At 41.4% G+C, this 288,358-nt stretch overlaps 2 protein-coding genes and 1 long non-coding RNA gene across 7 annotated transcripts in view; 1 reads left to right on the top strand and 2 right to left on the bottom strand.

Moving 5' to 3' along the window:
• The window catches only part of paxbp1 (PAX3 and PAX7 binding protein 1), an 8,899-nt gene extending 5,060 nt beyond the window's left edge, over positions 1-3,839 (bottom strand). The window contains exons 1-7 of the mRNA XM_044041513.1: positions 3,408-3,839; positions 3,028-3,150; positions 2,042-2,254; positions 1,698-1,919; positions 1,513-1,613; positions 1,086-1,309; positions 641-830 (exon numbers count right to left, since the gene is read on the bottom strand). Coding sequence (XP_043897448.1) covers positions 641-830; positions 1,086-1,309; positions 1,513-1,613; positions 1,698-1,919; positions 2,042-2,254; positions 3,028-3,150; positions 3,408-3,717 — 1,383 coding nt within the window. The 5' untranslated portion in view covers positions 3,718-3,839. The remainder of the gene's footprint in view (positions 1-640; positions 831-1,085; positions 1,310-1,512; positions 1,614-1,697; positions 1,920-2,041; positions 2,255-3,027; positions 3,151-3,407) is intronic.
• A 46,652-nt stretch (positions 3,840-50,491) lies between these two features.
• Positions 50,492-51,492, bottom strand: LOC122779962. The gene is made up of 2 exons (XR_006361633.1): positions 51,196-51,492; positions 50,492-50,893 (listed from the first exon to the last, which is right to left on the bottom strand). It is a non-coding gene; the product is annotated as an uncharacterized LOC122779962 (long non-coding RNA).
• A 60,747-nt stretch (positions 51,493-112,239) lies between these two features.
• Positions 112,240-265,387, top strand: LOC122779349 (cell adhesion molecule 2-like). 5 transcript variants are annotated; one of them, XM_044041558.1, is made up of 11 exons: positions 112,243-112,788; positions 216,380-216,406; positions 224,675-224,824; positions 235,200-235,352; positions 238,104-238,241; positions 248,160-248,321; positions 248,863-248,953; positions 249,047-249,225; positions 252,071-252,184; positions 261,951-262,073; positions 263,363-265,387. In XM_044041558.1, exons 1-11 carry the CDS (start codon positions 112,728-112,730, stop codon positions 263,479-263,481), a joined length of 1,317 nt encoding a protein of 438 aa, XP_043897493.1. In that variant the 5' UTR covers positions 112,243-112,727; the 3' UTR covers positions 263,482-265,387. The 5 variants fall into 5 exon arrangements, with proteins under 5 accessions (XP_043897498.1, XP_043897493.1, XP_043897495.1 ...); XM_044041560.1 differs by lacking the exon at positions 216,380-216,406; XM_044041562.1 differs by lacking the exon at positions 252,071-252,184.
• Positions 265,388-288,358: the final 22,971 nt, after the last annotated feature.

Here is a 288,358-nt window from a genome sequence, read left to right as displayed (position 1 = left end):
AGAACATGTAGGTCCAGTCATGATGTTTGCTGTCGCTGTAATAATGGCAAATCATGCTGATGATAATGGTTGATTAGTGTCTCCTTTCCATCACAATGGTCTGTGCACTCAGAGCAGCCTGATAGAATTAAAACATATTAGTGTGGTCGGTGGAAACATGTTGGCAGCTGGCAGGTCATTCCGTGTTGACGCTGCTCTGCAGCTGCAGAATCAAGATAGTTATTCTGTTTAGAAATGAGTTTAGTAAGCAGCGACACAAGTACACACACTTCACTGTGCTTTACACAACTGTAAGTAATAGTACATGGTAACAACGCTGCAGTGGGTCATCTTAAGGTCATTTTGCCAAGTATAACAAATACACATTAATTCAAAGACAGTGAAACTGTTCGGATTAGCTTTATACTTCCATTCTTTAAAGAAAGTGTTTACATAACAGTGTTTGTGAGAACAGATCAAAGTTAACATTTCAAGCAAAAGGTAGTTGAAGTAAATAGTAGTAGACTTTTTACGATACTAAATTCTTTACAATAAAGATTTTTATTGGATTCTCTCTCTACAAACTACATCACAGTAAGTGGTCAGTGAACACATACACAAAAAAAACTGCTAATCAGACAGCAGATAAATTCTCCCTTACCTTTTCACTGAAACACTCAAGCAAGTCTCCAACATACCCTCGCATCTCTTGCAAGAATTTATATTGCTCTGCGTTGTCACTGGACGAGCCCTCCAGCTGCTGTATGGTGTTCTCAGAAGCAGCGAGGTCATCTTCAATCTGTCTGAAGCGCTTGGAGTTTGAGTTGTAGCCTGCACGCATTTGACTGAGTCTGTAGGCAGAACATACATGGAAAGACAAGGAGAGAGGTTGACTCGGAGCAAAAAGACAACATGGTTTTAAATATTGACATACTGCATGTAAACAGAGTGTTCCTATCGAACAAAGACATAACGATAGTGATTAACAGGACACTACGTGTGTCTAGTTGGTAGGACTAAAGAAACCCCCTCCAGATCGATCACCACGATCCTTTCTCTGGCCCAGACTCATATTAGATGTTGCCACAGACATACACTGGACCTACCTATCCTGCAGGCGTTTCTTTACCAAATCAATGGATACTGGGGTAAGATCATTAATTGGGGCCCCGAAGTGAACAGAGCCATTGTCTGCTCGGCCAGTCGGCTTGACGGTGTGTGGGGCCACGGTGCTGTAGGTGAAGGGCATGCTGTAGGAAGATCCATACGGCTGACTCTCATAGCTGTTCTGGTAGTAGATGGTGTTGTCTTCTGGCTGAGTGCTCTGGACCTAGTCATTACAAACAAGGAAAACACATGACTTTACTGTTACAGACATCTACTATCTATAGTTATATGATGATTTTGTGTCACTAAAGTGTCAAGATTTTTAGAAACCAACATGGCATCTTTGGCATACACACAGTCCATTGTCAGGCGTCCTACCAGCATGAAAAGTGCTTCGCAGCTATTGAGAGGTTAAGTGCAGCTTACCTGGGGAATGCTGATTCCTTTTCTAATCTGTTCCTGCTCCCAGCGGCTCACCTCTTCATCCTGCCCTGTATCAAGTGCCTCGTCATCACTACCCTCTATACCTGTACATGGAGAAGTTTATGTCTTTAACACAATTGATTTAAAATAGTACAGTGGTGATTTGCAGACCAAAACTACAACAGTACCTATCTCCTCAGCTATCTTCTGTCTCTGGGTTTTGTTCTTGACTCCACTAAAGCGGATCCTCTTCTCCACCTCATCTTCGTCATCACTAACATCTTGGTCTTCTCCAACGAGGCGTTTCTTGGGAGTGTCCGTCTCAACCAGTGGAGCGTCGCCTCCAAGTTCTCTTGCGAGCTGCCGCCGCTTTCTGGCAGCATGGATGAAAGCAGCATCAGGGATCTCTCCTGGAGTACAAGAGGAACAGGTCTTAATCCAGGTGTTGTGTGCAAGGATTATCAGATAGGTAGTAGAATACATGTTGATCACCAAGAACACGTAGTTAAATCTGAAAATACGAGTATGATACCTGGTTTTAGGCTGCCAAGGGAGGAGAGTGTGTTGAAAGTTGCTCCAGTGTTATTGCTCTTAGACACTTGACTATGTGCCTGACCACCTTGACTCCTTGCCGCTTCCTCCTGCTCCTCAGTACTGTCCACCTCCATTTCTTCTTCCCCATGTTCACTACATGCTCCACCCGTGACTTCATCTTTGATGGCAACTGGTGCCTGAGGTGGTGCATCTAAGGAAACAGGATGCGGAAACAGACTTTAGAATATCACAGTTGCAGATTGGAAAATAAATCTAATTCAATAAAAACCAAAATGAAAATAATTCATATAACATACTCTCTTTTTGTCTTGTAAACTAAGATGCAAATATGAAATGATCTTTCTGAAGAGATCCACCTCCATCTATGGTACAACTTTACGACAGGCCAGAGGCTTTCAGGATCACTTACTGCACCATTCGGTGTCAGTTTCAGCTGATTTGAACAAAACCAAGGTCATGTTGTTGTACAACGTTGGTGATATACATTGCAGCTGAATGATCAGCTTGGCAGCTTCAGGTATTCTTATTACCTCTGCAAAGCAGGTTATATGCTTGCTGGCATTTACTTTGTTTATGGGCACAGATGACCTTTTAATTGTACCGATAACTGTGGTGAACTGTGTGGCTTTGGTGGGTTTCTGGTGTCCATGTGCTTTCTCCCACAAATGATGAAGAGCTGAAACAATTACTCCATTACTAAATGAATCATCAACAATTTTGATTATTTTCTGATTGATTCAGCTTCTTAAATGTGAACATTTTGTTCATTTCTTTGCTCCATAAAACAATGAAATCATTAAAAGTGAATCATTTTGGTTTGTGGAGAAAAATCATACATTTCCAGGTTTGACTTACACTGATCAACATTTTTAACGCTTTCTGACCAAACAATTACTCGACTAATCAAGGAAAAAATTGACAGGTTAATCGATTATGAAAACAAGCTCTAAAGTGATATCCCACCTGATTTATTTTCCTGTTTGACACAGCCAGACTTCTCCAGGTCATCCTTGTATTCTTTCTTCAGCTGCTTCACAATCTTCTTGCTGTGGTTGGATTTCTTCACTTTGAAAACCTCGAATCCTTCTGTTTGCAAACAAACCACGAAAGCAACAAAGTTATGGTACGCGGGTTGTCTTGGGTCTGTATAACGTGTGCTTTTAAAAGGCACAACCCGGGACAATATACGGTGTTCAAATGATATTAACGAGCTAGGTGGAGATAAAGATGCATGAACATTACGTGCAAATCCACAAACAGACAGAATAATGTCAATATAACGTCAACTGCCGCGAGTCTCCATCACCAGCTAACAGCTAGCTTGACGCTTTTAGCACGTTTACCTTCTTCATCGTTGAAACTCAGCAGACTGGCTTTCGTGGGCACTTGCAGCACAGGTATGTCTTTGATTTTCTTCTCTTTCTTCACTCCTCGCATACTGTTGCTGTTCAACAGGAAGCCGTTACTGCTGTAGCTGTCCCCGCTGCTCGGTGCTCCACAGACGGCGGTGCTGGAAGTCTCCATGAACGGGATTTCGTCCACCACAGGCCCGAACAATGTCGGCGCCAGCGAGGGACGCGGACCGTCCTCATGTTCGTCCTCGTCGGACTCATTTCGCCGTCGGAAGTTCGCTCGTTTCGCCTTTTTAAACATTGTGCTCCCCGGTTAGACGCAACGCCACATGGTTTAAGACTGCAGTTGTAGCCGAAAGAAATTGTCCACAGACCGCCATGCAGCCATTTTCTCTGTCAGATGTTGGCTTTCTTCTTCGTCGGAGAACATGCGGCACGAGCGAATCACTGCCCTCCACTGGTCAACCCGAGTATAGCCGCGCAGCAACAAACGATCAATTTTAGACAGATAAACAAACTAATACAGGGGTCGGGAACCTTTTTGACTCAGAGAGCCATGAAAGCAAAATATTTGCAAATTTATTTCAGTGAGAGCCATATAATATATTTTAAGACTGAATTTAACTAAATGTGAGTATAATAAGCCTCTGAATTTATTCTTTTAAATAATGTTGTTATAATACTCACCATTAATGCGACTTCTGGTTCTTGTGGACCCTTTTATTGGCAGAACAGCAAGACTTTCTTCGCGCAGTGTGTCACCAGCAGCATATCTTGCAATCACACTGAACTGCGACAAATGACTTACGTCTGTTGACTCATCCAAAGCCAGGGAATAGAACGGTGCTGCATTTATGTCATTCACTTGCGTTTCCTCCACTTCCAAAATCGATGGATGGATTAAAACAAGTGATAATATTTTATGTTTTATCTGAAAAGCCGAAATCTGTGAGCCAGATGCAATCATCAAAAGAGCCACACCTGGCTAACTAATACATCAATAAGTAGCAATCAAAATATGCCTATGTATATATACATATATGTGTATATATACACATATATGTATACATATACGTATATATGTATACATATATGTGTACTGTTCACTTTAGAAAATTTTGTATGCTTGTTATGCGCCAATGACACCAGAACAAATTCCTTGTATGTGCAAATCGTACTTGGCAATAAAGCTCTTCTGATTCTGATTCTGATATACACATACATCATCATTTATAATAAATGATAATAAATAATAATAAATAATAATAAATAATAATATAATTTATTATTATTATTATTGTTATCATTACATTGGCAGATCAGTATATGTTGGTGCTCTGTTTCATTCCCTGTAATGACATTTAAACCATATTTTGAACGTTCAGTTATTCATGGCTTCGCGGCATGGCAATAATGGGAATACAATCAGCATAGTTATGACTTGAGTAGTGGAGCTAGTGGTTTAACAGTGAGTTTGAGGTGTGAATGAGGTACTGTTCAGTAAAGACACATTGTCAGAAAGAGATTCATTCCTCACTATCCCCTGAGGGCATGTTTTGCCATGAAAGGTCCAGAAAGACACTTCCGCCAGCAGTAGATTTGCACGTCAAACATGCAGCATATGTCTCTCCTTATGATCACAGATAATATGTGTTCAGCACAATCAGCTCCTTTAATAAATGCCAGACATGAGAGGTGCAGTGAGAGAGAGTCATTACAGACAGAGCCATAACTCGACACAGTGCAGTCATTGTTGTGGTGATAATATAAATTAAAGTGTCACCACTGCCAAAGTGATATGTGGTGATTAATTAATGTCAAGATGACCCCTTGCCGTTAGAACAATAATTGGAGATAAATATCATCCAGTTAACGGCAGTATTTCCATTTTAATGACACAGTAGAAAACCTATGTTTTATTTTACAGTGAGACGTATCTCAGAACTCATCATCGCTTTGGTGAAAATGTTTCTGTTTCTGTTCTTAAAATCCTGTACATGTGCAAACCGCTTGTCTTTTTTTTACACTAGAAACTTGTTTCATTGTCATATAGAAAGAGCGTGGAAGCACCATGTTAATTATAAGAAATGAAATATGGTATTACAGGTTTCAGAGAACGTGCAATCATCTAAATGTAGTTGTACATTTGAGTATAATATAGAGTAAGGCTAAGTATAGACTGCTCCCTCTATTCAATCAAAACATGTGTGCTTGCTTTAGTGAATAAGTAGTGTAAGAAACTCAGCTGCTCAAATTAGTTTAGGCAGAGTTCAAATGAAAAGTACAAACATGTCTTTAGTTCCTAAACCACTTGAAGTTCATCTAAATACCACGTGGGGGCACTGTGACCTCTTGTAAGAGTCTTATTTGAGGCCAAGGCTGCACTCCTCGTTCACTCAAGTTAACTCATGCTAATGAAATACAATGACATTTTTCTGATCCAGTGAATGTACCTGATACACGCCAGTATGAATATAGATGACATCAATATTGCTGCTCAAAGCTTCATATGGCTCATCACATCACTCCTCTCATTACCAAGCTGAAGCTGTTGACGTGTGATTATTGGAAGTAGAGATGCACGGTGATTGGTGTGAGTCATGTTTCATTATTTGTTTAGTGGTTTGTTTACGTGCAGAGTTTCACAGATAAAGGAAGACGACTGTGAGTCTTTTTTTTTCTGAAGTAGTTGAACAGGAGTGATGGTACGTCACTTTGCTCCTGCAGGATAGAAGGACTGTAAAGGTTTCATTTGCACTGATGGAACAAACATCAGGGTTGAATAACCCGGCTTATTAAATACACAGTGTGTGTGTGTGTGTCAAGACGTAATGAAGACGGAATGAGAATAAAACAAGAGGTGCAGTAATGGAAGGTCTACAGGAGGATATACAACCTCCAACGACCACTTCCTTTAATGCAAGGTAATGTATATTATTTCAGGCAACATTAAGATGTCAAGTATTTAAAGGCAAACAAGCAAATACAGTATATATATATATATCTATACATATGTATATATGATAAATAAAACCTTTCATGCTTTCCATCTCATTAATGCAGCCATGTTTCACAATATGTGAGTCAGTTTTCTGGAAAGAGAGCTCTCTAAATTTGGAGCACCTAATATTTCCCAGTGCTCTCAGGTAATATCATCCACTGAAGACAGATGATTAATGTCGCGATACGAGCACACGTACAGAGCTGGAAAACATAAATGATGTGGATAACTAATTATACTTATCTGAAACGGGGGATCTGTATTCACTGGAGTCGTTTCTGGAGTCGGACCCTCTGTACGCTCTGTGCAAGCAGATTACTTTATTCATCCTCCAGCAGAGCGACTCTAACTTACGCCGGTGCCGAGGTATAGTGGCCGCTCTTACCATCAATCACTGAGATGAAATCAAGTAAGTAACTGCCGCTGTTACCACGGACACAAGCTATTTGAACACAAATGGACCAAAAAAAAAAAAGCTGAGACAAACAAGAACACATTCATGGGGACTTTCTATTTCCACAGTTATTCACACCGAGACAGAAACGAGTTTTCAATGAAAAGTAGCATCACTGGGTTATGTGCTGTTTGTTTTAGAGGATTCCATACACGATACATGCATGTTCCTCTTCTGCCCTCTCTTCTGTACGTGTATGTCTTGTTACAATACTGCACTGACCCCCGTATTTCACCTTCATGCATTGGAAACAAGTTTGACGTTATCCATTTCACACCTCCTTCTGCCAGTTTTCAGTTTATACTCTTTCCACTTTTAAGAACAGCAGTTGACTTTACTGCCAGGTTTTAGGAGTGCGTATAGAAGAGTGACAAAGACTGTGTGTTGTTGTTGAAAACCTACTCAAACTACTGTGTCAGCAGCTTCACCTTCTTCTTTTCTCCCCACCTATCACTCAAGATAGCGTCAAAGCGAGACCTTACTGCAGCTACGTCTCCTGTCCGGGCCCAGAAGCTCGATCGGGGCTTTATTGTACGTTTATACTCCGAGTCTGTCCCTTCTCTGACATCTTCTCCCTTCCGGGTGTGTTCCTGAGAAGACGCTGCACTCATAAAGATGATTTAAGAAAACCAGCACACGCTGATCTGTGACCTCTGACAGAAGAGCGAGACAGAAGTGTCACCTCAGAGACGGCGGTGAGAACGCAGCCACAGGGCCTGCGAGCAAAGCAAATGGAGGCTGCGGTTGAGGAAGGAGATAAAGGGGATGGTGTGCCTGATTAAAGAGAACACGGGGAGAAAATGATGATGTTTAAACCCACTTCGAAGCTTCAAACTGGTAAATAAATGATGTGCTTGAGAAGACTCAAGGAACGGCTGCAGCGCCTACACCTGCGGCTCAATGCTTAAATATTCATTTCCTGCCACACTTGAGTGCATGCGTAGCTCAGAGGAGTCTGTGCATGTGTGTTAATGTGATGCACATTGAATTAGATAAATGTGCATAGTAAGAGACGCTCCTCACACAGAGCTGTCTTCAAGCGCGAGAGGCAGAAAGAATTCAAGATTTATTTTCTTCTTAATGATCAACTCAAAACTCCCTCATCAGGGCACAACATGGAGGAGAAGACGCAAACAGCGCTCCCCGCTTTTTCATCTGCTCCTTTACTATTCTTTTATCCCTGCAATGCTCATAATGGTCTTGAGATTAGTGCTGGATGTGTTAACTAAAGTTCTCATTTGGCAGAAGGGGAACGTGAGAAGACACTTGTCTGAGAGAATTACCCAAGGAAAAAAAATGAAAGCGAGAGTTTTAAGTGCGGATGTTAAGAAGATGAAAAAGCGGCTAATTCCGAGAGGAATTTCATCAACATTTTAGTCGAAACTTAACGAGCGAGTATATGTCAGTGCACAGAATAGCAAACAGTCAGAGACACAGGGTTCACTGAGCAGCAGCACATGTTCCCAGTCCAACCTGCCACGGCTAAAATGTTTATATTCAATTCAGTGCATTGTTGTGATTGACAAGCTGTGAAATATGACACAATCAAAGTAAATCTTTCCATGCAGTTGCTGGAATGAAATGTGCTCACTCTTTGACTATATTTCTCCTCTCCTTTCCTCATCAGTCAGTGTCTGATGATTAGTCATTGTATCCGACTGCTCATTAGACCATCTACTTTAAAACAGGTTGACCTTGTATTGACTGTCCTGCTCCTTCTCATGTCTCCATTTCACATTTCTTTCTTCTCTCTCTGTATCTTCATTGTCTGGACCATACATGCTGCACACTAACGCGACTGCAGGGTTTTTTCTCTCCGGTCCACCTCAGTACAGATATTTCGGCACCTTGATTTCAGAGTAATTACATAGGGATAAATGATGACTCTCCCCGAATGCACCTTTCTGTCAACCTATCAGGAACAGGACCTGAGGCACAGCAATCACTCACAAGCACTCTGCAGGAGGGAGTGTGAATCTCCCAAGAGTTTACACAGAGAGACAAAAAGACTCCCTCCCTCCCTCTTGATTTCAGAGTAATTATGTAAGAATAACTCTCCCTGAGTGCATTCCCTCTTCTTTCTGTCAGGCTGACAGGAACAAGGCCTGCGGCACAGCAATCACTTGCTGGCGCTCTGCAGGAGGGAGTTACAATCTCAAAAGTTTACATGTTTTATAGTTTTTTTTTTCATAGCATTCCACTTTTTGAATCCTTTTCTTATACAACGACTTTGGTTGAGCATGCATGCATTTAAAAAAAAAAAAAAGATTATTATTTTAGCTTCGTGCTGTGCCACATTCATACATTTATATAGATTCCCACCAGGGAGTTGCCAGGGGCAACCGCATTTTGCTGTTTGTCACAGAGCAGCTGCACAGTAGCATTGGTCATAGGTACTTCAGTAACACAAGGACCGCTCATGTACAGCTGACACATCTTTATGCCCACTCCCCAATTTCAGTCCTGAAGCTTTGCACTAAATACAAGCCGAGTTCTGACGTCTGTATAAAGATTGTTCATCAGATCTGGTCTCTCTGTGCAACCGGAGAATATCAACTCAAGACATTTCACGCCAGTGTTTTGACTTGAGATTGCTTTAGTTACGATTCCTGTCACCTTTACAGAGTGTCTTTTGTTCCTGAAGGCTAAGGCTATGTGAAGTATACATGTGAAGCGCATCAAAACCTCCAGCCTGATCTTATATTTGATATCCAGCAGGTTACAGCTCAATATTTGAGATTCCTGGCATGTGTGGGGCATCTCTGTGTGAATGTTTTTGGTCCATGCTAGGAAAAAAAAGAAAAAATGCTATGAATTAAAAGAACAACAAGACCAAAAAAACAAAACAAAAAGCAGCCTTTGACTTTGTACGTCTCCTCTGAGGGGCACACGGGGGATAAAAGCTCACTGCTGCCCCGGCAGAAGGCCTCACACCAGGTCCTTGATTTAATCACTGCCCAGCAAGGGGAGAGGCCAAGCAGGCAACAAAGCTGCCCTCCAGCCTCCCATCCTCCTGCCATCGATGCTCCCTGAAGGTTGACCCAGGAGAGGCCGCCCCTCACCCTCCACCCTCCACCTGTGTTATTTGAAGATGAGAGGAAGTGAGCGTGAGGGGAGGGATGGCCACAAGGAGGAGAGGTAGATGAAACCCCAGTTGTTCTCTTTGAACTGTTAATCACTGTGTTTAAAGCTGACCTTGCTTCCTGTGTTTGGTCCATAATGATGAGCTGTTTTATGCACCCCCGATGAAGAGCTCAGATGGAGGTTCTCCATGACCTATGATAACTCAGTTCCAGTTGTTCACCTAATTTCCTCCACCAGTGCTGAAATAATAAATAACCAGACAAGAAGTGCACACTGGTCCTCACGCCGGACACGTTCAATCCATACCAACCTACACGAATTAGCTGTTTCATCAATAACCTATGAATAAGGCTGGAATCCTGTTGGCGTTGCTCTCTGGTTGACAGTGAAATGTGGGATTTTAAATGATGTAAGTCATGCAGACAGCTGACAATAAAATCTGTCATTAACGGCCACTTTACAGCATCCAAGTGGCTGCAAATGAAAACCGTGGAGTGGATGCACGAGCACTCGACCATGTGATCAATATTCAAGGTGGTCAGCGGCACAAATGCATCCCTGACCTCATGTGAACTTTGCAGATATGACATGTCACCATTTTGTTTAAATAGATGTCAGACAAAAGTTTGTTTTTGATAATAACACAGCCTGATTTAAAAAGTAAAAATAAGTCAATAGATTCTGTATCAACACATTGCTTTCTTACATAATTTCACGAAGGTGTGTGCGTGTGTGTGTATTAGAATATGAATCCAGTGTGGAGAGGGTGTGAAAAACACTTTCAGTGTTTGACAGCCAAAACAAAGTGAAAAAGATGAATTTTCAGATTTAGCTGCTTGGTGTGAACGTGAGCTATGATCTGAAACACATGTCCATGGGATCAGGATCGAGTTTGGATACATTTGCACAGACGATACCGGGTCTGAGCAAATCCACTGTGATTGAACAGAGGGGGGAGCTGAAGGAGGGCACGTTGAGGTGGAGGAGGGCGGGGAAGCAGCGGATCAATCAATCACTCCTGTTGGTTTATATTGACTCTGCAGTCCCACTGGGCTTCCATGGTCAATTTGCTTTCAGGCATTTTGTGCGGGTCGATGAAGAAGCGTGCCTGGCTTAACACTCACCATTTATACAGATACTTGTGTGTGTTTTTGTGTAATAAAGAGGGCAAATTAAACCCAAAAAACCCCCAGAATAAGTCAGTGCAGAAACATAACAAATCCACACTGCATGGAAAAATCAAATAAATATCATCCACGGAGGGATACTTTGTGGCATGTATGCAATTCCACACTGGGAATACAAAGCAGGCTCAGGTGATTCTGATGTTGTATCAAGGTGACAAGAGGAGAAGATCTGAGTGACTTTGAGAGTGGGTTCACTGCTGGGACATTGGACTTTCAGTCACAAAGAGTCCGTGACTGAGGTGACATCTGCGTTTACATCACTGGGAAAGACGTCAGTCGCCTATATCGAGCCGGACAGTGTGACTGACAGCATAATGACAGCAATGCTGGTGAATTAGAACAAAGGACAACAGGAGCAGCTCCTCTTCAGGTGACTGAGAATGTCAGTGCAAGTTCAGAACACTGAGTGTTCTCCAGGATAGTCGTAATATGGATACACTAACTATACTAACCGGATAGATGAAAATGATCCCAGTGTCAGTTTATGTTAAAAAAGAGTGGAATATTGTCCGTTTTATTGTTGGATCACTGGTGAGTTTGATATGAGGCAAAAATAACAGACTTTTTGAGATGCGTCCACCAAAAGTGAGAATTTGTTTTTGACAGATGTCGAGGCTAAAACCCACTGAATGATTTAAAAAGGTGGACGAGTCTGTCGGAAAAACGGTTGTGATGAAATGTGTGACAAAACCTAAGTGAATTTGTCAGCTGCATTTCTGCGTTAGAGATATTTCCCTGCTCTTGTTCGGAGTGAAACACGATGTTCATATCATTTAACTGTCAATACACAGATTTTATTATGACTGATTGTGTCACAGTGGTGTGTAGACTAATAGTAGGATACATCGACAGTTTTTTCACTCATGCGTGGGTTGGCACGTGGAAATCTGCAGCAGAAGATTGTAAGACTCCTATTTTCTTTAGCACAAATGATCATCAATCATCTAAATGATGCAGTGCCACGAGCATGTAGTGACAGGCTCTGACTGATGGATGATTGACAAGTGATGATTACCTGAGCTGAGGGGTGTTTCTGGTCCTGAGGGTGAACCTCTCTGGGGCTTTTCCTGGTTCTCCACATGGCTGGAGAGGGACAGAGAGGAAAAATAAATGTACAGCCTGTCAGAAAGATCAACTGTCTCTATGATTATTACAACACGTTACTAACTGCGTCTTATTAAGTAGAGTAAAAAACGTGTTGCATGAGCACATTTTGAGCACGCTATTCTAATGTTGGATTAAAAGGATATTCAATTTAGGACGTTTATGCTGTTTCTTATAGTTCTGTACATGTGCTTGTGATGTGGACACTGCTCACTATAGACTTTCATCACAGAATGTGCATACACGTTGTCATAACTTCATATTCTGAGAGTCTGAGCAGCACAAGAGGAGACAATGTTTCTTTGACTGAAACCAGAGTTGAGTTGAGTTGAGTTGAGTTGGGTTGAGCAGTGGCAAGTGGACTGAGCAAAAAGTGAAAAAGGCTTTTTACTTAACAACTTATTGATTGATTCAAACTTTCCAGAAGGACCCTGGCAGACTTTTAAAGAATGAAACAAATGTTACTCAAGCAACACTTGAGCTCTCATCTCTCTTTCATCCCCACCACTTGATGTGTTTGAAATTTTGATGGCATGTGAGTCAGAAAAGTGTAGTTTTTCCAAAGAGTGACTCAGTGAAGAGTAACGTTAATGTAACTGCTTATGATGAGGGAATGGGACGATACCAATACCGATATCACAAACTCGAGTATCTACGACTGTGTAACAAATATTGTTCTCTCAATAAGAACAAATAAACAGCCTAAACATGACTCAGCTAAAATTAGATTTTTGCAGTCTGTGCATGTAACAATTCACATCCCTACTTATGATGTATTATTTATGAAGAAACCTCTGTATGTTATGCAGTTGTCACAAAGAATAACCTATAAAATAATAACATATATGTGTAGATATATATGTAACTAATGTCTGCAGTGTCTGTATTTTTACATGCATTACATGCAAGGAATTTAGATTAATACTCATAACCCTTAACTGTTATTGGTTGACGATTAGCTGTTATTTAATTAAGTTACGATAACGCTACTCACTGATTGCTATTTATTTATTTATTTATTGCCATTATTACTTGATTATCATAGTAATTACTTTTTGTCAGCATGCAGGTTAATAATCCCTGTGTTGTAATGATGTTCTAGTTTAATGAGAATATTAATTAAATGACTTTCCGTGCAGCTCTGATAAGGTTATCTTCTAACCAGCACATCTGGCACCGCACATATCATCAGATTAATCTCTTGAAAAGTTGTCATCCATCATTTGTAACATACCAATTATATGTAGTGTATTTAGAAGATGAAAATGTTCATTTTATCCGTGTATCAGTTCATTCTGGGCAACATTTGTTGAGTAAATGGACTTTCACTGGGTAACCAATAACTCCTCACGCTGACTTTATAATATTTAGGGAGATTTGATGGCAGTAAGTACAAGAAGTAGACATAATAACTACCTATTTATTGACCTATGCAACATTATTATTTACTTGTTGTTCTTTGCACTGTAATCACACACTAGAATTTCACGTCGAGCTGATTTGTGAAACTTCACAGTTAAAAAAATTTCAGTTCTTTGTGAGTATCGTTTCACAAGCTCACAAATGTTAATGACCCTTGTTTGACTCTGCACATGCTGTGAGTCTATTCCAAAGAATCTATTACTTTTCTTCCAGTCGCCACGTTTTCACAAATCCATTTTCCTTGTGGCATCTTTCAATTAATAAGCACCCCGTGTAATTGTGTTGGTGTGTGTTTGTGTTTGTTTCACACAGCATGTGTGTGTCTTCAAACAGTACACATTTCTACAAGATTAATAAAATAACGTGTGAAGCCTGTAAAAAGCACTTTTAAATGGATTATGCTTGAAGGTCTAAAGATGCCAATGTCCTGATAATCTTCTTTCCGGTATTCATCGTAAACATAAAAGGGTTTCAACAGTAATAACAGATAAAAGAGACAAAGAGTAAGATAAACGTCAACTATAACATGAAACCCAGAATAATATAAATATTATTGCAACAGAAAAAGTCACAACAGAGGAGACGTGAGTATACAGGTAAAGACCAGACTGATGTGAAAACATACTGTGCATTATTAAATGTACAGTTTCTAATAGAGTCAAGAAGGTCAGCCCTGTCTTCAGCCCATGATTAATGCTCCCGTTTATTCTCCAAACAGCTCACAGAAGGGCGAGAAGAATAACTGCTCTAATACAATCAACATCACAGCAACATGCCAGGATCCTCCCAAGTTCATCTCTTTTATATGATACTGACACACGTTTCTCTGTGTTTATTGTCTGACTCTTTAAAACAGTTTCCTCTCTTTTGGTTTTCTTTGCAGCGTGACCTGCATTCACAGTAAAAGTCAAACAGATATGGAGTGCCTGCTCTATATCTGAACTGCTCTGTAATCTGATTGGACACAAGCTGCACATGATGGGACTGATGAGAGGGTTACTCGATCATGATGAAAGGTTATTGTGAAGTTATTAATCAATAACACCAAGAATTATTGATAAATAATGCCCCTTGTAATAATAACTTGTTTCAATGAGTTCCAGTGATACTGTAACACTCGCCCTCTAGATTTCCATCAGTGCTTCTAATCAGATCTGTCATTCTTCATTCTCCATCAGTCACAGTAAGTCATCAACTACCATCAGTGTCTGGACTGCACAGGGATTTACACCTGCTGCTCTCACCGGATGTCTGCAGAGACCAATACTCTAGAAAGACAGAGATTCACATACAATATGCCTTTATCTACCTTTACGGGCAGAGGGAAAATCATGTTGAGGGGAACGGCCTGTTTTGGAGGCTTGTGAAGGTTTTTAATGCAAATGCATTTGTACATTTCTCAGTTGAAAATCCTGGTGAAACACGCGAGCCTGGTTTGAACACGAGGGCTTATAGAAAGAGCATCAAAGAGGGCTGAGTTTCTGGTAATGGGATGCGTGCACTGATAAATATGTCTGCGTTAGCACATTTTTATAAGTACCCTCTTTGATCGCTCGGAAAAAAAAACATCCAGCTAAAACATCGACCATCTCCTCTGATTAGAGCTTTGTGTGGCAGCCGTGAATGAAACACACACACGCACACACACACACACACACACACACACACACACACACACACACACACATACACACACACACACACACACACACACACACACGCACACACACACACACACACACACACAGATGATTGGTTCACCTGAGAAAAACATGTCCAAACTCAACTTATCTTACAAGTCATCCATAATCAAAACTGACACTCTTTGCTGGACCCCTGCCCCCGCCCCGCTTTCTCACCTACCCACCTTCTGCTCTCACATCCCAAAATACCAGGCTGCTGAACACTCACTGTAAGCCCCAGGCCAATTAGTGTGGTGTTGCAGCATTGTTATCTGCCTGTCATGGTGGGTTTCTCCTGATGCTGCTGCTGCTGCTGCTGCTGCTGCTGATGATGATGATGATGCTGCTGCTGCTGCTGCTGCTGCTGGACAACAGTCATCCAGAGAGTGGGAGAAGAGATGGATGAAAAGGAGGGTGGAGGGGTGTGTTCCCCTCCCCCCCACTATTATTGTGCATAATGTATCCGTCATGCTTTCCACTCGTGTTACCACCAAAACATGAAAACATAACACGGAGGGAGGGAAACGAGGGATTGAGAGCAAACAACAAGCCTTTTAAGTATTGAATCATCACATTGTTCCGGCGAGATAAACACGCGGCTGCAGGGATTGAAGAATATGAGAAGGAAGAGAGCGGCCATGTGGTCTGCAGTCGTTTCGGAAAGTTTGGATGTTATGTGAGATATTTGTTCCTCTGCCTTCTGCACAATGCAACCAAAAAAAAATGATAGTTGGACAATAAAGGCAATAAAATATGTCAATATTTGTGGCATGTTTGAAGGACGGAGAGGTCGCCTCATTTGTCATCTGTTGAAGGAGAGCAGCTCAAGACGCAAATATTACTTTTTAAATCAACCGGAGGCTGAGACACAAGAATCAACCGTATTCCAGGCAGTGCAGCATACTGCAGCTTTAATGTGCAAATGTCAGGAGTTGAGAGGAGGATAAAGGGTATTAACGTGAATTTAGCCTCCAGTCCGGCCCTCTGAGGGTAAAAACTAATCACTTTAATTAAATATTTGACAAATTTGATGCATTGCTTTAATCAGTTGTGCACTAGCAGGCAACACGGTGTCTTCTGCACGCTCAAGTGTAATAAACCATTTACTCTTCACATACGGCTGTAGCAGAGGTATTTAGCGATTCACTGATCTGATCACACATAACGACGTCAAACTGTGACGGAGGAGGAGCCTCAGTGATGGAGGAGGAGCCTCAGTGACGTGAGACAGGGTTACTAACCATTTTGACAGGTCACATGACACAAGGGCGAATCACATTAATGATGGCTGAGTTCCATTTTGGCACAGATCGTGGTTTGTGGTGGTTCACGGTCAAACTGTCCTGACTTACTGTACTTGAACTGAACACAAGTGCTTTTCCTGCTCAAACCATGTCACATGGTGTGTGTGTGTTAGAACTGGGATTAGGTCAAGGTGTTTTAGGTCCTTTTTTTTAATCGACTTATTGTTGTCTGTGTATAATTCACTCATGTATTAGTCCTACCTGCGCAGAGGGTAAAGTGGAAGATATCTCTTTGCTTTAACCTGGTATAAACATATTTCCTTGTTTATACTAAGGATGGGAATCTGTATCGGTCTGATTCTGGATCTGTTGCATGCACACACAGCAGAAATGTAAATGTAAATCATGTTCATGAGTCTTGTTCTTCTTTAGATGGAGAACAATGTTTGTCACACAGTTGGAGAATGAAATCTTTGAAATGACTCACACAAATGTGTCGTACGTTCATACATCAGTATGAAGACTGTATCAGACGAATATCGGTATTAGTAGATACTCGACTTTGTGATATCAGTCCCATTGTCCCATCTCGAATATAAACTTGCAATACAATAAACTACAATGACAAACAAAAACAACAACATATGTATTGGTCAATCTGATTTGAGAGCATACAATGATAGTACATGAAGTACATTTTATTTATGTTTTAACAGACAAAAAGCACCCACTATGAGTCCCACTATAATGTGATTCTGAAAACACAAGTGTGATTCCCACAGCTCTCCCTTGAACTTTACTTGGTTGAAATAAATTTATGCTGCTTAAATTTCACATCCAGGCATTTTTGCCACATGCACAGATGGCAGACAAGATGAATGCCAATGACAATTTGCCAGTGCACAGTATCTGATGTAAGTATCTGTGACTATAAAACTTGCTTTCATGTTTGGAAATGTAACGGCTGATAAATGAAAACGGGGACATTTGTCGTCACTCTGATCAAGTTCATACCTTCATCTGCTTCCTCTCATCTTCTGTGTTGTTGTCTTTAAGTCCTTGTGTCTCTCCACTGGCTCCAGGTTGAAACCCCTATATGGTCTAGACCAGGGTCTCTCAAACCTGGTCCTGGGGACGTCACTGCCCTGCATGTTTTAGACCTGCTCCCAAATGAGTGACTCAGGTTTCAGGTTTCAGTTCATCAGCAAGCGCTGCACAAATCTCATAACGAGCCATTTATTTGGATCAGGTGTGTCGGAGCAGGGAAAACCTCTTAAATGGGACCAGGATTGAGAAACCCTGGTCTAGGCCCCGCCCTATATTTCAGAAGCCACACTCCACCTACAGACTGAAGACTAGGCCGGGCCGGCTTTTCCAAGCAACAGTGATTTAATTCACATAACTTGTGTACAGTTTAAAATTCCAACTAATGATTTACAAAAACTAATGAAATACTGTTGGAAAATGCACAAAATTAGCAAACCTTTAATAAATAAAGTTTGTATCTTGATGATTTTTATGTACTGTGCAGCAAAAGTGGTATATAAATAAATAAAGCCTCACTGTGTGTTCAAAGCCCTTTTCCATGACATGCAGCATGTTCGCCAGTTTCAGAGGAAGAAGCATCGTCTTCATTTTCAACGTCCACTGCCAGCCCCCGGTCCATACAGCTGATAAATCTGATCTCCTCTGCATCTACAAGTGATTGGAAATGAAATCCCATCCAGATGTGACTTCACCGCGTGGATGCTGTGACTGCACAGTTAATATTAAAGTGTTGTTTGAGTCACTTCCAATGCGACACAACAGCACAAAGGCTCACTGATTTCTGCCTCTGCTGGATCTGATTTACCAATCAACCAGCGTGCCACCACAACTCTGCTGTTTCCACAAAGTTGGCAAACTTTGACAAACTGACTCACTGACTGACTGACTGACTGTATATTGTAATGATGAAATCCATTCCCATATTTTTGACTCTAACTTTGTTCTTTCTCTTTCAGGCCCTGTCCACACATCACTAAACTCATGTGCATGTGCCTCAAATCCACAAAGGTTCCTGCCTCATCTACCATTCCACTCATAGCAAGTAAACACACGACTGACTGTTGGACTGTGATTTAGATTCAGACCTCAGACGACTCTGACGATCCCATGGTGCGACTGCACGTTGCTTTCATTTGTCTTCTTGGATCCTTGAGTCCTTTTTCTCCCGCAGCTGTTTTTCTCTCTGTGCAGCTTCAAACCCTTCACACTGTCTCCTATTATCATTAATAGCATTAGAGGCACATTTCCTCTCCAAATATGAAGAGCAGGATCGGGATTTATGTTTTCCATAATGGGATTTGTCATGAGAGTGATGCACTGTTACATTTCATAGTGTATGTGTCCTATTTTTACATCATGACTTTTCTGATTCTCTGTCCATTTATGTGCTCATACCTTTAAGCACCTCAACACATTCTCTTGCGTAGCGTTTTCACACAGTTCTCTAATGATTCCATCGTTCCAGTTTCCATATCAGTCACAGTCTTCACCTCATTTTCAAGATGTCAGGCAATAATCCTGCTTTCTGAAGGGAAGTCGGTGTCTTTTGGTTGTCGCTGCAGAGTTTCCTGCTATGACCATCGATTTCACCACCTCCTCTTATGTCAAGAGCCCATCAATAGTTCAACATGAGGAGGCCTCTCCACCATTGATGCAAACAGCTGCCGTCCTCGTTATCAGCTCCAACAGTAAACGATCTATTTTGAAGCTGCCGTGCGTAACTTTTAAATACAAATACATTTCCGGTGCATTCAAGCCAGCGCCAAATGAGTTCAGCTCCACGCGACGCTCTCTCTGTATTCCTCGGTAAAGCAGTGTTTTGGGTCTTGCGTTGCCCACTCACACTCTCGCTCTGTGCACAGGAATTGATTTGTTTTACGTACAAAGACTGTGAGGAAGGAGGAGGACGCACAACAGCAGCACAGTGCTAACAAAGGACGACGGTGCCGCCGCTACAGAACTCTGGATGTTTGGCAGGAGAAATGCTTCTAACACCTGGATAATGGATTGGGTGGTGTGAGATCAGCGGCTTACTGTAGAGACATGGCAGTGTTTTTGTATGAATTCCTCATGGGGGTGACATAAGTTACTCACAAGAGTTTAAAGAGTCATTTAATGTTGCCAAAAACATGTTTTAAATTTGAGCAAATAGCATATTTTTGGTGTGAAGGTAAACCATGGTCTAACCACTGTTGGGGATCTTCTTTGGCACACACGGTGTTGCTTCACACACGTCTTTAAAGCGGGTAGTTTGCTCCACAGAGACATGCTTGTGGCTCTGATAGGTGGTGCTGTTGAACTGGACCTTTAAAGCTCGTCGTGTCCCTGAAGAGCACTAAATTGCAATTCAGTCCAGTTTGATCTGGTGTTCTATAGAATTCTTTGACTGAGGTTGAGCCAAAGTCAACAGAAAAACTTTACTTTGCTGTGTGTGGGAGAAAATGGAGGAGTGTTCAGCTCTTTTTTAAGCAGAGGAGTAAGAGACCCATGAATAGTAGTAAGCCTCATTACTTTGGTAAATGGGTAAATGCCCCATGGCCTGTACCACCTACAGTACGCCAGCTGCAGGAGCAAATTGGTCTCCAGGGATTCATAGATAGTTTGTGTGTGCGTGCGTGTGTGTGTGCGTGTGTGTGTGTGTGTGTGTGTGTGTGTGTCAACACAATGTGAGAGTGAGAGAAATAACGATTGGCAGAGAAGCAACTACAAAAGACTAAACTCCCACAAATAAAACATTCATTAACTTGCCAACAACAACGTAAAATAACTGTGTGGTTAATTTCAGTCTCAGCCTCTGGTTTATTCTGCAACTTTCTTTACGTTCAAACTTCTTTAAAACCCATCACACTTTCTGCACAACAGTTTTTTGGCACTGCATTTAATTGTGTTCAACTTTTTTTTAAACAATGCTGAGTTGTTGTGTTGCTTTCTCCACGACCTTCTGCATACACACTTTTCGATACTCTGGGTTATTTCATTGTTTGCTGGTGTCAAACTCTTCATTTTTCCTAATGATATTCAGTTTGGCACAATATGTGGTGTGGATTCATTCTCATATTATTTTCTCTCTTTATACAGAGGGGTCAAGACGGTCACCTTAGAAGTTAAAATGTAAATGCAAATGCAGTATTTGCACAGTTCCCTTGCAAATTAACCCATAAGTGTGTTTAATATTCTGGTCAGATATAAAGTATGACTTGACTTTAGTTGACTTTAAAAATGATCCACCCCTTACAAGCCTGGAACCCAAACTTATAAATGAGGCCGTGTTCATTCGGGTTTGGTCCTCTTCTCATCATCGAGAAACATTTACTTCCTCTGTGAGTGAGAAAGGTCTGGGAAATCAGAATCTGCTGTTAATGTTTAAGATATTTGTTCTCTGTGAAGAAGAAATGTTAAAATGTTTGATTTGACCACGTCATTTGTGTCCAGAAGCTTTTTGCTCTGCAACCTTTAATATTTGCTCTCGGAAAGTGAAAATCTAAGACGTAACAGCTTCCACAGCAAAAACCTTTTAATGTAAAACATTCAAAGTCATTTTGGGGGAATGTCCTGCTTTGCTCACGTGTACCTTGTTGGTTTTATTTGAAAATGACACGTTTGGTTGTCTATAGCTGGCGTATCTATGGCAACATGCCATCGCCATGACTTTGCAAGCATCGGTGCATTGTTAATGAACAATGAACGTGTCATATTGATCATGTTTTCCTCTTTGAGCTCAGTATTCTGCTGCTGTCGGCTTCACTGTCTTTCCACAGAGTTCAGCATCGAGGTCAGGACGCACAGAGAGGATGAAAAGATAATGCAGATTCATAAGAATGTGAGAGAATGTGAGAGAGAAAGAGACAGGTTGCTTGAACCACTCAGAGACTTGTTGGTATTGTGTCTAGACCTTAACACAATTGAAAATCATTTTCACTCAGGAAAGCCAGACACATCTGACACACAAACACAAAGCACAAGGACACGCTAAGTCTTTTTAAGCCTTGACGCTCAAAGAAAAGCATTAATACCAGCAGGCCTCAAACACTCAGGTATCCTGACGCGTGTGTGATGAGCTGAATCATTGTTTTGTGCTTAAAGCTGATGTTTTTGAAATTCTGATTTCTATTTTTTAGAATATCTGACTGAAAAAAAACACAGAGTGTATCTATAAACAAGAATCAATGTGTGTGTGTATTCATATGAGGCAATTACATGTTTAATCAGAGGGCAACGTCTTATTAAGTGAAAATTAGTCATGTTTATCTTGATTATATTCTATAATTGTGTGAGTTAATTGTGATGATTCCACTTCCAAAAGGCTTAATAATGCTCCTGTAATGCACCGCAGTTCATTACAAGTACAGCCAATTTATTCAACAAGGAATTTTAATGATTTTCTTTAGTGGTGATTTACTCCATCACAAGCTGAGCGTGACTAAAAAAATGAGATGTTTAAGAACAAAAGTCGAACTGACAAAAATGTGGAAAAAAAAAAACAGTTTCTGTTATAATTAAAGTTGTGGAGTTTATCTCTGAGGAGGCGGTCGTTATTTTTACTTTCAGTTACACTTTTTGGCCCCATGCAGGTTTGATGTGCCTCAGGGAAGTATATATGGACCTTTATTGTTCTGCATAAAAATGATTTATACTCAATGAAATGGATGTCAGAAAGCTCACAGGACATTAAAAGAGATGCTTGGTTTAGAGTTAATGAACAACAATAAATGCCCAAAACACTTTATCACTTTGGTGCCTCTATCTAGAAAAATGGAATTTTCTCTTGATCAGTACTTTATATTTGTACATATACTTTCTCAATACTGAGTGGATTAATGGAACAAATAGTGTCAGCTCCACTCCACTGTGGGGAGAATTCTACTGTAACTGCTTGTGTTTGGTCAACATTAGGCTGAAAACGTTGGCAAAGCATGTTCCAGGAATAGCAGCTGAACTCACAGGAAGTAGAATGGAAAAGGAAACACTGGAAACATTGGAAACATTGGAAACATTGGAAACCCTATAATTGGTCTGTGAAATGTCCTCAAAGACAAAAATGATCAAACACATTGTTTTAAAGTAACACTAACAATAATAATAATAATAATTGTTATTATCATGGGACCGCCCATAGCCAAGGTCAACACTGCTCATTGTTAATTGGACTCTCTAAATTGACCCCAGCTCCAGTGAACTGCTGCCCAGGCCCAGATAAACAGGAAGTTTGCATCAGGAAGTGCATCTAGCGTGACAAAAAAAAAAAATCTGCCAAATCAAACATGCTGCTCATCCACTGTGGCGACCCCCCCGAGAGAGGGAGAAGCTGAAAGACAAGAAACAAAGAGAGCAGAAAATGAGTTTAAATGTGTGGTTTCAACTACTCAAAGAAGAGAAGAGAGGATTCTTCACCACAACCATCTGTCGTGAGCTGACTCTGCGTCTGTCAGCACAGGAAATGCTTGTGGTGGTCAATATGCAGTGATGTAACACTGCTGAACTGTGTCCGGTGCAGGTAAGTATCTGTGTTTGTGTTAGGATTGTGCAGCTTTGTTGTGCATCACAGTGAGCTGTGCTGTGATTTCAAGTCAAAAAGTGCAGAGTGATATAATTGCCAAGCAAGTGTAGCATTTCCATAACAGAAAGAATTAAGACAAATTATTTCCCCAAGCTGTAAACGGAACTCAAATCAATAGCTAATGGCCTCAGTGTAAATGTCCCATTTTGCTCATTTAGGAACTCAATTAGTTTCAACACTTTGAATTGAATTTGTCCCAAAACAACATGTCTTTAGTTGATTATATTAGCTGAATGTAAATGATCGTTCGTGTTATCGTGGGCTGCTGACATCAGTGGGTTTGTTGCACTGTCAGCTACCTGACAAGCTTTTTTCACTTACAGAGCCAAGTGGGAGACACTGTAGCCAACAACAATTTCAACACATCTTGCTCGTAATAAACAAGAGGCTGGAGGCTGACGTGCCAATTTCCCCCAGTTGGCTGCTCATATTTACAGTAAATATGAGATGACGTGAACACAACATCAGAGTGAAGATGTCAGCAGCAAAGCTCTGGTCCAGGAGCCAGGTCCCTTAAATCCCACTCAACGCAGGTCTTAATGGGATTTTGGGGTTGTAAAGAGCTTTATAATCTTGATCAATGACACGGCTCTTTTAATATGCAAAGACAAAAATACAATTTTACTGTTCACTGAGGTTTGTCCAGTTTTTGTTTGATTTAAACGAAAACTTCAATAAGCACAACTCATAATCCAGTCAAGCTGTTTAGAGGACAGATATTTAAAGAATCTACTGCAGTGATGGTGCCGTGTCTCGCTCTACCTCTGCAAATGATGCATTTCAGCGTTGATGAGTATTCAGCTGGACAATTTCACAACATCAGCCTTTGTTACGGGGCATGGTGGCCCCCTCACGCAACCTCTACCCCCCCACAAACACACACACACACACATACACATATTCACTAACAGATTTTTATTAGATAGTTGTCCTTGGTGTGTGTGATAAAGACGGGCTGAGTAAAAACATCCTGTGAAGTCACAGCAGATGGCTGCTCCTGCCACGTCCTCACGCCATGTGACGCAGAGAAGGACACATTCTGGAGCTGAGGACATGACATGATCTTCTTTAAGACAAGGTTGCATATTTATTGTGCTGTGCAGGGTTTGAAGAATGGTAAAAAAAGATGACATAACAAAGTCACATGTCACTGCACACTGCCATGATTAGGGATGTTATAGCGACTGCTCTTGCTGCCATGGTAACCCTATATGTTTCCCTCTGACATTCACACAGTAACAGAAACATACATTTCTGCTAATAAAGGGGCAGAGACTGGAGGGGGTGGATGCTGTGTGTATTGTTCGATGGATCACCGTCCTAATTGCTCCTCTGGTGGGTCACACCAAAACTAAGGAGGAGAAAAAAAAAATTAGCCGGGACGGATAAGACGAGGAATAGCTGAAATAACACGACGGAGCCACTTCACTTAATTATCTTGAATTTAATTAGCCTAGTCATCGCTATTCAGCGGCCAAATATGCATGCGATATCACACAAATAATGGTCGCGGAGGCTATAAAAGCACCTTAATGGCCCTGTCTGTGTTCAACAGTCTCTCCACGGCCACAGGAGAGCAGCACTTAAGCCCTTTGACTAATCAGGTGTACGCTGCGTTGAGATTTTAAGGCAAAACAAACAGAACAGCACTTGTTCCCGCCTCCTCTACCTCCTTGTAAATCTGACAAAGTCATATCAGATTCAGTTTGAAAGTGATATATTCTGTAAACCGCCAACATGCACACACACACAAAACGTATCCTTGCAGCTGTGAAGAGACATCAATGTCCTGTACTTTAAAACAAAGACAGGTGGAAATGTGAGAAAGAAGAAAAGCCCAGAAATGTCAGTGAACCACGGCGTCCACAAAACAAACAACGCAAAAACAGCTGCAGTAGTTCTGAGATGATGTGATGAGGGTGAACAAGGTAACATTTGAGGGTAAATGAGAAAAGAAGAAGGACTTTGGCGACATCCCTTCCCGGCTACAAGACCTCAATTACCCATTATTACCTGCATTTGATTACCGCCGCTCTTATCCTGCTTCCCTTTTCTCCGCTCAGCTCAGTAACTCTCAGGGAGCTTCGAGCAAAGGTACAGGAAGACTCTGTGAACACTACAGTTGTTATTTCCTCTTAAATGATTTCATACACTCTGTTTGCTTGTGTAAATGTTTGGACTTGATGAGAAATCTAAAGGCTATTCTGTTTTTTTTGTCTTATTGAGCAGCTGTGAGCCATTTGGTGAGTGTGTTTGCAGCTCAGCTCTGACAGCTGTGGGATTAGAACAAAGGACACAGGTAATAGGAGAACCTGGGATAGTGCACAAGCTTTAATGAAATGTCTGTTCTTCCAAATTCATATCTCTTGTGCTTCCTTGTTTTTTCCTATTTCATGTCTGTGCATCTTGTATTTCTGGAGCGGTTGTGTGAAAAATGACAGTGTACATTTGTTACCTCTGTTTAATGGAGCAAACAGGTCGTAGTGTCTGAAGATCAGCTTCCAAACACCTGTGAAACTCCTGTTAAGACAGGGAAACAAATATAATCCACCTCAGTGCATCTATACATACTGTATATACGTACTGATTTCTGCAAGAAGGTTGCTGGTTCAATAGCAGTTTGCATGTTCATGTTTCACTCCAGACTGATCTCTAACCCTGGCTCTAAATTGAAGACAGTGTTGCAGTAGAAGTTAAGGGGGAGGGTTACTTTTCTCTGGTTGTGGTTTCTTAGCTTGTTTTCAGTACTTAATGATTGAATTTCAGATCATTAAACAAATTGGTTGTACTGGCGTGTGGTGCAGACTCCACAGTAATAAATCTTGCACAGTAATTGTTCATCTTCGGGCTCCGTGTAACTCAAGTGTTTCCAAACAACTCGAGTGGTTCCGCTTTCTTTGCCACCACCTGACTGCGAGTGAGCTCGAGCTTTTAAATGATTTGGATCTGGATTTATAACACCAGACAAGGTTAAAGCGTCATTTCAAAAAAAAAACAAATTCATTTATCTCACTTATCATGTTTTCATTATCTCTGGGAGCCAAAATCATAATTGAAAATAAAATCTGATTAATAGCCCAGTCCTACACGCCATCTTCTCTTACTGGAAACGTGCCTTGTGAATGTAGATGGATTGAAAACTTGAGTACATAAATAAGACGTCTCAATGCAAGCGAATAATGTGGCGTCTAAAACACACAGTTAACCAAAGTGTTTACATGTCGTTTATGCATTTTCGACATTCGGCCTGGGATGGTGTCCTGAACGTCCACAGGATCGTCTCATCACATGTTTTCCCATGTTTTTAAGCACTTAACTATATTCCATCTATTCTTGTTAGAGTCACAATCTGAGCTGTTGAGCTCTGTTCACCGCCTCACGTTCATGTATGGTCTAATCACAATTTTACACCACTTGGTTCGATGCAGATAAAATCAGGAGTAGTAATTTTAATGATGTGCAGTGAGAGGGTAGTTTAGCTCCAATATTAATTTTAATCTGTCTAATACCCTGTGCCGGCATGAAGAGCTGATCACACAGTACTCCACCGCTCCATCGCTGTCACTCTTGAAGCCGCGAAACCTCTTAAAACCCCCAAAAGACAAGTGTGTGTGTGTGTGTGAGTGACATGACAGTCTCACTGCCTTGGGGCAAAGTGTCTTCAAGTTCCTCTTGTTTACAAAACCTTTTTGTGAGTGAAATATCTTTTGAGCAGAGGATATTACACGAATCCTCAGTGAGACATGGAGGCGCTCGCTGCACACATGCACCAAAGGCCCACTGCAGACTTTTTTCAGCCTCTTTGGGTTTAATAATAAACAAAAACTTAAACAGATATTGAGGTGACCACTACACAATGCCCTCTCACACATCCCTCTTCTTTTCCATCATATTTAATTAATAACACATTGCTTTCAGAGAGGGAATGGAGTGTGAGGGAGAGAGCGAGAGAGACAGAGAAAGGAAAGCAGAGATCTATGTGTGCATGTTTTGGGAGTGATTATAACGAGCTCATGAATAAAAGTAAAAACAGCTTGAAGTAAGCATCTGATTGTTTGTTGCATTGTGGGCGACCATTGAGGCGACTTAGGCTGACACCATTATAGAATAAAGGTGAAATATGAAAAGCAAACATACTCATACCTTTCTTTCTCTGTCGTGTCCACCGTGCTCAAAGTGTAAAGTAGACAACCTATCATCTCAGAAGATTCCTTTGTAGCATCAATAAGATTCTTTACAAGAACGTTAATAACATTTTTACTCCACTATCTCCAGACTACTGCAAATTCCTTTGTTTGAAGGCGATGAGGTGAGTCTTCTGCTGCGAGTGTAACAAAGACGAGTGTTCGGACTATCTCTCTATTAGTGCAGGACACGAGGAGAAATGAAGGCATAAAAGGTAGACAGTCTTATAACAACACTGCTGCTTATCTCCCCCATCTCTGCCTCCCCCTTCCTTCCACTCTTTCAACCTCCCTCGATTCCCTTGGTTGCTTTGTAATGAAGTTATCCCACAGCAAAGTTGTTCACAGCCCAAGATGTCTTAAGACAGAGGAGAGATGGAGGGAGCATCGGAATCACAGAGAGGAGGAGGAGGTGGGGGAGGAGGGGGAGGAAGAGGAGGTATCAAAGACAACAACCAGAGGAAAGCCTGGGAAAAGGAGAAAGGGACTGGGGAAATAAGAGAGAAGACAGTGATGGACCTGTGATAACACGCGAAGAATTCCAAACACACTCGTATTATTATCCTAATGAAAATGATCAAATACATCGGTGTGTAAACAGACCTCTATGAAAATAATTGGACGTGGAAAAGTTGCACCACTGCTCATTCTGTATGACATCATAAATGTAACATGGTTGAAATCACGGCTCTGCTCAGGTGTGAAAAACAGAAGAAACTAGCGAGAGCTCGTCACATTTACACTGGGAGACTTCTCTGTTGAACTCATAACTGAAGATAATTATTGCACCTTTGTTGACGAAACACATCTTTCTCCATCCTGCCCCGGATCTCAGGGTGGTGAAGTTGGTTCCTCTTGGCAGCTTGTGGTGACTAGGGGGCGAAACCTTCATCCAATCCAACTGGCGTGGCGACTGAGTGGAAGGGGTGCTGGCAAACAGGCAGGAAGCCTAAACTCACAGATGGAATCAAACGCCAAAGAAACCCTAGTGGGGTAATAGGCTTCAGCGAGGACTTCACATCTTGTCTTGGAACAATTCTGTCTATCGAGGGACTCATGCCCTTTCTTCTTCTGCTCAAAATTTGAGTGACTCAAAGTGTTTGTCCAAAAAGACTCTCTCTCTCTCTCTCTCTCACATCCAAATAACTGACTTTAACTCTATCCAAAATGTGGAAGATGGTGCAGAGAAAGGCATGTGGAGAATGTATTTTAGGCAAATGAGGGGACCCTCGAGCTGCTTTCACACATGCACTGAAGTCTAAAACACAAATGTCAGAAAATGTCACTCATTTTCTGGAACTTTTCCTGCCCTTGAATCAAATGCAGCAGGAACTTAAATGAAAAATTCACATTGACCAACTAATCTGGGATTCCGCCTCTTGTGACTGCGTCTGACCTGGAAAATCTCCAGTTACAAACTTCATATATATGAACAATAAAGTCCAGACCCAATATTCTGGACCTTTTCCCTGAGTTCATGTCTGAAAAAAGCTCCTGGGTGCATCTGCGCCCCAAGGTCTGACATATCAAGAATATGTGTGCAAAAGTTTGTGAGAGAAAACTTCTCCAATCTTCATCTCATCTGCAAAGTTGAGGTTGTCACTCTGAAGCACGGGAGAAACTGAAGATGAGCCTCGAGGCTTTCTTCTCCTATGGTTGAGTTTATTATAATGCTGGTTCTCTATATAATGTTATTTTTTGACAGAAGGTACTGTTTGCTGTTCCCATCGTTGGGTCTCGTAAAACATGTCAGGACTTTGGTCTCTCCATGCAGACTCTCCGTGTCTTCTGGAAGCTGAACTTCAATTACAACCACCTCAATAAAAGTGCACGGAATCCTGAGGCTCAGCAAAATACAATACCATGTGTTGACATGAACCCAAAGTGAACAAGAGTAAGGACAGAATATAAGTCTTCTGCTGTATGTCCTGAGGTGGTGAACAACACACTCACACACTCATTATTTAATTCTCTCTCTCTCTGCTGTTGTGAAGAAAAACAACAGAAAATAAGACAGTGTTGTTTCTAAGGCAGCTCTTGTCATGATGTGCGTCTCAGCAGAGTATTGGCCTCTCACCCACCAGATGTCCCCAGGCTTTCTCCCTGCTCACCTGTTCACCTGTTCACCTGTTCCCAGTCTCTGGAACTTCCCTGCCTACTTTCACAACTGTTCCTCGTTTGCCTGATCTGCTCCTCATTATTTATACTGCCCCCTGTTTCGCCCAGTCAATTACCATATCTCTAAAGTCTCTGTGGTTTACCGTCGGCTGCTCGTGCCATGGACTCAACAAAGGCAAATTCAAACTGAAGGAGAGTCAATACCAAACATCAAAATAAACCCACCAAGAACAGTCTTTATGAAGTCATTTATGAAGTACACAGGATACCTAATAAAGTGGCATGAGGTATTCTGTTTGACGTGTGGTGCATTCAGAAATGTCTTCTTCATACTATAGTTATAAGTGGTTATTAGAGTTACTGTTGCCTTTCTATCATTTCAAACCAGTCTGACCATTTTTCTTGGGCCTTTTGGCGTCGTCAGTGCACCTCACTCTGCAAACTGCCGCTCAGTAGATATCTTCTCTCTCTGTAAACCCCAGAGATGGTTGTGTGTGAACATCCCAGTAGATCAGCAGTTTGTGAAACACTCTTTCTCTCTTTCTTTCTTTCTTTCTTTCTTTCTTTTCTTTTGGTCGTCTTGACTATGTTGCTGAAATAGCTTCAGTTGCTGCCACGTGATTCACTGATTAGATATTTGCAATAACAAGCACTTGAGCAGGTGAAGATGTCAAGACACGTCAAACATACACAGATGCCTAAGGTTTCTGCATCCATTCATACAAACAAACACAAATAACACTGTGCAAAGAATGAAGCTAACAAAGTGAAAGTGAGCAAAGAGAAAATGTTTGACGGACAAAATAATTGTGGCGTTCTCCTCTTCTCTGAGGCAGTTATTTAGAAGGTCCAGAGGTTGTGAAAAGCCTCAAGGTTGTTACGCTGAAGCTACAATGGCTGGTGATTGATCCAAATGGCTGCAGTAAATTGTATAATGAGTGTGAGGGGATGGGATCATGGTCATGGTAAAAGGAGCGCTTGATTTTCTACACCAGGAACTTATCGCGTCAAGTCACATCATCGTCTCCTGTAGAAGTAAAAAGCTTCCACTGACACCAGAGCTGTCCACGGTGAGAGACGCACGGTTACTTTATGCTGAAAACGTCACACTGACCTTTATATTTAGACCCGTGACAATTTCATTTGATCTTAGTTTCCTGAATTGACTTAATCAGGATTCTCAGAGGCACGTGCGAATCTAATGGTAATGTAATGAAGGTCTCACTGCTGAAAACGCTTATGACAGCAAAATGAAAGCCAGGATGCTACATGACACAGACACACAAAAAAAGACGCTCAGCGCCACCAGGACTCTTCCAGCTGGTCAAATGTTCCTCAAATCATATTCATATCGATACACAAACAAGGTTAAAACAAGAAAATACAGCAAATGAAATAATAATGCACCAAAAACATGAGGAATAATAAAAGGCTTTTGTAAAAAAAGATGTAACTTATTCTTTCATTATCATATGTGTTTTAATTTGAAATAAATACATTCTGCTCCAAAAAACCTAAATAAACCTTGATGGACAATTGTATGACTTTGACAATAATGTAACATCCATCAAAATCACCGACTCCCTGAGGGTTGGACTCAGTATCTCACAGAAAATTGATTTCTCTGAGCGATGTAGATTTATGACTTTTTAAACACATACACTCTGACAGCAATTCCTGATGTTTTGTAGCCCAGTGTTTCCCAACCCTGGTCCTCAGGGTCCTCAGGGTCCTCAGGGAACCCTGGTCCAGATGATCAGCTCGTTATCAGGCTTCTGCAGAGCTTTGATGACGAGCTGATCGTCTGAATCAGGGCAGAGTTCCCTGAGGACCAGGACTGGGAAACACGGCTGGATCTGACTTTAGGCGACTCAAGTCAACAAAGTCTTTGTCAGCTAATTCATTTCCTGCTGTCGTTGTTCAACAGACTCAACACTAACAGTGAACATCATCATTACACCAAGTCCATTACAAAATCATTTGTCCTTTACATCCTGCTTTTTTGGCAAATGTGATTTCTGAATTAACACGATCTGATAGAGAGTGACGAGGGGGCGATGAAGATGGAGCCTGAATATAGTGGGGAGAGAGAGAGAGAGAGAGAGGGAGGGAGGGAGAGAGAGAGAGGGAGAGAGAGTGAAGACATTCTGAGGGAATGATTGAATAAGTAGAAATAGACTGAATAATAGAAAACAACCGAGGGGAGAAAAAAATTGAGAGTGAATGTCGAGACAGCAGAAGATCGACAGAAAAAATGTTACAATGCAAAGACAGGAAGTGAAGGAAGATAGACAGATTGAAATGACAGAGAAAGATAATGACACAATCCTGTGAGTGTGTGAGGAAACAGAGAGAAAGAAAGAGGAAGGAAAACACATGAGTGAGACACCCCTCCCTCCCCTGACGAGTGAGGCGACAAGTGTAAATGAGATCGACTCATTTCCAACACATAGACACAACCACCCACCCCCATCTGTCTTTGACAAACACACACACACACACACACACATGCACCGGCAGCAGCAGCAGCAACCAGAGATGAAAGGAATCAATAGATTATAAACAGACATCTGAAGAGTCCAGTCTACTCCCGGGAGGATCAGCCATAATTGGTCCAGACAAACAGCCAGAGGACAACAACAATAACAAAGCCTCCACGCACACTGAATGCAGCAATTAATAAATCACAACAGGAATAGCAAATTACATCTATGAACGAATATCGACAAGGCTTTGAACACATCTCCATTATTCGCAGCTTGTTGTTTTTGTTGCTCCAGCATTTGCATATCTAAATGAATGACCATCACATCTGCATGTAAACCAGGCAAGGGTCTGATAGTTGGTGTTCGCACGCTGTTGCTGCTTTGGAACTCATTACAAGATGGTTGATATACAGTTCCAGGGATTAGCTTTCATATCAGGCTGCTGTGTGGCGAGCGAATGAAATACTGTGGGGCTCAGAAAACTTAAAGCAGGGATTTAAGTCTCTAGATCTCCTGTTATGTACAAAGTTAGGCACTGCACTTGCCTTTGCTTATGTGCGCCACTGCATGTGTGTGTCTGTGAGTCACCGAGATGAAGAGATGGAAACCCCACTGTGCCCCTCTGGATCCAGGGTGGAGGAGACAAGTATCTGGTCCATCTAATTGATTTACTCTATTAGCAGTGTTACTGGAGGCGTGACTGAGAACCGTGTCCAACAGCACAGCGATCCCTGAAGGTCTGCCAGCTCATTCAATCCTCTTATATCTCCATGAGTGTCAAAATGACTGGATTTAGAAAGGAAGGAGGAGATCAGACAGTGGATGAAAGAAATTTAAACATTTCTGACTTCATGCATCATTACATATCTTCAGAGATGGCAAAAGTACTCACATTATGTACTTAAGTGCAGATACCTCCACTGAAGTAAGAAAGTACAAGCTCTGAAATGAACTTAAGTACAAACGTAAAAAAGTGAACCATCAGTGATACGTAATAGTTTTTTTTAATAACTTGTAATAACAAAATAAGATAGTTTTTTTTCTTTCTACATGTGGTGAAAGTCCAGAGAGCGAGTGACAGGGAAAGCACAGCCTTAGTTATAAATGTGTGTCATCCTGGATTTAACACTGTAAATGTGGAGAATGAAAACTTTACTTTCAGAGGTTATTATGGTGAATTCATCAAGATCAATATCTTCTGATGAAGTGAAAGAAAAACAGGAACTACAACCAACGAGAGGCAATAAAAGAACATAACATCAAGACCTAAGCAAAGGTGAGAAAAGCTCAGTGCATGATCACAAATTCCATATTTCATTCATTTTCAACGTGGCAGCTCAAGGCTGTGCTCTGATATTCTGATATGACAGAACAGATCAGACTCTTGTGACTGTTGCCTCTTTTGCTGCCTTTGTGACTGAGCTCTTCACATTCCTGGATAACCTACTGTACTCGAGTGTCTTAATTTGAGGTAAAGATTCACTGAGAACGTCGTCTTCTGGTTACAAAGTAAGAATATAGTGAAAAAACACCAGGGATAATTCCACTGGTTACAAAAGCTGACGCATCATTTGTTCACTTGCAAGTTTCAGGTCTTCTTCGATGGCACATGAATTTGTAAATAATGTTCCCATTTAGAAGAAAATAGACGACAATAACGCACACATCACAACGAGCGGACACCAGTGTGATTGACAGCTGATATTGTGCCTGATTACAGATGATGATAATCTTTTATAAATGGTGAATCTGGACGCCGTCAGTTTTTAAAAGGCATTGTTACATTGGAATATCAGTTCCATGTTCATCCTAAAATCATTTGATCAGTGTATCACGGCTGCCAACACAACTGAGATGCTTTATCAATGTTTCACTGTTTCAAACTTATTCACTCACAGAACTATACTGTATGTCAGTGTGCTCCAAAAACACCTGATTCAAATGATCACCTCGTCATCAAAGCTCTGCAGAAGCCTGATAACGAGCTGATCATCTGAATCAGGTGCAGGGCAGGGTTCCCTGAGGACCAGTGCTGGGGAACACTGCTCACACAGTACAAGGCAATGTAATGAAATGAAACCAGAACATTCATACATATATCTGACAGGTCTTAAATCATAATATTACTTTACATCTCTATAATCTGGTCTCTTGTGAAGACCTCTTGAAGATTAGTTTTTCACCAAAGCAAATTGGACAGAGTCCTGAATGTGATCTTGCAACGTGTTGACGATGGAAGCATTAACACAGTTTTCCTCCCACAACTGTGAAGTGCAAATAATTTCATCTGTGTGTGATGCAGAGCTCTTTCAGTGTTAACTCGCCTGCTTATACATCCTCATCTTACCCCACAGTCATGAAAGACAGTGGTATCAGTTTGGTTCCGTTCCACACTGTGATCCATATACTCAAGACTCTGACACATAACGAATACACCATTAAGAAACAAAAAGGTTAACGTGATGGCACGATGTCTCTGTGAGAACATGAGACAGGTAAACCTGGTCTAAAACTCTATTTGTATAAACAAAGATAAATAAAGTAAAGAGGGATTCAAACAGAAATGTTATACCTAAACATTCAAGGATGCTCACAGTTCATTGGACCTGATGTTTGAATCCCAAGAATCTGCACTGGTGTCTTTCCTCTTGAGTGGAACATCAGGCGTCCCTCACCTCCCTCACACCCTCGTGTTTCATTGATAGGCCCATCGATGTGGACATCATGGAAGAAAACACTTACCTTAAACCAGTGTTTCCCAACCCTGGTGCTCAGGGAACTGTGCTCTGCTCCAACACACCTGAGTCAGATGATCAGCTCGTCATCAAAGCTCTGCAGAAGCCTGATAACGAGCTGTTCATCTGAATCCGGTGTTGGAGTTCCCTGAGGACCAGGTTTAACAAACTATTATCAGTAGTGTCTTTCTTCTTGAGTGGGGCGGGGGGTTTCAGGTGGGCCCCCTTCTTCCGGGGTGGTCCGTTGAAAGACCCCCCCCCCCTAACTTTTGCTTGGATACACTTAAGCAGCGATGTGAAGGTCGGTGAGGTTTCAGTCACAGCGACTGCGTGAGACCATTCCAGTGATCCGGAAACATTACCTTGATACTGTGTGAATGTAGAGTTTATAAACCTTGTCACTACAGCTTTAATGTTTGCAATGATACGTCCTGTCAGGATAATAGAAAACGCAGCCCGCGTAATGGAAAGGAAACGTCAGTTATAAAACCCACTGATCCTTTTAACCTTTCCTATCTCTGGCAAATGGCAGTGATTAAAGGAAAAAGACCATGTGCTTATGCATTTAAAAAGAAATAAGTTGAGAGAAATGAATATAGACAGAGCTATTTACTCATTACCCCTCAGTACTAAGACCCTTCATGCAATTTCATAATATAACTTCCCCTAATACTTCCTTTTAACCGTCCGGTTCAATCGTCCACTCAGTCACTCAGAAGTCTGACTCCACTTTCCTCCCACCACCTTTTCCATTATTTAGGTTTTTCTCAGTAAGATATTTAAAAGAACTCGCCTGAAATACCAAGTAGCCTCCTGAAAGAAGAAAACACGTCCACCATTATGTTCCTCACCTGGCCCGTAATCCTTCAGATGATTCAGTTTCAAAAATATGACTGCTGTTTAAACTGTAGGTAACTGTTGACCATGACTAAGAATTCTCTCTGGTCAAGCAGCAGCAGCAGCAGCAGCATCAGCAGCAGCAGCATCGGCAGCAGCAGCAGCATCACTGAAGCTCCCCGTCTCTCCAGAGATGAATTTGTTTTTTAGTTCCCATTATTGTTGCATTTTCTAACGACCTTTTCTGTTTCAGGATTAACTGCAAATGTGTTTACAGTTAGATTTGCTATCCTGTCACATTTGGTCTGTGTGATTCATGTGGCATCTGTGTGTGTGTGTGTGTGTGTGTGTGTGTTCTTGGGAGAGGGTTAAGGTGATTTAGTGCCAGTCGAACAGAATCCAGACCAGCCAGACTGAGCCGGAGCTCTGGCACTTCTGCAGTTGTGACACAGATAATAACCATTTAGTTGACGCTTGCTGTTACACAGCGTTTCAAAAGAAAATACAGCAAATGAAACACAGCTTTGGTTTAGGGCCGCACACACGAGGGGGCGACGCAAAGAAATGAGCAAAGTGCAAAGCTCCGCCTTTTCTAGGGGGAAGAGAAGGGGGCAAACCGGGGAGGCTGGTGCGATTGAGTGGTAACAGCGTTGCCAATTAATATGAGTTAATTGGCAGTTAGAGGGCTGCCGACATTGCTGTTAAAGTCTATAATTAGGATTCTTTCACACAAATGTTTGCCAGGTTGGCGTCAATGACAAGTTTGTATACAGGTCAAGTTTGAGTCACTTACATGAGCCTGTTTGTTTGTCATCATCTCTGTGCCGGAGCGTCCAACACTAACAAGATGTTGTGTCAGAGAAATAAACAGGTTCCTCAAATCCTTGCACGTGTTTTACCTGGATGACATGATTACAGAATCTGCAGCAGCAGCTAAACCCCATGAAAGCCATAAATTGGATACAGCTGTGCCCTCGATACAGAGGTTATCCGAAACAACGTGTGTGTGTGTGCATCTCAAGCTGACATTTTTCCCTGATTGCAGCTGATCATTTTTTAACCTTGCAGTGCAGAGAGAGGGATGAAAAAAGGAAAGAAGAGGGGGGAAGGTAGGGAGAGAGTGGTGCTTCCGCTCTGAAATCCATCTTTCCAAGGATAGATTCCCTACTGAGAGCTTCAGGCTTTGTCCTCCTTTCAGACCCTTTTGTGTGTGTGTGTGTGTGTGTGTCAGGTAGAGAGTGAACGGTTTTAGTCCTACTATCAGCCCCTTGAGTCAGTATAGTCTGCTGTTGGGCTCCTAAAATAAATGCTTCACATTTGGGCAGTAAAGAGCGAGGGTGTGTCTGTCCACTTTACATAAGTTGTATCTTAAGTTAAACAACAGTTATACAACAGCTGTACAACACATACAAGCATCAATCATTTGATTGGACGAGAGGCTTTTCATGATGCTGCACTGAGGCTTATAACTGTAGTATCACTCCATAATAATCAATAATTACACTGACTGTCAGACCAGGCCAATAACCTACACTCTTACACCTGGTTCACACCGGATGCATGCGTGTGTGCGTGTGTGTGTGTGTGCACACCGCTGCTGCGTTCCCTCAGATTTTTCATTTTAATTTTGGAGCTCATGTTAACAGGATAGAGTGTTCACACTTCATGTGTATTTTTTTAAGTTTCTGAAGAAAGATCTGCTAATAATGGTCTTGATATTCTTCCAGGAATAAAAGATTTAACTCTCACCTGTCACAGGAGTTTTAGTGTCTCTGTGTGTAAATAAATATACTTTTAAAGCTACCAGTGTGCTTATTTATGTCAGGTGAAGGGAAGACGTGAGGTGAGGTGGCAGGATACTGAATAACATCGGCACCATAAATAAAGCCTTGACAGGAAATGTGTTTGTCTTGCACATGTGAAAGTTTATTAACCAGTTACTGGAGATGATCTACTGTAGTGAGGGCAGTGAACAGTGAAGTGCCGTTAACTCACCAGATTCATACAAACACCAAAGCAACTCTCCATAGACCTTTTTTCTTTTCCTGTGGCTACACAATTAATGGAAACAGACACATAAATGGCAGGCATAACCTGTGAAGTGTGCAGGATTTGCTCAATGTTTGTGTTGCTAGGCAACAGTTAAGTCAGTTGGCAGAGCTATGTAACTGTTTAAATAAAAAAAACCACTAACTTGTAGCGTGTTTCAGTACAACAGCACTGTCTCTGGTGTAATAGTGCTTTTAAAATGATCATCAGTAACACTTCACATTACTGTACAGTAACAATATTGTAGTAGCAACATTCTCATGTGAAGGTATTACAGTAATCATGTAATAATAACATGATATTAATGTAATAATGATCTTCTTGATGTGATTACTATGTTATTACTAAGCTGGAAACTGCATTAGAAATGGTATGGTATTAAAAAAGTATAATCGTACTATTACCATGTTGTTACTTTACTGTGTACGATGCAGCGTTACCAAATAATGTGAACATGAATGATTGATTGTTGCCTCTTCAGCTGTAGCCCACTCTTTGTTTGTGAAACAAGCTTGTGGCTGTGGCTGCTTTGTTTTTCTGGGCTGTTGTAGAAACATGGTGGAGCGAGATGACAAGGCCCGGGATTACTCTACGGAAAAAACTAATCATTTTTATTTTATATTTTCTAATTTACATTGTGCATGACCACACACACACACACACACACGCACGCACACCCCTCTCTTCCCCCAGCAGTGATCCTATCTTAGTCGCAGAACAGTGGGTGCATTTAGGTGAAACACTGTGTTTCAGCTAGTTTGAAGAGAAGGTTGATAACAAGTAATTATTCTCATCCACTTCCACTCTCCCACAAACTTTTCTAACCTGGCTGATTATACTCTCCTCAGTTCCGTCTCTCCACACGAGATTTGGAAACCGTGTCCTCCAGCTAACCTCACGAGAGACTCGAGTGCACTCCGCGCTGCTTCTAGTTCAAACCCATGCCTCTGTTCACTGCAATGTTTTATGGATTATTTTGAGTCCACCAACTCCACATTCTGCTCTTGTATTTGATCAAGAATCTTCCAGTCGCTCCCAACTTCTGCTCCTACCTTCAAGCACCGTGGATGTGTGCCCCTCAGTACAACGTGGAAACAAGGTGATACTTTGTTGATCCTCCAAGGAACACAGAGCAGGAGGACACAGAGAGGAAAAGTTGGAGGGGATTTCATGTCTTTGTAAAGAACACTTGGAATAAAATGGAAGTGGGGAATCAGGGCAGGACAATCTCTCAGCTGCCATGTCTCACACTTGCCCTAAATCTCAAGACTTCAAAACAACCTCACATGGGGTTAGGGTTATATGTGTATATGTGTATGTATATATACAAAAGGCCATTCTTTTTTATTGTACTGTTTCTTAGGATTTCTTATTTCCAAATCATCCATTTTGTTATTGTGTTATTGTGACAGATTTGATCTTTATGTAATATTTATGTAAGTGGTTGATAGAGCTTGTTAATGCTCATTAGCAGAGTTTCACTCATTTCAAACATCTTTGTGAACAAAATAAGTTTATTGAGCAGAACTTCTACTTTCTTATTTTCTTTTTTAAAAAGTCACCTTTCATGTGTTTAATGAATTCAATTTTCTGGCTGTGAAATCATTGCTTTGCAGTGACAGCTGAAGAATCAGGACTGACTCTTGTTTCTTTTTAATAAAATAATAATAAATGCACAATGTGACAAATCCAGTTTACAGTAACTGATCAAAGTCACATTCTGGTGGAAATGAAAGAACAAGATGGGTCAACCCTCTGGAAACCTTGCTGTGATTTTGCCGCTGTGCTCGCTTTCACAACTCTCACTATACGTTTGTTTGGTTTGTGTTCTGTGGTCAAACAATTACATTACAAGTGAAACAATTCAATTATTGTGTCGAGTCGACCATCGGTCATTAACAGAAAGTTTGTGACTTCCCTGTCAGTGAGAAACTGAGATGCCACGTGAATCGTTTCTGCTTTCCCTCGACACTCAGACATCTCCTCACCCACATCCTAACGCCGGCTGAGACGCGACGAGTGAGGTTCTCGTAGGAGGCAATTGTTGCTTGAGGAAAGGCAACTTGGGCCTCATACAGTCACAGGGAGAGAGGACGCTTTGGATGGGAGTGCTAATGATGTGTTGAAGACAGAGACGGGGGAAAGATAAACTCAGTGTTACATTCTTCTCGGAGAAAGTAGGAAAAGTTTCTCGTCATGTCCGGACAACTTGGATACACAAGCACAAAGGACAAGAAGACGATGTCTGCAGTTTGGTTTGTTTGTCTTTTTTGTAGCTGGATCCTTCAAAGCAGCATTAGTGAGGCTGCAGGGAAACGAGCATGGTATTAGTTAGCAGAAGGAGTCGTGTAAAGCAGGGGAGAGGTGAACTTAGAGAGTGACAGTGAGGGATGAACTTAGAGAAGGTGACAATGCTAAGAGACAGTAGAAACTACGATGATGAGATCAAAGAAAGCAAATGGTGTGTGGCTTTGAACATGACTTCAGAGAACAACATAAACCTGCTGGAATCAGAAGTTCAATTAAAGGTCATTCTTATTCTAAATCAAACCAAATCATTGAAAATCATCTCTGGAGACACATTGAAAACGGTGAAAGCAAAGGTCTGACATCTGTTTCCTCACCTTGAATCCTCGGCAGTCGTATACAGCACATATGTAGCACAAACATTGGACATTCTCCAAAAAGGTTTTGGAGAATGTCCCAGAATGTTGTCCAGTACCTTGTTAACACATTTGGACCTGGTACAGAGCAGCTCTCCTCTCTATGTTGTCAACATGGAAAGACAAGGTGAATCATTTCTAGACAAAGCATTGAATCATTCAGTGCCTCGGTAAGACGTGCGACGCCCTAATCTGCTGTTTGTGTACTCATTACATCGGTCAACACGGAGGAACAAGACTCATCCACTCTGCTCAGCACTTATTGTGCCAGTGTCAGCATTATACACTGATGATGGACTAAAGCTTTGATGTTTAGGCTGCTCTGCATCGCACAAGTCAGGCAGAGCAGCCTAAACACAGGAGATCCAAATAAAACATATATATACTGGACTACAGAGTTCTGTATATTAAAAATCCTAACTTTATCAAAACAGATTTAAATTTCAAGGCGTGTACGTTTAACATAGTTGTTACTGTGTCATATTTTATTTGTCACATATTATTGAAACTGCACATGTTGTTGTTTGCAGAATTCAAACAAACAGTGTGTGTGTGTGTGTGTGTGTGTGTGTGTCTACCTTCAAAAAGATGGTGCATTATTTAGCTTTTACGTTGTAAATCGGGACATTTACAGTAAAGCGCGACTCTAGTTCACCTTCATCTTGATCTTTGTAAACACTTCTCTGGATTTTTTTTCAAAGGCAGTGTCTGGATAATGAATGAACGAATGAATGGGATTATAAACCTATAGCTACTGACATTCACAAAGGTCAACCTCTCGATACACCTACCTGTCAGGCTATAACTGTCCCTGCCACTGTGTTCAGTCCAGGAACCAAAACCATGGAGAACAAATCAAAACAAGCTGTTCTTTCCTGTACGTGATGTTCTGGGTGTTTTAAAGATTTGAGTTGTTTCTGATGTTCCTTCCTTTCAAGTGCTTTCCCTCTGTGTTCACTTCATGTTTGATTTCTTCTGGTTCCTGATGTTTACCTTTGAAACCTCGCTGCCTTCACTTAAATATCAGATGTACAGACACTGAATTTGTGCTTCGTAAGATCAGATTATCTTGTTGATTGGCAAGAACTCGGCGTTCTCTGAGGAAATGTATTCTCTAAATGTTACGGCAGTAATTTTTGCCATTAGGATTTTTTTTTTCACTTTTATCTGTGATAACAGAAAAGCACAGATAGCATGGGCTAATGTACAGAAAAAGTCAACAGTTAAAAAAGGTGTTAGAGAGATTGCCCATATTGCATTGTAAGCACATATTACACAACATTTCAATGCATCGTCAACGTGCTTATTAAAAATGCTGCCAGTAACCATGGTTACACATTTCACCTGTCGTGGAAGCCTGACGTATATCTACAACAATTAGGCTGTCAAATGAAGATCTGTTCCAAATGTTTCCTTTGCTTTTCACGCAAAAACAGACCGGACTCGTAGCTAAAGGCAGACGGAGTGATGCACAACACTTTGGAATGATTTATTCTTGAGTTTTCCACAGAACATTTAATAATTTATTTTATTCCCTGCAGCCAGGACCAGTATCTGTCCTGCAGGCAATTAGAAAGCTGTTGCTGCTTCGTCGGCTGATGCAACAGGGTGATTCTGCCCTGTGGTGCATTGCTGAAAGTCTACCGGGAGTAACGTGATGTAGATGAACACACCATTTTTCACTCAGACTGAGCATGTGGTGCATTTTCAAGAGGGTCAGTGGATGATGTCACTTTGGTTTCATTACAGAGACACTAACCAGTGAAATCTGTTAAAATTCACGTCTTTGGTTTTTAAAAGTCAGTTCACGAGTGAATGAATCAATCGTTAAAGCAGCTGCTCCGACTCTACACTCGTCTTCTGCTGCTTCGAGTGTTGGTCAGAGAGGATCTTCTGCAAACTCTGGTTGTACTGTAACAGTTTCTGTCGTCTCAGACCAGCCTGGCCATTCTCCACCAACACAGAGAACCAGCGCTCACTGGATATCTTCTCTTTTCAAACCATTCTCTGTAAACCCTACAGATGATTATATGTCAAAATGGCAGTTTATCATCAGTGTCTAAAACACTCAGACCAGCCTGTCTGGCGTCAGCTGCAACCAGACTCTAGTGTCCACTCATATAAGCCGTGTTTTATCGTCTATTTTTCTCTAAGTGGGAACATAATATGTGAAAGTGATAGTCTGTGTTTATGAAGAAGACCTGAAGCTGCAGTGACTGACTACAGTGAGAGACAATGTTGACTGATGTTATTTTTGTTTACCTCCTGACTGCATCCACTTTTCCCTTCAGAGTCACATGAATCCCGAGTCTCAGTTTGAACTCCGGCGATTCCTCTTGGTTAGACATCGGTCATTGGTCAGACGTGTGTGAACAGTGGTTCTAATCAAGTGCAGTTGATCAATGATCTCCATAACAACACAGGCGTGTGTCGAGGTTCACAGCAGGGGAGGCAGTTTGCCAAGGCCCCATTGTGTGGTGCATGTTTGATAAGCACACGCCCATGAAGACAAGACACAGTCAGTAAACATCAGAGAGCGTGAGCTGGTGCTGGTGCCGCTGGTTGTCGAGGGAAACTAGCAGGTGGAAGACAGAGCCTTTCAGCTGAGATCACTGGCTCATGCTGGGGGAGGAAGTGATGGGAAGGTGAAGGAAATCAAAGATTTGAAGCTCGGAGGCTTTGATGTATGTGGGCACATATCACCATATTGTCTCCGTTTCATCCGTCAGATATAATGACAGAATTTAGTGAGTGTGATTTTGCATGTGCAAGCAGAAGTGACAGAGTTGACTGAAGCAGAGAAGTCGCTGGTCAAAAGAAGTGAGGGAAGGATGTTCCTCACTGAACATGCTTCAGTAACAGCAAACTCCGTCTAAATTTAGGCACAGAAACAAACTTGGTATTGAGGTAAATGAACATTTTACATCATGTGATCAGTTAAAAGCACAGTGACAACATTTCAGCTTATTTCTGGGTAAATGGATGATGCTCAACAAGTGGTCTATATCTCTTTAAGGATTTCCTTTAGAGCATTTGAATTAATGTACAACATCTCTATAGTGATCCAAGGACATGCATTAAACAGTAGTGACATTAATCATTGAATTCATTGCTCACTTGGCTGCAGCCATGGATGAGAGGGTGAATCCTTGCTTGTTCTAAAGTCAAGTTCAAGTTAAAACTGTGAAAAATCTCAAACCATTAATGACTTTCTTTTAATTATCCAATGAAATGGACTCACAGTAATAATGATTCACATCAAACACTGTCGACCACTGACACCACAGCCTGTATCTGTTTCCCTTTGCAACAAACAAGAGAAGATTGAAGGATTCAACTCTCTCGACGCCTTGTCTGCAGATCCAGAACAACTGCTGAGGACGGTGTTCTTTTGCCAAGAGAGAGAAAGAAGAGTTTATATCAGTCTCATGTAGAGTCACAATTCCTTAGAGCCTCGGTGCTCGTGAGCTGACAGAGCCGCGCTGTAAGTCGCATGTAATCTCAGTCTCTCTGGCGCTGCACACTCTCACCCTCGGTTTGAGTTTGAAACACTGTCACCTTCACATCCTTCCTATGAATTATTAAATGGTCAACCTATTACATTTTATTCATGTTATTGTGGCCACATTTACCTCAGTAACAGTGAGTGCTCACAGGGTGCAGGTAATGCTGTGGAAGTCGTTGATTTATTCAAGTAAACGTTGTGCCTGTGTGTGCACATGCATTCATGTCCCCATCACTAAAGCAGACACACACGTATCGTGCTTATCAGACTGGGTTAGATTTTCCTTCACTGATAAAGAAAACTGTTGCCAAACTTGAAGAATTACTTCACATGGTGTAATCTGAACGGATTCATCTAAATCCAATCCTAGTTCATTTGCTCAGGAGGCGGACTACAGCGCAGGGCATTGTGGGTAAACACAACCAAAACATACGTGTGTGTCGTGTGGTTCGTTTCACGGGTGAACGTTGCAAACTAAAGCAAGTGTTCTTCATATAACTTGCTCACTTATGTTCTTCTTCTAAGTGGTGTCGCCCCCTTCTCTCCGTCACACAGGTATGAGGTGTATATGAGGCTCTCACCTCTGACCAGTTCAGCCTGGTAAGTATGATTTGTGCTTCTCAACAAAATACACCACTTACTTCATGTGAGCACCTGAGGCAGAGTTGCATCAGGTTCTGATTCACAGTGCATTCATGCTCCCTGAAGCCTCAGGCTATTGACAGTGTACTGTACTACTGGCTCCTTTGGTATCAAACCAGTTCAAATTTATTCCTTTCATCTCGCCTCTCGAGTCTTTTTTCGATCGTAGACAGAAATAAACAGACGAGATAGCTCATAAAGTCAAACACGTGAATAGTGGAGCTTGGTGAAAAAGTGAAATTAGAGTTTTACAGATATTTCATTTTGCTAAAGCTGATTAAAATTAGGTGCAACAACATCAGTTATGGGCCTTTTATTCGCTTTTATTCATAAACTATGCAATAAACACTTTAAAACCAGAACAAGTGACTTTACTTATTTTCTATACTGAAATTGCAGCATTTTCAGTTTCATCATCTCAGTAGACGATAGCACACAGTCCTTGTGGATGACTGGATGAAAAAAACCCCAACGGCAGACTCATAGCTGTACTCATGTCATCAACGTAGATTATCTTTAAATGGTAAAAAAAACATGTTATATGAGCAGCATGATCCTTCACAATAGTTCTTAAATGGTTTATGATATCATTGTTCTCAGTGGAAGTTTCCAGGCCAAGTAAATAAAGGTGAAGTAAAAATAGAAATAGAAAAGTCCTCCCTCACGAGTCCCTGTGAAGTGATAAGTGGATGAAGTTCTCAAAGCTAGTGAGACATACCGTGTTTCACACTCTTCATGATTTCCGTCACACAGCCCACTGACACAGCTGTTAATCATCTTTAGTCTTTATCCATGAAACCGTATTTCTGCTGCCCTGAAGCTGCAGATAGTCTGCTCGTCTGGATGCACGAGGTTTTACTCTTATCCAGTCTTGACACTAAGGTTTAAAGAAAGTGAGGAAATCCAACGTAACAGAACAGAACGCATGAAATCCAATCACAACTAACAGCATCTGGCTTATTGTTATCAAAGTCCCACAACTCTCGTGGATCTCCAGCAGATGTCGAGTGCAGCCAGGAGACACAGTGTTTTAGGATGGTAAACATTGAAGATTATTATCATCAGAGCAGAGACAGAGACAGACTTTTAACATTTCCTCATGGATGTATGAAGATGTTCTTACCAATTATTCAGACTTTATTATCATTTCAGGCAGAAGTATATTTAAAGTAACGTACAACATAAAAGCGTTGACTGGATGTGTTCTCAGCTCCTCTGTTAAATATGTTTCAATCTAATAAACTCTCCTGTTACTGTTTATGCCTGCTTAGTATTGCAGTTTGTATGATAGTAAAGAATTATAGATTCATTCCTTGGTATGAAAACAGTCTGGAGAAGATATTTTCAGAGGAATTGAACAAAAAAACAAAAACGTGGGTTATGGATTAAGTTACTCAGTAGCAGTTTAACCCATGACGGGGTCAGCTGCAGGAGGAGATGTTCAGGTCGGCCTGTTACTCTAGTGTAACCATGGTTCTCTGAGTGAGCACACTAACCTTCAGAGGAGAGACAAAATCTCTGTAATAGCAAGAAATGGTTTTCACTGGAAACCTTGTACCACAGCAGCGTTTCCCAGTCCTGGTCCTCAGGCAACTCTGCCCTGATTCAAATGATCAGCTCGTCATCAGAGTTCTGCAGAAGCCTGATAACGAGCCGTTCATGTGAATCAGGTGTGTTGGAGCAGAGTTCTAAGCATTAAAACCACTGTTTAAATGCTTTAAACACTGCAATCATGTTAATGTGAGTACATTACAATAATAGTGCAGTCACACTTTTCTTTTTTGCTGCTTTATAAGAACACAAATCTCTTTCAATGGTTGCAGTAGTGAAGTGATAGTTTGGCACTGATGGCTTTGGTGTCGCCTGAAATACAAAGCAGAGAAGAAGAAGAGAACACATGCACCAACACTGAGAGAAACGTTTTTGCATCAGCATCCCAGGGAGAACAGACTGATCTGAGCAAATTAACTTAGGCTCAATTATAATTCCTTTTTTTAAGGACCCAGGTGTCCGAGATTTAAAAATATATTTATTGCTGCCAGTATCACAGTTTGTCTCTGATTATTATTCCAAAGAAAGAAAAAAATCAAGCTCATCACTCAAGTCACCTCAGATGCAGGAAGTCTTTTCTGGATGTTTGTGTGTGTTTTAAATATAATTTGCTTGATGTAAGATTTAATGTAAGGTTTATTATTATTATTATGGGTCACATGACTTTAGATACAGCACAGTGCAACTGTTTTGGCGTTTTCTTACATTAAGTTGAGTATGAAGTTATTGTATGAAAAAAATACCCTGCTCATTAATTTAGACGTTGACATATGATTTTTATTAAACTAAAGCTTAACAGCTGCTCTTAATTCAACGTGATGAGTAAATCACCGTCTAATTATCCCAGGAGTGTAAAAGTGATGGAAAAGTGAAGGGAGTGGATTTTTGAGCAGCTTGTTGACAATGTTGACACGACCACTGGAAGAGAAAGTGTGTACACAGCAAGACTGAGTACAACATCAGGAGAAGGTTACAGTGAGAGTGAAGGAACGACAGGCAGAGAGCCACAGAGAATGCCAGCAAGAGGTTAAGCACACACACTAACACCTGCAGTTAAAGCCCTCACCCTGCCATATTATCCCTGGCCTTACCCCCCCACGGTCACGGATGCCAAAAAATCCGATTTTCCAACTTTGGGAAGCTGTGTGTGACAGCCAATTACTGGGGAGAGGACTCCCAGTGGAGTCACCTCCTCACCTCACAGACCAAACTTCTGCTTGTCAGACACTCAAGGGAGACAAGTATAGACCCAACTGCAGAGAGGGGACGGTTTCAAATGTGCCACTAATTATCTGATGTTCTGTCTCTGTGACGTTACACTGGAATGCTGCAGGTGTTCCGTAAACTGTGATAGAACTGTTACGTTCCTCACAATGAATAACAAGCTGCACCAGTTCTACATCAGGTCACATGTGTTTTAATTAAGACAGTTGCTGTTTGCTTTCATATTTGAAAATGCAGTTTACTGTAGGCTGATGCAGAAAAGCTAGAGGTTAGAAAAGTGGGAAACGTAACCATAACATGATCATATAATAATACTTTGATTTCTCAAACTCTATATGACTGTATCCTCAATGCAATAAAAGACTAATATAAAACTGCATATATAGTAGTTTCATGCAGTGGTAAAACTTGACCTTTTCATCCAGACTTTATCATTCTCACACCACCTAATCTGACGTGCTAGTCTTTTTCTCTGCAAACAGGATTAAATCCCTGACAGCAGCAAACATTTCAAACACCTGCACGGACGCTGGTGTTTACTGAATGGAGCATTGCAAACATTTGCATCATCCTGTTTTATTTTTTTTGCCTTGGTCACAGTGAAGAAACAAAATGCTTTAATCTGAACATTTTGGCTTAAACTTGTCATTATGATGTTAAAACTGATTACTCAGTGTAACAGCAACAGAAAAACATTTTCACTGCATTGTTCTCTGGGGTTTTGTGTAGAAATGATGACGTGTTTTATTGCACAAAGGAACTGGATTATTTCACTTAGTTGCAAACAGAATAATGAAGAGGATTTCATCCACACGGTGTCTTGTGTCATGTTTTTCACGCAGTTCTGACACAACGCAACACTTGCTCTGAGTTGATTGTAACACACGACTAACAAACAGCACGTTTGCAGTTCATTTGGAATGTTTTGTGTGTTTACATCCACGGTGACCTTGGAGATCACTGTGGGGCATCATCAGCGAGCACAAACAGCTGTTTTTAAACTGTAACGATGAAGACACGCTCGCTTACAGCTGATCCTTTGGACTCACATTGGCTCCTCACCACATGCAGGGAGAACTAACCCTATATAATCTGTTTTAATGCAGACAATTGTGTGTTTTACTTTAATAATTCTTAGTTTGTTGAGCAGCATTTATTCTTGCTTGAAATGAAACTCGTGAAAGTCATTAAATAAATGTAATACAGCATTTGTTGAATCCAGAAAGAGTAGATCTCTTCTTTAGCTCCACCATAAGAAGAACATATGTGAGTTTGCATGAGCTGAAGTTTAACTTAGAAAATGAACCATTTTCTTTGTGAGCATGCAGTGCAACATTAGTTAGGGAGGAATCATCTTTTACTAACTCTCTTTCACGTCCATATGCAGCCGTAGCTGGCTTCTGTTATGCAGTTAAAGGAAGTGCCATCTGCAGCCACCATACTTTAGCACATGCAACACATCAGAACAATGAGACACAGAGAGAGGGTTAGAGGAGGAGATGCAGAGGGAAGAAAGTCCTACATTTGTCACCGAACAGTGAAATTGGAGGGGAAATAATGTGAGGCGTGTCAAAATGCAATATCACCCCATTTCCCCTGATGTTTAAGCCCTATCCTGACTCCAGTCCCTCTCAAGAGAAGCAGAGAATTAAAAGAGAGTGATACGCAGTGAAAGAGGTGGACCTATGTGAGTGAAAGGTGGATGTGGAGATAAAAATAAATATGAGGCAAAAGGAGAGGCAGAGAAAGTGAGAAAGCAGCTTTTAACATCGATATAAAGAGTGAATCTCTGATTTGAGCAATAATAACTTTAGGTAGGTAAAGGTCTGTGGAGAGCACACAGACAGACACTTTGTGTGTGCGCTACACCTGACCTGAACACTTTCACAGCCTGTATGGTTCATGGAGAAGATGATGCCAGTGGCAAACTGTAAAAGAATATATACTAATACAGCAGACTTACAAACGTATAGACAAAAATGTTGCCCACCTGATAAGGACAAGAAGACACAGGTATTCACGCCCAAAACTTTCTTCATCCCTTACTTCACTTCTCTTCACCCCCTGCATATGTCATGACCAATCAAACACTCACAGAGTCCCCTGGCTGCACCACGAGACAGTACAGGTCTTACTGTGGCCCGAGGCAACAGGATTGCTGCTTAATACCTCGCCCAGGGCAACAACCTGACAACATTAGCTCCTAAACACACAGATGAGCAGTCTGTGTGCACTGCTGACCATTATGTATCGCTCTTTTTCTCTCATCTTTGTCCCCATGGGAGGAGCCAAGAAATGTAGCTATAGGAGCTTTGGCGTCGATAAAAATAAAGAAATAAATAATTGATATGACAACATTCATGTTGTTTCAGCATTCATTGTCTCAGCTCTGAGTGACAGTAAGATGGGTGCACTAATAATATGTTATAATAATTTACTAACATACTCATGTCAGATTACATGTCGGCAGCATATGCTTGTAATATAGTCTACAGGGAAGATTGTTTCTTATTTTGCTGATGATGTGAAACTGTCACTGAAAGTAAAAGTTAGCAATCGAGCTATTCAAAGTCGTCTATTTGATATCCATGTTGGATGTTCCATGTTCATCACTGGAAGTCGAGCTGATGTCACATGGAAGGAACATAGCGACAACATCAGGTGAGAAAGTAAATCTCTTCTTCTGCTTGTCCAAACTAAAGTGCAGCCACAGAGTTTTCAAACTAAAACTCCAAATGTCTCTGATTCAGGAGATTAACAGCTCTGGAGCGGCGCGGCTGGCCGGCAGAAACCGTCTAAAAATAAAACATATAAGTGGAAGTAGCCTGAGGCCAGAAGCATGTGTTTCTCTAACACACACATTTGGAGCATTGAATTCAAACGTATTGACAGAAATACAATAAATGCAGTCTCTTGCTAAAATGAAGTTGATGCATCTGAATGGTATATCGGTTGGGGGGGGCGGGGCATCAACAGTGTCTTGCGTCAATATTGATTACTAGTTTTGTCGTAATCTGCATCACACTGAGAAAAAGCCACTTCACTCCTCATTCATCCACACCTACATCTCCACTCAGCCTTCTATAAAGCCTCCTGCTGCACACTCACTCACTCCCTGCCACCTCAGAGTCAGACATCCCAGCACTCTGCTGATGCTGCTGTAACCCCTCCTTTAACAGTGAGGTTGCAAGTATTATTAATATTCACAATTAGATCTATTTGGACTAGTTATCAGAATTCCAGGAAGTCGCTCATGGAGCCCAGGAAGAAACATCAATATAAATCACACTCACACAAGATTGAGTTCTCAACACTGTATTATAATAATACTCAATAGAACTCATAGAACAATGTGACAATAGAATACAATTCAATTAACAAGAAAAATAATAAAGTGCGCACGAGAATAATATAAAAAAAATATAAAAGAAAGTGTCCTCTGTGGTTGTTACGTTGGGGCCCTTTTTAATTTTGTGTGTACTTCGTGGTCCTACCACACCGCAGTTAAGAAGGTAGGTAATTCATCCGCTGTTCATCAGCTCTGGCTCGCCATCTGGTTCTCTGGATCCTCTTCACCAGCAGGAAGCCGCCTCATGGCTATCTGCTGCTGGTCTCCTCGCTGAAGTTGGTTACTGGTGACGGTGACGTCGACTTCCAACACCAAATCTTCAGTAAATCATATCCAACTCAAAAAACCCGACCTATGGAACAGGCCACATTCACTATTTCAATAAAATGAAATAACACAGGTCATAAATTCCTAATTGGAATAGAAACATACAAATATATAAAATATATAAACTTAAATAATCTTTCCAAAAATAAATGCTTCACTTGTGTACCAGTGTAATACAACTGAATATAAGTAAGTTTCCTCTTTTCTGCTAACTGTTAGCTCAATCGTTAGCTCAAGTCATCACAAATCCATCTAAGCGATTAGCAGCTAACATTAGCTCCGCGGCTAACGCCACTTTTATTCAATCTCTTCACACAATTAACTCACCGCCGAGCAGGAACTATGAAGCAAAAACACGTGGATGCAACCGCTGGCGAATTCCGACCGTCTTAGACGCTTTTGGACCGTCTTCTATTAAGTTATGGACACTTCGGGCAGAGCGACAGCGTCATCTCTCTGTCTCTCTCACTGTCGGCCTGTGTGACATCATGACGCAATACCACAGCCTGACGCTGTCTGCTCAGGTAAACACAGTTAACCCCATAAATGCCAACTATCACTCACACACATACATACATACATACTGAATAATAGACTTCTGCTTCCAGCTTATGAAGCCTGGGCTACACTGCACCGGCTCTGAACCCTGGACATTAGCCCTCCTGGTTCCTGTCGGCCATGACAGTAAAAAGAACAATCATTTAGTCAGGCCTTAGTCGATTAAACTGTGCATGTAAACATACTGAGTGTGTTTCTGTCGTCCTGTCTTCATTGTCTCCGTATACTTGAGCTCCACTCGGCGCTCCATGTTACACACACTTCATGTTAATGTCCTATCAGGGAATGTTCTGCAATCACACTGCACAGCTATTCAGAGAGCATGCTGGATTACGACTCGCCACAGCGCGGGTTATCACCTTCAACTGTGAGAAGAGCAGCTTGAAAATCTCATTTATTCTCTGGGACTCTAGTGGACTCTAAAACACACTGCGTCATCATCCAACGTCTGATCTCTCTCTGTCATTAAATGTCAGGTTTCTCAGCGCCTGTCCTCTAACCCAGCCCTCAGCCTTCTCCTCGTCTCTGACCTCTGACCTTTTGTCCTGACAGGAGACCTTTTCTCCTTTTCTTCTTCATGTTTCCTTGTTGTTCTTGTTTATTTGGATCATACAGAAACCGTTCAGAACATTTTCACAAGAGAGAGGAAGTGTCAGGTTTATGCAACCTACTTCATAAAGTTAGCTTAAGATTAGGCTTGTCATTTACTGGTTAGAATTAAGGTTAAGGATAACTTTAGTCCAAATGAATGGAAGTCAATGACGTGTTCTAAGAAGAACAGCTGTTTTAAGGACTTAAAGTGACTTCCATTCATGTGGACAGACTAAATGAACCATTATTCCTAATCCTAACCACACCCAATTAATGCTTAACTCTAACCTCAATCCAAATCTCTGGGCTTCTCCCTCTCACCACAGAGGATCATCAGCGTCTGTCTTGCCCTGTCCTCTGTGTCCTCTGTGTCCTCTTCTGTTAAACCAACTGTCCACATGTCCTCCTTCTGAACCAGCTCCTCAGACATGAGATTATGTTTCTTTAGTACCAGGGTTTTGGTCTGAGTAAGGTCTACTGGTCCTGACAAGTTGAGTGTTTATGCCAGAACAGGTAACACACACACACACACACACACACACACTGCTGTAGAACTGACTGAACATAAGGGCATGTGGGATTTTGAGAGCAGAGAGAGGAGGATACGATGAGGGATGCTTGCAAAGTACAAAAGACTTGCACAGACGATCCCACGATACCTGAGAAAGGAAAAAAAAAAAACCTCGTCCATGCTTCCTTTCATTTTAGACACAAAGACAGAAGGATGAAAAAAGTTGAACAAACTTTGCTGAAAGCCTGAGGCAAAAAAAATGCATTGCATAAGCTATAGAAAGTCAACTTTTCACATAAGTCTTCACTTTACTATTAGAGTATTAAATTAAACACCAGCCTATTTGTACAGTGTGTGTGTGTGTGTGTGTGTGTGCTTTGAAACCTGTGTACAGGGATTAAAGAAAAATATCCTCTAATGGAGAGATGGTGTCATTACATATATTCATGACTTACAGTCTCCATGACCTCACACTCGTCATTATTTATTATGTATTATTTAATGTCGTGTCGTATATAACCTAATAGTATCAAAACAGCTGTTTTCCTAATATTCCCATAGGATTATAGCGGTTGATGACTCATCTTGTTCTAGTGTGAGTAAACTACGTTACAAACAGTCAAACGTTGTCTCCTTCTTTTGATGCTCCGCCCCGACCTGACCTGACGTACCGTTCAGATGCAGAGTGGAGGAGTTTCTCTGGTGTTTCCCTCCAGGACAAACACATATGGCCTCACTGCAGACATCTCCTCCTCCTCCTCCTCCTCCTCCTCTCAAACATCACTGTCAGCTTTGTCTCGGGTAAACATTGCAAATATCAAGTCCTTCACAACAGAGAGCAGCCTGTCTTCCATGTTTGCCAATGTCATCATGCTGCGCCGTACGCCGCTCAGCTCGACTGGCAACTCTCTAAACATCGGGCTTCTTACAACTTGAAGGTTGTGTGTTAGCACATTCACTAACTTGGTTGTAATTGGTTAACCCAGTCCAGAAACTGTTGGTCCACTGGTTAACTGTGTCCAGTCGCATTTTGCACCTCTGATTCCATGTTTGATTTCTACTCGTCCTCCTCTCCTTGCTTGTTGGAGCTGAGCAACAAGAGGCAGTGGTTAAAATCTATTCTTAGCCATTCTTTAAAAATATTCAGGGGTTCATTTAAACTCCTGACTGAAGCGAAGTGGAGACATGTCAGCAAACATTCAGCTAGAAATGCTGAAACAAGTTTTGGGGACTGTTGTAATTGAATTGCCGTTGGGGACAAATAAAGTTGTCTGAATCTGAATGTTGTGTTTACCTGTGACATGGACCATGTGACTCATTCCTCCAGTGTCACAACTGCATTTCAAGTGGATCAATGTTGTTTTAAATGTGTGACGTGTACTTTCTTTTGTGTGCTGCAGTCCTCGTAGACTTAAGAAGAATGAATTAATCTTGGGTGAAGATGTGCTGACAGGAACTCAGCCTCCCTCGCACTAATTGTTCCAGCGAGACTGAGACTCAAAGTGATACTCATCTTGACGGGACTGTGAGTGTGTGTGTTCGTGAGTTGGTCTCACTATCATATTGCTCCAGTTTGCATATTCAGCATGTGTGGTCCACCTCTTTGTTTTCAGTCTTGTTGTCTCCTGGTGCCTGTGTCTTAAAACCTAATTATGATGAGATAAAGGAGAAGGAAGTAACTGGCAGGTTGATGAATGAAATCCAATAATCCAAACACCACCTATTGCTACAGCCTTTAAAATATTGTTAGTGCCTATGTGTCTACATCGCTCCTAGACAGTGATGCAACTAACTCAGACTTTCTTAAAATAGTAAGAACCCCTATAGACTGTGAGAATAATTCAAACTTTCTTTCACAGAAGCAGCTCTCTGCCCTGAACTGTGAATGTGATGACTGTCAAATGGTTGTGCTGAACCCTACTGTCAGCATTAAATTCAGGAGACAAAGCCCCATTGCACTGTGCACTGCCATATACCTGTGCTCACAAACTCACACAGTCATCTCAGAGATTCACACGATCGCTCTCCCCCTCCCTCTGTCTCACACACACACACACAGAGTGAACATATTCAGGAGTGGCAGTTTTAAAAACCCATTTTCCCCTTGGTTAAGCAAGCAGCAACAACACTTGACTAATGGAAATCCCTGCTTCTAAATGAGGTCAGAGAAATTCTATCTTACAGACACTCGTTGTTGTGAATTCTAATATAGTCACCATCTCGCCGCTTCCATCTCCTATAAGCTACTGTAGCTCCAGCCAACAGGAAAGTGCCGCTTCGAGTCTCCGACGCTCGACAGATCCCTGAGTTGACCCGCAGAATACCAGCCAAATATTTTAAGGATATATTCAATTCAACTGTTTTTTAAAAAAATACAATTTTACTGACATTACTTACAACTTATATCAGACTTTGACAAAAACCTGGTATGGATGTGTAAAATCAGTGCCATGATTCCTCACACTCCTCCACGAGCTCCCACCGCCTCTGGTCTCCTGCTGTCAGTCTGTGTTTGGACACTGAGGTCTCGTTTGTCCCTGACGGTGAGTCTTAGCCATGATTTGACTTTCTTTGTTTCAGCCTTGTCTGTATCAGACAGTGACATTAACCTGATTATGTTCCTCTTCTGAAAGCAAACACTGAGCTTATTTGACTCTTTTCTCTGTTTAACTCTTGGACATGTTATTGTTTGAAGCCTGTTGTGTTATTGAGACTTGTGCTTTCCAAAAATTGTAATATATATTGCGTGAGAGACAAAAAGTAATAACACAAGTCAACACCAAGGTGTGAGATTCTTTTATAAATATATACTGTTCAGTACATGACGGAGCGCTGAGCTGCAGAGGAGAGCAAACAGGAAATATTGTAGGTTGGGAAAAAAACGCTGCCTTGTGCGTATAAGAACACACACACACACACACACACACAGATGAGTTCACACTTTGCTGATCGAGCTGTGACTCACTGGAGTTTCTGTGTTTCTCAGTATAACTTTGTTTAAATCATGTCACTGATTAGTTTCAGATAAAGACAGACGCAGGCCACGGTGTCACTGTGATAGAAAAGTCGAGGTGACTGAAAACAAGAGAAAAGAAATGTTGAAAATTGAATTCTACTGCTCACAGTGAATCCACACATCAGGACTGATAGTATTGCTTGACAGAGGCCATTTTCAACGTGTCAATAATGTTTCTGTTGATGAAGATTAAACAGACACAGAGTAACGTCAACAACAGATATCAACAAAAATGACCTAATGCAGCTTTTAAAAAAGATTATTGTGGTAAACTCACTAAGTGCACTTATATTCTGACCTTTACGGCTTTGAAACAGCACTGAGAACGGCACGTTAGGGTGTTAGAGGTGAGGAGATGCTCTCAGAATAGATGAGTCTTCAAGAGGTCCTTGAAGATAAATGGGGGGCTTCTGCTCTGATAGCATTGTGTTGCTTCTGCCATCAGGGAACGACAAACCAAAACGGCTGTGGACATTGATTGCCTTGTGTGCACTGAGCAAGGACGACAACCATCTCAAACATTCCTTGAAGGAATGCAGTGGCCTAGAAGAAGATTAAACCTGTGTGTTCAAATGTGCCTGCAGACGCAGACGCTGCTGTCAGTGATGCCTTTTATTTTATTTCATTTTTGTTTAATCATCAGTTAGAGCAGGAAAAAGTGTTTTGCAGGCCAGTGTGCAATTACCCCGCTCAGTCCACTATTGTTCATCGCTGCTCGATTAACCAATTAGAGTTCCATCAGGCAGAAAATTGTTTCAATTTATTGCAAATGATTGTTATAAAACTGACAATATCTACAGTTTACAAATGCCATGGAATAAAAACTCATTTAAACACACATAGTATCAGAGATTAGTCCATTAAATGCAAAATTAAGCACACGCAAAAGCAACTAGGAAGAAGAAGAAAACCCGACTTTGACAGCTAACTCATTATGTATGTTGCTATCCTTTCCCTCTCTGTGTCAGTGGAGGGAAGAAATCCCTCTCTCCTGAAGGCTTAGCAGAGATTATCCTAGTGTCCCGGGGGAGGGTGAAGGGGTAGCGAGATGCCACATTACAGATGTAAAGGGAATTTAATGGGCCTGAGGTTGAGCAGAAACCTGCATCGCACCTTGTTTCTCCCTCCGTCTCCAAAGTCTTGTTCCTAACACGCTATGCTTTAAATGTCTCAGTTTAACTATTAAACACAAAGTGTTTTCTCTGTCACTGCTGCGTCATGTTCTGTTCTTCCTGAACTACTATAAAAATAATAATAAAAAATGTGATCAATTTCAGGTTGTATCATATTGTCTGCATTACTCTCTTCTCATATTTCATTATGTTTACGGAGAAGAGAGCGGCGCTGCTGCTGCTCTGCCGTACTCTCCCTGCTGAATATGGAACAGATGAAAATGAAAATGACATGCACCCACACCTCCGTCCCTCACCTGGTTCCTCTTTGCTGAGCCATATCCCATCTTTTCTGCTTCTCTTGTTTGACACTAATAAGCTGGAGGCTTCCCTGGTTTAAGATGCTGGAGGGGATACAAGTGACCCACACTGTATACACACCGTGCACACACACACACACACAGTAAATAAAGCACTGACAGTCAGGCACAGACCTGTCTGCTTCAGTGTAACCCAGTGTGCCGCTGCATAGCAATGGGATTTAACACACAGCTGACTTTAAAGGTAATTCTGCTTTATTTCAATGTCATTTTTGAAATGTGCAGTTTTGACCACAGTAAGTGGACGTCAGTAGGAAAATATGCAACATGGCTGAAACAAAGTGTTTTTCACTGCAGATAGTAAACAATAAAGTGCAACTCGCTCACTGTTGTCTTGTTTGTGACAAAGGAGGAAATGTGAAGCCGTTGAAAGTTTTGTTTTTAATATCATGAAAGAAAACATTAAAAACAACAACTTTGTTGAAGCCCTCGCAGCAGAGACTGAAACTCAAGATGCAGCGAGTTACAATTATCATCTTTGTCTCTCGCCTTTCATTCCCTAAACACATTTACATCCCACACCGTTCTGAGACGCTCACATTATCATACACTTTACTCCAAACAAGAACATGATCCAGACGCTTTGAAATGAGGCTCAGGTTGAAAGTGTGAGCACACATGTGTTATATTCAGTCAACGTTGATCTAAAATCAATGACTGAAGGTCAAGCAGCTTCTTTATTATCTGACACAGACAAAAACAACAGACCTTTACCTCGTACACATGCAACATGCGAGGAACCCTGAGTTATTTTAGGCTTTAAATAAAGACAAGGAACATTTCCATCCACAGAGTCTATACTGACAGATACCACGCTTTTTAATTGGCTTCTTCCATCTTATTCAAATTCATATTCTAAATATCATTATGTTGTTTTTTCTTTTCCCCTCCAACCCATTACAGATGCATGTAGAAACAACCCCCGAGACACAGCAATGTGTCTTATCAAAAACACCGACTGAGCAGAGGCTGCAGGTGAAGGAGCTGCTTCTCTGCATCACTTCAGATTTTCCAAGGATGTGTCGGTATATACTTCTGTCTTTATCAACAGCTCAGTGTGGATAACTTTAACAAACATACACAGAGTCATTTAGTGAGTCACAGGCAAATGAAGGTGAAAATAAATACAAGAAGAGTAAAAAGAGAAAAAAAGGGGTGGATTTCATTTGTATTGGTCAACATGGAGCGAAGCATGAAGGCTTAAGCTTAAGCTCTTGTGTCTGAGGTGTGAAGCGTCGTCTGCTGCCAGCTTTCACACCGAGAAGACAAATGTTATACTCTGAATAAGTTTAACCTAACACAGGGACATGTGCATCTTCTGTGTTTACTGCCAACATGGCCACAGATGGTCTCCACAAAACACAACTTAAAGTCATTAACAAACCTACATCCTCCTCCTCCGCCACTACTTCTGATATACTTGATGATATAATCACACATATCTGCAGTGTATCTGTGCTCTTGTTCGCACCAGGTGCTCAAACAGATTGGAAGTGAGAGGACAGACATGGGTAGAAGGTTTCCGAGCACCCACCAGAGTTTGTTTTGGGAACTGCTTCCACTCCAGTGTGTGTGGGAGACGATGAAGATCCAGACACTACATGTAAGACTTTTATGTAGCGGGAGGAGCCTATTGATGTTGACTTCCTGATTCATACATTTATTAGCGTCCTCAGCAGAGAGGAAACTGAGCCACGCGCTCCACCACTGACCTCCTCACGGCTTCCTGCTCAGCATTCTGATGCACACGTCTGGGATGAGAACAGCCCATGCATTTCACACACAACCAACCGCTTACAGCAAATCTGACCCTCCCTATTAGAGTAAAGCGTATATTTATTATTAAATATTAAATATCTACATTTAGAAAGCCTGTCAATCAGTTGAGCCGACAACAAATGACCTGGTATTTGTGGCGAGGGCTGACGTGTCGCTAACGTACCTTGACAGGCTTGTTAAAGCACGGGGAGGGGAGGACAGTGAGCAGACCTGTGACTAATGTCTTCATCAACAACAATAAATCTGAGATATTAATACAGCTGTGTTTTGATGAGCGGAGGACGATGCATTTCATCCACTAATAATTGGTTGTTATTTTTTGTCACATTTATAAACATGTCATAATTTAGACTTTAGAGAAAGGTGATTCTGTTCTGTTGTTTCTAAGAGAGAGGGGACGGAGAAACAAGGAGGGACAGATTTGATTTTCTTCTGTGTGTCAATGTGAAAAGCGAGGAAATAAAATGGGGGAAAAGACACGCTAGACGGCACAATCAAAGGAACGGGTTTAAATGAGCTTAGAGGCATAAATATTTTACTCCCTCTTGGTTTTTGAATAGTTTGTGACGTGTGAGTCGCCGTATGTGACTTATTTCACTGAGAACTTTCTTTAAAAGTTAGAAATACATAAATTCCACATTCATGAGAGGCTACGTCGAGGTAAGGATGAAGAAAAACACAACATCAGCTCCCCGATGGCAGGTACAGGCTAGAGCTGTGCTGACAATGCGTAAATAAAACACTCACACGGGCTCATGGCACAAGCTCATGCCTTTAGGTGTGTGATGATTCAGAAGCTTCAAATAACATGTATGTTCACATGTTTTCACCTAATCTTTCTTAGTCTCCCCTCTCTCCCCACTCACATTTACGTTTCCATTAAAATCTTAATTTCAGTAGATGCCTGTCACATGATGTGTCAGAGATGACATCATGTGACAGATGCCGTCCATCACGTTGTCATTGTTGTCACACAGAAGAAGCTGCATCTGCACCTGACTGTGAGAAGACTGCTGACTTTATCTACCATGCATTCTTAAGACATTAAAATGGAATGTGTAATACTGACCATAAGGAACCGGAGACTCTTTCATACACACACACACACACATGCAGAGGCGATTGGGAAGCTCTGCTTTCTCTAATGTGCACTGTTGTATTTACATTACATTCATTATAAGTACAGAGACACCGTCAGGGATCAGACTCTTACTGCGGCTGCTATGGAACACGCTGCTCTACATATGTGTATGAGTTTGTACTCAAACATTTAAAGCAAATGTATTTATAAAAAAATCAACAACAACTCTAAACTCTCTGAGCTCGACGGTGATTGGATAAAAGCATCAAAATGGTCACGTCCACAGAGACTCAGCGTCTGAAGGAGTCTGTGGAGCAGTGGACGCGAGTGGACGCGAGTGGACGCTGGGCGAATCAGCTGTTGCTCATGAAGGAGTCGTCCCTCCTTATCTTATCTCCTTATCGTCGCTCTTCCTTATGTTTAGCTTTAGCCTCATGTTCAGGATTGTTGTCCTGTGTTTTGACACATTTCGATGAATATGAGCGCACACAACGATCCCGTCAACACTGGAGTCAATAAACGCCTGCGATTGCCACGGTTGTTGTTTCTCACGCTGTTGTTTCCTTCATCCTGATAGAGGTTGATTTTTGTTTCGTCATCACACAGAAACAAGTTCTCTCTCTGTTTGTCATGGGTTTGTATCTCGCAGTGAATCCTCTGACATTCACCTCTTTAATTGTTTTACAAGGAAACATGTATTAACTATTAATAAACGTGTGCCACATTATTGTGATATATTTGGAATGTGACACACTCTATTCATCATATCGTCGTCCTGTATGTGAAAAGCTCTAAATCTAATTAAGTCTGCACAAAAACAGAAGGGAAATCATCACATCATCAGTATCAAAGCAAAGAAATGGAACCTGGTGATGTGTGGCTTGGCCCAAATTAGCGCCTCCTAATAATAATCAGCCATGACATGAAGATATTAGGGCTGTGACAAGAGCATTTATGTCAAAACCTTTGTCTAACCCCAATGACAAGCCACATTATCATTCATTTACTTCAATCAAACACCTTTTCCACACGAGGAGAGTGGTTCTTTTTTCTTATTTTTGGACATATTTTCTGGCATCAGAGTGGAGTGTCAGTTTTCTTCAAATCCCATTCGTTACAGGAATTCTATTTGAAACACACTCTGCTTATTTCACTCTATTCTCGCTTTTATTCCAAAGGAAAACAAACTATAGGGAGGTTATAAAACTGTACAACCCTCAGATATTTTATCACACAGTAGTGTCACGAGATAAAGGCGAAGGAAACAGAGAGAAAACAACTTGAAACAAGATTACACTTTTCTATGATATAAAGTCTTGCAGAGGCTAAATCAGTCTGGTATCATCACTTTCAGTCAGACTCTTATTATCAACGTTACAGCTCAATCCCAGATTAGCTCCATTCCAACTGCACTTGGACCATTCATTATGAATTCATTTGAGCTGAGTGTTGCTGGAGCGATCTGGCTGTGACACAAGCTGCTGCAACAACTACAGAGGACACATGCATTCATTCACGGTCTGCCACTGGAGCCGGTCCCAGCTGACATGAAAGGCGGGGGACAGTGTGGACAGGTGTCCAGTCCATCGCAGGGTCAACATACTCACTGACACTGACGGTCAGTTAAGCTCTGCATGTTTTTGGACTGTCGGAGGAAATGAGAGAAAACTCAACTCAACATAGTCAGAATTTACAAACTCCATACAGGTCACACACTTGGGTCTTTTTGCTGTGAGGCAATAGTGCTACCCACTAACCCGCGGTGTGTGTCTTTGATATTGTAATGGCACTGAAACAGAGACTCAGGTACATTTGGAATTCCAGACCCTCGTTTTTGAGGTGAATGTAAAAATCGAATCTGTTCTTTATATTAATGTGTGAGTGCTTTACACTGCTGTTGTTGAATTATGGCATTTACACAAATGAAACTATACTGTATACACATGGAGCTTGTGTTTGGATAATACAGATTATATAGAAACAATAAACATTACACACTTCAGAGATCATGACGTGGAAGTTTGTGTGTCAAGCTTTCACTGGAGGTTAGTGCGTCTTAACAAGGCTCAACTATAAATGTTACTGCATCTGTATCTTCATATAACTTTCTTATAGCTGATACATGCCGTGGTCCACTGAGCACTCACACAGCTAATTATTTTTACAAGCCTGAGAGGGACACACACACACACACACACACACACACACACACACACACACACACACACACGCGGCATGAGCGTATTATGTTGTGTCTTTAATGTTGAACTCAAGAACAGTATTTTTCTTGCTGAAACTTTCAGAGTTTGTAATCAGAATTACACGTTATGATTATGATGAACATCTAGGACTCGGGTTAGAGGTCACATCAAGTGGCACAAACTTTAAGATCACAGGAAGTGATATCATAGCATATTTTACCCATAAAATACAATCTAGTGTGTTTTGTCTTTATTAGTATTGTGATTTTGGTCCCTTGAGTCAATATCTAATTGTATTTAAAGCATTCTATTTATCTTTTTGTGCCGTGTGAAGAGATTGCTGAGGATCATCTTTCTGTCTTTTTCATAAAGATCCTTCAACCAATAAACGACAGGTGAAATAAACTTATTATAAGGTTATTAAAAAGACTAATTTAAAGGTTGTTCCGGTTTAGTTTTGGCAAATCACCTCCTTTTCGACGGCTAACTTAAAGTCAGCCTTTGCTTTAGTTCGACTGTCACCGCAAATTTAAAGTGATATTACTCACGCAGACAGACAGGGTCAAGGGGAAGTAAGAATCACACGAAACAGTGATGATATGTTTGAAAGACAAATGGAAGGAACATGAGGAATGTGAGCATGTGCTCGTGTTTAAGTTAAAGCAAAGTTTTAAAAACATGGTTTTACCTGATGAAGTCGCTGCATCTGCTCACGTAATCATCTGTGGGTTATTCAGATTAATTGGATGTCTCACACTGACGACATTCAACAATGGCACTCAGGTTTTCTGCACCCTTTTAAGACCAAAGAGCGTTTTGGAAAATCACAAAGCTACTGCTCCATGAAACAGCCACTTGCAGCTGTTCATGCTTTGAATGAGCAATGAAAGCTCATCACGCTGACCTTTGCTCTGTCATCGTCTGTCTGGACTGGGCTTTAGTGGTGGCTGTTCCAAGGGTTTTAGCAGCTCTGGTGAAATGCTGCTCTAAGTCTTGGACTCTGTAGCTTTAGGTGAAACTGAAACTGAAAGGTCAGAACTAAACTACACTGTTCACACACACACACACACACATCAAGCTTGGAGGATTTACACAGCATATGACTGACATAATAACATTTAAATATGAAATCGCTCTCATAGCTCAACAATGTTATATTGTGATTAAATCCACTTTCCACAAAGGCCTTCCACTCAGTATTCATTGACTGTCACACAGTGTGGAAAGGTCAACGTGTAAGTCAGCGGCCAGCTCAACACTCTCCTCCACTGACTTGTCAAACACTTTGTTTATTGTCTGCATACAACGGTCCCAATATCTCACTCAGTGTTTGAATCAGTCAGTCAATTAACTGATTGCATGTAAACTCACTTGCAGGAAGAGTGGGAGGTTCTCTGGTTTTATAAAGCTGAATGTTATGCTTGTGCATAACAAAAGAGTTATCTATTCAAATCAAATGGAACTGTTTCTCTGTGTAGGCTTTGGTTTCAAAAAAAGAAACAAAAGAAAAGGAGAGGAGAGGATTGAGCCGCTTAGAAATGGAAAGAAGAAACTTGAAACCTAACGAGGGCACCCTGAAGAGGAGTTACTTGTTCTGCAAGGCCGAATCCTCTCCTTCTGTGAGAACCCTCAAATAACCCTGAAATAAATGCAAAATAAAGTTCAGCCTCAGCAGATCACGTTGCTCTGCTTCCCCCCTCTCGCTTGCACATAATAAAGTCTCATATAAATTGAAAATAATCATCCGTCAAATGTTTATTACATTACATTACACTGTGCTTTTCTCTTGCTTCTGTTTATTATGGGCTATCCTCTTGTTAAATTCCCAGTGCTGGATTTCTGCTTCTTTGTTGTTGTTTTGATTTCCCTTTGTGACTTTCAAATTTCAGTCTGATCTAACCCACTGAATTGAGTTTGAATTAAATTCTCACAACCGTGAAAACCATTACTGCACTCACACACTCACACACACACACACACGCTGAATGATCAGCTTTATAAAAGCTGGCACATCATTGACACTGATTATTACATCATCTGTCAAACATGCTTTAGCATTAAAAAAGTCAACAATCAACCCTCTCTCCAGTGCTCCTGCCTTTTTTCTCTTCCATTCAGTTCAGAGCTGTATTTTGCAGTTGATACTCGGCAGTAAAAAAAATAAAATAATAATAACAATAAAAAACTTGAAACAATCCCAATGAGAGCAATGCAACCAAGCATTGTGCAAACTGATAAGGTTTATTTATTGTACGTGGAACAAAACTAAATCTATATCTGTGAGTTCTGGCGCTGGGGAACCTGATTCTCTGTCCAGTGAGAGCTGCAATCACAGTTGTTTCCCTGGTTAGATTGTTGCCACCCTCACATTAGTGCAAACACCATTTCTTTACTTCTGCATCACTAAATTACAGTTGTTCTTGTTCTCTTTGGTTGGTATTTGAGGAAATATCTCATGATTCTCTCACTGACCAATAGGTCAGCAAGTATTCTATAGCTTTTTTTTTTAACTGTTTCCATGGTAACAGTATGTGGCATTTATTTCTGCTATGAAAACAAACACATTGGTGTAGCAGCATCATCGTTAACCTTGAAAATAAATTGATCATCAAGATTAATGAGATTTGATGATGTATCACTGCATAACAGGTAAAGATATTTAACGTAATCTGGTTATTACAAAGTGGGAAATGATGGAGTTTGCTTGAGGCAAAACAAACGCGTCAGAGAGGGAGAGGAGCAGACAGACAGCTTTAGAACAGGTCTCACACACTTTCATACATAAATAAAGTAAAGGCGGCTTAGTCGTGAAACTTTGTGAACAGGTGACACGTGTGTCTAATGTGGCACACACTGAAGTCGTGTAGTTGTTAGTTGCTCAATTATTTGTGCAATTGCTGGACAGTTGAGTGGAAAGTGACTTTTTATTCCAGTTAAAATTATAATAATATAATAAAATAAACAATTCTGTTTGTTATGCTGCAATGGTTTTTACACACAGAGAGAGAAATGTAAACTAAATGATATTAAAAAACAAGACTTACATTCTATAAAATGGTCGTTGTAGTTAAAATACGACTGATGCTTAGCAATGATTTTAGATTTCTTCCATAAATGAAAATGTTCCAAACAACAAAATGCTGCTGCTGCTGTTAGAATGGCTCCAGTGTGGGTGTAAAAAGAGGTTCGATCTGCAGATGCTGTATGTAACGCCTGAGTTTCAGTAACTAGGTCAGATCTGCTGGTAACAAGAATCTCTGAAAGTGTGGTAAGCAGACAGGCTGTCAGACAATTACAGTCAGTATCATCATTTCACTAAAGAATTTATTATCGCTGCTCATCTGTGTTGTCTCTGACTCAGTGGCACTGAGGATTCAAAGCAAAAGCTGTGACATCTCATTGAATATGAATATGATAATTGCATCAGAGAGGGTATGAAGGTAATGTGATTTACAGGCACAATATAGTCAGCGCTCACTTTGACCACAACGTTAAGAACTGCAATGAATCTGAAGGAGGAGAGAGGGTGAGGCTTTTATTTTTAGTTGTATTTGTGAGACAGAGATGACATGTTTACCTGTCTCTGCAGCGAGCAGGAAACTTTGCTTTTATGGTACTAAAGACTGCAGCCGTTACATTTCATTCATAAAAGTTTATTTATCAGTGCGAGGAAAGAAAACAAACAGACACTAAATGGAGTCGCATTGCTGGTGCATGTGTGCTCATAATGATACTAAACTCCCTTATCTAAACAGATTCACTCATGAATAACTATGAATGCTACGTTGTCTTAAGTAGAGATTTACAGTGTAATTCTGAGTTAGCCGAATAATTACGTCAGCGCTCGATGGTAGCATCTAAAGGTCACGGGACAGAGTTGACAGTGACGGTGTGTGCTTTCAGAAATGCAGGTTTCATATTGTGCTATAAGCAACATATTGTATTGATATGAAAAACAAAGGACATGAGAATATTCCTGCTGACATAGTTAAGCTTAAAACTGTCTGAACTGATCAAGCTAACAGATCAGACTCTTACTTTACTCTCTCTCTCTCTCACACACACTTGAATATTCTCCGTGACACACAAAGCGTTGAAAATGGCCGTTTGTTCAGATGCCAAAAGGATCCTCAGACCTCAGCCTTTGCTTATCCACGCTTCATCTTACACTTCAGTGATACGACGCAGGCCGTGGTTTGTTGATGGAGGGTCGTATTCAGCTGTAAACCTTACAGCCAGTAAACAATCATTTTGTGTGTGTGAGGGTGGGGGTCCATTGACAAGGCCAGTTAGCTTCTTTCACAACTAAATGATTCATTTACATAAATTCAAGATAAAATCCTTTTCATTGACAGTGATAATTACAGTCATTATTGCTGCCCAAATAATCGTATCATCTGAGTGAATGGGCTCATAAATGATTGTATTTAAGTCATCAAGGCTCTTTCTCTTTCTCTCTCTCTCTCTGTGTCTGCAGCAGATAATGTTTTGGCAGTTTGCTTCTATGGAATCATGACTTGCATAAGTATGTCTGGAGGCATCATAGTCACAGGGAGCTCGACATGCTGTCTGTTACCCGAGCGCCGGTGTTTTGTAGAATGTATGATAACGTTAATGCAGAGTGAAGTGAAGGAGTTTCACTGATACAATAACAACACAAATACACACACAATTAATGTTGTCTAATGCAATGGTGAGTACTTCGGTACTCCACAAGGCTGTATGCTTGGTACTATTACATAATAGATTTATTATTTATTTGTCATCCATTATAATCCTGTTGTCATTCAATTTAATTTTAACTAATAAAACAACAAACAAACTATCTAATGAACTAACTAACACTAGATAGGTGAAATATGAATAAACAAATGGGGTACGGTTCAGTTTGGTTTGGAATGGTAAAGCCTGGGTCAGGCTTGGCCGTTTGTTTGTGTTTGAATACATAGACACATTTATTTTTATCTCACAATATCTGAGAAAATATTCCATATGATTTTTACCATCATATTCAGCTGTGAGGTGGCAGAAATGAACCCTTAACTCAGTGTGTTGTATCTGAGTGCACGTGTTGGTATAAGAAGAAGCATTTTCCACCATCTCACTGTGGAAGCGTGAACCACACTTCCACAGGTCATCTCTTACAGATGGCTCTCCAGCTTATTAGCCCTCCATCTGGGTATTGGACCCCCGTGTCCCCACCCTGTTGTCCTGTTGTTTGTTGGAATTGCTCTGTGCCCAGATGGTAGACAGAACATGCAATTGCCATTCATATGCATCCATCCATACACACTGTGACAGTTGCATCCCTTGACCTCGCTGTCCTCTAGGTTTCCTGTCCTACTGTCTCAAATGTTAAGACCTCAATTTGTCCAGTCACATCCACCTTCTGTCATCTCTGGTCTAGCAGAGGTTAGCATGGTGAGATTTATCTCCATTCAAGGTGTCCGTTTGGCTCAGGTAATCTGTTGCTCGGGCTACCATCAGATGTCCACCATGCTTTACTCACAAGCAGATTGGAGACGAACCTGCAGACTTAAATAGCTGTCAGATAGATAAGAAGGACATGGTTGTTTCACTGTCTTTTTCTAACATTAAATGCATCAAACCCTCTGCTGGTTTTAGTCTAGACTTATTGCTTCCCATCATGTAGCATTTTCAAATACTAAATATCCTTGAGAGACAAAGGTAACTTCTCTTCAGTGTGATACTTATATCTGCTTTGAGAGAAAGAACAGAGAGGAATATTGATTTCCACAGAGAAACCTATGAATTAAGCTGAATTCATCCAAGGACTATGCTTCTCTTTTATTCAGCAAACAGCTCAACGGGTGATAGCAGATGCGCCGTCTGAAAGACTGAAAGTACAGACTTTCTTTTCAAGAAGATGTCTCTCCCTCCCTCGGTTCTAAAGTGTGTAATATTCTTTAACCGCTTCAGGTTCGGTGAGGGTTAGATCCATATGGAAAATACTGGGACCAAAATCATCAGAAGGAATCTACAAGGTTGAATAGCTCTACTTCAAAGAATACCTCACTTGCCTAGTGAGCAATTAATAATTCACCAGGCAAACAAACAAGCACTGATCTTTACAGAGAAGAAAGTGCACCACAGTGTGTGCATGTGCATAGAAACAATACACAAAGTGTGAGAATAGCACCTACTGATCGAGACGAATCGCCATGGCGATCATTTAAAACTGACTTCTCTCTCATTCATTTGCTAGTGCATTGGATTCAACACACACACACACACACACACACACACACACACACAGACAGACAGCACATCTTCTTGCCCTTTTCGACAGACACTACAAAGGTGCCTTCCAATACAAATCAATTAAACGGTTCTCGTGAGAGAGCTGCGACATTTGCAGTTAGTGGCTCTCTCCACCCGGCTGCTCTGCCAAGTTTCTGTTTGTGAGGGAAGGAGGACGTTTCCAAACACCGTCTTAAAGTTAGGTATGAGGTGAATGCCACAGACGGACAGTAGATTAGATGGGAAATTGCATAATGCATCAGATTATTTATTACAAAGTAATTAAAAGCCTCATTTCTAAACCAGTTCCTAGTTGTTGAATACATTTCTTCATGTTCTTTGGTTATTTATCAAATTATCAAAAGAAAATGATCATTTTCAAACGCTTCAAAGCTTCCTGTGACACACACACACACACACACACACACACGCACACACAGCAGGTGAGATGCTTTCATGTCAGCTGTGCAGCAATTATGAGGTTACGTTGGAACAAATTAAAGACTGAGGAGAAGTTGTTATTATTGATTTAAATATCTACACCTGGGTATAAACTGATATTAAGATGAACTTAATCCTTAAATGCATTAAATTTGCCTTCGCCGTTTACAGTTGGTATTCACAGACGACAAAAATGATTCCTTAAATTTCCAAGTTTCCTTTTAATTGCCTTCTTTACTTCTTTTGTGCATCAGCAGAGAAAATTACTGGCCAGCAACTAACCTAATACTGGTCTGTCTAAACCTCCTGTTATGTTGGCTGTGACTGGAAAATAATGAACGTCTTCAGCTTTCCAGTTCTCAACCATTCGCCAATAAGCTCCTCATACACACACACACACACACACACACATATGCCCACGCATTAGCTCACCAAATACCATCAGGGCAAACAAACGGAAATCTGTTTTTTCTTTCCTTGCATCCTATAGACTCCAGACTCCACCATCAGCCAACAGCTTATCTTTCCATCAGGCGTGTGTGTTTGTGTCCACACTGACAAACTGCCAGGTTTTCACTGGAGTCAAAGCATTTTCATGGCCACAAAACACGGAGTTTCATGGACTTTGCCAAGTGTTGCCATTCATTCCTTGATAAAACCCTCCAGAACTGGAGAATAATGGAAAATAATCTAGTATATTTCATGCATTTTTCCCTAAGTGCCCTTTAGTTTAGATGAATCAAAGCCTAAAAGTCATTATTCTTGTATACAGTATGTTTCAGGAATGACATTCAAAAATAATTACATATAATAACTACACTTTATAATTTATCTTTATACACATAAGGGAAAGGTAATTGATAGTAGTCCAATGCACTGAAACAAAACGTGCTATTCAACAGTTATTAGTTTTATTTTTGTCTTTTTAAGGTTTGTCTGTGTTCATGGGACATTGTAAAGTCAGCTGCTGAAGAGTGTGCTCAGAGTTCACATCCTCAACAACAGCAGCAGTAATAAGTGCAATACAATCATTTAAAGAGTGCGTGTGAGCGACAGAACAACCTGACATATACATATATATATATATATATATATATATATATAATGTACAATGTTTATTTTCACTTATCTGACACTTGTGCCAAGAATACTCAGCGATGTAACTGGGATTAGCAGGATACAAATCTCTATTTCCTGAATCCCAATTACAAGATTTATTCCTATGGGAGTTGCACGAGTGGTAACTAGGCTTCTTTTTCCAGCCCACATTCTCTGCACAGAACTGTGTGCATGAGTGCAGCACAAAGGAGAGCGGGAGATTGTAATATCTCACTCTGTCTCCTGCATTTCTGACAGAATTCTTCTCCATCACAGTAAACCTCTGTAATTACATCCTAACAGTGGGAGGAATTAAACCCAGTTTCATCTATGGGATGATGAATTTGACAGCATACTGTTATATAGACTTCATATCTGCAGACAAACACGCATAAATCTCTGCCTGTGATGGCGCTGCTCTGAAGGCTGTGTAATTAAACATTGTTATATGAGAAAGTGAATTAATCTACAGTCTGTGAATGTGCCATCAGGATACGCTTGATGGCAGGCTGTGTTAGAGAGACGATGATTTAGCTGATGAGGATGGTCATATAAAACCCCAGGGACTCGTCGACGTAGAACAGAAATGGAGTATAATTTGCAAGGTTCCTAAATGATGCCACTTTATTCATTTTTCAGGGACGACTGTCATTTTGATGAATCAACAGACGTCGCAGGGAACAGACAAAACATGTGGTCAAGGCTGTTGGTAATTCAGAGCCTGTGCATTTGTGTTCTGACATTTGAAGTCAAGTCATTTGCTGCTGTCAAAGGTAATTTCCCATAACAATTTGTGATAATACTTAACACTTCACCCGAGTACAAATGATTAACAGCGTTGTCTCCTGAGTTTGAGATTCGGACTCATTGCCGTTCGGATTTGCTTGAATTACAACGGAGACGATGATGATGATGATGATGATGATGACGGGCTGTGATAAACCTGTCAGTTGTTTCCAGCTAAGAATGATATATCATTTTGAAACATTAAGTTACAGGACAAGGTCCTGGATAGATGCTTGACATTGTTTATAAAATAAATATTTTTTTCTCTCCTATAATGACTCCTACTCTATTTTCTTTTGTATTATTATGCTGTCTTCTTACATATCTGTCCAAAATAACATATGACACCGTTCACTTTAATTAGAATAAGGACTATTTTTTATTGGTGTATAATACCACAGAAATGCCCTCTCCGTGGTTCTGGCACCGGGGCTTTACCAGGGTCATGAAAATGGAGCCCTGTCTGCCAAACTGATCCGAGTAACATCGACATCTGGTCATGAGGTTTTATAACGGCGTCCCCGCTCTGTTACAATGGAATAATACAGAATTTACATAAAGAAACATGCCAAACAGTATATTTTTGGCATTTGTACTTGCATATACTATGCACTCATGTATTATTATTTGTTTTAGAACTCAGTGATCCAGATTCATTCTTGTGTGCTGTCCCATACCTCGACAGAATTTCATGCTAATAGGTTCTGTCGCTTTTGCATAATCCTGCTGGAAGCCAGACACACAACACTGAAAACAGGCTTTTTTTGGTGGCTATAATGTCAGTGAGATTGAGTTTAGCAGCAGGTGAAAGTTTACTAATTCCCTCACAGTGACAGATCCTGCAGGGAGACATGTGACGTGAGCGAGATACCCTCATATCTACGTACATTCAGTGTTTTTTTAAAGACAATAAGCAACAACTGAGCGAGCATGCAGTTTATTTCTCAGCACCACCAACTGTTAAACAATGGAGAAATGTAAAACTGTCAGCAAAAATCTGTGTTGCTGGGCTCCCCCACAGTTTTGGTGCTGAGATTGTGACAATGAATTATTATTTTCTTTTTTTTTTTGAATTCTCTCTTGCCCTTTTTCCATCATCTCTCTGTTTTCACTATCTGTCAAAGATCAATCAAACAAAATAATAAACTAAGTGAACATCATGCATGTACAGCTCAGAAAAGAATTACAATACAGTGCAGTAGGATGTTGCTGGGTATCTGGCAGTAAACAGTTTATCACAAAGATGCTCAACAAAGACATAACATAGTTATAGATTGTGGTGCTTTTTTAATTAAGGATTTAAATAAAACATGTTGACTTATTCAGAAACTTGACAAATTCACTGCAGACTGAAACTTTTCTCATTCATATGAAACTCTGTATTTTCACAGATTTAAACATCACTCAGTGGAAAGTGCGCATGTGTTTATGTGAATGTGTGTGTGTGTGTCATTTTTGGACCTGTGGGAGCCAATTAGACTGTAATGTTGAGGATGACAAAAGAGACTGGGTTTGGTCCAGCCCACCCATCTCTGCCTTGTAACCCCCTGGCTTGATAGCCAAACACAGTTTTAATAAGAGCGGTGTCTGGCACTCTCATCTCCTCTCAGACACACAGGAAGCCCAGCGGTCACAGAGTTTGGGTTTAGATGAGGTCACTGCCCCTGTGAGCTCAGCTGGAAGAAAGGAGACAGTGAAATAAGTGGACAAGAGACTGGAGAGCATAAGAACCAGTTACTCCTGAAGCCTGGCATGTCTCGGAGATATTATATATAACAGAATATAGGATGAGATTGCAGATCAAATGTGTCCAACATTGCTAGAAGTCAGAGCCTCTCTCCTGTGGGGGAACGAGATAGAACACTCACATTTCTACCTTATTTCACTGCGTATTTTTGATGACTCAGGAATTCTGTGTGGCTGCACTGAGGTAGTTTGAAACTATGTAAATGATGTAAAGTAAGTATAAATCTTTGTGTTTTAGAGTTTCATATTGATAATATCAGTGTCAGAGAGCCAGTGTTGTTTCTTTCTCTCAACCCAGGGGGCAGCAGCCATCAGCCTGAGACTGGCAAAAATGATTCGACCTAATAAATAAGTAATAAATGAGTCATTTATTGAGACACTGGAACGGCATATTGAGAAATGAAGGCGCCGCAGATGTTATGCATACATGTAGTGTTTAATATTGGGCTGTTTATACTTCCATATAGGTTGTGGTGATTTTTGTTGTGGGTGTTTGAGTCTGTGTCAATACAAACGATGCAAGATTATTTGTATGTTTTATTCCATCAAACTACTAAACAGCAGGTTTTCACTCGTAGAAGTGACATCTGCTCTGTGTTGAGTTTGGTTTTATTACTTTAAGCCTGAATGTTGGTAAATGGTAAGACCATGATCTTGTATAGTTTCTGTTCATCAGCAAGTGAAGTGTATATTACACAGATACATAGCAATATCACAAAGCTCTATTTGTTATTCTGATATCTGATGATTCCAAATCGTCTCCATGTTCATAGTCCCCCGATCCAAGCAAGCGTTTCCCTTGAGTGTTGTCGCTCCCAGCGAGCGCCACATGCTTCTGTTCCCCAGACAGCAAAGTGAAGATCTCCAGCAGCAGAGAACGCTGGGAAGCATCCAAAGTCTTTCCATCACTCTGTGTGTTACTGCAGGTTCCTGCTGTGTCACTCTCGGTTCCATCAACCGAGGTCTTTGTTTGCTTCTTTCAGGTTGTCACAAACAAAAAGCATGTATGGTGCGCGGAATGGCTTTTTGTGCGGCTGACAGCAAACCCAGCAACACAAGGCAGAAGACCACACTACCACACACTCTTGTGTATGAAGTGCAATGCAGTGAGAAATGTACTGCTTTTATATATCGGTCAAACGAAAGAACTGTTTTGAACAAAAACATATTTCAACCCACAAGGTCAAGGCTCAGCAGCAGTTTACCTCCACAAGTCATGAATAAGGGAAGGGAAGCCCCTTTAATAACATATTGTGGACATGTGGACAGACAAACCGCCTGTCCACAGAAAGACGAATGAAAAGGGTCATTTATATCTGTAACTTTCATGCTGGGTAAAGAAATGATATCTGACTTTCGCCTTCAGGAGCAAAAGGTCCAATTATTCATTCGGGTCAAATGTCTCTGCTGTAGACACACGCATACATCTCCACCTCCGACCTGCAGTGATGGAAACAATGAACATGCACATGTTGTCACGCAATGATCAAGGTTCCAACATTAGTGTGTAACCAGCAAGGAGCATTTATTGTTTAGTTTGCTTTTTTACCGTCTTCAGGGGCTCGATTTCATTCAATCTGTGCTGCATCGTTGGAAATGCAGCTGCATGGTATAAGCAAAATAAGATGCTGGAAACTTCCCTCACCAAACACTGGACTTTCATCCCAAACTGGAACAAAGCCACTGAGGTTAAACGCCTCATTCTTCACTCTCATTAGCCAAAACGACTTCTTCTTCTTCTTCTTTCTTTGGCTTCACCACAGCGGATCATCTGCCTCCATCTCACCCTATCCCTCGTGACCTTGCCTCTCTGACTTTATTTCCAAACTGTCATAGTCCCGCCTCCTCCTTCCTCCCCTTCCTCCCCCTCTCTTCGGCCCACAGTAGCACAGTTTCCCTCTGCACTCTGTTGGTCATAAGTATTATAAGTCAAAAGTGAAGATGCATTTTTTAAACGAGGTGTGAAACATCATTAAGCATTTAAAGTCAAATTGCCAGTGATTCAGTAACTTGGTGGAGATGCTGCAGATACCTGCAGTTAGATCGCAGCTCTTTAATCTTCGCACGCAGAGGTTCGGACTGTTTTTTCTGCAATATCTCTGTCAATGTCGGCAGTTGATTGTAAATATTGAAAAACTAACAGGTAATTTGCATGGATGACTTGTTCTGCTGGAAACCTATTTAGTCCCTAACAAATCGTAAGTGTCTATTTTAGAATTTTAATTGTGTTCCAGGAGAAACGCTCAGTGTAAACCAGCCGGAGAGTCAGTATCTGTCGCGTCATTTCTTCTCTGATTTATCACAAATCTGACGGCAGAATCCATTAAGTGCAACATGATTTAAGTTCAGTAACCCAGCAACATTACGAATGCATCAGCAGATCAGTGAAATACCATGAAGTTGATGGTCACCTCAACATTCTCGAGGTGGTTCATCCGTCATGGGCCCACCTCAGGCAGGGAGGGGACAGAGGAGAAGGACGTTCACTCCCACAAATGACCTCCACAGAACTGTGGGTTCAATACTTAATGAGGATTTTAATCATTTGTTTTATAATTCATTTCGTCCTCTAGTAGAAAATTGCTTTTGTTTCCACATTTCATTCCAACACGTGTGTTTATGGACGGCATCAATTAAAAAGCTGCCTCACTGAGGTTTGTGATCTTTATTACGATCAGAGAAAAGCTGCTGAACTGAGTGCAGCGATCTTTGCTGATGTGACGTTACATTTACGAGCAGTGAGTACACACAACAGCACATGAAAGCTGTGATAAAATGCACAACTCATTGAAATGGACAACTTTCTCCCCTTAACGTTTCCAAACTGGGATTACTGTTGGCAGCGCTGTCGCTAAAGAGCAGATTGTGTTACCAAAAACACAGGATAGCACAATCAGCAGCACAGTGAAGAGAACAGAGGATACAAACGCAGCAGCCGCACACCGACACGCATCTACAGCAGGATTTGACGCGTGTGTGTGTGTGTGGGTGTGGGTGTGGTTAAAGGACTCCCCTGCCAAGTCCACCTGCTCATCTAACTTCACAAATGTCTCTTTACCTGATCATTGACACACGCACACACACACACACACACACACACGTTGGGTGTTTCATTCAGCAGATGTTAGTAGATGTTGTGTGAGGCCCAGCAGAAAAATATAAATATAATTCTTACTCTTTGCATTACGCGTAGACAGAATGTATATACTGTAAGTATAACTGTAAGTATAACTGTAAGTATAACTGTAACTGTTAGTATAACCCCAGCTGATCTGCCACATCATTTTTTGGAAAAAAGTAGCATACAGTTAAAATATTCTTATCGTAATGTCGTAATGCACATGTGTAAGTACAATTTCAACACTATTATGCTAAAGTTTACCATTTCATCGTATTTTCCGCAAGAAATTGGAGGTTGTTCATAATTCAACCAATTCATCAATCATAATGTTTTGTAAAAAAGAGACTTCATTAACTGTAAAACAATGGAAAAATGTGTGAGTTCTTGTTGTTTACAGGTTATTTTGTTATTATCTGACTGGTTCAGCCCACTTGAGATCAGATTGTGCTGTATGTGCTCTGTAAGGTATAGCTGCGTCACGTTTCCTCTTTAGTTCTCAGTGAATTAGTCTAATTCCATCCATCTTAGCTGCCATGTCTTATTCACAAACACACACAACATGACGGTGCGGACACCTCAGTGGTTAGCCTTTTGCCCCATACTTCCCTAAAAACTATTTCCATTATCTTAAGGTCAGAGGCTGCTTCTGGCTGCCGGCTGCAATATTTATCAATCAAACAGGTCTGAGACAACAGAGGAAAGTGGAGTGGCAGCAAAGAGCACTTAGCCTGGATAAACAGGCAGCTAGTACCACAGATCACTGCACTCCTAAGTCTGTCGCAGGGAGCGCAGCGAGAAGGAGGCAGAAACAGGAGAAACCCTGTGTGTGTGTGTGTGTGTGTGTGTGACTCAGAGTGAGGCTTTGGGGAGAAACACAGGCCTGGTCAAAATGTCATCAACGTGCCAGCTTATAGCAGCTTGAAAGGCTTAGAGTTGTGATATTTATCCTGTGGGCTTTGGCAGGGAGGTGGACTGGGAGAGAAAATATCTGTAATTTCATGGTGTCTTCAGGGGAAATTTGATTTCAGATGGCTGGCAGTCTGATAAATAGGAACTGCTGCCTGCAATCCTTTCCTAAAGGGATATAAGAAAGGGTACAAGTCTCCTTTATGTCTGAGTCACTGTGTGTGTGTGTGTGTGTGTGTGTGTTCACAAATAAGATAGAAAAGCTGATGTTTGATGCATGTTACTGCTTGTCTTTGTACAGTGTGAGAATGTTTGAAAGTGAACATCTGTTGATTGACTGGATTACTTGTGATTACCCTCTGCACTGCACGCCTTTTTTTTTTTTTCTTAAATTGTCCCTTGAGAGCACTTGTTCAAGTCAATGTGATGCTATTTCATCCTGTCTGTTTGTCTGAGCCAGCCCGGCCTGTCGGCTCTCGCAGAATTAAAACCAACATCCTCACAATCTCATCATGAATTTTTAACAATGAAATTGCATCCTATTAATTCAATAGAGACCTCTAAAATTCAATATGGTGTATAAACAATTAGATTTCCCTGCCCATCTTTCCTCTCCATTTATATTTAATGTGACTCTTCACACTGCTAAGGGGGAGGGATATATACAGTACGTGTATATAGACATATGTGTGTGTATATATGTATACAGTATATATATATATATACATATATATATGTGTATATATGCATTTACAAATAGGAAGGAAAACACATAAATACAGTAATTGGCCTAAAGCAAATGAACACACCAGGATCTGATGTTCCATCATGTTCTGTCAGCGCTTTGTCTTTGAAATGAGTGGAAACTTATCTGCGCCACACTGTTAAACGTCAGCGATGGCATCAACAGTGAATCCTTCCTAAGCACTCACATGCCTCCTAATTTGATAAGGTGTCACAAAAACAGTGAAGGCAAAGTCTGGAAGAGATTCATAAAGAGCGTGACCTTATTTCCCGTGAAAGACAGAAAAGATCCAGCACTCCAGTGCCAAATAGCAGATATTATATTCTCCAAGTGTTGCTTCACATCACCACCATCATGCTCAGAAACCACGAGGAAAGTGTCAGAAGGGTGAGATAATAGTTTGGAGTGGCAGTGGTTGATGAGGAGTCTTCAGATCTATGTAGTGTACACCAAGAACGTCACGCAGACAAGTGCTGAACTCAAAACAGATTAAAGCATAAGGATGGATTTTTTTAAGCGTAGGATCCTAATCATACTCCGCATGCCATGCTGAGAGAATCAATCCCATCCTAGCATGACCACACAGTCAAAGACAGAGCACAAAAACAAACCACACTCCTCTGTGATTGCAGTTTCCTGCTGATACACAGCAGTTTATTTCAGACTCAGAATCAGCTTCATTGGCCAAGTATGGTATATATATATATATATATATATATATATATATATATATATATACATGTGTATATACATATATATCAAAGCTTTGACCACAGTGGTGTCAGATCAAAAGATGCACATTTGTGTCTTCCAGAGACATTTTGATGAGGTTTCTGGTCATCAGATCTAAAACATGGCTGTGCACGGAGGTCCTTAATCCCGCGCTCTTTTGTGCCATTTAAATGAAATGGTTCACTTCATTGAAGGTTACATGTTCAACACCAATTAACCCAGAGTGGCAGCAAGCCTTTGTGACATTTAATTCCACCTCTGTTAAAACCATGCATCTGCAAAATGTTTCACCACATTATTTACTTATTTCTGATAATATTCAGGGGACAGATCACACTTCGTGTCTGGTATGGCGTCCAATCAGCTGTCACCACAACATCCAGTCTGAAATGAGCCGCGATGACACTGCCCTAATGACTCAGGTGTTCCTTTTCCAGAGCAAATCAAGCTCTTCTTTGATTCGGCCGGCGCACACCACACACTTTCTTTCACCTCTGTTATCCTTGGCTTTATACCATTCTATTCTAGCAGATGATTTCCTTTGCAGTAATCTCGAGGTCAATCATGTACAAAGACTGAGTGTGAATTTGCAAAGATGTATACACTCTCACACACATTATGAGGCTTTGATGTAAGCCAGCGCTGTAATGATCTGGCTGCACAGCAGCAGAAATCATTTACTCTCATGTATTTTGCACTATTTCAAAACATGTTTGCAGATTCCAGTTTGATCTGTCAATTTGGAACACATGTTCATCTCAGGCAAGTCAGGCAACTGTAGACGGGTCATACTGAGTGAACATCAGATTATAAGCTGTGACTGGACTTCTTCTAAACGTTCAGCTTCAACTGTTCTCTTGTTCTTTATGGGATGGCACGCGATAGGTTTTTTACACTGCGGTGAACTCCACTAAACAAATGCACTAAAAACATCACTTCCACAGAAGCTCAGCTTCTCTGGGAGTCAATGGAGCAGTGGGCGGGCATGGAGGCTGGGCTTCTGCATGATGATTGGAGGAACTGTGTGAAAGGCGGAACCAGTTTTTGATTGACAGCTTTGCAGAAACATACACGACAGCAGCGACCTGCCTCAGTCCTGCGCGGACTTTGTGTTATTGTGTGTGTTATTTGCTCATTTGTACATATACACTGTTAATAAAAACACTGTTATGGCATTTTAGTTTTACATCATTATCACATTTACTTTTGCAGAATTCATGTCAGAATGTATGGATAATGAACTGGGACTGAAATGAGCTTCCCCTGTTTCAAACACCATTTATATGATGTTTATATACAGACTGTATCTACAGTGATTGTGCTCATTATTTCTGCTCCACATGATTCTTCTTATAAATATAGAAATTGAGCACAGAGATTTCCATTCACTTACATTTATATGAGGAGAAATGTAAAGACTTTTCACCATGAGCAGACAACATTTATTTGCACATGATAAATGTCGCGTCTTTCCTGCTGTTTTTGTGTTATCCACATTTACTTCACGTTTAACTTGTCCTGATGCATTTCTGATGTTTCCTTTCCCTTTAAAACCACATTTGCGTGCTCGTCTGTGGTCTTTGCTTCAGAGGGCACAAATCTTTCATGACCATTTTCTAAGCTTCGTTGGAGACATTTCAGAAGACGGAAAGAATAATTATAGACCGTGAGATTTTATTATTTATTCACACAAATGCAAAAAAAAGCAATTACAACTCCAACGCTTGTTAGTAACAAGGTGTCAACAATAATTAGTGGCAGAATGTAAAAAAGTTCAAGCTCTCTGCATCACTGAGGTTTGTGAAAGAGTGGAGATTCTTACAGTTTCATCGCAGCTAATCTTGATTTTGTCTCGGGGAAAGTCATGAAAAGGCTTTTCATTTTGTTGACACTCATTTCATTGGAATGTATTAAATTATTATTTTAAAATACACATGATCAGGTGCCTGGTGTTTTTCTAAATGACTGTAGATGACATATTGTCATGTCCACCCACTTTAAAATATACTTTATTCATAGCGTTCAGGGTTGGGGGAAACATTTTCCCATCACTTTCCTGACTTCTCTTTTTTGACAGGGTGTAAAGTCACATACTGGAATAGCTTTAGCCAATTCTCTGAGATTCTTAACCAACACAGTCTGGACTCCAAATCTCTCACATACACTTTCTCTTTCCTCGACAGCCACAGAGACGCTTGTCAACGACCCGACCTCTCTGCATGTTTTGTTATTTTCCTTTTATTGCAGCAAAATTAATTGCTGTCATGAGTCTGTGTGTGTGTGAAAAGAGTAAAAACACCGGTGATCTTGTGTTTTTGTCAAAGCTTGTTGTCAATGTTGACCTTTACAAAAAGTTGCCTTTGTATGTTTCCACATCAATTACACAGGAGGACATGCTGTCGGGGTTTGGGGTTAAGTGTCCCTGAGTTTGCTGCAACAAACAAAAATGGTTTGTTTGCTTTGCTGCAGTGCTGGCAATTAGACAAACAAGATTCATGCTGCTCTTCTGCAGGGAGGTGTGGAGTTTCTGCAGAGCGTCTGGTCTCGTGTTCCTGGGTGTGTGTGGTTCTACACGGCCCTGCTCACGTTGTAGGTGGCAGAGCGGTCATTCTGTCACCACAGATGGACAGGAAAAGCCCAGGGGGCATCTGAAAAGCCACAGGCAATGCAGTTTGCATATAATGTGTGTGTGTGTGTGTGTGTGTAGCTGACAGAAGCCATACAACCCCCCTCTCATGCAACAAATGTCATCCCTGTCTGCTTGGGTCGCCCTCCAAATCATCAGATCAGTCACACACTAACACATATAACACAAATGCTTACAAGCCCACACACATATGCTCGCGCTCACAAACACAACATGGCCACACAGAAACAACTACTCTATCTGCGGGACCTGAATCTATTCACAGAGACCAGTCTGGCATCACTTGAACTAATGGCTTACTTATTTCCCTGGATGCTGATGAAGTTGAACATTACACTCAGTGAAACAGATAAACACGTGTGTAGCGGCTGCAGGAAATGGAAGAAGATGCAAAACGAATACCAAGATATTTCAACTGCAGCCATTGTACAGCACGTCTCTCCACAGGGTCTCTGAATACAAAATAGAGACTTCTTTGTCACAGCTGGTTATAAATGAATGAAAACTGCTCATTGACTGGAATATTCACACACAGCTGTTATCAGATATCATTCTAATTGGGAAAGTGTTGGCCTTGCACTAGTTTACTTCTCCCCAGAGACATACTGACAAATCCTTTTACCCACATATTGTTCCACTCATTTCATTCACACCGATTCAACGTCGAGAATAGCTAAACGTCAATCCCCATATCTCAATAAATCCCATGGCTCTCACGAGTTAAAAAGCAGAAGATGCTGTATCCACGACTTCCTGTCCATAATCTATCTGAACTAAGGAGTTCTCCCTCTGAAGTGCTTTCAGGCTTAATGGACCCCAACTTCTTCTTTTTCCAGTGTATCCATGGGGATGCACCATTTATGAAAGTGGCTTTGACTTTTAAAATGCTGCTACATACATGTTTCAATTCAGCATCAACCTTGAAGCACCATGGAGCCCTTTTACTGTGAATTATGGCTCACCTTGCTAAGAGGCATTCCATTGACATGGAAATTACAGAAGCTCTGGAAAAGGATTCACGTTCACCTAAAAGGTTTGTTTGTTTTTTTATTTATTCATGTTTTTTTGTGCTTGGAATATGAAGAGTATGGATGTGAAGAAACTTTTTAGTTTTTACTTTAAATACTTACTGAACAGTGACCTGAAAAATGTGAATGTATTCAAGGATAGTGTTGGAGTGAGTGGTGGAATGACACAGTTATTGCACTGAGATGAAAGATGCAATAATCTCCATGTGAGAAGTTTCTCACCTGCCCACACTGCACCACAGTAATAAGGCTCAGTGAAGCCACCTGTGGGTGTTAAGCTGACCTCAGTGAGGCTGATAACAGAGACATTTAAATCACGCTTTTCCTTCACACAGTTATTTAGATGTTTTTCTTACAGGATTAAGGTTATTCATTTGTTTTGTCTGTTGTAGTTCACCTTCTTTTACCCTCACAATGGTCCAGTCCAATTAGGGTGGAGCTAGGAGGGGTATAAGAAGCCACCTGGAGATGGTGGCAGCTTGCTGAGAGGCTGTGGTAAGTATTATTGTTTTAATGGATTTATACTTTTGTTATTTGCCTTTTTCTTCTTCTGTTGCAGTTTTGGTTACAAACAAAACTTAGCTATGGCGTGTTTGCAGGAATTAGGTAAGTTTTTAAAGAAGCACCTGTAGCAGTAGTATAAATAAAAGCAAGTGGCTTCGATGAGGTTTCCAATCAGCACTTTGCTTAGTGGTTTGTCGCTTTGTACTTTAGTGTGTTCGACATGTTTTCTGTGACGTTTTCAACTCTAACCATTACCGCATATGCATGTGAGTAAGCACCTAGTTAATGGTGAATATGTGTTCCCTAATCTAAAGTGTTAGCGGTGTTGCTAACCCAAGAAGTCCAATTATACTGTCAAACTTCTTTTGCTCGACAGAAACGTTGGTGGTGAATATTTGTTTTCTTTTCCATGCTCTTTGTCTATGACATAAGACTGTCTCTAAACATGGTGATAAATTAGTAAAGTATTGCAAAACAAGTCAAGGAATATGAAGATGTTTCTGTACTGCTCCATAATCACAAATATATCCAAAGCAGGGGTATTTGGACATTTTGCTGATGAGATTAAAAGGCCATTTCCTGGAGGAAATAATGCCCTGAGTTGTCATTTTCCGAGTAACCGGGAAATCTTATCTCATGCTAGTTCTGAATGGGTGAATTCATTCTGACCCCTATTAGTGTAATGAAAGGCAGCAGTAGGCCTGCTGGAGGAGCTCATGTCAGATTTTGTCTTAATTTTCATTATGGCTTTAATAACGGTTCATATTTAAACGGGTTGTGATTCATTTGATTGGGAACCAAAAGAGAAAATGGTTCCCCTGACAGGTTTTATGAGTGTTAATTAACTAATATTCAGCATGTATGAAACTCTGTGTGTAGAGTATATGTCCCAACCAGCTCTTCATTATAAAGAGACGGTCACTGAGTTTGAGTCGTATTGTACCTCGAACGTTACCAAAACATGATCATTACATGCCTTACCTTTACCAGGTTAGGATTAGAGTATGAAAGGCAGAGCATATAAAAGTTCACAAGATTCCTTCTGGATTATTTTTTTACTCGCCCACATTTTCCTCATATTTGTTCAACCCTGAATGTCAAAGAGCATGAAATTGAGCATGAGTTAGTTTTCTTAAAATCCTTCTGGTACCAGCCAATGACGACATTATCGTTACTTTATACCAAGACAGAAAAAACCACGCTCACACAAAATAAAAAAAAACACAAGTTAAACCAGCAGCAGTCGCTGTGTCTTCCTGTGTCAAAGGAAATAACTCAATTACATGTTTTAATGAAAGATCCGGTGTGTTTTCATTGAAATACCGAAGATTGTTGATGACAAACCCTTAAAAAAGGTTTAATGTCTACAACATGTCTTTCACGGCATCACATGTTCATCAATGTTTAGTCTTTGGGGATTGGAGTGACAGTGGTAGATGAAAAGGCTGCATGATCACCACAATTCTTACAATTTATCCACCAAGAAACACAGTTTGTGTCCAAACGTCCAGGAGCGTTGCACTCCCATGGAAATCCATCCTAACTGCAGTGAGTGTGGTGATTCCTCAGCCTTCCTCTGATACAGCCTCCCCTTTATCTCCTTGAAGCTGACAGTGGAACACTCCCGTCATCACTCTGACGGCGTTTTTTTTTCCACAGGACCCTGAACAACACAAAAGTCACCTGATCCCCAGAGATCATTTCTCACAACTTTGCAACAACACTCCTGGTTTTGATGTGTCTGTTTTTTTTGATGATGCAGTCCGTACGTTCACATGATCAAGGTCAGTTCAGAAGAGGACAGTAGAGGTGAGTGGGTGGGTATATATGCACGCGTGCACGCACACACGCACACACACACACACACTTTGAGTTGTTTGGCAGAACACCTGTGCGTTTGAAAAAGAGAGCAACACAAAGCATCTCTCTTCTTTATTCTGCAGCCATGAGGTCTCCCCTGTGCATTCTGATTCCTGCCAGAGACAGGTGTGGCCCATTGAAGTGCTGTGTGTGTGAGAGGCCATTAGATACTGAGGTGGTCATCGTTCTACTGTCAAACACGTTCAGCTCATGTGCCGTCCTTCATGAAAGTAAACTTTGGAAACACATGCATGCATTTCAATCAGGAGTAAAGACATCATTTAACAGAAGAATGTGCTGATAGTCTTTGAAGAGTCTTTGGAGCAAATAAACGCTGAGGACATCTGCTGCTGATGGTCTACGGGATGGGGAGATAGCGATGGCTACACCCGTGCTCCTCATGGGGACCACGACCTGGTCCAAATGAGGCAAAACCTAATTTCAAGTGTTTCAGTGGAGGTTATGTTGAGGTTAGGTCTGGGCGTTAAGTGGTTGTGGTTAAGGTCAGGAACAAGGCACACACAGGAAGAATCCTGTGTGTGTGTGTGTGTGTGTGTGTGTGTGTCACACATGGCCTTCAGAAGAGAGGAAGTTCATCAGTGTAAACATATTGACCTGTCAGTGTGGTGTCTGCTTCGTGGTGTTATCCTGCCAATGGTGCTCAGTTCCAAATTAATCACACATGATGAGATGATTAATCTGGTTTATGTCCCTCTGTCTGTCCAGCATAACCATCCATCTGTCATCCTTTCCTTCTGCTGAAGACCATTTTAAGAGAAATACTGCATATGCACAAAAGCAGCTCCTACACTGGGAGGATGTATGACTGGAGGTGGACGTGCTTGATGAGAAAAATACGGAGATAACATTTTAAAGCAGGGCTTGATGCAAGCGGAGCTTATAAATCATGCACTCTTGAAGGTCGAGTGTCAAAGTATGAAGTGAATGCTGAATGTTTCCGTGCACCATGATATTTGAGAAGAGGACCGACATTAGACATTTGCACAAAGTGAACAAAATGAACAAAAATGCAGGAAAAGTTGTGTCTAGATCAATTATGTCAGTGCGTCTGGGCAGTTGCATCACTCTTGCCAACAGCTGTCTCTCTCCAAGGTGCTGAAACGTACAACACTTGCATCTCTCTCTCAGCTCCTCACTGAGATTATTACAGTGTCTCCCTCAGCTCTCCCCCCCCCCTCTCTCTCTCTCTCTTTCTCTCCAGTGCCAAGACAATCAAACATCATCTGTTTAGTCTGCAGAAAGACCCTCTTCTATAGATTGGAGCCACAATTTCTTTTGAAATATATTTATTTGGCACATGAATAAACATTGTTTGCCAGAATGAACCAGAATGGCACATTTCTGTGCGTACGCCTCGGCGTGAAGTGTAAACGCTGCATTCTAACATCAAAAAGACAAGTTTTTACACAGTAATCATCAGAGAAACTATATTAATAATAAAGCAAACAGTAATTAAAGCAGAACATGGATGTGTACAGAATAATGACAAAAGATGCTGCATTAAGGTTTAACAGGAACAAATATATATATTTGTATATAAATAAACAACATACATTAACCGCCACTCACATGAAATATATTAAATATATTAAATATTAAATCAAGTCTGTCAAAAGTCCTTTTTTTTTATTTTACCAGAGATTAACAATCATGTCATATGATGATTAACATATTATCTTACAACATTGTCAGAATGACTGACTGTGGAAATCAAGACAAAGCAATTAAGAGTGGTCTCGTGTCAGGGGACTTGAACACAATCCTTTAACCTTTTATTATATCACTTCTGTCATAGTACATACATTAACATGAATGCCTGCCATGTAATTAACTGTTCTATTAGCACACCGCGGCCTCACAGGCAGCTAAAGAGGAGTGTGTGGTTTCAGATGACTCATTATTAATGATCCTGTGCTAATTAAAATGCAGAGAGACTCTATTGGCACGCTTATCTTTCCCAAATTCCACTGCCTTCACTCTTGTGCACAATCCCTCTCAAGAGTAGCAGTACATTAATAAGTGGATGAGAATATAAATATCATCCCAGAGCTGGAGGCTTTGTCATCGTCAAACATCTACACATCTATCTTTCTTTCACCCAATCAATATAATACATTATTAATCATATATTATAACAAATAATAATAATAAATAAAGATCCTCATCACAACACCTAACATTTAGAGCATGTTTTTGTCTTTCTAAGAACCTGACTATGATGTCATGCAGGCGAGCTCTTTAAAGTCAACCTGTTTCTGACTTTCAAACAGCGTTGCATCAAAAAGATCCATCCCACATATTGGATGTTTCTTAGCAACCAGCATATCAACAAGCATCAATGTGATAAAGAATATCGAACATCTCTCCCGCTGCCTCAGAAAGTAGACGTTGACTGAGAAGCAGAGAGAGAGTGAGAGGCAGATACAGTGATGCCCATGCAGTTCCCTTTATATACTTTATGTTTTTCTAGAATATCAAAGTGGATGATTTGAGCTTTTATCTAAAACAAACAGATGGAACAACAGTTGCTATAGATTTATTTCCAACAAATAAAACTGTCAAAGACATTGCATCAAGTAACTCAATTCATTTTATTGTTTAAAATGTGATTGTGGAGATTATGTCAGCATTTATTTTTATTCCCCAAATACAACAAAAAAGGAGACATTGCAGTCTGTGCTCTTACGTTTAAAGACCAGAGTGGACTTGCATCACAGAATGTTAAATGAAAAATCAATATATTATTATTTGTACGACGAACCCTAAAGGGCACGGACGGTTAACGGAATGTAAACCACGGCAGAATGGGAAGATTATTTTTCTGTTAAAAATGTTATTGTGAAGCGATTTAATATTTCACATTTTAGATGTCCTGTTTTTACTCAGTGACACTAAGGCAGGAACCTCCATTTATTTGTTTTTCTTCCTCTCAGCAAATAAAATCCATCGATAGCATCGTGTCTCCTCCAGTCTCCAGCTATCTCCCTTTGTCACTTTCATCCTCATCACTTGTCTTCCTCCCCTTCTTCCTCGCCTCCGTATGGTGTTGGTAATCCCGCCATTGTTGTCGTGAACATATTTGTGTTTCCAACATAATTGGATGAAGTGCTGCTGTCTAGACGGGACTGGCATGTCAATTGTTAGCCATCAGTCTCCTTTACAGATGACTTTACTGTGCCAGATGACTTTCCGTCTGTGTAAAGAAAGAGATGAAAAGAGATTGGGCTTTGGGGAAAGGGATGAATTATCCCAATTATAAATACACTGAGCGGAATTGAAAGAGAAGGACACAGATTCTTGAGGATTTGTGTTGATGTATGTATTTGTGTTTGTATTATACCGCGCTCAAAGACGTTTCAGCTCTTCGATTTGAATGCTGATTGCTGGAAACTGATGAGATGAAGAAATAAACATGTTGTAGATACAACAGCTCTCCAAAAGGTCAAGGGTTTGTTTAAAAAAGGACTTTAAATCAGTGATTCATTCAGAGAACTGTCAGGGTTAGAAAACTGACCTAAATGTACCTGAGACGTCACAATAATACTTCTAAGTGATATTTTGTTTGTTTACGAGGAATTAAGCGGCGTGATCACAGAGCAGAGATGAATAACGAGGCAGTTTCAGGCCGTAAGACCAACGCCACTCAGACACAGAGTGTTCCAATGCTACTAATGACCCATTATCTCCTGAAGACATCAAAGGTTGGTGTGACAATGTGTGGAAGTGTGCAGCTGCTGAAAGAATCATAGCTGTGTCGATTCTCAGTGAGTCAGTAGCAACTGGACTTTCCTTTGAAGAGGTTTCACCTTCAGAACTGAAGAAGTCTCCTGGATGAGAGGTGAGAATCATGGTCAAAAGAAAGAAAGAAAGAAAGAAAAAGTCCAATTACAGTTGATTCTCTTACAATCAATGTCTCAAACCACAACCAGTGATTAGAATAAGCCTTTTTATTTTCCTTTTCTTTTCCATATAATAGGATCTAACAGACTTAAAGGCTTTAATAGACCAACCCTTTAATTAATACATAGTGGATATCCAATCCAATCCACTGTATTTATAGAACACAGTTGGCCAAAGTGCTGTACAATAAGATTAAAATGACATAAAACACAAATTCTTCTGCAAACAAGGATCTCTGCACAAAGCGTGACCACACTGTAACCAAACACTCAGTCACTGAAAGCATGAGCTCGGTCAATAAAGACGGAATAATGAAAGAAAGTAGAAACATGCATGATAATGAGATCTTCTCTGGCATCTCTGCAGATCCATTTGATAACCCAGAGACACAATTAAAAACGTAATGAAAACTCAACTCACACCCTCTTGGATACTGTAAACCGCTTTCCTCCAACTTCACTGTGGAAATCCAATTACCTCGATCCATCAGTGGCAAACAAAAAAACACATTGAAGTAAAATGACAAAAATACAAACACAACAACACACTACTCCCGTGTGACATACATGAACAAAGGTCTATATCATATTCCCAAACAATGCAGGCAAACCACCCAATTTCAAAACTGAGTCAAAGCTTTGGAATCCAGATTCCCTTCGTTCTAGATTGAAAAAACCTTCCACACCTGCTCCACTTGGACTTCATCTGTGGCAACAGTCGCTTCATGCAAATCACTTTCCTCTGTGGCCACAAGCACACGTTTTACACCCAGAAAATCCCACATACACAGAACCAACAGTGATGCGTAACATTTGTCATTTATCTGTTCTTTCATTCATTTCCAGGTAGTTTACATGAAACTAAACTAAGCTGCATGTTAAGTTCCACAATGTATTATTGATTTCTTTGGTTATCTCTTTGGTTGTTTGTGCCTAAGGTTAAGCTTAAAAGCAAGAAAATGTAACAAATTCATCAATTAAAATATTTAATGTGATACTTTTCTGTAACGTCCTGAGTAGTCTTGTGTTCTGTTTCCTGTTTTATTTTGAAATAATGACCATTGCCTCTCGTCTGAGTCTGCTTCCTCCTCTGTGATTACTGATGTGTTTCACCTGTGTGTCGTCATCCTCCCACCTGTGTGTGTGTAGCCCGTGTGTTTCCTGTGTGTGACGACCAGTAAGTGTCCTTGTTATGATCTAAAGTTTTAGAGTTTAAAGTTTGATCTCTTTTGTATTTGAGACCAGTAAAAGGTGTTTTTTTTTGAGTCCACATCCACTGTTTGTTCACTCAGATACTTTTCCTGTTACTTGAGTACATTTTTGCCTATTTATTCGTTCTCTTACTGAAGTAAAATGTTTGAGTAAGAGGTGATATTTGATTAAACTGGACCACATTTCACATCTAACACCTCACTGTTGAAATATAAATAAGCAGGACAGGACACTTCTGTGTGTTTTTAGAAGTTTTACAGGAGACATGAAAACCTCTCTTCCATCTTTATAGAGAGTCTAACACAGAATCTGCAGAGAGAGAAAAGGAGTTTAGAAAGACAGCATTTTTAATTGTTCATTCCATTAAAATTAGGAACAGAATGACCACGTTGAGAGACGCAGTGTCGTCTGTAATGTCTCATTAATAAACAGTCGCTTCTTTTCTGGCTGTAAGGAATAGATCATGTGCTTGTTAAATATTCATCCAATCACAACAGATGAGAAGCGTTTCCTGTGCTGTCAGGTGACATTTCAAATGCCATGAAATAAATGCTGAAATCTTTTTAATTTGAGCTGAAAATGTAATGATCCCCATGTTGAAATGGGACCACAGAAAAAACAAGTACTAAAAGGCCATGTGCAGAAAAAAGGAAAGATTTCGTGCTCTTTTTCCAAATATGTGAGATGATTAGCAGTGGGATTTTAGCAGAGTGCCTTTTTTGTCATTTTAATAATTTACTTTTGGTGAAATTGTCTTTAAATAAGACAAGATATCACCTCCTGGCTGTGGCTTGAAGGGTGGAAAAGGTTTTCCTCTAACCACAAAGTCGAGGCCGAACCCTAACTGGGATTCTGCCGTAATAATAGCATCACACAAAGTGTCAATCATGCACCAGTCAGAAAGAAAAAATGACAAACTGAGGCATATTGGTAACAGAGTAGAGTCTCTTGTGGTGATGCTCACTTAATGTGTGTTATATATTCACTTTATGACTGAAATATAGAAACTTCCATGCAAATGTCTCAGTCGATGATCATTTTTAGAAGATCAGAAGATAAAAGGCGTAAGATGAAGTCTGCAGGTGACAGTGACTGATGTCTGTGGTGTGAGCAGTTACTTAGTCAACATTTATACAACATTTGAATAATTCCTGGTTGAACAAGTTTGAATGACTTTAAAACATCGAGCATATAATGTTCAGTCTGTTGAACCTGCAGTATATAACTTTTTAAATTGCATAAATCATTACCTATTGGTCCTTTTTTACATGTTAAACCACAAAAGAAAGAAATTACAGAAGGAGAATAACCCATCAGGTGATAAGACAGAGTCTGTTTTTTTTAAAGGTTCATCTACTCTGCTGTTTTGAATCTTTGGAGCTGAATTTTTCCAATACAAAAAAAGGAAGGTTGTGAGTGCAGGTCACTCCCTCAGTGTTTTACATACCCCATGATGAGACACTGGCACCAGTGTGTGAGCTCTGTGCCCAGGGTGGCAGCTGCATGTGACGGCTATCAGCTTCTCTTATTCACACATAAGCACATATGCAAAAACACACACAGCACGATCACAAGCAGCCATGTATGCTTTTGATCCTGATCCCACTCATTTCAATGTGATGCTGTTACAGGATTTATCTTCCACAAAAAGAACAATCATAATCAGGGTGGGTGTGTTCTCTATGCCTGTGGTGAGACCCATGATTTCATTCTGGATTTCATTTTGGAAGCAGCTGTGTTTTAATTTGACCTTTTATTTATATATATATCTATATATATATAGATATATATATATCTATATATATATATGCCTCACTCAGCAACCAGAAGAGTGAGAAATATGATTCAAACAGGGCAGAAAAGCAACATGTTATGGTGACCTTTATAATGTCAGGGTTTACCTCTCCTGTGTACGAGCCGTGACGTGTCGTGGTTTCATGTCTCAAAGTGTTTAATAAAATAAAAATGAAAAGCTTCCTGCTGCTAATTTCTGAGCCTGTGTATAACCCCAGTTCCTGTCTGAGTCCCAAACCATCGCCCTTGGATTTGGCATAAATTGCTTGAGAGAGAAAAGTAATTATCTCAGGTAATTATTACTGTGGGTAGAGTGAGAGACGAGACCAGCCTTCTCTGTCAGTTCCCTGTGGAGACAAATAAAGAGAATTCTGCCTTTTTATGGGTTTTAATTGGAGAGGCTTGGTCCTCAAAGCTTTAAACTCTCATGGCTCAAAGGTTTATAGCACACACACATACGCACACACACACACACACACAGGTTTGCATAGCTATTCTTCTTAGGACACTAAATGACTTCATTCATGTCGGCAGTTAATGTTGAAACTAAACTTAACTTAACCACAGCTCAAATCTTAGCCCTCAACTTAGCAAGGTCCTCAGACACACACACACATGCAGACGCACACATGCAGACACACACACACACACACTCACCTGTGATGTATATTTTACATTTACAAGAAAAAACACCTGCACTTTTGTTTCTTGTTGTAAAACTTAATTGCTCTTCAGCGCGGAAATAGAAGTGTGTCGACGTGTGAATCGATGTGTGAGAACAAACACCAGAGCAGGGATTAATGTTTTAAAGGCTGCTCCATTCTTTGAGATTGACTTTAAACATCAAACTAATCAAACAAGCACACTGGGCAGCGTGGAAATATACAAACAAGAAACAAGGTTGTGTAATGATGTCTCTGGAGAGCGGCCGGTGTTACCTGCTGCACGTACCAAGCACCAGCTGGTCACTTCAGCCTTTACTTCCATAAACACAAGAAAGAGAAAGAGAAAGAGAAAGAGAGGGTTAAATGTTATGATGACATCATGCTCAGTCACTGCTTTAGTGTTAACCTCGCTGTGCTTTAGTGTTTCTTGCTTGTTTGTTCCTCCTCTCACACCCTGCTCACCTGCACGTCCTTTGTTACGTCCAGTCCTGCTTTGGTCTGAGTCGTGGGACGGAGCGGAGCGTTGTTTGTACGCCTGCCAGTGTCTGTGCCGCGCTCTGTTATTGGTTTGACAGTAAAGATTTAATGTTTGTTTTACAGGTCAGAAATTCCAAAAAAAAATGTTTTTGCAGTCCATTTTTACACAGTTCATACTCACTGACAGCCGCTAATGACAAGCACAGACCCAGGATGTACAGTAATGACACATGTGGGGTTATAATATAGATTATATGAATATATTAAATAATGATTCAAGGTGCGCCCTGTGTTCCTTTTAAATGATATACTTGTATTTATATCAGGATCTGGATCACAAAGGTACGGCTCACAGTCGGCATCGTCCTGACTCTGTCCTGCGTTACATTTTCATGGCATAACAACATTCACTGACCTCTCTTTGAGATCTCGTGCCCTCGCACCTCTTCTTATATCAGCCATCGTTTCATCGTTCAGACAAAAGAGAGGAAATGTACAACTTAAACTTAAAGTGTGAGGTTTTTATTCAAGTCCTTCATATTTCTGAAGGTGAAGCTTGGAGCTTGAAAACATGGAGGGAAAGAATTCTCAGCATCAATCAGTGCATTTACATTTTTCCTAGAATTAATGAATCAATTTCTGGAACCTACATTTTAAACAAGGTGATTCATTTCATCATTTGAAGAAACTGGAAGACTTTGTCCAATTTATGAATGCAAATTAAAAGAATCTATATTCTGGTCATGGATCGACGTTCTGAGCGCTCCTAAATCTGCTGGCTGTGTTATATGTTACAGTTCCTATGTTATCAGTAAAATGGGAAAACTTTGATTGTTGTAAGATGAAGTTCTTCAGTATTATACAAATATCTGTATTTTATTTTGTGCTTCTCTCACTTTATTCCCCTCGACTGCATCTTTGCTGCTGTGCATCAAATTCCAATCAGGTAAGCATCTGCTTAGGATTCACTCAACACTCTCCATATTTACACTGGAAGAAATTAAAGCTTTCCACAATATTGCTCATTTTCTCCGTCTGCTGTTTGGGATAAGCACCATGATTTATTCATTTCTAACCATGTTGGGCTCCGTGTGCTATTCATGGCCAGTTTTCCCATTTAATCAATGCTGAGATAAGCAAGAGTTGCATTTTGTAATTTATGGCAATATCCCTGCCTGTGTGTGTGTGTGTGTTTTCAATTAAAAGACAATGTCTTCTAGGCTCCAGTGAAATAATCACAATAGAGTTATTAGAATCCATTGTTTACAGGAGGAGTTTGGACCTTTGTTGTGCTGCTGCTGCTGTATATGTCAGTAGATCTACACTTCTGAAATGTGGAACAGATATCTATGATATTAAGATCTATGAAAGCCTCGTGTTTCTGAAAGGAAGTTGGCCACTTTGAATAAATGTTTGTTTTGTGGCCATTATCACAACATGTCTTGTAGAGATTTCATCCAATCTACTTAAAACTGTGTTCCTGCCATCTTAAGAAATAAATGATGAGAAGTTAATAAAAGCTTGAGTTTGTAACCGTGGTGACCGACGTGGCTCTGGAAGGTTCTACAGCTGCACTGTACATTATCCAATCTGCCCGAACTTAACATAGAGAGAGAGACAGAGAGACAGAGAGTGAGACAGAGAGTGAGACAGAGAGTGAGAGAGAGAGAGAGAGAGAGAGCCTTTCTCTCTTTAGCAGATATAAGTAAATGCACTGATTTATACCATCAGTTTAAAGCCAGAACAGTATGAAAGATTGTAGCACCTGTCTGGAAGTGTAAGATAGTGGGTGATAAAACAAATGCACATACAAGCAGATCGATGAATATTAATATCAGTTATGTTAGGAGCCAGGTAAGGTTCCTTTCTCGCCTCCTCTCTCTCTCTGTTGGTCTCTCCCTCACCTGGAATATGCTGATGGTGATTGGTTTCCACCTGAGCCGGAGGAGGGGGAGCTGATTGGTTCCTGGTCGTGAGGCAGCCGCTCATCCTCCAGGAGCTGATTATGTAAGGAAGGCCTGAAGAGGAGCTCTTCGTGTCTCTTCTGTGTGACGTCCTGCAGCGTTCAGCACTGAGATATGAGGTGAGAGGAAGGACGTAGAACAGAGCGCTGCACCCTCTGCATCCACACCACACAGCAGAGTCTATGTTAGACACACAGGTAAGTGGTGTGTTTTTAGTTTTGTGTTTTCTTTGGCACGTCACCTCAGTCCTGTCCTCCTCTCTTGACTGTTTACAAATCCAGTTAGCTGAGGTAAATGGCCGCCATGCTGATTCCATTTTATTTTGCATATATTTGACTGTTTTTTCTCTCCTCTAATCCTATGCGTGTCTATTGTGGGAAGTCTTGATTTAAACAAAGTCTTTCATTGAATTTCATGATACTAAAGAAAAACATTAACACAATGTTTATGAAAAATCCTGTCATTCCAGGCACATTAGCGATTGTTAGATAGAGAAAGTTCCCCAAACCAAATCCTATCCTTTAACAATGATTGATTTTACAAATCAACAAGCAACTGCTGGCAAAACTTAAAAAAAGAAAAAAGAAAATAATATTCTGCCACGAGAAGGCAGAAATAATAAGAGCTGATGTAAAACCTGTGACTCTGAGCCAAATATGTTTGTTATCTGTGCTCAGGAACACCGAGTCGTGTATTTGCCGCTCACTGTGCGGCTTGTTTTGTTGGAATGTGCCGTCAGAATCCACGAGCTGCGACTGAGCGGAGCCTAATGTTCATCAGCAGTCACACTTCATTCTGGTTTGAAGTGATACATGAGAAATATTGCAGCGTTTACTTGTACAAATTTACTAAACCTCTCTTCCACTCTCCTATCAATTTACACCGAGCCAGCTTAGCTCTGCAGGCTAACTCAAGCATGGCTGGAGCAGTGACACACAGTGGAGGAGGGGACCCAGCACACACACACGCACACACGCACACACGCACACACGACAGGGCTGAGCAGGTACTCTAAATTACAACATTTGACTCACTCTACACACACATACGTCAACTCACATGTACAGAATATACATTCTTGATTCTATAAACTAGTCAAGGTGCTGCAATTGTTGACCTTCACTTTTACAGCCTGCACGGTTAATCCAATATTAACATTTAAGATGTGTGTGTGTGTGTATACATATACATATACATATATATACATATATACATACATATATATATATATATATATATATAGTATATATATATATATATATATATATATATATATATATATATATATATATATATATATATATGTATATACTCCACTTTTGTTAGGACACTGATTCAGTTTGGAGCTTTTGTTGCAGTTTGACGGTCTAATGTAATGTAATGTAATGTAATGTAATGTAATGTAATGTAATGTAATGTGAGTAAGTGTGCTGTGTGAATGTTGGTGTGTCAGTCAGAGTCTGAGTCCATTATTTACAGCGAGTTAACAGCGTGTTTGTTCTTCTGCTCGCTGTGAGCAGTGATTCACCTCCACTGTGTCTCTGGATCTGCTAAAATACTCGTCACCATCTTCGCTTGTATGATGAATGTATGTGTTGTGTAGTAAGTGTGTAGAGCAGGGGTCACCAACCTTTTTGAGACCGAGAGCTACCTGAAGGTTAGAGAATAATATGGAGGGCTACCACATTAACATTTTATGCAGTTTACCATTTAAATGATAAATATTATGCATTCAATTGCATACACATTAATTCCAGTGCTTACTCCTAATGATTATCACAGGTTTTATAAACAATATCAAGGACATTTTACTCAGTGATCATATGGATACATACAAGTGAGGTGAAGTGAAATGAGCCCGCGGGCACCTCGTTGGTGACCACTGGTGTAGAGGTTGTGTGACGAGTTCCTGTTAAATAGTCTTTTAAACATCTTTTCCTGTGTTAGATGATTTTGTTTTATTAAAGACCTTTTTAGAACATTTGCATCCTGCAGTTGTGTCATAGATCTTTGTAAAATAATAATAATAACAATAATGATAATGGTAATATGGAATACTAACTGCCCTGGTCACTGATTTGTTATTGATTTACTTACAGTTGATGTGATGAGCCCATTTAAATGTAAGTCACAGATTCTAAGGCGTATGATCTTGAGTGATGGCTTATTGTTAGAAGGTTTGTGCAGTAATTCATATGAGAGTTCTTGTTAATAAAAAGCCACTTGTTGTCTCAGACTTCACACATGTGTACTTTTATTCACGCCAATTAAAGTTAGTAACAATACTATTGTGCCTGTGCATTCATTTTCATTTACTGACTCAGTGAGACAGGAAGTCAGGAAGTTAGGACGAGTTGCAACAAAATGAGTCCTCGGCTCAGTTCCTGTCACAAGCTGTGCAGAACTGTGGTGGGTGTGTCTCGGCTCAAATCGTGTGTTTTCCTGGTAATTTGTTGTTGTGCCTCTAACAGGCAGGAGCGACCGCCAGGTGTGTCAGATAATGAGCTGCCAGCCACACATCCTGATGCTTTTTTAATGCATGCACAACGTCCTGCACCATTTATAGTGAACATACAGCCATTTACCTTTGTTTTGGGGTTTATTTCATCAGAACACAGAATTATTTAGAACTTGTATTTTTGGCAGATTCAGTGATTTAAGGATCACCTGTAAACTCTTCCATGAAATATCAGCTCGTCAATGACCAAACGGCAAACTGAAGCTTCTCGCATGCAATTTTGCACTAAGTTGAGTTTCTGCAATCAGAAATGTTCAGTCATCACCTGCAACCAAGCAGCTTTCAGTCATACTGACGTCATGTGTTGTAATTTATCATAACATAATTCACAAAACTGACATCATGTGCTCTTGAAGAAGACCTGAAACTAGTAAATGAGATCATTAACTCCTCAGGAAAATGTTTACGGATGTTATCAATCAAGTGACAAGTATAGGCTCATTGATTCAAAAGGACATCCTTTAAAAACCCCACTCTGGTGGTTATTAAGTATGTTTTTACTTCTGCATTTGTGCCATAAGAAGAACCAGGAGACGACATCCCAACGTTATAACTTGCATGTGCATGAAGACTTGTCGCTCACATGATTTAATGAAGCGTAAAAAATGCATTGTATAATCGATTGTTATGAATGATTCTTTTCATTCTCAGACATTTCACCCTGAGTGTCTAATTACTGCATTATCTTTCTGTATAATTGTCGGCAGCTCTGTGCAGACAATAGTGTTTAATTAAAGTATAATATTTTCTCTGCCTCATTATTATTTAATTTAATGCTGACACAACAGTGTTACGCAAAGATCTTGTTGCACGGTTCCTTGCAAAGCCGAAAGCTACATGTGAGAAAGCAAAAGACGAAGAAAAGTGGTTCATTCTGACTGAGTTTTCTGACTCAGGCTTTGATTAAGTTATTGATTTCATGTATCCGTGTATCTACAGCTCATTTCTAAAATACTTTGGCTTTAGTTTCACCAGAAAACACACAAAACAAATGTGCGTTAAAGTCTGAACAGTACAGATCCTGCTGTGCAATTTCAATCATAATAACTGTAAAGCTGTGTGTGTGTGTGTGTGTGTGTCTGTGTGTGTGTGTGTGTGTGTGTTTGCTCCCAGATGACCACTAAACAAAACACAGCTGCCGAAGATTAACAGCCATGGGCTCTCAGGGGCCGTGAGTCACACAGGAGCGTCTGTCTTTGACTCAGAAGTTTGTGGTTGTGTACATTTCTCTTTTGTGCCACAGCTTTATGTTGTTTGTGTGTAATCAACTTCTCCGTCTCCCTTTCCTTTTTAATGGGCTGCAGGCTTGCGTACAGCCTCATGTAATAAAACTGTGAGCATCGCAGTAACAGGAAGGTTCTGATCTATTCTGGTCAACCGAGACAAAGAGGGCGTGCAAATAAATGAGAAAGATAAAAAGTGTTCGCTGAGAGACGAGGCGGTCAGTGGAAGGACGTCCTGTGATCATCATTTTATAAGAATAAATGCTCATGAGCAAAATATGACTAACATGAGCAGGGATTATTAATCCCAGCTAAAGCAGGTTTTTTCACTCCCCTGCGTCTCATGCATGAATTGTGACATCATGGATTCACCGATTACAACTGCACGGCACAGGTTAGTCACTATTTTGCATCATCTCAGCGATGTTTAAAGGATGTGATTGATGAAATGAATGATATTGAACAAAGTGAATGCTGATTTAACAGGAAACTGATATGTGAATGCACCACAGCTCCTCCTCTTCTCTCTATCTCACTCTTAGACTTTCTCCCCGAACTCAATCATATTTCTTTCAGTTCATTTTGCCATCATCTGTGTGACAGTAACACTAATCATCTACATTTATATTTACTTTGCCATTAAGCGCTCAGTCCTCAAAGCTTGACCATGTCACAAACGTCATGTCTGACCATGTCATTTTATTTGTCTATCATTTTACGGCCTTGACTGTATATTAGAATCTAATATCAATCGTGTGCTGAGCGTGTTACAGATGTGATGATAAGAAAAAAATCGACTTTAGAATGCACACAAGCACATTTTAAGAAATGTGAAACTGAATCTGCTGGTTGCCATGGGTACCGCAGTAGCAGCTGTAAGTGCTGTAGAATAAATACTTTGAGTTTAGTTTTCTATGCTTTGCTGCTCTAAAGAGTGGCTTCAAATGTACGGAGGTGACGCTGTTGCAAACCTGATATAGAAAAGTAATAAGAAATGTCCAACAGAAGGAGACATGCGGCGTCCCCAAAACCGTCCATCAATCACACATGAGCTTACACAAGCGCTGAAACAGGTCGCTGGGATGATTGACAGGCTTAGCTGCCTGACCACTGATATTACTACACTATTATGGGATTGCAGTTACTGAGAAGAGTAGTTTTTTACACATAGGATCCGTGTTGCAGGTAAAACGATGGTCAACATTGTAACGACGCAAACTTCTGCAGTTTCCTTGCACCTTGCAACGAAATAATACTGCTGCAGTCTGAAGGTGATAAAAGTATAAAAGAATTGAAATAACTGAAAAATATGGGATCAAGATAAAAAACAATGATATTTCTCTGTGTAGAATAAAACGTGTATTGTTGTTAAAGCAGCAGCTGTTTCTTTACGGGACAAATTTGGATGTTTCTCCCTTTGCGTGTGCGTGTGCATGTGCGTGTGCGTGTGTGTGTGTGTGTGTGTGTGTGTGCGTGCGCGTGTGCGTGTGTGTGTGTGTTAATAGCACAGGGCGGGCCTGTAAACTCAGTGAGCCTGATGACTGGAAAGTTTGTCAGCACCCAGGAACCCTTGAAGCCCATCATCATCTGGACCTCTCTCATAAACCTGAGGTTTATGGTACATTTGGGTCCAGACATGTTCACCAACACCTCAGTCTTAAAAAAAAAGAGTGGTAACAATTTGATGGGACAGTGAAATTGAAGGATCCAGTGAGGATATTACTCGGCTGTCAAAGGCTGCAGCTTCATATAATACCACGGTTCTGCTGCTTCTGGATTCTGGAACACTAACATGTGTGAGTTCTGTAAACAGCTTATTGTCCAGTCAATATATATTTATTATATAATTGTAAAATAAATCCTTAAAGAAACTGATTTGATCTCAACATTTTTACATCATCCAGCTCCTTGGAATGAGTTTCATGAGTTTAATTTAATTCTTGATGAGTTCACGTTGGTCCTTTGTGTCTCTTTATGTTTAGTTAAAGTCACTCATGTCCAGACTTGTCATGCACTTCCTGTTTTATTTTGTAATCCTGACTTCATCCCTTTGTGTGACTTCCCCTCCATTGAGATTGCTAACCCCGCCCCTCATTGGTTTCACCTGTGTTCTCTTACCTCCATGTATAAACCGTCCTCGTCTCCGTTGTCTTGTGTCAGTTTGTGTTTGTCTCGCTGCTCAGTCCAGTCGTCCAAGAACCACGTCATCAAGTGTAAGTTCAGTCTTTTCTTTTGCTTTGTAGGTCATTAGAAAATGGTAAAGGAAGATTAACGGTCTACAGTTCACTGGTGAAGTATCAAATGTTTCCTTGACTGCAATAACATTAAAGCACAATATGCTATGTTTAGATAGAGTTATAGACATTTCATCCAAAGCACACGCTTTCTCTAACTCCAAGCAAGACGCACGAGCACAAACTGTCACATCAGCAGCAAGGACTGAAAAAACATCTATTATAAAAATATATAATATATATAAAATAAAAGGCAAACCGAATCACCTGCAGTGAGCTGAAAGTTGCTAAAAATAAAATTGTGTACGTTATTTATTTATGTTATAATTATCTACAGGCAGCCCCGAGCAAAGAATTTCTATATTGAAACTTTTCAGCAAGACTGAAAATAAAAACTGCAGCACGAAGTTCTAACATCTTTATTTTGTCTTAAATGCAGCTGCAGGACTTTGTCGTTGTGATCCAGCGTGGCACAAACAAACAAACAAACAAACAAACAATGTCCATTTTTAGTTTTCTTATACGGTGCATGAAGCCTTCAGACATCCAAAAATCCCAGCTATCATTCATGTCAGGTGTGATGAGCTCGCTGTCAGTTTCGCCCTCGGGGGCAAACTTCAGAACTACACATGTGATTTAGGGGTAGCCATCTCTCTCTCTCTCTTACTGTACGTCTCTCTCTGTCTCTCTCTGTCTCTCTCTGTCTCTCTCTGTCTCTCTCTGTCTCTCTCCGTCTCTCATGCACACACACTTTCGCAGAAACACACTCATGCGAGAGCTGTGGCCCATGGGGATATTTTTCTTTTGGCTGAGGGATCAGAAGGATGCAGAGTTGTGAATGCTTCAGTCCTACTCTCCTCTGGTGTGCGCTCTCACTCACACTGTGTTGGGAATTAATGGCTTCTCTGTCGCCCATCAACAACACAACACACATGCGGAGTGTCTAGATGTGTGTGTGTATGTATGTATATATATATATATATATATAAATATATACATAAATGAATAAAGAGACGGGGTGTGAGGTGGACTAGCTAGGAGAACAGAAAATAGCAGATAAACCAGGGACCTTGTGTTAAATTCCTCGGCCATGCACAGTGTTGCCGCGGAGGAGGAGACTTTCTAAAAGGCAACTAGAGAGCAATAGGAATGAAGAGGAAAGAACAATAAGTTGGTGCTGAGTCAGATTGGTGATATTGCAGGGAGAAGTAATTTCATTTTGGCTTCCCACCAGAGACCAGAGAGAGGAAAGAGAGGGTTCGCACTTCATGCCCTTTCCTCTCACCTTCTCACATTCAAGTTGCGACACATCATTTCATCTTCCCCTCAGCATCGCACGCGTGCATGCACTGCATGTTAAGAGAATGATGGAGCTTAAACAAAAACACAAGGACACATTAAAGGCTCGTCTGTTGTCTTTTTCCTGGAATGAATGTATATGCAGAAATAAATGTTCATTAACAAATAACAGCCTCTATTTATTAAGATCTGCTTCTTTATTTTGAATTGAACACCGCAGTTAAACCACCTACACACATTACAACGCCACAGAAGCAGTATAGTCATTTTCAAAGGTGATCTGGTTCAGACGTTTATATGTAATAATAATAATAATAATAATAATAATAATAATGTTCACATGAGAAAAACTGTTGGATGTTGGTGTGATGGAGGACCAGGTTATTATGAGCCATGTTACTGCGACTGTTACCTTGTTCTCCTTCCTCTTCCCCAGTCTTCGTGGCTCAAATTCCCAGTCCAATATTGGTGAGCTGACAGCACAGCGACTAAAAAAAAGTGCTGACAGTGTATTGGTTCAGGCCTTGGCAAGGCAAATCCCCCACTACCCTCCTTAGGACTCCGATGGCCGAACCTGTCCTACATCCAATCAATCACGGCAATCCTCTCTCTTTATTTACACACATCCCATTATCTCCCTTTTTGCTATTTGCTGTAGCTTGAACCACAGAATCAATTCGAGCTTTTAAACCTGAGCTTTGTGTGCAAATGTCTATGTCATGTAAATCAATGCAGTCCTTTGCTGTCATATTGTGAGCTGCAGACACTGCACAGACTGTATGAACATGTGTCAGAAATGGTAAATCCTCAGATGGTGAGGCCCTGCAGAAAATGCTAAATACTGTACATGGATAGGGGAAAGAGGAAAGACAAGCCTGCTGTGTGTGTGTGTGTGTGTGTGTGTGTGTATTGTACTGTATGTTATAGGCTACAGATAAGGTGTTTGTTGTATTTATTCCCTGTTGCACAGAGAGCAGATTACAAACATCCACCGATGCTGCTTTGCTGTGAGAAGGTTACGAACATTTGCTGAGCTGACTGCAGGAGCACAGTCTGGGTTTACATGAGTCACATGTGTAGGCTATGATAATAAAGTCTCTGTCAGTTCCACAGCTGCTCTAAAATACCAGCTGTAAACTTCCATGAATAAACACATGAACCTATTTATCCAAACCTCACACAAAATCCCATCCTTTGGCGAATCCTTAGTCTTAGTTTGGTAATGAAGACACTGGCTGAGGCACAAATATGGGATGGAAAGTTTTGAGTCCTTGAACAGTGTCAATACATCTGTCTATGTCACAAGGTTAACAATGGATTTAAAAATAATCCTGAATCCTGATCAGCATCTGGATCAATAACGGAGTCAAATCATTTCTTCCTTTGGCCATAACTTACATCTGCAGAAAATCTCATCCTTGACGGACAGATAGACAGACAGACAGACAGACAGACAGACATGGCCAAAAACATAACCTCGTTTGAGGTGTTATTGAATATTGAAAGTAAAAACTGAAAACTCACTTCAGTTATTCTTTCGTCGATGTTTGGCATTATCAGAACATTAGAGAGGATGGAAAAGACAATGTTACAGTAAAAGTACTGAATGCATACAAGTTCATAACTTCTGCTATTTAATCACCAGAATATAAACATAAAGTAAACATAGTGTCCATAATTTTAATGTTTAGTTACTGTGTGATCTGTGACACTTACTCTATCTCACTGATAAATATCGTCACATCGTCACATCACAAGCTCAGTTTGACTACATTTTCTTTGGCATCCTAAAAAGTGGAATTCCCGGATCGAGATAATTTGGAGTTAAATAATTAAATCAAACTTGAATATTGGCTTCGTAAAATAACATCTACAAAATGAAATGTGTATAATTAAAAGAGCCTAAACATTTACTGATTAAAAATGGTCAGACATAAAAATTCTCCACACACAAGCATTTTGCAGCACTAAAGGGCAGCAGCAGTAACAGCAGCGGTAACGGCAGCAGCAGCAGCAGTAACAGCAGTAGCAGCAGCAGCAGGAGCAGCAGTAACAGCAGTAACAGCAGTAACAACAACAGCAGCAGCAGCATGATCATGATTTGTAAAGTTTCATTAATGTGAACATCATAGAATCCGTTGAGTTCTTTCTTCAGAGGTAAAGCGTTGGTTTAAAGTGCATCATCCAGCAGGAGTTCAGTGTAAAATCTTATTAACTTTAGGGAAATTGTTATTTCTCTGCGTTTGACGCGTCCTAGAGTTAGGAGCAGTGGACAGTCACACTGAGTTACGCCCGGGGAGCAAAGGTGGTTGGGTGCGTTGCTCAGGGGTAACGTCCCCTGGTGGGGACTTGAACCAGCGACAAGCCCAGTTCCCTTTCCACTTGGCCACGGGCTGCCCTGTACATCAGAAGAGCAGATTTTAGAGCGTGGCTTCATGTCTGTTGATCAGCAGAGTGACTCTTTACTTTCAGTGTTTCCACTTCTTCATGAAGGCCTTGACTGGCCGCTGCCTCTCATGTGTCGAGTGACCCTTTCTTTACAATTGTGAATGAAATGAATTCAGTTCAGTCAAGAGGACACTTCACGTCAACACCAGCCAATCACTGTGCAGGTCTGACAAACAGATCTGTTGTCAGGTCCTCGCTCTCCTGAGTACTTTGCCCGCGCTGAGCCGCCTCACTGAAGTGACATGCAACTGAATTCTCTTGTAGCTCAACTTGCGTCACCTCTTGATGAATAAAGCAATATCAGAATGAGACCTTCTGCTGTGGGTTCATGTCAGTGACTGTGGACTTCATCATGCAACAGCAGCTGCTGGATCTCCACCACTGTCACTACAGAAGCCCCTGAGGTTTGTTTTTTAGCTGAGGGAAGTGTCTGTTTGTCTTCTGTGGGTCTACCACTGATGTGTGGTCATCATGTCCCAGATTTATATGACTTTCACTTACTGTCCATACAACGTAAGGCACCAAAGCTGTATGCCAGGACCTGCTGTCCATCTACGAGAAGATACAAAGTGTTAGTTTGAAGTAGTCGCTGAATGTATGACTGAATGTAACTTCAAAGTCAACACAAGATTTCTTTGAAGATCGAGGAGAAACCATGGAATATAAAAAAAGAAAGAAGAGATAGTATTTTAATTATCATCTTTCCTAAAAGGAAAAGACGTTAACATGGACATCATTTTTCTACAGTAGGCATTATTACATTTCACAATTGCACTCATAACTAATAGATAGATAGATAGATAGACAATGAGCCAAACTATAATATATAATATAATATAATAATATAATAATATACACTATAAGACTGATAACTATAGCACTATAGCTGATGGATGGATGAAAACAAGCAGCATCAAAGTATCCGGCTCCAGTGGCTGCACTGACACTGAGACGACAGGAAGATAATATTTAGCACCGAATCACTTCAATGTCTTCAAAGATTAATATTAATGTTGCTTTTGTTCAAAAAAAAGATGAATTGTGCAGCTCTGCAGCACATAGATCAGCGGTGAACTGGCTGTGATGGAGCGATAACGCCCTATCATCTTTAAGTGACATCTCATGCTGTCTGTTTTAGCACTTAATGTTGTGAAGAAAGGTCAGTGGGTCAGTTGTGGACAGTCTGTGTTTGGCATAGACTGTTGAGCTGAGAGTTACTCTGCTAACAGTCCTCTCACTTGCAACAGGAGTTTTAAATTGAGTTTTAATGAATGAATTTGATGAATTAAGATGCAGGAGAACGACGACATTAGCTTCAAATGTCGTTGGTGTGTTGTTCTGTGCTGTTCCGGTGTGAAGAGGAAATCTGGCAGCTGATTGATCCAAAGAAGGACGACGTATAATTCTGTTGCAGGACAGGATCACTGTCAGAGCAGTGACAGCTCAAAACAAAGGAAATCATCACACAATCTCCTACTTTATGACTTTATCACCTAAATATTTGATTCTATTTCAAACGCTAATGTCTGCGCTCATGTTGAAGCTCTGGCTTTTAACTGCACAGATCACACCACGTCAGTTGTATTTGGATATTTTTTGTTTTACATACACCAGCCCACGTGTTGATATCGTGCAGTTAGAGTCTTCAGATGACTTCATATTTTTGTATCACCGTGACATTGACACACACACACATTTGCTGATTGATGAATTACAGATCAAGTGAAATGGAGATGTGAATCACTGTGTTTCCTTCCTTCCTTCCTTCCTTCCTTCCTTTGTGCTTTGAAGACGACACCACTGGTAATTTAGCAGGACCCATCGATAGTGGCTCTGCTTCTTCGAGCCGACAATGAACAAATCAAAGCCAATCACCAACATCAACATTCTGCTCTGACACATGTTTTAGTAGAATATCTGTAGTTAATTATCGGTGTCATGCCTGCGTTTGTGTGTGTGCTGTGTTATTATTATTATTATTATTATTATTATTCCGTAGCCATGTATGGTGAGTGGTCATTGCATCAGTCAAGATAACTTTGCTTTCTCCGGCTGTGTTTGTGATGTGATGCTGTCACATGAAGCCTGAGTGTGTCCACCATAAAATCTGATGTTATTGTTGTGTTTTCATCTGCATCCACCATGTGTGGACAACAGAGAAACAGTAAAGGCTGATGAAGTTAGTGCAAACAGACCTATCATTCTCCACAAGAACAAACAAAGTATCCTCAGCCAATTACTAAAGCACACACGTGTGCAGATCTGTCATCTGCTCTCGAGCAGAAGAGATCAGTCGTAGCCAAGTTCTGCAGCCGCCTGGAGCAGTAATAAAAACACATGCCCACGTCGTCAGGCATCTGTAGGAGCTACTAATTGAATTGCTTTTCACATGGCATTTCCTTGTGTCATGAACGTGTCAAGATGACATTAATGAGAGAGAGAGTGAGGTCATTTGTGCATTTTGAGAAGAATTTAGCAGATTGTGCACCAAGCTCTGCCCCCACAAACTGAAAAATCCACACTCGACCTGTGATTTCTGTCATTTACGGTGAGAGGAGATGAGACGGAGCCTAAAGAGTCGCCAAATTACCCATATTCCTACATTTACTCCAATAGCCGTAAGATCTAATTAATTAAAATAAGGGAAAAGTGCTGAGAGTGAGGTTTGGAAAATGGTATCTTCTAATTAGCCCTCGCCCCCCCCGGCTTTAAAACTGTGCGAACATTTGCATGTGACTGTGTATCCACATGTGACAGGGTTTGTTTCATACTTTAAAACTATAGGCACATCATAACATAACATATCTGCGGTTGTTGTTTTGAATCTTTTCTCTGATTGTCTTTGTCTTAGTGTGAACGGTGAAGTTGTTTATAACGTTGTTGTTCCACTAAACTAAACCATTATCATGAAAACATGTGGAGCTTGTCAAATGAAAACAAATTCACTGTCTTTCAACAGCAAAGACCTGCACTGGTTTCTTTTTGTCCGTGTTACAGCTTCTTTTCTTTGTAAGAAGCTGATACATTTTTACTTTTGGCCTTTTATTTCCCCCTTCCTCCGTTCTAAATGTCAGCGCTGCCAGATCAGTGTGCCATCGTTCCACCCTTGAACACTCAAACGGAATTGAGGGGAGCCAAGAGGAACCGGAACAATTTGGCCTGATAGCACACCCTCTGCTCAACATTGCTAAGCGACCACCGTGAACTCAATTTCGTGAGCCTTCCCTTACCTAGAGGCGAGGGCTATACTCTGTGTGTGTGTGTGTGTGTGTGCGTGCGTGTGCGCGCGTGTGTGTGTGTTGCTGGGGACTGACTTCTCCAGGGAATCATCCCAAAATCTGTGCAAGTTCTGCTCTGCTGGGTTTCAGTCCACACATGGGTTCAGTGTATTTCCATGTGTATACAGTACACGTGCTCATGTTTGCGTGCTCATAGCATTTGTGTGGTTCTGCATGAGTGAGAGTCTCTGGCCCGACCCGATACCTCAGCTGTGGAGAGTCGCACTCATATTGCACATAAATGACAAATGATGGCACAAACGAGCCGCAGGTGAGAATCCACCCAAAGACTGACTCAATGACCTATCAGTAACCCCAGCATACATAACATGTTATAGATGTCTCTATCTATGAATCCAGTTATATTGAATAATAATAAGAAGACATGTGTAGTGTGTACAGTAGCTATTTGTTGTGGTTTTCTCTGATCACATCCTCTGATTGGGTTTTTTGGGTCATCATCACCGAGTGTAGCTGGAAAAGTGAAGCATCAGAAGCTTGTTTTAGCGCTTGATCTCAGCTTCACTCCCACTGATCTGGCATCGCTGGCACTGCCTGAATACTGTAATCAAACAGAAATGTAACTTAAATGGACTGGCTAATAATGCATCTTTGACTGCCAGGAAACACTCGGTGTATTTAGCACTGACTACTTCCCTCCAGACCAGCGCTCGCTCTGACTCTCTCAGATGATGTATTGTGTCCAAGAACGCAGACGACACAGAGGCAGAAATAACAAATAAAGGACACAGAGGCAGAGAGGGGAAATGAGAGCGCAGACATGTCAGGTTTCTGTGCGAGTGAATGAAAGTCAGACTCACAAACAAAAGGAACAAAAATGTTGCTGAAGGTCTCACCTCCTCAGCCTTTCACTGATAATATGATAAAAGAAGGATTTTACTTTTGCCATGGAGATTTTAGGTACTTCAAAAAAACAGCTGTGTGTGTGTGTGTGTGTGTGTGTGTGTGTGTGTGAAGCCGCTGTTATGTTGAAGTACCAGCGCGACATAATGTGACATTTCACAGGTAACAAAACCTACAGGAAGAGGATTCTGACCTTTTGAAGTCTGGATTTATGACTCAAACTGAAACCCACACACACACACACACACACACACAGAGGTTACCCTTCATTTACATGTTTGATCCAACAAACAACAAACTGAGCAAAAAGGAGCATTTTTCGGAAAGTTCTCCCCTCAAATGCAGAGCATTAGTCATTTCTATGGAGCTGAAATGAAAACATAATGTGTCTAGGTTGAATATTTTCAGGACATAAATGATGAATATGGAAGGTTGTTTCATACAAGAGGAAATGTAAATTAAATTCTGCTGATTCCTTCAGTGTGAATCATTAGAACAAAGTCTGTCCCTGTTCAACACGATGGTGACGGCATGTGTTTGCACTACATTTACATTACACCTCAGGGGAAGTCCTGCAAATGAAACAAAAATATCATTACACTGTAACTCACAGTCTGTTCAATGCATTAGTGTTAGACACAGAAGAAATATTAATGCTCAAATGCTTAAAATCAATGTTTCTTCAAAAGTCTTCAAACAAAATCACATCCAGCTGTCAACCGGTTAGTTAGTGTAAATGTAAAATGTGTTCCCCATTATACTAATTACTAATTACAGCCAAACATTCGTTCATTTTGTGTAACACAGAATATTGTTTTTCGCCTCTTCTGCACTCGACCATATGGATCCTGACACGAACAAAAGGTGAAGCATTCACAATCCTCATTAATGTGTTAAAACACACAAAAAGCACCAGCGCGCTCTTTGAAAACCAGCAGCCAAATGACACACAGTGTTGAAGACAAAAACAGTAAATATTCTCCTCCTGCGTTTGCCCACGTATGAACTTGACCCTCGTTACCAAGCAACACAGTCAACACTTTCATTATTTCCTGTTTCAGTGTCAAATCAAGCAGCGAAACTCAGAAAAAATCCACAATACAAGCACATTATCACACAGCACCAGTAAATGAGTGTGTCACAATCTCGAGAACACAACACAATATCATAATAACACACACGCTGCAGTCCTCACAGTGCAACAGTCTGCACTAAATGCTTTTTTAAAAACTCCACCCTCGCACGTGTCATCTTTGTGTTCAGAGTTTGGTCTGCAAACACTTTCTGAGTGAGCGGAACCGAAACAATCGCCCTTGAGCTCTGGATGTGGATGTGGTGGCTGCGTCTCCCCTCGCCCCGCGTGTCAGGCTGCACTGGCTCTCGCCTCGGTTGCACTTCATGGTTGCCAAATTCTGAGGGAAAGGTCATTAATGCTGCAGACAAGAGAAGCCACGTGTGTCATTCTGAAGCTATACGTTCAGTGTGGACAGTAGCGTCTTCAGTTACTGCTGCTACTGTCCCCTCCCTGACCGTCTGTATCCCTGCACTTATTCTCCAAAGTGTGTGTAATTTAATACATGTGTGTATGTGTTCACAGGTATTACAGCAATGCTGTCACATGTAGTGTTTAAATAGCAGTCATTTCTCATGCAATGCTTTCAGGGTGTTCAGATGTTAATGCTACATGTTAGTGATAATGACCAAGAAGACAGAGTGAAGTTAACAGTTATCATGTGTCTGAGAAAAGAGACGTTTCTTTAAGTCGTTGGTTTGTGTGAGTGAAATGTAACTTTTAAAGAATCGCTGAATTCAGATAAATAGCATCAATTATTTCGCCTTTGGAGATGCAAACATCAAACAATTACTCTCCAAAAAAGCCTTTGTGTGATGTATTTTTCCATCCACCCCAAATGACCAAATGAAATGACTTTATAATTCACATTTGTAACGTTGTCTTCTAAATGACTGTGCAAAAGTAACATATTCAACTTAACACAGACGGAAAAAAACGACTGAAACAAAATCTCCAAAACAAAAGATGAGACATTTTTTCCATCCCTGCCAAAGTGTTGGTCCTCAGCTTGACAACATGTGTCACCCTACATTAGGTGGACCAGTGAACAATGGTTTCAGCCAGGAGCAGGTGGCAGTTACTTGAAGCTCTGAGCGGGTGGTGGTGTGTGCATTAGTGTGAGTGAGTGAGTGTGTGAGTGAGTGAGGAGGGGGAGGAGGAGTCTGGACTATCTGCCATCTGGAGCGCCTGGACAATCCCAGGTGAGGCAGAAACTTAAATGCTCTGTTTGTGACAGATCCAGCTCTTGAATTTAAATGATTTAAGAGAAGACGCCATGGCCCCTCGCGATCACACACACACACACACACACACACACGCACGCACACACACACACAGCAGTTGTGAGAGAAAATGAGCCAAAACAAAATGTTATTTCAAAGTGACTTTAACCAAAATGAGACCAGTGGGCCACATTATTTATAGAACATCTTTGAGAAACAGATTCACTAGATTTACATAAATTAAAGAACTTTTCACAACCGTCTCTGTTATAAACATGGACCCGCACTTAGACTAGCACTTAATAGTTTGTTCTATGGCTCTTATATGTACCCAAATGTTTAAATGCACTTTTGTAAGTCGCTTTGGATAAAAGCGTCTGCTAAATGACATGTAATGTAATGTAATGTAATGTAATGCAAAACCCGTTAAAGTTCAGGGCTAAGCCTGGGATTGTGGTCCGGTTAGGGTTTGGCATTAAATGGTTCTGGTTCAGTGTAAATGTAGAGATAATGTTTTAATGAATGGAGATCAGAGATCAGCAGTTTGCAGAAGAGAACATGAATTCTGTAATTCTGGTCATTATATCAAGAGTTTGCAGTTTGGAGACAAATAGGTTTATTTCTTTTATTTATTCATTTATTTGCATACCTGTGGTCATTTCTACATACAGCTGCATGTAAACCACCTTTCTCCCTGTGTCACCTGGGATTGGCTCTGGTTCCCCCCGTGAACCCTCGTGAGAAAGATAAATACAGTAAGACAATTAATGCATGATCAAAAAAACACAAAACAAACAAACCATTGTTCCCATGGGAGAGAAATGTGAATATCGTACATGTAATTATATATATATAGATATATGTATATATCTATATATATCTATATATATGAAAGAAACAACACATGGCTCAGCCGTGGACTCTCTGCCCACACATGGCGTGTCTTAAACCCTCGTATTGTACCTGTTCATTCTCCCTCTCCATTTCAGTCTTAACAGCTTTTTCAAGCTTTTTCTCCCCTCTGTCCCTTCACCTCCACGCCACCTTGTCCCATCACATCCCACCTCACCTCTCCACCTCTCTGATTGTCCTCTGCGAGACAATCTTCAGCTCATGGGCAGTTGTCACCCTGGATACTTTAGTGAGGGGGATCATCAGAGCAGCGAGCACTGAAACAGTTCATGTGGAAGGACGTCTCGCACATGCTCGCTCACAGCTTTTCTCCACATGTTTGTGTTAGTGTCTGCCTGAATTAATGAATAACCCATTCCCTTCAAATGATTTACTCTCAGAGATCTCTGGATATTAATGAGAAACAACAGCACAATTGATGTATGTAATGTAAAGTATCTAATGCACTGTTTTTTTAAACTCTAAAAACAATTGAATCAGTTTAAAGGGGATTTTTATCATTTCTAAGTCAGCGTTCTTGTCGTTTTTATCACCTGATTGTTCCAAACTGAACTGAAAAACATGTCCACTCATCTCACTTGAAGCGTTTCTTTCTATCTTAAATGTTTGATGAGAATCCAGTGAACAGCGCCTGTGTTGTTACTGTAATCTTTGTATTTGCCTAAATCATTGTCTATTTTAATGTATTCTTTTTGAGCTTGTATTTATTCTGACATGTGTTGCTGACCTCTTTCTTGTCCAGGTCGTCCTTGTAAAAGAGATCTTGATCTTACCTGGTGTTAAATAAAGGTCTCATACTTTTCCTCTTTCTATGAAGATTGAAACGTCATTAAATGGTTCATTTTCAATTTGCTTCACTGATATTTAAACTTTTAAAGAGTCTAAAAACTGCTCAGTGAATATTAGAATTGACATCTTTAAAGAAATTGAGATTGAGATTATTGAGATGAAAACGTTTACATGGTTTAATACATTGCAGCGTATATATATAATTTAATTCATCCAATTAAAACTTTTAATAACTGTTTAATTGACATTAAAATTCATATTTCACAGCGTTTCACACACTGACTCCCCTCATCCTCCCCCCCTCCGTGCTTCGTTCAGCCCCGGATGTTCGTGATTGGTTCAGCATTTACGTCCATTAAGTCCGTGTGGGCGGGACTCAAACAATCTACTCGTGTTCGCTGCACCGTGTGCGCCACAGCGGAGCTGCAGCGGGGCAACAGTGTTTCTCTGTGACCACAGGACGACTGCGCTCAGTCCACGAGCTCCAGTGTTGTCGTTGTCGTTGTTGTTGTTGTTGTTGTTGTCGTCGTGAACTCAGTCCGGACCTGACAGGAACCACACTCTGGTTTCTGAGGAAAGAGACGTTTCCATTTTCTGAAGGAACTGTCAAAAACGGCGAGGTCGCGAGGTCGGTGGCGTTAACCCCGTTTTCACAGGGACTCACAAAACACGCACCAGCGAGACGCACACGTCCGTCTGGATAGCTGACTCAGCAGCCCAGCCCAGCCCGGCCCGGTCCGGTTCGGTTCGAGGTCCATTGAGGGAGAGACGCTGAGGAAAGATACGCGCGAAAGGAAGGAAGGAAGGAAGGACGGAAGGGAAGGAAGGAAGGAAAGGAAGGAGCGAGAAACGGAGGAGACAGGATGAACCTCAAGAGTCATTTGATTTTCACTCTCTACACTGTCTATGGGATTCTTCTCAAAGGTGAGTCTGAGACAAGTGTGTGTGTGTGTGTGTGCGCGTGTGCGTGCGCGCGCATCTATGCAGGCCAGCTGCAGGGCAGGATGATCAAGGGGCAGAACGTGCGGTCACACTCGGGTCCTGACAGAAACACACGTTTACTTCTCTCGCGCTCCTCCTTTACGTGTGTGTGCGTGCGTGCGTGCGTGCGCAGAATGTGCGTCACTTGGATGTTGACGTTCGTGAATCAAAGATTTTCAAGGAGTTTGTTATTTTCATTATTGTGCGTCTGCGTGGACACGTGCAGAGCGAGCGAGTGCGTGTCCTCCTGCGGTCCACGCTGTCGGCTCCTGTGCGCGTGTGTGTGTGTGTGTGTGTGTGTGGGGGCTGGGTTCTGGGGCGAAACCCACGCGCCCGCTATAGGAAGACACACCTCACCGTGAAATAAGCAGCGCCGCGCTTGAATGAGTCATAGAGACACTGGACGCGCTTTACGCGCAGAACTGTTTGCTGCTGATGAGGGAAACTTTTGCACGAGCACGCAGAGGCGAGGTTTTTTTTTCTTTTTTCCATTTTCTTCCTCTCTTGTGTTTTCCACCACACAGGTGTGTGTGTGTGTGTGTGTGTGCATGCATCATGTGATATAGAAAGCCTCGCGAGGACAGGTGGAAGTCCACATTAAGTGATGTCTGCTAATCCAGGTCACGCTGTGCTGGAATGTTCTTCTGCTCTTCACACAGGAATATTCCACAAATATGTCAGTAATGTTTGGGCAACAAAGGACCTCCCTGTGAAGGTCAAAGGTGACGTTGGGGTCAAGGTCACAGTGAATTGTGCATACAGTAAAATAACACAATAAAGGTTTTGTTTGGATTAGTCATGCCCTGAATTACAAATACATTTTCTACGACATTACAGACAGATTTGAAGCTCTATTGTTGTGGCTGATTGTTTTATAGCGGCCTTAAGTCGATAAATGTCCAAATCACAACAGAACAGATGCCATTGGCCACTGGAAGACTTGTGAATTCACAATGCAACTGTGATTGATTAAATCTCAGAAAAACCTCGAGGTCATACAATGTTTTTTCTCTGTGAAAAGGACGCGCGACACACAAATCTGATGTGTGTGTGTGTGTGTGTGTGTGAGGAGTTTCTGCATGGGCACCTTCACGTTGATTGTCGCTGTGGTGGGATGCTGATGATTTGACGCTCAAACAGCTGTCAGTCACACAGCAGGGACACGTATATTTATACACCACGCTGAGTTCCAGTTCTGCCCCTCGAATCATCACATGATTTCTTTTAAGGCAGCGGATAACAAATGTGTGAAATTCTGAATTACCATCATCTTGACTTTAAAGAGCTGTTTTCCACACGAGTAAATGAGAAATCCCATTGAAAGATCCATTTGTGCTCGATTCCCTTGATCATTTGTTGTTGTCTCTTTGAAGTGTGTGTGTGTGTGTGTGTGTGTTTACACATGAGAGAGAGGGAGAGAGGGAGAGAGGGAGAGAGAGAGAGAGAGAATTAGAGCAGTACTTCCTTAATAACCAGACATGATTAAGGCCGTTCTTGACTTAATGAATTGGTTTGTAATGAGGTATCTTGGAGTATCTGGTTCATCTGACACCTCGCACCGAGGCATTTATTGACATTGCAGACTCTGTCTCTTCCTCTATATTCTGCACTTATCACACGTGTGTGTGTGTGTGTGTGTGTGCGCTGTTTGCATACATCCCTGCAGATGTGTGCCATGTTTGTGTAGCTGATTTGTATGAAGAGGCCTAAGTACATCCATAAGTATGCTGGCAACACCAGCGTGCTCGTCACATTTCACCACACACACACGCTCCTCCACCCTCTCCGTAACCCTGAAGAGGATAATGCTAGGCTGCTTGATTCGAACAGTCGTCTCTCGGCGCAAGACCTATTATTGTGTAGGTTGTGCACAGCAGGCAGGTCGGCCTCCACCTGAATGAAGTCTGTCGAGCTGAAGCCACATCCACACGCTGTGCGAGTGACAGCTGTTCCAGCCCCTCTGGCCTGGTGCCAGCTGGATTCAGAGATCCAGATCCACATCGGCACCACTCATTAGACCCGCGCCATAGTGTGAGTGTGAAGCGTCGTGTTGGAGGTTGTTGTTTACCAACAGGTCGAGTTGTTAACATATTATCCGCTGTGTCTCATGTGCCCATGCTGGAGCCAGAGAAAACAGCCTGTTATGCAAATGCTGCTCTTGTGTAAGAGCTTGTAGCTGAGCAGCAGGTGAAGGGAGATGGAGGCAGAAAGCGACAGAGGAAGAGGGCGATGTTCCCGAAAAGAGGAGCGGATGGAAGTGTAATGTGGGAGGAGATGCTGTGGAGGAGGAACGTGTGTGATATGTGCTGTGGTTGTTGTTTGGATGTCTGTTTATCTCCGCTGTTCTGTTTCCTGTCACTGTGGCTGCCTGCTACTCGGTCTGCTCTGAACTCTGATTTTGCGAGCCTAAATACAAACCCCCGCTGAGGGATGTGTTTATCCCCGCAGTGAGTCTAAGCTGCTGAAGGCTGACCCTCCATCCCTCTGTACTTCCGTCCATTCCTCCCTCGCTTTATCCTCCCATCCTGGTGTGGAGCTTTGTACCACAGCAGCGTGGGAAAGCTTCTGATAACAAGCGGCCTTGTGTGTGTGTGTGTGTGTGTGTGTGTTTGCAGAGCCACTGATTACACGGGAGAAACAAGATGTTCTCTCTTTCTTGCTCACTTGCACTCTCCCTCCCACTCCTGTGTGTTTGTGATGTTTTCATTTTCATGGCTGTGCTTTCATGAGTAGAACATGTGAAGTGCTCTGTCGTTTTGACCGATGTCGTGAAGCTTTAGTGCTGACGCGCCTCAGCAGAGCAGCTCTGTGTGCATCACACACACACACACAGGGGCTGCGCTCTGGATTCAGTGCTGCTCTTTAAGACATTTCCTGTTATCAAAGCCCGTCCTTTGTTAGTCCAGGTGTTGAAAAAGTAAAAACAGAGAGGAGGACGGAGCTTGACGGAGCATGTGGTCAGATGTAGAGCGTGCACACTGTCATGTCAGAGCAGAGCTGCTCCTCAAACACTTCAGGTGAACTCGCCACCTGCTCAGGCTTGTTCTCATACCAGTGAACCGGTGCATTTTGGGTAGATTTTTACTTGGAATGAAATAAGACAGGGAGAGGGACGAGGTCGGTCGCCATCACATTAAATAAACACACACAGTCACAGATGGTAGAGAATCATAGGCATTTTTAAGCTCTATGCAAATGTCCTGTAAAGTATAGAGTGCCAACCAGTCACTGAGCTCCCAGAACATCTCTCAGGCTTTTATGAGCATCCAGAATACGATGTATGCCCATGAAAGATGCTGCACTGACGGCATTATTTTACCAAACCATCCACGAATACTAGATTTAGAAAGGAATAAAGAAAACAAAGCAGAAAACCCACAAGTAAAATAACTGATGAGTCTCGCACTCGTCAAACAATACTATTGATCTTGTTTTTCAGTTTCAAAAACTACACGTTTTTGAAAGATTTGTAAAACAGCTTTTACAAAAACATCTGCCACTAAAACAAGTTTAGTGAGAGAAACACAGTGTGAATATGAATACGGCCTTACAGTGTTTCACGTCGTCATAACCAGAGAACTGAACCAGTGACTGAGCAGTCAAACCATGTGGTTGTGTTAATCACATCTTCTTCACTCAGCCATGTTTAGAATCCCCAAATCCACATTTTTCTGGGAAATTAATGTTGAATAAATATAGATTTTATTTTTCATTTTGGCATCAAGGCATTTTCATAACTATATGACAAAGTGTAGAGCCTTAAGCAAGAGAAGGGAGAGATCAAATGCAGCTTCCCACAGTGAAAATACGAGCCCATAGGTGGAGGCAGCAGCAGCAGTAACAGCAGCAGTAGCAGCAGCAGTAAGCAGCAGCAGTAGTAACAGCAGCGGCGGCAGCGGCAGTAGCAGCAGCGGCAGCAGCAGCAGCAGCAGTAGTAACAGTAGCAGCAGCAGTAGCAGGAGCAGTAGCAGCAGCAGTAACATCAGCAGGAGCAGTAACAGCAGCAGTAGCAGTAGCAGCAGCAGCAGCAGGGCAACAGTAGTAACAGTAACAGCAGCAGCAGCAGCGGTAACAGTAGCAGCAGTAACAGCAGGAGCAGCAGCAGTTAAGTAAAGCAGCAATAGTAACAGTAACAGCAGCAGGAGCAGCAGTAGCAGTAGCAGCAGCAGGAGCAGCAGTAGTAACAGTAACAGCAGCTGCAGCAGCAGCAGTAACATCAGCAGCAGTAGCGCAGCAGTAGTAACAGTAACAGCAGCAGGCAGCAGTAGTAACAGTAACATCAGCAGCAGCAGCAGCAGCAGCAGCAGCAGACAGTGAGTTTGCACCGTAAATAGAGCGGCCAGTAGGTGAAGAATTGTGCAGCCTCAGCTAACACATGAGCTGAGGCTGCTCTTCTTCATAGATATCATGTTGCTGTTTATGTGAGGCTGGTTTAAGAGAGTGTAAGTTGCCAGTAAAGGAAATAAAAACACGTCTCATACTTGAACAGAAAGTCACAGTGGGGAATGCTCGAGGTTATTATTATTATTATTATTTTCTTCATGATCTTGAATGAATTTTTTTGGGTGACTACTTCCATGGATTTGCCTTAACAAGCAAACTCATAGGATGTTTGGCTCCTTTTGCTCCCTTTAGACTTCAGTGAGTAGCAGTAGACTGTTTACACTACAGTATGTTGGGAGAGACCTGGCCTGGTTGTTATTATTGGCTGCAGGTGCATCAGTGTACGCGTGCATGCATATGTGATGTCTGTATTAGCATTGAATTCAAAGGGATTAGAGAGCGGCTAATCTGAAGCTGCAGTTTTCGACAAGCCATGTGTCACTAATCTCAGACTCTGCAGAGTAAAGAGATGGAAATGCAATCACCTCTTGGATTAAAAACTCTCCACACAGAGGCTGCTGTAATCTTAGACCAACAAAAGGTAAATAGAGAGGAAGAAATTGATAAATGAACAAATAGCCAAAAATCCTTCTCTCTCTCTTTCTCTGCGCTCTTTCACACACACACACACACACACACAGAGAGTTTTAAGTGCTCCACAGGTTCATCTATTGTACCATCTCTTAACATCTCTTAGCCTACATTATGTTCTTTTTATGTTCCGTGCCCTTTCATGTGACAGCTCCTTTTTATACAACTCTCCGAGGGCTGGCGTCTGGAGACATGGCAGCACATGTTACAGTAATCATTGTCTTCAAGATAAAGAGATAAAGATATGGACAGCCATGACTCTCACCACTCCCTCAGCTCGCTTGCTCCAACTCTGATATTGTTTGGGGACTCTGTGTCTGTTCTTGACACAAATGAATTCATCCAAAGCAAAGTGAGCCCATATTGTGTACAGAGATGTTCTCTCACACCAAACCATATTGTGTGTGTGTGTGTGTGTGTGTGTGTACACCATAAACACGCACACCCATGTAAATACACATGCAAATGTCTGCACACGAAAAGCCAGCAGTGTAGAGACGGATGAAAGATCCTTTGTCTTTTACCAACTGTATTTGCTGTTATGGTTCTATGAACTAAACAAACTCACAAATGACTGCTGCTGTTTGAAGGACAACTTTCTGTCCACACACACACAGACACACACAGACACACACACACAGACGCAGACACACACACACAGACGCAGACAGTGTTGAGAAAGGTTTGTAGAATTGAGGTTTTTCAGCTCTGCTGTGAAGTCGTCCCTTTTTTAATGACAGTGTTCATTTTCTTTTGATTTCTGGATACTCATGCTTGTTCATATCTCACTGCTATAATTTAAATGTACGCTTGAAATTGGCTTCAGCGACAGTATATCTGCAAAGATGAACTTCTTCAATATCACACAGCTTTAGTGTCTAATTGCTTCACATGTGCATAGATCACAGTATGGAATTATGGTATGGATCCTAATTGAAACACAGGATTTACTGCATCTACAAATAATACATCTGTGCAGTTGTTTCAGCGTTACAGTCTCAGTGGATGCCCAGAAGTAAAGCTAACGCTAATTGAAATATAATTCCCCAAAGACACATGTTCTTGTTAATTGACTTTCTGTGTGTGTGTGTGTGTGTGTGTGTTTGTGTTCATATTACCACCAGAAGTCACTTTTAGTCCCTTTCCTAATCATCAGCTTGAGCGTGTCGCCTACATCTTAATTTGGACGTGGAAAGCATGATTTCTAATGTTGATGGAGGCCCGATCCACGCTGTCGTCGTGCTCACTTGAAATCAGAACAGTGTTTTCTTTTGGAGCTTTGTTTCTGAGGTTTCTCAGGCTGGTGCTGATGATGTACAGAACAGGTTTCATGGGAGCAAAGGGAGGATTATGTCGTATCTTGAGAAAACTCTCAGTGAGAACACACAGGATATTTTAAGGCTGTAATTAAAAGATTACTTTTAAGAATTACAGGTGTGAAATTTCATCTTTTTGAAAAGGTTTCACACCAGGAACCTTACACCTGTGCGTCTCTCACACACACACACACACACACGCACATGCAGAGGCTACAATAATCAACATAATATGGTACAGCAAACATCAGATTTGAAAAGATGAGACTTTCATTTATTTAATCAACTCAACCATGATCCAAACACTGCTCCAGGTTAAAGGACCCGCTAAAGAAATGAAAGGAAAGATTCCAAACATGACGTAAAGGGCGCTCAAACCTGCCCGTCTCACTTCATCTCACCCAAACAGACAAAAGACAGGTGACCTTCACAAACACAAGGTCAATGCAAGACACAGAATGACACTTAAATGACATGGTTACCTTTCTTTTAGTTTACTGATGAGGGATGGGTCGAAGAATATCACTTTCCTTATGCAATACGATTATTTTTACACCAGGGCAAATATCGATATTTTAATAGATAAATGAAGCCGCTCTAAAGTAAACTGGCTGAAGAAGAGGGACTTCACGTGGGATAACGGCAGAGAAAGCTACGTTAAGAGATACTTAGATTTGTTCCCTGAATAAGTCGAGAAATCCTGCACTTTTAACTTTTCACTGATGTTTTGTTTTCTTCAGTCAGACAGATGTGATTGTCTTGCAGTATGTCGATCATCATAGAATCGTTGTACTGTGATGTTATTGTTAATTGGACCTGTGATTCCCACCCGTGTTATTGATATAGACCGACTGTATACGTGTTTGCCTCGTACGTGTTCCTCTGTCCTTCCCTCCAGCGCGGCTGAATGTCATCTACACCTTTTGTATCCCGTATGGATCTGGGTTCTAAAAGCCTCCCAACATCCTTTATGTGGTCTAAGTTTGGAGTCTGGCCACTGTCTGTGTAAAGAAGGGAGGGAAGAAGTCGTCGAGTGAGACAATTTATAACAGTTAAAAACCAAATGAACTGAGACCCTTGGCTGTGGCGAGCGAGCGGCAGCATACATAATGCACCTCAGGGCTTTCTTCCTGTGTGTGTGTGTGTGTGTGTGTGTGTGTGTGTGTGTGTGTGTGTGTGTGTGTGTGTGTGTGTGTGTCCAAGCTAACAAACACATAACACACAGAAATCCCCCTCTACCATCTGTCTCTGTTTGCCACATTGCAAATCCATTGTATGCTACACAACATGATTCCCACCATCCTCAGTGACACACACACACACACACACACACGCGTACGCCGAGCCTCCGTCCTCCGTCCTCCGTCCTCCGTCCTTCTCTGTGGAACGTTGACAGTTCTCAGTCAGAGACGCTGTGGCGAGTTTCCAGCTGCATTTTAATACATATTTTCATGCTCAATTTGTTTTGTTTTTTTTGTTGGTTGGCGTTTAGCATGGACACGTAGAGATTTTACAAGTGTGCTCTGCCGCTCTGTGTGGGAATTTGTGTGATGAGATATTTTCAACTGGTCCCTGATGAACTGACACTGGACCTCAGTAATCCTGCCTCGTCCAAAAATTAATAATTTCTGTGCTTTGGCAGAAAGATTTAACACTTTTCGCAGTCACACTGCATGAATGTGGCGACGCTTTGGCTCAGTAGTTTTATATCTAACTCATCCGCAGCTCTAATCAAAAAGATTCCCCCGCCCTGAACCTCCTGCTGAGGAAACAAAGAAGTTATTATGTTTTTAAATGGTCTCCAATTACGGGTAATTTCACCGCCTATCTTGGAGCTATTTGCTTTTCTCTCACTTGTGAGCGCGGTGCTTTGCAAGAACACCAACACAAGTGAGACGTACAGCAGATGCAGCGGCCGGCACGTCGATGCACTTCCGCTCTGTCTCCTCAGACTCTTACACTTGATGTGTTTCCTGCTTTTTATCTTGCTCATTATTAGTGTTTGTCTCACAGTGCATCACTCTCTTACACCTTGTCCTGGCTGAACTCAGAGATGATCATGTGGAGTAGTAATCCAGGAAGAGCAGGTGAGAAGTGAATGGGAAGCAGTTTGATGTTTAGTCGGAGCGTTATCACTGTGGCATTTCATAAAATGTTGTGTAGTGACTGTAGCACAGCTGGATGACGTCTCTTCTCACCTTGACTCTATGTTGTGGCTGTTTCAGTCATTTGTTTTCGCGAGAGAATTTTACCAACATAATTATTTTTGGGACATTTTTATTACACCCTGTAGCATTCTAGTAACGGCTCATATTATCTTGCCACTTCGTCCCTAAATAGAGGAGTAAAAGTCTGTTAGTGTTGTTTTGTTACTGTAATGCTGCTGTTCAACATTATCATGCTTCTCTGTCGTCGAGAGTTGAGGATAACAGTGAACGTGGACTTTGAATAAGTCCATTTAGGATGTCCCTATCCCTTATGCTCCAAATCCCAATCTAATCTTCAAAATGGCTGCCTATACAAGTCCAGGCGGTAGTTCAGTGGTAAACCAGGACTCAAGAGTGCTTTTACTTTGAAATGGCAACAGGAAGTTGTGCGTTAGATAGACACTGCAGTGAAAAGATCATTTTCGCTGTCGATTTTGATTTCAAATGCACGTGACTCACGGTAAACACACACGTTTCCAAGAAACCGTTGTTGCTCACTTGTATCCACTGTGGAGTGTGTGTGTGTGTGTGTGTGTGTGTGTGTGTGTGTGTGTGTGTGTGTGTGTGTGTGTGTGTGTGTGACCTTTTCTTAAACACTGACCTTGTCAGAAACAGTCGTCCTCACAGAGACCAAAACCTGGTTCTCATGAGTTAGGGTTAATGTTTTTAGGCTGTCCAAATGAATGGAAGTCAAAGCTGTGTCCTCTGAAGATTAGCAGAGAGGAAACTAAAGAGAAACTAAAATGAAATAAATGCCACGATCTGCTCCAATCCCATATCTGAGCTCGGGATTGGAACTGGATCTCTGTAATAAATGTGAAATTATAACAGCTAACACACGCAAAGCCTCACAGTACTGCTCATGTTCCAAAGCCTGTTTCTCCACACACACACACACACACACACACACACACACACACACACACACACACACACACACACACGCGCCAACAGACATGAAGACTTAAGATGTAGACCCAAAATCCCCAGGGAGGACATTACTAATGAGACGGAGTTAACCACAGTTCCAGTGAACTGGTAAATGTTAGCCTCCTCCCCAGGATTCAGCGCTAACCCCATAAGCCCTTGTCATAATGCGCTGGTTACTCTAATCCTGACCTTATTAAAAGTGAGCTTCTCACCAAAAAGAGCCGTATCTTTAGCAGTTCCTTTAATACAGCTGGTCCTCGTCCAGCCTGTTCAAGGTCAGGTGACCTTCACAGTTCATAATCCTGGAGCCACCTGATAACCTCGGGCATATGTCGTCAGAGCGGCGGCCGTTTTCTGAAACTCAGAGAGAGAAGAAGAACAAAGTGCAACACATGAACGCGATCTGGGAATGTCTGTTAGATATGAACACACAATATGAAATAATGTTTTAAATGTGCATTATTTAAAACACAAATACAGTTGTATCATATTCAACCAAATATCAGGGACTACTCCTGAACGTACGTTACTTTGTATCACGTAAGCCCTTTGAAAATACGGACACATTAATGTTTGACGAGCAAAATGAAAACCATATCCCCCAGAAGCCTCAGCAGCTCTACTTCTGTCTGCTGGATTGTCATTCAGAGCAGACCACGCACCAACCAGGCTGTTTTTGTGTGTGTTTTTGTGTATGTGTGTGGATATTGTAGGCGGAAAACCCTGGGTGACATGTTTCTGACCACCGCTGTGCTAACATTCTCTTAAATCCTCACTGAGATAAGATGAGAGCAGACAGAGATGGGGACTCTCTGTGTGTGTGTGTGTGTGTGTGTCTCATAAATGGGTGAAGGGGTGAGGGAAGAAAGAATTTGTGGGATATGGGGGGAACAGAGTGGATGATGCCAAATGAAGGAATTCCTGCATCACATCTGCTCCCTTCACCATATACAGATAGGAAATATGGAGCAGGGACAGATTAACCGCAGGAATTTGAAAATAAATAAATAAATAAATAAATAAAATGATGGAAAAAAAACAGAGCCAAAAAAAGAATCCTCACCATGCGTGATGTACTGAGGAATTGAGCCGTGACGCTGCAAACCAAAATCACACACACACACACACAAACCATCTCACAAATGCAAATGACACATCTGTGCGATATGACCCAAAATCTCATCTCCCCGCAGAGGTCACTTGATTATATAATGATGCAAATGTTACTCATTAGTTCAGCCTTTTCCTCATCATTTGGTCAGACTGTGAACATGATAACATGATCCTCTCAGAGTTGAGATTGTGCCGGGTCATATTTACCACATGTGCGTCCAGTCCTGCAGCTCCGGGTCTGTATTAGGCCGGTGTTCCACGCATCATGTAATTGATCTCGCAATCCATTCCAGTAATTCATTGAAATGACAGTGGAAACATTAGATTAAAAGTGAGTAAAAATAAGTAGGCCAATAGAGCGCACAACCTCCTGTGTCACTGACACATTAGTTTCATCTCACTCTAAGTGCGTCGCTTGGTTCGGTCCATATTCTCTCGGACTCAGTCGGGTTCAGTCGGGTTGAGACAGAACTGATGCTCAGGGCTCGTTCGCTGCTGCTGCTGCTGCTGCTGCTGTTGCTGCTGCTGCTGCTGCTGCTGCTGCTGTTGCTGCTGCTGCGTTACCAGGCAAAATGCTTTGAAATGTTTGATTGAACTGTGAAGCACTTTGTAACATTTGTAAAGAAAAGTGCTATATATATATAAAGTTTATTCTCACTATCGTTATTATCATTATTATTATTATTATTTTTGTTATTATTATTATTATTATTACGCCTGCCCTGCATCTCAGTCGTTAAGACAAATAATAATAGCATATAATATGAAAGTCAGACATGTTGCCGTCACTGTTGTATATTGTCGTAGTGCACAGGCAGCCTGAGGTAATGACGTGCACTTGCTGAGTTTGAAGCGTTTCTAATGTTTTCACACAATGGGAGAATAATGAAGAGTTATGTGATGGTTTTTCTTCAGTTTCCTCTTTGAAAAGCAGCCTGAGCTCAAGGGTCCGTTCACATATTTTATTTCTCTTCTCGACATTTCTCTGAATAATCATAGGTGATGTATAGAAGCTTGCTAAACGCATGTCATAGAAGCTTTTGATGGCACCATTACCTGTTTTTGAAAAAAGGTGCGGCCCACCAAACTGTGAGGCGTCCAGATTGCCCCCGAGATAAAAATACTAATGGTCCCGTCTTTATCTCCGTTTCTTCGGTCTGAAAAGAAGCTGGGCTTTCATTTTTACTTTCTTCTTGCATTTTTGGAGACGCATGTGTGTATTTGTCTCTTTGTCTCTTCCTCACCTTTCATTCTTCTTGCTTATAATGTGATATTTCATTTCTCTCTTACCGCCGACGTCTCGCTGTCCAACATCATCCCGAGCCTTTCATCTTGGCAGGGTGCTTCCTTTATGAGAATGCTCCAATTGGCAGACACCATTCACTGCACTTGCATGGATATAAAAGGTGTTTTAACAAGCACCACTGAGTTTTACTGTGCACACCATGTCATGGTATAATGTAGACCCTGTGGCAGTGAAGTTTGGATACGGTGCTGCTGATGTCCTTGGCAGACGTTAAAGTTCATTGCAGCAGTCGTAGAAGTTAACGGAACCGGATACGGACTCATATTTTCATGCATTCAATTTGGCGACAAATGTCTTGAAAGTTCTTGAAAACAAAGCAAAACACACGTCGTATACAGTTGTGTGGATGTTGAGTTTCCTTCTCCTTGCAGACAGCACCTTGTTATGTAACTGAGAGCTTGTTAGTCTGGACTGTTGTTGCTTTTAACCTGTGACAAACACATGTATTATACTGTTTTATTAATAATAATCTCAGTTAACTTTCATAGCAACATGGTTGGAATGATCATTATCGACATCCTCATATTTTATATAACCTCTGCCCGTCATGGGTGCAAAGGTCATTTGTATGATGACGCAGCTCCAGGTCTGTTTTGGCTCCGTGTGGTGGGCGGACTCTGGGAAACTCTGTCTGTCTGATGTATCCCCTCATTCCAGCTGTCAGAGAGCAAACAGCTGGAATGAGAGGATGTGATCATGAATGAGTGTTGTACGTGTTGTACAAGGATAAAAGCTGATCATTTATAAAGCACCAGCTTCGTACAGGATGACACGTACAGTGCTCTCACCTTTAGAAAGCACCAAGGCTCGACTGATTCAGGGATACACGAACAAGCTGCGCCAGTGCTCGGCCAATTCACCTGCACGATCATAATAATAATGATCATTTCTGAAATGCAGTGTCCTGTCTCAGCTCTGTGACACATGTCCACATGTCTCATAGTCACATGTGTGACGTCGAAGCTAATCGATGCTCCACTTTATCCGTCTCCCACACTCCCCGTCTGCTGAGCGGTGTCGTGATTGGTTGACTGATTCCAGAAGATGTTGTGAAGAACACGCCCCCTTTTTCTGACCTGTCACACTACTGACGAAGTGTTTCAGGAGTCTGAAGAGCTGTGAACCGAGAGAGAGAAAACTGTACAGAACTTAAAAGTGATTTTTATATTCAGAATTTTAAGATACATAACAAGAACAATGTGTTTGAGCACATGTCAAAGCCCCTCCCCCACGTCTCTCTGTCTGTCTGTCTGTCTGATGAGTGGAGGGGGAAACATGACTTGTTTACAGTGGCTGAAGCAGCAACAGCTAAATGAAATCACATTTCCCATCAGTCAGTGGGCTAACTGAGGCTAGCTCTTCCATTAGTTGTCAGCTCACATCTCCTTTGTAGGAAGCCAGACCGATCAATGCTCGGCCACAGTTGCATGCACTCTCTCTGTCTCACACACACACAAGTATACAAGGTTTAAAGAATATGACTCTGAGGTGCAATAATAACATTTCTTTGTTCTATATTGAAACTACAGCTTTCCTCTTACCCCAGTGTTTGAATTTCAACAAACAATTTGTGCGTGAAAATGTGAGCATGCATTGCAAAAGGAAAAACATTGTAACGGCTGCGTTAGGTTCAGAGAAAGGACACGTTACAATGGAGGATAAAACTTCCTCTGAATCAATGTATTGGAAAGTAGGAGAGTTGAGCTCCATCTTTTGTGCTGTAAGGAGGAATCTGGCTGTTCCCACAGTCTTGGCAAATCCTGCCTTTCCAAATCCTTTTCTCTTCTGTTGTCTTGCCAACGGTGAGTGAAAGAGCAGAAGTGCATTATGGACTGGTCATGCATGAGTAACAAGGGGGCCCTCTGAATTTCTGTGTTGTTTCTGCCACAGAGAAACCTGGTCATTACGCTGCAGCACCATCAGTGGGCCTTTACTTTACAGTTATTCTACACCTTCACAGTGTGGAAAAAGAAAACCCACCTCATTCAATGGAAACTTGGATTTTGCAGTTCCACTCACTGATCCGCTCCTCGTCATCTACAGTTACAGAGTCTGATTTCACACACCAGGTCTCCGTGATTCGCTTTGACTGTGGACAAACCGAGCAAATCCCAAACACATCTGACTCTGACTGTGTTGTGAGGAATATAATGATATTTTAATCAAATCTGTGTTGATCCAGCAGAGCAGGATGTTCGATTGTCACTTGGACTGGTTTGTTTTTCTTCATCACATCTGCTTTTGTCCAGTTTGTGTCATTAGAAGCCGGGATAGAAATCGATTTTTATAACAGCGAATGAGAGAGTCATATAAATATATACACCAGGACACACAATCACTATCATCTACTGTGTCAGTGTCGCAGTCACATGCAGGTCAGACGTCTTTAGGTGAAGTTGCTGTGTGGGGGTCCTGCGTTCATGCGTGTGTGTGTGTGTGTGTGCACATTTTGAGATTTGTGTGTAAGAGCTCAGACATGCCGTCGTTTCCCCTTGCCACAGGCACGGTTGTGGTTTGGAGGCTTGTATTGTTTGGCTTTCTTTTAGTCACATTCTATTTTTGTTGAGCTGCAAATGCAGCATGACTCCGAGCCTACGGCACAGTGTAGTGCAAAGTAACACAGTGCCAGTGAACAGGATTTGTGTTATGTCTTTGTTTTTGTTTGTTTATGTGTCTGTGTCTTTAATCAATGAAAACCAGATCATGCACACAGCCTGTAAATAAACCAGCACCAATAGAAATCTGTGTGGTACTAATGAATGGTTAAATAACGTCCAGCGGCTTTAAGGGTCTTGGTTTGCTTTTCTCTCCCTCGCTCAGCCTCGCTCAGCTTTAGCCCTCTGACAGGCTGACCAAGCTCTCCCGCTCTCTCAGGGGCCAAGGCCTATTAAATGATCAGAGACTGTGTTCCCCTGATGCCGCTCTGGCTGAGAGGGCTCGACTCCCTCTGGAGGCCGGCTGAGTGGTGTGTGTGTGCGCGTGTGTGTGTGTGTGTGCGCGTGTGTGTGTGCGTGTGTGTGCGTGTGCATGCATGCAAAATTCATGATTAAGATTATTTGACTTTCAGTTGCTTCTTGAAGCACTTGTATTTCATAATCTACTCCCATGGATTTCTGATATTTAGCACCATTCACCGTGTAGAAGAAAGCTTTATTTGTCTTTGGGTAAAAGTCAGTGAGATGATGATGATGATGATGATGATGATGATGATGATGATGATGTGCAGCCTGATCAGTGCTTATTAAAAACTATAAAAACAACACAAAGAGAATAAAAACTAAACCCAGTGACAGAGAAAAGTCAACGTAAACCCAGTAATTCTACAAAAGTGGCGACTGCAAATAAATAATGAGTTTTTACACTTTCTTTCTCTGCAGAAGTCTACGTCCACATAAGTACTTTAAAAATGAGCTTTCAGCTAAAAACGATCTGCGTGCAGATTAGCTTTGTATCAGTAATCCATGTTTATTTGACCGTTGAGGTCCAATGATCTCCACATTTGTGTTTTACTAATGTATATTCATTGTTAAAGGGTTATGATCAGTACCTAATATAACAGACAATAAGGCAAAGCATACGGAAAAGTGCCCAGGAAAAGATACTGAATTCTGCACACAGTGTGATTTTATATGGTTTATGATCTCTGTGATCTTTTTTTGTGAACACCATATCTATAATTAATCACCAGGCGTATTTATCAAAGTCTATAAAGACCAAGGTTTTTGCACAGTTCTAGCAGCCCTGCTACATTTGTTATTTCACACTGGAGTTTCCACACATCGGCGTCATGTGGTGGAAAAGCAAACGAGGCCAGAAGTCATTAATTTTCTCTTTTATTTTTCTTTGTTTTTTTGTCACCCACTCGCTGTCATTGAGGTTGGAAACGATGAGTTGCATATGGCAGACAGACCATAATAGCACCACCTAATGCCATCCACTGTGTTCGCTTGGCTCATTCTGGGTTTGTTTGTATTTATTTATTTAAATGTGTAAAATAATGAACTCAGGAGAATCCTGCTCCTGTACATCGCTGAGCAGGAGAACTCAAACACATCCATTGCCATGAAGTACACACAGTATGTGTCTGTGTGTCATTAGTAGAGAGCATGAGAGCACTAACACGTTCAGTATAAAAGCTTGTTTCATGACGGTAACTCTGTGTGTGTGTGTGTGTGTGTGTGTGTGTGTGTGTGTGTGTGTACATTCATTGTGTATGCTCATGCTCTCGAGTGTCATTAATCAACTGGAGTATTATTGTTTTCAGCATCTTGCCCAAGTCTACACATTACCATTTTAATGACATTACTCTCCTATTAATCTGCTTACTGCACAGCCACCAGTGCAACTTATAAAACTATCAAAGAAGTACTTTGAGAAAAAAGAAAAAGAGCCATAAAGAGCGAGGGAACAGTAATTAAAAAACCCTCTAATGAAAGAAAACTCATAAACACGGAGAAAATGCAAAAAGTGCATATTCTGTTGTCTAGAATTAGACATGCAGCAAATGAATGGATGTTCACAAACTTTGATATAAAGCCGTACCCGATGCCTCCAGCTACAGTATACTGTAACTAAATGAAATCTTCTTTCAACAACTCAAAGTTTGGGAAAGTGTTTCCAAATGGATTTAAATGTAGGTTTAAAAGTTTAAAAGTAACACGTGTGTAGGAAGACCACTCGTCATTTTTAACATGACGAGTGGAGATAGCATTATCATCATTATTATTATTATTATTATTATTATTATTATGATTAATAAAAAAATGCAAAAATGCTGCCTATGTCACACACTGTCAGTGTGTGTGTGTGTGTCAGAATACAGAGATAACTTACAGCCACTAAAAGCTCCATCGTTGTTGACAAAAATATTTCCACAATAACATTTTAAAAGTCAGTCAATTACAAAATTGTCAAAACAAATGTCAGGCAATTAAAGATTGATTTTTTTTTTTTCCCTCCAGAGTAAATGTTTGAGAAAAAGGGGCGGGTCAAAATATCTATTTGTTGATACACCATCGTCCTTCCTCAATAATCCATATAAAGTAACTCTAACTTCCTGGTTTGATCATTTCATTTTGCGTCCATGTAAACAGTGGAATTGTTCAAAGTGGATCTGCTGGACCGTGCAGTGACGATGTCAGATGGTCTGATGGGCTTCTGGGCTGTGTATTTTGTGTATTTTGTGTATTTTGTGTAACTTTCCCAAGAACTTTTTTCTGTATTCCGTAAAAAAAAAAATAAAACAGTCAGCTCTACTAGAAACAGAGAAACATTTTACATATTCAAATAAATTCTACATCTCAAATGTGTTTGCACAATTTACATACACATATACAGCATCTGAATATAATACAGCATGTACTTATGTCACAGACACACAGAAGAACACAGATGAAAAGTCTCTGTGGAGATTTTTTGCAGCCCACTCACATTTCTCTTCCTTTTCCTGCTGGATATATTCCTCCCTCGTCGTCCCACACTGGAGCAATTCTCCATCAGCACAAACACGTGTGATCCTAGGAACATGTATAAGTGAATGTCACTGTATATTACCCATACATAGATCGACTGTACATTCATCTGAAAACAAGTAATGCATTTAGTTTTGATGCCTCACTGTTTTGTGTTGATTTGCAAATGTGTTCGACCTGATTTCTCTCTTTCTCTCTTTCTCTCTTCGCTCTCATGATCTTTGTTTGTGGCATTTTCTTCCATCTTTGCTTCTCTTGGCAAAGCCCAGCATATAATGATGCATTATTTAGAGGGAAATTGAACCAGTCCATTACAGTCTGTCACTCAACCTTTGTTGGAATGAACAACTTTCTGTCTGTTAATCTGAGGATGTGTGATATGCACCCACACACTGTGACATGTTTGCCTACTTTATGTAAATATAACAGGGTTAGTTTCATAATGCTGGAAGTGAGAACAACAGTGGAATGTTCCAATTCTCTCTGGGCATTTATGGACAAACATACTGTAACATAGATGTAGAAGATGAATATGAATATCCACAACGGTGCAGTATGTTGATGGTCAATGGCGCCGCTGAGCTTAATGGACGAATAGATAATCAGATAATGAACAAAACACAGTGGGATTAAATTTACTCAAGAAAACATCAAACAGTGAAACATGTCACACTCAAATCAAAGTTTAAAACTCTCTCGCAGAAACGTTTTTGAGCTTCTTTAAAATACCTCACTTGTTGTGTATGGGCCTGTCCTGTCTTTAGTGTTTTGAGCATGTGTATGAAAATGTTGCGTTTCTGTACGCACGAGCAGCTTGGCTGGAAACTCACTCGCTCATTTGGCTCCTCCCCTCCTCTCCGCCCTCTTTCTCGCCCTCGTCTCACCACTCTTTCACGCTGTCTCTTTATTTTCTCTCTGCACATTTGTGCCGCTGTCACTTTTGATATACTGCGCGCCGAGGCTCGGGCTGGAGGAGGATTCCTGAAAGTTTCATCCTGGCTGCACAAATGTGCCGTCCAAGAAAAGGTCTTATTGGCTTATGGTTTGCTGAGAAGACCCATTCACACAATCCTTAAGCAGCCAGAGTCCAGAACATCCATCCCTCCAGGAAAACCCACAGTACATGTGTGAAAACAAAGCTGCCCACCTGTGCACGCTTTCATGTGTTTTCTGCTTTACTGAAAGAGGACGGAAAGCATCGCTGTCAGTAGAGAGCAGAGCTGAGTGTCCACGATGGACACACAGGCAGGACATTATCAGCGTCACTCACAGACCAACGTTAGCGTGGTCAAGGGGCAGCAGAGATAAAGCCTAATGTTTGCTCATTACATGAAGTTGTGAAAACTTAATTAGGAATTAGTGCACTTACACCATTGTTGTAAGTGTGTGCAGTTGTTCTTGGTTTGTGTGTCTCTCTGTGTGGGAGTGGGCTGTTGAGGGGGTGTTCCCCTGGCAACCTGACTGAGGTCAGCGTGTCACACTGTTTCACTGGCTCAGTGTGCTGCCGTATGCAAATGATGCCTGTGCTAGCCTTCAAACATTAGCATTAATGAGCATTTACATAATCTCAACTTTTGCTGGTGGAAAAATAAATAGGACATGATGTGCAGACGTTAAAATATCTGAGACGTTACTTCAGTGTTAGCAGAGAAATGTAAAGAGATGTAAAATAAATAGTCTAACGAAGACTCATTTTGATGAAATATTAGCTTACATGGACACATGGGTTTGTGTGTGTGAGGTCAGAATCAACGATATGTTCAAACACCACGAGATATTTCTAACATTTCATTCAGTGCTGTGTCGATGTGATAATCAAAGACCAGCATTTATCAATGTTTATGATTCCAGAATTCACAAACTGGAAGAGATAAGAAAAGCTAATCCTTCATTAGTTTAATAATAGGGACATTTATGAAGAAAGCACAGGGATTTGCATTTATTTAGAAAAACTGTATTGTCCTGATTGTCAATTTGAAATATGTGAATCTGTTAAACTCATGGAATACAAATAGTATCAATTACCTCCACTCTCTCTCGCCCTTTGTGTGTGTGTGTGTGTGTGTGTGTGTGCACATGTGCGTGCGTGCGTGTACACGCGGCAGTTCTAAAGAAGGCTGTTAGGTGCAGATAAATGTCTCGACACTCTCCGGAGTTTGCTTTTATTTGGCAGAGTGTAGTTTTTCACAGTGATTGGATATCGACAGAGGCATCATGCTCTCGGCTATAAGTATACCATACACACATTCACATTCACACACAGCTGCACGCGGAAATGTGGATTCACTCATTATGTAAAGATCATCACGTCCAATAATTGCATGCGTCGCAAACGTGCTAAAAAGACCTGAATGAATTTCTAATTTCTAATTGTCATTTTGCTTTACTGTCGTACGTTCATCCGTTTCCTCTTCGGCCTGTTTCTACACGCCGCTTCCTCTAAAGTGTCACATGGGAGGAGGTGGAATCTGCACCAAGCAACAACCTTCCGTGCTTCTGCAGATACCCACTTATCACCTCTCGTTTCATTGTCTCCCTGCTGCTTCTCCTGCTCCTCCTCCTCCTCCTCCTCCTTGCTCTCGTCATCATTCCCAACAAGCAACGGCCTGCTGTGAAAGCTTATGCAACAGATCCTGCTCCACACACACACGCGCGCACACACATTCACACATTCACAGTGGAAAAGGCGGCTGAAAACACACAGAAAAGAACAATAACTAATGTGTTTTGAATGCAACAGTTTATTGAGGAGGTGATTTGTGTCGTAGGCTGGTTGCTCTAATGTTGTTTCAGTATTTTATTCCCTCAAACAAACAACTGTGTGAATTCTGGATACTATTACTTCTACTGTACTATCACTATACTATTGCTCTTACTACTCTGGTTCTGAATGAGGAGTTTTGATGGAGGAGTAAAGTGCAGGTGTCTTTGTGGGTCTGAGTTTAATCCGTCGCGGTCTGTGTAAAGCTGCACACGCTGGAACGCGACATCAGTTGAATTATAGTTTATTATATTATTGTGAGTGTTGCTGTTTGTTTAGGCCTGCGCTGATTTCCCTGATGGAAATTTAAACCATCCCCATCGATTTCCCTTAAAACCTCTGTTTGCACCCACATACAAACAACTGTGTGCTCTGTGTCGTGTTTCTTCTTCTCCTCTTTCCCGTTTATTTTGCAATTCAGTCCACAGTCAAAACGTCTGGTCGTGGTTTAGAGGTTTGAGAGAATATTCTCCCTTTTTTAAAGATCTGTTTAATGCTCATGTATAATGCTTTAAATTATTATTCTACGACTTCACTGGAGTACCTTTGCATGATTCACAGTTGAATAGAAGTCCTTTTTTTTTTATCTCAAACAGCCTGTTATGCCGTCCCTCAGTTGAGCCTCTGGCACAAATGGGCAGCTCTGTGTACAATGCTGGTGACTTAAAAGCCCACTTTCTCCTGATAGGGACTGTGCTCAGCTGCACTCAGCTCTCATGTCCACAAACATCAGCTCATCTCCTCCTGTGCGGAGGTTGGAAAGCAAAATAGAAAAGTTTCTAGTAACTTATTCATGTGTCCATAACTATGTCTGTGTTATTTAGTATTTGATAGCCGTGTCACGATTCTCCAAATCCTTCATTCGATTTGATTTTTTGTCACAATTTTATTCAATTCTCTCTTTTAGCACAGACGGGTCGGCCATTTTTAGACTTGTCTATATTTTTTATGTCTTGATAACTCGTTTAATTCCCATTAATCATGACTTTTATAATCTCCATCATTTCTTACACTAAGGCCTTATTGTCAAATATAAAATATTTATTAACGATATGAACGTAACAATAACCAGTAAACGTTAAAATCCAGAGTTTTCCACCTCTGAATAAGGTCACATGTCTGATGCCTATAGCGCTGGATATCACGTTACATCCAGTTGAATTTTGAAGAACCTTAACGGTCTTGTTTCCGTAGTTACGTCGACGTCCTTATGATGCATGTGGACATGAACAGAACATAGTTTACACACCGCGGTTTCCTTGTGGACGACAGAAACATTGAAATATGTCCACACCGATGATTTCAGTCCATGTCAGGGTCATGTGTACCTAATAAAGTGGACAGTGAGGTGATTCATTCATTTTGTAAGTAACACACAGAACACGTCAGCTTAACTACATCTCCTCACAGACGAGATCACTCAGGCCTTCAGGTCACACACAGATAACTCACTGTCACCGTGTTGGTTCAGACTGTGACGTTCAATGAAACTAACGTGTGTGTGTGTGTGTGTCACTGTGTACTGCACGTGTGTGGTGTACTGTGTGTGTACTGTGTACCGTGTGTATATCACTGTACTGCGTGTGTGTGTGTGTGTATCACTGTGTGTGTGTGTGTGTGTGTGTATCACTGTGTACTGTGCATGTGTGTGTGTGTGTGTGTGTGTGTGTCACTGTGTGTGTGTGTGTGTATCACTGTGTACTGCGTGTGTGTGTGCTGTGTACTGCGTGTGTGTGCGTGTGTGTGTGTGTATCACTGTGTACTGCGTGTGTGTGTGTGTGTGTGTATCACTGTGTACTGCGTGTGTGTGTGTATCTGTGTACTGCCTGCATGTGTGTATTTGTATCACTATGTACTGCGTGTGTGTGTGTCACTGTGTGTGTATTTGTATCACTGTGTACTGCACGTGTGTGTATATCACTGTGTACACTGCGTGTGTGTGTGTGTATATCACTGTACTGGTGTATTATTGTGTACTGCGTGTGTGTGTGTATCACTGTGTACTGTGTTGGTGTGTGTTGTATGTGTGTATGCGTGTGTGTATCAGTGTGTGTGCGTGTGTGTATATCAGTGTGTATAGTGTGTGTGTGTGTGTGTGTGTGTGTGTGTGTGTGTATCAGTGTGTGTACTGTCGTGTGTGTGTGTGTGTGTGTGTGTGTGTGTGTGTATCAGTGTGTACTGTGTGTGTGTGTGTGTACGTGTGTGTGTGTGTGTATCAGTGTGTACTGTGTGTGTGTCACTGTGTACTGTACGTGTGTGTGTGTGTGTATGTGTATCAGTGTGTACTGTGCGTGTGTGTGTGTGTGTGTGTGTGTGTGTTGTAGAGACTCCTTTAATCTCATATGACGTGTCACATACAGTGACGGGGGCTGTCCCTGCCCATTGCTTTGGTTTTTTTGAGAGGAAAGATAATGATTTTACCTTTCACTTGATATTCATTATCAGAGGGAGAGAACGACAGGTAAATGACAGGTAATTGCTTTTCAGAGTCAACACCATTCTTCCTCCAATATAGAGAGAAGGATGTGAGGTGTGAGGATGTGTGAGACAGAGTGGGAGGAATGCAAACAGAGGCCTAATTTCCATAATGAAAAGGTAATAATTTGTGTTGTTAGTGTTAGTTTCAGTCTGGTGTGTATGACATGTCAGCTCCTCGCTCAAGGTCACCGTGTGGTACCAGTGATGCATACTCATTTATTAACAGAACGTCTGTTTCACCTCCTCTCTCCTCTCATCTTTCCACTCTCACCCTCCACTTGTGCTCCTCCTTTTCTTTGCCCCCACATCTCTTTATCCTTTTCTTTTCAATATACAAGGGGCCAACGTGGTAATGAGCTGCACACAAATGAACTGTCTCCACTTGTGTTGGGATAGCGTCTCATCCAGTGCACTCACTCACTCACTCACTCACTCGCGATATTCTCATATTGTACGCCTTTCTCTTCTGATGCACACAAACACTCAATCCTCTCCACCCTGCGACATGAATGATTTAGAAGCATGCACAATGACTATCTGCCACCTGCCTTGGGCTCTGCTTGGGCCCACCTCGTGGCTGCTGGCCCTGCATGTTAATGCTGACTGGATAGAGACTTGCATGTTAACATGCAGTGGGACACCAGGAGCCGACGCTGTGCTCCTCCATCGCTGTTCTAGGCCCAGGACGCTCTGCTTTCAAGTCATTTTCTCCTCAGCTGAATTAACTGATGTGATGATTGAGCTGTTGGACTTGATAAGAGCATTTGCAGAATCCGTAAAATGTTTGAGTTTAGGCCGAAATTGGTGCAGAATGTTTCAGAAATATCAAGTGGAGGCATAAGCTAAAAGCTTTGACAGTTTTTTACCTTTCCCCTCAGTAATAACCTTGTTTTTATGCTTTTGGGAAACGGCAGCATTGCTGTTGCTATGTGACTAATGGAAACATGTTTTTTTTTAAGTGCAGTTCCCTTTTTTGAACTCAAAGTTTGGCTGCTCCTCTGCTCCCAGCACAAAAGGCCCCTAATCACATGCTACGTTCTCGCTGCTGTCAGTGGTGTTGTGTTGTGTTATTGTAAACAGTGAGGAGACGCTCTTTGTGTTGGGTCTCACACACACACACACACACACATGTGATGATGAGGCTGCAGGACTGTGTTGTGTTTAAAAAGTCACAGAAAAATGGCCTTTACATCATCATAAATAATCATTTAGATATAATGAGAATATTGTCTTTTATCACACTCGCTTCGTCTCCTCTGTATCACTGTGCAGCCGAGTTGATCATTTTCTTGGTGTCCACGTTCAGCCGCTGTGAGCCGATCCAGTATCTGAGGAAGGTCATTGAAATTCACTCTATGACGATGGTCACTTTCTACCCATTAATTTTTGTTTCCAACTCACTTGCTTTTCTAAATATAAGTATAAAAAAACCAAAAAAACAAACATGTGCGTGAAGAATGTTAATGTGTAACTCGCAGCCCATTTTAAGAGGTTGAATACATCAAAGGTCTGGAGAGGACTTCATGAATTTTAATTGGCATTTTTATAAATAAGCCCACACAGGATTGTACTTCCACCATTTGACTGGATTTTCTTATTATTTTAGTCTTGAATTAATGTTTGTGAAAAATGAATAAATAAATAAATAAAAATAAACAAGCAAAGATACAAAAAGGTTGATGCATCTCCAAACTTGGTGATAAATGAGTCGTTGGTCATTTATCCAGCTGCATAATAAAGTTACTAATCTTACTGGAAAATACAAAGTATCGCCCTCCGCGAAATAATATCTAGAAACTATCACCAGATGAAATAATTTACGTTACTTAGCAACCAAGAAGTTACGCAGCGTACCTGACTCAACTCACTCACATAAGTCTCATAGAAAGAACAATAAAAGGACAAATTAGGACATTGTTAAGTCTGTATCTGCACCATTTTATTTTCTTATTTCAGGTGCTGCTGCTGTTTGATGCATGTGTGTATGTGTTCTCTGGCTGAGATTGTGCTCGGCTCATATTTCTGTGTCAGGATTAATCCAGCTGGGTTGCATATCTCTTTCCACTGTCTCCCACTGGCAACACGGAGAGTGTCAAGCTGAGGAGGCTGTCAGTGGGTGGGCCACATAGTCTCCACAACTAGAGGGGGATTTTATAGAGTCTGGCAACCGCAACCAAATAGGACAAAGGCAGGCAGCTCTCCTTTCTCTATCCACCTCCCTGTGCCGTCTGGGCTTGTCACTGCTGAAGGCGGAACAAAGGAAGGAGCGAGTAAGGGATTTGATTCTTGTTGTTTGGAGGTGAAATGTGATGTTTGTCAGATGCTGACATTTTAACAGGTTGCTGTGATAATATCCTGAACACGGGGTGTAAGAGTAAGGTATGCAGAAGGTTGGCTCATCACAACGTTTCGTCGTCCTCCTTCAGACTGAGCTGCTGAAAACTCTCCGGTGCTCATGTGAGTGGGAGATGTGCTGTCTCCGTGGAGACGTGTGTCCCATGGCACGTCTGTTAATTCAAGCACCGAAGCAACTGCATCAACGCACGGTCCTGACCGGATCCATCTGTCTGCTGACACGACATCCCATAATACACAGCGTAAATCACCCTAGTGTCTAAAGTCTAGAGTCAGATATTGTAGTGTGAGATGGTGTCATTTAACACAAATGTGACTTTATTAACATTGAATGGCATTAATGAAGGATTACATGTAGTTTGACAATGATAAAAAAATCTTTCACATGTTAAATAACATTTCTTTACTTTTAAAGCCACATTAAACCACTCACTGGTGTAACATGACCTGACAGCATTAACTTAACTTAACTTAAACTCAGTAGCCCTACAAAAGTGGGACGGCTACTTCATGAATGAGGATTAAAGACAGAACAGAATAATAATTAAACAGAATAGTCACACACAAACAGTCATGTGAGCAAATACATGCAGATGATTCAAGTATTGTTGATTATACTCATTAGCATTCATAACTCTGGTTCTCATCAACAAGTGAAGCAGTAATTATTTTGTTTGTTTGTTTTTTTGCATGAGAGGAAATGGTAAAAAGATTTTATGAAACTTAATTGTGTCTTTGAAAAGCACTTACCTCACAATTAACACTGGGGACGCATTTAGAGTCCAAGAGGAATACAGGAAACGCTGCGGCAGTCGATTGTTTACTTTGCTTCACTTAAGTGGACAGTCTATTTTTTTTTGCATATTTTACTGCATCAATCAGAGGGGGGGAGAGAGAGAGAGACACACACACACACAGAGAGGGAGACAGACAGACAGACAGAGAGAGGGAGATTCCAGTGTTTGCTTGTTGGGCACTGAGGCATGGATAAATATTCTACTTGTAACAATAATTGGAGTAGACAGAGGTTGTCTGAGCGTACCTCCTCTCCTCTCCTCTCCTCTCTCCTCGTCTCTCCTCGTCTCTCCTCGTCTCTCCTCTCCTCTCCTGGGGACGCATTTAGAGTCCAAGAGGAATACAGGAAACGCTGCGGCAGTCGATTGTTTACTTTGCTTCACTTAAGTGGACAGTCTATTTTTTTTTGCATATTTTACTGCATCAATCAGAGGGGGGGAGAGAGAGAGAGACACACACACACACAGAGAGGGAGACAGACAGACAGACAGAGAGAGGGAGATTCCAGTGTTTGCTTGTTGGGCACTGAGGCATGGATAAATATTCTACTTGTAACAATAATTGGAGTAGACAGAGGTTGTCTGAGCGTACCTCCTCTCCTCTCCTCTCCTCTCTCCTCGTCTCTCCTCGTCTCTCCTGTCCTCTCCTCCTCTCCTCTCCTCTCCTGTCCTCTCCTCTCCCTCTTCTCTCTGTCCTGTCCTGTCCTGTCCCTGTCTCTCCTCTCCTCTCCTCGTCTCTTTCTCCTCTCCTCTCTCCTCTCCCCTCTCCTCCTCTCCTGTCCTGTCCTGTCCTCCTGTCCTCCTGTCCTGTCCTGTCCTGTCCTGTCCTGTCCTGTCCTGTCTCTGTCCTCTCCTCTCCCTCTCCTCTCCTCTCCTCTCTCGTCTCTTTTCTCCTCTCCTGTCTCTCCTCTCCCTCTCTCCTCTCCTGTCCTGTCACTCTCCTGTCCTCTCCTCTCCTCTCCTGTCCTGTCCTGTCCTGTCCTGTCCTCTCTCCTCTCCTCTCCTCCTGTCCTGTCCTCTCTCTCGTCTCTCCTGTCCTGTCCTGTCCTGTCCTCTCCTCTCCTCTCCTCTCCTCTCCTCTCCCTGTCCTCTCCTCTCCTCTCGCCTCTCCTCTCCTCTCCTGTCCTCGTCTCTCCTCTCCTCTCCTGTCCTGTCCTCTCCTCTCCCTCTCCCTCTCCTCTCTCCTCTCCTCTCCTCTCCTCTCCTGTCCTCTCCTCTCCTGTCCTCTCCTGTCCTCTCCTCGTCTCTCCTCAGAGAAAAAGCTATTTTTCCTTTTCCTTACAGGCGTTAAGTGTCTGTTCTGAAACTCTCAGCATATAATGAGGATTTGACTCCCCTTCATTTATTAATGCCTGTATTTATATATTGACTTATTTATTTATGGATTTTGAAGATTTCTCGTCCCCTGCACGCCATGGTTCTGGAATATTCAGTGGCAGCTGCTTTGCTTGTTGTCAGCTTCCTCCGACCAGAACAGTGTCGGTGACGGTTCCCGTGCAGTTTTCTCGAGTTTCTTACTGTGAAGCAAACACAGCATTGATAATTCTTTTAACAATTTAAAAGTCACCACATGCTGCCATGCTTTAGTCATTGTCGTGTGTTAGGCGTGAGTGTGGGAACAGAGCGAGTGACGTCTTTTTGACGTGGGGATTTAAAAGCCAGTGGTTGAAGCGTTCAAAGCTCAGTTGCCCCAGGCTTCATCTCTCCACGGGGAACTTGAGGCAGAAATAAACACAGAAATACATATAAATACCATTAAATACACACACATTTCACACTGTAATACACCAATTTTATGCTGTTATACTAAATTATAAATATTTTAATGGTTGCGTGCTGAAGACCCCGAGGATGTTTGGAATGGGTCACGTGAATCTAATGTGGGATGCACTAATACCAGCTTCTGCCCTCATGTAAAACCATGTGGTTAACGACACAGTTCACCATTACATACATTCATTGTCGTGTGTTAGGCGTGAGCATGTGTCAGGAACAGAGACAGGATGTGACGTCTTTTGCTGCCATGCTTTAGTCATTGTCGTGTGTTAGGCGTGAGTGTACAAAGCCACGTGGGGTTAAAAGCCAAGCGTTCAAAGCTCAGTTGCCCCAGGCTTCATCTCTCCACGGGGAACTTGAGGCAGAAATAAACACAGAAATACATATAAATACCATTAAATACACACACATTTCACACTGTAATACACCAATTTTATGCTGTTATACTAAATTATAAATATTTTAATGGTTGCGTGCTGAAGACCCCGAGGATGTTTGGAATGGGTCACGTGAATCTAATGTGGGATGCACTAATACCAGCTTCTGCCCTCATGTAAAACCATGTGGTTAACGACACAGTTCACCATTACATACATTCATCTCACACACACACACACACACACACACGCAGCAGAAATGTTCAAAATAATGTGGACACAAAGTAGCTAAAAAAACCAAACCCATAACTGGAGATGAAAGCATGTGTCCTGTCAATCATTTCAGAATGCATCGTCATTGTCAGGAATCATGACAATGACTGGTGTTTTCCAGACAGGAATATTACACCTTTATGTGACCTCACTATTCTGTCGGGGGGCGGGGCTGAGGATTGTTGGATGGTTGCAGCTGAGGATAAGATAATACAGAAGAGCTCCACACAGACAGGCAGGCAGGCAGACAGACAGGCAGATCACTCTGGGTACAGCAGACACTTTGCTCCCCCAGGGTCACTGATGAGGGACGGAGGACACCTGGGTCTGTTCCTCGTCTTTGTTTGTCTTCATGACTCCTGATGTTGTCTGAAGACACTCTCGCTGTAACATGTTCTTCTTCTGTATTTGTGCATTTACACTGAAGAAAAGCTCCAATGCAGGCGAGAAAAGAGCCAGTGTTGGAATTCTAGATATACTGTAGGATGCTGACAACGACGTGGACCAGGGTTTGGGTTTTGATTACTGTGCCAGGTTGTGAGTGTTGATGCTCTGTGCTGCAGTAACCGTGTACGTGGCGTGATAAATGAGAGTGCTCTAGTATTATTCTCCTGTGAACCTGTGAGGTGGTCGTGGTAAATGCCGTTAATTTACATGTATTCCAGCACACTGACACCACAGACCTCTGTTTCCGTGTCGAGCAAAGATGAAACATTGATGGTAAAAGGAGGCGTGGCCTTGACTGGAGCAGATGTGACATGTTTGTCAAATGACCTACTTCTGTCTCTATTATGAATTAAACTTGTATGATGTAGACTGCGGCGACTAATGAATGATACATGGTCGGGGGCTGGGGTAAGAAGGTGGAGAAGGAAAACAATGGCTGCGTGGACAAACTGAGTGTGTTTGGATTAAGGTTTACATAATAAATTCCACTTTATGCAAAAATGTTGCACCAATCCAGGGAAGAAGCATGAATACAAACAAACACACTGACCCACACACCACCCACCAGGCCTGAGCACTAATGTACCCTTAATTGGCTGAGTGCTTACAGACTGGTGTTATCTGGCCCTGCTCTCTGTAGGAGGTGAGTGGCTCTCTCTGGACCTAGGAGACAGCCTGCTGATCAGGACCCTTCAGCTACTTAGCAGCTGCATTAGTTAGCGGGGGAGGTTAGCCAAGGAAGATGAATGTTCACATTTACACCAGAACCTTTTGTGCCAACGTCAGCAAACTGTGTGTTTGTAGAAACAGAACTCTGTAACAGAACCAGCAGAACTTGGAACCCTGTAGGGAACCCTGTAACAGAACCCTGTACAGAACTCTGCTGTATCAGAACTCTGTATCAGAACCCTGTAACAGAACTCTGTATCATAACCCTGTATCAGAACCCTGTAGCAGAACCCTGTATCATAACCCTGTAACAGAAGTGTATCAGAACCCGGGTGGAGGTTAACAGAACTCCAGAACCCTGTAGAAGAACCCTGAACCTGTAACAGAACCCTGTAGCAGAACCCTATCAGAACCCTGTACAGAACCCTGTAGCAGAACCCTGTATCAGAACCCTGTTGTAACAGAACCCCCAGAACCCTGTCAGAACCCTGTAACAGAACCCTGTGTGTTCTGTAAGAACTCTGTAACAGAACCCTGTATCAGAACCCTGTAACAGAAAGCAGAACTCTGTATAACCCTGTAACAGAACTCTGTAACAGAACTCTGTAACAGAACTAACAGAACCCTGTATCATAACCCTGTAACAGAACTCTGTAACAGAACTCTGTATCAGAACCCTGTATCATAACCCTGTATCAGAACTCTGTATCATAACCCTGTATCAGAACTCTGTATAACCCTGTAACAGAACCCTGTAACAGAACTCTGTATCAGAAGTAGCAGAACCCTGTATCATAACCCTGTAACAGAAAGCCTGTATGTATCAGAACCCACAGAACCCTGTAACAGAACCCTGTATCAGAACCCTAACAGCTGTAACAGAACCCTGTAACAGAATCAGAACCCTGTATCAGAACTCTGTCACAGAACTCTGTAACCGAACTCTGTAACAGAACCCTGTATCAGAACCCTGTAACAGAACTCTGTAGAACTCTGTATCAGAACCCTGTATCATAATAACCCTGTAACAGAACTCTGTAACAGAACCCTGTCATCCCTGTAGAACTCTGTAACAGAACTCTGTATCAGAACCCTGTATCATAACCCTGTATCAGAACTCTGTATCATAACCCTGTATCAGGCTCTGTATCAGAACCCTGTAACAGAACTCTGACCCTGTAACAGAACCTGTAACAGAAATCAGAACCCTGTATCATAACCCTGTAACACTCTGTAACAGAACTCTGTATCAGAACTCTGTATCAGAACCCTGTATCAGGACTCTGTAACAGAACTCTGTATCAGAACTCTGTATCAGGACTCTGTATCAGACTCTGGTCTGTATCAGAACTCTGTATCAGGACTCTGTCAGAACTCATCTCTGTATCAGAACTCTGTATCAGAACTCTGTATCAGAACTCTGTATCAGAACCCTGTATCAGAACTCTGTCACAGAACCCTGTATCAGAACCCTGTATCAGAACCCTGTATCAGAACTCTGTCACAGGACTCTGAGCCTTATGGACAAACACAGGCTTTTTTGATAGATGGCTTTTCAGAAGAAAAGTTTGTCTGTCTGCCTGCCTGCCTGTCTGTCCGTCTGTCTTGCCCCCCGCCCTAGTTTCTCTTTCTTAGTTTCTCGTCCTCCCTCTCTTCGTCTCCCTCCTCTTTCTCCATCGCTCGCTCCCTCCGGCTCAGTGAGGCACAACTTTGTGTTGTGAGAGATCATATCCTGTTGACCTTGCTCCAGGACTTGTGATATATTTCATCTCTCATTGATTTTCTATCCTCTGCCATTTATTTTATCGCCTGCTCCCTCCCTTTCAGTGCCATCTTTCTTTCTCCCCACAAAATCATTTTCATCTCTCATCCCATACAAACATACTAACAGAATTTCTATTAGTCAGAAAAAAGAAGGGGAAAAGACAAGATTGCATTTTCCATCAGAGTGGATTCTGAGAAAATGTCCACAAACAAATCGAAAAAAAAAAAAAGGAATGGTAGAGGAGTAAAGATGAGAAAGAAGGGAGGAAAGAAAAATCCATACACTTACATTCACATGTTTGTGTCACACACACACACACACACACACAGGTGTTAGTGGTTCTACTTAGAAAGCAGCCGTTTAACTCTGTAACCTTAGCAAAACACTTGACTTCAAGTTCTCTTTAAACCTTCGATGTCACTGAAAGAAAAGAAGAGACAATACAACTCTTTCACCAGGAGACTTTTTCACCTTCATGCTCCTGCTAATGTCTTTTGACTATTACTGTCTGTCCCATTAGTGGCCGTGCTGTTGGAGGCGTTAGGGTCTCCGTCCGTATGGTGACACGGTCGGGGTTCAGGGTTACTGTTACACAGTCGGCATCGGCATGGTGTTGACTGTCCATGGAGGTGACGTGGTCCCCGACCCGCTGCCCTGCTGCATCTGGGTCCTCTCCCTGGAACCACTCTTTGTTTTGTGCCTCCGTCCTCAGCTGTCACTCACATCCTTCCGTTGTGTCTCGCTGTGATGTCAGGGATGAGTGGGGGAGAAACTCCAGAGAGTGGCAGCATGAGCTGGTCAACAACACGAGCGCGTCGTCGTTAATGAGGGAGGAACGGCAACAACAGACTCCCCATTGATTTGATGTGTTGATTCAGAACAGGGTTACGCAACATCTTGCTCCATTTTCCTCGTCATTATAACAAATGAGTCTCTTAATGTTGCCGTCAACAGAATGTGGCATGTGTTTATGTAATCACATGCACTCACGCTCCGCCAGATAGATTTATTATTAGACTTGTTGTTTTCCCTTGGGTAAAAAAAATAAACTTTTGATTTTACATAATTATTGTTTTCTTTTTGAAAACAATAATTTTGATTTGTCCCACTGTTTCTGTGAGAGGGGGCAGTGGGGTCAGTTTATGGTCAGATTAGGGTCAGATTAGGGTCAGCCCCTGTTGCATTTCAAAGCAGTCAACATTTCAGTAAAACCTAACCTGAACTCTGCTAGAATGGCGAGACTGGAGCACTCGTCTAATTAACATTTATTTAAAAAAGAATAGAAAATAAGAGTTAAATTGACACCAGATTACACCAGACAATTTTGTTCTCTATTAAATTTATCTCGGACCAGCAGAAATTGTTTTGAGTGACGTGCAAATGAAATTTTCTTAACAAGTGTATGAAAGAATTGTGACTTGTGCTCCGTGAACTGTGACAGATATTTACCCAAACTTCACTTCACTAAAGTCTTTCTTCCTTTTTGTCCTCCGTATTTTTTTGGTATGAATCATTTTTTAATTTGTCTGTAATTGTGTTATTGTGAATGACATTTAACACTTGCTCAATTTAATTAATTTCCACTGTGTTATCAGGAATACGACGTGATGCAAATTGACTCACATTTATTTAACTGTCACAGTCTCACAGGAGTGTCAAATTCAGTGTTATCAATATTTGTGCATTTTTCCATGTTACACACGTGTGTCACATTTACCAGGTGATGGGCTTTATGTTTTAATGTGTGTCACATGCACATGAAATGGCAAAATGACGACAAATTAATGTTCAAATCAAAGTACAGATGGTTGAGGATTAACCCATAAACTGGCTCCATACACCAATCTGCCCACATTACCAGTAATTAGTGGTTTTAATGTTGTAGTTAACAGGCTGACGAGTTGGCTCGATACAATACAACACATTTTTATTTATGAGGCAATTTGCACTGCCATGTTTTCTCAATTTGTTTGTGTTATGCTAAATTGCAATAGTTACATTTAAAATAAATTAGAAATACACAAAATTCCACTTCACGATCACAGCGTTTTCCACTGATTCCGGTTTGTGGGAAGAATGAGACTCGGGCGTCTCACCTGGGGAGAGGCAGCATGTGGAAGTGTGAGTTCTGTCCTTCATTATGTCACAGGCCTTTGCTTTGACCTGTCGCTCAGAAAATGAAGCCAGCCTATGAAAGGACACTCCACTGATTCTGGTGCAGGTGTTCACTGTTGATTGGAGATGGTTTCTGTTTTTTGACAGTGAGGGATGGGAACCATCCAATGCAGGAGAAACACTGTAGTCTCATTGAAGGAGAAACACTGAAGGAGAAACACTGTAGTCTCAATGAAGGAGAAACACTGAAGGAGAAACACTGTAGTCTCATTGAAGGAGAAACACTGTAGTCTCAATGAAGGAGAAACACTGTAGTCTCAATGAAGGAGAAACACTGTAGTCTCATTGAAGGAGAAACACTGTAGTTTCAATGAAGGAGAAACACTGTAGTCTCAATGAAGGAGAAACACTGAAGGAGAAACACTGTAGTCTCAATGAAGGGAGAAACACTGAAGGAGAAACACTGTAGTCTCAATGAAGGAGAAACACTGTAGTCTCAATGAAGGAGAAACACTGTAGTCTCATTGAAGGAGAAACACTGTAGTCTCAATGAAGGAGAAACACTGAAGGAGAAACACTGTAGTCTCAATGAAGGAGAACACTGTAGTCTCAATGAAGGAGAAACACTGTAGTCTCAATGAAGGAGAAACACTGTAGTCTCATTGAAGGAGAAACACTGTAGTCTCAATGAAGGAGAAACACTTGTAGTCTCATTGAAGGAGAAACACTGTAGTCTCAATGAAGGAGAAACACTGTAGTCTCATTGAAGGAGAAACAGTCTTGAAGGAGAAACACTGTAGTCTCACTGTAGGAGAAACACTGTAGTCTCAATGAAGGAGAAACACTGTAGTCTCTTGAAGGAGAAACACTGTAGTCTCAATGCAGGAGAAACACTGTAGTCTCATTGAAGGAGAAACACTGTAGTCTCACTGTAGGAGAAACACAGTCTCAGTGAAGGAGAAACACTGTAGTCTCAATGAAGGAGAAACACTGTAGTCTCATTGAAGGAGAAACACTGTAGTCTCAATGAAGGAGAAACACTGTAGTCACTAGGAGAAACACTGTAGTCTCAATGAAGGAGAAACACAGTCTCAATGAAGGAGAAACACTGTAGTCTCATTGAAGGAGAAACACTGTGTCTCAATGAAGGAGAAACACTGTAGTCTCACTGGAGAAACACTGTAGTCTCAATGAAGGAGAAACACTGTAGTCTCAATGAAGGAGAAACACTGTAGTCTCACGAAGGAGAAACACTGTAGTCTCATTGAAGGAGAAACACTGAAGGAGAAACACTGTAGTCTCAATGAAGGAGAAACACTGAAGGAGAAACACTGTAGTCTCATTGAAGGAGAAACACTGTAGTCTCATTGAAGGAGAAACACTGTATTCTTCTTTGAGTTGTTCATTGAGAATGTGCAGGAATTTATTCAGGGATTCTTTTTCTTTTAAAGAACAGTTGGTTCACACGTTGTTTACACGAGACAATAGTCAACATGAGCTGTGTGGTGTGCAGAGCTGCTTTCTTCTCCTCAGAGTAAGCTGCCGTGGGTTTGTGGTTTTTCGCTCTTGTGTTTGGTTGGATCTGTTTCTCAAGTTTTCCTTTTGAAAGATGATATGTTCTGATGTATTCTGAATTGTTAATGCACATCTAAGGTTAAGCTGATGATTGTTATGATACCTTCTTCCAGACACTCCACTATTTGGATTAAAGCTTATAATGAAAGGTTTTGTGCATATTCTTTAACTTAAAAGGGTTAATGGAAATAAAAGACTTTATTACTTGCATCTGAAAAATAATAGACCTTAGTGTGTTCACCATAGAAGTGCAGAGCCTGTGCAGAATGTCAGCAGCTGCCCGTTGTCATGTTTTCACCTGTTCTTACTGAAAGTTACTTTCTCTGTATCTGCTCTGTGGCCTCGTCTAACCCTGTCCATATCATCACCAGAGAGTTGAGGACACGATGTGAAGCGTGACCTCTGTATATTGTCATGGTTGACTTCCAAAGACCTGAGTCTCCCTGTCCCTGTAGAGGAGACTCATGTTGGCCCCTCGTGGTCAGACACTTACACACAACTCACTCACTCTCACATAAAGGAAAGACAGAAAAATTACATCTCGAGTTAAAGCTAAAATTCACCTCTGGATGGCAAGTACAGTTTTCTGCTGGAAACAGGCAAGAGGATTTTAACCACAGACTCAAACTAAAACACCTGCAGTGTTGTTACAGGAAACAGACTGATTAAACGTCCAGGACAGTTTCCTTTTCCAGCTTCAAGATAAAAATATCACCTCTGACGCTGTCACTTTGTGTTGGTAACAACCTTAAAGAATTTGTGCTGTGTTTAAAACATTAGGTTTGAAATCGTCTTCATTCTCTGCTCTGAGGCGACAGAGTTTACAAACGGTCTGATAACATGTAGAGAAGCAGCATTTCCATGTCCAGGTGAGACACAGGTGAGACACAGGTGAGACACAGGTGAGACACAGGTGTGAATCTCATTGTACATTCAGTTTTGTCTCCACTGTTATCCTTCAGGGCATGTGCACTTAACATCTGCTGCTTATGACTGATTATAGTTGTGGGTGCTACAAAAGATAATCATTAGCCATATGCACCGTGACCTGGCGTTACTACAGATTTAGTGCTGTCCATGTGTTTAAAACAAATCTATCGCTGCTCAGTTGTGTGTGTGCAAGAGTCTGTGGGAGCATGTGCCGGTGTGTAACTGTTCATCTTTGCAGCATGTGTGTGTGTGTGTGTGTGAGTGAGTGTGTGTGTGTAGCACCATTATCTTTGCGTCTGAACAGTTTTCCCGTCCCATGCATCATCCACCCCCGTCTGTCTCTATGTCAGGACTGATAACAGCTCGTATTGCCCACAGAGATGACTAATCAATAACACACAACCATGGGAACAACAGCTCGCTGTCCACTCACACACTCAGTGATATTGGCTCACTGTCCTGCAAACATCACAGTGACTGCTGTAGGCCGACAAAGGATCTGTTGTTTTGTGATTCAAGGATATCTGAATCACAAAACATTCACCATCCCTGCACGCACACACACGCACACACACACACACACGTTTGCATAGTTTAGGACACGACATTGACTTCCATTCATTTGGACGACGGAAACAAAGCGTTAATCTTAACCAGGATCAGTTCATGTCAAGTCATAACTCCAATCTTAGTCCTAAACTGTTTCCTCGTGAGTCAGGTCAGTCTTTATGCACACACACACACACACACACACACACACACACACACACCACAGTCTATCAGTCAACTCTCTCAGCCTCACGGTGTCAGCGTGAGGCTCCTCCTCTTCCTTTCATCGCGCTTCCTTCTTATCTGTTTGTGTTCTACACTAATGCTCTCCTCGTACGAGGCCTGTCGACTTCAAGTCAAATCAGATCCCCGTCTGAGTGGGAGTGCTCACCGATCTCCATCGATTCAGTGCCGCTCACCTTCCACCTCTGTGGAATAACAGAGCAGAGATGATAATAAATGCATAAGGTAGTGACACAAGACTTTGAGTCTCTTTCCTTCCACGTGTGAGTGAAGTTTGAGGCTCAGACTGAGACTGACTGACCTGCAGAAGCTGAAATCCCCACCACTCTGACCCAATAACTCCTTCATTTCCCTCTCATGCTTCGTTCACTCCTCCCCTCTCTCTCCGTCTCTCTCTCTGTCTCTCTCTGTGTCGCTTGCTCTTTATCCCTCCGGTGGCCAAAATGCTGTAATTGAGTTTTTTATTCAAGTCAATTAAAAGTGCAGCCCAGCCAGAGACAAAACAAGTCTGCATGGTGGCTTTTCTCCCCTTGGGCTGCCTTGTTATTTATTCAATCCACTCTTTATATCACTCAGTAGGTTAGAAAGCATGGAGTGTGTACTTTCATTTCATATGTGTCATTAAACTGTTTTGACATTGTTTACAATGTAATTTATCTTTCTCTATGATGCCTCGCCTTCCCCCAAAAGAAATCCTATTTAAATGGTAATTCAAACTTCCATTAAGTTGGGGCCTTTGTGAATGCCACGCAGAAGTTGCTCTATCCTTCCCCGCTGCCTCAGAAGTCGCCTGAGACGGGATTGTTTACTCCCCGAAAAGCCAAATATTCATCAGAATGAAACACACACACACACACACACACACACTATATTGTATCCAGTTGATAACGCTTTGCTCCTCTCATTTAGCATCACATTGTGTTAGCCGCTGAAGTGATGAATGATTGTTCTAAGTTCATATGGATCATCGGAGATGATGGAGCGTCGTAACTATGTGTCGTCTGCCGCTGCATCATAATGTTGTAATCAGAAGGTTCAGAGAGTTTGGAGTGGAGCTGCTGCACTTCAGACATGAGCTGATACGCAGATGTTGACACCGATCACAATTTAAATGTTTTCATTTGCTCGCATTGCAATTCCGTGCGTGCGGTGAAGAGATGCTGAAAGTGAAGGTGATGCTTTTTCATATGCAAATGAGAAGTTAATGTGAGATTTTCAGCATTCATCAAAGAAAAGCAGAGAGATTTATGGCTGGGGGCTAATTTTTTTAAATACCTTAATCAGCAAACTGTCTTTAAGGCACAACTCTGAAATGGAGTTAGAAAACTCTCTCTCAAAGACACACACACACACACACCTCAATACTTTCGTGATATTGACTGAGGTTAGCGCTCGGTGCCGTTCTTCAATACTTCAATATCAACTGGGAACTGAACTTCCTCTGTGTCACTGAATATCAAAAATGTCGTATCATTCAGTTTCCGATTTCGGTACCAAAGGAGTTCATTTCACAAGCACGATGAACCAATAAGCACGCAGCACTCTCTTTGACTGTGATCATGATTGGCTGTCTCGAGGCGAGCATGAAATTATGAAGATCTTAATTTCAAACACATTCAGTAAAAATGATCTTCATCAATCGGTAACGCAGTCTCCAGTCGGAACTTGTGTTTCAATGATAACAAAAACAAAATCAGCGAAAAACCAAAACGTTTATTACAAAATAGGGGCTTTTATTCTGAAAATTACACTATTAAAGTGGTAATGGTGTCTGACTTCCTGTCCCACTCATCATCTAGCAAAAATAGAAGACACACAATCACACAAATCCTTGGGTTAAACAAGGACTGAGTGAGTAAAGGTGTATACATTATACACTCATTTATAGATATTTAAAGGTAAATTCAAAAGGTTCAATAAATTCCATTTGTTTCAAGTTGAAGCCGAGAAGCGAATAATCGTTTGAAATAATCATGATTGCAATTTTGACCCAAATAAGCATGATTATTATTTTTTATCCATAATTGAGCAGCAGCCGTATCTCAACATCAATAATGTATCAACATTGTTTATTGATAACCGGCTCTATACAGGCATGCACGTACACAGGGCTGATATTCCTGTTCGCTCGCCGTGTAGATTTATACCAGTTTTCTAGGTCAGTTCTCGATTCAGGAGCAGTTTTATGCAACATAATTAACCTCACTGAGAATCTAAGTCCAACCCTTCAAAAATGACTCATCTGTACTTGTGATGGCCGACATTCACACCATGTGACTTTGATATTTGAGCGTGTGTCAAAGGTCAAAGGTGAAGAAAAATCAAATAAAACAAACCTTGACTGCTGCCCTCTGCATGTGCAGTGTGTTCTTGTGTTTGAGTAACTGTGATAATGTATGGTTAATATAGCAGAGTCGTCATTTTCTGTCGTTATGTCCTTCTGTGCTATGATTAATAATACTAATGAGGACATTGCATTGAACAGAATGAGTATTTTATTCTACAAACACAATATTAGTTTATTATAATACTAAATGAAGTCATTACGTATAGTTATTATAGTTATAGTCATATAGGAACAAAAGATGCGACCACTCCAGCAAACAGCACACACATTGTCTGAGTTTGTACTTGCACTTTGTACTTGCACTTGTCTCAGTGATGTCTCCAGTGTCCTCACATCCACACGTTTACATACGTGTCCCATATCAAGTGTTGAACAGGTTGTAATGACTGTGTTGTGTAACTTAAACACATTGTTGAATTCTTTGATGACGTTTAACAGCCTGCATTTGTGACGCTTCACAGAGACAAAGTCAGTGTGATGTCACAGTTTCTAGTTAAGATCAGGTTTGGTTCAGGGACTGACGACTTACTGTCTCTATTATGACATCATCACTCGAGTTTGAGTTTGAAGACTTTTCACCTCTCATTCTCCTGCTGTGAACCACTGAAGGTGACAGACATTGGATCTTTATGTTCTTGAAAATACAGAATAGATTCATTTAAACGGAGTTATGCTGATAGAGACATACATTAACCTTCAATCTTAAGGAATTGAATGGTATTTGATGTTGTTTGAGGACGCGTCTGTTCAGCTGCAGTCAGACATCCAAGGTAACATCACTGTTCACCTCCATAGACAGACAGTAGACAACACATTCATCTCTTCACCTGCTGTTTTCATCTTAAAGGTGAAGATGGTGGATCGCTGTCGTGAATCCACCACCATTCCGGTTCAGGCTGCGTACATGATGATTCATGGAGACGGAGTCACGTGACTATCTCAGCTCTGCAGCAGCCTAAAGCCAGTGGAATTATTAGCACGTGGCTCAGAGATGATCATTTCTGAGCTAACAGAACACATGTTGTGGAGTGTGTTTTGTCAGACTTTGTTTCTCCTCCGTCACGGTGTCTTTAATGCACGCTCAGTGAGGAGGAATCGTCACGCTCACAGCTGGAGATGATTAGATCGTAGGACGCTTGTAAAGTGGTGAATCTGAGCAGGACTGGAGAAGGAAATCATGTCAGTGTCTGGAAGATCAGAGACTCTAATGAGACTCCATCCTTTCTTACTGTCACACTCTCTGGTGCTCCACTATTCAGATGAGCTGCCACTTCCTGTTGTGTAGCTTCATGTTAAATTGGTAATCAGCTGTGCGACGCTACATCATTGTTTTCAACATTCAGATGAGTTTTCTGATTAGAAGCTCGGCGCAGGTTACGCCACGAAAGACGGATCTATTGCATCTTGTTTACTGGATAAATTCCACGGCGCTGGTTTTAATTGGTCTGGATGAGAACGCCGGCACAGGAGCGGAGATGTAAATAGAGGCCGCGTCGCCTCTCACTCCCAAAAACACGTGTGACCAAAGATGTGAGGATGAGTCATTTTAGATCATTAGGAAAACAAGTTTGTGATGAGCTACGGAGCATGGAGAGGAAATCCAAACAAAGGCACACGGCAGAGACACACAGTGTTTTGTCTGCTCATGAAAACATGAGTAAATGGTCGCTGGTTCTGTTCACACTTCACAAACACAACTAACAATAAAACGGAGCTGCTGCGTTTAGTCTCACGTCCAAAAACGCTGGTGTTTTCTTTTGAATGTGACATCAGTAAGTTGTGAAATGAAAGTGCATGTACTCCAGGGAAGGATGACATTTTAAAGGCCGAGATAAAAGCTGCTGCTGTCAAATCCACAAATGATTACTTTATCTTTTAAACTGTTTATCTGGAATTAACACATAAGTGAGTATCATTCAGCGGCTGATCGATGGGAACCCCCTTAAAGCTGCACCGTCCTTTTGCGCTGTTAAGGGGTTCGGTCTTTTTCGGTTCAACCCTCTTTCTCATTTAAAATTTCCCCGTTTCCATGGTGACCCAAGGCTTTAAGAGGCAGGTAGCACTCTCTTCACTCTTTTATAACAAAGTCCTTGTATAAGCTGTCCACCATTTAAATGATGCTGAAGTGGTCCAGGGATGTTTCTCATGCATCTTGAATGTAAGCACACTGAGGTCTGCTGTGGTTTGCACCTCCTCCATACATCTTAATAATAGAGCTGCAACTAATGATTATTTTCATAATCGATTCATCTGTCTGTTATATTATTATATTACTAATCGATGAATCATTTGGTCCATAAAATATCAGAAAACCTTAAAAAATGTTGATCGGTGTTCGTCAAACCTGGAAATGATGATGTTCTCAAATGTCTCGTTTTGTCCACAAACCAAAATGATTGACTTTTAATGATTTCTTTATTATCCAGAGCAAAGAAATGAAGAAAATACTCACATTGAATTCTGTTTGAATGTGGAGGTTCTGCTGAATGTGGAGGTTCTGCTGAATGTGGAGGTTTCTGGTTCTGCTGAATGTGGAGGTTCTGCTGAATGGAGGTTCTGTTGTGGAGGTTCTGTTGAATGTGGAGGTTCTGCTGAATGTGGAGGTTCTGAATGTGGAGTGTTCTGCTGAATGTGGAGGTTCTGCTGAATGTGGAGGTTCTGCTGAATGTGGAGGTTCTGCTGAATGTGGAGGTTCTGCTGAATGTGGAGGTTCTGTTGAATGTGGAGGTTGAATGTGGAGGTTCTGTTGAATGTGGAGGTTCTGCTGAATGTGGAGGTTCTGCTGAATGTGGAGGTTCTGCTGAATGTGGAGGTTCTGCTGAATGTGGAGGTTCTGCTGAATGTGGAGGTTCTGCTGAATGTGGAGGTTCTGTTGAATGTGGAGGTTCTTGTGGAGGTTCTGCTGAATGTGGAGGTTCTGAATGTGATGAATGTGGAGGTTCTGCTGAATGTGGAGGTTCTGCTGAATGTGGAGGTTCTGCTCAGACAACATTAATGACAGAAATGTCTATTTGAATTTCCCAGCTCTCTGTGTTGAGCGATAACGAGAGTTATTTGTGGCACAAGACGTGGAAGGAAGTTCAGAAAGTGTTCAGCGTGGGATGATCCCTTCAGTTATCTCCCTCAGCTGTTGTTGTTATTATGGGATGTGAGGCTGTGTCTCTTTAGCCGGCTGATCTTCTCGTTCTTGGTCGAGTGTTGTGTGAGTTGACAGACATCTCGTAGCATTAGCATAGCTCTGCTTCTGTAAACCACTGAAATCACAGAGCACCTGCTGATTATTGTTTATATAAACTCAGAGAGGTGAGCAGAACACACTTCACCTGTAAGTGTTTCTGATTTGCTCTGTGGTCTTTTGTTACTGTTGTTGTTGTCGTTGTTGTTGTTGTTGTTGTTGTTGTTGTTGTTGTTGTTGTTGTTAAAAATCATCTTTCATTTCATAAGCGGTCGGGTGTTTTTTTTTAGAGTCTGTCATTAAAAGAGGAAGATTTTCTGAAAGCTTTAAACATTTCTCTTCTTTAGAGGCCTTTGCTTATTTAAAGAATGTTCTTAAATCCAAGGTAACATTCTGACTCCTCTCTTTAGTGCATGTGTGTTTACTCCTGCATCTCTTGTTCGTCAGTGAAAGTAAATGAACTACAGTTCATTTTGTTCACAGGTCACATTTTCTTTTAAAAACTGGGGACTCCCAGCTGACGGCGTAAACAACAGCAGAATCAACCTGAGGTACAAGCAAGACATTTACAATTGGATTATAGGCAAGAAGAAGCTTATTATGAAATGAATAATTCACTCTGCCATCCCCGTAAAATCCTCTCACGTCCTTCACACACACACACACACACACACACTCAGACACTCCCCTCTCCATCTCAAATCCAGACACACTGAGTCTGGCACAGCACAGAGGGACTACAGTACAAACCAGATACCTTTGTCAACTCACCACAGTGGGATGTAATGATATTGATGACAGGAAGTCATCATGGAGGACATGTTTCACAGCGGGACACATCGCAGGTGAAACATGTCCTCTCTCTTCTCATCAATTCTTTAGCAACTTGCCGACACCTCACTGTTCTGTACAGCAACATACGTCCATGTGCCCTGACTCGCTTGGTCAGGAGAAACTGTGTCTCTGTGAAGAAGTGACACCGTGACACCGTGACACACCAGAGAGAACATGGACCTGCAACACCGACCAAAGCAAGATGCACATTTAAAACTGTCGCGGGTAACTTTCAAATAGAAACACATGTTTGTTATGTCATGTCTCCATCATGGTACGCAGCGCTGATAACAAACGTCACAGACCGAGCTCACACAGGTGCACACAGGTTTGAGTTGGACTGACACAAAGAAGCGTTGAGCTTTAGTTTGTTGTGTTAAAAGCTTCTGACCCGCTGCCCGTCCACACTCTGCCGCTGTATACACACAAACGCTCCCTCAGGCTTGTCTGCTGTTGCGTGGCAGAGCCTGTTTTTAAGTTCACAATCAACTATAACAAAAATCACCAAACACCATGGACCACGCTTTCCTGTGAGCTTTTGTCAGATCAGTGCCAGGCGGAATCATCCGGGCACATGCAGCCATGATAAGTGGTGCTCACAGGGGTGAAAACATCACGTTGCACTCGTGTAACCCTGCACACAGCTTCAGTAAAGAAGCACCACGTCATCGTCTCCTTCCACCTGTAATTGCTCTTTCCCTTCATCAGTGGCAAAGAGGTCTCTGCACCTCTGACACATCATGTGTCATGTGATGCATCCGGAGAGGCGGCCATTAGACGCTCATTTTTCGGTTTGATTTCAGCTGAAAAGTAAACGCACCATGAGTCTGCACCTGCTAAAGGTTTTAATTGACTGTGCTTTGCAGAGTTCACATTAAAACGTGACATTGCATCATAAAAAGGACACTTAGAAAAGCAAGAGTGTCATGTTTTTGTTTAATTCACTGGGCAGAACATCTGGATTCAGGTGTGAGGTGCAGGTCCAGATGTAAATGAGGCTCAGGAGGAGGTGAAGTAAACATTCCATACGTTTCTCTCCTTCTGCTTCTCCTTATGTGTGCACGTCTCCCGCCGAGCTGAAAAGACTTGAGCTCTTCAGCTAAATCTACGAGTAAATTAGCTCCTCTACAGCCTGGCAGGTGCCTCATTAGAAATATATTAGAGCTGTTATCAGTAACCCAACACTCCCTGTTACAATGTCTGCAGCTTTGTCTGTGTGTCTGTGTGTCTGTGTGTGTCTGTGTGTGTCTGTGTGTGTGTTTAATTGAAGCTCAGTTCATTTAGCAGAGTAGTGATTTAATACAGAAAGTGAATGCATTGATTTTTACAGATTTATTTTGGTGTACGACGGTGAGGCCACACGGTGATACAGTGGCTATCATTGTTGCCTCACAGCAATAAGGCCACCACTTCCACGTCAGGTGTGCAGTTTGCATGTTATCCACGTGTGTGTGTGTGTGTGTGGGGTGTTCTCTCCTGGTGCTCGCCCTTTGACCCTCATGTGGAGGATGAAGTGGTCGAAAATGAATGAATCAATATTTCACGTGACATTTTAACTGCAAATATTTACCTGAAGACTAAACAACACAGAAGATCAGTCCGGTGCAGTTTTAAGGCGTCTGCTTACGCCCTCGTTTGGCAGAACTTGTCCGACTGTTGGTTTGTAGCTACTGTGGAAATGTTGTCATTCCCTTTGAGAATTTCCAGAACTAACTTTGTTCTTGTTCTTGCCACCGAGAGAACACACACACACACACACTTATAGGACAGTGAATGTTCTGTTATTAATAAACGTGTGGAAAAGAAGATCACACAGCGAGTAGAGATTAAATGTACACGGTGTTTGAGGTGAAAGAAACAAAAAAAGCTTATTATAAATTCAACATAGTGGAAGTTGACAAATGTTCAACAAATGAACAAAAGCAAAAAGTTTGACTTCAAAGAGGATTTTTCAGTTAGTGTTTGTGTCAGAGCGACGGGGACGAGGTGTTTGTGGTAAAGAGCAGAGAAACTCTGAGTCAACGTGAAAGTGTGGAAACTGACAGAGTTTAGTGTTTGGCTGCTGACGGAGCTGATTGGAGTCGAGCCGAGGTTTTCCGGCTGCTTCCACCAACAGTGAGATCTAAATTAACCAAGACTTTCAGAGACGGTGTAACATATTGCTGGGCACTGTACCCAGTTTCTCCGCACGTGGGTAAACACACAATATGTGGGTGTTTGTGGACACAGAGGCGCACACGGTGATACAAAAATTAAAATTTTCCACAAAACAGAATGCAAATTAAAAACAATCATCGTTACTTTTGCTTGGCTCGAGAAACATTTTAAGAAAATGTCAGCAAATAAATGTTACAGTGTTGAGGAGAGTACAGGCGGCACACGTGGATTTTAACAAATTACAAACACTCAACGTTGACCGTGGAAACACAATTACTGAGCAGTTTTCCTGCAAACAAAGGAGATGTTTGTGATATTACAGTTTGACATTTAACATAATGGGATCTGTCTCCGGGGGCAACTGGAGTCCTGGTTGTGAGATTAAATATTGAGGCCATATATTGACTCTTCCCAGTATCAATCATGTCAGTCAGCTCTGATATTCACTACATTTCAAACCAAGTTCTGTTCTGTAATTGGATATTCTGACTTTGCCAATAATGTGTCCCTCAAAGTCAAACAGTATTCATTTTAGTCTTTTTTCTAAAGAGAATACATTGAATTACTGCCAAGAACATTTCACATTACCTCCTAAATAAGATTGTGTGGACAAAAAAACACCAGTTACCTTTAATTGTGCAATATATGAAATGTCTTTAAAAGAAAAAAACACGAGAATGAAAGCTTTTTGAGGGTTAGGCGAGTCCAACGCTGCTTGTTATATATCTTCACATATAACATCATTACATACAGTAGAAAAAGACAAATGAAGCAAACAAAACAAAAATGCAGAAAAATAACCAATTTAAACTATTTATCTCGTTTACATAATCAAAAATGTGATATATAACATGTTATTACCACAGACCTTTGTCCACGCTCGTCTCTAATAACAAACCAACGACCAGTGAGGATTTAACTTTTGTATTTATTGGGAAAGTGGAGAGAAGAGAAGCGATCAGAACCATGGACAGCGCTCAGTCATACCATTCATGCTTTTGATGCTGAAGAAAGTCAATGCAGCTAATTAACTGTGTTCAGGTGAACAGCAGAACGCTGCCTTGTTACAACAAATCAACAGTGTTCACAGTCACTGGGATTAGTGTTGCTGCGTGTGTTAGTGTTACTGGTGTTCCCACACACAGATTACATCCATCCATTCATTTATCCGCAGAGTGTTAGCGGCTGGAGCCAATCCCAGCGGACGCTCCGGTCACGTCGCCAGCTCATCACTGTGCAAACATACAAACCATTATTCACACTCACAATTACATCTATGGGCAATTTAGAGTTTCCAGTCAGTCTAATCCCAATCTGCATCTCTTTGGACTGTGTGAGGAAGTCAGAGTGCAAGGAGAAAACCCCGGGCAGACACATTAAATCACATTAACACACACACACTCCACACAGAGCAGAGAGGCCCCTCAGTGAACTGCGTTTGATTTTGTTTTACACATGGGTTCATCTTTTTTTGTGTGTGTCAGCTGTGGAGCTCGTGTTTATCAAAAAAAACACTTTGAATTTGACCTGAATGTCACAAGAGAAGCTGAAACTTCACTGGTGTTAACTGATCTGCTGCGAACACTGAGACTGAGACTTCAGGATCAAAGCACTCCAGAGATCTGTATCACTAACAAGATCTTATTGAGGAATGACTTATAATTTATATAATATAAATGTAACAGGTGATGATTTGATGCATTTTATGACTGTTTTTATGACTGGTGAAGACCATGAGGAAGATCAAAGATGTACCAACAGAATAAGAGTGTATTGTTTCTATTACATACTGTTATCTAGTATTATCTGTGGATTTATTAAGTATAGCTTTAATAAACCATGTATTTCTAACTGCTTTATTCAAGCTAGACTTAATAAATCCACATATAATACTAGATAACAGTAAAAAATGCACTCCCAAGCAGACCTGGAAAGTCATAAATAAGAAAGTGTAGATCTTGTGATATAATACATTACAATATGTTATATAACATAGAACTGTTAAGCAGCAGTTTGTCTTCCCCTCATTTATCAAACACACACACACACACACATTTATCATTATTTTATTTATTATTTATCAGCGAGTTCCAGAGTCACTTTTCAACCTTTACCTGAACCTAAACCTCATGTTGACCTCACCTCTTCCTCCTCAGTCTATGATTTTGAGTCCATTTCAAAGACACATTTATTGCTGTAGTTGTCAGGCTGATTTACAAACACTCACACAGGGCTGTTGTGATGTTGTGCCAATACAACACAACCTTTGTTATAAAGCTACCAAGCAACGATACAGAGAGGTTGTGTAACTACTCATGACTGAAGAGCCTCACAGTGATGTTACAGTGATGTTACAGAGTTGTTACAGTGATGTTACAGAGTTGTTACAGTTGTTACAGTGTTGTTACAGTGATGTTACAGAGTTGTTACAGTGATGTTACAGTGTTGTTAAAGTGATCTTAGAGTGTTGTTACAGTGTTGTTACAGTGTTGTTACAGAGTTGTTACAGTGTTGTTACAGTGATGCTACAGAGTTGTTACAGTGATCTTAGAGTGTTGTTACAGTGATGTTACAGTGATCTTAGAGTGTTGTTACAGTGATGTTACAGAGTTGTTACCGTGTAAACACTCCTTACATTATTGTGTGTGTGTTTGGTGTGATACATAGCACCCGTGACTTGCGTTTAAAAGTAATAAGTTACGTTACTTATCTTTCAGTAATTTGATTCAACAAAACCTGTAAGAAAATGCTGACGATGTAAATCCATATGTTTTGAATCACTAAATGATGTGTTTAGTTTAGCTTTGGGACAAATCAGGGTTAAACAGTTTTAATTGAAACCTTTGACCGTCTGTAATATAAAGAATAGATGTGATGTGAACGAGTAACAGTTCATCATCACAGTAATGTATGATGAATGGATGCTGATGCACGAGCGTCACACACATGCTAAGCTCATGTGGTGAGAGATTAAAGGGACGACTCACAGCACTCTGCTGTGCGTGTCTCATTCACACAGTCAGTCAGACAGGTCAGTGTCTCTCTCAACAACACTCCAACACACTCTGTGCTGCAGCTGGGGATCGAACCGGGAGCCTTTTGGATTAGAGGACGACCGCTCCTGAGATCGGTGGAGCAGGCACATTAGGGCTTGGTGCACTTGAAGACACACACGCGCGCACACACACACACACACACTCACATTGTCAGCACTTCACATGTGTCTTGATGGGTAAAGCATCCATTAACACATTAGTGTGTCAGCTCAGCAGTAAATCTGTGGGTGTGCTCCCTCCACACACACACACACACACACACACACACACACACACACACACACACACACAGCTGCAGGTAGATGTGAGTCTGTTCCGCCACAGCAGAGTCAGCAGAGCGAGGCGTGACCGTGTGTTTGCGTATCCTGATGTGAAGTCGCTGTGCAGAGGCAATAATGGGTTTAGTGATGGAAGACTCAGTGGTTTCCACCTGCTTAAGATCACTTCATTAACAGGTTAGTTTGACTGTCTAATGTTAGGTTTTATATCACTGACCCGAGCTAATGTGGAAGTTGCCAGTTGGCACAAAAGCTATAGTGAGGTTCCTTAAAGATTCCTTTTTGTGCCTCATTAGCTTTGGCTGTTGTCTGATTGGAGGAGATGAGCTTCTCTCCTTTGCTTTTCATTTCAGACCAGGGCTCATTACCCGTCTCCTCTCACCCTCTGCCCATGCTTACCTTCTCCCCGCTCCCTCTTCTTTTTATTCATTATTATTCTGAAGTTATTCTGAACGGGGTCCTGGCCGTAAACAAGTGTCACTAATGGATTAACCGGACTTGTCATTTGTGGCCACGCTCTCCATCATCAATGGTCAAATGCAATTAAGAAACTCAGGAAACTGAGCCTGCTGCTGCTGCTGCTGCTGCTGCTGCTGCTGCTGCTGCTGCTGCTGCTGCTGATCACTGACTGAAAAACATCTTTCTGGATTTCACAAGATGCCAACATCTCGTCCGCCCACTTGCACATGACACTCATCCCTGGAAGCACACACATGCATCCTTTCTTTGCTAATGAGCACACTTTCTCCCCCTCTATAACCTCCATCATTGACTCTACAGGAAGAGACGGATTGTGTCTCCTCTGATCCACCATCTGTTCACCCTCTAATCTAAGTTCTAACTGAACTGCTGTGTGTGAGTGTGCGTGTGTTTGTGTCAGTAATGCAGTTTCACTGAATGATATACATCAACTGTTGTCTTATTTCAATGTTCCTCATCCTCTCTCTCTCTCTCTCTCTCTGTCTTTCTAGGTGAGTCTGTGGTGCATGGTGACACCTTCCACTATGAGGCGCTGTAGAGCAGTGAGTCATTATTTGTGCAGCGATGACAGTTTGAGAGTTCAGAAACTTTTTGGAGTGTGTGTGCCATTAATTCTGCACTTTTCTGAGTGGCTTGAATGCATTCAGAAAATGTAAAGCAAAGTTGTTCGTTAGTGTTTCTCTGAACGCTGACGAGAACATGCACCCAGATGTGTCCAATCATAATAGGGAGGGGTTTTAAGGTCCGGTAGCTCTGACACATGCTGGAGCTCAGAGCAGCACAGACACTTTTTCACATGCATTTAGTTCTTTGAACATAGTTTAACCAGCAGAGATTCAGTTCAGTTCAAGACTTTGTCCAAAGGTTTTTAATCAACAAACCAATGTTTTTATGTCAACATGAAGGTCTTCACACACACACACACACACACACACACACACACACACACACACACGCCGTCCTCATCACAACTTGAAATGAGTGAAAATACTGTGATTTTGCCAAAACAAATTTATTTTAAAAGATAATGAGCTTCAGCAGTGTTGCTCACCAAAGGTCGTTGTGCCTGCAGAATCTCTTTTTCTGTGCTAATGGCGGTTTGTTGACCCAGACACAAAGTGGAGCTTAAAACACTCATGTGATCATGTGAAGGTTTTTTGCAGAGCGTGCTTTTATCTCGAGACCATTACAAGTTTTCTTTTTTTAAACTCTTCTTCTCGCAGCCATTTTCAGTCGCGTTCACTTCTGCTAAAGTTGTTGCTGCAGGCGTCGCGTAAAAAACTCATTAAACATTGAATCAGGACAATGATGTAATCAGAGACACAAATTCAATGCACCATTAATGCCATCTGCTAACCTCAGCACACAAGTATGGCTTTATGCATGCTTTTTAGCTCTTATTTGATTTATAACAGTGCTGCACTTTTATTTACACACTGTTTATTTGCTTTAGTAATTGATTTTAATTATCGTCTCTTCTGTGCCTCTCAGCTTTGATGTGCTTCTGGTCTTTGAATTGGAAAAAGTATCTGACTTCATTTTCATATACTTAATATATTTGGTGTTAAACTACAATAAGTTATTGCTTCTCTGTAACACGTTAAAACACACAATCTAACAAACATACACAACACACAATAACAAAACAATGACTCACAAATAAACATAAATCATACATAAATAGCATGTCCACAGTTTCACCTCCTGTAACGTCAGAGTCATGTAGACAAACTAATACAGTGGATAAAAGAAAGAATAACAGAATACAAATGTATTCTGTTATTTTTTATATTAACTTCTAAATGACAGTCGATGAAAATAAAACCATTCAACTCCTTAGATACCTCAGTGTATCCGTTACAACAACCTGGAAAACAAATGTAATACGAGTGATCACCACCGTTCTATATCAGACTTAACGTTCTGTATTTTAAAGCATTTTAAAAATACAAGAATTAGTGAATCCTGAGTTCCACATTTGAGACAATTCCCTGATTTACTCACATCAGACTTTCATTGACTTCATAGGTTCTGTTCTTCCTTTTGTTTTGGATTAAGTCTGTGGTTAAATTCCAATATTCCCTCCATTTTCCAGGTTGTGATTTCTGAAGGATTGTGTAGACACCTGTATCACCTTCACCTTTTAAACTGCAAGATAAAGTGTCAGATATGTTGTGAGGATCTTTTAATGTGAGTCTTTGGTTAAGTGGCTAAAATCAGCGTTTCATTGTGTCCCTGCTGGACGCCTTGTTTTCAGTGAGTTACCAGGTTCAAATCTGTGTCCCCGTCACAAACATCTGTGCAGCTGCTGAACTTTCTCTTTCTGCATCATGTCCTTTTTCATTATTGTCTTCTTTCACTGTTAAAATCACTTGTTCTCCCACTCTCACCATCTGCAGTTGAACCCAGTCTATTATTAACAGAGAAGCTCGACTGGGAGTTTTGAAATTTTCCATCATTTTAGGTTCATTTTTATTACAACACAGGAGTTTAACTTGCTCCTCGTCTGACGTGTGACCATTAACTCATTTAATATCCTCGGATTTCAAGTGGAATCATTTTAAGAGTTGAATATATTTTTTCACTATAACTTGAGATTTACGTTTCAGCTGTAAAATAAAGTATGAATAGTAGTCCTCTGCCTTTATATATATATATACTGTATGTATGTATGTATAGTGTATATGTATATAGGCAACTCATAGGTGGTGGTGTAGCCTCTTACACTATTCACATCAAGGTTGTCCTTGCCGCATGCAGTATTTATTTTTATATGATGTTAGTGCTGCTCTGTCCTCCTCACACTCTTCAATATGCAGCTTGTGTTGAACAGTGTGTGACTTTCATGTTGTGTGTATTACAGGTACAACACACACACACACACACACTGACATAAGTGCATGATCTCCCCAGTTTTGCCTCTTTTAAAGGAGCTGCTCAGCCAAACTCAACTAACTCTCCATGAGCTCACTCTACTCGTTCTCTCTCCACAACCACATTGAAGGAGCAGCCCCGCCCAGTGTCCTTCATCTCCTTTTATACACACACACACTGGAGGCAAATGAACAGCAGTTGTTGGACAGACGCTCGCAGCTGCCTCTGGTGAAGCATTAAGCTCCCGAGCCTTTGATCACAGAGGGTGAGCCTGACTTCAGAAATAGTAACAAATAAACCCTCAGTGAAACCCAAACTGTTGTTCCATCTCAGTGGGATTTTATTGGACCTTACAGCAGGCGGCAGAGACGGGCTGCGGTGTCGTGAACCCATGCTGCATCTGCTCTGCGTTAGCACAGCGTTGTTGCTGCTGCTGCTCTGTTTTCTCTTCTTTCAAGAGGTTACACAAGTTATGAACTACTGGTTTGGCTCATGATAAAAAACAAAAGCTGCAGATTTACATAAAACATCCACATTAAAGATGTGGTAAAACGCCATATTTATTTTGTAGATCCTGTGTATTTTCATACTGGAGTATTTATAGTGTTGACTTTGCTTAAACATTGTGTATATTTTTAAATTCTTAAATAAATGTGTTCATGCTGCTGCTCCTCCCCCCTCAGTCCTCAGTTTCTGACCAATGACTGAACAAATCTATCACAGTCGTCCTCAGTGCATCTGTACTCTGCCCTGATTTAAACAGACCACTGAACAATTACTGCGCTCAGAAATCACAGAGACTCACAGACTGAGTTACACATTCTTCTTCTTCTTCTTCTTCTTCTTCTAAATCAACAGACGATGAATTCTTGCCAAAGAGAACGCACGTGAAAGCTGTCAAATCTCATCAGCCTCTTTGTCACTTCCTCCCTTCCTGTCACACACGGTGGATCAGGACGAGCGTGGCCTCCCCTGGCAGACGCCAGGAGCTGTCACATAAACACACGCAGGCAAACGCTCCCCAAACACCCACAACCCTCCGGTTATTGGAAAGACCAAAGCCAGAGGAGCCGTGGGCGTGGCCAGGCTTCACCAAAACACAGAGAAACACAGCAAATTGTTCCAGATCTGTGACTGAATGAATAAACAGTGGCACCAACGATATTTGTGATCAACAACCAAGTGTCTGTTTGAGAGAAATGACAATGAATTCATGTTTACGTGCTCAGTAGGAAGCAAGTACTAATGACATGTGAATGTTTGGATGAGTAAGCTCAAATGTTGACGACGTGCTGATTGAAATCAGCTCGTTATTTAGCGTGTTAGCATGTGATGCAGTCTTCTTCTCACCATGACCTGCAGCTGAGTTACCTGTGAACACATGTGGCACGCAGACGTGCAGCATGAGCAGTGTGTATAGACCTGGAGCTACAGGGAGGAGTCACTAATAACAGGGCTCAGAAAGCCACAGCTCAGTGTTTGCCGCTCTAATAGCAACACAAACCCAGTGTTTGTGTGAGTCGTGACACGTGGCATGGTTGTGAAAGGTCAGAGCACACAGCAGTCGCTCTCACGCTGTAACTGGTGACAAAATGATGTGCAGTAGCACACGGCATAATTATAGTGCATGTCCACCATGAAGTTTGACATAAATGAGAAGAAGAAGTCAGACTCTCTTTCACTGTAATACATTTGAAAGAACAGTTAGCGTCTCGTTTTAATCTTTTTATTTTCATTTTTTCCTCCACATAAAATGGCTCTGGTGTTATATCTTTGGCTATAAAATAATGTTGGACCAGAGACAGAGAGTGAGGGGGTGCAGAGCCCATTCTCCACTTGTTTATTTTCCATTAAGGTCCCCAGATGACTCTCAGATGAATTCCTGGAGATAAAAGTAGAGGCTTTTGGTGGATGTAAAATGGAGTGAGACTGAGTGGGAGGGAACTGTGGTCTCGGGTTCTTGGCTTTGTTGCTGTTAAATATAGGCCTGAGAAACACCACAAATGCAGAGCCCAGCCTCAATATTAGATCATTCTGGGATGTACTGGCACAAAAATACAATAATGAGAAACACACAATGGTATATACTCCAATCCCACACACACACACACACACCATAAAGATCACTTGACTGAACCGGGTTGCTTTGCAGGAGTAGATCTCACATCTGGCTTCACTTATGGTTTCATGTGGTTTGTTTATGATGTTCCATCAAACTCCGGTTTAATTCGCTCCTCAAACCTAAACCTGAGCATGTTCCTGTTACATAACTTTTCTGATATTATTATTATTATCATATTATATTCTATGATATTATATTATGCTTCTTTTGTACAGACCTGAGATCAAACCCAGACCTGGGAGTGGGAGTGAATAAAAACTGCATTCAAACGACACTAAACGCACACACATCTGTGTGTGAACCTGCTTCTGTGTTCAGGCCTGAACTGTGAGTGCTGCATTTCACCAGGTCCAAAAGATCCTGTGACACTTTCAGCATCAAAAGTTGGGAATTGGCAGTTCAGGGCACCTTTTTTGTGGCTTTGATGTAAAAAGATGAAACTCGCTGGCAGCCTGATAAGGTTAGAGATACTGTCGGTTGAGGAGAAAGCGTTTAATAGTTGAGGTTAAGGAAAGTGTTACAGGTGGAAAATGAGTGAAAGTATGAACAGTTGCTCTCAGCACAAAGGTGCATGGCTTTGCACATGGTTTCGCTATTGATTTCTATCTTTGAGGAGTTTCATGAATCATTAAGGAGTTGTGTTACTATCCTCTGCCCCGTCAGAGCCCACGTCGCCCTGCATGGAGAAGAGAGCGCTGGGATTGAGGCTAAAAGGTTGATTGCATTAGTGACTTCTATCAGGATTCATTTGAAGAATGGTTTGGAAACAAAGTGATGGTTTTTGAACCCAGAGGGTGACCTTGGCATGTGGGTGTCCAGGCAATCTCCCCCAGTGAAATGTGTGTGTGTGTGTGTGTGTGTGTGTTGGCTGTAGTAAATTCTCAAGGACGTACAGTGAAGACTAAATCTTTCTTTGTGTGTTTCTATCTTTCTGCTCCTCTGATTGCAACATTAATCCTTCATTCATGTACAAATGATGTGCATGAAGTAGAACAGAGTTTCAGAAATGATCTCTTTTTCTCTATTTATTGTTTTTTTGTTTAAATATGTGACATAGCAAACACATAAGAATGTGCAGGAATGCGTGTTTGGGTTCATTTAAAGACACAATAGGAGGAAACATTCACTCACACATGCATGCATGCATACATGAATGCACACACACAGACACGCAAATGCTCGCATGCACGTCCCCGGGGAACACACACGACATGCTCTCTGCTGTGTGCTCGTTGTGAAATAGAGCGTATAGGCAGCCATGACAGTGGGATGCATCATGGGAGAGGAGAAAAAAAAAAAAGAAGAAGCATATTATACATTCAGCGTATATTTAAAACAGTCAGTCAATTCTCCATATTTTAATTTGACAAATGAACAGACGTGCTGTTCACCTGCTGTTATTTATTTACGCTGAGCTTTGTTAGTGCTGATGAAATCACAGACTGATGACGTTTGCAAACGTGCGACTGCCGGCGCTTTGAAACGTCCACAGATATAACAATCTGTCCCACTGAGGTCAGCGCTAACACACACACACACACACACACACACACACTCTGCCACAGTTTAGTGGTGGAAAGAAGGCACGTGTGCTTTATCTCTTATTTAATCACAGTTGCTTTGGGGGTGGGGGGGTGTGGTGACAGAGAATACACCGCCCACAGCACTTTCACCTCTCGTCTCTAAAGGTCAAGTATGTTTGCACTTACGTGTCTGATAGGGTTGTAATTTAACAAATGTGCTTTCATTCCTCTCACAAGCAGAGCATACGTGTGTGTGTGTGTGTGTGTGTGTGTGTGTGTGTGCACATTCTGCCCTCACATATGGCGACCATCTAGATAGTGTGCAGTGCTGTCTCTCAGTATGAAAGTGCATCATCTGGACCAACATTTGCTAAATAAACATGTCAATTATTAGTTTAAAGTAGAAGCTGAACGATGTTTTTAACGTTCTTATGTCCTGTATTATTCAACAGTTTGAGCTCAGTGACTCAGTCAATGCTGACTTTCTGTCCCACCAGCCCTGTTGCTCTCTGACTCACACACACACACACACACACTCACCACACACACACACACACACACACACACACACACACACCTGGCAAAGTCGCCTGCTGGTCTCAGAGAGTCTGTGAAGTCCCTGTAAAGATGCAGGTAGCTGCTCTTCAGATGGATTGTTCTCACCTCTCCTCATGTCTACCTTCCCCTCCGCTCTCTCACCTCATCTCCTCTCCTCTTACGCGTGTGTGTGTGTGTGTGTGTGTGTGTGTGATGGATGGCCTGCTCTATCATATGAGTAATTCTAATATAGGCCTGTCTTCATGCTCTGGCTCTTGCCCTTGCAAATTGAATTTGTCAGAGGCCATTTTTTTTATTCACTCTCTCACTTCTCTCACTGTGTTGTGTTAGACCGGCTGCTTTTTGCATAATCTAAAAACATTGTTGCTTGTCTCCGTCTGTAGGAGTGTGTATGTGCGTTTGTGAAATGACCTTAGGTTGGACCACGTCACACACGCTCTGTGACAGCACGTGAAGCTCAGCTTCCTCTGAAATGCTTTTTTGAAATCACACAGACTGGGATGAAGCGATGACCTGCTCTTTACCTCCTGACACGCCTGCCTTCAGTGTTTAGACATTTGATGCACAGCACAACAGCGTGTTCAAAAAGTATTCATTTATTTTGAAATAAAAATTGTAATGCACAACAAACAGACCTGTGTTCCCCAATTCTCCAGTTATTAATGACATTTTTCACTGATCAGTTCAAAACATTCAGTCTCCGTATTGAACAGAGGAGTCTGCTCTACAAGTCACGAGTTTGTGAGTTTGTGTCGCGTTTGTAAACGACATCACGGCGGTTTTCGTGTAACCGTGCGACGACGACCCCGCCCATGTTGATGGAAAACGACGTGCCTGATCAGACGGATGCTAGAACTGTGCTAGAACGGCAAAGGGTTTGCTTCGGTTCTGCATCTGTTGTCGAGTCTCTGCTCTCCTCATTTTCCTCATTGACAAAGCACTTCTAATTTTTCCTTAATATCTAGGTCCAGAATCATCTGTGGTTTTTACCACACTGCTGCAGAGCACTTAGCCCTGGCAATTTAAAAAGTAAAAAAAGGCCCTTGTTCTTTTTCCCATTCCCCCTCTGACTGTGTCTGGGTGTGACTCCCATACTAAGTGAGCAACTGTCTGCTAACTGGGAGATGAGGGATGGATAGAGAGAAGTCGTAGCCTGCTTGAATGCTCCCTCCTCCTCCTCCTCCTCCTCCTCCTCCTCCTCTTGTCTGTCGTTGTGTTGTTGTAGCATCTCTCCTGCTGTCCTCCACATGGAGCTAATCTGACAGATGTTGAATACACAAATGTGTTCATGTTGACTATGTTTCTCTTTATTTGTGTGTGCACCTGGGAGCAGAGTGTGTGTGTGTGTATGTGTGTGTGCGTGCGCAGTGGCCAGCATGCAGTGTGTGATCATGCATACACCTGGTGCATTTACACTTTGTTTGTCTCTTGCAGTCATCAATATGCTGCTGAGGTGAAAGCAGGGTGCGATGGCGCTGCGATGGCGCTGCGATGGCGCTGCGATGGCGCTGCGATGGCGCTGCGATGGCTCTGCGATGGCTCTGCGATGGCTCTGCCATGCCTGGCCAGCTGGCTGTTACCTGTCTGCTTGTTTGGATGGATAACACATTAACACTCGGGGAACAACATAGATATCCACTCCACTCTCTGCTGCCTGTTATTTTACGGCAGCAGTGGAACTGAACCCACTGTGTGCAGCCTGTAAACAGCTCAATGTTTGTGTATGTGTGATTTACACACACACACACACACACTGGGCGTCTTGTTTCCTCCGTGCTGTCTTTTTGTCTTTGCTGTCCAGTTATAAAACCTCTCACCAAAGGCCTTCCTGTCTCACCTCCATCTGATCTCCTTCACGTTCACATCCCCACAGATCTGATTCCCTCTTCCATTCACTCGTCTCTCCGCTCAGCTCTGTGCAGCCTTCTCCCCATGGTTTTTTGAGCCTATCATTAGGGTCCATTAAGGCTTCAGCTGTTCCACAGAGAGTGACACCTTTGGGGGAAAATTAGGTGGGAGGTTTGATGGAAAGCTACAAATATGAGATGAACATGAAGAGAGCAGGTGAATTAAAATGGGAAAAATAGATCAAAATCTATTCAAGACCAACGAGTGAGACCATCACATGATTCATGAGTGTTTGGCGACATGTACAGACACATTTTCATGATGATGATGATGATGATGATGATGATGATGAAGGGGGCTTCACGCTGGACTTACAGGTGTGCTGTGGACTCATCATTTACTTTGAATGGAGCAGTGTCAGTTATTGCTGAACTGCATTGTGGGGTGGGGAGGAGTGGCTCAGTGGTTAAGACCGGTACTCCCCCTGGCTGATTGTACTCAATTCCATTGTAAGTCGCTTTGGATAAAAGCGTCTGCTAAATGACATGTAATGTAATGTAATGGGAGCCAGAGAGTCGTGTCATTTCTTCATCACACACGTACTTCTAGTCTTTAACGTTTTATTATACACAACATGTGTCGTCGTCACCGTTTTTATTGTAAATTGGTTTGCGGCGTCTTTAATGAGTGAGTCGCCTTCTGAAAACGTTCACTGTCACTTTTAAGATCTCATGCTGCTGTTCCAGCTCAGTACACGAGCGCTGTCTTTGAAATGCACTCTAATTATGAGAAGTAGTAAGTGATAATGTACAATATCTACGATGTAGTACATTTGCACTGACTGTCAGGTCACATACAGCAGTGAATCAGACTGTGAGTGCAGGAGATGGAGAGAGAGAGGGAAAGAGATCCATCAAAATGACACTTAAAAGCTCGTAGACTCATGAGCTACTCAGCCAAAGTGGACTAGAAGTCCCTTAGCTCATGCCTGGTAGTCACACATCTATTTTAATTTTGCTGCTCACTGTCAGTCTTGCCTGACTAATATGTGATCGATATAGGCAGACATCCATGTAATTATGATAGATAGGATTTATCTGAGCATGAAAGTAGTGACGTGGGGCAGTGGGATTGTGACACGTTCAGTGGGACTGCAGGACTGTTCTCAGGAGGAGGAGTTCCTGCACGAGCAGCTCACCGCTGCGTTTGTCGTCTGATGACATTTGATTTGCCGCATTTCGTTTGGTCCCAGAGTTAAAAAATAAGGTTTGTTGCTATCGTGAAAAAAGGTTTCCTCTGTGGAGATGCATGAACTTGCAGAGTGGATTTAGACGCCTATTTGCACTTGTTACGTGCATTTAGATAGTTCAGCTATAGCCAGTGATGTTTTGATGGAGTCAGTGGTTCCCAACCGTTTTTTCCCCCCTGAACACAAACCCATGTCCATGCATGTAGGATTTGTTCATATTCTCTCAGTGCATATAGATAATAACCGTCCTGTGCTTCCATTAAATCCTTGTTTTCTTCTGTCTTTGGCACTTTTCCGTTTCCAGTCCTGACCTGAGGAGACTTGTTTATGCAGTAATGGTCACAGAAGAAGAGTGTGTGATTAGGATTAATGCACAAATATAATTATACTAACCTCACAAACTCAGACCAGACAAAGCTCTGTGGCCCTCATGTGATCCCTGGTGCCCCCCGAATTTCACACATTTTTGCTCCTGTAGTTTGTAAATTGCAGTTCAGGCTGGATTGTGATTTTGATCAAATTTGGATGAATTGTTCATCCCAACAGCAAAAGAGAATGACTTCAGACGGTTTAGCCTAAAGCTTTAGGTCACATGACCGATGGGATCTGGAGGAGACAGATATCCAAGTGTCACATTCACGGCACAGTGGTGACACAGAGTACTGCATGATATCAACATGTAAAGACTTCTCTAACCTGTTGGGCCCTTTGGAGGAAGGAATTTCTCACAACACCACAAAATTGTAACAATATGTCAAGAATAACATTTGTTGAATCAATATTAGAACAAACGTTTCACTTTTCTTTCACTAATCTGTTGTGCAGATAACATTTTTGCTTTAACAACACAAATAACCTCAATATGGCTTCATGAGAAAGCAATTTTATTTATCAAAAATAATAATGTTTATAAAAATATGAAATGTGCAATTATAACGATAATAGTGTCTTTTTTTTTTAAAACAATAAACACATTTGGAATAAAAAAAGAATACTTTGCCAATATCAATATTTATTTTGTATAGCAATACAAATGCTGAGAGGTTTTCTCGTCGTCGTGAATCATTATTCTGTTCGGCTGACGTTTGTTTCCGAAACATCGCACAGTTTTCTTTCTGCTTCTGTCAGAAACTTCTCTATTATCCAAACCTTGTCACCAGAGTAGATGTTGTTGTGGTACGTCACTTAAATGAGTCCGGGTCACAGCGAGACCAAAAGTTCCACCTGCTAAACTTTAGTTAAAGGCGGCTGTAGATGAGGAAACAATAATGAATATAATCAACCATTGTCATGACACAATGGCCCAAAATATACACATGACTTAAATGTTGCCTTACAGTGTCAGATGTGTGAGAAGATGTGGAAGCATCGCCTGAGCCGTGACGAGCTGGATGTAAACACGCACACACGCACACGCACACACACACACACTGTTTATGTTGCGTGTCGTTTGAGGAGACAACAGAAACGCTGCATTTCTTTTGCTGACAAGTAAACATCAGTGAATTACTCTAACAAAATGATTGCCAATCAACACACAGAAGAGCCAGGAATAAAAAAATCATGCAGACTATTTCCTCAATTTGAGTGGACTCCATCAGTGCTGCCACTGTGTGTAAATATGCAGCGAGTCACACTGTTTTGTTTACAAGTACAAACCACATTTCATATGTCAATCACATGTTCACGGTAAAAACAACGTTCACTTCTCAAATCCCTTTTTTTAAAAGTATGCTAATTTGTGCAGCATTGTGTGGATTATGTAGTCAGTCGTGTTCCGTGTTACTAATGCGAGCCATTCTGATGAGAGCTTGGCCCACGCAGCCGTGGGAGTTTTTGTTTTTTTAACACAATCCTAATAATTCTAATAATGTGTCAAATCGACTTCTCCAGGACTGTTTTTGTTATGTATTATTCACAATAGGCCAAATGCCAGTGTTTGATGTTTGTAGTAGTGTCGTGTGCGTCTGAGAGAAACAGTGTATTGTCAAACTGAATGTACTGTCAATATTTAAGACAGTAAAAACAGTCTGAGCAGCTGTATGAGCTTTCTCTACATATTCAGTATAAACATTGAAAGCTTGCTTTGCTGTGTTTGTGTGCGCAGGGATGACGGTCCGTGCTTCGTGGCAGAGACGTGATGTTGTGCAGGTTACGGGAAACGTGCTCACAGAAATTCCAATATTCATTATAAGTGAGGGAGAGTGAGGAGAGCTGCGCAGAGGCAACGTGTCACGACACGCCGCCACACGCTGAAGGTTCACCTCAGCACCCCACTAAGAGGGTGTTGGGCAAGGGTAGAGAGGGTTGTTGTTCCCCTGTCTGACTCTGTCACAGCCTCCCTCTGGGAGTCTGCCATGTGTCAGCAACCTTAATTACTACACCTCATCTCCTCAAAGATTAATGATACCTCCGTTCTCCTGGTATTTATCATTACATCTACTCATTTACATTCTGCAGTGCATATACTGTGTGTGTGTGTGTGTGTGTGTGTGTGTGTAGCTACCTGCCATGTGTGAATGTAGAGGTCAGGTGAGGTCATGTTTGTGTTTATGGGTGAAATAATGTGTCTCCTTTACACCTGTGTGTGATCGGATGGCACCAGACCACTTTGTTAAACCACTTCAGGAGGCGGTCTGAGATGTATTGTGACCTCATTGAACACAAGTCTCCACCCACAACAACAGTTAGTTGTCGTCGTAGCGTGTGCAAAACTGTGCGGTCTCCTCTGCTCTCGCCGGGTTTCTGCTTGTCGAGGACCAGAGACGCATGTTCATATGTGGTGTGAATGCATGCGGTGAATGTGATCACAGAAAACACATTCTGATGTGTTCAGGTGTAAAGGTGACCTTTGATCGTGTCACATCATTGTTTACAATGCTGTAAAGATTTCAAACTCAAAACTGAAACAGACACCCAGACCATGTTTTGACTGAGACCGACACTTAGACATAGACAAGACGTGATGTGTGCGGTCAAGGAGGTTCTGTCTCTATCATCCTCTGCTTGCTTTATGTAATATTTATGTTGCAACCTCCAACAGTTTGATTCATCCGCCCATGATGACCCTGAATCCACATCAATCCTCCGGTTCAAATGCTATTAAACGGCAGCCATGTTGAAGGAGACTGTCGCTCCACCATGTAACCGTTGGTTTAATGGGGATCAAGAGTCGGGCGTCTCTCATTTGGCTCCCTTCATATTCCTGTCTGAATATATGCTGTGTCACCAATGATACCCTGCCGTTAAAGCTGTCTGTCTCTGCAGCTGTCTGTCTCTGCAGCTGACTGTCTCTGCAGCTGTCTGTCTCTGCAGCTGACTGTCTCTGCAGTTGACTGTCTCTGCAGCTGTCTGTCTCTGCAGCTGTCTGTCTCTGCAGCTGTCTGTCTCTGCAGCTGACTGTCTCTGCAGTTGACTGTCTCTGCAGCTGTCTGTCTCTGCAGCTGTCTGTCTCTGCAGCTGACTGTCTCTGCAGCTGTCTGTTGACTGTCTCTGCAGCTGTCTGTCTCTGCAGACTGTGCTCCTCTGCAGTTGACTGTCTCTGCAGCTGTCTGTCTCTGCACTGTCTGTCTCTGCACTGCAGCTGTCTGTCTCTGCAGTTGACTGTCTCTGCAGCTGTCTGTCTCTGCAGTTGACTGTCTCTGCAGCTGTCTGTCTCTGCAGCTGACTGTCTCTGCAGCTGTCTGTCTCTGCAGCTGTCTGTCTCTGCAGCTGACTGTCTCTGCAGTTGACTGTCTCTGCAGCTGTCTGTCTCTGCAGCTGTCTGTCTCTGCAGCGTCCAATGTCCAACGTCCAACTTGGCAAAGCAATTTGACCACATTAGAAGCTTCGAAAGTCTGTTGTAAGTGATTTTTTGTCGTATACACAAGGTGTGTATGTATTGGAGAATACTGAGAGAAGGAAACTTAGAGCACATAAGAGGTATTTATTGACTATGATTCTGTCAGTGAAGAGTGTGTGTGTGTGTGTAATCCAGCACATCAGCATCTGAACTCTGTCAGATGAGTAAAATTGTAAATATTTGTTATGTTTAAGTCATAACTTTGGTTTTGTGTCAAGACTTATTCATCATGTTGATGTTAATTGCTATAAAAATAATAATTAGCCTCAATGTGACATAGCAAATTTCCATGAATCTACATTTCTCTTAGTTATTAGATGTTCAATACTCTGCGTGATGTCACGTATAAACAAAATGGCTGCCAGCTAAATCACACTTAATGTTATCCTTTTATTCCTCCTCGTCTTTCCTACAGTTTCTGCATAATCACGCAGAGACAGACAGACACATGTGGGCGGAGACGTCGAGAGGGAGAAACAGACAGAAAAACATGCTTAATACCTGAGAGAAAATCTGTGTGTGTGTGTGTGTGTGTGTGTGTGTAAGTACAAGCACATGGATGGAAAGGTTAACGTGACTTTTATATTTGATAGTTTTGACTGGATCATGAAAAGTCTTTGACTTTAACGCTTCTTATCCGCTCTGATTATCTGAAACACTCACTGAGGACGATCAGTGTGTTAATTGATTGAAGAGTCGTTCATTTACATGATAATGTGGCGGAAAAATATACACCCTCGCGTGACAGATGACGGATGATGATGGGCAACTTAATCAGCGGGTAATTAATGCAAGCAATGGCATTTTGTGGGATTTGTAATTGTGTCCAAAGGTTGGACTCTTGGTTGTGTTGTTGATTTGGCTGCTCTGCTCTTCACCTGAATGAAGATTTACTTCAAAACATAAATGTTGAACTCATAACTGGGCGCGTTATAACTTACGTGTGTGATATTCATTTAATGAGTAACACGACTCAAAGAATGAGTTGTTGACACTTATTATGAAAGCTAACGTGTACAAAATCAAAGTGAACTCTCTTTTAGTGTACACCTGGTCTGTTGTCAGTGATTGGAAATGACCTTTGCTTCTCAAGTGTTTATTAGCCTCAACATATGGCGCCGGAACAGACATAAGCCACAGCAATTAACCTTGGGAGTGGTACATGACAGCGTGTAGATGCTGGATGTCAGAAACCAAGTCTTCATCTCACTCTCTCTCTCAACGGAAACTTTCAAAGTCACTGCACTGAGAAGTACAACAAAACTGACACTCTTACAGTTTTATAGAACACATGAAACATCACATATGGAACATTCTAAGCACCACAATGTGATCCCTGATGAGCAGCATCAATATTAATGACACTCTAAACTTATGTTTATTTATTTAGTAACACACACACACACACACACACATTTACCAGCAAACTGAATCCATTCTTAAGTGCAATATTTTCTCCTCCAAATGTTTTATTTGAATGACCCATTTTTAATAATGTCTTATTTGACCTCCTGTAAAGAGGCTGTTTAACGTTTAACTGTCAACACTCTTTCATGGAAGCTAATGTTGGACTGGTGTGATGCGTGTGGTGGAGGCGTGTCCTTTAGATTTACTGTATACTATACAGAGCAGCTCCTGTCTGTCATTACATTCAGGAAGTCATTTGGGTGAATGATGAAATGTTTTATATTTATATGCCAGTGATTCATTTTAAATGTGGCACAGTAAAATGACTTGTTCTTCAGGTTGATTACTTTCTCCTCGTGAATGCCACTGAGTCCGGACACACTGTACCTGTGAAGTGGGAAAGAAGGAAAGGTCATTTTTATTTTGGAAGCCTCGCGCTCTGCATAGATTCCTCTACAATACAAAAGTTAATTTAGTTTAGAAAAAGAGAAGAATATGCAGCTGACCTACATGCATCCCACTTTTACTCCACTATAGAATATTAAATGTAATTCCCTGAATGAATATGTCAATGTGCCATTTAAAACCTGTGTCTATCTTCATCTCTCCCCATTTAATTAGGTCTTTATTCTGAGATTATCACGTGAATTAGAAACATAAGATGAGATGGGCGGGGATGTGTGCAAATGTGGAGGAAGAGTGAAGAGACGTTAACCAGGTCATGAAGAGGCTGAAGGTTAAACCTGGAGGTTACGTTCAACTGCATTAAGCACAAATGCATTACGTTCACACAAACCTGCAATGTTCGCAGGTTTGTGTGCTAATGTTGCCGTCTATATATATTTATATATATATATATATATATATATATATATATATATGTATATATGGGCCATTCTACCGAATTCGTGCAAATTGCTGTCCCACAATAAAAAAACTATTTAACAAAACAATTAAGAATTCAGACCTTCAATATTTACTAAGATTATGTTATGATCTAGTTAAACACAAGACTGTAACTATTTAGTAATTAAGCTAAATATATACAAAATCATCATTTATGCTACCTTCCTAGGTACTTTCTATTGGGAAGTAGTTGTCCCAATCTCTAAGCCCTAAATTTCAATCCATGAAAATAATACTTAAAAGAATTTTGTCATTTTTTCCAATGGTGTATTTTAAAATATATGTTTGGTTTCCTTTAAACAGAATGTAAAACATTTAGATTCATTTTGAAGTTTTTTTTAAAATTACAAAACATGCTTTAAAAAATGCTGTCCCACACTTTCATGTCACAACCGTAACTCGAGTTGTTTTACCACATGGGTGGAGCCTGGTTTTAGTCACACCCCAGAATTTCTGACCAAGAAATGACACTGCATCCCTGTGCCTCATGGCTGCATGGTGAGATATTACCTCTTATAATTTTTAAGTAAATGGGCTCCAAAGTCTGAAAATCAGCATGTTGCATTAATAATTGTCACAACCGTACACATATTATCTCCAAGTAAATACACTTTTGGGGGCTCAAAACAAAATATTATGTTTTGTTGTGTGTACAACTGTTCAAACATATGTTCCTAGCCAATTACTTGTTAGCATGTTTGAGTTATGCTAGGAATTAGCTAAAAATGTCACAACCGTAACAGTCACAACCGTAACAAATTGTAACGTTACGGTTGTGACATAATCATTATGGTAGTGACAACATGTAATGTTCCACATATTTAAGGACATTTTTCATCATTATTATTACATTATACTCTTAAAACATAATAATAATAATAATAATAATAATAATAATATTGTTATTATATTTGATTTGTTAATTCACATTTCATTCTTAAGAATCTCAGAGTGCTAATAATAGATAATGTTTGATATGATAAGGAAAGAAGGAAAGAGAACGAAACTAGAAACGAAAGAAAGGAGGAAAGATCAAATCTATCAGTGATTTATCTGACAGGGAGCAAAGGAAGGTCAGAAGATCATGGCGAAAAAGACAGCAACATCACAGGCTATTGGTGAAAAGTCAAAGAGAGATGGAGAGATTGTGCACAACTTCCACGCCACCTCCCACACCCTCTGCCACGCCTTCTCCCATGCCGCCTTACCTTCCACGCACTTCTAGTGAGACTGTTACTCCACGCACTTCTAGTGAGACTAATAAGAGACGTTGGAATGCGTGACCACAGAAAAATAAACTTGAATGGAAGATAGAAAAATATAGAAAACGGTGCCATAGATTGTGCGTGAGGCCAGAGAAGTCAAAATGTTCCGCAAGAACAAAAACTCAGAAGGAAGTATGGAAGCACAGAGTTCCTGTGCATATCAGAAAGACCCTTCTTTTTCATAACACACTCATGCACAATTTGCAAAAAAAAATACAAGTCTGCCAATTATAAAGAGAAACATGGATTAAGAAGCACATTGACAAGCAGGTTGCTCAGAAAATACAATCTTGTTTCTATGCTCAGAGAAACACTAGGCAGCTCCCACAGGCAGCTCTCAACACGACTGCAGACAACCCACATCTAAAGTTCACCTATCAGAGACATAACATTTGTGTTTGTAAAATTCACATTAAAAGGCAGGTTATGAGTTAATATTAAGCAATAAGGTTGAGGGGATATAATACAACCTTGCAAACAAAATACTGTGGTCATGAGCAAAACAGTGCAGTCACTACCGTAACAGTGCGGTCACTACCGTAACACTGAATGTTTTGTAAAATAAAATAAGAATTGAGTCATTAAATAACATTTTATGATAACTATTGGTTAAATATACATTCAATGTAATAACTAATGAACTCTGAGATCTCTATGATCAGTGTAATTCATTTTACAAAAAAGATTGCATTTAAATTTTGATGAGTCTTAGAAAATAAACTTTGAAATTTGTTAAAAAAAATATTTTAATTGATTTAGTTGTAAAACCCTTCATAATAAATTACTAAAATTATTCTTTAGAGGGTGTATGGACACACAATATTAACAGATTAATATAATGGTTTTTATTGCAGTGTGTTGCTGTGTTACGGTAGTGACAAATTTCAGGAGTTGAAAAACATTTCAAGAACAGGCAGACATTAATATATGAAATTTGACTGCGCCTTTACTAGATATGTACCATTGAAATATGGTACAATATATGTATGGACAAGGTTTTTGGAAAAAAACAACTTTTGAAAATGTGTTTCCAACTCTGGACTTTGCACGAATTCGGTAGAATGGCCCATATACATATATACATGTATATGTATATATATATATATGTATTGTCAAGGGCATCATAGCCTTTTGTTATTGCAGCATGCAAATAAGAGCATTAGGGTGCGAGTATTACCCTAATTGGTCATTTGGTTCATTTTGCCCCCCAGGTTCTGTGCTCAGATTAAATTTAATCTGTTGTGAGGCACATGGGATTGTGTTTAGCTCATCCCTGCCCTGAGTGGGAGTGTTTGCATCATGTAGAGCATCTTCCTCTGCATACACACGTGATGTTAACGTATCTCTCGTGCCTGCACTCCTGCACTCGCTGCTCCTGAGACGACATGGTCGTGAACGTGGAAACGGACGCGTTTGTTGACTTTTGTTGACTCATGTCGTGACAAACATGAAACACAGCAGATCACACACATCGCTCCTGTGCTCTTTGTAGTTCTTTTTATGTTCTGCTTAAAATAAGATGCACGGTGTGTTGTCAAGCCTGCAGTCTAGGATTGGGTAGTATCCAAATTTTTGATATAATTAAACCTTCTCCACATTTTCCTGGGGTATATAGTGTCACTGTGTCTAATTAAAAAAAATACATCACAGGGCTCAAAGGGAATGCCAAAATAAATGAAATGGAATTAAAAACGAACAATAAATGGCAAAGGCAGAACAAATAAACGCTTGGACGGATGCTGTATGTTGATGCCCCTTTAGTTTCATCATCTCAGCCTCTAACTCCGTCTTTGCCTCAGTCAAAGCAGCATCGTCACACGTGTAACTGAGGGTTTAGGACGGTGCATCACTCGTGCATCAACTTTCTCTCTTTCGCTTCTCGGGCGATAACTCCAGCTTTTATTGACTTTGTTAACACACTTGATGCTTCTGCTTATCATCTTTATATATTTTCTCGAAGTCACATCGAGCTCTCGAAGTAACAACGTCATCACCTGCGATAAAATACAGGTCGAGCAGATTTATTCCATTTACCCTCCTCTTCCTCACATATACCTCACAGATGATATAGTAAAACTAGATTAAGATTTAATCTCTTATTATCTTTTTGTTATTCTTTTCATTTCCTACACACTCACGGGTCCAAATCCCTCGTCTTTACAGTATTTCTGATTTTACTCCACCAGAGGAAGCTTGCGTGCCACTGTTGGTACACGTGCCACAGCTTAAGAACCGTGGCACTAAAGAAACTGCAAACCCACCAAAAAAATCTCTGTAATAAAAATGATCCCACTGCTATTTATAGACACTGTGAGATATCGTATAACTGGACTGCACTGTATTTATTTATTTATTTATTTATTTATTTGTACAGCGGTTGACCCTTGACCCTTGACCCTCAAAGCAGAGCATTAACAATGTTCCTGGTGAAGGAACAACAGCATGAAATGTATAAATGAAAAGAAGAAGAAAACACAGACAAACATAAGCAATCGAGAGAGGAAACATTTGAAAAGGAAAGTTAGGGGGAGGGAGTTTATTAGATTGGGCTGTTATAGACTGCTGTGCTGTTGTTTCCAAGGGAACGGCTGTGCGTGTGTGTGTGTGTGCGCGCGCGTGTGTGTGTGTGTGTGTGTGTGTGCGTGCGTGTGTGTGTGTGGAGGTTGATGTAACCCTTGAATTCCCAGGCATTACTTTTGGCTATGGGCTGAAATTGGCCGGGATATAACAGGATAACATCTAATCTCTTCAATTAGATCCACCAGGGGGATTCTCTCTCTCTCTCCCTGTCTGTCTCTCTCTCCCTGTCTCTCTCTCTCTCTCTGTGTGTGTGTGTGTATACGTACACATTTTGTTTCCTCTCTTTTTCCAGCATTAACACTGACCTTCGGAGGAACTGTCCTCATGGGGAATAAGTCCTGGTCCTAATGAGGCAGAATTCATGTGGCCCAGGTGAAGGTTAGGGCGAGGATGTGAGCTGGTTGGTGGTTTCCTCACGACTTGATGTATGAGTTGGTTATGGTTAAGGTTAGCAGTGCGGTTAGCAGTAAGGCTGTGCAGGATCATTAATGGTGTAAACGCTGACCTGGTCAGCACCAGTCGTCCTCACGGGGACCAAAACCTTGTTCTAATGAGGCAGATCCTCATTTCTCAGTCTCTGGTTACAATGAAGGGCTTAGATGGGGACTCTGGTTAATGTCAGCTGGTTATGGTTAACTGAAGGTTAAGTCTTTGGTTTTTACTGCATACATGTGTGTGTGTGTGTGTGTGAGTGACAAGTAAAAGATGATCACAGACTGTATTTCCTGTTTGGTGTTATCTAAGCTTTTAATGTCGCTGCACGTTTCACTGACCATTTATGATCATACATGATGAACAATTATCTTTCCTGAGCAGTCCTCAGTCCGGAGTGCCACACTTCAGCTCATAAGTGTATCGTCTCGTCTTTTGTTCACATCACTCACGTGAATCACAGATGTCTGCTTGTCTCTCTCTCTCTCTCTCTCTGCAGCTCCCAGTTTGGGCAAATGCATCTTGATCACAGCTTATTAATAATTATATCCACAAAAATGAAAAAACGTAGTCATGCTGGAATTGTGACGCCATGGTAACACAAACAAACATGTGCTTAATGCAAAGAAATGAGTGGATTTGTCAGCGGTTCCAGGAGCTTGTAATTACTGTGGTTGCCTGAGGTCATCACAATGGCTAAGTGCAAGTTTTCCTACTTTTTTTAAACATACAAAGACTTTTTTAAAACAAAAAATTGTGTGAGATGCAAAGAATAAAATGTTAATAATTGCTGTGCATTATTTCATTGTGAAGAATTACTGCTTCTTCTTTGATCGTAACATATGCTGATAGTTATTTTATGGATGTTTACTCTCCAAACCATTACATCAGTGTTTTATTCATATTCATTCATGTTCATATTTTCTGAATTCTGTATGAAATCATTTATAACACATTTAAAAAACTGAAATCAGCAGATATCTGTCCTGTGTCCTCAGCTCACAGAGGACGGTCTGTCCTTCAGTTCGACACGCTGTGTGTTTCCAAACGTAACGACAAACACTAACTATCTTCTCGTAAAAACATCGGCTGGTTTAATGCATTTTCATGGAGCTGCTTGTTGAACAGATAAGAACAAAATTGACAGCCACTCGTCAGAACAGTGCTATACTCTGCCAGTAACACTCGAAAGCTCCACTTGACACCTTTAAGTGAAAATCACTATGCTAATTTTCTGAGGAAGTCAGGACGAGGTGGAGCGTTACAAGCTGATGAAGAGTGGGAAATGAAAGGCAGAAGAAGACGAGGGTAAGAGAGAGATGGAGGAACAAAGAGGGGAAATGATGGAACGTGTCCACTTCACACAGTTCAGCCCTGAGGTGGAAATCCACTGACCCACACCATGTTCTTTCACATCAGCTGTAGGGAAGGATGGACAGTGGATTTTTATTATTCACAACACACTCAGTGTTCTTTTCTTCAACTTTGATGTGCCTGTATTCAGTATGTTTATTTGTATTTATTTATTTGTGTGGTGTACAGTGCACATGCTCAGTGTTATTAATGTTATGAATGAACTGATTTTTACTTATTTTTATTAAACAAAAACACATTGAGATACATGATTTTTCCAAATCTCCACGATGTCACACATTTGGAAACACACAGTTCTTCAGTCATATGGATGGAAGCAGATCTACGTCTGTGAACATAGAGCACTGAGTGTGTTTGGTTTGTGCTTTTCTTCCCTGATATGAATAATGTTAGTAACAGCCCAGAGCAAGAGGCATTACTGTGTCACTATCTAGTAACTCTATATCTATACATGGTGATACAGAGATGTTGTCCTTCTCCATCCCAGCTACTGGAATGTGAGTCCTTTTTCATAAGAGCACGTCTTAATAGATCACTTAGGTTGTTGTTGTTGTTGTTGTTGTTGTTGTTGTTGTTGTTGTTGGTGTTTTCACGTTTCCATAATGCCTGAAACATCAGTGACACGTGTGGATTATGTTCCCAGTGTCTCGTTACTGTGAAGCTGTTTGACCTTTAAGTGTGGGCTAATCTCAGTTTGCCTGTTTGGCTGCTGGACCTTAATCCACTGACTGTCTTTATTGTTTATTCAATGTCTTTATTCAACACTCGTTAATCTTTATCCTACAAATGTTACAGCAGAGTGTGCCCACTCTTACCTCCGCTCTGCTTTCAGTTTTCCTCTGGTAATGTTCTCATACTGTGTGGCCTAATTGTGAAGATTAGCCTGTTTTTGTAGTGTCAGCACAACACGATAATAAAGCATGAGTGCGATGGAGGAAACAGGCTCCAGGTCGTGTCTCGAGACTTGATTACTGTATTGTATGTTGGCTGAAGGCCGGTGATACAGTTGTGTGGGAGTTTGGAGATGATTATATAGAAAGTACCCATTTCTTTTTTGCTCAATATCAGCTTATGAGCTTATATAAGATTATGTTATGAAACACAAGTTAAGTGTGCACTGTTAAAATGATGCACCAGCAGTTTGTGATAAGTAAACGGGCGTTTGGATCCACGTGCTGCAACATGCAGATGCTCACTCACTGGGACAAGGTTAGGACGACTGTTGGCTCAGCGGCTCTGTTGCATTACTGTAGAACAACTAGCTGTCCTGTCTGTCTGTCTGTCTGTCTGTCTGTCTGTCTGTCTGTCTGTCTGTCTGTCTGTCTGTGTGTGTGTGTGTGTGTGTGTGTGTCAGTGGAAGAGCAGGTGTGTGAGTGGAGCTCTCTGTGAGTGCTGGGCTGTGAAACAGCTGTCTGAGACGATGACTCTGACGAAGATGGATGAGATGGCTCCACAAGGCGCTGTCCACTGTCGAGGGTACACACTGCCCTAAACCATGAGCAATAGCAATACCACACACACACACACACACACAGTCAGTATATCTCCCTCTGTTGTAACGATACAGTAAAACATTCCTTTTCATATCCAAAACTGCAGAATGGAGCTCTGAGGCTCCGCTGAACCGGCAACTACAAAGAACGACTCTGAGATTAGCTAAATCTGAAAATCCTAATACCACGCTCATCTGTGTGCCAGCTGACATAGGACCAGCCTGTGTTTACACACTGTAGACACATGCACTTATGAAAGACACAGGACTTATGGACATCTTATTTGTCTTCACCAGTTCAGGGATTGTTTCTTGTGTGTTGTTAGGAGCTGATGTTGGAGTCTTGTGGACGGGTGGCAGATAAAAGCAAACACAGACACACAGAGCAAATGTGAGAAGAAGACACACGTGGTCTACCTCAATAACACTTACACACACAAACATGCAGAAACAGGGAGGAAGGGTCACCAGAGAGGACAGAGAGACAGGGACAGAGAGAAGACGAGGACAGAGAGACAGAGACAGAGAGAAGGCGAGGACAGAGAGACAGTGACAGAGAGACAGAGAGAAGACGAGGACAGAGAGACAGTGACAGAGAGAAGACGAGGACAGAGAGAAGACGAGGACAGAGAGACAGTGACAGAGAGAAGACGAGGACAGAGAGACGGCAGGTTACAGTCTAACAAAGACTGTTAGAAGAACTTGGTGAACTTCATTATTAATGTGGTTAGTGAAGTGATTACCTGGGTCTTTAATGCCAGGTCCACGGTGGATGCATGTGCAGAGCCTGAAGGCATCAGCACTGATCTGTTGTGTCTTGTGCAGCTCTGTTGTTTACATGGTGCTGTGGAGCATCTGCTATGTTTTACAATGGCTTTAGCCTTTTTAAATCATTTAAATCATGTTTTACGCACTCAAAAGACTTCATCTAATTTACTCTGTAATCAGCTAAATGTCAGAAGTCTTCAGCATGAAGCCGCTCACATGTCGGCCCTGCAAAATATTTCAATAAAAAATAAAATATAATAAAAGTCTTGTATGAAAAAAGGGAATGAAATCACTTGGTGCTTTTACAGGACGTTTGTGGTGAAAGATGTTTTTCACTCACACACTTACAAAGATTTACATTATTACATTATTCTAAGATTATAATGAGATATAATGAGACATGTATTATGATGAGAGGAGGAGAGTTATGTTAACTTTAACACACGTACTCTTTCTAAGGCTCTGAGATGATGTTTGCCACTCAGCTGTCAGGGCCATTACTGTGGATAATTACTGCTGCATTTTATATGATGAGGTTAGTTTGTCTTGACTGATGAGTTGTGAACAGTGTGAACAGTGTTCATCTTCTCAAACCACTCGCCGATGTATGACGGAGAACTGACAACAGCACACGGGCAGAACACATGTGGTAAACCTCCTGTGTGAGCCTCGTATACTGGACGGTAACAATTGTCTCTTCCAGAGAAAAATAAAAAGCATGTGTTTGGTGCTGTAGCTACGCCCTTTAAAAATGGATTTAAAACCAAAAATGTTGCATTTACGTGCTGGTCTGCAGCTGCTGTCCACTCGTGACCAGATAACGTGTGTTTTCATCTTCTGTGCTGACATATTGGTTTTGTTAAGTCTCCACTGCCTGTGAACTTGTTAGCTCTCTTGTTCTATTGCCATCTTCCTCCTCACTTAAATTCACCAGCTGATGTGAAGCAAGGCCGCCTTGTTCCGCCTTCTGTCTATTTACTCCTATTCAGGGATTCACTAGAGAGGCCACTGCACAGATAAATTCACTCAACAGCCACTGCTCAGCAGGGACCTCCCTCGCTCTCTCCCTCTCTCCCTCGCTCTCTCCCTCTCCCTCTCCCTCCCTCTCTCTGCTTTCTAATTTTCCTCCTCCTCCCTACGACTCCCACTTCTCTCTGCATTCTTTATTTATTTATTTTTTTTAAATCTTTGCTTGTTTCTTTTGTTGCATTGTTATTATTATCATTCAGTGTTTTCTGCAGCAGGACGTTTCACCGGAGCTTACTTTAAAGACGAGTGTTTCCTACAACAATGTCATTTGTCACTGAAGACTGTGGTTCTTCTGTGTCATGATGTTCGAGTGCTGACGGTGGAGATGCTGGAGATGCTGGAGATGGTGGAGATGGTGGAGATGGTGGAGGCAGAGCTGCAGATGCTGCTTAGCCTCAGGGATACAGAAGCATAAATCCATGTTTTTTCTCTCCCCTCTAAGCTGTTGACCATTGATTATTCAGTACATTTTCAGAAGTACGATGTATTCCTCTGGTGATTTATGCCAAAAAGATACATACACACACCTATGCATGTGCACATGGACTCACAAATATCCACACAGGTACACACACACACACACACACATAGAGACACCTGAGCTTGTGTTTCTCCTTTCCAGGAGGAACATGAATAAAACAGGAGTGCAAAGACACAGTGAGAGAGAGAGAGACATGGAATGTTCTGGCAGATCTTTCTGCAGCGTGTCCGTGCAGCAGTGGTGGCGTGTTTGTGCAGCAGTGGGCGTGTTGTGGCAGTGCAGCGGTGGCGTGTGCAGCGGTAGCGGTGTGTTTGTGCAGCGGTGGAGGCGTGTCCGTGCAGCAGTGGCGTTTGGGGGCATGTCCGCGGTGGCGGCGTGTCCATGCAGCAGTCCGCGTGTCCGTGCAGCGTAGCGCCCGTGTCGTGCAGTGGCGGCGTGTCCGTGCAGCGGTGGTGGTGTGTTTGTGCGGCGGTGGGCGTGTCTGTGCAGTGGTGGGGCGTGTCCGTGCAGCAGTGGGCGTGTCCATGCAGCAGTGGCGGCGTGTCTGTGCAGCGGTGGGCGTGTCTGTGCAGCGGTGGAGGCGTGTCCGTGCAGCAGTGGAGGTGTGTCCATGCAGCAGTGGTGCACCTACATCGTCTATGAGAAGATGGCGTTTATTTTGCCTTGTAAACAACTGTGTGTGTGTGTGTGTGTGTGTGTGTGTGTGTGTGTGTGCTCTGCAGACACAGACGCTGAAACCTGAACTACAGCTCAGGCATTTGGGACTTGAATCCTTCTTGAGCCACAGACACTTATTAAAACAGTGACTATTGTTTTATGTTTCTTACAGTTACACAAGGACGATTCTGTTTTTACATAAATGTCGACAATCAGTCAAATTGTCATATAGATAGAAAAACACACTTTAAATAGAGATTTTAATGGGAATTCTGTTCCGATATTGACATCAGTGGTGTGTGTGTGTGTTGTGTGTGTGCGTGCGTGTGTGTGTACTTATCTCTTAACAGGTCTCCAAATCAATACTGCAAAATCTCTGGGGATTCTTTGCCCTGCTCGTGAAGCAGATATGAATTCTGAGGACTCAGCTGACTGAACCTCTGACCCTGAAAAATACCCACTAAAAAGAAACTGTTATTCCAGCCTCTGTAAACAAATGGCATGTGGAATGTGCAGAGAAAATGCCTCTCGGTGCTTTTAATATTTCATTCTCCTGAACGACCTCAATCCTCATGAGGTCTGGGAAAAAAGAGTCTTACTCCAAAATTAGATGGCCACTCTGTTGAGTGACTCTACTCTGAAAGCATGGCCGACGGCTGAAGGTAAAAATAAGCAGTGGTCGTCTTTAGTGAGTGAGTGAGTGAAAATAGACGACACAAGCTAAACCGTCAGTCACGACACCAAAGCAGCGTGTGAACGTGTTCCAGGTTCTACACAAATGAATCGACTCAGCTGTTCGTTAAACAGAGTCAGTGAAGGAGGCATCGCAGACGAGCACAGCTGTGGAGAAACCTGCTGGTGATGATCAGTCACTGCACTGTATTCTCATCATAATTCTGATGAGTGCATTCACATCAGTCAGCATTACTGACTAATCAGACTTTGCTCTTTGTCTGGTACAAGTATTGTCACATATCCAGTGTCACTGTGTGTGTGTGTGTGTGTGTGTGTGTGTGTGTGTGTGCAGCTTGGCTCACTCGTCTGCTGGATAAGAGGCGCAGTGGGAAGCCTATGAAAGCTTAATGTGCAGCTCCCTATTTAAAAGGAAGTGCATTAGGGGCTCTGTGCCCCCGACCGTCGTCTCCTGCTGAAATCAGCCCCTCCAAACCAGCGACCCCGGCTCACTCCACCTCTGCTGCAGCAGTGGAAAGCCTTCATGAATAAATGAGTGCACATTTAGTTGGACATTTTCTCTCAATAGTTCAGTTCAGGTTCAAATTCAGCACAAGTGAGCCAACATGTTGTTGACAGTGAAATAATGAATTTTTGTGATTATTTGAAATGAATTTAACGTCACTCAAGGCACTGATCACATGATCACATTAACTTCCACTGACCTGATATGGTTTTCTATGGATATATGTATTTGTTGTTGTTTTAGTGAGAAATTTAAACAACAGTTATCATGTGTCTGTTGAATGTATATGTAGAATCTGATCAGGTGCTTGAATCGATACAGAAAATGTGCATTTTTTTGGTTGAATCCACAACGACCAGTAGCTTCTTTTCTACACTGGAACACCATGGATAGCATCAGCCATCCATAACTCTCTTGCTGTACAGGATAGAAAAAGTGCCTGATCTCATGTTGTGATCCATTTTCCCTGTTGGTCCTCTTTTCATTTTGGGTATTGTTGTTGTTTTGATAAAAGCCCTGTCAGTGCAGCAGCAGGTTCCAAACGCCTATTTGATGCTACTCTGCTCTGTCATTTTGCACTTTTTTGCCAACAAGTTTGCGACTGGAGGTGTAAGATGTGGATTTCTCTTCAGTTGTTGGTCCAGTGCCGTCCAAAGATGTTGCTTTAGCTTGTTTTCCTGGGTTTCCTTTGCACCTCGATGTTTCTAAAGGTCAGGGTGTTGTTGTTGTTGTTGTTGTCTCCCCGCTTTCTGACGTGAGAAAATATGAGAAGAGAAGGATAAAAAATGTAAACCTGCTTTATCCAAACAACCTCTCACCAGCGTGCACATCAGTGTCAGTGTAGCCAGACGCTAAATGCATAGTGTACGCAGCATGGAAGAGCAAACACTTTACACTCACTCAGAACAGCATCTGTGTGTTACACTCTAACTTATACGTAAACAGCGCTTTACCTTGGTCATTTTTGACGTTATAGCACAAGTCATTACTGATGTTTGACGCTGCTGATTACTCCACCATTCTTTGTGACAGATATATATACATATATATATATATAGTTGTGAATTCATATTGTATATATATATATATATATATATAGTTGTGAATTCATATTGTATATATATATATATATATATATATATATATATATATATAGATATAGATAGAGATAGAGAGAGATCTGCCAGAACGGTCTGAACTCTAAGCTTGAATTTTGGATCCTCAAATATACATATTGTGTTGTTTATTCTTTATTTAGGGTGGTGTGCAGTGATCAGCGATGACATTAACAACCAAATGTGCTGTGGGGAGGTTGACAGCTAATTTGAAAGCCTTTTGCACATAATTAAGTTACACTGAAAATTAGAGAGAGACAAGAAAGTGGAGTGAACGCAGTGATATCAAGCTGCCAAGAGGCAGATATTAAACACCAAATACAATCAATAAAAACAGATTGTAACCATGTTTTATTTCCTTACAAAATGCTGTATGTTGCTGATTTCCACAGTAATCACTTTTCCAGTGTTCCAGTGTTTCCAGTGTCCAGAGTGAGTGTAGGTGTGCAGTTGTCAGAGAGACGAGGGTTTGCATTAGCCGTCCCATATGTGACGAAGGTTAGGGAGAGGAGAGACTTTTAGAAACGTGTCGTTTCACTGTTCCTTTCAAAGCAAAGAACCTGAAGGTTTGTGCTTTCCAGTGTCGTCTCTGCAGCAAAGCACAACAGGGAAACCATCAAACTGAAGAAAGTGCAATTCAGTGAATAGAAAAACAAAAGGCAACAGAGAGAAAAGAAAGACGCTGCTGTGATGTCCTGGTGTGTCGGTGAATCCAGCAGTAATGCTTCTCTTTACAGTTAGCTTCTCCTCTCTTTTCCATTTCCAAGTTGTGCTGTGTACTGGACCACGTGTCCACATGATGAATATGAATGAATAATGCGTGATTACATTTTCTTCTTCATCTCTGCCCTTTTCCCTTTTTGTCCATTTAGGAGACGGAGGAGACAGACACGTTTCAAAAAGCCTCCTCTGTATTTCCTCCCTCTCTTGCGTCGCTTCATCACTTCTCTCATCCTGCATCCAAGTCTCCCAATTACTCGGAGTCTGTGTGGTTCAGTGCTGAACAAAGGCTAATTTGATGCATGTCACTTGCTAATTTGTGACACATGGCCGGCTCTTTGAAATCATAGCACACATGAACTGTTGAGTGTCATGAAGGAATCAAGCTGCGAGGAAGCCGCTCTTGTTGGATCTCATTTGCGGTCTCTGCCTCCTGTTTGTGCTGGTGATGAGTATCGTCGTCATGCTCACACTGTGGTAATAACAGGACAGAACGGGGCTTCACACAGCGTGGCCTCACTGAGGTTAAAAAAGTGCATTTAAACATGCAAAAGCAATTATTATGACCAGTAAAGACGTGTCGCCGTTATTAATAATAATAATAAACGTTTATCCTGCTTCATTGCTGCCGTGTGCCGTCCTGAGACGATGAAGTGAGACGTGAAAGGTCTCAAACCTCGGGAACAAACAAGTCTATTAATGGAAACATGCTTTCGTGTGCAACGCAGTGTCGAGTTGTGAATTCAGAGGCCGCAGAGAGCTCTGTTATTTCTGCACCGCTACATAAGTACAGCATGTTGGTATGAGAAGGTGTTTTACTCTCCACACACACACACACACACACACACACACACACGGATCCTCAGAACATACTCAAGTGAAACAACACCGAGTGGCGTTCTTGACTAATTGTCCACTTTACCGACCTCCTCCCCAATAAATGTGAACAGCACTGAGTCCCTCTGAAGTACTTTGCACTTGGCAAACTTTTGTAATCAGTGCTGATCTACATGCTTGCTGTGTAATTTTAGCCCGCGTGTCGTCGTCAGTGTTTAATCGCTGTGGGCTTATGAATGCCTTTAGCCAGACGAGACAGGTTTTGTTCTCCCTTCTCGTTCAGCTCAATAGGCTCTGTAATTAGTTTGGCAGAGTGTGTCTGGGCAGGGGAAGAGCACAAAGGCCTTGATACCCAGACGTGACCATGAAAAGTATTTTCCTGTTGGGCTCCAAACAGTAATTGATGTCATCTCCCTGTGTAAGCCGGGCGATCCTGTCTCAGGGGTCTCGCCCTGATTGACTCATGATAGCACTTTGATTTTTCATAATTTCCCAGTGCGTCTCGTAGCTGAAGGAGACGTTTGAGGGTCTCCCGTCAGCAACAGGTGTAAGAAAAGAGAGAAAAACTACAATGGAAACAATATCACACACTTTAGATAAGTAACTTTCCCTGCAGGTGCCATTATTAATAACAATAAGAATAATAATAATACTAATACTAATAATACTAATGAGGCTAGAAGACGGCGACATCATTCTTTCTGTCTGTCATGCTGTGTATTTTCTTTCTTTTGCCTGCTTCCTAATCTCTCTTTACCTTTTATGGGTATTTGTGAAGTCTGATTTGTCTCCACCCACACACACACACACGCGCACACACACACACACACACACACACACCTCCTTCACTCAACAATACTGAGAATGTGATCTATCGCATCATAACATGTGGCCTATCCAATTTGCTGCTCCACTCTGTGCAGAGCAGCCACTTCTTACAGACTCTGAATCATCATCTTCTGTAACTATAGTAACAAATGTGGAGATTTCAAGTAAAGTCACTCTTCCTTTGTCTGAAAGGTGCCAATTAATCTAAATGCTGTCAATTACTGGACATATCTGTTTCTCCACTGACCCTAAACACCTCCACTGATAATCAGTAACCAGCAGACGCTGCAGCTCCTCATTCATCTTTAAATAATGAACAGATTTGCCTCAGTATGGTGGAGATCTGTGTCGTACTTGGGTTTCATAGGTGGAAAATAATATTATTTGAAGTTGCACACACACACACACACACACACACTTGCCCACCACCCATGACAACAGTGGCTGGCACCTCTTATTTAGTCTCTCCCAGCTGCAGACCCTTGACCTCCTCTCTGCAGCTACTGTATTGTGCGATGCCTCTCTGTTGTGAGTGAGTCACTGCAGGTGTCCCAGGCACGGTAAATAAAACATCCTCCCACCAGCAGTGAAATATTGAATAGACAAGCCACTGAGATGCTTGTCTTGTCTGAGGCAGGGGTTGAGGGCCAGAGGGGCTGTGGATTCAGAAAATTGAGAGGAAAAAGCACGATGGTTAGGGTGAACCACTGGGAGGATATGGGTGAAAACACATCACCACAGAGAATCCAGTCGGAAGAAATGGTAGTAAAGGACGAGAATGATGGGAAGGAAATGGAAACTGATAATGGATTGCAGGCACGGCTGCTCCATTCTCCTCGTTCTTCCTCCCCCTTTTGTCTCTCTGTGTACAATGTGTGCACACACTGTACACCAAAGCCGAGGTAAATGCAGGTCACGGAAGCCTTTCAGCTGGAGATTTGTATTGGTTGCTTCTTTGTTTGTTCATTAAGCTCTTGCTGAGTCAGAAACTGCACACAGCCTCACACACTGATCTCAAATCCATGACTGCGAGCCTGCAAACCCTAATCCAGCTGTGGCTGTAGCTGTAGCTGCAGCTCTGGCTGTAGCTCTGGCTGCAGCTGTCACTCACACATGCACAAGAAAAGTGTTCATCAGCTGTGGTTGTGAGGTGAGGAGGTGGCAGCCGGACTCACACACTCATGCAGAAATTCTTCTAAATCTGGGATGAATCTAAAAACAACTGCATCACACGTGTGCGTCTGGTGAGACAGGAGTTAATTTGTGATTCTGTAACTTCATGTGCTTGTGCATCACAGGGTCAGAACATGTTCCATCAAATCCATCATCCTATAATCTCCATATTTCCATGTCTTTGTCATTTAAGAGTGCGTTTCATGCTCTTTATGTCGCAGCAGTGATTGATTGTGCCGCAGGTCAGTGAAACCACACACATAGACAGAAGCTGCTTCTGCATATGAAGACAAACAAAGTTGAAAAGTGTTCTCCTGTTGAGGAAAATAGAAACTCTAATGTGAAGGGTGTCCCATGCTGCGTCTCAATATGGGATTTTGCCTTTGCTGTGTTCCATGACAGATAATTACTACTTCTCAGCTCAGCTTCACAAAGGAAACAAGTACCTGTAACAACCTTAAATAATACACCTCCATTATTTTGATTGGCATTTGTGTAGATGGTAAAACTGTTTCTCAACGTGTCGAGCAAGTTTCTGCTCAGAAAGAAGTGAAGAAGTATTTGATTTCGTGACGTTTACGAGTCGGGCGTAAAGTGGTGGTAAAGGTAAAGTAAATTAGCTTAATACTGAAATATTCTCACAAGCAGAAAACAGTTAGTGTAAAGTCTAATACGTGCAGCCAAGATTTGTCTTTTTATAAAACTCTATAATTCTCATCTTTTTCTGTTTTCCCAACACCTTGAGTGTGTCTCGTCTTTCAGGATTGTAATGACATTAGCTCTTAATGTGCTTAGATAGCTGCAGTGTGCTGGCGACTAATGTCAGTGTTGGCTGAAATGGAAGGTAATGATCCTAGATTTGATGCCACTCAGAAGGACAGAAGGACATGAATCAGAGGATTAATGGACTCATTCAAGCCATTAACCATTAGCAGTAGTTAACCGGGTTGAATCGATGGCTGCGACCAGCAAGCTGCTGTCAAACATCAAGGCAGTTTTGATTTTCAAGTTTTGGAACATCATCCACACATTCTATATAAAAAACAAATCATCTTTCATTTTCTGGGATTCTCTTAAGCTTAGATTATTGGCAGCTTTTTCTCTAAAAAGTCAGAAATCCAACAGACAGACCATCTGTGTTCCACGCTCTAGTCCAGAAATGACAGTGTGGTCAGATAATCCTGGTACAGCTCCACTCACACTGAGGTAGAGTGTTCTTTAGTATTGACACTATTTACTGTCATATTCCCTCATTTTAGACGTAGATCTGAGCTGTTATCGTTGAAAATGCCTAATATGAGTTTATGTGAGCAGAAGCATCTGAATGTACGTTACCTGCCATTATATTTGTTATTCAACGATCTTTTTAAATCACTTACAAACAGCTTCATGTAATCTGAATATCCAGAAATAGTAAAATTCTAAATTAGTCACCAACTGTGCATCTTGACTCATGTTCTGAAACATTGAATATTAGATTTAAAGGAATTTCCTGTAAGTGAATCAAATTCAAAGAACATGTAACTGTGAAAATAACGTTGCTTTTTCCTCTTTGTGCTTCACTGCATGACTGAATTATAACAATCTTGTTTTCTTTCTGTTTGCTAAACAATTCAACTTCAAAAACTTTGAACCTGCAGCAGTGAGAATAAAGTCTACCTGTATATTGTACACACACACACACACACACACGCGCACACACACCATCTGGTGATTACACTGTATCTGCGTTTAAGTGACTAACAGCTGTCCCCTGGTTGATTTCTAATTACAAAGCTATTGATTACACTGGATTCCAAACTTCCACTCTGGGCCTGATGAGTGAAGACAACAGATGTTTCATAACATCATTATTTAATGAATGTCATCATTTCACTTAGTTTTAGGACCTTAGTTTCCAAACATGAGCACTAACACGTTGCATTATTCATGAGCTACAGGCTCCACAGCAAACAATGATAAATGTACAGTTTTAAATCTATATTTATTTTACTTTACAGATTATGTATATGGACAAACTACATCCACAGATCTGCATCATTGGACAGTGACAGTAAACATTATTATTATGTGAATGTGTTTCAATTACAAAATCAATGTTTTAGTATAGTCTGTGAATTTAAACTATGAATGAATGAGTTTCCTTCAGAAAAAGCACATTTAGCTGAATTTAGTCTCGAGGTTTCAGAGGAGATTGTGATTTTGGGTAAATGAAGGATGCATTTGATAATAAACGTGAGTATACGCTCACATGCTTCAGATTTACACAGAAGACTTCCTCTCGTCTGTGTCTCTGACCCTGCGTCCACACGAGCAGACAAACTGAGGACGAAAAATAGCTCTGGTACTTTTGTTTTGTTGTGTAATTACTTAAGTAATTATCAGGCTCGTTTGTTCATCGTTGCCTTAATAAACCGGTCGCTCCTCTACGCTCTGTGTCACCTGTACCTGACACACACACACACACACACACACACAGAGACACAGAGACTTCCCCGCGTATGATCTTCCTGTAACAAGGAGCGTCGTGAGTCTTCCACCAAAATTGAGTGTGACTGCTGAGTCCTGTGAGACACAAGGAAATGACATTATCTCTTTGTTTGGACCGTTGCTCAGTGGAGGGAACGCGGTTGAACTGCAGAGTCACGGAGGTCGCTGATGGCGCTCCTACAACTTTGGAGTAGGAATTTTCTGTTGTTCAATTTCTTCTGCAGATTTGTTTATTAAATACTTTCATCTTACAAAAAAACCCCAGCTCATTATGCTGCTCTTTAATCTCATTAACATTATCATTCATTCTCTTCAGTGTGTTCGTGTGTGTGTGTGTGTGTGTGTGTGGGGGTGTGTGTGTGTGACATTATGCACTGCAACCCATCACTAAACCCTCTTATCCTTCCTCTGGGGGCCACAGCTTAGTGTAAACAAAGGGAGAGCGAGTTAAGAAAGGGAGAGGCAGAGTGGATTATCATACCTCTCCTCTTCAATCCAGGAGAGATCAACGAATCATTTACACAACATAATTCATTTAAGAAAAAAAAGAATGGACTTACATGTAAGACCTGCTGTACTGTACACACTGAGTGAAAGTGGTGTCGCAGCTTTAGAACCGTTTCCCTGGCACTCTTTTTTCTTCAATCCTTTGTTTTACCAAATGTTCGAATGATGAAAAGGTAGATTTTCTGTGCAGCCAGGTCTTTGAATAAGTGCAGCATAAGTATATCTGCTGTTACCGTGGTGACTAATTCATTGCAAACAACACACACACACACACACAGATGTAGCATTGTCCTTGTTGTTGGCAGCATGACGAGTAAAAAAACCTGTGATCTCTGTGGTTACTTTGTTGCGATGGCCTTTAAACTTTGCAAAAACAGTACAATTACACAACTCTTGACCTATTTTTGAACAACAACTCATACTAATTTCTTCTCTTTTCCTTGTTTTCTCTTTCATTTCCTCGTCGTCCTGCTCCGGCTGTCGTCCAACCTCTGCTGTTTCATCACCAGGTAAGCACATCATTTCCTGTGCTGAGGTCTGCTGTCTGACTTCATTCCAATTCCCTTGAACACGTCCGTTTGTCCCTGACTTGATAGAAACATATTTCCTGCCAGACCATATTGATGTTTAAATGTCGTCCACAAATTCTATTTTTGATCACTCTCTACTTTGTGACGCTGAATGACTAAATATGTGGATTTTTTAATTGAACTGATAAGTGTCAGTGTTTATAAAACTGCACCTGACTGTGTTGTATTCTGCAGAGCTGAGCAGCAAATGATTTAATGTGACATTCAGCATGCTATAGAAATCTCATTTTAAAAGAACAATAATGAGTTGCCCGTTGATGTCATTATAAACAAAATCAAGCTGCACAGAAGGCTTTAGAGGAATTTACCTGACTTTTCCCTGGAGTTCTGCACGAGTTAAACAAGGTCACCAGATTCATTTCAGCGGGGGGTTGCAAAAGGTGAGCAACAAATCAATTACTTAATTTTTTGAGACTGCAGCACATGGTGTGCAGGCAACCAGGGGAAGGCCCCTCCCCCCTCGTGATTGCCACCTGTGTCTGTGGGCCGTCGCTGGCAGCTGTTCTGCACAGAGCTTCAGGTTCTCACACAGAGGTGGTTCTAGTATAAAGTTAACAATTTATACTGTTGATTTCAGTCAAAGCTCTGTTTATAGCAGGTAGAGCTGTAAATGTGTCTAAACACAGCACTTACATGTCTCATGTTTGTGAACTTGAGTCATTGAGGCTCAGGTCAGATGTGAACACCTCAGAGTTCCTGCAGTTACACAATGTTCTCATTCATCGGGTTAAACTTGCTTTATGTCGTACTCTGCATGGTAATGACGAGGTCAGGATACAATGGAGCAGCCTTTTAAAAGGAGAGACTTTTCTGCATGTGTTTTAGTATCAACGATTAGTTCTCTGATATTTCACAAAGATAAAAGTGGTCTGGCTCAAATGTATTATTTTGTGTTGAAGGCCACAAACAAACTTCACTTATTCACCACCCTGTAAATACAGCAGACCAAACTTTGACAGTTTTAATACGTAAAATAAAATATAAACTTAGAGCCATAAATATATATATATCCAGCCCATTTAAAGTATTTATGCTGTGTGCGTGTGCTAATAAGTGGCACCCACAGGCATGAACACGAGCATGGAAACCACAGCGCTGCTGGATGTTTCTGATAGTGCTGCAAACTATGCTCCGAGTGTCAAATATGAGCAATTAAAACTGTAGCCCTTAAAGCAGCAACAGGAACGCAGGCAACGACTCAACCGTGGTGTCCAGAAAAGAGCGCTTCTGTGGAGACAACACCAGGTTAGCAGGAAGCTTTCAGAGGTCAAGCCACTGATGGTGGCTTCAGTAAATATCTGTAATGGCCAATAATAAACAGAGAACATATAAGGTCCTTGCTATTGTCAGCAGAAAGCCTGGCACTACATCATTCTAATGGCATCCCAAATGGACACTGTCTGCTACTATCTCTAAACACCCAAGGCAGGAACAGCCACTGTCTCTTTATCTCTTTAACTACCCAAAGCCTGGAGAAATACACAGAAGAACTTAGTATCCTCCAGAATGAAGTCCAGTCCAGTCCAGTGAACACATCTAATATCAGCGCTGTCCTGTCACTGGAACCTCAGTGAATATACGTGTAAATATTTCAGACATGGATTCAAGTCATTGTGTGTGTGTGTGTGTGTCTCAGGGAGTCTATATAATAGTTGTAAAACACACAGAGACTCAAACAGTGTAGTAATGTGTTCATACTAACATAGAGAGCAGTTTATTTCTAATAGTACAGCAACATAGACCCACTGTCTGCTCATATATGGTATACAACACACTCATGTAGACCAAGAACTGTAGACAACTCAAATGGAAATGTCCTCTGTGTCCTATTCTCCCGTGAAAACCCTTTGCAGCACTCAGCTAAAGGAGAACTGCTCATATCCTGCTGCTACCCTTCAAAACATCCGTCCCTGCACTGAATGTGCTTTTACATAAGATGATGCTTTCATTGTATCAACTACAAAATCCTATGAAACAAAGCGCCTCATGGACGTGTTCTAAATGTAGCTCCTGTGAGCTAAATATGTAGAATAAGTGTTGAATAAGTTAGTGAAGAATCCATAATGTAGCCGACTGTAATGTCTGCACATCAATCTTTAACAGTTTCAAAAGAAGTCGCTGTATTTTGAGACGAGAGAAAGATTTGGATCAAACAAACGAGGCAAACCTGTGCAGAGAGTGACTAATTCACACAGTCATAGATGCTGGAGCTTAATTCACACAGTCATAGAAGCAGGAGTGCAGGATGCTGGAGCTTAATTCAGGATGCTGCACAAAGGTGCTGGAGCTTAATTCAGTCACAGAGAGAGTCACACAGTCATAGGTGCTGGAGATTCACACAGTCATAGTGCTGGAGCTTAATTCACAGTCAACATAGATGCTGGAGCTTAATTCACACAGTCATAGGTGCTGGAGCTTAATTCACACAGTCATAGATGCTGGAGCTTAATTGTCATCAGTCATTCACACAGTCATAGATGCTGGAGCTTAATTCACACAGCAATGCTCACACAGTCTGCTGGAGCTTAATGCTCACACAGTCATAGATGCTGGAGCTTAATTTCAATGCTCACACAGGCATAGATGCTGGAGCTTAATTCACACAGTCATAGATGCTGGAGCACACATCATCAGATGCTGGAGCTTAATTCACACAGTCATCGTCACCATGCTGGAGAGCTTAATTCACACAGTCATGCTGGAGCTTAATTCACACAGTCAGCCAGTCATCGATGCGGAGCAGCAGTCATGCTGGAGCAGGAGCATGTCGATGCGGTCATGCTGGGAGCTGCTATTCACAGTCGCTGGAGCTTAATTCACAGTCATGCTGGAGGTCATTCACACAGTCATAGGTGCTGGAGCTTAATGCTGGAGCACACAGTCATAGGTGCTGGAGCTTAATTCACACAGTCATAGATGCTGGAGCTTAATTCACACAGTCATCGATGCTGGAGCTTAATTCACACAGTCATCGATGCTGGAGCTTATTGTACAGACATTCAGGTTTGAATAAGAAGTGATTGGCACACGCCCAGTGAATTATTTCACCAGGACATATTTCACGTTGAATACGGTATCACTGATTAAATCTTCATATTATACAGGAGACGTTGCAGGTTTCACTTTGTTGACATTGTCACATTTAGAGAAAAGCATATTGGATGTAAATAGCATGGTTAGCACACAGTAGATGCTGTTTAATTCAACATCTAACCATCAGTTGCCAGCCAGGTCTCTCATTACCCATCAGCCCATTTGCCAGCTGCCTCATCATTACCCATCTCCCCTGGCAGCACCTGTCACTCAAATGCTTGGGAAGAAGCTGGAAAGTCAATTAATGTGTGTTGTATGCAAGCGTGCCTGTCTTCCTGTCCTGTCTGCCCACCGCTGTGTGTGTGTGTGTGTGTGTGTGTGTGTGTGTGTGTGTGTGTGTGTGTGTGTGTGTGTGTGTGTGTGCGTGTGTGCGTGTGTGTGTGAGAGGGCGAGAGCTACATCATGATGGCAGGAACATGAGTAAATGGCATCTTTAGAGCTGAAGGTGAATGATTTCTGCCCCGGAGCTGCGTTGTGGTCGCTAGTTTACGACCAATAACCAACACAAAGTGTTAGATTATGTGAGCGAGGACAACACTCGCACTGTTTCTCTCAACTTACAGCATGTGTGCAACATGATGCACTGAGACTTTTTGGGAAGTAACGTATACAAGTTATTGTTTATTAGTAAGCTTAAACCACGAGTGCAGCTTTTTCCATATGTCTTGTACTTATGAACCTGGTACAGTCCTCTATTCTAAGACTTGTGTGTGTTTTGTAGATCTCGACAGTCCCAGTGCTGTGGTTCTAGAGCATCAGCATGTGCAGCTTTCATTGGGCTTTATTATCTAAACTCTCCTTTAAACTTGTTGGGTTTAGCTGTGAGAATGAATAAACTACTTTTATCTTTAATGCACATTTTATTTGTAATTATTACATAACCCTTGTATTTTTATGTCTACTTAATTAAAGCATTCTTTCACAATAGCAGCATCACTTGGTGATTGCTTGTAGTAAGTTTCCCTTTCCAGAGAAGCCTTTCTCTAATTTTGCTGTTTGTGTAAACTTAAGGTTTTTAGAAAAGGTTTCAGAAAACTGACTTTTTATTAAAAGTTCTGAAATTCCTCTGGAATAGTTGATAAAGCAGGGAGAGAAGTAACAACACTACAGTACATTTAAGAAGCACAAATTTCATGAGCAGATGATTTTTGTTCAATTTGTAAGTAGCAATTTGAAATTCAGAGGGAGATGTGGCTGTTTTTGTCCGATCCAAAGTGCCGGGCGAGGATGGAGAGTGTTTACATCATTTGAAAATGTCAAAATGGATGATACCGATGTAGATGCAAATGAACAGATGATGAGGAGTGTGTGTGGGGGGTGAGAAAGGATGGAGGCAAGAGGAAAAATACATTTTTCTCAATGCCAGATGGAAGACCAGTTGGCACCGCTCTCATTACTGTGAGGATGGATTTTGCTGCATCGCACACACACACACACACACACACACACACACACACACACACACACACACAGAGAAAGAAAGAGAGAGCGAGAGAGAGAAAGATACGTCCTGTCACTCCACACCACCTGCCCAGCACCTGCTTATCAAAGCAAGACCAATGAGAGCTCTCATCTGTAAACGAGAGCGAACGATCAGAGCAATTGACGAAGGCGTGGAAGGACATTAATGCCACAGGATTTTCCCTTTACCTGCTCCGGCTCTGGATGGATGCTCATTGACTTCTCTCATCATTAGTTTACTTGAATCAGCTCTTTCCTTCGTACCTCATTACCTCCGTGCCCCTCTCTCTCTGCCTGTGCCTGTGCCACGCCCCCCTCGCCATCAAGGTGTGCTAAAGCCTAAATGCAACGTGACACAGATGGGCGGAGTAGCTTCCCCTCTTTGATCCAAGCGGTGCAACAGAAGGACAGACACTGACCAACACATGTTAGACAAAACTGCCGGGCACCACCAAAGACAGCACCACGGTCCCGGTGGATAAACACCAGGCGCCAGGCGCCAGGCGCCAGGCGGTGGAACCAGCAGATTTCTTTAGGTCTTTGTGTCGTGTTAGGACACGTTTATGTACACAGGTCACACTCCAGTGTCATTTAGCTTCACTGTTTGTGGCAGTGAAAACAAACATTCAGCATCTCTGTGTCTCACGGTCAGTTAATCTCTCTGAGGAGGACAGAGATCTGTAAAATGAGAGGACTTTTAAGTTTAAACACAGCTGCCATTACTCAGTGTCGCCTTGTATATTTCATCTCTTTCTTTCAGACGCGTCGATAAAAGACTGCTCTCAGTCAGAGACATCTGGGTCCCTCCAACCTTCATCCAACAGCTCACTAGATTTTTCCATCGCGTCATTAAATTTGTAAAGTGTGAACACAAATGTGTGATCAAGTGTGTAATAGTGACACAATACATTATTGTGTTCAAGTGTTGTGCCTCTGTGTGTCTGTCAACGCTGCATCTTCTCTGCAGCTGCAGCAGGAAGGTCGACAGTGTGAGTTAGAACCCGACACTGTGCTCCAATCACAAACTCAGCCTCGTTGTGTGGCAGATAAGAGCCGACGGCAGCATTAAGTTGCAAAATGTCTGATGTACGTCAACGACGAACAGGACTGTTGACGCTCCGTGTGGACGCTGACTTCTCATCCTGTCATCGTGGAGCTCTTTCATTATCACACAGTATGAAATTGTTCAAGTGCAAATGTACACAGATGCAGAGTATTTGTGTAAGTGTGAGGATCAGATACATCGCTGCTGTTGTGTTAATGTTTGGAGCTCACTGCTGTTTTCATGGATGTTGTTGATGATACTTGATCTTATTAACAACATGACATGATGCAAACTTGTTCCCAGACTAACAAAAGAGAGTTGATCTCTGCACGAGGACAAATCAGTCGCTTGATATTAAAGTAGCTGCTTTGATTGTAAATGTATGTAAATGGAAACCCAGGGCTATTTTTAAATATAATAGTTATGATGATGTATAATACAGGGCTGTGTCTTAACTGGGTGGCGGGTGAAGGCAAATCATTTTGTTCCCACCCTAATGTCTTTAGATGTAATAGCCTATTAGACCTGCTTTATAGCACAAGTGCTGCAGTAGTCACACCAAACTGTCTCCAATGAGGTTATTTAGGCTTAGAATGACAACAATGACCTTGTATTGCATTTGGATGGGTGGATAGAGTGACCCCTCCCCCACCCATGCCCTCTGAGGACGTCCATCTTTAAGAATTTCTGCCTTTCTTCATTCTTTTTGCCCCTCTCTTTATTTCCCCTGTCATTTTTGGTCCACCTTCAAATCTTCTCCTCTGTCTCTTTGTCTCTCTCCTCCTCTCTGTGGTGTATTCCACCGGGCTCTGCACAGGCATCTTAAATACAATTACAGTCCACAACTGAATGGAGAGGAAAGGTCCTCAGGGATCCCTAGAAACAGGAAATGGTCAGGAGGGTTGGACTGAGGAGGGAACAGCAAATCCCTAATTCAATTGGCTGAACCTTGGCAACAAGCCCCCGGCGACTCTTACTGTGAAATCAGTGGAATCAAACAATGCAGCTCAAACCACAAGAGAGGTTTTCATACACACTGGCAAACACACATTCACACACAGACACACACACATTGGCACAAATACATTTCACATTCTTTGGTTTGTTTATGTTGCACGGTACTTGATGGTTTCAGCTCATGAAGATTCTCACTGATTCTACATATGAAGTGTCAGCGTCGACGACCTCCAGGGTTTATGTTACAGAGAGCGATGCAACGTGTGCACATGTTTTGTGGCAAGAACTTAAAAATGATTCCAAGGAATCTCAGTTGTGTTATTGTGCTGTTATTGTGTTGGTCTGCGAGCTCTGTAACTGTTGTAATGCGTTCAGTGCAATCACATCATGTAATGTGGTCGTAGCCAATGACTGTGCACAAGTCTTTAACTCACACGACATGTGGTCATTTATCCTCCACAAGCAGTTTTATTTCCCATGACGTGATTGAGAGATATATACTGTATGTATGTGTATATATATATATATATATATATTTATATACACATAGCTGATAGTAATTAGCTGTAATAGGTGTTTTTAAATATGGCACATTAGTTTTCTGGGCTGAACCACTTATGTGTCATACATGTCATGTTTATGTAGCACACTGTGTATGGCGGAGGTTTGAATGTATTTATATCGTGGACACAAACACAGAATGTGACCGTGTTGTTTCTTGGTTTACTAACACACACAGACGAGGCAGTCCAGTGTAAATTCTCTTTAAAGATGTTGCCCAGGGATCTGCTCTCTATTTGTAAAAAGAAAAAGAAAAAAAAGTGCATAAAAATAACGTTAAATATTAATGTTTTCATTGCATCACATGGGGTTGGTTTCTTGCCTCGTGCTCAGGTCAGCACCCTCTGCTCCCTCTTCAGCCTCCGCTCTCAGGTGCAGGTTGATTCTGCTGCTGTAACCAGACTGATGATCGGAACTAAGCAGGGGATCAATAGAAAGGCCACACACACACACACACACACACACAACAACAATATGCACAATGATATTTCCACACAAACACACACTGGTGCAGTCATATAAACACAGTGGACTGGAGCAGGATTTTCCTCTGCAGCCTTTTTGTGCAACAGATAGAAAAAGACGCGTTGCTCCTTTTGTACATTGTCCTTTCACCCACGCTGTCACAAATCTTTAAGCACTGCAGCTTACAGGGAATGCAGCAATCAGACAACACAAGCCAAAGCCATTAACGCTGGTTGTAACTGAATATCATTCATTGTTACACCATAATATCTGCCTCTTACAGTCTTTGACGATGTGGTTATTCTAGCAAATTCTGACCATTTGGATGATAATACTTAGTGTCTGTATGATATTTTAATCTATGCCCCCGCGGGTATTAGCGCAGCACATGCATAATATCATATTAATTCACCAGAATAAATGACATGCATTTTCAGACAGAAACAGATTCACATTCTTATAAAAGTCTACGTTTGTAAGCGTCTCATGTTCATGCATGTGTGTGTGTGTGTGTGTTCCCTAAACTAATGTCCTGAGTTTCCTGTCAGGGAGGAAAGCACAGCCAAGTGAGACTAACAGGCGGGTAAGAGTGTGTGCTGATGTAGGAGGTAACTCCATCCCATTAAAACAGGAAAGATATTTGATCATGGCCTCCAGTTGTCCTTCTTTCAGGACAACAACACTATAAATGTCAGTGCTGCTGTCTCCACAGGTAGTCCATTTGCCTGTTCACTGGTGGAGAACCCTGTGTGTTCTGTTGACTTTTATGTTCCCTGAAACTCTGCACAAACTTGTATTGTTTTAATTGCCTTGAACTGAGTGCAGCCTAATGACCTTTCATTTTTTTGTATATCATTACCATTTCCAAAATGTCAACTTTGGTGCTGTTTTGCCATTGTTTTAAAATTAATTTTTCATGTGCCCACCGCTGTTCATGAGCGTGTGTTCACACACACACACACACACAATCTGAATGAATAGTGATCAGTTTAGTGTCGATCTTCACTCAGAAGGAGAAAAAGTACATTTGTCAAGTAGATTTATTTTCAAGGTGCTTAGTTTAAGAGTGAAGATAATAAATGTGTAAATTATAAATCCTGAATAAAACAAATTGAAGAGCAAGGACAAAGTGTAACCCACATTCTTATTTGTCTAAAGTAAATGTTTAACCATTTACTTTAGACAATATGTCAGTAAATCCTGTACTTTTATTTTACCATGCTGCTCTTGTTAAGTAGTTGGTTGTTTATCAGTAAATTGCCTCTTGAATTGAATTGTTTCTATATATTATGGTTTGAAAACGTTGGCTGTGATTTCACGCTAACTCCAGGGATAGATTTTCTTATGCAACATAAGAGCATTGTATGTCTATCTATTGTGAAATAAGACACATTTTCTACTTAATATCAACTCTGTACTTTTTAGAGTTTATTTAAACTAGAGATTAACCATGCACATATTTGCTCTGCACGTTGTTCTTGATATTAAAAACAACAACAACATTTTAGAGAAGCGCAGGAAAATGTCAACAAACTGTAGACGTTTAACCACAACAACACTCACTGACTTCAAGTCACATGTTCACATGGAAATAGTCCAAGGTGACTTCTCTTGGATCAGAAGAGGCTTTACACACACCTGGATTCATCTCTGAGGATTGATTAATTGTAGCAAACATAGTCATTATTAGTCATTAGTCGTTATTTAGAATAGAACAGATGTACGTTATTAATCCCAAACCGGGAAATTAGAGTGTAGCAGCAGCAGCAGCAAGAATTAAACATGTTTATGTATCACAATAGGAATTTTTGAACATGGAAAATTTGAATCGCTCACTCACACCATTGCATTGTGACACAGTGTTGCTGTGCTTGCAGTTTATGTCATTATTAGACAGTTGACATCTGTATAACAATATAATACTTATGTGTGGAAGAAGGAGGCAGAGTCCTTGTCTTAGAGCATTATTATCTATTATTATTATTATTATTATTATGATCATGAAGAAAGACCTCAACGTTCCCCGATATACAAGAACCTGCAAGTACTAATGACTATTATTGACCTGAAATGATTGGAAGTAAAAGTGAACATCATGGAGCTGCTGTTGGAGCTGAGGACTCGGTGTGACTGTAAGATTAGGAGAGGATAACACAGTTAATCAGTCAGTCTGTCAAGTCAGATGGGTCCAAGGATACATCCCTGAAGAACCTCACGGTCATCACTGAACAATGTTCCTGTGCAGACGCTGTCTTCAGAGCAGTCAGAGTGCAAACGTGAGCACACGTTAGTGTTAGTTAGTTTCACTGACACTCAGAGGAGAATACGAGAAGTGCTTTAGTAATTGCATGGTATGAATCAGCAAAGGAAACGTGTTGTGAACTGTAAAGTTGGGACTGTAACTGCAAAAGCTTTGATACACTAATTACTCTATGTTGTTTAATTAAGCAAATAATGCAACAGACTGAGCTCATTTTGGTTTGGACAGCGTGCTGTACAATGTCACCTTCACTTTTTCACAGAGAGATGAAATTCAGAGGTTATTTTGTGTCCTGACAACAAACAACTCTGTTTATTTGTCTTCAGGTAATTGGAAGATCATAAAGATTATCCCACAAACCAAACTCCGCCTGCTGAAAAACAAACCTCTGTTGCCTTCATTTCCATTTTCTCTCCATCTTTGATCAACTACCAAATAGCCCCGAGCGACTGTTTTCATCGCTGACCAACAACATGATCTATAACGTGATCATCTGTCGTGTGTTTCATTTCATTTTGTAGAGAAATAGTAAACTTCCTAGTTCCAAACACTGTTCTGCTTTGACAGTCCCACACATGACTGTGAATATGTCTCTTGATGACACTGTGGCGCCTCAGCGATACGCACCTCAGATCCATGAGTGCTGATTTGCCAGAGTTGACAGGTGTGATTGTACCAACTGAATACTTTGGTCACAGGAGGAAAACACTTTCATTCATTTACTCTCTGAGGATTGCTCCTCTTGAGCTTTATGTATGCAGTGGCCTTTTTCCTGTGTTACCAGCTGACAGTCACTGGTTACCACCATCTATGAGAGCATGGCCGTGTGTCAGGTAAATGACATTTGAATGGCCTCCTCACTCTCTGTGGTGTGGAGGTGTCAACACCTTTGTCTGGCACTGACAGAGAGTCAGCTGTGATGGATATGACGTCGCAGCTCCTTGACATTATTGCTGCCACTGAGACGCCTCCTGGAGTTCACACCTACAGGATACAGGATGTCTCGCTCTCTCCGTCACACACACACACACACACACACACATGAAATGAGCATAAAGATATGAAGCCAAATGATGCATTAAGTGCTCCAGGAGCCATTGTGTCCTGGCCATTAACGAGGGGAGGAGAGCATCTTTGAGATGGTAATGTAGCTGCACTCATTCAGCACGTCACCAAGACGAAATGCCAACTTCCTATAAGCTGTGTCGGTGTGTGACGGCGAGAAGGAGAGAGAATCATCATCATGAGAGGAGACGCTTTACTAGTGTTATAGAATTAAGATTTAAGTTTAGAAAAGGAGAGGAGAATAAGTGTGTAGTGTCTTCTGGATGTATAAATTGTCCTCTTTTACAAAAAGAAGACAATTATTGTAAGTTCCAGCCAAACAAATCCTTAACCACTGGCTAATTTCAGTAGTTGTTACACTTCAGTTGTGTTGTGCTCCAATGAGGTGGAGGAATAAGAGGCGTGTTAACACAGTATATAACAGTATATATCAGACACACGTGGCACAGCTTGAAAAGACAAGAAAGCACATACTGTACTCAATGTTCCTGATTTACAAACCAAGTGAAATCCTGCGGCCACAAGAACGCCCAGAACATATTTGTGAAGCTGAATGCAGCGTCGGTGAAATTGATTGAAGAGCCGTCAAACTCAAAGCAACATGTGCATGCCCACGCAGACGTGCAGCGCGGTGCTCTGGGATGTTTGGGCACATTTGCTGGTGCACTGTGATGTTGGGGGCGGACATTTAACAGATGGCACCAACTACCTCCCAGGATAGTAATGTTCAATTATCTGTGTCCAATTTACACCTTTGCAGTGGGTGAGAAAGAGAGAGAGAGAAGTGGAAGAGTTGATCTCAAGGAAAGATCAGCATTGTGCATGTTCTTATTCGTATTATTATCACATGTTTGCATCATGGTTTACCCTCACTGAGCTTCGATGACACTGAACTGTGTAAATAATGCTTAAATATTAGGGACAACTTTAATTTGATGTTGGCACAAAAGCAAAATAATCACAATTGTCTTTGTAGATTTGATTCAGTTGAAGCTGTGCAGGAATTAGTTGTGGTTGGATTTGTTCAGAATGACCCAGATGAGTTCATGTTTGTCTTTGGTAATCGAACAGCGTTTCTTTAATTCTGTAAATACAAGCCGGGCCGTGAAATGGAATTTATTCATGTCTGCCAGCCGAGGGTGAAAAGGTAATGGGTGAAGTAAGATGTAGAAAAAAGCATTTGTTTTTTTAGAAAGCCACAGATTTTCACGTGCATTCAGTAATTGATTTTTGTGCAATGGAACATTTTTATTGAAAAGTGACACCATCTAAACTGCATTTACTAAACGAAACTATCACGTTAATAAACTTCAGAATTAGAGCTGAGCAATTCATCGAAATTGTATCCAAATCGCATCAGAGATGTGTGGATATGTACAAATGTGTGTGAAATAAATCATTTTGTCTTATTCTACAGCCTGAAGAGAACGTCTTTGTTTCTCACAGATTTGCACATTTTAAATTATTATTCTTATAATTTTAAGAATAATGATCAAAATGATCATTCCCTTTGATGTGACAGTGGAATAGCCCAAAAGACCCTGATATTCAAGTGATGACTCATTTTCTCTGCTGTACCTTAAAGTAAAATCCCTGTAAAGTGACACGTTTCCTTAAATGATACAGTGCAATATGACGTTTGTGACATATTTCCACATTTAGGGCTAATTTCATGCTTTAATGCCAGAACATGTCAAAAAGGAAAATATTGCTGCTGATGATGAGGATTTGTTTGTTGTAGAGAAGATGAGAAGTGTTGGTTGTTGATTGGCTGACCTGGTTCAGCTGGAGCTGCTTTTATCTCTGCAGCACATTCATTAGACACTGTGTGATTTCCTCTGTGTGTGTGTGTGTGTGTGTGTGTGTTCATATAGTTTGTGCATTTTTGTCAAACACAAATCCATCTCACCCACACACCTAATTGCATGCAAAGAAAACACATATAGCTTTATTAAATGAGGGCTTACAGACGCAGGGATCAAAGGGAGGAGAGTGCCAGACAAAAGATTGAAAGCTATAGTCAAGGACTTGAAAGGAGGATGAATCTACGCGTGGATCTTCGAGCCCTTTCTTCTTCTCTCCATCCTTTATAGTTGTGGTCTCCAGTGAGCTACTGCCCTCTGAGACAGGCTTGATGCCCTAGAGATCGTCTATACTGCCATCATCACAAAAGAACTCTCGCGCCGCGTCTGAGTGTGCACACTCATCCAGAAGAATGGAGTGGACAGCTCAGAGTGTTCGCCTTCTAAATACACTCACACACACACACACACATGTAGAAAGTATTGTGGGTGCACACACAGCCCCGTAGGTCCCAGTTAGGAAGTCTATTCTCCTCTTGACCTGCTAAAAAGCCACACAAACACAATGCTCTAAACAGAAAGGGTTTGAAAATATGAGATAACAGCCCAGCAGCGAGTGAGGCAGTAACAATCACAGGGAGCTTGCACTGTTTGATGCCAAACGCTCCCTTGAGGGTGAGGCTCACCGGTTAGCTCCCCACAGAGACACAGCAAACACTTTGCCAATTTAGCATCACTCTCGCCATTGTAATGCGACACAGCACAAACATGCCTTTGTTCACTGACCTTTGAATAATTCAGCTCCAGCAAAACGCTGTGACATATTTTTGATCAAAGTCTCACTATGAAGGGGAGGAGGCATTTTGCAGATGCTCCGTGGAGGATAAAAGCCCCCCGCCCCCGTCCCCGCCCCCCCAACGTGATCCCTGAATAACAGTAAGGATAGAAACCATCCTGCAATCCATATATTGGGATTAAAGAGAGCAGTTAATGCTGAGTAAAGCTTTCCTGCCACAGAGCTCCTTATCCTGAAGTGATGTGACCTCTGCACGGGGTGAAAAATGAAGCTCGTGTTATCTGAAAATTTTCCTTGGAAACCTCCAGTGCCTTCACCGTGTGACGAATGGCTGGAGATTACAGGTTGGTGACCAGGCATCCACATCCACTTCCACGGGCTTTGTCTGCAGGAAGCCATTTGTTACCCCAGAGGCATCTATCACAATAGAACTTCACCTTCTAAACTATTCATTTGAAGAAGCAGTGGACACAAAAAGCATCTGCTGAGTTATAGGCCGGACCTGGACTGTCTGTCATCCAGCAGCCGTACCTGTTTGACTGTGTGTGTGCGTGTGTGTGTGCGTGTGTGTGTGTGTGCGCGTGTGCTCACGTGTGTGCGTTTAGGTGTGTCCATCATCCTATAGCAATTCCTGTTTGACTTTTGTTGTTGGAGAGATTCATGGCTTTGATATCCTCTGGGTGTTTTGTGGAAATTGAAATGTGCTTCTGGAGCCCAGAGGGAAATTCTTAAAGGCTTTGAATGGCAACATTTTATGACTACTGTATGAATGGGAATGTGTGTGTGTGTGTGTGTGTGTGTGTGTTTGTGCCATTTTGTGAGGTCAGAGTGCAGTTTTTGACTGTAGTCAAACCTGCACACTTTTATTGAATAACCCACTTTTACCATTGAAAGTTCTGTTGCATTTGAAGTCCATGAAAACATGAGGAAACTTCTGCTCTTCCAGTGTCGGAACAGCTTCATTTCTGCATTTATGATCCTTCAGATTCCTTCCCTAATTTCACAACAATCTAAGAAACTGTACGTACGTTTTTAGTAACATCAGATTTGTACCCACAGTAAGATGATTGAGTGCTGCCATGGTTACTGTCCAGTGGGTGTCCTGGAGGGATTATTGGATTAATGCACTTCCCATCCTGTCAATTTTTGCCAAGAACATACTCATCAAGAATTTATAAAGTGCCAAATGGAGAAGTAAAATATTAAATATTAGCTGAGAAGTTTGAACTCATGCAAAAATTCTGACTTCTTAATAGTCCCAGGGGTCAAAAATCATTTTGACTCGTCTTATTTATTCTGTGTGGGAAGCTTTTGGACGGTTGTCAGGCTTGCGCCTCTATCATGAGACAAACTCTTGGCTCGGTGTTTCTCTGGATCCTCTGCTGCAGATTTACTGTCTGCCAGTTCACAGCAGTGCACATATGGAACACATAGTTCTCAAATTGAACAAAAAAAACACGGGAAATGATGAGGAGTAAAACATTTAGAGCAAACAAGCATCTGTGACTTGAGTTTGTTAGACCTGTGCACCGTCACATGAATTCCAAGCTGACTCTTTGTCTTACACGTGTGAATTATTAACCAAGATGAAACTACTCTAACCAGAGAGAGAGAGAGAGAGAGAGAGAGAGATCTGTGCAGTGCAGCTTGTCTCTGATGAAGTCAGTGTGATATAAGGCAGCATGGGCCCGGATTCTCTGAATAAAACCTGTGATATAATATATATATATATATATATACCATGGAGTTTGAAATGCAGTCAGCGCTGCCGTCTACATTCAGTGTGTGTTTGTGACCTTAGTTAAAGAACAGCAGTAAAGAGAAGTGTCCTGACATTAAAAGCACCAGGTCAGTGTCATTGAGCCTCACCCTGATATAACGCTCTGTCTCTCTCACAGCCTGAGGCTGAGATATGAGAGGATCAGCCTGTCACATGGACATGACCTTGATCATTGACCTTATTAATGTCAAAATATAAATGACAGTGTTTTACTGTGATTGTAAGGTTTCTTTCTTCTTTTGGCTTCGACCTTCAGGAGTGAGCACAGAGCATCATCTGCCTCCGTGTTGCCTCATGTCCTCCTTCACAACATCCATGAACCCTCTTGGACACACGTCACTTCCTCTCTTTTCCAAACCCTGAATTTCCAAAGCGCTAACTGAGTGGTGACGTTGTCGTGTTGTAAAACACAGATTGTTGCCCTGTAATCGTGTCGACTGCGCTGACCGATCGCTGTGTTGTGTGAGTGTTTCCATTCACACGGGGTCTGCTGATGGTGAGTCATCAGAACACATCCTGAAACCCTGCTGTAGACCATCTTTAGAGAGGATGAAACAACACGCGCCTCTGTGTGTGTGTGTGTGTGTGTTTTATGGGCTGTTGGCTGGTGAGGAGATGAGTGTACCGTGGGCAGCGTGTGTATAATTGTGTTAAGGAGTGGAAATCAAATATGCTAGATTAAATGACAAAACAAACAGATGTGAGAAAACAAGAACGTGGCAGACAGATCTAATAAAGCAGGCAGTATGGTGGCAATAAGCTGAGTTAAGTAAGCCTAATTCCATCCATTAACACTGTTTACCATCTCCTTTTTACCCGGAGATGAATCGTGGCATTTAGCAAAAGCTGTAACAAGTAAAATAACATTTGAATACATTTGCTTGTATTCACTTAGAGCCAGTTTTAATTTGTAACTTTGATTTCAGTCCCAAATGTGTGCACGGCTTTCTGGAAGTCACATCCACATTCTGGTGTTTTCTTGCATGTTTTCATGCCCCTGTGTGTGTGTGTGTGTGTGTGTGTGTGTGTGTGTGTGTGGATTGATGGCTCCATGTACAAACAAGTCATAAGGTGACAAAGAGTATTTTTTAGGTTGTACAGCAATCTGCTCACCGGAGGAATATTGGTGGGATTGCTGGGGGCTGGGGTTCATCAAATACACCGCAGAACAGCTGCCACTGTACCAAAGATAAGCTAAACTCTCCATCATGCAGGGTGACAGCTGAGAGGGCCGTGCTGCACACATCCATCTCCATAGGCTTTTCACTTTGTGTCAGACGCTGAATATATCTGCCACTGCAAAAGAGCTACCCCGAGGGGACACAGCCAGAGAAAGATGTGGGTGAGGAAGGAGTTAATAAGGAGGAAAAGGAGGCGAGGTGAGAGAAACTCCTGAAAGAGATAAAGAGAGATAAAGGCAGAAGAACCAAGAGGAAAACAGGAAGCATGTTGCATTAAAACACACGTCCTCCCACAAGACTTAGACCCTCAGGGAATACTATGATCACTGTGTGTGTGTGTGTGTGTGTGTGAGAACGTGTCAGAACGTGTCACACGAGGTGGTGTCTGTGAGAACTATCATAGTTTATTTATGACAGCTCCCCGCTGACGGAAGCACTGAGAACAATCTGCTTACAACTCGGCTTTACACACACACACACACACACTCCCTCTGCATTCTCTCAAACAAAGTGTCCAGGTATTACTAATGTTGTGGGGACCTAAACCTGTTTACACAGTCACATTATGGGGACTTGTCCTCCTTGTGGGGACAAAAAGCAAGTCCCCATAACTACTACATTTTAAGGTGAAGGTATGTTTTAAGGTTAGGCTGAGATTGAGATTAGGGTTAGGGTTAGGATTAGGATTAGGCCAGTAGTAATTGTGGTTATGGTTAGGGTAAGTCTCCAGGAAATGAATGTAAGTCAATGCAATGTCCCCTCATGTCATGAATGTCGAACGTGTGTGTGTGTGTGTGTGTGCGCGCGCTTTGTCCCATAGCTTTAAGCTTTAAGTTTACTTGTATAAAATGTATGAAAGAATGTTTTAACATAAGATTCAGACTTGTTCTGACAATTAGCTCTGTATTTGTCAGTGTGGCAGCATTTCCATCACATAATAATACATGTTATGTTTATTTACATACAGTATTCCTCAGTGATATTCCCACATTTTACAGACGGACACAACAGTGGCAACAGTTCAGAGACTGAAAACACAAACAAGTGAATTCTACTGTTCTACTGTCGTTTCATGTGATGTTATTGTTTATGTGATTATTGATCATTATTATCATTATTATTATTATTGCTCTTTCCAGGTCAGTAATAGTAATAGTTGGTCTCTCTCTGACTGACTGTTATAGAGTAGGAGTGAGTTACGAGTGAATCGCTGGAAAACATTTTATTTTCCTCCAGATTCTTTCTTCTTTTTCATGACTATTGACTGAGAGAGATCACAGAGCCACAGTGATGACAGCGGGGATGAAGGGCATGAGCGGAGTGAGGTCAGACTTTTCTTGGGGAATATTTTCTCAAAGCCGTCAGACTCGTCGAGACTCGAACGCAGTGTTGCTGGAGATGTGACGCTCACTGCCCTGTTGCTCCCGTCACTTCCTGTCCCTCTTAACCAGCGACACAGCATGTGTGAACTGTCCACCAGCTGTCTGAGTGTGAGCTTTTTATTTCACTCCTCTTTGCATCATGTGATGTCACTGAATGTAACGTTACATGTGTGCAGATTAAGTTGAAAGATTCACTCAGAATTGACGTTGTTAGGTAACTGCGCCATGGCAACCGGTGAACTCTATTGGCAGTTAGGATTCAATAGCGCTCGTACATGAATAATAAGTGTTTGTCTGTGAGAGTCTAACGAGTGTTCAGCGTGTCCTTTATTTAATATTCCTCACAATACATTTGAATATACTGATCTGCTTGCTGCGGGTCCAGGTGCGGGTCCAGGTGCCGGGACTTCTACGTCCATAATGGAAAGGAAATCCCAGACCTGCAGACTGTGCACCTGCAGTTCGATGTTCTTTGTTCTTCTTCTTCTCCCATTTCAGGCTCACTGGAGGCATTCCAATAGATCCATCAATTTGGCAAAGCAGTGTGTGTGAAGCATAAGAATCATTCCCTCGGGATACACACCCACACAAGTACACCGGCACATGCGCACACTAATAGACAATTTGTGTTGTTTATGTGTCTCAGAGGTGATGAGGTCCTCGTGCATGTCTGGTTTTTAACGGATCTCCTCACTGATTACAGTGTTCACGAATGTCACGCAGGCGTCCGCCGTGGTCTTAAAAGTCAAATGAAGCTCAGCGTTCACTCGTCGACCACATGATATCTGCAGTGTGTCCACAGTCATGGGCGTCGCACGCTTATTACGGAGCAACAAGCTCCAGGTGATTAGAATGTAAGCAACGTTCTGTGATCAGGACGCTCTCTGTCAGGGTTGAACCATCAGTGGCGTTAAACACTCATGATTGACATGTCAGATGAAGACACAGCGGACACAGACACTGCTCTTCCAACAGTTATCTAATAACTGCTCTGTCTTCTGTCTTTGTCTTTTCTGGCATCTGCCTCTCTTGCTGTCCATCCAACCCCTCTTCTCTACTTGGGTATTCCAGTGATGGCTTCAAAAGGCAAAGTCCGAGGTGAGTCATGGCTGTGTTCTTCCTGCTGTGCCTCAGCCTTAGTAGTCTAGGATCAGGAAAGTAAAACTGGATTTACTAGTTGTTTACTTTAGTTATTTAGTTTCTTTGCTGCAGGAATTTATAGAGTAGATTTTTAAAGGTTAGTGAAAACACAAATTTCACTTTTGCTCGGGATAAGTTTGATTTTTCTATTATTTTCTCTTTTCTTATTGAATTATTGAAGCTCTCAGACAAACCACCTGATCTCACACAATTATTCATTGAGTAATTGTCTAAATTTGCTTTTCACCTTTGCTGGACGCCGGACATTTGACTATAAATGATCACAAGCTTTTCTGTCTCTCTGTGTGTGTGTGTGTGTGTGTGTGTGTGTGTGTGTGTGTGTGTGTGTGTGTGTGTGTGTGTGTGTGTGTGTGTGTGTGTGTGTGTGTGTGTGTGTGTGTGCGTGTGTGTGTGTGTGTGTCTGCTAAATGGCAGAGTGTCACTGAGGAGAAATCACAGAGGAGAGATAGTGTTTATTTCAGATGTTTGGATGCACAGGTCGCTTCATGTGCAAAGTTATAATACTAGTTATAACACACTTCTATTGATTTAATAGTAATTATGTTGTTATGTAGTGTTTCATTTTGTTTTGATTAATAATTTGTGGCAAACCTGCCCTTAATGATAATTAAAGGTTCAGTAATATTCTGATTTCAGGAAACCTCGTCTTTCATTGAGTCACATTCTTACATCATTTGTGATTCCATCTTTTTCAGGAAAGATTTTTAAATGAAAAAAGCTTGTTCTGAAAGAACAGTTGCTGTGGTACAAACAGAGTGATGCTGATAATGAATGTCAAGACCGCGTCTCTGTCACCTCCTGTTCATCAGGTTATTATTAAATCAGTTATTTTTGGAAAATGTGACAATATAATGGCGTCACTGACTGGAGTGCAAATGTGAGTGAAACACAAACACACATGACAACTGTGTGTGTGTGTGTGTGTGTGTGTATGTGTGTGTGTGTGTGTGTGTGTGCACAGAACACAGAAAGTAGAATGTCTTATGTTTTATTAAAACCCAGCAGCTCAACACTGTGTCCAATAAAAGGGTGATTCAGTCTCACCCGTATTTATATTCTTTAATTGTGATTTTAAGGGCAAATGTTTCAGTGGCTTTTGCATTTGTCACAACAGCAACAGCTGCTGACTGTGTTAGCACGTGGCCAAAGCTACGGTAATGAGCTTGTTGCTTGTAGAACATCGATATACTCGTCACTTTCACGTTCTCGTGCAGCATCTTTACCTCTTCACCTCCTTTGCTGTGATAAAATCATGTTTTTTTTTACCACAGTTCCCTGAAATCTAAGAGTAAATTGAAGACACACTTTTGTCATGCAAATGATTTACTGTGATATCTACTCATGCTGGGTCTGACTTTAGCTCTGAGACCACATCTCCAGTGTCAGCTCTGCCACTGAGGCCCCGACTGGAAGTTTGGTCTAAAAGAGCGTCGCAGCAAAGTAAGTCTGACACATGAGCCAAATGATAAGAGCTGTTTTTCAAAGCAGCACTTTCTGCTCACTGAATCTTGCAAATCCCCCTGAGGCTGGAAGCATTTCCCCAGATCACTCTTAAATGAACAGTATCTGTCAACACATCACCACACATTAGAAGAGCACACTGTGTCGTGTGGAGTTTTTGGTGGCAGCAATGATTAGGCTGATTTCCCTGGTGGATATTTCAGCACCCAGAGTTCATCCTCCGCTCGCCCTTCATATAAAAGCAAGAGAAAAAAACTGTTTTCTGAGAGAAAAAATCAAAATAAAGCCGAGAATTTTGAGCACTTTTCTCGTATTGAGATTTTTCAACAGCCACAGTAAGTCACATTTATCCGTCCTGATGCTTTTATTATCATCATTTACAAAACAGTTTACGTCACTGTTGCTTGGCTTTGTATTTACAGGGAAAATAAAGCAGAATATTTGAATTTGCATATACATTTTAACACTTACTCCACAGGTAACACACACACACACACACACACACGTATTATTCTATTTACAAAGAAGCAAAGAATGCATTTTACAATGTGGGCAGCAGAATCCAAATACTAATCCTAATCCTAACCCAACACAACAAGACGAAATCGCAAATGTAACTGAAATATCCTGAAAATAATATTCCTGACCTTGATGTAAATACTGATTCTCTTTGTTTGACTCTCGTTGATCTTCCTTTCCTGTCAAAACATGTGCTCTGTATCTCTGTCCTTTTCTCTCAGCGTCTTCTGCTCGTGTTTGCCAGCTGGAAGAAAGCCGTGTGTGAAGTATTTATGAAGGCCTGGTTTACCTCTGTCATAAAACCATGAGATGTCTGCCCTTGACTTTGAAAGGATAGTGAGATCCCAGGCCATTTTGGACTGAGCAAGCCTGAACTCGAACAGCTCACACGCAGCGAGCGGGCAGAGGTTTATATCTCTGCCCTTTTAAATTGATGTTGCTGAATCAAGGGCAGGAAAACTGGGTGGATGATAATGGTGTCTCGGAGCATGTCTGGCCACCAACTTTAAATTAGTGTGTGGGGTTTTATAAGCAGTGATAAATGCTGTATATAGCTCAGCTGTGCCGGTGTTTCCTTAGTAACAAAAGGAAAGAGAAAAGAAGCTGTGTGCCGTGGATGTTTGAGTTTGTCATGCTTCATAGGAAGATGTTACCGTTGTCTGGTTATCACCTCTCACAAGGCGGATATGAGTGGAAACACCATCGTATGTCTGTGACTCCATACTGTGCCTGAACTACACCTAAATGCACCGCAGAGAAACAGCTGATACTGTGTTGATCTGACTCCCGAGGCTGAGTTGGACATCAGATCTGCAGTGGCAGCACCGGCAGCTGCCCGGTGTAATTACTGGACTGTATATAAATGACAACAGCACTGCCACAGCCGTCTTCTCCAGTGCCGGGTAATTAATTGTGTATCTCCACATCACAAATGACTGTGCCCAGGTGGACGTGCGCGAGGGCTGAATACAAAGGTAACTCCGCCCTCTGCAGGGGTTGCATTTAATTTGCTCGCAGCAGGAATCTTATCAGGCTCCGAGGAGCATGTTTAGTTTTGGGAATGTGCACACACACACACACACAGTTCACTCGTGTGTGTGTGTGTGTGTGTGTGTGTGTGTGTGGCATAAAGCTGAAAAAGTTATTACTTTGGTAATGAGAACCAGAATGGAGAGAACACACAAATCATAATCCAGTTTATGACATTTGCATAATAATAGTGCGCTTTAGAAATATTTCTAACTAACAGTTCAGGTTATTAGAGATTCATATATTTTATTTTTACAAATGCTGGTAACCAGATTTAATCTGGATTGAATTTCAATTTAAAAGTTTGTTTTTTTAATTAAAATCATCCAAATCTTTTAAAGTATTTTCTCTGCTCAGCATTTGTTGAATAGAGTAAATGTAGAATAAAACTTACCTGCACCTGCTTTAATCATCTCACTGTGCTTTGACCTTGATTTAGCCTCATGACGAGGTAGAGGTCACAGTGAACTGAAGACATGATGTCATCATCATCATCATCATCATCATCATGTTCAGCTCTGTAACACATGAATCACCGACTGTTTTCATCATAACACTGAAGATGGTGGATACGCCACAGCAGCCGGGAGAGTATTTCACCACATCCGCTCACATCCAGAGAGACGGGATGAGAGCGATGGGAACTCATCAAGCAACTCCGTAAATAATGGACTCAGTCTATCTGACATACGTCGTCATGCCGTGTTACGTGTCCACAGTGTTAGTCACAAAGTCAGATTCCGTGCATTTGTTTCAGTGACTCAGATGTCAGGATACTGCAGGTACCGGGCACCGACACTAAGCTCATGCACTGGAGGTGCTTCTTCATATGATGAGCTGTTGTAAATGTATTTTATCACGATCAAATATCCCGGTGGTTGTTGTCACTTTTTAGTTTTAAAGATAAATGTCATTTCGAGCTGTAACTCCCCACTTTAAAAAGACTGATCTACAGTTGTGTCACACGGGCGATTGCTGCTTCTCACAGGAACACATTTCATTTCCATGTGAATGCTGCGGGCTCGTCTTTCATGCGAGGTGTGGTCTGATGAAATGGTGATACATTTCATCTTGGATGCGACGTGGATGTCGTGGAAGGCGTGAAAAGGGTCGCAGCACAGAGAGAGAGGAAGAGACTGTGTGTGTGTGTGTGTGTGTGTGAGAGAGAGAGAAACAGGGAGGAGTCTGTGTGAAAATTGTCACAGTGGGAGAAAGAGTCCCAGAGGGAGGGCAGGGAGTGATGATGCACTTGTCTGATATGTTCTGGGAAGTGACTAACAACATTTTATCTGTGGTATTGCAGCTCAGGAAATATGAAGCTTACAAAAACATCTTACTTTGAACAAATGTCTTCATCTCTGCGACACATGGCTGCTTGATGAAATAATGTTGATAATAATGTTGCCGCCCTGCTGCCACAGGCTCGTGCACCGCTGTCACCTCATAGACTGTCACACATTTGTCATCGCATCAGCGAGAACATTAGAACTCCAAAATGTGTCATTGTGCATCTGTCATGAGTCATCACTTTAAGTGAAGAAGACACGAGAATCTCAAACAAAGTGCAAACGTCCATTATACTTTCTGACTGTAGACTTTGCATGTGCACAGCTTTTCTGTGTAATGACAGATTATGACCAACATAAAGAACGTGCTAAACTTTATCACCACATGTAGTGATAAATAATCTGGCTACACCGTTGGCTTGTTTATAGCTTTTCTGGCTCTTGTTGTTCTTGCTTTGTTATTGTAACTGCATGTTTTTGCAGACTGCAGGATTTACTTCAGGTAGAAATGATGGTTAACGTGACAAATCTCAGGCCGACGCTGGAATCTCTTAAATTTGCTCTAATGTGATCCCGAGTCTGTAGTTGTGAGTAATGCACAGCTGGCTGAAAAGGTGACGGAGCTAATGGAAACTGGCGTGCCTCTATTCATGCTGTAATCCTGTATTCCCAACCATACATCATAGCTCTACAGTTGAGTTGAGCTCCAGTCCTGTTATAAAGGTCAGTAGCTCCAGGCCGTCCGTCTGTCTGCCTGCATCTCCCGCTCTTTCTCTGCTTCTTGAATGCCTAAATAAGAAAGGATAGTGGAGTCAGCTGCTGGTGCTTGAAAGGTCATGTCAGGGAGCAGACGGGAAGCATTCGGGATCGTCCTCTCATCGTTATTGTCCAGTCGTTTGCTCTGTGTCTGTCCTGTGAATATCTCCAGCGGCGAGTTGTTTCAGACTTATGAGAACTATTGGCTGCAGTGCTTTGTGCAGTGGGAGGCACAGACTCAGATGATTGTGAGGAGGCTTTGCAGGCAGCCGTGATTAGTAGCACGTGGGGGTCGTTATATTGGGCGCTTGGCTCTGAGTGGTCCCATTAAAATCTTGGGGGAGGGTAGAGCGAGATCTGGGTTTATGTCTCCAGAGGAAACTGTGATTTGTTATTTTTTTGGCGGGCAGCGGTCGCCTGCACATGCAATCCCAAATGAATTCTTCCACTTTATACCATTTACGGCGGCTTGTGCTGCATATTATCCAATTCAAGCTGAATAAAGCAGAGCTAATTATGGCATCACTTCATAATGCCTCACAGAAGTTGACCTGACTTACCCTCGGCATGTCAGTCAAAGTGTCAAAGTGACCCCGCCCCCTGAGCACAAGAAAGGAGGTAGGATCAAGATAAACCCAGCAGAGTGGGGAGCACTGGGAGACAAAGAGAATATGAAAATGAGAGACAAAGAAAGTGGAAATGCCACCGTTTAGGGATTAGGGAGGGAGGGAGAGAGGCGGGAGTGTGTGTGGGGGGGGGGGCTGAGAACTGAGTGGAATGGATGTGAACTGGAAAAGATAGAGCAGGAGACCGTAAGTAGGAGAACGACTGGAGGTGGAGTGAGAAAAGAACCTAAATTTAGACATGGAAATCAGAAGAGAGCAGCTTCCCTCTGGAGATACATTTAAATCAGGCCTTTGTGGCCAGAGGGGAGAAAAGAAGAACCTACTCCAGTGGTCAATTAGGTGCAGCGACTACTGCACTGCTCTAATATAACCATCATTGTCGCCCCTTTGGCCCGATCAGTCCCACCGGACGTTTAGCATCCGGCACGAACACAAGGCTGAGTCTGTGTCGTAGCACTGGAGATAAAAGGTGACAGGGTCTCAGGTATGACACCTGGTGTGATAAACAAACACAAAGCCTGTAATTTAAGTCTCTGATGGTTTCACCTCTAGTTTGGAAAAACAATCGTCCCAGCAGCAGAATCAATGTTCAGCTGAGCCCATACTAAAATGTGACGTGGTCAGACTGCCGGTCACTCATTGGTCAGAGAGTGTCGTCACTGAAGACACAAGAATCAAACCAAACAATGCTGAAAATTCAAAATCCTGAAAACGTGTTAATCCCTAACATTTACCAAAGGAAATGTCTAAAATCTGGAGTCTGGGTTATTTAGCGACAGCGCTGCTGAAAGCCGGCGATCATGAGTCGAATCACAACCACGCTCAGTCGTATTTCAGTTCAGTGACTGTGTCAGACAGAGTCATGCAGGAAGTACTGAACTAATCTTTTAATTAACTGATTCTAACGATTCAGTACACCGATAACAACTGCTTTGCTCGTTACTAGTTTGTGTCATTAATAAAATGACGTCACGGCAGTTTCCTGCAGCCGTGCTGTAACGACCCCGCCCACTACAGTAACACATCCAATCCAATGATGAACTCAAATTATCCCCCATGTCATATTTTGCAGAACCTGGCTCAGAAATCCTCATTGCCACCATCGGCTATAAATTTAAACCATTAACTTTCCTTTGTCGCCAGCACAAAGGAAATAAAGTGGATCACACCAGGCTGCATGATGCCCCAACTGTAAGAGTGAGAAAAAGGAGGAAAAGTAAGTGATTTAAAGAGAGGATGTAATAAAGAGAGTGAGGGCAGGCGCGGGAGAATGGTAAATCGTTGGCAGATCATGCCTCATGCAAAACTTCCATGAATAAAACATATTCCTAGCCTCCCATAGTGCAGAGCCATTTTTCCTCCATTTCCCCTCCTCTTCCCTCTCTATCTCTCACATGCATGATTAACCTCGGGAGGCCTTAATCAACACTGGAAATGACCCGTGCTCCTTGACTTACCTCTCTCCACCGCTCCTTCCCTCCTTCACCTCATCTTCTCTCCTCGCCACGCGTCCTTCACCGCAGGTCTCTGTGATACCTGCTCAGCCTGCAGACAAGTGCTCCTTCTCTGGGCTTTTATTTATCTTCCCAATCATGAAGTGACGTGAGGAAAACACAGCAGAAGCTGTTGATAATTACACTGTGGTGGTGGTTTTTGGTTTGAATCGGAAAATCTCCTCTGGTACAGTTGTTTTTTTTTCATCTTCATGATCCTTTCCTGGGAATGATGAACAATCTCTCTTACCTAAGACTTTATTCACACAGTGGTTAAAACCTGTCCTCCGGGGGATGAAGACAGAAATAGATTTATGGTTATTATTATTTACTTGCATGCACACTCCCCCACCTCACTCACTCACACGCACACACACACACACAGAGTGAGTGAGCTGTCCTTAGTTCTGAAAATCTTCAGGCAGCTTTTGATGAACCAGTCGTGAAGGTGACCTGTCCATGGTGCTGAAAACTAGCTCCACAATTACAGTTCATATTGTAACGCTGTTTGTCTTTTTTGTTTCTCCCATGCAACGCAGTAATTACACGCACACACACACACACACAACATGCACACAAATCCACAGAGAGTGTGTTTTAATTGCTCCTGTCTGTGTAGTTGACGTTTCAGAGTTGATACCGCAGGCTAAAATCCCCTGTTTCTTCTATGTTAGCGTCCAATTTAGCACACAGTAGAGAGTGGCCATCCTGCGTGAACATGTGATTTGTAATGAAGTTTTTTCAAAGGCATGAACTAGATTTTCTCTGTTTTTTTCTACAGTGTGAGGAGTTTATTTTGTCCTTTAGTGACAGAAAAAGTATTTAAATTTTTACGTGTGTCTTTATGAATCCACCTGGATGATAAATACTCATTTGTTTAGTTGTAGTTGCTGTGTAGTTGATGGTTGTCATTACACTGAAGAGAAATGTATAGAAAACATAATTAACAAAGGTATTATTATAATATAATATAAATAGCATCTGTCTCGCTCTGTCTCACTGTGAATCATTTCCTCTCACTGTGTTTGGTTGCAGGCATCAGCGGTCAGTACCCTCTTGTTCAGAATGTGACAGTGACAGAGGGCGGGACGGCGAACATGACCTGCCGCGTGGAGTACAACGACAACACCTCCCTCCAGTGGTCAAACCCGGCACAGCAGACCCTTTTTTTTGGGGACAAGAAAGGTGAGTTGGAGATTGACAGATGTTTTTCCAGTGTTGGCGTTGTGGTCGATGATGCACCAAACAGCATTTTATTTAATTTATTTCAGACTGGAGAAGAAACTACAAAAGCCTCTTTGTTTGTCAGGTGCCTGTGTTGTGTTATAGTGCCTGCCCCACATTTCACGAGTCTGTTTTTTTCCCTGCTGGGTTTTTACAGCAGGTGTAGTCAGAAACACACACACACACACACATGATGCCAGATGCTGTTTTGATGTCGTCTTAAATCAGTTCCTCTGAGGATGACGGATGAGGATAAATCTTCTTTTCCACTTTGTTTCATAAATGTTGGTGCGCGCATGTACACGGACAAACACACTCACACACAAACACCTCTGATATGGAGAACACTTGGTGGTGAGATCAATATGGTCAGCTCTGTCTACGACTTGTTTTGTCTGAGCAGGAGGATTAGCAGAGGAGAGCAACGTCTCTTTTTGTTTGTTTGTTGGTTTGTCGCCAGAATCGCTCATTCTGTGACTCACGTTTGGGGATTTTTCTTGTGGTTGTTGATGTTATTATTCTGCTTCATGCCATTACAGGTAAAGTAGGTTACATTATGTGTCTGCTGCATCCTTCCTCTGAACACCAGCTCTGCCTCGCAAAACTATCAGACCTGACTGAGGGACTGTTTGTGTGTATACAGCAGCAGCGCACTTACACACTGCAGTTTTAGATAAACACAACTGTCCATTATTGTCAAGTACAAACGCGATCAGTGTAAACTGTGGAGCAGGTTCACTGCAATCCATGGACAGGAAGGAAAGGGAGTTTTGCTATTATTGTACATTTTTCCTCCAAATCAAAAGATGCACACTGAACGTTTAAAAGTGTAGTTCAAATCAAGTTGGAAAGGGCCAACATGCACCCTGCTGTGCAGCTGCCTCTCTCTGCAGTCCTCTTGTTCTCACCTCTCTGCTTCCAGCTCCCGCTGTAAAGTATAAATCAAAAGAACAAGCACAGATACCTGAGGCTCGGATAGTTGTTTAATTGATCGGTGCAAAAAATATTCAGTTTCAGCATCGACAGTCGTTTGCAATGGACTCCACAATAGAATGAAATAGAATGTTTAAATGCACTCATTGTAAGTCGCTTTGGATAAAAGCGTCTGCTAAATGACATGTAACGTCATGTAATGTAACGTAACGTAATGTAATGTAACGTAATGTAACGTAACGTAACGTAACGTAACGTAACGTAACCTAACGTAATGTAATGTAATGTAATGTAACGTAACGTAATGTAATGTAACGTAACGTAATGTAATGTAACGTAATGTAATGTAACGTCATGTAATGTAACGTAACGTAACGTAATGTAACGTCATGTAATGTCACGTAATGTAATGTAACGTAACGTAACATAACCTAACGTAACCTAACGTAATGTAATGTAATGTAACGTAATGTAATGTAATGTAGATGAAGCATTAAGGTTTGATTGTTTTAATAACAATAAAACTAGATGAAAAATATGAACTAATAGATAGGCGGTACATAATATACATGGCTAAAATGTTGTCTATATTAAACATTTAATATGCAATATATTATATAAACTGTAGGAATTCAACATCCTCATCAATCTTGCACCTCAGTGCCTGTGAGATAATGAAATCTGCAGAAAAGACTTTGTATCTAAACCGTTCCATGGTTCTGCAGAGAAGTTGAATGCAAACCTTTTCTATCTTTGCTCACATTCACAGACACAAACACTGTGACTGTGGGTGTGGCACAAATCCAGTCATGTTTAATGGCTAATAAGTACAAAGGGTTTATCCCTGACCTTTCACACCCTCTTCACTAAAGTCCCCATAAATAGGATTCATGGGTGTTATTTTGTTGGTTGAAGGCTGCTGAAATGACCTTGCCCTGCGTGTCTCTCAGCTGCATTAGTCCAGTGTAATAGAGTATGAATCACACTCTCTTGTAAGTGTCTGGATTAAGCGCATATGGGATTTACGCAGACTTCCTCCATTATCCTTCTGTCCACTCTGCTTCCGTCTCTGTTTGTGGACTCACAGATTGTGACTGTATGAACCGCACACATGTACACAACATTACAATTCACAAACATACACATTTTCACTCGCTGTCCCTTCTTTTTAGTAAGTGTAGTAGCAGGAAGCTGCAGTGAACATGAGAATCAACAACTGATGTTCTCTGCACGTTATTCCATATCACACCAGGGGTTGGGGGTCTTTTTTCATGGCATCGGCAGAGCAGAGCTCACAGAGCTGCTGCACACAGAGCTGCTGCACACAGAGCTGCTGCACACAGAGCTGCTGCTGCACACAGAGCTGCTGCTCACAGAGCTGCTGCTCACAGAGCTGCTGCTCACAGAGCTGCTGCACACAGAGCTGCTGCTCACAGAGCTGCTGCACACAGAGCTGCTGCTCACAGAGCTGCTGCTCACAGAGCTGCTGCACACAGAGCTGCTGCACACAGAGCTGCTGCACACAGAGCTGCTGCACACAGAGCTGCTGCTCACAGAGCTGCTGCACACAGAGCTGCTGCTCACAGAGCTGCTGCACACAGAGCTGCTGCTCACAGAGCTGCGACTAAACCCGAGAATGACAAAGCTGCTGTTTGTTCATGTTGCCGTGGTTATCTCTACTTGAAGAGATGTCTTAGAGTTTGTTTTATGCCTGTATTTAGTCTCAGTCTGACTGAGGGAGCGTGTGTGTGTGTGTGTGTGTGTGTGTGTGTGTGTGTGTGTGTGTGTGCGTGTGTGTGTGTGTACAGCAGCAGTTTGAGCAACAGAAGTTGTGATTGGTGCTTCTTTGTGTTTTCAGCGTTGCTGTCGCCTCCTCCTCAGTTCCAGAGTGCAGAGAGGAAATGTTGACAGACGACTTTACTGAGAATCACAGAGAGAGTTGAGTGGTGTTAATAGGTTTCATGTGCATTGTGGGAACTCATTTGACAATGATTTGATTGTATGCAACTTTATTTCATGTTTTTTAGGCATTACAGTCTTAAGGTAAGCATTATGGTATGGATAAGCACTGATTTGTGATTGGTTGAGATGATGTACTCATATCCAGGTCTTTCTAAAGCCTTTCTGGCACCGTGAGAAAGGAAAGATGTCTCAGATGCAAACACCTCTGAGGCTTTGAGAGTCTGACAGGAGGATGTTTTTGAAGCAAAAGAATGTTTTTCTCTTATTATTTTTTTTAATAACTAATTATCATTGTTATTATTCTTGATTGAAGTGGTTAAAATAATGTTGTCAGTCTAATTCAACAGACCTGTGTTGTCTGTGTGCATGTGTGGTGCGACACAAAGCGTCACTTACATCGTCTGTTAAAAGCAGAAATATATTACAAAGATAAAAGCTTTGAGTGGAGCTGGTTTCACTGCTGTTGATGTTTAATGTCAACGTCGAGTCTCACCTTCAAGACATTTAGTCAAATGAAAGCGGTCCTCTCAAAGGTGCCGTCGTGGTTGTGAAGCGTTGTTTGAATTTCAAATAAGTCATTGTCCTGAAAATGGGACGATTTTGTCCCTTCCATCAGTTTCCACTGAGGGACTTCAACTGTTCTCTGACAGTGAGAGCGAGATGAGCACCGAGCAAGAGGGATTCTCTCTTTTATGAGATTCAGAAAAGAATAATATCTCTTTACAAATGGCTCTTTTGGTTTCATGTATTTCAAGACTTGATTATATGGATTTATTTCCTCGATGAAGACATTTTGCACCATTTGCTTCATTATTGCCGTACTAGAAAGAACCTACTGTATGTGTAATTACTTCCCAGGCTAAACGTGTAGGTCTTTAGTGGTGAAGGTTTATGACTTTTAAATCATTTACTCAACGAGGTGAGCGACTGTGATTTTACAGTTCTCTTGTCACAGAAGATCAAGGTTTACCTGCCCTTATAAGCATGTACAGGTGTACATGTTATCTATTATATTTGTACATTTGTATGTGTGGTCCTTTGTCAAATATGATATTTTATTATTCAATCATTTTACTCAGTTTCTTTTCTCAGATTCTTTAAGAGATTAAAGAGAGATTGTATTTGCCATCTGCGCTCACAGTAACTATGTACCGTAGGTTTTTGTGCAGGATAAGAAAAAGCAAAGAATAATAAGAGAACTAGTAAATACAGAATAAAAGACCGCTATAAAATCTGTACACATAATAAAAATCAAATTCAATTATAACTGACTCTGTTCTACCAACATGTGCAGTTGAAATGATTGATTTGGCTTTAGATCATGGCTAAAGTTAATATGACACTTGAACCCTGCAGCTGGACACAGGTGATGAGATGTGAGCGTTCTCTCTGCACCTGTCAACTGCAGATTGATTGAATCTGTTTAAACATTAAGATTAGTGTTATGGCTGAGCAGCGAACAGCCAACTGCTCCTTTTTAGACCCCTGAGCTGCTGAATATGAAACTATTCTGGTCCTCAGATGTCAGATATTCAGCTGCCTGAATCAATTTGCTTGCTGTTTGTGGTTGTGTGTGTGTGTGTGTGTGTGCACGTATGCACATACGTGTGTGTGTGTGTGTGTGTGTGTGCGTGTGTGGAATGTCAAGCATTCCACCTCCAGTCTGTAACCATGAAAGCTTTGATGCATTCAGAGTATCTGTGACTGAGCAATTTAGGGGATTGGCTTTTAAAGTTTTCCAAAGTAAATACCAAAATAAGAAATGCCTGACAGACTTTTTATTTAACATATAGAAGAACTTTTTCTCAAAGCTTAATCTTAGCAGGAAAGTTAAACTTTGGAGACAGCTGTCTTTTTGTTTTATTTCCTGGAAGAGTGCCTCCATCAAACATCCTTTCATATCGGCCTGAAGATTGGAATGGTGTTCTCTCTGATAGAAAAAAACTCGCCTGTAAATCTCCAAAGATCCCTAACAAGTCCCCTCTCCCCAAGACTAGGACCATAAAACATGAGAGGAAGAAAAAGTGGAAAGGCTAGATGGTAGGTAGGCCTTAGTGGGATAGAGGAGAGGAATTAAGGAGGCGTTTTATGAAAGCTTTCAGAAACAGTTATCACCTCGAAAAGACACAAGCAGACTTCTTTCTTTGACCTTGAGCATTTTTCTCTTTGTCATCTCTCATTTTTAAATGTCTTTTATTCAAATATTCAGCCTTTTATTAAACACATTGTACTCTACAGCGTTTAGAGGTGCAGTTTTGACTGCCTTTATTATAAGAGACACTTATCTTTGGTGAGGTGCAAAAAAAGGAAAAGAAAAGAAAATTATCTCAGACTTAATGGCAGGCAAATTATTTCTCTCTCTCCTACAAGAACATATTTGAACAAGGAATTGTGGAAAAAATACCGTGTTGAAATGAAACTGGACAAATTGTTCTTGTAGGAAAGTGTGGCGTTATTATCACACTGTCCACTTTTCAAACACTCTGCAGTGTCATTTTGAAGAATGGTTGCAGTGGGTAAAAAAATGGGGCAACTGTTCATTTACTTTCAGCCTTTAAGGGGGAAACGTATCTGATGCAGAATACAATACGGTTTCTAAGCAGGAGCTGTCTCCTCGCTGACCCACTTCTCACAAAAGATTTAATGAAGTAGGTTCTGCTGGAGGTTTCCCACTGAACCCGGCGTGGCAGGTAGTAACTGATGAAAGGAAATCATTCCTGTCACTGGAAAAATCTCCAAGCCAATTACTGTATAATGTATGGCACGTCGTCTTACATTTTTAAAAGACGGTATTTCTCAGAAAGGCATAACAGGTAATGGAGGTTGAGAAATGGCTGAGGTGCCAAATATGCGTTAAGCTATTCAATAAACATTGCATTCCCCACCCCCTTCTCGCTCACACACACACACACACACACACACACAGAGTCCCCAGACGGGTTGTTGACAAGAAAAAGAGAACAGTCACATCCAGACAGAGTCAGGTGTATAGGTCGGTATATTCGCAAATGTGCACTTTTCTCATTATAAAATTGTGTCACTTGAATGAGCAAACACCTGCCAAGGTTCTATACAAATGCATCGTGTCCCTGGATAGATGCAAGGACAGGGAGGGGCCGCAGAAAAGATGGGAGAGGAAGGAAATAAATGGACAAAAGCAAAATGTGCAAACATGACTAAAAGCATGTGAGTTCAGAGTTTCATTTACTCTGCATTCACTCTGTGCTTTTGAAATAAACATGGCTGTAATGTACAAATGTATAAGCCTTCATTCACCTGCACGGAAATGCCATCTTTACTCACCTGCTGCTTGTGATGGTGGAAGAGAAACCTGCTGTTCACATGCAGCAGAAACCAGAAATGTGCTGCTTTCCTCTGTGAGTGTGTGTGTGTGTGTGTGTCAGCGTGTGTGTGTGTAGCTGGTGTGCCGTGCTCTCTGCTGCAGAGGCTCTGGCAACACATGGATGAATCACAGAATCATCAGCTGTGTTGTATGTTTTCTCACATTGAGCCAGAACAAACTTTCAAAGTCACTTTCACACTTCTTTTTTTTTTTTTTACCTGAGTCTGAAAACAATGATTATTTGAATGAATAATTGCCTTTGACTTCAGAACTTAGTCCGATTTGGAGAGTGGTGCAGGAGGTGGCGTCGCGTCTCTGTGACCTTGTTTGTGTTTCCTGCATGAGACGTGGAATAGTCTTGAGTTAACACGATGAATAAAAATAAAATAAGAAAATAAGAAACACAGACGACATCAGAGAGACAATGTGAAGTGGTGAAGCGTCCGGAGGGGAAGAGGTTTCTGACAGCAGCCATAATCAGCCAAGCATCAGATGCCACAGAACACAAACACTGACCCGTTTACTGTGAAGTGGACAAAAGCTTGATGAAGGTGCTTCTTTTTATTTCATCTTTTACTGCGCTCCACATGTCAGGGAGATTTTGTCCTTAAACAAACAGGAAAACATGAGTAAATAGAAGTCAGCTGTTTGTTTATAACGTTGTTATCCAAACACAGTATGTTTTTAGATTAACGTCATTCACAGTCTTTTTCAATAAGAATAAAAATATCACGTTTGATTTATTAGTAAACCTTCTCTCTGTTCTCTGTGTTTCTCTTTTTAAGATCGTGTCTTTCTTCTCTTCCTTTAGATATTTTAAAACAAAAAGATCATGGCTGCATTCAAGGCAAACTCAGCAAATAACTGACTTAATATTAAACTGCTAAAAGAATCATAAAATGGTCGTGCTTCAAGGTCCTTGTTGAGTTTGTCTCTAAAGTTTGATTTGGACGAGTGCAGCTTTGCTTCTGGTCTCGTTGTTATTGGTAGAGATGCAGACGAAGGCTAAATGAGGTCGGTTATTGTTGAATATGAAATGATTCGATGGATTCTAACATGATCGTCTTCAGGGCAGAAGAGCACTGACGGACGACAGGAGTCTGAAACACCTGCACACACAAGGCTACATGTCTCACCTCTGCTTGCTGTCGATATTCAACCTTGCTCTGGACTCACAGTGACGACCAGAGGAGAAAAGTCTGGAGGAGAAGTGGACTGTGCTTTTGTCCGTGTGTGCATGTGTGTGTGTGTGTGTGTGTGCATGTGTGTGTGTGTGTGTGTGTGTGTGTGGTGTGTGTGTGTGTGTGTGTGTGTGTGTGTGTGTGTGTGTGTGTGTGTGTGTATGTAACGTTTAGGATCCACAACTGCATTTAATCCACTTCCTATAATAAAACAGATTAGACATTATTTTAATGCTGTTAGTTTACATAATGAAGATCTGTAAAATATTACTTTTATAAGGGAACCAGATGCTGGTTTAACACACAGGGACGTGCTTCAGCATCCCTCCTCCTCGTCCTCTTCCTCACCCTGTTGGTGCAATTCTCTATCCTGTGCAGTCTGATGTTGTTGCTGCTGGGACAGACTCTGTAGACAGCGGCGCCAGATGGTTCACCGGCCAAAGACCACGTACCCATTAGGGCGGGGAGGGGTTTGCTGCCCGAAACCACACCACAGCTGCTGCTGCTGCTGCTGCTGATTATGTTGCTGATGCTGATGCTGATGCTGGTGCTGGTGCTGGTGCTGGTGCTGCTGATTATGTTGCTGATGCTGCTGCTGAGTCGACAGACAGGTCATGGTGGGAGGAATGGGAGGAAACTGAGAGACTGAGACAAATTGAAATTGAATTGAAATTGAATGACTTTATTCCTCCCCCAGGGGGGAAACACACATTCACAACAGCTCAGTTAAGGTGAGAATCGAATAAAAGAAAAAAAAAAAATAAGAATAAAAATAAAAATAAGATAAAATAAAAATACAATACAATACAATAGTAGGACAAAATTACCAAAAGATAAAAAGTAAAAAGATAAAATTTAAATTACACTCTAATATAGAGTATTATCAGGGAAAGTGAGTGGACATTTAAGAGGAGTTAAATATCCGAACAGCAGTGGGGATGAAGGACTTTCGGTAGCGCTCTGTCCTACACTGAGGGTGCCGGAGCCTGCCGCTGAAGGAGCTGCCAAGCCCCTCCACAGTCAGGCTGAAATAAAGGCTGAAATAATGAGTTGTTTGTCTGAGTGTATTTGCTTTGATTTGATTGACAGGTTGTAGAAAAGTGTGTCTGGTCTCACTATATAGACTTTAGACTAAAACTAATATGTTGGCTTTGTATTTGCATTAATGGCCATGTTTATTCACTACACACACACACACACACACACTGTATATACAGATCCTGTGTAAAGCATGTTCATGCAGCATATAGAGATCACTGCAGATGATCTGAGACTCACTTTTGGAGAAGTATTCGATTGTGAATTGATCCAGAGTTCAGATGAAACATCACATGCTCCACATGAGGGTCACAGGGGGTGAAAGGAAAAAAGGAAACATCACATTTTCAATGTTGTCTCAAAGTGTTGGGATGTTGAAACAGACTTTCAGCGTGTTCGATACCTCGAGTGTCGGACCTTCCACTCTTTAAAGTTCTCCACAAACAGACTCTCTAATGGCCTTTACTCTGCAGAGGTTATGAAAGCACACGGTTGTTCCACTCATTGTGTGATTCCTCACATTTACCATAAGAGTTCTCTTTCATGTGGTCGCACATGAAAGAGAACGCACACAAATAATTCTACATCTTTTGAGTTGAAGACGCTCACACATGCACACGGCCTGCACCTGAGTGTCCTTCTTACAAAGGGAAGGATTGAATATAAGTATAAGTATAAATGAAGTGTTTGTGTGTCGCTGTTGTTGTCATTCAAGTACAAACTTGTCTTTTCCTTTTATTAATATCACATCTTTACCCAGTGGGCACAGCAGGCATGAACCCTATCATGTTCAAGGTGTCAGCACAGTCTGAAGCGTAACGCCCGCTCTCACTGTATCATAGATATGAAGTACTGAGTGTCTCTCAACTGACCGGCCAATCTCAGCAAATCCATTTCAAGTCTCACATCTTGCCAAACTCTCATTAGGGCTCTTTCTCAACCTGTTATTGCATTATTGATTTCCATTCCCGTATGTCTTTTGGTAGATTGCATTTTCATATAAGTAAAATGTCTACAAGAGATTCCTGTGTGCAGTAGGTGAGACGCTGCTGCACTGATAGATACATTTAAAGATTGAATAGAAAGTTCACTTTTCAGGGAACTTTTTGACGTGATTGTTTGTGCCTTTAAATCTAATCACACATTCATTATTTACACCACACAGCTCTGCTTTGTTATTACTTAAAGTAACAATATGAGCAAATGAGGAATTTGGTCATTGCTGCTCAAAATGAACTGGCAAAAATGTTTAAGCAAAAAATGAATCCATTGTGCAGTAAAACTATGTTAAAAAAGGGAAAAAGTCTCACAATGAGAAAACACCAGGCAACAGTGGAGAGAGAAAACAGAAATAAATCTCTGACAGAACCAGATCCACAACCAGATCCACAACCAGATCCACAACCAGATCCAGACTCAAAGATGTGCAGCATCTGCCTGGACTGGTTAGGCTGAGAGGAACATGGAGGAGACAACAAATCAACATATCGATGTTAAACTAAAGCCAACAAGAAAACAATCGCACAGTAAAATAAGAATCCTGGAGGAACAGAGGAAAAGTTCTGTGTTGTGCTTTATTTTTCTCTAAATGAGAACAAAACTTCTTTCTTTATTTTATGTTCTTCCTTATTTATTTATATTTCCTTTTGTGTTTGTGCTGATTCTGTTAAACAACAATGATCTTTACTTTAAACTGTCTTCTGCTTTATTGTAGAATCATTTACACAGTAACAATTTATACAATACATAATTAAAACTATACACACACACACACACATTCCACCAAACAAGAAGAGAAAGTCTGGTGAATTGTTAATTCATGTCCGTCTCTTTCTGTCTCTGTGTAATCATGTCCGTCTCTTTCTGTCTCTGTGTTCAGCTTTAAGAGACAACAGGATTGAGCTGGTGCGTGCGTCATGGGCGGAGTTAACCATCAGTATCAGTGACGTCACACTGTCTGATGAAGGCATGTACACCTGTTCCCTCTTCACCATGCCCGTCAGAACAGCCAAAGCGTACCTGACAGTTCTGGGTGAGTACAAAAACACACACTTACAGTATTACTTAGAATCATGTGCACAAAGTAAATAAACAGGTTCACACCATTCTCATTTAAAAACTGCACAGAGTGACGTCAAATCACAAAATAATACTTACTAAATCAAAATGAGCAAACACAGAACGATGTATTTACAGCCTTGACACATCTACTGTTGTTCCTTTAAGATAAATTGATAGATAGAGTTCAATCACTGTGTGCCTGCGTGTGCATGTTAGTTTTTCATCATGAGTCGACAACAAAGACACTGTCTTTCTTTTGTTTCTTGATTTCATTGAATTGCTCATGTTTCATTGCTCATGTTAGTGGTACATGTACAGCTGCTGCACGTTTGTCCACAAATACAATGAGAACATGCTTCGTTTGTCACAGAGAATTTCACTTTCATCAATAAGACAAACTCGCTCCACGAACCAACCCGACCTCCAGACTCAACAGCATTAACAACCTCCCTCTCATTGAGGATATGGAGAGAATTAGTTTGTATTTTTACTAAATCAGTGGTGGACGTGAACCAGAAAACAGAGATTTAATAAACACATGTGTCTGATTATAGGACGCTGAGTTCTGAGAGGAAACATTCAAAGAACTTTAGATTGAATGAGATTTTTGAATAATTGCAACCATCTGCTTATAAATGAGAAAATGTGAATTATTCAGGTGTTAAGCTCACTGGATATTTGATGAGATATAAACAAGGTTTTTACTCCTTTATGCTCGTAAACATCTGCAAACTGAATTTTGAGATTTTACAGTAAAAACCACAAACATGATTTTGTGTCTGTTAGAGAAATCAGTGAAGAACCACTGATGGTCATTTATCTAACGCATTATTGTATAAAGACTGAAACACACCCACACATGCACGACACAAGAGCACACACTGCACACACACACACACACACAGACTTCTGACACTGACCGTGGACACTGACACTGACCACTGACACTGCACTGACACTGACACTGACCGACAGTGACCAAGACAGACACTGACCGAGACACTGACACTGACCCGACATGACTGACCGTACTGTGTGAACACTGACACTGACACTGACCAACGACCTACGACTGACCGACACTGACACTGACTGACTGACCTGACCGTAGACACTGACACTGACCGACACACGACACTGGACTGAACACTGAGACTGACCGTGACCGTGAACACTGACCGGTGACCACTGGACCGACTAGACACTGGACCGTGGACACTGGACTGACCGACACTGACACTGACCGTAGACACTGACACTGAGACTGACCGTAGACACTGAGACTGACCGTAGACACTGAGAAAGCATGCACACGTGTGCAGCGTTAGTCAGATCTCGCTGTATGTGCCGGCCAGGAAACTCTACCATCACCACGATGACAAGCAGAACACGGGAGGACCTTCAGGTGGTAATAAAACCTTCAGGCCAGAGTGAGTCGATGGCATTGACTGACAGACCTTTCAGTCACTCAGCCTGAGGCAGACTTATTGCTCATTGACATTAGAAAGGAAGAGTCTACACACTTAAAACACTCATTATAGGAAAGGCCAGTAATTAACATCTTCTGTACAACCTCGTGTCCTTGTCTGTGGTCCACACACACACACACACACACAGGTGTGCGCAGCTATTCTTCTGCGTCACCTTCCATTCATTTATTCATTTGCACAGCCGACACAGAGCGTTATCCCCATGTTTATCTAGTTAATGCCTAATCCTAATCTTAACCTGACCACAATTAACATCTTCTAAACTAAACCACGTCCTCAGAAATGAGGTTCTGTCTCATTAGGACCAGGCTTCGGTCTCCAATGACGCTGCATTAACTTCTACTTATTTAGACAAAGCCTTTACGAATCATTATCACTAACCTTAACCAATGACTCGATTAATCGATGACTAAATTAACCATTTTCTTTATTTTTTCCATTATTAAAACAAGATTTCTGATTGTTTTAACTTCTTAAATGTGAATATTTTCTTCTTGTCTTTGCTCCATAAAACAAAGAAATCATTCAAATTAATAAAAATTAAATCATTTTGGTTTGTGGACAAAACAAGACATTTGAGAACGTCATCATTTCCACGTTTGACAAAACACTGTTCAACTGTGAACTCATCGATTACTCGATTAATGCAGAAAATAATGGAGAGATTAATCGATCATGAAAATGATTGTTAGTTGGAGCTCTAGTTCAAATCTTAGCCCTAAACTGAACCGGTGTTAACACACACACACACACACACACACACACACACACACACACACACACACACGAACACAGTGTTTTATTAAAGGTAGAAAGAGTAGAAATACCAGAAAAAAGTGATACATTTTTAAAATGCAATTTTTCACTTCTGTGAACTTCAGCACCATAAATAAAAGTCCATTCGCTCGTCTTGTATTGGAGCTGTAGCACAGACAGACAGACAGACAGACAGACGGACGTCTCACCACCCTAGAACAAAGTGCATGACTTAACACCACTCGTCGTACAAGAGAAAAGATGGTGGTTTATAATTCATGTGAACTGACCCGTAAAGATGGGAATGGCCCAGTGGTTAGAGACCATCGTGAGCTGCTCTGTAGTCGCTCACTCATGTCCCTGCAGGAGGACGAGCTGGAGACCTCTTACCACGAGATAATCTTCTTGTTCTTGTTGTTGTTGTTGTTGTTGATGTCAATTAGTTCCACGGCTGTGATTCTCACTCCGTCCTGCAGGGGTCCCGCAGAAGCCAGAGATCGATGGCTTCACGAAGCCGGCTGTGGAGGGAGACCACATCACTCTGACCTGCATGACCCACGGCAGCAAGCCCGCCGCTGACCTGCGCTGGTTCAGGAACGAGAAGGAGGTCAAAGGTAAGTGACGTCTGGATTCAACCATGTGTCAATCATGACACTCGCTGCCATGATAAGATCAGTGAGAATGATTTTAAAATAACTAAATAAACTGATCAGCGACTTGTTTGAAAGTAAAAATAAGAATTTGAAAATGAGCTGATTATTTCCTGCTGTTAAGTTATGTATGTAGTTAAGTATGTTTTTTATTTTTTCTATTTTAAGGTTGAAATCACAAAGAATTGACTTGTGAATTCAGCGAGCATCTTTGTCAGTGACACACATTAGTGTTGTGACGTTAATCATTCTCACTGTCACTGCTGTCATTTGTTTCTACAGTCAAAATAATAATAATAATAATAATAATAATAATAATAATAATAATAATAATAACATACTAATGTGGTGACATCAGCAGTTGTGAGCAAACACCTCAGTTAGACGCACTGAGTCTCTGTGTCGTCACGTTTGTGACTCGCCGGCGTCGCCTCTGTGTGTGACACCAACATACTTTACTACATCAGAGACCATTAGAGACCATTAGAGACCATTAGAGACCACTACATTAGAGACCATTAGAGACCATTAGAGACCATTAGAGACCACTTCATTAGAGACCATTAGAGACCATTAGAGACCATTAGAGACCCATTAGAGACCATACATCATTAGAGACCACTACATTAGAGACCATTAGAGAGACCACCATTAGAGACTACATTAGAGACCACTACATCAGAGACCATTAGGAGACCATTAGAGACCACTACATTAGAGACCACTACATTAGAGACCACTACATTAGAGACCATTAGAGACCACTACATTAGAGACCATTAGAGACCATTAGAGATTACAGACCATTAGAGACCACTACATTAGAGACCACTACATTAAAACCAGTTCCAGTACATTAGAGACCATTAGAGACCAGTACATTAGAGACCAGTAGAGACCATTAGAGACTACATTAGAGAGACATTAGAGACCAGTACATTAGAGATCAGTTCATTAGAGACCAGTTCATTAGAGACCAGTACATTAGAGAGAGACCAGTTCATTAGAGACCAGTGCATTAGAGACCAGTACATTAGAGACCAGCACATTAGAGAGCACATTAGAGACCAGCACATTAGAGACCAGTACATTAGAGACCAGTACATTAGAGACCATTAGAGACCAAGAGACCACTACATTAGAGACCAGAGACCAGTACATTAGAGACCAGTTAGAGACCAGTTCATTAGAGACCAGTACATTAGAGACCACCATTAGAGAGTACATTAGAGACCAGTTCATTAGAGACCAGCACATTAGAGACCAGTTCATTAGAGTACATTAGAGACCAGTACATTAGAGACAGTTCATTAGAGACCAGCACATTAGAGACCAGCACATTAGAGACCAGCACATTAGAGACCAGTACATTAGAGACCAGTACATTAGAGACCAGCACATTAGAGACCAGTACATTAGAGACACTAAATTAGAGACCAGTTCATTCGAGACCACTACAAGAGACCAGCACATTAGAGACCACTACATTAGAGACCAGTTCATTAGAGACCAGTACATTAGAGACCAGTACATTAGAGACCAGTACATTAGAGACCAGCACATTAGAGACCAGTTTCATTAGAGACCACTACATTAGAGACCAGACCACCGACTGGACTCCACAGCTCATTTCCACCCTCCTCCCGCTCTGTTCCGCTCCACCGACCGTCCTCTTTGTAACTACGTGAAAGGGAGAGAACGAGAGGCCGACAGGATGACGGGATGAGAGAGGAGATTACAGAAGAGAAGAGAGCGAGGGACATGGAACGGTGGAATTCTTTCTTTTCTCAGGGAGAGAGAAACAGATGCGTCAAACACAGAACCCAGCGGGAAAGACTGTCACAGATCATCAACACGGCGGCATACGTTTGCCAAAGTTGTTGTTTTGCTTCTTGGAGCAGATTTAAGTCAGACAAAGAAATGTAAATCATCTCTTTCTAATTTAAACAACTGGAACTTTAACAACATTAAAATATAACATATCAGGTGTTTCACATCTGAACCAGGAGCTTAAACAAAGGACTAATGAACTATAAAATGTGACTGGTTGTTATGATAGTACTCCTCTAATCCTCTAATCCTCTAATAACTTACAGTCCTCTTATTGAACCTCTTATTGGTTCTTGATGATATTCTTTCTAACCTTTATCACATTTATTATGTTCAATTATAAGCATATAATAATAAGTGCAGTGTATGTTTTTTAGTGGTCGTTACATTATAATATTCCCTCCTGTTGCTCCTCTTAGAAACATGACATGGGTAGAAGTGGAATATGCACTCATTAGCAGAGTGAGGCTTATTGTGTCTCTGTGGCGGTGACTGCGTCTCCCCGCGGCACACGAGTGACAGCAAAGCTTCCCGTTAAGCAAATGGAAGCTTCTTTTAAATTCACCACATAAAGGGAACAGGTAGTCAGAGGAAGTCTCGAGAGGATCCTCGTTCTCATTAAGGTCAGATGTTATAATTCTCCACTCTCTTTAATTTGAGCCTTGTACATTTTTATGTCACCATATTATTCACTTTGACAAGGATGTAGTTCTTTAACCAGAAAGGAAGTGTGTGCTCAGGTCTGCGCTTCTGAGTGAACGTCGGCTTTACTTTGAAATCAATTCCATTTTCTCCATATCAGTAAATATAAGGCTGTCAAAGGATTAAAGGATGAAACTGTTTCTATTTAAATGTAAACACATTACAGCGATGTTTAATCATAGATTCATTTATACTTGTGTGTATGAGCAGAAAAACAAAAGAGAAGTGACTTCAGTGGCAGTGTGTCTGTCAGGTCTGTCGATGTCGACCTCACTGAAAAGCTTTCTCAGCGACTGACAGTCCAGCACTTTCTACCCGAGCTTAAGACCCAGCAGCTCAGCCTGCTATCTGAGGTTTGGGTTTCCCAGGGTCCAGATAAGCACACAGATAAGTCCAAATCAATGCAGCATTTCCACACAGTTTTAAGCAGATATCATGGTTATCTCTGCATTTAATTAACGGTAGCAGGGAGATGATATTGGATCTATGTCATCACATTTATTCAGCTGTGTTAATCTCACACTTTTAACCACACAAAAGGTCAATTCTCCTTAAGACTCACCCACAAACGTTTGACCTCTCTGTCAACATGATCTCTGTATGATAGAAATATTACAAATATCACCAACTGTTATTTCTTAAGTAGGTATAACACTGTTTTTCATTCATAAGTAATCGTGTGTGCTTGTGTACTTTATGACGCATACATATTTACACTTCATAAATGCGCTTCTGCCACGGATTGCTCCCATTTTATTGTTGTAGTAAGTGAGCGGTGAATGATTACATAGATAATGAGTCTGACTTCATATACACACAGACACACAGAAGCGTGTGTGAGTTCATCAGTGTGTTTAAATGTGGGAAACAAACTCAAGCCAGTGCGACTCCAACCTGAGGCCTGTGCTCCGAAGCGAGATTAGTGGCTTAGCGAGGTGTGTGGAGTCTAAAGCCAGAGTTTTCCACGTCACAAAGCAAACATAACCTGGTCCAGACCAGATTATGTTCAGAGTGTCAGCTTGAAATCAGCTATAGAAAGCGCTGCACCTTTTCTAATCAGCCTCTTTTGACATGGTTTCAACATTCTTAAGAAACTCCATCCGAGACGAGGAAAAATGTGCTTCAACCACGTGAGCTGATCAGACCCACTTCTCCCTCTGCCTCCTGTGTGTGTGTGTGTGTGTGTGAAGATGATCATCATTTCATTTTCAGTGAGTGACACTCTCTGAAATACTACACAAATTCAAATAGAAAATGTTCTCCCTGTCTTTGTGCTAACCTGAATAGATTTACCTGTTCTCTTTTCAATTTCAAAAACTTTATTTGTCCCCGGTGGGCAATTCAAGACGAGCCTCTCTGTGCTGGCGGCATCTGTTTGTGTTGTTGCCGCTCTTCACGTGAGACTGTGCTCTTCTGTCTCATCACCAGCAGCTTCTGCTTTATTCATGCCATTCATGTGCTCATCATCTTCCTTTCACTCTTAATAACCTGAAGAAGGCTTCATGCCACTGTGTGTGGACGCAGCCGTCGTCAGACGCTGTGCAGCCTGACTGTGTCTGACCGAGTAACTAAACCTGACCTGCACTTGTTATGTGTATATCTGCATGTAAAGGTCTGTGTGAGCACAAATGAAGTGTTCATCATCCTGACAGGAGTGCGACGTGTTCACTGTGAAAAGCCATCTGATTGTGGGTGACCACGCTGGGACTAAATGACAATTGTGACATATTGGTGTGGGATCTGTGGGAATAGAGAAGATTATATTGCCGACGCAGCCACTGGAGCAGTCCATCACCCATTCACATGCTAAGTGTGTGTGTGTGTGTGTGTGTGTGTGTGTGTGTGTGTGTGTTAGAGAGACAGCCTGCAAGTATAAGGACATAAGCTTGTGTGTGGAGCGAAATCCAATATTCTTATTTCTCAGCCTCTTTGTCCCTCAGATCCCCTCAGTCCCCACCCAGTAATGATATATTTCTATCTCAGTTACACATGGTAACCCAGAGAGGCCTCTGCCAATATCACCACGTGTAGCACTTGTTTACACACCACTGAAGCAGAGGGAGCTGTGTGAGAGCGACAGATGAAATGAATATTTATTTCAAATAAGGCGAGCGTTCTCATACTCTCTGACCTAAACTGCAGAGGTTATTGCTTCATCGTGTTATGCGATCGCTCCATTTCAAGGAGGCTTAAGGAAAAAAATCCAGATTTGATTCAGATTTGCGTGCCGTCTCTATTCTGTTCTCAAAGTTGTGAGTCAAGGACATGGAACTATTATAACGTACCTGGCACCGGTTTTTCCTTCGTTTCCGTACTCAAACACTCAGGTCTGCCGTTCACTTTTTAAAACTATGCAGTTTTAAATTCCTCATTTCTGAGTAATTGTCCTTGACTGCCAGCTGGGAGTGAGAGGAGAATAAGGTGACCATTATTATTCTGGGGTTTACTCCGGAAAGAGCTATTGAGCAATGTGAAGAGGCAATCGATCCTGAAAGTCATTTCAGAAAAGATAATGTTGACACTGAACTACAAGAGAAGGAATATTAGGACATGTTCTAGTTTTAAAGAAGTACAAATGAGGCACTTTTGCACACATTGCAAGCACAATTATCCTGACCACCTCCCACAGGGTGGAGTCAATCAATGACCAATAAAGATGGAATTTCAAGATGGCTCCTGCAAGTCAGACGGACATGAATAAAAGATGCTGAAAACCATATTCAGCCCTGGAGTCGATATACATGAGCAGCCCAAACACTGTGGAGAGCATGAGCACTGACATGTGATCTGTGGGAGATCACATGTCAGTGTGTTGCTTTGGTGAAGAGTTTATTACATTGTTTATAAAGAGGTTTTCCTGTTTTACACACATGTAGTTTGTGTCGTCTCATCCATCAAACAGAAACAAGAGAAGAAAAGTCAAAAAGTGATGGAAACAAATCATTTGATAGTACAAACAAAAGAATGTCCGAACATGATTATTCATCGTCATGTTTCAGGACTTCTCAGGTTAACAGTCTTGGACAGTGGTGAGAAAAAGGGAGATCATATTGCTACACCCACTGTCTGCACACATTAAGAGCGACATGCTGGAGGTGGAGCAGCTGTCCACTTTTAAATGCCAAGACATGGAGACCGAGCAGGCTTCTCCTCGCGGAGTGAAAAGCTGTTTTCATGAATGCTCAGGGAGTTTCATGTCAGCGAGGACGTTATGATACGAGTCGTCCGCGCGCTGATAGAAACTCTCCTAACATTTAAAAATGCTCCCTGGTCGTAGTCGCTCGTCGGCTGGCTCGGGACGGTAAGACAGGTCAGATAAGACAGGACATCCACGGGCTGCCAGCAAGTGAGACGCTGGTGGAAGACACAAAATGTCTCCTCCACACTTCACTGGACCTGCAGTCCAGACCATAATATGAAAAGTCTTCTGGTTTGCAGGTTGAGTAGGAAGTAGGACGTCTGAGACGTATGAGTTCATGTTCTCAAGTGCGAGTTTCAGGTCTTTAATTGAACATGACGTTAAATGATGTAAAGTATGTTGTCGTTAATAAATGTTAAATTAAATATTAAATATTCATAAATAAAAGCCCATCACATACTGTAGGAGTGAATCGAGGACAAGGCGCCGGGCAAATCACAAAATACACGGATGAAATAATCGTTTGACGACATGATTTTTATTGCATTTAAATGAAAAAATCTTCACCTTAACCCACAGACTAATGTACGTTTCAAACCTCAGATTGATGCTGAGTCATCTGTGTAACCCTCTGGTGTTAATGCCCCGTCACTGCTCTTTTCTGGGCTGTTCTCTCCTGTTAAATGGCATAAAGGGGTGAAATTCTCATATTTCTGTACCTGTCATTTCCTTTTTTTAATCCTCCGAGGCAACGTCTTTGCTCACAGTGATGTTTCAGAGCCTTGAGGACACAAAACACCAGCAGTGCTGCAACAACCAAATACTGCCAGGCATTTTTGTTAAGGGGAAACAAAACAGGTGAAATTTGCAATATTGTATAGATTATTCCTATATTTAATTAAAAAAGAACAGAAAAGTAAGACTGCAACACAAACACCTGTGATAAATATTTATATTTCCCCTCTATTGTAGGTTTCTGGCCAACTTAAATTCAACCACTGTTTCTCAGTGAGGTCTGGAGACTCCTGCAGATCCACAGCCTGTAGCATTGAGGTCTGCAAAATAATTAGCAATACATTGCAAAAATAATGCCTTATCAGGCACGACAGCAGGACAGCAGGTGAGGAAATATTCACACCTCTGTCTGCTTTCATGGCTGAACAGAGACTGTGTTGCAGTGGTGCCCTGAAAGAGCGGGTTATTACACGGGTAACGTCCGTCCACGCTGAGGATTGTTGTTATCCACTGTGTGCTCGTATCCAAAGGCATAGAACTTGAACTTTAGTCTGTTTGGAGCACACTGCAAATGCATTAGCTGGATATTTGATATTTTTCCTCCACATTTTCATTTCACAACATCTATGAGTGCAAATGGCTTCATCGGGCTTAAGATTATGAGTCGAGGAAAACAAACAAAAACAACATGAGATCCAATGACAGTATGATGTCAGAAGTTCCTGCCGACTGCTCTTAACTGTTCCTAAAGATGTGTTTTGTCCAAGTTAACTTGAGTTCATTATGAGGTCTGCTAATAAAAATGTATAATGAATAATTATTATTAAGTCCTTCCTTTGAGCAAATGAAGAAAACTTACTACGATTACAAGGATTCAGACATTCCTCCAGCAATTTTATTTATTTACAGTGTTTTTTTTTATTCATTTCTGAAGAAAAACTACCATCACAAGTTGATAGTTGTTGCTTAGTTATGTCGCTGTTGTGCGGTTAATATTTGCAGTGGCAGTTTAATGTCAGCTGTTCCCATTAGCTGCACCTAAAATGTGTTTAGATATTTACAGAGCAATTATACTTACTCACACATGCACTCATGTTGGACAGGTTCACAAACTGTGAACCTAATAATGACATCAGTGGCACAGAGACGATCAGAGTCCATTCACATCGTGGTGAGACGAGAATCTCCATCAGTGTAGACACTTCAGTCACACGGCACAGTAACTGCATCGTTTCTGCATTGCTGCTGTGGCGCACATTTAAATCATTTTATTATGACATTTATAACGCAAACCTGCAATAACAAAATAAAGGGAGTTTTAAGGTCAGAATAACTTCACAGGGATGTTCCTAAAACACTGCAAGTCATTATATTTCAACAAAGCCAGTATAATATTCTCAAATAGCATGATTTTGTTTTTTAAAAGACAGTATCATGTTATTTATTTACTATTGTTGCGTTCATACGTCCATTTAAGAAATAGAACACACCCTCTTTTAAATTGAGCCATTGTTGGGATGTATATTTTATTTTGCTGGAGATAAAGAGTGCAGTCAGATAACACTTATGCAAAAAGACAATAACACAGACACTCAGGCCGTGTAATAATATTAGAAATCCACTCCCTCTTTAGCTATAGCATCCGTTTCACTCTCTTTTGTTTCCACACAGTTTCTCTTTTTGTGAAGAACCCCCCTCCTCCCCCCTCCTCCCCCTTCTGTGGTGTGGATGGATGTTCCAAACACTGCAGACCTGTCACTCAGTCATCTCTGGGGGAGGCAGCCTCATTGACTCAGTTGGAGGAAAGTGACTGAGCGGAAGAGTTGATTGGCAGAATGCAGAGACAGAGGAGACAGTGGGGTAGCAGATGAGCACAGAGGTGGGAACCATGTGGAGCATAAACTGTCTCCTTAAGAGAGTCAAACAAGGGCGCACACCGCGATACAGGGATGCTACACAGTGGACACTGAAAATCACTCTGGCTTTACAACAGTTCAATGCACAGATTGAAATACGTGTGGATTAATATGGACTATGGAATATGTGCACTCACTGTGTTTGCCTTTCATAAAATCATAAAAATAGACTTTCTAAACTCCAGATACTTCTCTGGACGCTGCAAATATTTCACAGCAAAACTTTATTGACCCTATACTTTAGTGAGTGCTTTTGCTTTGAAACAGAGACAAATAGGCAAGAGGTCTACAGTATGTGTGCCGAAATGAAAAGACACACACACACGAGTGTCTTCCCTGAAAGACGATGTTCATATCTGTTACATAACATAAAGCGTTTGTGTTTTTAAGAACATGCGTGTCATATGTGGAGGATGAGGCTTCATCAGAACTTCAAACATCATTGAACGTCATGTGTGACATCAACACAGCCTCAGTTCTGTTCACTCTCTCACTGCTCACAGTAGAAACAGAGAGGAACAGACTCTCAGAAAAGTGAGCTTTCATTACACATTAGCATTGTGATGAAAGTGTTGGTCGTACAGGAAGCTCTGACTCTGAAGAGGAAGTGTGTCGTGTGAGGGTCAATTAGATGTTAGAGAGGCGTCCGTTTACTGTGTCACTGCTTCCTGGGATGATTAATGACGAGTCAATAAGATTCCAGGACACTAGTGTTGTCAAAGATTACTGTCTGGTCATTCCACTTTAATGTTGGGATTATACAGACAAAACAAAACTGATGGAGCGCGGCCGAGCTTGGATGCTTTACTGAGGGGTGGATCAGCTGTTTGCTCTGCATCACAGGGCAGGTGTTTCAGGGAAAGCCTTGAAAGCAGATTGCACAGATGGAGAGGACTGTGCATAATGATGCTCTGCTAAGGGGCTGACTGAAGTTATTGCCAAATGTGTGATTTGCCGTGTTAATGTTTTTATCCCAATAAGACTGAAATGAGGAAGGATTGGAGGGAGAAGTGGAGTGCTTTGAAGTGTGTGGTGAGATTTAGCTTTTGTCAGGGAGCAATAAAGCCACTCCCAAAAGGAGGCCCAACCAGGAAGTGAGCAAATGGGTTTTTCTTCGAGCTCTGACTGAAACAGAGTGATTAAAAAAACATTAGTACAGGGAGGACATTGAGTTAATATTAGGTTTACACCATATGCATTCACGGTTGTTGGTTTGGAAAAATCTTGGCAGGTACATGTAGACTTTAATGTTAAACTTGTAACAGAGTGGTTTCACTTCAGTGCTTCAGCAAATACAATCATTTACAACAATAATGATCATTATGTCATTTCTTCAATGCAGCCAAAAATATGAATTGTGCAAACCAATACGATGCAATGTTGTAAAATTCCCATTCAGGTTGGTGTTGTTATTGCACGTGGGCTGAGAGAGAAACTGTGGTGAAGTGTAAAGCAGGGCTGAAGCAAAGTGGAGCACCGGAGCATCACGCTGATGTGTCGCCAACACATCTCACTGTTTTAAAGTGCTGCATCTGTCATTCTATGCAAATGTCTCCAAAGGTGCCAAAGAGGTGAATGCAAGTGGGAAGACGTTTACAGTACGGAGCTCTCTGCAGCTGCACGTGGACAGAAATGATGATGGAGTGGCCTACACCTGCAAAGTGGACCATGTGGCACTCACACAGACACCACAGCAGGCCACTGAAGTACTGGAGGTCCACTGTGAGTACACACACACACACACACACACACACACACACACCTGTTAGCTGCATTATAATGTAGCGAGTCCCACATTTGTAGATCAGAACGTTGATCAGTGTGTGAAAACCTGGAATTGAAGATGATTTTGAATGTCTTGATTTTGTCCACAAGACAAAGTGATTGAGTTTTAATGATTTCTTTGTTTTATGGAGCAAAGAAATGAAGAAAATCTTCACATTTAAGAAATCTTGAAAATGCTTCGAACCGATGAATCGGTGATCAGAAAAGTTGTCGGTTAATTTAGTAATCAATTAATAATCAAGTCATTGATTCAGCTTGGTTGAACGGTCCAATCATTTATCATCGAGATAAAGAACTCGTTAGAGAATTTAAATCAACAATGAATATTTATTAAGTGTACAGCAGATATATGGATGTACACGGGATGTAAGATATTATTTTATCATAAGTGTGTGATAGCTCACATGTTTATGTTTCTCACAGTCATCATAATGCTGTAAGCAGTAAATATGAATGTCGTCGTGTTTGTCTGTCCTAGACGCTCCTCGTGTGGAGATCGTCCACTCCCCGGCGGTTCCTCAGGAGGGCCAGTACTTAAAGCTGGAGTGTGTGTCCAAAGGAAACCCTTCGTAAGTGTCTCGGCGTCCGTGTTAGCTGATGTCAGCCCTTTGTCTAAATATGGAACATGTCCCGTTTGTCTCTCACATGCTCTTTCCTTCTAGGCCAGATCCTGTGATGTGGACAAAAGACGGCAGTGAACTTCCTGACCTGGACAGGATGATTGTAGAGGGCAGGGACCTCACCTTCACTTCACTCAACAAGACAGACAATGGCACCTACCGCTGCGAAGCCACCAACCACCTCGGGACCAGCAGTGCTGAATATATACTCTACGTCTACGGTGAGTTCAAAGAAAAGGTAGATAAGTAGATAAGTGGGCAGTCGTGTTTTATGTCATCACATCATCGGTTATTGATCACCGCTGACACATGAAGGGCTGTACAAGAGCACAAGCTGCACGAGGATGATGAGGTTTCATCAGGGTGGGAGGAGCCAACAGACACAGGCACCGGACTTTGTTGCAGACAAACAACACTGTACTGTACCAGTGCTGAGAGTGATTAGTGAGGAGAATGAAGGCCTCAGGTGACACAGATACCACCAACGCCTTTCCTTAAATAAACCTGCGGCTGCCCAGATTCTCCACAAACACACTTTAGGAGGCAGAATTTATTGCTGTGTTGTCAGGAATATCACCAGGAAGGATAAGTCTTTCCTAGTAACGCCTGAGGAGGTGGAGGATGAAGGGACTCTGTGTCAGGGGGAAATAGATAGTGTTTTTCCCTCGTCTGTGTCTCTCAGCATTAAGTAAGAATACTGTAAAGAGGCAGAGCTGTGATACATCTCTGTTTTAGGAACTTAGATATTGTGAGATGGGAACTAAAAGACACACAATCCATACAAGGAGACGCCTCAATCAAATATTACATTATTATAAATAGTATTATTATTATTACATGTGTCCAAGTCTTTTTTTAAAAAGTAACCTAATCTAATGAGATTTTCATTTTATAATATGTTGTTGATATTAATATAGTCGATTTGATTAAAAACCAGTTCCAAGGTTAATGTCAGTATTCATGAAGCACTTTCTGCAGCAGTGTGTGAAAAAACCTCTGCAGTCATTGCTGAATGTTAACAAACGGATTGTGTGTGTGTGTGTGTGTGTGTGTGTGTGTGTGTTGTCACTGTAAATAAAAGCTTGGACACAACAGTGTGTCGCTCTGCGTCCACGTCCTGTGAATGAAGGTTGACTATTAATCACAAACAAATAATACTCTCAGAACGATGCCATTACACTTTTATACATCTATGTATCAATATAAATATCATCTTCTAAATGAACGGTATTTTTAAGGCGTGGCGACGACATGAGATCACATCACAGCAAGGACAAGGAAAAAACAAAATCAGAACAGAGTGCTATTGTGACATCATGTGTTTGAACTCATCCCATAATACTGACGACAAGAAAAAGGTATGAACTTTGTTTGCATATAGTGTTTGAGAACGTTTAGTGCAGAGGTGCGTAGCGTTCACAGTCCATTCACAGACGTGTTATTTCCATTCACAAAGTGTTGACATTTTTATTCTGAATTCAAATCTGTGTGAAAGCTGTTCAGTTCACACACGTTTCATCACCTTCATTTACATAAAAGGCTATAGCAGCATATTGATTAGAATCAATAATTTAATAATTTACTCACTCAAACTGAACCATTAGCTCCCACAATTAATCAAACCTTAAACATTTCATCACATGCTGGGTTTTTTTCTGTGATCTTCAATCGCCTCCCTGACCTCTGACCTCCCTGCAGCAGGAGCCACCGATGCCCATAATGACAGTATTGTTATTAAAGTGACAAACTGTATGCTACAAAAAAGGCCGTCGGGTACGGGAGGGTCAAAGACTGCGATCCAGATTCATGACGTGTTCGTCTGAAATGGCACCCAGTCTGTTCCTACCCTTCATTAGTGATTAGCACACCTTTTAGCCTTTCACAATTGCTACCATAATTCTTGGAAAATACCCTTTTAATGGTTTCCCTCTGAAGGGAAGACGTTTTTTCTCTTCCCAAAGACATCCACTTAGCTGCCTGGTGATTCACACTCAGCCTGAAATGTCAGGGAGACGCAGGACAGTTGGCCCCGAGAATGAGAACCACAGCCAATTAAAAACCACTGGCTCATGAAAAAAGAAAAAAGAAGAAGAAGCAGAGCGACATAAACATTAAAAGCCAAGATGGGAGTGTAACTTTATTAACTTTGCTGCAAAATGTCCCTAACACATGTGGCCGTGACTGAAATGAGAGATGAAAACATCAGATTACATCATGGTACACTTCAGTTTGGAGTGGTAAAGTCCTGGATCAGGCTTGTCTTTGGACTTTACTGAGAACAGTCGCTTTACTTAGTCTGCGGACTGTGTGCTGGGCTCGATGGCCGCATGAGCGACAACGACGTCATTGAACACGACACAACACACAATAATGGAGAATAAACATCGGTTTCTGCCTGCACGTTTTACGTGTTGCGTGTTGACCATTCCTACCTGAGTCAGGTGACCCGAGGACCATAAATGGACCAGTGTTGGTACTTTTAATAATGGAAACAGAAATACTGAAGTGAGTGAACTGTTCCACTGTGTTCACCAACATTACTAAACTTTACTTTGCTACGATATGTGAACAAGAAAATACTGTAAACAGAGTTTCAGTGTCAGTTTCAGCCACATTTATTGGTGCAGGTGTATATGTGGGTGGAGCCAGTGTTGTTTGTTTGTGTTGTGAGCGTCTACTTCACAGTGACGAGTTTCTCGCCCTAAAGGCATTAAACATTCATACAAACAGTATATTCAAATGATGCAAATAAACCCTGTTAAATATTCCACCCATGTAACATAAAAGGTTCATTGGCATCATTTGTAATATACAATATCGCTCATATTAACAATGTGACCAGCCAAAACCTGACGCACTAACATTTATGGGATTGATATTCACTCACATGTCATTCAGCAGTGTCATTCATCACTGTATAATGTTTGCCTTGAACCATTTTTGTTGCTCTTTTATTGGACCTAACGCCCCATGTGAATTCATTTTGTTGTTGTTGTTGTTGTTGTTGTTGTCCTTGTATTATTTTTGTGTCTGTGTGTGTGTGTGTGTGTCTGTCCCTTCCACCAGACGCCCCAACCACCCTGCCACCATCCACCACTCCCCCCCCACATCCCATTCCTCCAGATCCTACTGCACAATTAGGCGCCCGCGCCTCAGACCCCACAGTCACTGGCAACAGAGGTACAGTACGAGCCCGCGAGTCCAGAAACCTCCTCCGCATGCTGCTCTCTTACTTTCATGTCCCTGTTTTTCTTCCCTTCACTGCTTCCAGCATCACTCTCGTCTCATTCTGGGAACTTTTGTCTACCTTTGTTTGTCCTTTGGGACTTTTATTATTAACCATATGTCTGTTTTATACCATTTGTTTTACCTGTTCTTTGAAACTGAGTTGTTTTTTTTCATTCAGACTTGACTCTCAGACACATTCCAGGTCGTTGTAAAAAAGAAATGCAAAGAATTCAGAAAGAATTGAAGTGTGCAAACGCTCCATCCATTTCAAGCAAAACTCAAAGAAGCAAATGTCATAACCAACAGATAATATCTGACCACTGGAGAAGTCTCATCATGACTCCTGACGCTGGTTTAGATCTGATTTAAAAGACACATTATAGCCACCACACAGAGTATTAATGCTGTTATCTTCCTTTCAGTATTGTACTATAAAGTATATGAATAATGGCGAGTCATCTATAGGAAGATGGAACACGGCGTTGGCGAGGCATAAATTGCTGAGGTTCTCCCAAATCTCCAGCATTCTTATACCTGCAGAGACGAATGAATTACCAAGAGTTACAGTTATGGATTTCAGCTTTAAAAACCTCTGATATGCAGTGGAAATGAAATGACCAGCATCATCCTGCAGCAGCAGCGATGCCATCCATAAAAAAAACATGACATTATTAATGTTTCAAACATGTTGTGGTGTCAGCACCTGCAGCACCTTCTGAAGAGAAGTCCTGCACCTTCTTTTCCAATCGGTCACTCAGTAGGTCAGAGCTCCTCCCCTTTTCCATACAGTACTCTCCTCTGGAAGTATTCCACTGACCCTGCACTCAGAGAGCCAAAGCACGTGATTTGAGAGTCTAATGAAATTGGAGGTACCTCTGACGGAGAAGAAGCATGTGCATCTGGAAGCATTATGACGTGCAGACGCTGCTGTAATCGCTTTAACGCGGTAAAGCAGTGGAATATTATGTCGAGACAAAAACCTCTCAGAAGGTTTAGTTTGTATCTCTGTGATTTCTCTACGAAGGAAACATTATTATTATTATTATTATTTCAGTTCATGGTTCACTTCTTTGCTTTGTGCCTTTTTTCACACTCTGTCCTAATCTAATGTGTAATAGTGAAGCCCCAAATATGTTAATGAGATAAGAATGTAACAATCCCAAAAGTCCTGAGAACGACATTTACCGCGATGTTGCACACACATGTGTGTGTGAGTGAGCGAGCTGAGGCTCTGTGTACGTTAAGACTGGGTTTCTTTGTAAAGAGCTGCTAGCTGTGCTAACTGTGCTAACTGTGCTACTCATGCAGTTTTCATCAGGAAACGATGAGAAGCGTTAGTCTTTTTTCTCTTTTATTCATGTACTTTGATCATATAGACGTTCTGTTTTTGTTCCCTCTCTTCAATACACTCAACGTAATGGGGCTCCAAAGTCCCATTACCTCAGAATCATTTCCTCTCATCATCGCTGCCGTCTCTAAATTACCATCTTTAGGGTCCTTCAGGTGTTAAGATTTGAGAGTGTGGCTGGACGTTGTGCAGAGTGACGAGTAGATTTAAAAGGTGTAATACAAATGTTCTCTGACTGAATTATAGCCGACGCATGGATTGTTCTGAGAGTCTCAGACTCCCACGTTTCAAACAGTTCAATATGCAGAGTCTGACTCCAGTTAAACAAATGTCTGGTCACATGCAGGCAGGTGATCCAACGAGACTTTTCATGGCAGGCAGGGGAAGCAAGACAGAGACAGAGAAGCCAAAGAGGTTGGCTGGAGCAGTTCTATCACAAATGTGACGAGTGCATGTTCATCATGGTCCTGATGAGGAGATGCAGCTCAGGTGTGTGGGGAAGTCAAGTCAATGCCAGGCCCAATCAACACGTGTACAAACAAATGCACCATGAGAACCAGGAAATGAGTGGGAAAACTGCCCTTGAAATGTGCACGCTGTCGACTTTCAATGCCGCCATAAAACAGTGTGTGCACACGAGTGTGAAGCACAGTCTTCTCTGTGAGACTGTAGAAGTCAGCGCTGACCTTCTGACCTTCTGACCTTCTCCTCGACGCGTCAGGTAAAGAGCGACTGAAGACAGCAGATAAATACAGACACTCTGAACCTGAAGAGATGCTGATTTTACGTCATGTTATATTCCAGACAACTAAGTGTTGTTGGATTACAGATTAGATCATTTTTCCTTAAAGTTATTGTTTAATTGGTGCTTTAAAGGGACGCTGTGTAAAACTGAACAACGTCTATGAGTAAAGTTGCATGTCAGAGCTGGATATATACCTGAATATGAGAATATATATACACTTCAAAACTCAAAGATGTTTAGTTTGTCTGTTGTGAGCTGGTCCAAAATGACACTCGTAAAAACATAAGTACAATTATTATATCTTATCTTAATTTCTGCCGTACTAGATTTTTGTTTAGAATGGACCTTTAAGTTGTTAAATATTGGTCTGTTATGCAACATAACTTCACTGTCATTGTAGTGCAGTTTTTTTGGCATAAAAACAATTGAAAATACCTCAGAAACATAGTTCACAGGAGTAAAATAAGTGAATTTCCTGACCTGAGGTCCATATTCTTGACTCATCTCTCTGAGGACGTTGACATTGTTGGATCTTCTTCATCAGTGTGTCTCAGTTCTTCTGTGATGTGTGTTTGTGTAACACAGAGACATGAGAGGAGCTGAACTTCTCCGTATCCTCAGGGAATCTAAATATCATATATCTGCTTTCATGTGTCTGCTTGATTTATCACCAGCTCTTTTTTTCTTGGGCTCTGGATGAAAGCAAACAACTCTGCCTCTGTAACGCCACCATGATGCTTTGTTTTGTTGTTGTTTATAATAAAGTTGTCTTGCAGTGAAAACACACGGAACCAGCTTTGGCACCAGCGCCCGTGTGCAGATGAGCTCGATGATCAGATGTTCTTCTGTTTTTCCATAGGCAGAATATTTGCATTTTTAAGCAGCAGTGAGTTTATCACCACTGAGAAACGTTAGGCAGAGAATAAGAATAAGTTTTTTTATCATTACATTCTTTTTTATCTGGAACACTCTGAACTATAAAGATAGTTTGTTGTTTTGACACCACCTTTATTCTTAATGACAGTGTCATAAGTCTTCCACGTTTTAAGCCGTAGGATTTTTGTCATAATTGAGCTCCTGTGATTTTCCAAATCACAAAGTGAGGCCTTTTTAACTTTGATTTTAACTCAGTAACTCCTGTTACTATGGCAACCATGGGCCTAATGCTGCTGGACTACATAGAACTACAAAAGAAAAATATCACTGGGCTAACATCAGGCCCACAGGTGGATTTGGAAAGATTTAATGATATGATATGGTGTGTGTGTGTGTGTGTGTGTGTGTGTATATGTATGTATATATATATGTATATATATATATATATATATATATATATATATATATATATATATATATATATGTATATATATATATATGTATATGTATATATATATATATACATATATATATATATATATATGTATGTATATATATATATGTATATATACACACACATAATGCTTTAAGCCATGTGTGGCTGTATGATGCCAGCACTGATGTATAACTGCAGTCTGTGATTCACTTTATTAAAGAAGTGCTGCAGGTTTGTCCAACACACACTGCTGCAACAGCCCAGTGAGCCTTAATGGCTGTAATAACTCTTGTGCTAAGTATCAGAGGTCAGTGTAATGTCATCAGACCCCTCCCTCCCCTCCCTCCCTCCATCCCTCCCTCCATGAACACTCACACATTCTCTTCCACCACAAACTCTGGATTCCTTCAAAATTTGCCAAATGCTTTTTGCCCGGCTTGTAAATCAGCTCTGACCTTGTGAGGCTGAGGTTGGATCACGCACACGAGTTTCTTTGGTGTTTTAAAATATTTACTATTGGCTTCTCATAATCAGCCTTGGTGTGGATGACCTGAGCCCTGGAGCCTGATACTGCTGCAGCAATTATTCATGTCTGCCGTCTCTGCCTCTGAAATAATGCACATTTACCCACATGCATGGTACATTTAGTTTATTTGTTGATGGACGGAGGATAAAAGTGAAGGAACGCGCCGACAACCTTGAGACTCCTAATAAAAGTCTGAGCAAAAACCTGCTGAAATGTTTAGCTTTGATACCAGAAGGCCAGTTGTTACCTGAGGTTTGAAACAGTGGTGGTGGTTACCTTGGTAACGTAATCCAATGTTTTGTTTTTGTTTAGTACAAAAAGCAAAAAGAACTTGAGTTTGATAGCAGTGACTGTGCAGTCAAGGACAAGAGTGGAGACAAGAGACCCAGACGTTTGGGATTAGTCAAAGTTTTTGTTCTTTTCATCTTTCAACACACACATAATATACACCTCACATATTTAAGACTGAAGAGACTCAAAGTTTCATTCATTTGTTTGTCTCAGTCAGAGGTGTGTGTTGTTTAAATGAGGCTGTGTTTAATTCAACAGCGTCATTGTTTTACCTGTGAACCAGTTTCTTCTTAAAGATGGAGATTAAAGATTTTAAGTTGAATTAAGGAGTTTTAGCAAAATAATTTCCTGATATTACAAATAATTTAAGAAACAAGAAGTCAGACATATGATAATGTATTTTATATGTATCTTCATCAAATCATGTGACCTCGAAAACGAAAAAGAGTTCGTTTTTTAGAATTGTATTTGCAGATTTAAAATTTCAACCATTCAATGGCAGTTACTGTGAAAATAAAATGATTTTCTTTGTAGCCCAACATTCACCTTCTTTCGGTTGAGGACCAACCTTTTGTGGAAACTCAATAAGTGAATAGTGACGGCTTTAATCCATTGCTATTGATCTTGTTTAAAAGGGAGGAGAGAGCGCTGAGGCCATGTTATGAGAAAAAGACATATTTTCTCCAGGGCAAGTGTCCACGTCAGCTGTGTTTAAACCACAGAGGCAGCTTCCCCAGGGGCAAATGGTTAAATATTGAATAGTCCCCTCCATGTTCTCTCCATTTTCTCTGCCATTCTTCATTCTTTACAGCATAAAACTGAGGCGCACAGGAGAAATTAAAACATAATGCAAAGGTCTTTCCACTTATTGCAGGCTAAGCTTATTGATGACCTGTCACATTAACTTGCTTTGGAGAAGAATTATGGCAACAATTTGGAATAAAGTGTAGAGCAGAAAATGTGCAATCAGTAGATCCTGGGGCTACAGATATGAATTACATGTAAAAGCAATTCTATTCATTAAATCTCAGTGGCAACAGACACTTCCAGCAGCTTGAAGTGGTTCACACACACACACACACAAGGCAGACTCATTTTGACGGCAGCAGTATGTTGACGTGAAGTTTTATTTTGTCCTTTATTCATTTTTCCTCTGGGGGATGATCGTGTCGCCTCCTCCAGTCATTTTCTTGCTCCGCTGTCGAATCTTGCAAAGCAGTTCTTCCAAGCTAACCAGCAGCATAATGAAGGTTATGAGAGAAACTAATGTGGAGAAAGCTGCAGCAGCGCAGTCTTGGTGCAGTCACTAGAGCAGAGTTGTTGAAATGAAGTCCCCTGTTGTATTTGATTGCTGTTTTGAAGTGGTTACGACTTTTACTGAACATGAAGCTGCTTTGATAGATTGATGCTCGCAAGATGATTCATTATTTTTGTTTTGCTTAGAAGTTCATGCTGTTACCCTCCTGACCACAATTTGTTTTCATCCCTGGAAGAGGTCAAACACTCATGATAGTCTACATCCGTATTCAATGATTAGTTCATAATTTGTTCTCAGAATATAATTAGTCCACTGTGACCCAGTAAACAGTCAAGTACAAAGACACACACACACAAACAGGTCATGGTAACATTTCTGTCTTGTGTGTGTGTGATGGCAGATGTGTCTCACACGTGCTCCTCCACTACACTCTCTGTCTCCATAGAGACTCGTTCTTCTTGGCAGTCAAACCAGCGTTAGATTTTCCAGTCGCAGCCAAAAAGCTGAGCATAATTGTCTCATCGAACAAACAAAGTCTGCAGGAACCTTTTACTTCCTGTCTGTTTACAGGCTTTTGTGTCTGTGATGGAATCTTAAAGTTCCAAGTTCCAGGTCACCAGTCCATCACAGAGACACTTGGAGACCAACAACTGTCCACTCTCACACCTACGCTCAATTTAAAGTGTCCAATCTGCACAAATCTGCATGTTTTTGGGCTGTGGGAGGAAACTGGAGAACCTGGAGAAATCAGACCTTATACTCACATGAGATTAGCTCTCTCCCACATTCAAAGATTCCCTGACCGACGCCATAAACACAAGGACACTGCAGGTCTGTGAGCTGCTGATGTATTAATCTGTGCAACCTCACAAAGCTGTATCTGAGACAGACAGACAGACAGACAGATGCTTGTAGGGCATGGTTTTAATATTTAAATGTCTGAGCTGACATGTATGTTAACTATTATGTAACTTCCTGTCACTGATGTCATTCATGAACGATGCATCTGTTCAGGTGAAAGGTTAAACTGTGAGGTGATGCAGAGGAGGGTTTACTGTAAGACTTGTAGATGCTTTACAGGCTGAGGAACAGTCTCTCTGGAAACACACATATTCAATATTACACACACACACACACACACACATACAGGAAGTTTCCCATAGTGCAGCTCACCGGCCAATGATTTCAGATCAGCTGGTCTGACGTGGACGCAGGCTTTTCTCCTGCTGAATATTTGAGTTTAAGTTTTCCACAGTTTTCTCAGACCGATCCAGGACCAATATATTTGCTTAGTCACCGTTCAGTCATGAACAAGAGTTCCTCTTTGAGTTTGACTGTGAACAGTTTGTCATGCGTTCAAGAAACGTGACGACCTGATTAATGTTATTCAATCCGACCACAGTTTCAAACCAGCACAGGTTTTTACAAAGCCTCAGGACAGCTGTGGTTCACAGTATAAATCCATATGGAGCAGGTATCAGTGCAGCAGATAAGACGAGGAGTTAGTGAGGCAGTTTAAGAGTAACACTTTTGGTTCAGTCCATCCAAGCAGTGACTCACTGAAGCCCCGAATCCCCTTTAATTTATTAAACAAGCCCAAATCGTAAGGCCAGACGACAAGAAGAGTGTTATAAATATTAAAAGAGGAGTTTGCTCTCCCATGCTTACATATTAAATCACTGTGAGAAGAATGTATGTGCCCTTATTAAAAGATAATGTGCTCTGGAGCCATAAAAATACATCCCTCTCCTCCTCGTTGTCTTCCCTTTAACATTTTGCTCCAGCTGAAATTTCTGCCTTTTCCTTTCCTTTATTTTCTGTCTCTGTAAACCTTTGTATTGCCTTGTCGTCTTTTTATCCTCCCACTTGTCACAGCTGAATAGAGCAGAATACACAAGAACTAAACCTTTACACATAAACAATGTGTACATTTGAAGTGCAAGGCAAGCCGATACTTTAGGATAATTCATTTAACATAGGTATATTCTATATATCCTGTATACAAAAACATGACGAGTGCATGGTTTGACTTTCACACTTTAAATCAGTATCAAGAAGCAGAAAATGTGAGTTGTGTTGTGGCATCTGCGTCGTTGCCTCCATGATTAATTCCTCTGTGACATTTAAAGGATGTTAATATGATCAATAGGCCTCGTGTTAATGGATACACATAATAATCATAACATCTGCAGTTGTGCATCATCAGCATAATGAAAATGTAGAGTCTGAACAGCACAGGGCCCAGAATGGAGCCTTGTGGAACCCCCACACGTGAGGAAAGTAATGATGCACAGAATCAGGCTTTAAAACAAACAGCTTGATTAGATGAGTGAAGGAGATAAGAGATCATGACAAACTGCAGTGATTTGTGTTCTATATTACGATTGAAGGTGTGATAAACCTTTGTCAACACAGTTGAGTAGAGTTGTTGTTTTTTTCTGCATCATAATCTTAAACACCCACACTGTCTCATACCTGAACTTACATGGGTAGAATCGGTGCAGCTCTCCTCTCAGTTGTGCTGCTAACTCATTCTAAGATGGCAGCTGCAGTATGCCTTGATCCTCAGTAGATACACAATGGTTATGCTGAGTCATGGTGAGGAAAAAAAAACCATTAAAATAACGATATAAACTTCTCAAACCACCACTGCAGCATAATCGGCTTCCCTGCGGCAAACACTTTCCAAAGCACTTTCATAGTAAATCACTAAATATAGTAGTTGTGATGGAGCTGTGGGCTTATTACAAAGCAGCTGCACACATTCACAGGCTTTTTACAGTGAAAAACAAGTTTATGATGTCATTCATTTGTTGTGTCTTTGCCGTGACGGACGGTCACTTTCATGACATATATATATATATACTGTATATATATGTACACACCTCTGAAGCGTGTAGCATTGAGCAGGAACACAAGTGTATGGTCATGACATGTTTGTGCCAGAAGTGGATGGAAACTGAAGCCCAGCACTCAGACTGTGTGTGTATGTGGTCGTTAAATAAAAAAACGCCTCACTGTCCTGACAGATAGAGGTGAAGAGACACAACCATGTGTGTAACTCGACACCTAAATCCTGGCCCTCGTGGTGCGGCACCAGGGGACCAGTCTTCTGCTCTCTGCTCCACTGACCAAGCACGACTGCAGCACACTGAGCCCACGCCACGTGTATGTGTGTGTGTGTGCGTGTGTGTGTGTGTGTGCGTGTCGAACGTGTGTGTGCGCGCGCGCTTGTCCACTCGTGCAGTCAAGTGTGACGGCCTAGTCGCTCGGACCATGGAGAGTTATGGTGTGCGAGTGGACCAGCTGTTCCATCTTAACACGTGGACTGACTTGGAAAGAAAGGGAGAGAATACCATCGAGGAAAAGAGGTGACATTATACTACAGGGTGTGTATGTGTCAACCAGAGCCACACACACACACACAGAGTCCTGGATAATGAGATGAGCACTAATTTCTCAGGTGTCATGGACTGATATGAATAATACAGGTTCCTCCGTTACCCACTGCTGTCACTTTATTTTCTTTGTTTCTGTCACCGTCACATCGTCCTCACTCTCGCCTCAGATGGCTTGAAAATCAGACTTTGTGAAAAACAAACTTTAATAAGATGAATAAAGGAAATAAGCTGCAGCTGAGAGAGAGGGGGCGGGAACCTCTGATGTGTTTTTGCATGAGGCGTGAAAAAGCTAATCTAGCAGCTTTCTGTCTCACATGACCCTGACAATGATTTCTGCCACTCTTCGAGGGAACGGCACCACCTCTCTCACACCTAATTCATTTTCCTAACAGCAGTCCTTCTTTGCCAGGAAACAGTAAAAAGACTGGTGTTTCCTTTTCCTTTTCCATTGGATGATTTATTTACTGTGTTCCACACGCTGACCTCGTTTGCATGTTGGGGACTCCTCGCGGATGCTGCTGAATTATTCAGCCCTTTTCCTGACTCCCCGCTTTTATTCCGTCTTGCCTTCGTTTTGCAGGATGAATGCGTGTCTGCCCGTAGCTGCTCTTTGTGTCAGTGTGGTGTCTGTCTCTCTTCCTCACTTTCTCTCTCCGTTATTATTCTCTGAAAGGCAAGAGGGATGACAGCAGCTGAAAACAATCATTAGATCAGGAACAAGCTGGGAATAATCTTCTCCTTCCTCCTGGCTGTGTTTCATAGTGTCTGCCTTCACGGCCTCACTTCACCAGGCAGCAGCGTCATCTGCTCTCTCCGTGTCTCTGTGTCTCTCCTCAGATCCCAACGCTCTGGGACAGCACGGCACTGACCATGCGCTGATCGGAGGAGTGGTCGCTGTGGTGGTCTTTGTCACCTTGTGTTTAATCATTGTTCTGGGAAGATACCTGGCCAGGCATAAAGGTAAGTCCACTGTGGACAGCAAGTGACTCTCTTAAGGTTTACAAAACATGTCCGACTCGTCTCATGAGACATCAGAATTGTCCCCAAATGCTCCAGTCATGCATTTTGCATCGTGACAGTAAAGACGGCCATGTGCAACTGTTTGAATTTGCCATGATCAGACATAATCCCTTCCCCTAACCCAGTGTTTCTGCGTTCCAACACACCAAGCTCATCAACACACACTTCATTTGAGTCAGGTGTGCAGGAGCAGACACACTGCCCTCACCTGAGCTCTCACAACTACATGAGCCTAAACTTAACCTGAACCGAATTCTAACTCGTGTTAAAATCAAGTCTTAAGCCATGAACAGCGATTTTAAGGACGAGCCAAATAATCCCACAAGGTTTTTGTTCCTCACAAAGAACAGAATTTCCACAATTTAATATATTATAAATAATAAATATTCAAAGAAATATCATTATAATATTTGAGTTTTTCAGTATCAAAGTACCTCAGTACCTCAGAGCTCTACTAATGGCTAATTCAACATTTAATATTTAAATGTTGAATTAGATAGAATTAAATATATTTAATAATGTCAGTCAGGAAACTGAAGGGTATTTTTTAATAATTGAATTATGGGGTGGAGTGGCTCAGTGGCTCAAAAGACTTCATGGTCGCAAGTTCAACTCCACCCCTGGCAGGTTGTACTCGATTCCCTTGTAAGTTGCTTTGGATAAAAGCGTCTGCTAAATGACATGTCATGTAATTGCATGATATTCACATGAAATATAAGAAGTGCTAAAATCCTAGAGTAAGAACTGTGTTTCTTTGCAGTCAGTGACACAGAAGCTTTTGAATAACTATTCATATAAATGATAATTGCACTGAAATATAACACAGAGAGTTAAGGGAACTTAAAATGTAAAATATAAGTTTATTCAAATCAAATCTTAACTTTTTGTGATGTTTTTGTGATTTGTATCGTATAAAAATGCATGTGTTGGTGTTACTATACTAATAAACAATAAAATGTTTGTGTACATTTTCCTTAAGACCGCGTTCTTATGCTGAGCTTCACATGAGTCGCAGGTGCAGCTCTTTGACTGGTGTTTATTTTCCACGCCGTCTCTGCTTCATTAACATATCCTGCACTCGCCGAGCTTCTCCCCTGTAGTGTGTATATGAATAATGTAGCTTTACTTCTGTTGTCTTCAGGTGTGTTTTTCTCCTCCGGCAGCAAACAGCGTGCAGGGCTGCTCTCTATTTGTTTCCCTAAATAAAGGTTTGTCTTTCATTTCCTCAGGAACATACTTGACAAACGAAGCCAAAGGAGCGGACGACGCGCCCGACGCCGACACAGCCATCATCAATGCTGAGGGCAACCATGCGCACGCAGAGGAGAAGAAAGAATACTTCATTTAGACTGCAGAGGGAGCTTTGCAGCTCCTTTCTTTATTCCCCTTCTCCCTCCTTCACTCTCTGTGTCTCCTTTTCTCTCTTTCTGTCTCGCCCTTACTCTTCTCCACCTCTGACCACTGCCCCCCCCCCGCCGTGACCACGAGGAACCTGCAGGCAGTCCACAGACAGAGAAGCTCCCCGAGTGTGTTCCTCTTACTGCCCAGTGTTGGGCTCATTTTTATCATTTACAACTTGTCCTTCATTTCTGTCTTTTCCATTCACTGCCAGTCTCCACAGGTATCTTACCTTACCTTACCTTACCTTACCTTACCTTACCGTACTCCTCACCTTTGATCTCATCTTTGAGTCCCTGGAAACAAGCGTTTCTACCATGACTGCTTCTAACACGTTCTTGTATTTCTCTTCAAGCAGACACACACACACACACACACACACACACACACACACACACACACACACACACACACACATACATATCATGTCTCACATCAACACGGTGCCTAAAAATACAGACGCCATTGAACTTCTGTCAATGCCTTCATGTATGGTCTGTCAGTAGCGATGTAAATGCTTTTTCGACCGTCGCCTCATCGTTCCCCTCACACAGCTTTTAATTATGCGTTGCATCTTTTTAATTAAATGGAGATCTGTGCTGTTTTACGCCTTATACATGTCTATCACACTGAATATGGTACTTTTAGAAGCTCCACCCCGAGCCTGCCCGCCCCCCTCCCCACCTGTCCCCTCTAAATAGACTTGTAATTAATCAGTCGAGCCCTGTAAGATAAGAAGAAGGTTTTGTGTGACACTGTAGTATGATTTTGTCAGATAAGTGTATAATATGATTTTCATTACTAGGGTTAGGGTTAATAAAGGGTATTGTTGGTATTGTTTAGAGCAGAGAATACACACCAAAAATATGCGAAAGGTACTAGATGAAGCATTCCATCAAATAAACTTGACCCGTTATACTCGACCATTTGCTAAACCTGCTGTCCGTATGTACTTTCGTGTGTATTTCCCTGCACTGACCGGGCTGCAGTTTAGTCACACACCAACTCACAGTAGTTTGTTATTCACGTCAACAACCGTTCAGGTGTATGCTACAGTCAATCTCCTCTCTCTGAAAGCTGTATAAATTGTATTGAGGTGATTTTAGCTTTTCACTTTGAAGAATTTTGTTTGTGTTAATGTGACAATTTTAAGCCTGAAGGACCCCATGAAATGTAAAGTGCAGCAGCAGGAGCTGAAAACACAAACACAGACAGTCTGTCAGTCGAGGTCAGGGCAGCTGTACATGTGTTATGTCCATGTGCCCACTTCTCGCTAAACAACCGTTCATTTTATTACTAAATACGAGGAGTGGTGAGACGAGTTTGACTAAAGTCCTGCTCATCTCTGAAACCATGTTTTCATTTCACGGGGCCTTCAAGCAAAAAAGAAAAAAAAGAGAAAGTAGTGAGTGAGTGAGTGAGTGAGTGAGTGAGTGAGCGCTGGGTCATAGATCTGCAGAAGCCTCTTTTTCCAAAACTGAAGAATAGAGAAGCACAAAAATGACTGAATGATGTTACTTTTCCAACCATGAGATCAAATTTATTATAAGAAACCTTTTGTTTTTCCAAATGTGAGATAATTCATGTTCTCTGATCATTTGGGTTGAAATGGTTTGACGCTCCCTGCTGTATATTGTGTCTGCTAAAATGTGGTTGATTGTGAAAAAATTCGCTGTTTCTGGATTGTGGATTCCTTTAAATTTGTAAATTAGCCACTTTAATCTATTGACTTTTTTTTTTTTCCTTCCATTTTTTTATTGCATAATCCTTTTTAGTCACATTTTGAAAACATGTATTTGTTCTGGCTCAAGGCATGTATATAATGTGTGAGAACTAAAGTTTCATAGTACACATTAGCATGTTTTTGTTTGGTTCTTTATCATCATTCATTTATTGAAACTAAGACAGTGGCGTCTTGAGTTGCGTGTGACGCGCTCTGAGCTGCTACACACTGAAAGGATTGGATGTTGTAGGAAATGTGATTAACAAAATAGGAAAAAATAGAAGATTTAATGAAAGAAATGTGGTGAAACAACGCAGTCTTAGATAAAACAAAGACTTTACCAAATCCTTCAAATGCTAATTTAAAATGGAGGCAATGAAATTGACACACACACACACACACACACACACACATCAAGAGGAACAAAATAACTTGGTATCTTCCTTCTCTGTCCATAATATTCCAGCTAAGCAACTTTCATCACTTTGCAGGAGTTTGGATGATTTACTCTCCTGTGAACGCGTGATAAACACTTTGGCTTCTGAAAATTAAAGACTTAAATGTAAGGCACTAATCTTAAGGGAGCAAATTATTACCAAGGGCAATAAAATAGTGAGCCCATCTGTCTCCAATTTACAGCATTATGCAAATGAGGTCAGCCAGTGTAAGGTTCTTGTTCTACGTGTGAAAGTGGAGCAGCTCGGCTGGAGATCACAGGAATCATGACTCATGACTCATGACTCATGAATCATGACTCATGAATCATGACTCATGACTCATGACTCATGAATCATGACTCATGACTCATGACTCGTGAATCAATCGTCACAGTGTAGCCTTTAGCTTGTTTATGCAGTTTTACAGGTGTAACGTCAGCCGCTCAAACACTCATCTGCTCTCTTTAACCTTCACTCTCATGTTGCTATAAATACATTTATCCCAGTTGTTTCTGTTGCATCATGTATGTCTGTTTTTATCAGAGACACTTTTGTTGAAACAGGTTGTTTATATTCGAATATTCTATAATGATCTCTGTAGAGAATGACTTCAAATGAAAGAGGTGTCATTCACTCCAGTGTGCACTCGTAAAACGTGCTTTTGTTTTTCTGTCTGTAAATGTTTGTTTAGACCCGACAGTAACGAGCTAATCCAGACCAAACCAGGATTTCATCTTCTTTTTTTTCTTTTAACAGTCTGGTTCATGCCGTCTATCACACAATCACTGCTGTTACGTTATGTTGTCATTTCTTTGTTGTTGTGAGTTCAAACTAAGCTTTAAACTTGTTCCCTCGTTGATGTCACGTCTATATCACTTTGGTTCTGATCCACAGTCCTGGTCCTGCCGGGTTCACATGTTTCCCTGCTCTAACACACCTGAGTCACATGATCAGCTCGTCAGCAGAAGCCTGATAACGAGCTGTTGGGTTGAATGAGGTGTGTCGGCGCAGGGACGGTGGGAGAATGTGTGCGACATCGTCGGCCTCTAATTTCATCTGTGACACGTTTTCTATTGAGCTGAAGTCGATTCTTTAGACTCAGAATGAAACCCAGGTTCATGTGAGACGGAGCTGTGCACACACACTAAACATCATTTCATGTAATGAACACGGTTTATTATGGGTTAGATCAATGGATGGTTCTGTTTCAGCTGATAGAGAAAGCTACAGCGCCCCCTATAGCAGCAGGGATGATGTGACCGTTTTTACTGCTATCACTATAAAAAAGAATGTACATGAACTGTAAACTCTAGTTAATCAGGTGTGTGTGTGTGTGTGTGTGTGTGTAACCTTTGCTCTGATAAAGTGATGTGACGATGATGATTGATAAAACATCCTTATATTCCTCGACGACTCGAGTGCGTCTGGTCACAGAAACATTGGAGTCAGTTGTAAAGTGACAACATTAAGTGAGTATTCACCACCTGAACACGACTGATTTCATTGAAACGTGCATACATGGCTTTAGCACTCTTCTTCTTTTCCTCCTCTGTGATAATGACACTAGAATCAATCAGCCCAGTCTCCATTGTGTCACATGTGACTCAACAGTCGTGTTTTCTTGTCTTTCTTTTCATGCTCTCTCCTTGGTTTTGCATCTCAGGAATGACTTTTTTTATTTGTGTGACGTGTGAGCACATCTCTGCTCGTCCCTGGACGCTGACGCCATGTGTTTGTTGAGTTTACTATTGTCACAGTGTCAATAAAAAATATTCAGTGATTCTTCACTTACTCTGTCATCTTGCTGTCATTGGAACATAAAGAATGGAGAAGCTGTTTTTGATGCGATCGCTGCGATTCATCATGAGCTCCGTGTCTTTACACAAACCTCTTGTTTTATTTTGAAGCGACACACGTCTTTGTGTACATCACTTTGTAAGGTGATGTAAAATATGATGAGGAGACACATTAGTTCAGCTTTTGATGAAATAAAAGCTTTCATATCAAGCTACACTGAGAGGGCTTTATTGGATATATACATATATATGTATATGTATACATGTGTATGTGTACATGTATATACAGTACATAGCTCTTTAATGGAGGAGTTTTTCTCCCATTATCTGTGGGGTTTATTATACTTAATTCAGAGATTCATTCTCATGTATAAAATGGAACTTGTTGAATAAATAGTTGCCAAAAACATCCATATAAGTCTGATTTTATTTATTACCTCAGTCATTCTGAACTGAGATAAACACAGAGAATACACACACACACACACACACACACAGAGAGAGAGAACACACTCGTACTAAAAACCCAGTTTTTACTGGGAAGAATAATCCATGTTGTTTTTGAGCTGCGCTCTCTGCAGCAGTCTGTGTCAGCGGTGGTGATGTGACGACGCCATCAAATCTGTCTTTCAGCTGTCTGACTGCTGTTTTTCTGGATTTGCTGATGGACTACAAAGCTGTTATTCCATGAAAAGCAGTGATATACATATATTACCTGTGATATACAGTGAAAGCAATCACAACTGAGTGATGAGGGGAAAACAGTATGTTCTGTCTTTCTAATGTCACTGAATAAACTCTTGAGATGCTTTCACATTAGTTCCAAAGATAATATGGCAATATTGGGATATGAATCCTTATTACTGCACTGCCATTTAAACAGTATTGTCTCATTACGGTCATGCAATAATCATTTTAAGACGTCCATTAATTTAATAGGGAGATTTGTTAGAGTGTATCTTGATTTGATTGAATTCATGTTTGATAGTTTCAGCTGTGAACGGATGCTTCTCGTCAGACAGAATTGGATGAAGCTGACTCAGTATTGACAGCTTGTGCAGGTCACTGCTGCATCTTCACAGAAGACACCAACAGTCAAATGTTTGATAAAAGCCTTCAGTGTTCACGGCCCTGGCTCTGACACGGTCGTGCGTAAAAATAAAAGCATAGAAAAGAAGGAAAGAGGATGTGGATGCGGCTCAGCCTGATACACAGGAGGGAAGAAGACGGTGAGTGAGGGGGAAATTAGGTAATGGCAATAAGACATCATGTTCAACTGGGGAAAGTAGCTGCAATCAGCCCAGCTGTCAGGAATGAACACAGCCTGCAGATAAGATGGTTGAATATGTGCAGCTGAGGTTTGATTCTTCTCCTGATGAAAAGTGAGTGGACTGAGAAGAAAAAAAAAGTTACCAGTGAATCAGTCAGCGCAGCATAGAGAGGTAATAAAAAACAGACAGAAATAGTTTCTAATCAAATGCTTTTTTTCTGCTGTCACAGTCAAGCGCTTTTGTTCCCGGGAGAAAAAGCTTCTCCAAATTTTGCTGAAAGTTTTCTTTCACTCTTGTTCGTCTTTCATTAGACGGTGAAGACGAATAACAGGACAGACGGAGGAGACAGGTGTGATGACAGGCGATGATGGATTTGAAGCCAAACAATGAATAAACAGCTTGCAACAAACTCCAATGAGCTGTCACATAAACCAAAGCTATCACTCTGTTTCTCTGCATCTACATCCACCACCTTGTCATTACAATGTTCCCGTGGCAAGTCAAATGTCAGAGTGAATGTTAACCCGGGTCTCTTTGATAAAGTGAAGACCATCACTGAAGAATAGAGAAGCTGGAGTTTTTACTATCTGTTTGTTCTTAGTGGAACGAGGACAAAGGAGCTTTACTTTCTTTTATAAAGGAAAATAACTGGTGATTGTAGCTCAGTAGTCAATAGATTCACGAATGACTTTCAATTCAGTGTGTCACAAAGTGCTTTAACTCTGAGTCTTAGGACATAAAAAATATAGAAGGATGAAGGATTCTGGTCATGAGAAAGATCTTTTCAGAATATTCCATCTCCGCTAACTTTAAATATAAACACATGTATGCTACATGCAAACCATCGTTCACACAACTCTCTCTGTGTCTGTCAGTGTGACGACATCAGCAGCTGCACAGTCTGCACCATTACACCTGGAATGTCGACCTTTCAGAAATCCTGTCATCTTCCTCCTCATCCTCAGCATCAGCATCAGCCTCTGTATGTGTGTGTGTGTGTGAGTGTTTGGTTTCTGTGGCGGCAGAACTCACACGCTGCAGCTTTAAACATGAGCTCACTGACACAGAGTTAATGAAAGGAGTCATGGCCAGAATCACACACACATTCATGGAGATTCACTGTTCACTTGGTAAAGCACTGTCTGACCTCGTGTTCATTTCTGAAATGAAAGAAGAGAAAATGGTGGAGGAGGAAAAGCGAGCACAGTGATGCAGTGATGTCTCTGTGCTCGTGAGGACAGGTGGACAAAAGGCTGCTGAAGATGAATGGGTGCACGCACACACACACACACACACACACACACACGCACACACTCAAACTCCTTAAGTGTCACTTGGTGAATAAACCACGGTGCTGCGGCTCACACACCTGCCCGGTGCTGTCACTCTGCCAGCTGTCGTGAAGGATCCACCGCTCCCTATGCAAATACATTCTTTATGAAGTGCATTCACTTGCTCATCTCTCTGGTCGCCTCCTCTCCAGTCCTTCAGTCAGAGCCACTTCCTCTCATCTCTATCCGCATCTTTCTCTCTGCCACATTTCACCTGGAATGGTCTTCACTTTCCTGCATCGTCAGGTCTCCGTTTACCTCGCAGGATGATTCACTTTGGAGCGATTGAGCAGTGACAGCAGCAGAGGTGTTAGTCACCTTTGATGTTTGGTAATTGTGCTGACCGCGTGTAGCCACACACACACACACACACACACACACACACACACACACACACACACACACACACACACACACACACACACACACACACACCTGTTGTGGCTTCCAGATGCCATCAGAGAGAAAAGCTTTGATGTCTACAAGCTTTACTTTGAGAGGATTTTGCCCTCGTGAACACACTGAGATCATCAAGCAGCAAAAATCTGTGACTTTTCTGAAGTTCAGGCCAAAGGTGATCAGGTGACTGACCTTCAGTTTTACAATCACAGTCACCACATCTTATGAAGACGTGCAGCCAATCACGTTCTCATGTCATTCTCATCTTCTCAGGCCGCTGTGTTCACAGCTCTTCAAGGCAAAGTTTGTGAACATTCACAACAACACACAAACATGAAATGTCAGGTGTGCGTCTTCAACACAACACACTGAAATAAATCAGAAATTCATAGTGACTCAGAGCATGAAGCGTGGCTTCACTGCAGCCTCACAGAAAAAAGGAACATCTAGTGTTCTAGTGTAGTCTTGTGTTCTGTTTTATTTTGAAATAATTACCATTTCCTCTCTGCTTCCTGTACAGTTTCCCTCCTCTGTGATGAGCTGCCCCGCCCTGATGGGATTCACCTGTTCACCTGCCTGTGTATTTACCCTGCTGCGTGTTTCCAGTGTTTCCAGTGTCTGCTGACCAGTAAGCATCCTGGTTACTTTTAGCCCTCTTTTGTTTCCTTGTGATTTTTGGAGACCTGTTTAGTTTGAGAACACTTTTAGAGTTAAAAGAGTTTTTCTCTTCAAACTGAGACACTTTTGAATCCACGTCCAGTGTGTGATAAGAAATGGTTCCATGGTTTGATTCCACGTTCACGCAGGACCTTCGTGGGCTTAGATTGTGCATGTTCTTCTCATATTTAGTTATTTCTGGTAACTCCAACTGGTTGAGATTCAGTCATATACGTGACAACATGGCATGTTTCCGTCTCCTCCGTCTGTCCTCCTGTATGTCCTATATGGTATCGCGGTGTAAGTATTTTATATGAAATAGCATGGGAGGTCATTTCACTGATGAAAGAATGTGCCTCTGTAATGAGACACACCATTCTATGTGTGTGTCATGTGCTCTGATGGAGCTGTGGAAGTCTGCTTGTTTCATGTGGGACAACACGTCCATTAAAGCTGACAGTCTGGACATGAATGTAATAACAGCTGTGCAGCTTCACACTGACCGTAATAACTGTCCAAACGCTTATGAAGCCGACTTTATGTGACACCAGTGGAGCAGGAGTGTTCCACGCTGGAATGATGCTGCTAATTTATATCTGCTGCACAGCTAATGTGGGATATAAAGGCTTCAGCTGGGTCCATTTCAGACTTTGTGTTTGAGGCACGGCTCCAAATGATGAGGAGGCGCTGTGTTAAATGTGAGCTGTGTGTGTGTGTGTGTGTGCGGTCAGCACGGTGCTCCCTCGTTAAAGAGCTGCAGTGCTATCATAGTAATTGACATGGACCAGCAGGACTTTCCCCATCAACACATTTTACAATAGATTATGATGAACAATGTCATGAATAAAATGTTCTATCTTATATATAAAAGGTCATATCTTTGTAAGACAATGTTTCATTCTGTACCTCAGAGCCATATTCAGTTCTTTATGTAACTTTAACTCCAAAGACGATTTATTCTACATTACGTAGTATGTATGCATGTATAAGGTATACTTATACTTTTAAATTCATGTCCATTATTATCCACAATTTCCTGAATTCTTAAATGAACACTTGATTTGCAGAAATTGAGTATACTGCTCAGAATGTTTGAATATGTGTATAATTGCTTTAAAATTCTAATTGTTTGGTTTTCCTTTCATATGGATTGTGACTATTTTTCATTCGACATTTTCCAGAAATATACATTTTAAAAAGTAATTAAAATGTTCATTTTATGAATGTGTTGTTTAATAGATCTTAAATAACAGTTGTCTCCTGACCCAGTCTTTGGGAAGGATCTGGAAAGTGCAGATGTTTGATGTCCTGCTGATCCGGTCCAAGCTGAGTCACTCGTGCCAACTTGTGCATTGTTGTCCTCTCAATCACTGGTGTTTTTAGAGACTAAACTGAGTTTTCTTTCTCCGTCTTCCGTCTGTTCTCGCTCTCAAAACATAAACGATGATTTTTCAAACTAGGGCCAAAGATTTCTGCTTCACAAACATTTCTCAGCAACTTTATACGACGTAGAACATTTTAAATCTCCATTTTTACTGCACATTATATATTTTGCTCAATGAATGTGCCTTTTATACCTTTTATACAGTGCTTAGCAAATTTATTAGACCATAAAAACAAATATTTTAGAAAACTTTCAAAAACTAAACAAACCTAAATTCACCTTTTTATGCCCAAAGTTCTTTCTGAGAAGTTAGAAATGAATCAAACACAACATTCAACCACTAAAACTCACTTTTCTCTTCAGGAATGGAAGTAAATCAAGAAATAATAATAATAATAATAATAACAATAATAATAACAATGATGATGATGATGATGATGATGATGATAATAATGATGATGATGATAATAATAACAACAATAAAAATAATAATAATAATGTTTTTTAGTATTTGTAAAACAGTTTGAAAATTCATTAAAAACACAGTTATTGCAGGTAAAGAGCTTCTGCATACCGGTGTATTAACCATTACATGATTTTGATAATTACCAATGCTCTAATAAATGTTATATACACTGTATATCTTCAATGGAGATCTTAAAAATGTTTTAGAGTCAGTGAGACAGGTGAGGTGGCGCCCTAGTGCCCCCTGTTGACAAGCCGCCTCTACATGCAGGCGTCTGAAGGAGTTTTAATTTAAACGTGCAGACCTGGTTGAACACTAACTCAAGAAGCAAAGGTTGTGCTCAGCTGTGAATTATCGCACCTTTACAGAAACCACTGTCTGATTCATGACTTCATATCATATTCTGCTCTGCAGTCGCAGACTGTTAAACACTTCCCTAAACTCTTTATAACAATAAGTTCAACTCCCATCCTGTCGTTAGAAGAATAAAAGAGGTGGAAAAGTTCTAGAGATTTGGGGCAAAAAGGTCACAAAAGCAGCTGCTTTTCACTGAGTCTCAGTGACACACACACACACACACACACACACACACACACACACACAGGTAATGATCTACACTGAGAGGAAAGTGAGACTTTACACTCAGGTACGACACAGGGGTGGAGGTCACCTTTAAACAGATGTTATGGCAGAGGCTAATGTCTGTGTTTGGGACAGATGTTGCAGACCAGGAGGGATTAACGTGTCACATCCTTTCTGTGAGAGCAGGAGGAGGAGAGTGAAATCAGTGCTCATGTTACAAATGATGTGAAAGCACTGACGAACCCTGAGAAGGAGACTCTTGACCTGCTGTCGTGTCATTCCACCACTTTTCCACCTGTAATGATGCCGTCTTTATCATTAGTGCTATTTCTACAAAAGGAAATGAAGTGATGTTGTTGTTAACTGAGCAGCACAGCAACAATGAAATGAAATGAATGAATTCAAACTGAATTCTCAGGAACGATTATCTGGTTGGAAGGAAACATTTACTTATTATTTTCTTATCAAAAGACACAGATGCCAGTGCAGTGACCTGTGCAGCTGCCTGTTGCCTGGGGCAACATAAATGTGTGTTTTGCAGGAGAACAATGTTGTACAGTAAATGATCGTCGGCGCGATAAAGACGTTGCTCCTGAACGTCACAGGAAGCAGATGTGCTGGAGATGGAGAGACATCGACAAACGTCATAAGTCATGACCCTGCGTACGTGCACCTGCCCTCAGAGTCGTTCCCCCGGAAACAAGTAAATCAGCATTGTATCTGTTCTGGTGCAGTTCTCATGTGCAGGTGTCATTTATGTCCTTGATGAATAAATAATAAGCCTCCTCCTCCTGAGACTGAGCTGTTAAAGTATCTGTATCAATTATAAGGGTTTGTTTGAGGACCACGTCACACATGAGACAGGAAATCATCCACAATTCAATCCTTGTTCTGTGTCTTTGAAGGACAGAGCACACACACACACACACACACACTTACTCTCAATAATACACACACTCTAACACAGTATACAGTAACAACAACAGTGAGTATATAGTGAGTGAGTTAGCAGTGGTGGAGCAGGATGAAGTCCATCCATCACCACGACTCTGCTCTCCTCAGGGAAATATCGGCCTCTTTAGTTCCTAAACGCTCCGTCGTGAGCACCAAACTCCTGCAGTCACCAGATGTGTGTGTGTGTGCGTGTGTGCGTGCGTGTGCGTGCGTGCGTGTGCGTGCGTGCGACTGTGTTTCATGAGCAGCTGCTGATGCAGATGTGAAGGCTGACACTGGATTCAGCTGCAAAACCGAAAACAATGAATGAAAACACAGAAACGTTTTAGCGCCAAACTGAAGAATTTGTTTGAATCTTTTGAGAATAAAGTCATATTTTTTATTCAAGCAAAAATGAATTTTTATTTGTTCTTAATATTACAACTCTCATTCTCATGTCACACTAAATAAGTTAACAATCACTATTTAAAGAAGTATTGATGACTGGAACCAGCACACCTGTGGTCGGACACGCCCCCTTGACCTACTTCTTGATGACGTAAGAGAAAACTGCGCAGTGGAGACGCCGCATTTCCTCTGCCGCTGCTGTTGCAGGTGAGACGCACGCGCTGTTGTCTCGTTGCTGAGTTTATGAATGTTTCATCTCGCTGTGTGTGTGTGTGTGTGTGTGTGTGTCAGATGAACTGAGAGGACGTGAGTGTCACGTGAGGAAGCGTTCACCTGCTGAACCTGGAGCCACCTAACACCTGAGGTGAGTTGACTTCACAGTGGATTTATGTGTTTTATTTGTGTAACATGTTTTTATTTAACTTTAACTCTAAAGTTCATTTATTCTCCAGTCTGATCTAATGCATACATTTAGACATTTGTGTTTATTATAACAACATTTCCTGAATTCTTCACTTTACACTTTATTTGCAGAAAGTGAGTTTACTTTAACTGTGGTCATTTTTTTTGACTGAAATTGTGATTGTGATATTAGAGGGAATGTTGTCATTTAAAAATACTCTGTGAAACAATGATGTTTCTTCTGTCTTAAGATGACGTGGAGGTCGCGACAATGTTTCAACTAAAAATGGGATTTCAATACGCATGTTGGCTTAAATTTGGAAATTGCAGTAATCCATTTTTCAGATTTTATTGAAATTTAGATGCTTTTTTTCAGGTTTAGTGTGATTATCATGTGTGTGCATGAAGTGATTTTGTGATTTAGTGATGAAGTGATTTAGTGATGAAGTGATTTAGTGTTGTAGACCACGTTTAACTGCAGTTTCTCTTCAATCTCAAATTGTGAGTCAGATTCTCACGTGTGATCATTCAGACAAAGAAACTGGTCTGTGAAAACGCGAGGACTCTCGATCATTAACCAGGGTTAACGTCCTCCAACAGATGATTCAAACTGACACTTTGTGTTGAATCACATGTGCTGTAACCCTGTATGTATGGACCGTACCATTTAAGCTTACACACATGAAAACTGAAATATATCTATCTCGTCTCCTCCTGACCACGAGAAAACCACATGTTTGTACTTTTACAGCCTCACAACACGACTTTCTGCAGAACTTTTACAGTACATACTTTTTTCTTCCCCTGTGTCGGTTGTGCAAACATGTTTACTGATGGATGTACACAACACACACACACACACACACACACACAGTTGCTGTGATGTGATTTAGCTCACAAACATGCGGTTTATTAAAGACAGACTGCTGAGCTTGACACCTCGCCACTGTTTGTGAATAATAAATATTAACAACGTGCTATCTGGAAACAGTGTGTGTGTGTGTGTGTGTGTGTGTGTGTGTGTGTGTGTGTGTGTGTGTGTGTGTGTGTGTGTGTGTGGGGCATGTAGTTCCTGTGACAAATGCAGCTGAGTTATGACTTTATTCAGATTAAGTGGAAGGCTTTTGTTGTATAGTGAGTGTTGATTAATTCATGACACTCTCATGCTGTCACTCTTCCTCCCCGAGGTTATTAATGCATCTGCGACACAAGAGAATTCCTGTGGGAGAAATATGTAGCGTGATCATTTCTCTACTGTACGCTGTGTGTTTGTGTGGCGCGATGAATCCATTTCCATGAGACTTGTGCCATGTTAAGTTGTTTCCACTAGTAGTAATCTAGTAATCTGGTGAGGTTGCTGTATATCTGTGTAATGGCTGACGTAGATTATATGATAAGAAATTCCCAGTCGTCCAAAATAAATGATACATTTTTCTTCCTCTCACACAGACTTAAAAGATGCTCATGCTAAATATAGGAGGGAAAAGGAAGACCGACCAAGATAAAGCGATTTCAACATCACTTTAGCTAATGTCCCTCTTACCCCCTCATTTTCTGTGGTAGCTTTTAAACCGAGTTCAGTGAGACGTGATCACAGGCAGAGACTGAGAGCACGTGACGAGGATGAGGAGAGGACCAACAACATTAAAGGAGCAGGTTGACATTTATAGAAATACATTTATTCATGTTCCTAAGATGAAAATTGAGGGAGGAAGGACGACTCTGATGATGGGTGACATAAACCTGCTGCATGCTCCTGGTCAGTCTGAACTCTTTCCTTATCATAATAACGATACTAATGATAATAATAATAATAATAATAATAATAATAATAATAATAATAATAATACAGTTTTATACTTTTTTCTTACTGAAAAAGACGGTGATTTTTCTTACTGGAAAATATGTTGTTCATTTGGAAGAAAGCTTCCAGTAGAACATGTGATAATAAGTTACGTCTAAGTCAATGAAAATAGAATTCATTTTGTTTTAAAGTGTGTTTACACTCGTACAAACATACTTAAAAGTTACACACTTGTAACACAGTGTGTGGTTTCGACTAAACTGAGTTTCTGCTCTCTTGTAGGTATTTTTGCACAAAGTCCAGTTGCTCGTTTTCCCTTATTTTTCTCCTTTGAGTCAAAGTTAAAACTGAAGTAGACGACTTTTTGGCTTAAGCTTGTCATTATAATGTGAGATCTGGTGATGTGTGAGGCCTGATATCTATTCAGGAAGCATCACACTGTTAGGTCGGGTCAGAGAGAACTCCCCACCGGCTGTGTCCTGATTTACCCACAGTGCTGGATGCTCGTGTAACTCCTGCTGAATATGTAGGCAGCAGAAAATCCAGCGTTTCCAAACATGTCAAACCGTCTCTGTAAGTCCACTTCTTTTTGCGTGTGATTATTTTTAAGTGTTGATGTTGGTCTGTCTTCCCTAAGGCTCCTAAACTCAGGAGGAAAGTGTTGTAGGCTTCCCTGAGGCTGCGTGTGTGGTGGGCTGCTGCTGCTGCTGCTGCTGCTGCTGCTGCTGCTGCTGCTGCTGCCGTTGCTGCTGCTTATTTTGGTGCCGATGTAATGGTCAGACAAATATCCATGTCAGCCGCACCACAGATTAGACCGAGAAGGAACTGATATAAAAGAATTAGTGAGTGTCTCGTGTATCGTTTAAGAATCACATCCAAATGAGCAGCTTTATCACAAGGCTGTTCAGGACGTGTCCAATTTCCCCTCACAAGTCATTGATAAGTGCTGCTTCCCTGTCACTCAGGACTTAGGCTGAGCCCAATTTAGTCTCACCAAGAATCTATCACACGCCGATTGTTATCTGTGAGTAACCCAATCTCCGCTGGGCCCCCTCCATCCGTCTTTCCTTCTGTCTCTCTCCACCATTTCTCTTCCTTCCACTTGTGCCTATCACTGTTTTCCTGTCTTCTGTCGCTCACTGCGTGCTCTCTTATTGGAGGACCTCACAAACTAATCAACCTGACTTTGCATATAGATCATATCCTGGAGTTGACAGGGGCCGGAGAAGACGGATGTCCACGCGGCTTCCATATGAAGCCTTTCACTAATGTGATGGATGAGTTGCATTTAGCTTCAGCACACTTTTCAGACATCTCACTGATATGACTTGATGAATGGCCAGGCGGCGACGTCCCACTACAAGAGCGGATCTGTTGGAGGGAAATTTCCCTCCAACAGATCGCAGATAAAACACTTCATGGTTATTTCTGTCAGTCAGCGAGCGGAGGAGAAACACAGTATTTCCCTTGTATGTTTTACTGATGAACGCCAAGGTGTCGTCAGCAGAAGTTAAACACCTTAAACATCATCTTAAACACGGACACAGTTGTTTGACACAGTTGTGAAACGGAGGATTTATTGTAGAAGGCAACTCTCAGAGGGCCGACGTGAGCCCAGAGACTCTGAACAGGAACGAGCTTGTGCCACCTGTCAGCACTGAACTGTACAGAGGATATTAAAACCCTCAATTATGAAAATGAGGTGAATGTTGGAGCAAAGACCTTAATTAAACCGTCTCTAATGGTCAGATGTCTTCTTGGTATCGAGGGACCGGCTCTTCCCCGGGGGTTTGTGACCTAGGAGCGCGTCTGGTAACATGAAGCAGATGTTAGCCATAATCACACTTGCATCTTCATTTAAATGAATCCTGCAGAGTTCAGCACCAGGAAGTCTTAAATGAAATGATGTGAAAATATAGGATGAGTGGTGTGTTTGAAGGGCTGTTCTATCACCGGAGACCAGCCATCATTTTCTGTATCAGCTGCTCAAAACTATTGTGCCTCGCAATATACATCTTAATATGAGTGTGTGTGTGTGTGTGTGCTCGTGTCCCAACTCTCAGTCTATTTCTAGAAAGTGAAGACACAATACTTGTGCAAAGAGTACAAAATGAGGAGCACACTACATTTTTTTCCCTAATAAGAGCACAGTGTTCTGTGTCAAGGCCACCGCTGCTGCTGCTGCTGCTGCTGCTGCTGCTGCTGCTGCTGCTGCTGCTGCTGCCGCTGCTGAGAGGGGGAAGTGTGTATTGTGCACATCATTAAAGTTCCACTCTGCTCAGCTCTGCACATTTAGTGTCTCATTAAAGACGTGGTTGGACTGTGGGTTCCTCGCAGTTGAAAAAGCTGCTGCGTCGTCTAACTCAGTGTTTGTTTGTGACAGTGACGACCGCTCACCACCCGCTGCTCGCAGGACAATGTGTGTCCACACGGTGTCTGAAAAATGACCAGTTAAAAAGTTTACTGTTAAGTGAGAGAAACACAGCAAATAATAGTAACACAGTTTTTTAGTGGAAAAAATGAAAAATAAGGATATTTAATAACATTTTTATAGAAACATCAAGGAAAAGAAGTCTTCCAGAAAATGTCAAACAAAACCAAATGTAATTGTTGCTACTTAATGTTAATATTTGTCTTTTTCAGTCTTATATTTGCAGTGAATCCCAACTATTTTTTTCAAAACTTTTTAAATTCTTCTTCATTTCATACAACTACGCACACATGTCATCTTTTTCTTCGTCAGTTCAAACACGTTAAGGTTCTTTTGAGATTGAATTCAGCAGAATTTGATTGAATCTGTGTTTTCGTTCCGTGCAACATGATCATGTAGAATTATTCTACATTTTGTCTTGAATGCTAATTTCCCATAGTGAAGTGCACGAAGTATATGATACAAAAATGTTCTGCATTTTTCACAAACATCGATGTTTGTTTGGTCCTCTGCTTTTGTACTTGAATTAAGAAAAACTCAAATAAACTGGCTGAATTATATATTAAGGAGTCTAATATGTCCGGATACAAATGTACATACTTAAAACTAAACAAATTCAGTGAGGTCAGATCCAAAATGATAAGATAAGATAGTGTCACAGCAGCAAAGATAGTTTAGAGAATAAACAAACAATGTGAAAAGTTATTTATTTTTCTTTGATGAACCTTTATTTAACCTGGAAAATCCCACTGAGATTAAAAACCTCCTGGCCAAGATCTGCTACATTTACACAATTAAAACACAGAATAAAAACGATGTCAAATACATAAACAAGTGGATTATAAAAACGACATGTGATGGAATCAAATACTTTTCATTTGGATTTAAAAGTCATTTTCCAATCATTCTGCAAGTTACCAGAACATTTCCAGTATAACCAGGATCGTACATAAGATTCAAGATTCAAGATTCAAGATTTTTATTGTCATTATGAGGACATAATGAAATTTTTGCAGAGACTCCCGGCTTAGGGTACACAGTAAAATAGCAAAAATAACAGAAATAACGAAGGATTTGACATTTAAATAGACATAACGAAAGGCACTAAAATAAGACACAACAAGAACCTGGTCATACCTACATTCTATTCTAAGAACTTAAGGAACACAAACATGTCTTCATCCTGGATAAATGTCCCTGAATGTTTCCTTCATTGACTCTCAGTGCGTGTGCGACCTTGTGTTGCCCTTTGTGTCGCTGCATTCATTGCTTACCGCGTGTAGCAGATGTCTATCAAGCGTGTCCTTGCCAAAGTCATCTCCTGCTCTGCCATCGCCAAACAAATGACTGCCTCGTCTTCATTCCCTCACCTCTGTCTTCTCTAACTCTGCATAGATCCCTGTCTCCATGGGAATAAAGTCATTTTAGCATGTCATGTTTTTTTAATATCCCCCATGGCCCATAAATATTTATTGAAGATGGGCCAAAAAGTCTTCTCTGCTAGACCGTAAGCAAACACCGCGGGTTTAGAAGCCAAAGCAGCAAATGTCCCTGCAGCGGCTGCATGCAGGGACATTTAAACACCCTCACTGACATGTAAGCTAATCACAGAGTCAGAAATGAGTCAAAAAATCAAACTCATGAGAAGTTTTGAAAATCGAAGAGTGGATATTCTCTTTGTCTATTAAATGACGTCTACAACTGAACCTTACAGTTATTTATTTGTAGTTTTTGTACGTCCTTCTGGAAACAGGCTCTGTCACACTTGTCTGCAGCTGAATCCCTTTACTCGCTCACTGCTGCTGTTTCCTCCGTCTGTCTTGACGTCAAAGTAAATAGAGGCTGTGTCTGGACCAGTTTAGACCACTTTAGACCAGTTTAGACCACTTTAGATCACTTTAGATCACTTTAGATCAGCCAACGTTTCACCGCGTTCTCTGCGTCTGAGCGTGAACGCACCGCCAGTGGCGACCTTCAGCTCTGCTGTTGTGTAAGTTACACAGCTCCAGGCCTGTGACGATATTATGGTGGAGTGGTGATTATTTATGTTAGTAAATTATATCTTTGTGTCCATATGGTGTGAATGTGCACAAAGGATTTACTCACAATAAAGGAGAGGAGAAATGCAAGTCAAAAAGCATGAGGAACATTATTTTAAATCCTTTCATATTTAATAATGTGATTGAATGCTAATCTGTGCTGTAAACATAATTAACACAGCAGGACAGAGTCTGTGTGTGTGTGTGTGTGTGTGTGTGTGTGTTTTCTATTTTTAAAACCCTGACTGTGCTAACACGTTTGTTCTTCTCTCTCTTCTGTCTCACAGGAGACACCAGATAAGTTTAAGTGTTGCACTTAGTGTCTGCACTCAGTGCAACAATCAGGTTCTAAAAGTAGAAAGAAACTAAAGTGAGATGAGTTTTCTCTCTTTGTCTTATCTCAGACGTGAGTGTAAAAAAACCACTAACCTTGTTTTTTATTGTCAACTTTTAGCTGATAGAAGATGCAACGCTATATTAGATTAGAAATAAATGTACAAATACAAGAAATAAAAGCAGAAATGAATAAGCTTCAGAACCTGCTTCATTAAAAATGACATTTCAGTCTTGAAAATAACATCTGCAGGTTGTCTAGTGTCTTGGAGAATTATTGTAACCAACGATTTGTGTGGTTTGAAAATCATAATGTACATTTATCTCAAGGTGAATTTCCCCGTGTAGTCCACGTCACATGGGTCAGGTTTCCTTTATAAGGTTTAACAAAACAAAGCTTTTAAGTCTAACTCAGTGTCCACCTCTTCCTCACCTGACACTGGGAGCTGGTTCTACAGGAGAGGAGGAGCCTGGTGATTGAAGGCTCCGCCTGCCATTCTGACCAAAGTAATCTGTTGGGATATGAAGGAAAAAGTAGTTCTTTAAGGTCCGAAGTGTAAACTGTACAGAGAGATGTGGTCTCTGGTTCTGGTTCCTGTCTGAACTCATGCTGCAGCGTTTTGAATTAACTGAAGAGTTTTAACATCCTGCTAATAATGAGTTGCTGTAGCAAATACTTTGTTGACAGTGTGTTGCTGCAGAAGTAAATCTGCATGTATTTCTGCTGCTGCTAATGACTGGTCTTCAGCGTGTTGATGGTGGTTTGTGGTGTGGAGCTCAGAAGAGCTTCATGTAAGTGGATAATGTGCTGCAGCAGGTGTTGTTAAACTGCACCTCCAGGCTCTCTCTGTTTAAAAAAAGAAAAAAAGAAGAAGTCTGAGAGGTGATTTTATTGCCCAGGAAACTTCTTTCAATCTTTTACTAAGATGAATACTAATGAGAAGTCTGCAGGCGAGTGTTGGATGTGTTTTATTGCACTCCTGATGCCTGTAACAGACAAATGATCACACATCTGCAGCAGGGACATGCAAATTAGACAAGGTCACGAGACGGTCAAGAGATGAGGTAGAAAATGTGCTACAGTCACGATGTGAGGGGACGTTTGTCCGTTATTAAAAACACGTAAAGTTTGAGTCTTAGTGAGAACAAATGTCTCTAATGATTCATTATGTTGATCAACAGTGTCGGTGTTGAGTTAAGACACTGTGAAATGTGAAGTCCTGTGGTTCAAACCAAAAAAGAACCTTTCATTTTCACAATGCTAAGAAAACAAAAAATAAAAAACAACAACTTACCTTTGATTGAAGCTAATTATCGACGTTTAGGAAGAAGAGTTTGTCAGTTTCATGACAATAGAGCGAGACGCGGTGCAGACAGAGGCAACACCGACAGAAAAAAAGATAAATACTATATTGTTATTGTTGTTGTTATTATTATTATCATTATTATTACAATAATAATATATAAGCTGAGGAATAATAAATAGAACACAGTTCTGGACATTTTGAACTACACAACCTCTCAATGGATGTTTTAAAATATTCATTTTAAAATATTAACCCTCAAACCAACTTTAAGACGTAAACATACTTTAATTATATACTTAACAATTTTAGAGAATAAAAACTGACCTCAGTCGTAGCATCGATAACTGTGGATGAATCGCAGTAATAATAACTTCATTCATCTTAAGTTAAACAAAGCTGAGAACAGACTTTCATGTTTGTTACGATGCCACACACACTCTTAATGATCTGTATGAAAGCGGCGTTATTCATCCCTTCATCTATACGATATCAGTATATTGACATGTTTTCTGTTTATATGACGTTATACATGTTCTGGTAACTATAGTTAATAACATTTCACATCACCAGATAATGAAGCAAAGTCATCGAGCTGAAAACCATGAAAGTATGAAAGGGTGAGGGAGTGAATGGGTGAAAAAACTGAAGTGAAAAGTAACTTTGAGTGGTCATCGAAAGTAGAAAATAAACACAGATCATTTATTTCTGACAAATAAACAAACACAAGGATTCTTAGCAGAGGAGATCGCTGCTAAATACGGTTTTTATTTTACGTTCTTCTTAAACAACAATTTAGTTTCCCATGAACCTCTTTCACTATTTTCTAACTGTAGAAAAATTCAAAGTCAATTTTCTGTCCTAATATGATTGACTTATGTATGCGAGGCGCGTGCTGTGCACACTGTGCTACAGTTCATGTCACAACTCATTCACTCAATCATTCTGTGGAACTGAGTGTGATTGACATCTCACACACAAGGTCACAAAGTTTCACTAAAACTTTATTTAAAAAAAAAAAAAGTCCTTGTGTAACTTTTACCAACACATGCAGATTTCTATCATAAAAATATCTACTGCAGCAAATCAGAGGAGAGGAGATTGACACCGACAACAAACTTCACTCACTTTATTCTCGCTGCACACGACACAGTGTTTGACAAGGAGAGAATGTGGGAGTGTCAATTATCTGATTTATATAAATGAGAATACTAGTATTCACTTATCACAGGCACTCGTCCATATTCAGACTCGTACAGTTTGACTATGTTAACAGAATAATAGAAAGTCTAAAAAGGCTGTGTGTGTGTGTGTGTGTGTGTGTGTGCACGTGAGACATGCATGAGCATCAGCCCACGGACAGCACTGTCTCACAGCGTCAAAGACAGAAAGAGCAGAGCTGCTTATTCTCTGCTGGTGTTCATGCATTCATGCATGTGTGTGCGTGTGCGTGTGCGTGTGCATGTGCGCTGCTTACATGTGAATTTGATTATGTGAATCCTTGTATCTCTGACATGGAAATCAACAATAAGATTATAACCCTGGGGATCCTATTAAAGTGCAGGTGTGTGCGTGTGTGTGTGTGTGTGTGTGTGAGAGAAACAGGAGTCCTGTATTCCAGTGATGGGTGAACTTCACTCGCTTACTCAGGGGAACTCAATTAAAATGCAAGTTGTTTTTTATTGCACTTCCCCCACAGACAGTGTGAGGGACTCGTGTGGTGTGAGAGCTGTGATACAGTGACTATTCAACATGAGTGTTTGTGCCACACGGTGGAGCAGGACATGAAAACAGCCCTTTAAATCCCGCATGGTCAATGTAACTGCAGCAGTAACCTCTGAATTTTCTACACAACACTAAACAAACGAGGCGATGGCTCCTTTCATTCTCAGCTTTCTAATCCTTCAAAGCACTGAGTGAGTGAGTGAATGAGCCGTTCACAACAATAGTGGAATATAAGTAAAGATGGAGGCAGCTTACTTCACCGTGTATCACCGTCGTACATGTTCCACCGGCAGCTCTGTGATCCTTTAATAGTGTGGTGCTCTATCACAGCGGTGCAGCTGCTGAGGCACACGACCACGGTGACACCGCGCTAATGTGACTGTCGCCATGTTCATTACAATACAAGTGGAAACGAGACAGAAGCACAGAAAACACCTGAAAACACCTGAAAACACCAGGAAACACCAGGAAACACCAGAAAACACCAGGAAACACCAGGAAACACCTGAAACACCCAGAAAAACACCAGAAACACCTGAAAACACCAGAAATCACCAGAAAACACCAGGAAACACCTGAAAACACCTGAAAACACCAGGAAACTCTGTTCTGGGATAAAATCCTCCAAAGCCGTCAGGTGTTGTTGCAGCTCAGCGCTCGACCACAGTCTCTTGTCGTGCTTTTTACACGATGGAGAGCAAAATGAGTTCTTAACACAAATATCACTAAATGCACATGGACATGAAAACACTGAGCATCAGAATGAGGAAGAACGGTGAATTTAATTGAATTTGAACACGGTTGTTGTTGGTTTCAGTGTTTAACAAAGCACTGATTTACAGGGATTTTACAGAGTTTAACTGAGAAAAATGTCCAGTAAACAACAGCAGCAGCAGCAGCATGAGCAGCAGCATGAGCAGCAGCAGCATGAGCAGCAGCAGCAGCAGCCCTTGTTGACATTGAGGAGAATGTCCAGACTTAGTAATAGGAGGGAAAGGGTTACTCTAATGACTTGACCCCGGTATGAAGAACACATGTTAAATGCACTACATGGAGAACATAGTGTATAAGTGAGTTCTCTATCATAGTTGCTGTTACTGACTGCAGAACATTATCTCTTCATCACTGACACTGATGTGTCCTTGTGAGTATTGCTATTGACAAATTCCATTATTCAGAAATACCAGTTTATCAATTTAATTAGACATGAAAAATGCATGTTTAAGGGTAAAAAAAATACAATTTCCTTTTCTTTTTTTCTCCCATGTGGAGGTTTTGTGTCTGTCAGGCATATAAATAATAATGTTTGTCTGTGTCACGGCCAAACTGTTATTCTGCATATAAAGCAACACAGTGAAGGATCTCAACCTTCAAATACAATGTGGAATTATTGATTGATAGTACATGACGTGAATGACAACAGTGTAGCGGTTGTTATTGTAAGTTTGACATTTTGTCTAGTGAATTATCTCGGTGCCTTAACCACGACTCGGTTTGTAATAAACGGGCGTAAAATGTCTGTGGGATGAATCGATAAACAGGTGAGGGAATTGGGCTGTTTCTTTACTTTAGTAATCATGAGTCTCATTTGCATATTCAGCAATAACTTGAAGATGAATGCTTTCTAAATGTGCCAGTGGCAGCATGATCGAACAAAAGTGCAAACACGTTAAACAGCAGCCGGAGAACCAACCGTAAAAATGCTGGGAAACAATATTAACCGTCTCAGATAGAAAACATTTCACAGACAACAAAAGTCGTCACATCACTGTGTGATTTGTGACAATGTGATCATGAGAGAGGATCTTAAAATACTGCTGTGAGTCAGTGAACTGCTGATGTAACTGTGTGAGAGGGTTTGCATCATTATTGGAAAAACACAAGAAAAACTGACAAAAGGAATGATATCTGAAATAAAGTACGTCTCACACTCACACACACACACTGTTGTAATGCAGTCCAGTCCACAGCACCAGAGAACTCCTGGGCATACAAGCAATTAATTAACTTAATTGCGTGGTTAACTTAATTGATCACCCTGTTATTTCCCTGGCCTTCATATGGCAGCACAGTGAGCTCATGTGGACGTGAGCATCAGCCCACAGGCAGCGCTGCTCTCAGGTGTCGCTGCTCTCCATTCACTCCACGTTGTCTCAGTTTTGCAGGAAGTGAGTAATTGATGTCATATTATTATCATTCCATTAACATAAGCTTAATTAGTTTTATTTAATAGCCGTTACATTGAAGCAACATAAGCATGAGGTCATGCAGGAGCACAGCAGAGGACGGAGGCTGTGTGTGTGCGTGTGTGTGTGTGTGTGCGTGCTGTATGTGTGTGTGTGTGTGTGTGTGTGTGTCTGTCATTTCAAAGCAGGTCAACCAGAGGCACAAATTAAAATTGTTTGGTTGTAACTTCGATTTAGTTTGTGCGAATAGCCGCAGGTTTCTGTAGTTTGGCATATTATGGATAACTTCTCTCCCAAACTCATAACTGTAGCCATTACAATAAATCCACCAACAGTGTGAGCTTCTGCAGCGTTCGTGCTCTGGTGCTTTGCCTGTGGTCAAATGATTCCTTTATAAAGAATTCAGGTGTAACTGAAGTGAGTGGAGATGTTTGTGCAGCCAGAGGCGTTTTTTTTACTTTCAGTTGGAATGAGTTGGCCTCAGATTTGTCCTCAGACAACGTTCATGTCAACAGTGCTTTAGGTGAGAACGACCTCTTTCTGACCCGTAACCCACTCCACCCCACTCTCCCTGCTCCACTTCTCCACTATCTCCATCTCCCGTGTGTGACTTGTCTTCTTACTCATCCTCGTTGTGTTCCTCCTCCCTGTCGCTCCCCCACTCCTCCCTCTGCTGTGTGTGTGAGTGATAACTCCTCCTCCTCCTGGCCTGAGTATGCTCGCTCCCTGCCCTCAGTCTCTCCTGACAGCTTCGACCTTGTTAGAAGTGGAGAGGCAGGACGTCAGGCAGCAATGTAACTTAGTTTTACCCTTGAAGATGGATGTACATAAACACATCATCAGGGGATGATCATTAAGAGAAGAGTTCAAAACTCTGTGTGTGTCTGCTTTCTTCTCGAGTGCAGCTGGGATTCTGAGATTCTTCCCCAAAAACCTTTGTCAGGGACAGCAGCAACCTCACATCCACACCTTGATTTTAACTCTTCTATAAAAACCAATTACCACACTCCATCATGCTCCGTGGCACCATTAAATGAGCTCGTTAAATACCGTTGGATTACAAATCAAATTAATTGGCAATTAGAATTTACCTAATTGTGTTGAAACTTCAAGGATCTGATGTTTGTGACACTGTAATACGTTTCATTCTGCTTTAGAACGTGATGAACTTACAGCAGTGAGTGCTTCAGCTGAAGCTGAGAGAGATGATCTGCCA

Source organism: Solea senegalensis, linkage group LG13 (assembly GCF_019176455.1).
Source record: "Solea senegalensis isolate Sse05_10M linkage group LG13, IFAPA_SoseM_1, whole genome shotgun sequence".
Taxonomy (NCBI): domain Eukaryota; kingdom Metazoa; phylum Chordata; class Actinopteri; order Pleuronectiformes; family Soleidae; genus Solea; species Solea senegalensis.
Note: the sequence above shows the minus strand (reverse complement) of the source record. Positions and strands in the feature narration are given on the sequence as shown.

Excerpts from the sequence above, each read along its gene's own strand:
- LOC122779349 (XM_044041558.1), top strand. The coding sequence starts at position 112,728 with ATGAACCTCAAGAGTCATTTGATTTTCACTCTCTACACTGTCTATGGG. Across the intron at positions 216,407-224,674 it reads TTCAAAAGGCAAAGTCCGAG|GCATCAGCGGTCAGTACCCT; the intron begins GTGAGTCATGGC and ends GTTTGGTTGCAG. Across the intron at positions 249,226-252,070 it reads ATATATACTCTACGTCTACG|ACGCCCCAACCACCCTGCCA; the intron begins GTGAGTTCAAAG and ends CCCTTCCACCAG.